The 280,159-nt window shown below is 60.0% G+C and overlaps 4 protein-coding genes and 1 non-coding gene across 6 annotated transcripts in view; 3 read left to right on the forward strand and 2 right to left on the reverse strand.

Moving 5' to 3' along the window:
• Positions 1-85,251: 85,251 nt before the first annotated feature.
• NOMO2 (NODAL modulator 2) lies at positions 85,252-118,844 on the reverse strand. Its single transcript, XM_056134736.1, has 31 exons — positions 118,689-118,844; positions 115,661-115,750; positions 114,508-114,553; positions 113,160-113,260; positions 112,385-112,491; positions 110,036-110,108; positions 109,210-109,362; positions 107,782-107,919; positions 107,471-107,560; positions 104,330-104,435; positions 104,061-104,211; positions 102,507-102,681; positions 101,266-101,407; positions 99,349-99,480; positions 98,298-98,434; positions 96,708-96,795; positions 96,024-96,087; positions 94,730-94,825; positions 93,878-94,093; positions 93,714-93,796; positions 92,666-92,825; positions 92,397-92,523; positions 91,362-91,475; positions 90,658-90,785; positions 89,227-89,368; positions 88,352-88,435; positions 87,666-87,776; positions 87,282-87,383; positions 86,017-86,136; positions 85,750-85,842; positions 85,252-85,559 (listed from the first exon to the last, which is right to left on the reverse strand). The coding sequence occupies exons 1-31, from the start codon at positions 118,842-118,844 to the stop codon at positions 85,428-85,430; spliced, it is 3,657 nt and encodes a 1,218-aa protein (XP_055990711.1). The 3' UTR covers positions 85,252-85,427.
• LOC130042557 (small nucleolar RNA SNORA72) lies at positions 108,317-108,450 on the forward strand. Its single transcript, XR_008795252.1, has one exon. It is a non-coding gene; the product is annotated as a small nucleolar RNA SNORA72 (small nucleolar RNA).
• Positions 118,845-121,410: 2,566 nt separating the features above from the next.
• On the forward strand, positions 121,411-162,323 carry ABCC6 (ATP binding cassette subfamily C member 6). The gene is made up of 31 exons (XM_056134738.1): positions 121,411-121,517; positions 123,033-123,215; positions 123,781-123,906; positions 124,006-124,122; positions 127,173-127,298; positions 128,097-128,158; positions 130,192-130,323; positions 131,657-131,860; positions 134,002-134,179; positions 136,200-136,361; positions 138,091-138,183; positions 138,806-139,009; positions 140,415-140,561; positions 141,507-141,594; positions 143,004-143,079; positions 143,546-143,672; positions 143,931-144,107; positions 144,589-144,756; positions 145,251-145,425; positions 146,128-146,203; positions 147,806-147,923; positions 148,491-148,698; positions 149,440-149,750; positions 151,233-151,432; positions 155,695-155,821; positions 156,938-157,039; positions 157,544-157,690; positions 158,475-158,633; positions 158,712-158,878; positions 160,390-160,584; positions 160,786-162,323. The coding sequence occupies exons 1-31, from the start codon at positions 121,485-121,487 to the stop codon at positions 160,892-160,894; spliced, it is 4,497 nt and encodes a 1,498-aa protein (XP_055990713.1). The 5' UTR covers positions 121,411-121,484; the 3' UTR covers positions 160,895-162,323.
• A 1,075-nt stretch (positions 162,324-163,398) lies between these two features.
• On the reverse strand, positions 163,399-241,345 carry ABCC1 (ATP binding cassette subfamily C member 1). The gene is made up of 31 exons (XM_056134737.1): positions 241,282-241,345; positions 218,166-218,342; positions 217,136-217,261; positions 215,791-215,928; positions 214,638-214,763; positions 208,722-208,783; positions 207,110-207,241; positions 203,961-204,191; positions 202,130-202,307; positions 201,762-201,923; positions 195,900-195,992; positions 194,967-195,170; positions 187,427-187,573; positions 186,537-186,624; positions 185,078-185,153; positions 183,634-183,760; positions 183,215-183,391; positions 181,916-182,083; positions 180,460-180,643; positions 177,478-177,568; positions 176,562-176,697; positions 175,215-175,422; positions 174,064-174,374; positions 171,656-171,855; positions 169,869-169,995; positions 169,481-169,582; positions 168,180-168,326; positions 167,204-167,362; positions 165,994-166,160; positions 165,035-165,229; positions 163,399-163,543 (listed from the first exon to the last, which is right to left on the reverse strand). The coding sequence occupies exons 1-31, from the start codon at positions 241,327-241,329 to the stop codon at positions 163,435-163,437; spliced, it is 4,596 nt and encodes a 1,531-aa protein (XP_055990712.1). The 5' UTR covers positions 241,330-241,345; the 3' UTR covers positions 163,399-163,434.
• Positions 241,346-275,193: 33,848 nt separating this feature from the next.
• Positions 275,194-280,159, forward strand: part of CEP20 (centrosomal protein 20) — a 9,361-nt gene continuing 4,395 nt past the window's right edge. The window contains exons 1-3 of one of the 2 annotated variants that reach the window (XM_056134739.1): positions 275,194-275,258; positions 279,175-279,372; positions 280,071-280,155. In XM_056134739.1, coding sequence (XP_055990714.1) covers positions 275,231-275,258; positions 279,175-279,372; positions 280,071-280,155 — 311 coding nt within the window. In that variant the 5' untranslated portion in view covers positions 275,194-275,230. Of the gene's footprint in view, positions 275,259-279,174; positions 279,373-280,070 lie in introns of both variants that reach the window. The other variant, XM_056134740.1, reaches the window with a different exon arrangement.

Genomic DNA, 280,159 nt, shown 5'->3' on the forward strand with positions numbered 1-280,159 from the left:
AGGGAGAAAAAAGTTTTAAAAATACTTGAGCTGTATTGTTTTTTTTTTAAATATATATATATTGGGGCTGGAGCAATAGCACAGCGGGTAGGGCGTTTGCCTTGCACACAGCCAACATGGCCGACACAGGTTCGATTCCCAGCATCCCATATGGTCCCCCGAGCACTGCCAGGAGTGATTCCTGAGTGCATGAGCCAAGAGTAACCCCTGAGCATTGCCGGGTGTGACCCCAAAAGCAAAAAAATAAATTAATTAATTAAATTAAATACAAATTTAAAAAATGTGTATATATATATATATATAATTGGGGTGTGTGCGCGCGTGTGAGAGAGAGAAGGCTAATGTCATGGGAACTTTTTGTCTATTTGTATGAGAGACCTTTCTAGACTGCATTTAGGTGCTGTGTTTAATTAGACCTCAGGAAAATAAGACAGAGAGTGTTTGCGTGGCGTAAACACCCTGGGACTGCAGGCTCTGCATAGCTAATGTAGGGGATGAGGCGTGAGGTCTCTATCTTAGAAGCAAACCTGAAGCAGAGGTGCCAACAGGAGTTCCAAGCACTTGACCTTGTGCACCTGAAATCCACCTGGAGTGAGAGAAGATGAAAGGTAGAAAATTGGGCAGAAACGTGCAGGAAATGGCTTTCCAATGAGATGCATGTTTCTGTCCTTTCAAAGGGTGCCTTTTGGTTTCTGTTTGTTTTTAATTTGGTCCGTGGTGAGAGGCCCTAGGACTGATCAAAGGAAATTTGGAAATGAACGCCCCGGCAGGAGGTAACCTGTGTGATGAAAGGGTGAGGTCTCTGGGGCCCCTGGGAGAGGAGGAAGCTGCAGACTGGAGGAGAAAAAAAAAGAAGAGGAAGGTTCTAGCAGCTGTGTGCCAGAAAAGCCTCCCGTCCCAGAGCTCCTGCTCACCCTCGGAGGCCCATAAACTGACTGACAGTCTGTGAGCAGGATTCTGCTGGGCGCTGGGGGACGGCCATGTTCCGTGTCTGGGCTCACATCAACCGCAAGGGGCCAGAGCCAGAGAGCACAGGGGCCTGAGAAGACTAGCAGAGGCGGCGGCAGTCAGCGCACGTGCGTCAGGGCGCGCTCAGTTAACGCCCTTTCAATCTAGGGATGCGCTGGTCACTGCGCTTACAGAACTGCAGCCACATGCCAGGTTCCGCATCACACAAGTGGTGCGGAGCTAGCCAGAGGGACGTGGGTGTCTGGCCAAAACGTCAATGCTTTAGTTTAACTGTGTTCCACAACTCAGAGTCGCCGGTGTGCACCGAAGGAGACAGGAGGTACATCCCCCCACCCCCCCACCCCGTTAATACTTTCCCCGAGTGAATGACCTCACCAGCATCCAGGTCTCGGGACACGAGTTCGCGCACCCATCTTGCCGTTTGATCTACAGTGCAAACCCAGGAAGGAGCACTGTGAGATGCTATAAAGTACGGCAGGACACTGGGAGAAACTTCAGAAGGGAGAAGGTGGAAATAAGGCCGAAAGCTGCAGAGTTCACTAACTGGTAAACTTAAATGCTGCAGAGGCAGAAATTCTTCCATATTACCTATGATGCCAACACACCCAGCCCACTGGATTCCACTGGACATCAAAGGATCACGTGGCCACCCACCTTACGAGATGCTCAGACTTCTTCGTCAAGACCCTAAACGATCAGTTTGAGGCTCTTTGTGTCCCTAGAACGAGCAGACGCCACTGGGCTACACTAACACACAACAGGGATGAATGGAGACGTTACTGGCACCCGCTCGAGCAAATCGATGAGTAACGGGATATCAAATGATCAAGTGACAGAAACAAGGCCTCAAGCCAGTTTTGCAAGATGCCTCAGAAGAGCTCCTGTGAAGGGCAGGAGAAAGGGAGCACAGGGCTCTCCACTGGGTGAAGAGAGGCTGAGAGCCTAGAGCAATTCACCACCACAAGTTGACTTTTAAGGTGAATGAGACCAGTTGTAGTTACTGGTCTCATTCATGACGACTGGAATGGGAAGGAATGGGAGTGAAGATAGATGGTCGGCAACTACACCACCTCCGCTTTGCTGATGACATTATTTTAATAGCACCAAACATCAGCCAAGTGGCACAAATGCTGGCCGACTTTGACTGTGAGTGTGGAAAGGTCGGACTACAGCTGAATCTTACGAAGACAATGTTTATGAGAAACAGCCTTGTTCCTGACGCCCCATTCGCTCTCAATGGAACGACCATCTCCGAATGCAACAGTTATATATACCTAGGTCGAGAAATCAACATGATGAATGACCTGGCACCTGAGTTGCACAGGAGGAAGAGAGCGGCTTGGAATGCCTTCAAGAGCATTGAAGAAATAACTAAAGGGACAAAGAACCTCCAGCTACGAGCACATCTCTTTGATTCCACTATTCTTCCTGCATTAACATATGCCTCAGAGACCTGGGCCCTACGCAAAGAGGATGAGAACGCTATTCAGGTCTCCCAAAGAAGAATAGAAAGAGCTATGCTTGGAATATCACGTTTCACTCAAATGAGAGAACGAATCCGGAGTTCTGACATCCGTCGACGATCAAGGATCAGGGACGCTGTCTCGTTTGCCAAGGTGTCGAAAATCAGATGGGCTGGTCACGTAATGAGATTTAAAGACGACTGTTGGACTAGAGCTGTTACTGATTGGATTCCACGGGATGTCAAGAGACCGCGTGGCCGCCCACCTACCAGATGGTCAGACTTCTTCGTCAAGATCATGAACGATCGGTTTGAGGCCCTTCATGTTCCCGGAGCGAACAGATGCCACTGGGCTACACTAGCACGCGACAGGGACAAATGGAGACGTTACTGGCGCCCGCTCGAGCAAATTGATGACTAACGGGAAGTTAAGTGATTTTAAGTTGACTTTTGTTGATTTATTTTCTGGTAATCCTATTTGCCATCCCTTTTAGTTTTACTGGCCCAAGTCATATGAAGTAAATCTGCTACGGGCCTGCCAAGGGGGCCGGCTGGGAGGGAACCTGGAGACACTGGTGATGGGAAGAGTACCCTGCTGTGCGGGGGTGGGGGGGAATATTTTATGCCGGAAACACCTCTATTACGGACAACTTTGTAAATCAGTGTTTCAGCAAACATTCCTGAAAAAATTAATTAACTAAAATGGAACTTTGTTGGTGGGCATAGTGAATCCTAGACACATATGGAGATGTTAAACTAGAGACCTGGAGTCCTAGTATTGGAAACCAAAGATTAAATCCATTTAAAAAAAAAGACGTTGCAAAAAAAAAAGACGTTGATAAAGCAACTAAAGTTTATATGAAAATGCTAAGAATCAAAAATAGATATGGCGGGGCTGGAGCGATAGCACAGCAGGGAGGGCGTTTGCCTTGCATGCGGCCGTCCCGGGTTCGATTCCCAGCATCCCATATGGTCCCCCCGAGCACCACCAGGAGTAACTTCTGAGTGCAGAGCCAGGAGTAACCCCTGTGCATCACCGGGTGTGACCCAAAAAGCAAAAAAAAAAAAATAGATATGGCCATTTTGAAGGAAAACAAGAATATGGATTTATACACTAGCATATAGCAATTATTTTTTTGTTTTGTTTTGTTTGTTTTTGAATCACCATGAGATACACAGTTAAACAGCTGTTCATAATTGAGTTTTGGTCATATAATGTTCCAACACCCGTCCCTTCATCACCAGCAAGGTCCCAATTCCCCACTCCCACTCCCAGTCTGCCTCTATGGCAGGCACTTTCTCTCTCTCTCTCTCTCTCTCTCTCTCTCTCTCTCTCTCTCTCTCTCCTGTTTTCTTTTTCCTCTTTAGGCGCTGTGGTTTGCAGTACCATCACGTAGCACTGACAGGTTGTCATGCACATCCCTGTACCTCCTTCCAGCACCGGGTTCTTGTGCAGAGTGGTCATTCCCAACTATTATCGGCATGGTGGCCCCTTCTTGTCCCAACTACCCTCCTGCCCTGCCGCTCCCCAAGCCCACACTTGTGGCAAGCTTCCAACCATGGACCGGCTCTCCTGGTCCTCGTTTCTATTGTCTTTGGGTATTATTCGCATGTTATGGGGCTTTCTTTATATCCCACAAATGAGTGTGACTGTTCTGCGTCTGTCTCCTCCTGCGGACTCACTCCGCTTCTATCCAATATGGTACTGGAAGCGATTGGTACTTGCCATAGCAATTAGGCAAGAAACACACAGTAAGATGTTTAAAGCTAACATAACGAAGGCAGTATCAAACGGAAGAGAAGACACGGGAATTGAAGAATTGTTCTGGAAAATGTGAGGCAGAAGAAAGTTGGCCTTTACAACCGCGAGGCCGGTGCACTGGCTACGGGCATCCAACGAGAACAATAAGGAAGGGCGACTCAATCACACTTTGCCAATGGACGTGTGGCTCCGTATAACCACTGGGAAATAATCAGCTGTCTCTAGTAAAGGGGGGCATACGGATACCCCATTGCCCAGAAGCTTCTCCCAGGTGGAGGTGGGACCTGGGGTTCCGGGTCACACAACAGCAAGCCCTGGTCCCAACACAGCCCCAAATCTCTCCACCGCCCAGTTACTTCCCCGACAACGAGCTGTCTGTGGTTCTCCTCCCTGGAGGGACCCAGGGCAGAAGCCAGAACCGGAAGGAACAGACGGGACCAAACTGGAGGGACCTGGACCCAGCCACAGGGCGAAGAGGACAACGTGCCCATGCTGCTCTTCTTGGTTTGTTTTTTCGGGAATTTTTCTATGAGTTGGTTTTTTGGCCATACCCAGCAGTGCTCAGGGCTTACTCCTGGCTCTGTGCTCGGGGACCTCTCCTGACGGGGCCTGGGAGATGGTGACCATCACCTTGTGTACCTTCACGTCATACAACCCAAGCGTAAGGCCTGTTTTTAAATACATAAGTGAAAAGGGGTCCGAACGAAATCTCCAGCCCTCCTCCCTCTCCATGAGCACACAGAGGGCGGGGGGGCAACATCTTCAATAACCACATCAGACCCCGCAGGCCACCAGGTCTGGGGCCCCCGCCCAACTCCACAGTAGGCTGTCCCACCTGGGAGACTCAGCGACAGCACCCCAGACCTGAAAGCTGGCACAATTCCCAGCTGGGAGATACGGCAGGGGCACTTGCCTAGCACAGGGCAACCTGGGCTCAATCCCTGGCGCCCTGGGGCCCCCCATGAGTGATCCCTGAGTGCTGAGCCAGGAGCCAGACCACCTGAGCACCACCAGGAATGGCTCCTCTCCAAAAAAAAAAAAAGACCCTCAAAGGTCAGTCGAGAAAGGCCCGGGGGTGCCCTCGCCAAGGAGGAGCCTGGCCTGAGAGCGAGAGCCCCTGAGTCCTGGCCTGCCCCGCGCCGCCATCCACCAGCCTGTCCTGACCGGCGGCACGTCCCTGCCTTTACAGGGTTACTGGGAAGAGCTGAAGTGTTTTTGCTTAAAAAATTAAAAAATAAAAACCAACAGAGCTAGGGTTCCCCACACCCCTCCACCACCGAGGGGAAGCAGATCAGCTCAAAGTGCAATAAACTCACGTCGCCAAGAGCAAAAAGGAACAAGCCAGAAATATTCATGTCCTCACCACTGCCCCGAGCAACTGTCTCTGAGAAGGCGCCAGGGGAAGAGAGCCCAGAGGGCCCCGTTTTTCCGAAAGGCAACTCTACACCCGCTTTCCCTGGGCCCATGACCCCCGCCCCTCCCTCATTCAGCAACCAAAACGCACTCTTTGAAAGGAACAGTGATCTAACTCAGAATAACACAGCCCTTCCGTTCATTCACCCTCTTCATCCTCGCCTCCTCCCTGGGAGCACCCCCCAAAAAAAAATCCCTTCTCCTGTTTATTTTCTCATCTCCGCCACACACCACACGATTGGGTAAATAAGTTCTGTGTTCAATCTTTTAACGGGGGTTATTCAATTTACTCAAGCCAATGTGAAAATTTCCCCCTGGTTTCCATGACAACCTCTCGGCACATTCAGTCTTCATATAAATGAGTTATTGCTTTTATGTTCTCATACCCTAAGACAATGGGGAAATTAACATAATGTGGCCATGCACAAAAATAAAGAGAAAAAAAAACAATCAAAATCCTCATATCCTCCCCAGAAATACAAAGATAGCGTTCTGTGAAAAAGAAGCGGAGAGAAGCGAGGCCCTCGATCTGACAACACAGTTAACATTAGAGATTTCATTTCAGATGCATTTCAATGAAGCCAGGTCCTAATGGGGCCCCATCAGGGATGCTGACAGAGAATCAAAACAAAGAGGCGAGAGATGGAAAAGCAGGGACCCCTGCCCGGCCCAGGACACGTGGCCTCCCTCCAGGCCGGTCAGGAAGAGCCTGCCCCAGGCCCTTCATACCTGCTGGAACTTCCCTCCCGGTTCTTCTCCCCAGAGCAGATTCCAACTCCTCCCTCCAGCCTCCGCCACTGCACTCGTGCAGGAAGTCATGATGCCTCCCGTGTCGGCCCTGGGTTGAGTCCCCCCCTCCATGCTCCACTTCGTATCTGAGGCTGGTTTCCCTGGAAGCAGAGGAGGACCCGGCCATGGGTGCAGGGGTGTGGAAGGGAGACGGGGCTGGGGAAGCCCCCAGAGCAAGGCCGGCTGGGTGGCGAGCGAGACTTGGGGGTGTGGGGGCTTCTGGCGTGAGCACTGGGAAGTGAGCAGGGCAGGGTGGCCAAGCTCAGCAGTGTGCTTCTCCCGAGTCCTCCCCACATGGACACTCAGCCTGCCCTGCACTGCCCAGAGGCACGGGGGAGGCGGGCGGGGGGGGGCACCATGGGCTGGTGACCAACGGCGCCTGCCGTGTCCCCCAGTGCCTGCACACGACTCTGGCCGAGACCCAAAGTGGACGCAAAGGGAGACAAGGGAGTTCCACTGAAGGAACGAGAGCACCATGGGATGCTGGGCCCCAGCCGCGGCCAGCGGGCGGGATCTCTGTGGAAGGGGCCTCTGGGTGGCTACACCCATCATTTTGTTGTTGCTGTTGTTGATCTTTTTCTGGCGGCATCCCCGGTGGGATGGTCCCGTCCAGGGCACTTCTGGATAACAGGTTCAGAGGAGAATCCCTCTGTGCTCCCAGCTGCAGCGGCGACTCAGCCCAGCAGACTTTAGCACTGACTCTCCAACCCGGGTTGCTGAACTCACAGCCCTAACCCTCGGTGTCTCAGGGCCCCGACCAGGGAAGCGGCCGATCACCCATCAAGGAAGCAACGCGTCGTTGAAGAGCGTCGTGACCATTCAACCAACTTACTGTGCGGATGCTGAGACCGAGGGCGCTCAGAGACAGGGTCCAGAAGGAAGGGGCAGGCTGGCAGCAGAACACGGACAGGGCAGGGCGTACTGGCACCCACCCGCTTTTCATCCTGGTTCGGAAGTTCGACCGAGGCAGGGATGCATTTTGCTCCATGCTGGATCTCTGGCATCCAAGACCAATGCCAGGCACAAAAACGTCCGACCAGGAGGACAAAATTCCCAGTGTCTGTCAAAAGTGACTTCACCTCCTGGCCCGCGTGGCTGAAAGCTTGTCACAAAGGGGGAAGGCGGAGAGGGCAGCTGGGACAGAAGAGGGACCACTATGACAGTCACAGCTGGAAATGACCACCCTGACAAGTGTCTGCCGTAGAGACAGGCTGAGGAATGGGAGGGAACCTGGGGACATTGGTCGTGGGAAACGTACAGTGGTGAAGAGATGGCTGCTGGCACACTGTATGACTGAACTCAATCCTGGGCAACTTTGTAACTGTGTATCTCACAGTGATTTAATTTAAAAAAAATCATTAATGGCTTCACCTGCCTCCGGAGGGTCACCAGCTGATCCTGACCCCATTCACCAACCCCCAGAGACTCGCTAGGGAGGAGGAGCAGGGCCCAAACGCAGACACAAGCAGAGACCACAGAGATGCGGGACGCGGGGGGGAGGGGGCTGGCAGCAGACCTGCCCGGGGACAGGCTGAGACTCAGTGGCAGGGTCCCGCCCCCAAATGTCTCAGGGGACCATCTGGGACCACTGTGGCGGCACTCACCCCTCCCTGTGTCCGCTTCTCTCCTCCTCTGCCTCCCTCCCCCCCCCCCTTTCTTGCCACCACGTGGTCCGACAAACCCTCAGCTACAGGGATCCCACCAAATCGAAGCGACTGTGCCTCAGTTTCTCTGGCCAACCTGAAAGCTGGAAACCACCCTTACCGCGACTTCCACTCACCCCACGGAGGGCGGGAAATTCAGACCAGCAACTAGCGGGGACCTGGTCACTGTGCTGTCCACAGTCCCGCAGGCCGTTCCGAAGGGCCCAAAGTGCATTAGTGACGTGCCAGCTCCCTTGAGGGTCACCGGGAAGCCGGGCTCCATGGTCCTCCCCCGATTTATGTCCCCATCAAGGGTCCCCCCCCGCCTCCCTCTCCGGCACAGTCAGGAGCCTTGATTTGGGGAGGCCCGGGATACTCCTGGGGTGCTCACGGACTACTCCTGGCTCTGCGCTTGGGAGTGGCCCCTGGCAGAGCTGGGGGTGCCGTACTCAAGGCCAGAGACTGGCCAACACAAGGCAATCTGTCTGTCTGTCTGTCTGTCTGTCTCTCTCCCTCTCTCTCTCTCTCCCCCGCCTCTCCCTTCCTGCACAGCCCTGTCGGACCAAGGCCTGGAAACAGAGCAGGTCCAGGCGCTCTCGGACTGGCCCGGGACCCGCGTGGTTTGCCTCCATGGCACGACTCCCTGCGTCCCAGTGTCCAGGCGGTCGAGGCTGGCCCAGTCTCAGGCGGGGGAAGGGAAGAATCCAACTCGCTTCTCAATGGCGAAGCTTCCAGAAGTTTCCAACTGCCTCTAAGCTCCAACAGAACAGGGCCAGACTGGAAGCCAGGGACGGGGCGACAAGGGCGGGGGGCTGCGCATCCTGGGGGTCCCTCCTCTGAATAAAAGCTGCAGAGGGAGAGACGGGGGCGGGGGGAGGGCCAGGCCGATAAGCCGAATCCTCGGCGGTGTCCAAGGCGAAGTCGATAGAAAACGTCTTAAACGGATCAATCGAGAAGCAGCCGCATCAGCAACTTGTTTGCAGTTAGAGACAAATGCCTAAAAACGGAAACGCCATTTCAAGCGTTCAAGCGCCGCCGTTCGAGCTTCTGGGAGACAGAAGCGGGAGGGCGGTGGGGAGGGGCCGGGCCTGGCCAGGAAGCGCGGCCTTCTGTGGAGGCCCCCCTGCTCTCTCACGCTGCACCACGCACCCAACCGACTCTGATACACATTCAAAAAAGGCGGGAAAGAGGAGAAAGTGGTTATTAAAAAAAAAAACTGGGGGCTGGAGCAATAGCACAGCAGGGAGGGCGTTTGCCTTGCACACGGCCAACCCTGGTCTGATTCCCAGCATCCCACAGGGTCCCCTGAGCACCGCCAGGAGTCATTCCTGAGTGTATAAGCCAGGAGTAACCCCTGAGTATCGCCAGGTGTGACCCAAAAAGAAAAAAAAATAACCTAATTAATCCCAGAAAATCTTTTTGCTGTGGAAAAAAAAAGTATATGGTCGCAAGTATCTTATTTTTAAAAAGAAAAGAAGAAAATATACATATGGGGCCTGGGAAGACTAAGGGAAATTGACCCTCCAAGAAAAGTGGGGGCATTTCTTTCATTTCCCTAATTTCCAGTGATGTGATTCTCATATATTCACCAGAAGAAGAAACAAATCCGCTGTTGTAAGTCAACTAACCCGGCAGTGATTAAAGAAAAGTGCCAGAAGCTTCAGAAGAATCCGCAGGAGGATGCGAGGACTTTGTTCAAACTCCTGGGACCCCCAGGCAGGTCCCAGGGATGGCGCTGGGGGTCTCTCGACAGGCTCTGGCAAATGTGCACTTGATTCCGAAGCCTTCCCAGAAAGGAGTTCGCTCACATCCATTTGTTGTTCTTGGGTTTGCTTGTTTGCTTGGAGGCCACACCCTGCGATGCCCAGGGGTCACTCCTGGCTCTGCACTTAGGGTGCTCGGGGAACCATACGGGATTGCGGGGCTCGAACCCAGGTCAGGGAGCTTCTGGCTCTCTGATTCCATGCAGGAGGGTGCCAGCCTCACCTAATCCCCTCCGAGACCCCGCCCTCCTTATGCCACCCCAAAAGGTGGGACCCAATGAGGGGTCTGGGGTGGGGTGTGCAGAGCAAGGGCCCCACCACTGTATTCTCTTCCGGCCCATAAATTTAACTCAACTGAGCAAAAGCTCTTACGCGTCTCCATCGTATATTCAGTTCTGAATCCAGGATGCACATGAAGTCATTAATATGTCACATGAAGTCATTAATGCGTTCAAGAACCTACTTTATACTAGATGAGATGGTAGGAACAGGCGTTATAATGGCGAGAGAGGCAGGTAAAGTGTCCAAAGCTTTGTACCCAACGATGTGGTGTGCCGGCAGACAAGAGCCAGGGCCACTCGACACGCCCCAACACCCTAATAGGTGCTTTGATTGGGGTGGGGGGAGCACAAGTCGGAGGGGAACACCCAGAGGGCTTCCCGGAAGAGGCCCCCTCTAAATTCAGACTCAAAGGACCAAACGGAGCAGGTGGAGCAGAAGTGAGAGATGGGTGCTACATCTGAAGTCTCAGAGATGGGCGAAGAGGGCGAGTCTGAGGAACCGAGAACAACAAGAGCGCCTCCTTCTCAGGACACGTGCCAGCCCCAGGGACCCTCCGACCCAGCCCTGCCCTCCAAGCTGCACGAGTGATGGTCACCGAGCCTCGGGTCCCAGACCTAGGGACCCAGGCCTTTCCAGGGGCGGGACCGGAAGTGAGTTTCTCACAGCTCTGGAGGCTGGAGAGTGAGTCACGATCAAGCAGATTTGGGGTCTGGGGAGCCCCTACTTCCTGGTTGGGGGACCACCCTCTTCTTCCTACGTGAGGAAGGGATGAGGGAGCTGCTGGGGCCTCTGATCCCTGCGGGAGGGTCCTGCCTCACCTGATCTCCTCCCAGACCCCTCCCCAAAGGCTCCCCCAAACGGGGGGACCCAACATGGGGGCTGTGGTGGGGAAATGCTCTCCCCTCTGCCTCTAGCACTGGCCTCTGTCTTCCTCCCCGTCTTCCTCCCCTCTCTTCCCTTCCCCTGTTCCCATTTCCAGATCTGAAGGAGCTGGCCACTTCCTGGGCATCCCCACCGCAGGGGACACCAGGCTCACTTCTGGGTCTGCCCTGCAGGATCGGGGGACAGTTGCTAGGGCCCGCTGCCCTGGCCAGAGACAGAATAGCAAACCAGATGCTGTCTCAGCAACAGAGCACCTTGTCCATGGGCTGGCAAGAGCCGTGAGGCATTCCCCTGGGGGGAATCAGAGAGGCTGGCCCCCAGGTTCTGAAGCTTGTTTCTTCACCTGCCTCCTGGGGGGGGGGGGACAGAAGGTCCACCCCATCCCAAACACGGCATCCAGGGGACAGCCAGTGGGAGCTGCCCCTCCTTTGCCAATGGACACCACAGTCCCCCGTGGCACTGCTTGGAGCCCCATCTTCCGCCAGGAATCAAACACCATCTCGAAAGGAGAAACAGCCCAGGGCCAGGCCAGCCGTGGCTGCCTTCAGAGTTTATCTCTAAGTTATTCAAGGCGAGAGACTTGGCCCAGCTCAAATTATTCACCATCGACCTTGAGATCAGGAACAAATTGGCTACAGCAGCCAGCGACTGGCAAATGTGATCTAAATGCCCCGAGCGGCGCGAGGGCCCGCGAGCTGACAGGAAGAAGTCAATGTGCATCTTGGAAAATTTTGAAGAAGGGGGAGAAAAAAAAATTAAAGGTCACCACATCTGTAGGCAGAATGGATTTTCCGGGGGCCATTATAAACCGACTGCAAAGAGGCAGATGCCTGACAGCTCCTGGAGGGAGGTGAAAAGAACACCCCAAGCTCCCAAACGCCCTCGAGGGCAGCTGTCTGCAGCCTCAGGCTGCACCTCGGTGTTCCTGACCCTGCGGAAAGGTCGCCGTTAGCCTGGGGGTGCCCTTGGGGGTTGTGTGCCAGCAGTCCGGAGACGGGGAAGTCAGGGGCCCAACCTCCCTAGAGGGCAGAGGTCTGGAGGCCAAACACACTGAACCCCCAAGCCAAGGGTAGCAGGAAACAGAGACAGAGATTTAGCGGGAAAGCTGCCGGGAGCCAGGCCAGAACCGGCGGGACAAGGCGAGGAGAACCACCGTGCGAGGCACAAGAGCGCTTGTGTTTTCTATGTTGTTGTAGAAACAGAATTCGTTTTGGTATTGAGGGCCAACGGGCTGGAGTGATAGCACAGCGGGTAGGGCATTTGCCTTGCACGCAGTTAATTAATCCGGGTTGGATTCCTCCGCCCCTCTTGGAGAGCCCGGCAAGGTACCCAGAGTATCTCGCCCGCACAGCAAAGCCTGGCAAGCTCCCCGTGACGTACTCGATATGCCAAACACAGTAACAACAAGTCTCATGATTTGTTGTGAGACGTTACTGGTGCCTGCTCGAGCGAATCGATAAACAACGGAGGACAGTGCTACCGTGCAGTGTTCCTGAGAGCCGACATCCGCTCCGTGCGTGCCGATACTGCACTTAAATGCTCCCTCCCTCATCATGGGGCTCATCCGCCATGCAGTAAAGAAAGCCAAGGCGGGGCCGGAGTGACAGTGCAGCAGGGAGGGCGTTTGCCTCGCACATGGCCACCCCGTGGTCAATCCCTGGGAATCCCATATGGTTCCCTGAGCACAGAGCCAGGAGTGACCCCTGAGCATCATCAGGCGTGACCAGAAAGAAAGAGAGAAGAGAAAGAGAGAGAAGAAAGAAAGAAAGAAAGAAAGAAAGAAAGAAAGAAAGGGAAAGAAATGGAAGAGAGAGGAGAGGGGCTGGAGTGATAGCACAGCAGGTAGGGCGTTTGCCTTGCACGCAGTCAACATGGCCAACCCAGGTTCGATTCCCAGCATTCCATATGGTCCCCCGAGCACTGCCAGGAGTGATTCCTGAGTGCATGAGCCAGGAGGAACCCCTGTGCATCGCCGGGCATGACTGAAAAAGCAAAAAAATAAATAAATAAATAAATATAAGAGAGAGAGAGAGGAGAAAGAAAGAAAGTGAAATGGAGAGAGAGAGGAGAGAGAGAAGAGAAAGAAAGAAAGAAAGAAAGAAAGAAAGAAAGAAAGAAAGAAAGAGAAAACCAAGGCCCAGAGAGGCTTCTGGAAGGCCCCAAGATAACCAGGAAATCTGGGTGCAGGACTCGAGACCTTGCCCAGGTCATTTTACTATCGTTGGGGCTCCAGGTGGGTTAGCCTAGCTCAAACCGAGCAAGTTTATTCTGATGGGAAACGAGTTGCCTGCAACCCATTCCCCAAGCAACGGAAATCCCGCTGGGTGAGGGCCAAGTGCGTGAGCGAGTGCTTCATGGAGGCCAGCCCATGTGGGCACGTGGGGACACGCCCACTGACTCGTCCAGCTTCCCTCTGCCAGCGAGGGGCACCTCTGCCCCTCCAATGCTGACCCTGCCTGGGGCACAGGCCGTGCGTGCATCTGGCAGAGGCTGTCGCCTCCCAGCACGGACCCAGGCAGCAGCCAACGTTTCTGCTCACGCCCCTCAGGGCTATTCCCCTTCACCCCAAAACCCACATTGCTCCATCCCGGGGCCTCCCAAGGGCTGAGCTCCACAGCGCCCAGCATCTCCTCTGGCCGAATGGAAAGGCTGCAAGAACTAACATGAAGGACTCCATATTAGCGGTAGTTCCACGTTGTGATGATTTAATGCTAAGCAGACATAGGACAGGATATCCGGGTTTATCTTTAACCCAGCTAACACCATCACTGGCACAGGTTCCGGGAAAGCAGAAGAGTCAGTCAAGGTGCAGGACCAGAGAAGATAAAGTGGCAGGTGATCGCCTACAACGGGGGAAGGAAGTCTAATTGGGCGAGCCGAGTTAGCAGGTGGGGGCAGCAAGGAAGGGATAAGCCAACCGAGAAAAAAAAAACACAACCCCGGGGTCCTGGGAGTGAGCCAACCCAAGGCAGGAAGGTTTGAACCCAAGTAAAGGGATAAAAGGGGGCGCTTGCAGGAAGACGGGGTCGCTCTCTGTGCAGGGGACCCTGGTCGACCAGTACGTGTGCTTGGCGTGAATAAAGAACTTCTCTGCTCTCGTTTTTAACTCTGTCTCATTCCTGGGATCACGGACCCTAACAAAACCAGCTTGGTGTAAATTTTGGCGCAAAAACTTAAAAAAAAAAAAATCAGTGCTTGTCTTTCCAACCCACTGCCTTGCTGAGGTGCTGCAGCTAGAGAGAGCAGATGCGCTGGTTCAAGTCATGGACCCAGACGTGGACTTCTCATGCCTCTTAACTGTCTGCGTGTAAAGGGGGAGAGGGAAGCACGGATGCTGAAACTTGCCTTTCCGTGTTTCAGGGGGGCCGTGCAGAACGGGACCACCTGGCGGATTTGGAGAGAAACTCCAGCCTGACACATTCTTGCTTTTGCGCTGACCGGCCGGCTGCAGGGGATGAAGCCCCTCGACCTGCCTGAGTAGGAAGGGATGTGGGAATAATGCACCGACCCTCGCGCACTTGCTCCTTGGGTGACAAAGAGAAAAGCAGGGCAGAATGTCTTGACCCTGCCCGGCTGTCTTCACTGGGGCGCCTCGGAGCGGGGCAGGGTGAGTCTCCCTCCCCACCCCGAGCAGAAGCCCGGCAGCCAAAAACCTCCAGAACCCAGTGGCTGCCGTGCTCAAGGCCACTCGCCACACACTCGGACGAGCCTCACCCAAGAGGGCACTGGCAGAAAAAAAAAAAACAGGTAGGTGGGAACCCGTGACCCGTGGCTGAGATCGCCAAGCCCGCTCGGATCAGGACTGGGCCTCCTCCCCCCAGCTCCCCAGTTTTCCGGCAGCTTGGCAGTCACACCCACTAACTGCCGCCAGCACCATGTGATCTCATCAATGGCCAAGACCCAGCGACTAGAAACTAAAGCTTCCAGAAGAGAGCGACACAGATTTCCTGGAGCGCTAGGCCGCGAATGACCTCTCATACCCCAGCCCACTTACGCACCATAAGTGGCACACATGCGTTTGGTTTTAACACAGTTGCTTGCAATCTCTTAAATGCATTCGGGCGTAAATGGCTCCGGAATGAAACACAACCACCTTCACACACTTCCCTCCTACTGTGGTTGGAGGATGCTCGGGGGCGGGGTGGGTGTCTAAATATTATCTGTAATGAACTGCTATGAACGACGTTATGAAAATAAGGTATATAGAAACTGCAAAAATAAACAAAGAGGAGAGCCAGGAAGAGAAGAGGAGGAAAACATTCCCGTGATGTGTCCCCGCAGGACAGCTGGCTCCGGGCACCCGAGTGACACTCCGGACCAGTGTCACTTTGCATCTCAGCGGTGATCAGGGCTGTGGCCGGAGAAGGGTCCCTTCTCCCCTGCCCTGTCTCGGAAGCCCCAGCAAAACCGCAGCCCCAGATCAAGCCTTTTCCTGGGCAGAGGCAGCCAAAGGTGCCTTTGGAGCAGCTGCGAATTGAATCCTGCCACTGTGCCAGACGCAGCCGGCCTGGCTGGAAGGGGGAACCCAGGCCAGCTGCTGCCGGGAGACTGGAGCGCCGGCACCTGGGGGCTGAGCTGGGCTTCAGACTCGCTAATCATGTCCCACATGCTGCTGGGGGCCACCGGGAGGCGGCTGGGGGCCAGCGGGGCAGGTTGGCAGGGATCCAGGGAAGGTAGATCCGGAGGTCTTGGAGGGGATTTTGCAAACCCACTTGATGCCTGGCCCCAGAGGTCATCTCCTGTTTCTCGGCCCTAAGCACAGCAAGTGGCCTCTGTGGAAGGACAATGGGGGACAGGGAGGGTCACATATGGACTCTCACTCACTGGTCAGCTCCCCTGATGGCGAGGTGGAATGAGATCACCCGGACCCAAGGCCCCAGGTTGCAGCAGCTCCTGCTGTCCAGGAGGGCCTGGGGCAGCTGTGGCCATCGACTCCTCACTGTCCAAGCAAACCTCAAAAAGTCTCAAAAAAAAAAAAAAACAGCCGCTGCCTGGAGCTTTGCTGACGCGCCTCCTGGGCCTGGCAGATGAATATTCTCTGGGGTATGAAAGCCAGCTCCACCATGGGGCAGATGGTCACGGCGGAGGAGGCCAGGCCGATGGCTGCACTCTCTGTGGGTTGCAGATGGCGCTGGGGTCCGGGCTCAGTCGGCTTAAGAGAGCGGCCGGGTCACAAACCTGAGCTGCTCGTGGGCTGGGTGGCTTGAGGGGGACCTTCCTGCCCAGCCTGGACACGGAAGCAACTGCCCAGTGTGAAAGCTTGAAGGCCCCGCCATCTCCCTGCAGGCTCTCAGGGTCTAGCCTGGGGTCTGATCTGAAACCTGGGGGACAGTCACCCCTGCAGCAGCTTCATTGCCGTGAAATGGGGGTTAGGGCGCACCAATGAGGCAGAGGCTGTGAGCACCCTTTCCTGAGCGGAGGTCACCCCCTGGGTCTCCCCACGATAGAAGCCACAAACCCCCACTCCAGCGCACACACAGACACAGGTCGTGGGGAGGGGTCCACGCCGTCCACTGCCCTGGGAGGAGGGGCGCATGGACATCCCTGGCTGAAAACCACAGATGTGGCCAGGTCGTGAGGGACAACAGGCTGATGCACACATTAGATGCAGGGAGCTGCACCACCGCCACTGGAAGAAACGGACGGAACTGGGTCTTCCCTGAGGTTGCGCTGTGGAAGAAGCCATGAGGAGAACAGGCAAAACACTGGTACAGGCAGAGGAAACATTGTAGCAACGGAGAAAATATTGTAGGTGGAAAAAGCATTGTGGCAGTGGAGGAAACATTGTAGCAGTGGAGGAACATTGTATTGGTGGAGGAAGCAATTTAGCAAAGGAGGAGAAGCAATGTAGCAATGGTGGAAACATTGTATCGAAGGAGGAAACACTGTCGAGATGGAGAACATATTGTTGGTTGAGGAAACCTTGTACCGAATGAGGAAACATGGTAATCATAGAGGGCAGACTCCGCCACCAAGACGCAACCCCACAGGCCTCCCCGGGGAACGCTGTGCCAAACTGAGGGAGTGTGTCTCGGCAGCTGAACGCGGGCGCCGAAGACTGCCAGCTACTCTCCTGTGGAGTCTGTTGTCTGGAACGTGTGTGCTCAAGAGATCAGGGAGCAGACAGGCAGATGGCGCTGGTGCGTGTGTGTGTGTGTGTGTTTGTGTGTGTGTGTGTGTGTGTGTGTCTGTGCACGCGTGTGACGCCCAGGTAGGTGGCAGGGGCTGTGTTGCTCTGCACAGCTGTATCTGTCCCTGACGACTCCCCTCGGGGCTGTGCCGGGGAAGGTCCAGCCGTCCTGCTGCCCACTCGCCAGCCTCATCCCGCCCACGGCGCAAGCACTGTGCCACTGGTGGGCTTCGCTTATCTGCCCTCCCAGCACAGCCCACTTGCACCACCCCGGCGGACGCTTCCTCCAGGCCACAGGGCCTCAGCCCCTCGGATGAAAATATGCACGTGCACCTGAGCACAGCACAGCGGGGAGGGTGCGAGCCTCGAGAGGCTGACCCAGGTCTGATCCCGGCATCCCATAGGGTCCCCCGAGCACCGCCAGGAGGGATCCCTGGGTGCAGAGCCAGGAGTAACTCCTGAGCACCACCAGGTGTGGCCTAAGAAAAAGAAAAAAAGATAATGGTCTGCACTTGGCCCACCGAGGGGTGCTGGGGAAGGCGGGTTCTGGGCGTCCGGAGTGAGCCGGGAGAGCTGGCGTCTCTCCCTCCCCCGCTGCCGGCGATGAGCCAGGGCTGTGGCTGGGCCGGCCTCATGGCCACTCGGGCTTCGTTGGTTCCAGCTCCTGTCCTAGTAGCAGGGGCCGCCACAGAGCTGAACCCGCGGGGCTCTGGCAAGAAGGATGGTTAACCGATTACATCACACCCCGTCGGCAGAACAGATGCAGGACCACGTGGGCCAACACGACCCTGAATTTTCAAGGACGTCGCATACTCGGAGCCCCTGAGAGTGGGAGTGGGGAGACCCAGAAGGACACCCCATCCAGACCCTTGGCTTCGCAGAGAGAGAAACTGAGGCACCGAGATGTGCAGGAAATCTTGAGCATCTGGGGGGGAGGGGAGCGGCTGCGTGTGAAGCACCCCACCCCTGCCGCCCCTGCCTTGCCCTCGGAGAGATCAGAAATTGGTGCGTGATTTATAGGACGCGGTTTACTGGACTCATCTTTCTCCCACTCTCCCACCCGGCCCCGCCTTCCCCATCGCATTCCCCCCCCCCCACACACACACACAACCTGCTTTTTAATCCTCGCGGGAAGCATCCATTTTGCAAACCCAGTGCTGTCCCCGAATGACAGATGAGACGAGTGACACCTCAAAGATTCCAGGCAGGGGCGGGAACCTGCGATCACAGACTCGGCCCGGCCTGAGTCTTGCCCCCATCCCCTTCCTTATTCCTCCCCGCCAATAGCCGCCCCCCTCACCCATAACACACACCACCGACCACCACCACCCGCCCGCCCCACCCCGCCACCCCAACATTAATTTCCCCTGATCCATTTTTCATGCTCCTGAGTTCTGCCTCTTCAAAGCGGAATGTGTCGCTCTTGCTGTTGCCCAAACCTCCCGTGCCCTCATGAATATTTCAGACGCGGCAGTGATATGATCACTCAACCTTAGAGGCACACCGACTTATCTTATTTATCTTACTGGGTCGCTCGGATCCTGGGATTAAGTCCAAACCAGCCGGGGAGCATTTGTTGGGGCTGTTCCCCGCCCCCACCGCCCCCCCCACCCTCCGCCCAGGCTGCCGCTCCTGTGGGTGTTGAGTCGAAGGAGGAGACCCAGGCAGGAGTGGGCACTGGCCCTGAAGCCCACGGAGCCGGTGCCAACCCTCCCCCCTCGGGGGCAAGTCACCAGTGAGGGCCCAGAAGCTTCTTCCACAAGAGCATCCGTGCCAGCTGGTGGGGCCCCGATGGGCAGCCGAGAGTGGGTCCCTGGGAGCATGGCACCTGCTCCCGTATGCCCATGGGCAGGTCACTTCACCACCTGGGACCAAATCCCTCTGCCCCCACCCCACTGGATTCTCCCAGCGGCTCTGGAATCCTCCCAGCTCCAGGGAGACTGTGTGCCAGACTCGAGTCAGGCAGGGCCTGGTTTGAATCTGAGCTCTGCCACTGAACCAGCGGGGGGACTCTTTTTTTTTTCCTTTTTGAGTCACACCCAGCAATGCACAGAGGTTACTCCTGGTTCGTGCACTCAGGAATTACCCCTGGCGGTGCTTCGGGGACCCTATGGGATGCTGGGAATCGAACCCATGTTGGCCGTGTGCAAGGCAAACACCCAACCCGCTGTGCTATCGCTCCAGCCCCAACCAGGGGACTCTTAACTAAGGATGTCGAGTACTAACCAGCAAGGGACCCTGCACAAACTAGCAGCCGTGAGAGAAACTACGGAGAACTAGCCCTGTATAACAGTGACTACCACCAACTAGCAGCATATAAGCATTTGCTGAGTACTAGAGCCTATAAGAGTAACTACTGGGGCTGGAGCAATAGCACAGCGGGAAGGGCGTTTGCCTTGCACGCGGCCAACCCGGGTTCGATTCCCAGCAACCCATATGGTCCCCCAAGCACCGCCAGGAGTAATTCCTGAGTGCATGAACCAGGAGTAACTCCTGTGCATCGCTGGGTGTGACCCCCCCCCCCCAAAAAAAGAGTAACTACTGCCAACTAGCCGTGTAACCCTGAACAAACCGTTTCTATGGCTGGTGAGCGGTGGCATCCTGATCCGTGTCTACCACAAACTGTCCCTCCCGGGTATGACCCCTGCCAGCCCCATCTTCCAAGGACCAACCCTGGAGCACTGCACAAGCTCCATTCTCTAGGAGAGCAGGTCCGGGTATAACTGCAGCCTCGTGGGGTGGCTGTGGGGAGGCTGAGCATGCCACGGGGTCAGCAGGGCTGAGCGGATTCCACGGAAATACAATTTCCGGTGCCAAAACTAGGAAAGTCCTGGACAGGCCAAGATTCACTTGAAGACAAGCCAAGTTGAGGGGCTGGAGCACCAGCACAATAGGGAGGGCGCTTGCTTTGCACATGGCCGACACGGGTTCCAACCCCAGCACCCTGAGGACTGCCAGGAGCGATCCCTGAGTGCAAAGCCTGGAGGAGCCCTGCGCACGGCTGGGTGTGGCCCCCACAAAAACAAAACACAACCTTAAAAAAGCTAAGGAAACATCCACAAGGTTCACTGGTCCCCGTTCCCGGCCCCTGCCCTGTGACAGTGCAAATCAAAAGCAGATCGAGTGGCATGCCAAACTCCTAGTGCCTTGATTGACTTTAGCATACATGGCTTAAATCACTGCTAGCTGTGACGGGGTGAGGGCTTTTTTTTTCTATTTCTGATTTTCCAAGAGTTCACAGCCCTTTTCATCAGCACCACACACACATTTGGCGATGCGAAGTCAAAGTTCTCTCGCCCGCGCCCCTCCTGTCCCAAAGGCTGTGCTTCCAGCCAGCCCTGCTCTGCCCACCTGCCCCTGTGCCCACGTACGCCTGGCCTGCAGGACGGGGGTCCCGGCAGAGCAACACCCACAGATGTCACCATTCCCCAGCAGCAAAATCAGGGTCGGAAAAGGAAGGAGGGGTGGCCCCGGAGGCACCCCCTCCCCAACAGTGCTGGGCCTGCCGTTAACTCTTCAGATGCTAGATCACGGCCAGTGTGTGGGGGGTGCGGGGCGAGTCCTGGAGAGGGGCAGGAAGAGCAGCAGCTGCTTCTCCATGGCACACGGCACGGGGGATGGCAGCCGTGCGTTTGCTCTGCATGTGGAGAGCCTGCCCACTCGAGGCTGGGGCGTCTCAGAGTGGGGGATGGAGCCAGGCACCCCGGGCACTTGCTCTGTGTGTGTCTCCCGGAGACCACGGGCAGCTGCGCAGGGCCCATTTAGGTCCACCTGGAGCGGGAGAGTGGCCGCGAGATGGGGCAGATGCCATCAGCTCACAGAACCATATCCCCAGGCTCTGGGAGAACGCCTTGGGGCAGCGCAGACCATCCTCCAGTCAGCAGCGCTGTCAGACACTGGGAAATGGACGCACACAATAAGGAGACGGAGACGGGTGGAAGTGCCCCACCCACCCAGGGCGGGTCTGCAAAGGAGACACAGCCCAGCCCGGGGAGCCCCCTGGGGCAGCAGAGAGAGCCCAGGACAGCGAGGCCAGAGATACTGGCCGCCAGATTCTGCTTCGGTTCCCCGAGCCTGGCTGTTCCGGTTCTCTGGCGTCCATGGAGCTCCCTCCCGGCAACTCTCCGGGAGGCAGTTCTCAAGCCTACGTGCAGCTCAGATTCACGTGGACAGTTCAGGGATGGCCACGGATGCTGGCACCTCATGCTCGGATGCAGCTTGAATTGGCCGGAAGCGGAAGGTGGGGGTGGCATCTGTCTCACTTCAAAGATGCCCCCGGGGAGAGGAGGAGGAGGCGACCCCCGCAAGCCACAGGTGATAGTGGCAGGAGGGTCAGGACGCCAGACCCTCCGAATCAGCAGATGGACAGGGGCCCAGGGATGCCTGGGAGGGGCAGAGGCTGAGAAGCCCTGGGCCAAGGTGACCTAGCGTGACTGTCCCCGGGTGTGCTGGGCACAGATTCCCCAAGCCCCAGACACTCTGTGCAGGAAGCAGGTGCCTGAGCCTCCTTCCCCAGGGAATAGTCCCAGGGACTGCAGCAGGGGGGGCAGGGACAACGAGCTGTGGCACTCAGCACGGCCCCTGGCATGAGGCCAGCTCAGAGTCAAGGGCAGCTGTGTCCTGAAACTGCTCCTGTCCATGCCTGACTGGCCTTCGTGCCGCCCCCCCCCCCAACACACACACGTGCACACTCACATACACACACACGCACGCACAAAGCCTGTTTCCCTGGTGCCCTGGCCTCATCCTGCTGGCCGGAAGGCTGCGGGTACCCCCATAACCGACTGGGGTGCTCAGAGTGGGCTGACTGGCCTGACAGGGCCACCTGGAGGACGCGTCTCTGGCACATTCCACAGGGTGCGGGACAGGCTGCCCTGCGTGGAGCAAGGAATCCCACCCCAATTAAACCTGCATCCCCGACAGGAGGGAGGTGGCGGCAGGCGGGCAGAGGAGCGGGGGCTACGCTCAGTGAGCGACTCCGGCCTCCTCCCCCTTTTCATCTCAAAGAGCCAATTTCAAACTTGCCTCGGGTGGTGCAGGAAATTAATTTGATTCTCTCAACCTTGTGGGGAGTGGGTCTCGCTCGGAGTGTCTGCTGGGGTGGGGGCGGGGGGTCCAGAGTGATGGAACCGGGCCTCGGAACCAACCTGGCTTCAGGACCCCAAATCAGCCACCCAGAGCCTGCCCAGCAGAGGCCTGGGGACGCTCTGGGCTGTGATTCCTGCCGGCAAACTCAAGCCCCAAGTCACGGAGGTGTCGCCAGAGAGAGTGGGGGCCCCTGAGGAAAGGAGAAGAGAGACAGGGAGACAGAGATAGAGACAGAGACTGAGCCGGGCTCGGCCGCTCCGTGCTGAGTCCTCTAGGACGGACCCGGTCCCCAGGTGGGCTCGCTTCCTGGCTGTGACAGCCCTCTGGAAGGGGCCCCCAGTGCCCTCTGCTGCCCCCCACTCCCTCTTGAGTGGAGACAGCTGAGCTGCCAGCCAGCCTCTTCATGGGGAACTGCCGTTCCCCTGCCCACCTCCCCGCATCCCTCCCCCCCACACACACACACACCTCAAGCAGGCGCGAAAGAGCCCGAGTCTCGCACGCAGAGGGGGCCCTCACTGCCCGCAGGGAGAAAACCAGGATGGACAGAACAGCCGGAGACGACGGAGACCAACTGGGAGGCTATGGGCCTCACGGAGCCAGAGGTCGGGGGTCCAAGGGTGACCATGGCAGTGCGGGAGCGGCCGCTGCCTTGGGATCCAGGGTCTGAACGAATCCAATAAACCAACCAAAAGGGACCCAAAGCAAGTGTGTGGCTGAGTGTCCTGCTACAAGGCGGGTCTCAGCAAGGACTCGGGTTCAAGGCACCCTGGGTGGTCCCCCGAGCCCACCAGGAGTGGTCCCCGAGCGCAGAGCCAGGAGTCGGCCCTGAGCACTGCTGGGCGTGGCCCCAAAACAAAACAAACGAATAAAAAGCCTGCAATTGGCACGGCCAGCCGGGGGCTCCCTGGTCAGCACGGGCACTGGCCATGAACCGCCAGTGTGCCGCCTCTGGGGGTGCGGCTGCTGTCTGAATAACAACCCTCGGGACAGCCCAAGGCGCATTTTTGCTTTTCTCGCTGGAAGAGCAGCAGAGGAAGAAAAGAACAGCCTGGGGCAGGGGAGACAGGACAGTGAGTAGAGCACCTGCAGCCAAGCCAGGTCCCGAGCACCCCCAAGAGTAATTCCTGAGCACAGAGCCCTGAGCATCGTCGGGTGTGTCCCCCCAACACACAAACACACACACACACACACACAAAGGCACACACAGGAAGACAGAGCTCCTCTACCAGGGTGCACATATGCCTTTCCCAATCCCTACACACCCAGCCGACTCCCACCCTTCAAGACTCCCCCTGGGGAAAAAAAATCCCTCCTGTTAGTTTTTATTTCTCCGCCTCTGGCTTCTCTGGGTTCATTTCCTCCCCGGGGCCACCTCTGGGCCATCCTGCTGTCTCCATGACACACCTTTCACACGCTCCCCCAAGTCTGGGGTTTCATTTTATGAGCTTTGAGGGCCGAGACTGTCTCGCTTGTCACGACATCCTCTAGCATTCGGCTTTCCACGTGGAAAATGTTCAATAAATATATGATGAAAAAAGGGAGGGAGGGACAAGCACGTTCCCCGGGGCGAGCATGGCGGGAGGAAGAGGATCAGGAGGACGACGCTTCAGCACAAGGTGGCGAGTCAGACAAATCAAACGGAACTTCCCAACATCCGGCACGCGATTCACAGTCAGAAAGGTGCGGGGGGAGGGGCGCTTCCACTTCACAAACCCAGTGAATGTCGAAGCCGCCTTTTCCCAAGTGCCACGCAGGGGAAGAAAGAAGGTGGTCTCTGCCAGAGCACCAGGCGAAGGGCCGGCACGACAGGACAGGGGGAGGGGGGACTCGCCTTGCACTCGGCCCCCTGGAATCCCACGTGGTCCCTGGAGTACCACCAGGAAAATTCCTGCATGCAGAGCCACGGGTAACTCCTGAACATTGCCCGGTGTCGCTTCCCCCCAAAAATAAAACAGAAAATAAAATCCAGCAAAGGCGAACCAGCGAGCCGGCAGAGCAGGGAAGATGCTTGCCTCGTGTGCAGCTGACCTGGGCTGGGTCCCCAGCACGGCCTCTGATGCTCCAAGCCCGGAGGAAGTCCTCAGTACCCCCAGCTGTGGCCCAAATAACCAGCAGACAAACCAGCAAGGGCCCGAGTGCTGAGGGCCAAGCAATGGTTATCTGCCATCTTCCTGCCCCCTGCACCCATTTCGACAGCCCCTTATGTCACAAAGCCCAGTTTCCGATGAGAAGCTCTTGGACAATGTTAGTGCCGGTGGTGGGAGGGGGGAGGGAATCAGAGACCACCGATCGCCCTGAGGAAGGAAAAGGCTGTTTGCAGACAGCCCCGAGGTGCCCCCGCTCCGGAGAGAGACACCTGCTCACACAGGGAAGTGCCAGCGTGTGAGCGAGTGCCCAGCCTTGCCAGGTGCTTGGCCAGTGTGCAGAGAGGGCCGCTTCCTTCCTGTCCACCCGGACGCCTGAAAAGGGCTACATGAGTCCAGGTACCAGGGGGACAGGAAGTGCGTTGTCCACACTCACTACAAATGGCCAGCATGCTCAGGGCTCCCGCTGGGGAGTCCGTCCACGGGTTTTGGGGTTTCAGGGGAGGTCTCAGCTGCCGATCACCCCAGCTGAACCCCAAGAAGCCCCACGTTCCTCCCCGCCCCCTGACCGGCCCCCCCAAGGGCGACTCTCCAGGCGGACCCCGGAAGTGCAGCTCCCAAACACCAAAATCCACCCTGGGAGGAATCCCGCCACGATGCTCTCGCACATCCAGAGGGCAGTCAACTGGAAGGGGAAAATGTATTTTTTTTAATCTGATTTTGAAATGGACAGAGGAACTGAACACACATTTTTCAAGAAAGAGATACACGGAAGGCCGGCAGGTTTATAAAAGGATGTTCGATATCACTCATCATCAGGGAAATGCCGAGCCGAATAAAACACAATGAGGTGCCATGTCACACCTTTGTTCACATGCTGGGTTCCTTGTCTCCTGATCAAAGACAAGAAATAACCAGGGTTGGCCCGGAGGGGGGGACGGAAGTACAATAGCACGGGCACTATGGGAAATGGGGGGCTTACTCGTGAAGTTCAAGGGGCACTGCTTTCTGCCCTCTGCCCCGCCCCCCCATCCGGAAACAGGCTCTCGAGGGCCCCTGCACACCACCCGCCATGTTCACAACAGCCACGGTACAGGAGACAAGACAATCTCCATCGAACGATGAGCAGAGAGAGATAGAGGTGGGTCTTGAGGAAAGCAAACATTGGGGCCAGAGCCCTGGACAGTGGGGAGGGCCTTTGCCTTGCACGCAGCCGACCCGGGTTCGATCCCTGCATCCCTGATGGTCTCCTGAGCACTACCAGGAGTGATCCCTCAGTGCAGAGCCAGGAGTAAGCCCTGAGCACAGCTGGGTGTGACCCAAATACATACAAAAATCCACATGCTGAAATATAATCCCTACATAGGCATACATAGGATAAATACTGGAACATTGAATGTTCTAGGAGATAAATACGTGTGTATGTGTATACATACATACATATGTAAATAATTTAGCCATTAAATGGAAAGCCTAGCTGTTGGTGCCCAACCAGAGCATGAAGACGAGTCCTTGGACGCCGCCCTGCAAGCAGGAAGCAGAACCAGGACCCCACGTTACACCAAGTAGGTGAGCGTAAGTTTGAGAGTCTGACTGAGATGGCAAAACTGACCCTCCGTGGCCAGGAAATTCCGGCAGCACAAAGCAGCTGCTTCCTCTTCCCACGTATTTCAGACCGAGCTAAACTTCAGGTGTAAAACATCCTCTCCTGTTTATCACAGACCCCAGGTGCGATGGTGATCGACAATGTTTTCAGGTGTGAGGAGCACATGACCTATGTATGTAACTGACTGTGTTTTTCTTCTTGTAACTGATTATGTCTTTCTCCCTTTAACTGATCCTGCTCTCATACTGCGTTGTCGAATTTCATTGGTGCTTCTTACCACGCTGTTAAATTTCATTGGACGTGATAACGATAAGCCAACGAAAAAAAGGAGGCTGAAAAGACTGCTCTTTGTCACAAGACCTGAGTGAGTCTGTGATCCTCCGTGAATCTTTTCATTTCTTTTGCAAATCCTTATCTCAGCGCCTCAGGCCGCCTAACCAAACGTTCCAGCAATACCTAGCCCTTGCAAGAATGTCCAAGGTCGTGCAGGGCATTATGCTAAGTGAAATAAGTCAGTCAGTGCACCAATGCTGGAAAATCTTGTAGTGCCGTCTGAAAACGTTGAACTCACTGAAACAGTACAAGAGAGGTCTCCAGGGGCTGGAAGGGGGGCGGGGGGAAGGGCCATATTAGTCAAAGGCAGGAACGTCATTAGAAGATGGGGAAGTTCCAAGGCTCTGGTGTGTAAGAGTTAAGAATTCTGAATGAGGTGCTTCCAAGGTGCTCAGAGAGTAGAATCTTCAAGGTACTCCCCACAAAACAAGAGGAAATCCTGGGCGGTATCCAAGCATCCGCCTTGGTTGGGAGTCACAGTAACACAGCTGCCCTGTACACCAGCCTATTCACCCTGACCTAAGGCATGTTGATTCAGGACCAGCAGGGCGGGAACTGAGTGGACTGTGAGCCCCACAGGGGATGCCCCAGCCCTGGAGTAAAGGCAGCCAGCAGGGAGCTAAGAAAAACAAAGGGAACTCTGGGATTAAGATATTGAGCATCACAGAGAAACCCACTGGGGCACCAGAGAGTGAGCACAGCGGGGAGGGCACTTCCCTTGTGCATAGCTAACCCAAGTTCGATTCCTGGCCCCACATCTGGTCCCCCAAGGTCTCCCGGAAGTGATCTCTGAGCACAGAACCAGCAGGAAGCCCTGAGCATTTGCGGGGTGTGGCCGCAAAACCAAAAAAAAATTTTTTTTAATTTTTTTTCTTTTATTTTGGGTCATACCCGGCGATGCACAAGGGTTCCTCCTGGCTCTGCACTCGGGAATTACTCCTGGCGGTGCTTGGGGGACCCTATGGGATGCTGGGAATCGAACCCGGGTCGGCCGTGTGCAAGGCAAATGCTCTACCTGCTGTGCTACCAGCCCTAAAAATTTAATTTTAAAAACTTTTCAAGAAGCACATTGGGCCTGGCGGCTGACTGATCTCCAAACCCAAAGATGCCAGGATAGAGCCAGCACCTCAGGGGGTCTCTGAGGCAGAAGGAGCAGCCGTGAAAGGTCACAGATGGTCAGCTGGTTCTCCTGAAAGAAAGGGGTACTCCCCGGGGGGACACCACACCATTCTTTCATGGTTCTTTCTAAGACACAGAAGCTGAAGTCCATGAGCTCCACCTCCAGGCATTTACCGGGCACACAGCCCCGAGTGTGCACTCAGATTAACACAAGAGGGGCCAAGCTCCGGAGCACACCCCACCTGCTCAGGGCTTCCTGCTGGCTCTGTGCTCAGGGATCACTTCCGGGGGAACTTGGGGGGCCAGATGTGGGGCCAGGGATGGAACCCGGGTCAGCTACGTGCAAGGCAAGTGCCCTCCCTGCCGTGCTCTCTCTTTCTCTCTGGTGCCCCAGTGGGTTTCTCTGTGATGCTCAATCTCTTAGTCCCCGCTAAGCCAGGTGGTGACACATGGGGGCTCAGGAATGAGCTCGGAGGCCCCGCCTTGGCCCCCCTGGGTTTGTCAGGACCAACCCCCCCCCGCTTCACTCCACGGCTGCCCGTTTCTTCACCTCTTCAGCTCGACCTTCAAAGGGCCAGCCGTGGTAGCAAGTGACCCTGTAGGTGCTATAGTAAAAGCCAGCATCACTCTGGACCCCGTTTAGGGAGGAGGAAGAAAAGAAAAGAAATAAAGGTGGGGGTGGGGGGAGAAGAGAATGGGAAGGAATGGGTGAATAGGCACCCGGGCGACACGGGTGACGGCGAGAGGGGGGTCTCCGGAGCACAGACTCAGCCACGCTGAAAAAGCGCGGGCCCTCCGCTGCAGCCCCTGTGTCCAAGGTGACAGGCGGGGTCGGATGAGGGTGGGTGGGGGTGGGGAGGGGGTCTGGGAGAGCGGATGGAGGGAAGCTGACACCGGTGGTGGCACTCGTGCTGAAACACCACATGCTGAAAACTCAACCATCTGGGCTGGAGCGGTAGCACAGCGGGGAGGGCGTTTGCCTGGCACGTGGCCGACCCGGGTTCGATTCCCAGCATCCCACATGGTCCCCCGAGCACCGCCAGGAGTCATTCCTGAGTGCATGAGCCAGGAGGAACCCCTGAGCATCGCCGGGTGTGACCCAGAAAAGCAAATAAATAAATACATACATAGATTACTTAAAAAAAAAAAAACTCAATCATCAATAACTTTGTGAATCACAGTTCTTTAAAAAAAATAATTTTTTAAAGAAAATGACCAGTAGCATCCTAACTGTTCGCTGGGAGGGAATGAGGGGGCTCACAGCAGAGACGGGCAGAGGAAGGAGAACCGACACACGGCCCTGAGCACCGTGCACGGCTCCTGCGTTTTCCCAGGAAAGAGACTCTCACACACCCACGTCCTCCTCACAGAGAGGGGACTGTGCAGCCACGGCTGCCAACTGACGCTGAGGAGGGAGACTGAGGGGTCAGGGCGTGGAGACTGAATTTTCACTGTGCCATTTTTTGACGCTTTTTTCCCTGCCATATGTTCATGTTCCTCCTGTTGCCGTTGTCGTTGTTGTTGTTGTTGTTGTTTTAGACGGGGAACAAGGACAAGCTTCCAGACACGGGGGCTGGGCTGATCCGCCAGTCCTGCAGCATCAACGTGCGTTCAGTATGCAAGCGTCCCGGCCTCCACGACTGATGGGCGTCGAACCGAGAACCTCGGTGCCTTCCTCTCGTCGGGACAGATGTTGACAACGTTCCTGTGATTTTTCACAGATGTTTGGCTCCCGGCATCTCTATAATGTGGTTTCTCTGTCAATTTGGAAATCCCAAATTCCTCATGTCAAATCAAGATGACAGGAAAATTCAAAACATCCCACTCTGAAAGCGCTGAGAGGCAGCAACAGGAAGCGAAGAGGAGAGAGAGAGAGAGAGAGAGAGAGAGAGAGAGAGAGAGAGAGAGAGAGAGGGAGAGAGAGAGAGAGAAATCGGGGGAGGCAAATCATCTCCTCCTTAAGGTCCCCTTGGCACCGGTGCCTCAGTTTACCTGACGGGGTTGACCGGAAGGGAAATGAGGGCATAGAGAGAGATGAGTTCTGGTATGGGGTCTCGTGAAGGCTCCCCCGTCTCTAGCTACAGTCCCTGAACTCAGTGTTAACTGGGGTCCCCTCCAGTCTCATCTGGGGGTGAGGGGGGTGACCCCACCTCCCTTTCAGTGGCCCTGCAACCAAAGGATGCCACCAGCAAGAATGCCAGGCTCTGGGGCTGGAGTGTCAGGCTCTGGGGGGTTCTGCCTCTGCCCTTCTTCCCCTACTGCCACACAGAGACAACTGCTGTTGGCTTGTTTCTCTCCCAAACAGCACGGATCACCCACTGCCTCCCACTCTCCAGTCATCTCCATCCTCAATTCCCAGATACGACAACGGAAAAGTCCCAGGAACCAACTCGGACTGGGCCAGGCCCCTCGGAAGGCAGGGGACGCTACCAACTCCCCTAAGAGAAATTTTTCCCCAAATCGGACACTGGAGATAACAGCAGTTCTCGGATACCACAGCTGGACGTCCGCGTCATCACGCCTTAGGGCAGGCGCCCGCAAACCCCAGTGCTACTGTGGGCCGGACCCCCTGCCACCCATCTTCCTGTGGCTGCAACATTTTATAGATTTTCTAGATGGTTGGGAAGGAACATAATCTCTCACAACACCAAAGTCACGGGAGATTCAAACTTCAGAGGCTGTAAAGTTTGGCTAGAACGCAGCCATTCTTGTGTGTTTCTGCGTTATACCTGCCCGCCTCGGAGGCCCAGAGGCCGAGTACAGGAGCAGCTGCAGAGACCCGAGGCCCCCCAAAAAGATATCTACCATCTGGTCTTTAGAATAAAAGTCGGCTGACTCCGGACGTTAGACAATAAGCCTGCGCTATCCGGTCCCCGACCACATGCCGAGCTTACAGAGCGGGAAGGCAATCCTCGAGAAAAGTTACTTCTTGGAAATTTTTAACAGCATCTGACTCCAAAGCAGGCGGATCTGGGATCCATCTCGGTTCCAGTGACCTGGAACTCAGCTTCCTCATCTCCGGAGTGGGACTTAGGGGGGCTCACTGGCTGGCTGGGCCTGGCTGGGTTATCAGAAAACAGTGAGAAAACCAGGGCAAAACTCCCCGACAGAAAAGAACTCTGCAAATAGCACTCGACGCCACCCCGCCCCATTTTCCTCTCTTCTGTCTCACTCCCACATGTGAGTGTGAAAATCAGTGAGTGAGGTCACCTCCTCTTTGTCGAAATGTTTTCGTGTCAGGAAACATCTTTCTTCTTAACACCCCTTCCTTCATGAAAAATCCCCCTGGGTGGGCTCTGGAAAGACCTTACCCTACAGCTGCAGAGGCCAGACCGATGTCACGGCTGCGTCACACGCTGCAATCTGCTGCTACTGTGATCTAATATTGCTGCCCCCAGTTGGAAGAGAAAATAATAATAATATGAAAGTTGGGAAGCGGAGAACTTCATCCTCCGGAGTTTTCCAAAACTAATTCAGCTGTAATCACAGAAGATTGGAACGAGGCTTGGTGACACGTTTCTCTTCCTCCCGGGCAGATGAATCTCGGCCTCGCGTTTGATTCCGAATGTGCTTCCCCTGCATCTTCAGTGGGTTTGACGGATCACGCACAGGAGGCCACTCAGCGGAATGATACAGTGGAGATCAGAGCATGAAAGATAATTTCCACCGAAATGTCTGCCACCAATGATGAGTTATAAGCCTTTGTCTCCCACTTCATGGAACACAATTTCACTTAGAGTCAGAATCTGTCACTTCAGCATTGTTTATCGAGACGCATTCCATCTCATGGTCCCCCAAAGAACGGTGTCAAGCTGGAAGGGAGAAAATCAAACAGGTACAAACATCCCCGGACAAAAGAAAATAAGGGGAAATGGCTTCCAATCTGCATGAATATTATCCGCCAGTGATGCATTTGGACCCAGAAATGAAGGCATCCGTCTTCGAGGGGAGCGCACGGTCTCATCAGAGGCGCCTGCTGGGCCCTACAAACCCTCTGAGTCCCGCCCAGCCCCGCCCCGTCCCTGTCTGACCCCTCGGCTTATTCATGAGTCCACAAGGAAGGGCTCAACTGGGGTTTTATCTTGCGGAATTTCTTGACCCTTCTTTTATGTTTTGTATTTCTTGATGTTCACTCACGCCATCCGTGCACCCTGATATCCCTGAGGATCCTGCGGAGCTGATCATTTAAGGAGCTGGGGGTCGGGCTGGAGCAATAGCACAGTGGGTAGGGTATTTGCCTTGCACGCGGCCGACCCGGGTTCGATTCCCAGCATCCCATAGGGTCCCCCAAGCACCGCCAGGAGTAATTTCTCAGTGCAGAGCCAGGAGGAATCCCTGAGTATCACTGGGTGTGACCCAAAAAGCAAAAAAAAAAAATCTGAAAAATTAAAGAGCTGGGAAAACTAAGGGCCTTTCCTCTAAGATCAGGGACAAGACAAGGATGCCCACTATCACCCCTTCTGTTTAACATAGTACTGGAAGTACTTGTAGTAGTGATTAGGCAAGAAAAAGACATTAAAGGTATCCAGATAGGAAAGGAAGAAATCCAGCTCTCCCTATCCGCAGATGATCTGATCCTATATCTCGAGAATCCTCCTCTACCAAGAAACTCCTAGAAACAATAGCCTTATACAGTAAAGTCGCAAGCTATAAAATCAACACCCCAAAATCCATGGCCTTCCTTTATGCAAATAATGAGAGGAAAGTGACACGAAAAAAATAATCCCATTCACAATTGTGCCCCAGAAAATCAAATACCTTGGGATCAGCCTAACTAAAGAGGTAAAGGATCTCTACCATGAAAACTGCAAAACGCTACTCCGTGAAATAAAAGAGGACACAAGGAAATGGAAACACATCCTCGGCTCATGGATAGGAAGAATCAACATCGTCAAAATGGCAATATTCCCGAAAGCATTCTACAGATTTAATGCGATCCGTATAAGGACACCCATGAAATTCTTCAAAGAAATAGATCAAGCACTCCTGAAATTCATATGGAACAACAAACACCCACAAACAGCTAAAGCAATTCTTGGGAAAAAGACGTGGGGAGGCATTACCCTCCCCAACCTCAAACTCTACTACAAAGCGGTAATAATTAAAACAGCATGGTACTGGAACAAAGCCAGGGCCGCAGACCAATGGAATAGGTTGGAATATCTGTACACACAACCCCAAATGTATGAACATCTAATCTTTGATAAGGGAGCAAGAAATGTGAAGTGGAACAATAAAAGCCTCTTCAACAAATGGTGCTGGCATAACTGGACAACCACATGCAAAAAAATGGGCTTAGACCTCGACCTAACACCATGCACAAAAGTCAGATCAAAATGGATTAAAGATCTCAACACCAGGCCAAAATCCATAAGGTACATTCAAGGCAAGGTCGGCAAAGCCCTCCAGGATATTGAGGCTAACGGTATCTTCAAAGACGGCACTCCACTGACCAACCATGTGGAAACAGAGATAAACAAATGGGACTATCTTAAATTAAGAAGCTTCTGCACCTCAAAAGATACAATGACCAGAATACAAAGACAATCTACAGAATGGGAAAGGATATTTACCCAATACCCATCTGATAAAGAGTTGATATCAAGGACATACAAAGCACTGGTTGAACTCTACAAGAAGAAAACATCCAACCCCATCAAAACATGGGGTGATGAAATGAACAGAAACTTTCCCAAAGAAGAAACCCGAATGGCTAAAAGGCACAAGAGAAAATGCTCTACATCACTAATCATCAGGGAGATGCAGATCAAAACCACAATGAGATATCATCTCACACCACAGAGACTGGCCCACATCCACAAGAACAAAAGCAACCGGTGTTGGCAGGGATGTAGCAAGAAAGGGACTCTCCTTCACTGCTGGTGGAAATGCCGACTGGTTCAGCCCTTCTGGAGAACAGTATGGACGATTCTCAAAAAATTAGAAACTGAGCTCCCATTTGACCCAGCAATACCACTCCTGGGAATATATTCCAGCGAGGCAAAAAAGTATAGTTGAAGTGACATCTGCACTCATATGTTCATTGCTGCACTATTCACAATAGCCAAAATCTGGCAAAAACCCGAGTGCCTAAGAACCAATGACTGGTTAAAGAAACTTTGGTACATCTACACAATGGAGTACTATGCAGCTGTTTAGAAAAGATGAAGTCATAAAATTTACATACAAGTGGTACTACATGTTAAGTATCATGCTAAGCGAAATGAGTCAGAAGGAGAGGAACAGACATAGAAAGATTGCATTCATCTTGGAAATACGAAGTGACAAACTCAGAGACTAACACCCAAGAATAGCCGAGATAAGTACCAAGAGGTTGACTCCATGGCTTGGAAGCCAGCCGCACATGCTGAGGGAGAAGGCAGCTCAGATAGAGAGGGGAGCACCAAGTAAAGGGTGTTGGGAGGACCCTCCCAGGATGAGAGATGCATGCTGAAAATAGACTACAGACCGAACATGATGGCCACTCAATGCATCTTTTGCAAACCACAGCACCCAAAAGGAGAGAGAGAACAAAAGGGAATGCCCTTCCACAGGGGTGGGGTGGGATGGGGAGTGAGGCAGTGGGAGGGATGCTGGGAGCATTGGAGTTGGGGAACGGGCACCGGTGGAGGGATGGGTACTCAATCGTTGTTTGGCTGAAACCCAAGCACAAAGATTTGTGAGTCTACAGCTGTACCTCACGGTGTTTCACTAATAAAAAAAATTTAAAGAGCTGGGGGTCCAGATGTCCCCCCGATTCCAGCTGTGGGGTCCTGGGCATTGCCCCTTTGCCTTTCTGGACCCCTGGCCTCTGAGATCCCGGCCCTGAAGGTGGGGAAGTGCCACCCTCCGCCTTTCCACCGGTACCTGCCGAGCCCCGTGGCGGGCGAGCACCTGGCCCAGGACCACACCTCGGGACTGACCGCTGCTGGCCTGAGCAGGAAAGCCTGGGGGAAAAGTGACTCCCTCTGGGCTGGCTACCTCAAGGAGGCTCCCAAGATGCTCAGTTCTCTTCAGGCTCCGTCCTGGGATCTTCTGAGGCAGCGTGAGGGTCACTTCTGAGATGCCAGCTCCTGACACTGTCCCTAGGGCATCTGTGGACAGCCCCCAGCCTCGTCCGTCCATCACCGCATCCCACAAGCCTTCGTTATGCTTCGGATGAAGCTGCAATGGCTTATGCCAGAAAGACCCACTTCTCCTCCATCCACGCCCACCCCTTCCACACGGTGGTTTGCAAAGTTGTCCCTGACGCCTTTGTTTCAGGCATGCAATATTCCAACCCCACACCCGTCATCAGTGAGACCTCCCCTCCCCCACTGTCCCCGTTCACCCAGCCACCCCCCCCCCAGCCTGCCCCCTCAGCAGGCACCAAAGAATTTATTTTATATTGCTTGTGACAAATAAATGGCCAATGGAATTATCAAAAAAAAATACTTAAGGGGCAGAGAGGGCGGCCAACCCGGACTCGATTCCCAGCATCCCACAGGGTCCCCTGAGCACCACCAGGAGTCATTCCTGAGCGCAGAGCCAGGAGGAACCCCTGAGCATCGCCGGGTGTGACCCAAAAAGGCCCCCCAAAAAATACTTAAAACTGAAAGAAAAGTTGTGACAACTGCTTGAGCTCACGAAGCCAAGACCCCCTTTTGTCATTCCGAGAAGCCTGACCTTCGAGGGAAGGGACAATCCGACTCAGAAGAGGCTGGACCCTCTCCAGCCCCGAGAGCGTGGACCCAGGTTGTTCACTTAAACCCGTGGCAGTGACGCTGATGCCATCCTTCCGTGGCTGCCTCACCCGGGTGAGCACTTCTGACGCAGGAGGCTGTCAGGAGAGTTTCTCCTTGCCGGTAAATAAAAGCCTAAGAAAGATGAAGGTTCTAGTCTTTGGGCCTCGTCACCTGCGGCTGAGAGGCCTGGGGGTGGGTTTTCCTGGACCTCCGCAGACCCGCTCGTCCCTCAGGTAGGCTCGGGTGAAGCTGTGACTCTGCGGGGGTCTGGAGTTTGGGGTCCCTTCCCCTGCTGGCCTCTCTCTCAGCCTCCCCTCAGGAGAGTCCCCCTTTTTGCTTTTTTTCATGGCGATTGAGAGAAAATGGCCCTAACAGTATTAACGTTTGTTTGTGCTTTGGGTGTGCAGAATTACGCATTCCTCCACCGCCAGTGCCAAAGCCAGAACATTCTCCTGAGAGTCGGCCCCGGTGTGTGTGTGCAGTTGAGGACTCGGCAGTGATGCTGACACGGGAACTGCATCTCATCCTTCAAAGGCCCAGCTAAGCCGTGGTGCGGAGGACACGTGCGGGGGGAAGCATGAGGGATGAATCAGTGAATGACAGGGGCGGGGGGTGGCTTCCTCTCCGGGATATTGTATCATCTGGGCTCGTGGCCGGACACAGGGCACAGAATATTCAAATGTGGAAAAAGCCAGACGTGACTGACAAGAGTCTAATGAAGGGCTCTGTGCCATGGTGGGAGCCGGAGCGCAGGAAATCGAAAAGAATATCGCAACTCCCGGGAACTAGCAACGGTGAGGGGCCCAATCCATCCCCCCAGACCGAGGCAGGGGAGGAGCGGAGATGGCCACGGGACCCAGGAGCGTGGTCACTGTTGCTGGACTCCCACTGCAGGGGAGCAGCCCACAGCAACCCTCCTGGGAAGTCTGAGGAGGCACAGCCCCTCCTCTCCCTCCCTCCTTCCCTCCCTCTGCTGTCCCTCAGAGTCCACTGGCCAACCAGCCAGCCACAGAACCTGCACCTGCACCTGGCCACTGCACCTCCTTAATACAGTCCATGGAGTCAGGGTCCAGGAAAACAGCGTGAGAGCAGGTGGACGGTGGGTCTGATGGACCCACGTGCAGAAATATCCAGCGCGGAGAGAGAGAGGACAGACTCGGGGCTTGTCCTTCAGGTCCACCCTTCCGAGAGCTAAGCCCACCCCACTGCCACCGTGTCGTCTGCCGAAAGACTCTGACACATTGGCAGAGCTCTTGCCTCGACACACGTTCCCGCCAGTATTTTGCTCACATGGGAAACTATTCTCCAAAGGCCGGGGTAACTGCAGGGCCCGGGAGTCGGGGGGCTTTCTGATTTTGAAGCTGATTCAGGGTGCAGGAGAGCCAAGGAGTGGATCGGTGGCAGCAACGAGACCCCCAGGCAGACAACGGCTGCCCCGGAGAGGCCAGCTCTCAGCCCTTCAGCCAGAAATGCAGCAGATACATTTCTTATTAGCCAGCATGGACCCTTTGCTTCCAGCTGGAAGCCAGCAATAACTGTGACAAGTTTCATGTCGTCCAACACTACAATCCTTCCCTTGCGCACAGAAGACAGAAACTCGCTCATTCTTGGAGGTGGGGCCTTGCATTCCCTGCCTTCTCAGTTTGCATCCACGACCCCCAAGGAGTCTGCTAAGGCACATATTCAGGCTTTCTGGGTCATACCCGGCGATGCAAAGGGGGTTACTCCTGGCAGGGCTCAGGGGACCATGCGGGATGCTGAGAATCGAAGCCAGGTCAGCTGCACGCAAGACAAACACCCTACCCGCTGTGCTATCGCTCCAGCCCCAGACATGTATTTTGAAGTGGTTCTTGAGGGAAGATTTACTCGTGGCAAGCTGGGCCATGGGGTTCTCTCCCTGGAATTTTGGACCCTGGGATCAAAAAAGAGCTAGATCCACCCTATTCCTCCAGTGAGATGAACCAATGCGATGAAAACCTTAAGACAGTTCTCTCTCTCTCTCTCTTTGTTCGTTTGGGGCCCACACTCGGCAGTGCTGAGGGCTGACTTATGCCTCTGCACTCAGGGATCACTACTGGCGGGCTCTGGATCCCATCCGGGTGTCAGGGTCCAAACCCTGGATCAGACACGTTCCGGCAAGTGCCTTCCCAGCTATACTGTATTTCTGGCCTCAGGATACACCTCCACATAAGACATGTCTCAACAGTCCTGGAGATGACACCATCCTGCCATTGCTCTATGTAAGAGACACATCAACAGTCCTGGCAATGAGTCATCCTGAAACCGTCTTCCAAGGCCTCGAATCATTCTGCCTTCCCGTGACTACTTGTCCTTGAAACCCTTTAGGACACTTCCTCCTTTGGACTGAAGATGCCTTGACTTGGGGGTGGGGGTGCAAGAATGTGGTTCACAGCTCGTCCTTCACGCCCTACCGAGGTCACAAGTTGCCCCCCACGAGCGGCTCTCTGGCACGGCCATGGGTCCAGAGGCAAAAGGACTTAATCCAGAGCCCGGCAGTTTGCGGCAGAAAAGTGAATGGACTATGCTTTAAACTATGGCACCACGCCTCCCCGGGAGGGAAAGGGTGTTGCTCCCTTCCACCTTTCCCCACCCTCCCCCCCCCACCGCTGACAGCAAGGTGGCCACCACCTCAGAGCTTATAGGAAAGCCAGGTATGAGCCGGCAGTGACAGGGCAACTGCAGTCTCATGGGAAGGGGGGAGGTACCGGCTCGTCCTTCACGCCCTACCGAGGTCACGAGTTGCCCCCCATGAGCGGCTCTCAGCACCTCTCTGGCACAGCCATAACACCAGACGCACAGAACCCCATCTCGTAATTATCTGACTCTTGGCAGAAATCCCTCCAGACTTACCTAGTAAAATTTCAGAAATACAAAATTGTGCAGCCGCTATTGCGGCCGCATGAGATCATATGGTTCTCATAACCAGCTATAGAAAACAAATTATTTCTCAATGCCTTTTCATCAATTCTGATTGCTGGGGGGAAATTCTAAACAATAATGGTGCATCTTTTGTCGAAATAATGAACGTAATCAAAGTAGAGAATGAGTTAAGTAGAAATCATCGGCCTCACAGGCAGTGGGAGGTTGCGGGGGGGGGGGGCATATTGGGGTTCTCGGTGGTGAAAAATGAGCACTGGGGAAGGGAGAGGTGTTGGATCACTGTATAACTGAGACTTAATCTTGAAAGCTTTGTAGCTTTTCCCACAGTGTTTCAATAAATAAGTATAACAAAAAATAATAATGTTAGTACTATTAGAGGGTAAATAAGCACAAGTCCTGCCTGTCTTGGGTTCTGAACTTGACCCCCAGCCCTGCCTGGTCCCCCCAGGACCTCCAGGGACAGCCCCAGTGTTCCCCCAGCACCACCAGGAGTGGCCCCCTCAGTGAAAATAGATAAATAAATACAGCTGGGCTGTGAACCTCCCAACCACCAGCTCCCCAACGAACATAACGATTTTTGAGACAGTCACTGCTACTCCTACGTGCAGGTGAGAACGTTACGGCTCAGAATCAGTGAAGTGATGTGCCCGGGATCTCCCAGGCCCGAGATGGCGAACGTCAACACTCGCACCCAACACCGGCTGCTTCCAGCAGACCTTCCCCTTCTCCCAATTCCGCTCAGGTCTGTACTGACCTAATTACCCTTTTCTAGTCTGCTACTTCCACTGAGTAGGGATGAGAAAGGGAGGGAAAGAAATCAAATTTGAAACACGGAGTGGAAGTAAGAGAGAGAGGGACAGAGAGACAGAGACAGAGACAGAGAGACAGAGAGGGAGAGAGAGAGACAGAGAGGGAGGAAGAGGTGTACGGAGATGTGTCTGCACGCAACTGGGCTGAACGGAACCAGGTTGAGTTGAGTGACCGTCTCCATGAATCTGAGCTCTGGGTTTGTTCACTTCTGAATCAGATTCATCTCACAATCAATGCGAGCATTTAATGCTTGTTTCTTTTTCCCTCCGAGAGCTGTTATCAAATCAATGATCTCCCTTCGGATCAATGACTCCTCACAAATAAATAATGCAGGTGAAGCGCCACGGCCTCGGCAGGCACCTCCTTCCCCTGCTGCGGACACATCTGGGGGCTTCCAGAACAACGCTTCGCAAAGCCGAGAGCCACTCAAGGCTCACTCGGCAGATGAAGAGACTCCCGGGGCCACGTGCCCTCCGTGCCCACCACTTTGTGCTCGCAGAAGTTCCCCATGGAAGCCGCCATGAAAGAAACCAGCTCCAGAAACTGGAAGAAACCTGAATGCCCAAGAACAGATGACTGGTTAAAGAAACTTTGGTACATCTACACAATGGAGTACTATGTAGCTCTTAGAAAAGATGAAGTCATGAAATTTACATACAAGTGGTACAACATGGAAAGTATCATGCTAAGCGAATGAGTCAGAAAGAGAGGGATAGACATAGAAAGATTGCATTCATCTGGGGGATATAAAGTAACAAAGTATGAGATTAATACCCAAGAATAGCTGAGATCAGCACCAGGAGGATTACTCCATAACTTAGAGGCCAGCCGGGTATCCTAGAGGAAAGGGCAGTTCAGATAGAGAAGGGAGCACCAAATAAAGGATGTTTGGAGGATCCTCCCAGGAGGGGAGATGCATGTCGAAAGTAGACTATGGAATGAACATGTTTGCCACTCAATGCCTCTTTTGCAGACCACAACACCCAAAAGGAGAGAGAGAACACAGGGGATTGCCCTGCCACAGAGACGGGGGGATGGGGGGATGGGGGTGGGAGGGATATTATCCATGGTGGTGGAAAATGGGCACTGGTGGAGGGATGGGTATCTGATCATTGTATAATCGAAACCCAAGCACAAAAAATTGTAAATTTACAACTGTAAAAAAAATAAAATAAAATAAAATAAAGGGGAAAAAAAAAAGAAACCAGCACAAGCCATAAAGCCCAAAAGCAGAGAGAGCGTATGGGGGAACTGTCGGCCACAGAGGCGGGGGAGGGAGACTGGGGGGCTGGGGACATCGGTGGTGGAGAATGGCTCTGGCTGAGGGGTGGGTGTTCGACAGCTGTATGAAACTCAAACACGAAAGCTTTGTAGCTGTATCTCATGGTGATTCAATAAATTAATTAAATTTAGACATTTTAGAAATAAAAAGAAAGTGACTTTCACATATTCAGGGCATACAAGAACTCTGGGTAAAAATACTGAATGTTCAAAGCACTTCTCTTGGAATCATCACTGTCACTGTCACTGTCCTCCCGTTGTTCATCGATTTGCTGGAGTGGGCCCAGTAACATTGTGAGACTTGTTACTGTGTCTGGCATATCGAATACGTCACGGGGAGCTTGCCAGGCTTTGCCGTGTGGGTGAGATACTCTTGGTAGTTTGCTGGGCTCTCCGAGAGGGGTGGAGAATTCGAACTCGGGTCGGCCATGTTAGCTGTGTGCAAGGCAAACGCCCTGCCCGCTGTGCTGTCGCTCCAGCCCCACCTGGAATCATCAGCAAAATAAAGTCTGTGGGGGCCATAGAAACAGTGCAGGGGTCAAGGCACTTGTCCTGTATGCAGATGACCCCAGTTGATCTCCGGCGTCATGTAGGGGTCCCCTGAGCACTGCCAGGAGTGACCCCTGAGCACCAGAGACTGCAGCAGACTTTGAGCTCTGCCAGGTGTAGCCCAGACCCCTCCCTGAAATGAAAGTCTTCGCAGGTACACTTCACTGGCTCACTGGGCCTGAAGAATTCCATCTTTGAACAGGTTGAGCCCGGCCGGCTGTCCTTTTATTCTGGGGTACGGGACCCTCGTCTGCTGCTGGGGCAGGAAATAAGGAAACATGACTTGGTCAAACCCCTATGGGGGGAGCTTCAAGTATCAGAACAAGAAATACAAATACCCTTTGGTCCAGAAACGTCACACACACACACACACACACACACACACACACACACACACACACAAAGTTGTTCGTTAAAACACTGCAGTACTGTAGAGTTCATGCCTGCTTCAATCAGCTTAATCGATGGCTGAATAAATTGTACTACTACATTAAAAAAACAAAACAAAACAAAAACACTACCGTAATACCACGGGCAAGAGCCATGGTACAGCAGGTCGGGCGCTTGCCTTGCATGCAGCCAACCTGGGTTCAATCCCTGGCACCCAATATGGTCCCCTGAACCTGCCAGGAGTGATCCCTGGGTGCAGAGCCAGGAGTAAGCCCTGAACGCTGCTCTGACCCCCTCAAAACAAACAAACAAACAACAACAACAACAACCCACTGCGTTATCAAATCACTGAGAACGCCATCAAGGGCCTGGCCGAACAAACGCAGCGCAGCTGCTCAGCGCAGGGCTAGCCAGCCCTGAAAAAAGAGGAAAGGATGTTTCTCTATAGTGTTCCCATCAACACTATTTCACTGTTTTGAAAATATTTTTAATATACCTTATTTTTGATCGTTCCAATTTTAGTATATGTGCTGCCGAAGCAAGCACGGCAGCACGGTAGGGCTGGAGCGATAGCACAGCGGTAGGGTGTTTGCCTTGCACGCAGCCACCATGGCCGACCCGAGTTCGATTCCTCTGCCCTCTCGAAGAGCCCGGCAAGCTACCGAGAGCATCTCGCCCGCACGGCAGAGCCTGGCAAGCCACCCGTGACATATTCGATATGCCAAACACAGTAACAACAAAGTCTCCAATGGAGACGTTACTGGGCCCGCTCGAGCAAATCGATGATCAACGGGAGGGCCTTTACCTTTACCTTATTTTTGATATTTCACTATTTTCTTAAAATACCATCTTAAGACACGCGAGGCGTAGGACTCGGCGTGCGGTCACCAGGGTCTGTTTTCATGACAGGACTCGCGTTTCTGGTTCCTAGTTCCTGAGTGTGGACCTACTTCGTGAGACGCACTCGGCAGAGGTTGTCAGCGGCCCACTGCCGTGGAAAGCGTGGCCCAGCCACGCCAGGTGACAGTCAGAGCTGTGAACCGCACCTCACAGGCTCTGGGGGCCCGAAGCCCCTCGCAGCTTCCTCAGGCCTCGCCCCAGGTCCACGGAGGTCTCCGAGGCTGAGTGGGGGGCTCCCAGCCCCCCCACATGCTTTTGATTCCCACTGCCAGTTAGCTGCATCCTCCGTTCCTTCCATGAGCTCACAGGCCCCCCAGAGTGCCCACTGGGGGCTCTCCCAAAATGGCCATCCACGTCCTTCAGACTGTTAAACTGACCCCATGGGGCGGGGTGGGGGGGAGGACTGGCGCCCAAAACAGACGCTACGACTTTGAGAACGAGCATCCCAAGTGCCGGGCCGGGTTACCCCTCCTGCCGCATTCTCTGAGCCACAGAGACCAACCATGTTATCATGTTATGGGTGGGGGGGAGGAACCAGGTGGGAATGCCAGCAACGTACTAGAAGCTTCTACCTCAGCTGAGAATCGGGCAGACGGAACGCAGGAGGTCTCACGGTTCTGGAAATTAAAGGAGATGGCGAGGGAGAGAGAGGAGCCCGGTACGACCGGCAGCATTAAGATACTGAAGACTCCCTCTCACGGAGCCCTGGTCCTCCAACTGGGGCACCCTGGGGAACCCCTGTGCCTCCCGGGGACCTGCGGAGCCGCCGTGTGGAGGGCACCGTCCTCCCGCTGCACCCACAGACCTGGGTCCACAGTCATCTTCAAGAGCCGCGCCATGAGGGAGAACGCAGGATGCACGGACGTCGCAGATGAACCATGAGGCTTCCGTGATTCCGGGCTCCACTCCACCGCGCCTGAATTCATTTCTCCTTCCCTCTTAGGAGCCGTTTGTTAAAAGTCTGAAAACCCCCACTCGAGGCACACTGCCCTGCAGAACGGCACAAGGAAATCAATCTCGTTACCGTAAGATAAATTTCGTTTCTCTAAAATGAAAGTAGCAAGTGTGTTCATCTACCATTTTCACCTGACTTGGCCACAAACGGTTTCCAACTGCTCAGGCTCCCCGAGGCCCAACACGCTGCTGGTTCTGAGGGTTCCAGGCATCAGAGCTCCTCCATGGCCGGGCGCAGCGGCAGGAGAGTCAGGTGCGACCACACAAGCCTGGAGGGGGCCACACTACAGTGAAACCCTCTGATCTGGGTTTTGGGGTTTTTGTTGTTATTGTTGTTGGGTTTTTTTTTTTTTTTTTTTTTTTTGCTTTTTGGGTCACACCCGGAGATGCACAGTTACTCCTGGATCTGCACTCAGGAATTACCTCTAGTGGTGCTCAGGGGACCATATGGGATGCTGGGAATCGAACCCAGGTTGGCCGCGTAAAAGGCTAACGCCCTACCCGCTGTGCTATCTCTCCAGCCCCTGGGTTTGTTTTTCTCTTCTTCTATTTTTTTTTTTTTTTTTTTTTTTTTTTTTAGTTTTGCTTGTGCTCAGGGCTTACTCCTGGCTCTGCGCTCAGGGATCACTTCTGCCATCCCCGTGGGACGCCGGGGATAGAACCCAGGTCAGCTGCATGCCAGGCGCTCCCTCCTGTACTGTGAGTTTGCAAAACCACCCACAAATGGGTTTTCCTGGTGCTCTACTCCCCCCAGGGGGTACTTGTCCGTATCTCCCAGATATACTAAGGGAATCACGGTTTCTCTGGGGCAAAGCAGGAAAGCTCCAGTGATCCAGACGAGGCTGGAGTCTGCCGTGTGACATCAAACTCAAGCCCCCAGCTCCGTGACTGCATGCACACCAGCCCATCCTTCATGCCCTCTCTGAGTCCGTCTGTCACCTGGAAAGCATCAAGAGCAGACACAGGCGTGAGAGAAGGGGCTGCCAAGCTCCTAGGTCCCGGCCAGCGGAAGAGAGTCACCGTTCAATACACATTGGCAGGAGCACCACCATCAAGAAAAGACTCAACGAATTCTCATGAGGCAGTGGACGCCTGGTACACTGGCCACTTCCCGATCAGACAATCCAGTCGCTGCCAGGAAACTGGCAAGACATCAGAGCCTTCTTCTTCGAATCCTCCTAGACCCCCAGTCCTCTCGAATGCACAAGGATTAATTCTGTAATCAACTGAAACCTGGAGAGAGAATTCTGCTCGTTCAACCGAAACCCCCACATTTCCAGTCTGGCTTTAGTGTGCGTGCACACACACACACACACACACACACACACACACACACACACACCTTCGGAGCTCAGATAGTGTTCCTGTGAAAGACAAGATCTCTGCTGCTGTTTGGTCTTCTTCATTTGGGAAAAATAAAATAAAAAGGGGTGTGTGCCCTCCGGGCAGCCTGGCACTTCATCAACTAGTAAAGGTAAGGTAAAGGCCCTCCTGTTGATCATCGATTTGCTCGAGCGGGCCCAGTGACGTCTCCATTGGAGACTTGGTTGTTACTGTGTCTGGCATATCGAATACTCTCGGTAGCTTGCTGGGCTCTCCGAGAGGGGCGGAGGAATCGAACTCGGGTCGGCCATGTTGGCTGCGTACAAGGCAAACGCCCTACCGCTGTGCTATCGCTCCAGCTCCTTACTCATCAACTAGTAAGGAGAGGAAATTTGAAGAAAAAAAAAAAGAAGAAGTCTTTCTGCAGCTCAAAATCCTCCCAGCCGCCCAACATGGGCCCCAGCCTTCCCGGGATGGTGAGGTCTATCATGCTCTGGACAATCCGGAGGCAGGAGGGGGGGGGGGGGAGGGAGTCCCACTGATGCGGAATGATGGCGGGAATCAGGCCGAGGCAGGGAAGTGTGAATTCTGGAGCATGCTTTACGACCCCATTAGTTCTTAAGCACATAAGGACCCCAAATCAAGGAGCACGCACTCACATCCCCTTGGATTATTTAAGAGATCAGGCGTGTTCAAAAATTAGCATATAGATCAGCGGCCGGCGGTTGAGTGCCGTTAAAGTGGGCTATAAACGCTGGAAACACAGTTGTGCTTCTGAAGGGCGCTTTCCATCACGCCAGTGAACTGTAAGTCAGAGGGCGCCACGCAGGGCCTGATCCGGGCACCTACCTAGCAGTGCCACCTGGGGCCAGTCCCTGGTCTCAGCAAACACCCGTGTCTTTAACAGACAGGGGTATTTCTTTTCTTTGTCTCTATTGCTGCCAAGTTGTGGGTTTACTTGATGCTTTTTTTTTTTTGCTTTTTGGGTCACACCCAGCGATGCTCAGGGGTTACTCCTGGCTCTGCACTCAGGAATTACTCCTGGCAGTGCTCGGGGGAACCATATGGGATGCTGGGAATCGAACCCGGGTTGGCCGTGTGCAAGGCAAACGCCCTACCCACTGTGCTATCGCTCCAGTCTCAGTGCAATATATTTTTTCATTGTTTCTTTGTTATCTTTTAAAATGTCTGTTAGAGACAATATGAAATATAGTGTTTCGGTTGTGTTTTGGGACAGGGATTGGGGTTTGGGAGGAAACATCCCGAATTTGATGGTGGGAAGGTATAATGGTGGTGGGATTGGTGTCTGAATCACAATCACGATCACGACCATCCTGTTGTTCGTCGATTGCCTCGAGCAGGCCCCAGTAACGTCTCCTTCATCCTAGCCCTGAGGTTATATTCAAGGCTCTTTAGGAGAATGAGACCCATCATTGTTACTGGTATTTGGCATATTTGGTACGCCACGGGGAGTTTGCCAGACTCTGCCGTGTGGGCAGGTTACATTTGGTAGCCTGCCAGGTTGTCCAAAGTAGGAATGAGATAGTAAGATACTGCGCGGCCGCATTTGCGCTTCCGGGAGCTGGGTTTTATAGTTTCTGGGTCTTGGCCATTGATGGCATTACACGGCGCTGGGGGTCAGATGGTGGGTGTGACCCCTGCCTACTGGAAAATGGAAGATCTGGGTGGAGGATGCTCAGCCCCGATCAGAGCAGGCTTGGAGATCTCAGCCCCGGGACCCGCATGCCTTTGTTCCTCTGCCGGTACCTTCGTGCTTGTGGAGAGGGTCTCAGCATGGTGGTGGCTGGGTCTGGAGGTCTTTGGCTGCCGGAGCTCTGTTCAAGGTGGGGAGGGAAACTCAACCCGCCCCCCTCCAAGGGGCCTCGGCGAGGACAACCAGACGTAGGGGCAGGAGACTCTGCACTGTTCTCTTCCAGGAGCTGAGCATCCTCCACCCAGATCTTCCACCTTTAGCCATTTTAATGGGTAAAAAATGGTGTCTCAGGTGGTTTTGATTTGCAAAACCCTAATGACTATAGAGGGTGAGTATTTAATGTAATCAAACATTGTGAACTAACTTATACAATTTAAAAATTTTAAAAAAAGTAATGTGGAATTCATGCCCAATTCAATCAGCTTAATCAATGGCTGAATAAATAGCAGTGCTCCTACATTATAAAAAAGAAAGAAAGAAAGAAAAAAAAAGAAAGAAAAAAAGAAGGAAAGAAAGAAAGAGAAAAAATAACATGTCTGTTGGATCTCTGGTGATGTTTTGTGTGTGTGTTTGGTTTGGGGGCCACATCCGTTGATGCTCAGGGCTCTGCGCTCAGGGATCACTCCTGGCAGGGCTCAGGGGACCATATGTGGGGTGCCGAGGATCAAACTTTAGTCACCTGCATGCAAGGCAAATGCCCTCCCCACTTCGCTATCTCACTGGCCTGGATTTTTGATTAGTATGCATCCCACTGGTTTTAGAGAGATCCCAGTGATAAATTTCTGCCTGTGTCTCTCTTTCGACAAAATTTACAGTCTTCACCCATGTCATAATGCAGCACTTCGTATCACACTATTAAGAACAAATTTATATTGAAGAAGCAGAAATGTAGGAAGCGCATCACTGTTTGGGCTTAATTCCTCCTGTCGTCCAATAAAAGCCCACTCTAGGAGCTAGAAGCATAAAACTAAAAGGCAGGGAAAGAATCGTGAATTAAGCACCAAGACTAAAAGTTTTTTTCTTCACCGCCATGTCCTTAAATCCTAACAATCGGTTAGGCACCGGGTCCCCAGGGTCACTCGTTAAGTTCATGGTCGGTTGCCAAGTTCCACCACAAACTCACCTTCCTCCCAGAGCCTTGACTCTCAGGCCCAGGAGGCTAATGAGCGTGGAAAGCTCATATGCCCAGGCCGACGGCTCTCTCCAGCCCACCTCCCCACCGCCCCCCGTCACCCGACCCTGACTGTTGGTTGTCAGAGGACAGAAGCCAGACGCCTGAGGAATGGCTCGTTCAAGACCATCTTCGATGTCCACTTCGCTCCTTGTCTCATCCCTCCCTTCACAGGATTTTTCTTCTTTTGGGGTCACACCCGGCGATGCACAGGGGTTCCTCCTGGCTCTGCACTCAGAAATTACTCCTCGCGGTGCTCGGGGAAAACATATGGGATGCTGGGAATCGAACCCGGGTCAGCTGCGTGCAAGGCCAACGCCCTACCCGCTGTGCTATCGCTTCGGCCCCTCTTCACAGGATTTTATGCTGCGACCTCCCCAACAGCTCCTAAGAGGCCATCCGGTGTCTATGGAGGGTCTTTCCGGGTCAGGAGGTGGAGGGAGGTGGAGTGGACGCCCTCACCTGGGTGGGTCTCAGCCAGTTTCTGGACAGACGATGACAAAAGGGCTAACCCGTCCCCCGAGTCAGAGTTCTTCCCAGCTGGCTGACTTTGACCTGGGACATCCGTCAGTGATTTTGTCTTTGGGTTTCTGTTTTTCCCACATTCAGACGGTGTGAGACACCCGCTCCTCCAGGTCTCGAGTCTGCCGGCCTTTCGACTGAGGCTACAGTGTTGGTACTTCTGGGTCGCCAAATTGTTGATTCAGGCTCCAGATCTCTGAACTTGGGGTGTGAGTCAAGTCTTAGGAAAAAAGGGAGGAAGTGGTGGATGGATGATGGGTGGGTGAATATATGGATGAATGAATGAACTGATGGATACAGAATGCTGGATGGATGGATGGATGGATGGATGGATGGATGGATGGATGACTAGACGAACTCATGGCTGGATGAATGGAAGGATGGGTGGGTGAGTGGATGACCAATCATTATGTTCTAATTCCATAGCCACAGTGATTGGTTCAGAACCAGGCACGTGAACCTAACAGCCCAATGAGAATCAGTCCCAGCTTCTGTCAAGATTCTTGGCCAGGATGCATTTGTTTCCCCCCTGAAATGATGATTAAGTTGGGAGGAGGGAAATTAAAAAGCTACAAAAATGCCTGAGAATGAAGCCAATGTGGATAAAGACAAAACCAAGCGCTTTGGATCAGAGAGATTCCAAAGCACATGACATGGAGTGTAGGATAACAAAAGGGTGCAGGATTTCAAAGCACAATATTAACTGTCTTCCTGTGTCCATACAAAAAGGACACTGCTTTAACGTAAACTAAGTTCTCTGCGGCAAGGCTGAAAGGACAAACCCAATGTTATCCTACAGCATCTAGATCCAGCCACTCCTGAAGCATCTAGATCCGGCCACTCCTGAAATCTAGATTTGGGGACTTGGAAGTCGCACAGAACAATACAGCAATGAAAGCATCCAACGTTTTTCTCTCTCAAACAGAGGAAATCCAACACTGCTTGCCTTGCTTGCCTGGGAGCAGGAAGAAGAATTCAGATCACCTTATTGAGGAAAGTAAAGCAAAGCATCTAGGATATTATTTGCAAGGAAATCCAGCGTGTGTGTCCAGAAGCATGTAACATCACTCTAAGCTTAGAGCAGCTAAATGCAGATATCAGCAAGACAAGACTGTTTGCTGGCTGCATGGCCTTGAACAAGTCACCCAACCGCTCTGTGGAGAGAATGTGATCCTATCTACTGTCGAGTATGACTTTTGGAAATGAATAGGTCCAGGGACCTGGCTCCACGCTACCGAACCTGTCTTGCATGTGTGAAGCCCTGGCCTTGGTACCTGACACTAGACAAATCAACAGGCAGGGGGTAGCTCAAAGGGTGGGAGCCTGCGCCTGGCATGATGGAGCGCTAGTTCCATCTCTGGCACCACCTGGTCCCCCAAGTCTTCATAGGAGGAGCCCCTGAGCACCGCCAGGTGTGGCCCAACACAACACAGAGCAAACTCAAACTGAGCAGGTACTACAGTGTTGTGTGCAATGATTGGCCCACATAGATACTCAACATAGGTGCCGTGCACATAAGAATATGAATTCGCAGGAGGCTAAAATAAACGCTTTGAATGTGGCCACTGGGTCCCTGTGCTCTGCTCACAACACCACCTCCTAAAATCGATGAGAAATCCTGTCACGAAGACCCGTGTTTCTTCAACCTCTTTTCCAACTTTTCCCCAATGCCTCTTCCAATCTTGATTCCTTCCTCTGCCACCCTCCCGTCCTATCGGCTATTCCCTTGGCCTCATGCCATGCCCCCCACCACCATTTACACAGACTTTACCTGCTCCCCGACCTTGGAATATCCTGGGGGCCAGGGGGTCCCCAACTGAGAAATGCTGCCATAAATGGTAGCCCCCCACCCCACCCCCAGCTGCCCAGCTCGACGGCTCATCAAGGAAATGACTCAACTGCTTCAATCAAGCCAAATTCCAGAGAAGAAAATAAAATGCCACCATCCCAGCGTCAGCCGCCACTCAGGGAAGTTTCCCAATTACCACACAACTTCTACACATCAAATATGAATTACTTTAATTGCCCCATAAGAACGCACTGCTGAAACATTTGACTTGCCCAGAACTAATTGTCTGTCAAAAAGATATTTTGCAGCCAAGCGAATCGCTTAATTGGACATCTAATTTAACTGAAACTTTTTTTTCCCTGCTTATTTCATGCTTTCTTTCCTTTTTTTTTTTTTTTTTGGTCCAATTGTGAATGCCAGGCACTGCTTTCAAAAAATAATTTTTCTTGTTTTTTTTTTCATTTTCCTATTACAAAAGTAATATGTGTTCATTACAAAACACTGAAAAAAATTAGATTCAGAAGATGAAAGAAAAGGCCCTTTGACTTACTTCCCTGAGAAAGACTAGCCAGATTTTGTAACAAGTTTCTTGCTAATCTGCTCATTTGTTGAACTTCCTGATTGTTCTTCTACCGATTTAACAAAAGCATCTATTCCCGTTTTCAGCCTGCAGCATGCACTTTATATTTTTTGTTGAAATTTTTCCAAGCTTACACTGAGATCTTCAAACACGTTTTCTGGAAACACGAGAATTCCACGAGGACACTTGGCTTCATCCCCACGTGATGCTGCGCGTGAAGCTGAGCTGCCTGTGACCTTCTGCTGCGTTTCAAGTCTCCGTTCCGGGGGAGACTCCTGGCTGGGAGCCAGGTCTAGAGGCGTCTCCCATCGCTCCCGCCTCGTTACAGTGTTCGTTCCCACTCTCTGGGCCAGCATGTCTGAGAGCTAATGGCACCGGGAAACGGGGATGGCCGGGCAGAAGGAGAGAGGCTGGCCTGCTGACCAGGGTCCCAACCACGATGTGTCCCTCCGAGAAGGCCCCCCGAACCACACTCTAATGGGCGGAGACGCTAGCCCCTCACCTCCAGGCCCCCCAGCTGAGCTGACTCCCTAATGGGACTCTCACTTCGCGAAAAAGAGCACGAGGATGAGGAGGAGGAGGCCGGTTCGCTGCTACCCCTGGCAGGGTAGGGCAGGGCAGGGCAGGGCAGGGCACACCTGGCCCCTACGGATCAATCATTAATTTTTTTTGAATAATGTAGGAGTACTGTGTTATTTGTTAGCCATTGATTAAGCTGATAGAATTGGGCATGAAATGAACTCCACGTTATTTTATTTTATTTTATTTTATTTTATTGCATCACCGTGAGGTAGAGTTACAAGGCTTTCGCGTTTGAGATCCAGCCATACAACGTTGGCACACCCACCCCTCCCTCCACCATGCACGTTTTCCACCACCCACACCCCAGTCCTCACCCCGCCTCTATGGCAGACAATTTCCCCGGTACTCGTTCTCTAATTTTGGGCATCATGTGTTGCTCGAAATTTCCCACCACCCTTCAAGCCTACCTGCCAGGGGCAGACGCTTAGATCACTCACTTTCCCGTCGCTCATTTTGAATATCACGAGAGCTCGCGCGACTGCAATTGTAAATGTGAATTTCTAGATTGTAAATGATTGGGCTCCAGAGACATCTCTGTCTGGCACTAATCCATTCTGGGATCATTAATTACTCTTATACTTTTATCTGTCATTCAGCCAGGCTCTGCCAAGTTGCTTTTTATTTTTTGCTGTTTGGGTCACACCCAGCAGTGCACAAGGGTTAGTCCTGGCTGGGAATCGAACCCGGGTTGGACACGCACAAGGCAAACACCTGCTGTACTAACACTCCAGCCCCCCAAGTTGCTCTTTCTCCCCCCTTTTTATTGATCCACCGTGAGACAGAGTTACAAAGCTTTCCTGTTTGAGCTTTTATCATACAAACATCAAACACCCAGAAAAATCCTCAGTATCCCCCCCATTCTACGCCTTTCCCCCACCTGTGTGGCAGACAAATTGCACAATACTCTCTCTCTCCCTCTCTCTCTCTCTCTCTCTCTCTCTCTCTCTCTTCTGATTACATTTGCTATTTCGACACCAGTCTCACCACCACTCAAACCTGCTGATAAGACAACGCTAGACAATGTGTTTTGTACTGCTTGTTAGGGATAAAATATAACGTCACGCAGACACCCACAAATGGCCACCGGCTACTTAAGCTCCCATGATCCAGACACACACACACACACACACACACACACACACACACACACACACACACACACACATCCCTGGAGCCCTAGCCGGCCACTTGGGCGGACCCAGGACGGAGCTGAGCCCATCAGAGCTCTGCCCTTGGAATTTGCACAGTGTGCACTGAGGGTCGCTTCCAGCAGGAATAATCCCTGAGTGCAGAGCCAGGAAGAAGCACCGAGCACCAAAACCAAACAAAATGAAGATGGGAGACTTCAGAACCCGAAGCGAGCAGAAGGAAGGCAGAAGCCGCCGGGGGCGGGGCAGTGCTCTGGGCGACCAGCTCCTGGCCCGTCAGCACAGACCCGCTCGCCCCTCGGCCGATTCCTGAGCTAACAGGACATCAGGGTCCGGACACAGCCCTGGAGCCAGACGCCTCCCAGCTACTCTGCTTCGAGGCTTCTCAGCCTGCCTACTCCCCCCCATCTCGAATATTATAATAGTCACCTTTTCCATTAAATGAATTCAAAGGTGTGGCTTCTGGGTGCCTCTCCTTCCAAAGTGTCTGGCAAGGGCTGAAGATAAGGCAGGCGTTAAGGCTGCCCTGCATGTGGCCAAGCCTGGATCCATCCCCAGCAACACCTCTGGTCCCCGGAGCACAGAGCTAGGAGTCAGCCCCTAGCATCACTGGAGAGAGCCTAAATCCCACTTGAAAAATGAGGGGCTACATAGTTGGCAGCCGGCCTCATGAGCTGGGGGAGAAGGCAGCTGGGATGGAGAAGGGATCACTAAGTCGATGATGGTTGGAGGGATCCTTCGGGATGGGAGATGTGTGCTGAAAGTGGATAAAGGACCAAACGTGATGGCCTCTCAGTATCTGTATTGCAAACCATAATGCCCCCAAAGTAGAGAGAGAGTATGGGGGAAATTGTCTGCCACAGAGGCAGGGGGAGGATGGGAAAGGGGGGGTATACTGGGGACATTGGTGGTGGGGAATGTGCACTGGTGGAGGAATTAGTGTCTGATCACTGTCTGGCTGAAACTCAAACATGGAAGCTTTGTGCCTGTATCTCACGGTGGTTCAACTAAATAAATAAAATGGGGGCTGGAGAAACAGGTCAGCAGTTGGGGTTCTTATCTTACGGGCTGCCAACCGGGCTCAATGCCCCACACCCCAAGTGGTTGCAGGGACCAGGAGGAGCCCTAGGTCCCGAACCCTGCCCAGTGAGGCTCAAAAGCCAAAGTGCTAGGCGGACCCCATGAGACCCCCTACTCTGCGCCAGGAACTGCCCCGTGGGACAGAGGCCACAGCCATGAGCAGAAAGGAGCCGCGTGGCCCCCGGGACTGACCACACAGGGAAAGCGAGAGACCTTGGCGAGCAGCCGCTGATCCCGCCGTGACTGGGTCCAGCCTCGGAGCTGAAGTCTGTCCAACTTTTCCCATTTCCTGAAGCACCGGCCTAGAGTTGGGTTTCTCTTGACTGTGAAGGAAAACGTCCAGACGAACACCTCATCCCCAAGGGGAGGCTCTTTGGGGATCGTCCTCTTTTAGGGAGGAAACAGAATGGAATACAGGAAGGATGCCGGGGCTGGAGCGATAGCACAACGGGTAGGGCATTTGCCTTGCATGCAGCCAACATGACCGACACAGGTTTGATTCCCAGCACCCCATATGGTCCCCCGAGCACCGCCAGGAGCGATTCCTGAGTGCATGAGCCAGGAGTAACCCCTGAGCATCGCCGGGTGTGACCCAAAAAGCAAAAAAAAAAAAAAAAAAAAGGAAGGATGCCCAGGGATGGAGCGACAGCATAGTGGGTAGGGCTTTTGCCTTGCACATGGCCGACCCAGGTTCGATTCCCAGCATCCCACATGGTCCCCCAAGCACCGCCAGGAATAATTCCTGAGTGCAGAGCCAGGAGGCCAGGAGGAATCCCTGGGTCATCATTGGGTATAACCAAAAAAAAAAAAAAAAAAGGTTTCCTAGATCACCCTTGACCCCAGAGCTTAGGGAGGGGAAGGACAGAGACGAAAAGAAGTCCAGGGCTGGAGGAGGAAGAAGACGAGAAGGGGCAGTCGCGGGGAGGCAGGGGCCGGGCTGCAGGTCTACTGCTGATGTGGAGAGCGGGACGGTCGTATACCCAAGCACAGACCCGGCAACACCACGCCGGAGCCACTGGACTCTGCTGTGTACCTCTCAAGGGGGCAGGCAGGTGGGGAGACGGAATGTGAGAGCGGTGGAGGGAGTTGGCAGTGGTGGTGGGACTGGGTTGGAACACGGAATGCCGAGCCTCACCCACGAGTGAACCTATTCCTGGACTGCATGACACTTCACACACACACCACCCATACTCCAAGAGCACCACACACATCCGATGGGGTTCAAGGTGGGGGGCAACCAGTCTTAGAGGGAAATATCATTTTTTACAGATATATATATATATATATATACACACACACATAAGCACACAGGGCTCAACTTTTAACAACATGTTAGTGATCTTTTATATAAGGGCTTAATGGCCCCTGGGCGAAATACATCAATCTTCACACTCTTTTCTCTAAGGAAACTTTTTTGGAGCATTTTCAATGGTTTTTCATAACAAACAACACAAAATATATTATTTCGGTTCTGCTTTGGGGCAGGGGTTAGGGCTCGGGATGGAAACGTCTGAAATATGGTGGTGGGAAGGTGTCATGGTGGTAAGATTGGTGTTTGAATATTAACTGTCGTCAAATATTGTGAACTACTTTCACTGTCACTGTCCTCCCGTTGTTCATCGATTTGCTCAAGCGGGCCCAGGAACTACTTTACAAAATAAAAAAAAAATTAAAAAGAAATACTAAATGGCTAAAACTCAACTATCAATAACTTTGCAGACCATGGTTCTGTAATTAAATTTTTTTAAATATTTTTTAGAAGGGGGTGGGGGACACTCTTTCTACTCTGCACTCCGGCCTGTTTCCCATGGAGGGTCCGTGAGTCACTCCCGGGAACTCCGGCTCACCCCTCACTCCTGGACCCCTCCCCAGGGGTCTGCTGTGCCCCCTGCTGTGCCCCCTGAATATTCAAGCCAGTCCTTCGGCAGAGTCAGGCAAGCTGCACAGTAAATTATACCAAGCGCGGCGTGGAAGCAGGATGTGGATCATTACGCCGGAGAGCGGGAGAATCCGTCTTGGTGCCAGCAAGTCATCTGGAAACCATAGCTCTGCTTTTCAAAAAAATTTTTTTAATACAGAATCGTTTACTAAGTAAATTAGATTTCCGCACATTTTATCTAATTAGCCCGGCCCGTCACAGAAGAGGGATAACTTCTTAATTGCCAGCTAATTTCACCAAGATCATGCGTTTGCTTCACCCCTCCAAGACACCTGCACCCGGACAGCCCACCGGGGAAGGTGTGGGGACGCGTGAAAGTCGCATGGATCTGCTGCCCGATGGTCGCTGTCCACTCCCGGCACCGTCTCTTACTGACCGTTGGCCTTCTCTCTTGTCCTCCAGGAGCCGACTCGGAGGCAAGATGCCAGGGCAGGCAGGTCACTGGCGGGGCCGCTTCCTGGGGAGGGAGGGAGGCCAGGGGCGGAGCGGAAGGTGTGTTCATAGGCCCATTAGTCACACACCAGCCTCCTCTGGGAAGGGCGGGGCCGGGAGATGGTGCGGAAGATGGCCAGCATGCATCGGGCAGTGAGTGACCGTTGGTTTTGCAGAAACGAATCAACAGCCAGCAAGACAGCACAGGAGCTAAGGTGAGTGTGTGTGTGTGTGTGTGTGTGTGTGTGTGTGTGTGTGTGCGTGCTGACTGCAGGTCCCCAGAGCACCGCCAGGCTCAGCCCCGCAGCGCCCCCGAGCACTGGAGGGGAAGCCCAGAGCATCTCTAGCACCTCAGGGGACCAACAGCCTGGATTCTGGAGACCCCACACGGAACCCCCAGCCTCGCCGGCTGGGAATAACCAAGAGGGGCCATGCCTGGGCTCTGAGCACAATCTGCGAGGCCCCTTCCCCTAAGTCAATAGATAATAAAGCCCTGATTGGCGGCGTCTGCCCATTTCTGCGTGTAAATAACCCCTTCACGGTTGACTCCAAAATGCCAAGATACTGTTGCCCAACGGGAGTCGATGGAGAGATTGGGGCCCCTGAGCCTGCCCCAGAGTGACCCCACCCCTAAAGGACAGAGCTGGGGTGACCCACCACCCACCCTCATCAGTCCCTGACAGAGACACTCCCCCTGGGGGTCCCCCTGGCCCCTCCATGCTGCTGTGGAGCTGGGCAGGGAGTTGCCCAGACATTTGTTTGGGTTTGGGTTCAGGGGAGGGTTTGGCATCACGGGTGTTCTGGAGGCTCCTTGGGAGAGGATGAAAAGCTATTTCTGGGCCCGGAGCCATAGCGCAGCGGGGAGGGCGTTTGCCTGGCACTGCGACCAACCTGGGTTTGATCCCCAGCATCCCATAGGGTCCCCCGAGCACCGCCAGGAGTGATTCCTGAGTGCAGAGCCAGGAGTGATCACCGGGTGTGATCCAAAAAAAGGGAAAAAAAAGTTATTTCCTCTGTGTGCCCCGATCGTCCATCTGGAAGAGGGCAAAGCAAGATTTCTGTTTAGCAAATACCAACACGGTACTTATCGTGCCCCGGACATGGGACTATGACTGTGGGTGACACTCACAGTCACTGTTCCGCTCCTGGGATGAGACCGGCCTCTAATCACACAAGCCACAGACCCACAGCGATCTCACTAGATGCTGCAGGAAGGGCGTGAGGGAGCTGAGCTGGGGAGAGGGGGCGTGCGTAGGGATGCTCCCGTGTCGTGTGAGGATCTGAGGAACCGCGTTCCAGGCGGGGGAGAAGGCAAAGGCGGAAGCCTGGGGTGGAGAACAGCCTGGCGTGTTCACAAAGGAGAACAGAACCTGGTGTGGCCGGATTAAGTGAACGAGACCCCAGGGCAGGCCTGAGATCGGAGCCATGCAGGGGTCACGGGAGGGGGGAAGGAGGGACCCCCTGCCCAGTGCACATCTGGGAAGCCAAGGATAACGACACAGCCTGGGAACTTGTGAGGGCAGGAAGTGAGCTCAGACCCACCTCACTAGCCCATCTCTCATTCTTCCCTTCACTTCTGGCCTTCTCACTACGCTCATCTGGACCACAAAGTCCAGTCACCCCCCACCCCGGTCTGGGCCTGAGCTTCTTAAACTGTGGGTCACGGCACCGGTGGACTCTGTGGACAGTTTGTCCACACTGAGGCAGAGGGGCCAGAGCGATGGCACGGCGGGGAGGGCGCTCGCCTTACATATGGCTGACATGGGTTCAATCCCCGGCATCCCACAGGGTCCCCCGAGTACTGCCAGGAGTGATTCCTGAGTGCAGAGCCGGGAGGAACACCTGAGCATCACTGGGTGGGACCCCAAAACAAAAAACAAAAGTGAAAAACCAACCTCCATGCAGAGAAACACATGGGACATCCATTCACTCTGACAGCCACTGTCTCTCTCTCTCTCTCTCTCTCTCTCTCTCTCTCTCTCTCTCTCTCTCTCACACACACACACACACACACACACACACACACACCCTTCCCTGGGGCTGCGCAGCACCGACTGTTCAAGGCCTGGCCACGCGGGTCTCCCTACTGCAGTTCCCAGGCCTCCTCTGCATGGCATCTCCCCAACCCTCTGTGCCCTCTGGAACCTTGGGCACAGCTTTTCCCCAGGCCACAGGGGCACCTGCTGGGCCCAGCCCGTTTGTGTCTGTGCCTGTTGTTTCCAAGAGAACGGGCCCTTTCCCTGGGGGTTCCTTAACTCCGGAAACTTGGTTTCCCTCCTCTGCCACTGGGCATTCACTGGGAACGTTACTGTCCAACCAAACAGACCTCACCAAGCAGGATCTGGCGGAGGAATGAGTGACAGTGGTTTTTATGGACTGTGTTTATCAAACTTTCGCTCCAAGGCTAGCCCTAAAAAGACACAAAAATACACACCCCTACGTATGTGTGGACAAATACATTCCCTTCTGCGGTCCCATCGCATCATCCCATTTTACAGACGAGAGCACGGAGGCGTGGGATGAAATGCATCTTGGAACTAAGACTCGAAACTCATCCATCTGACCAGAGAGCCTGCTTTTAAGGACAGTGTCTCACCGCCTCTCGGACTTGCGTCTTACTAGAACTCATCTGAGTTCTCCGTGCCAACAGACACATTTTCTCCCTGGAAATCGCCGCGCAGAAGAGACCCTGGAGTGACAGGCGGGCAGGTCCGAAAAGCGTTTGTCACACACCTGAACAACTCGCAAGACAAAGAGGGAGAACAAAAACCACTGGCTGGGGACAGAGGCGGTCCGAGGCCCGTTCTCACCAAAGACGCAAATCCAATTAATGAAAATCGATTTCTTGCATTTTCCCAGCTTTTACGGTCTTGGTGGAGATCATGCCTTGATTCGGAACCCTATGCCATCCAGAAAGGACTGGAAACACCCTCTGGATGTCCCTGGCACCTGTCACAGTGACCCTCGCATTCCAATCAGTTCACTGGAAACGCTTCGCCAGACCCTTGCCACGCTAAAGTCATAAAACCACGTGGGGGTCAAGGACCACCAGGGGCGGCCCGAGCGGCCCCCAAACACCTCAGGGCCTGGCCAGGCACTGGGCCCCCCGCACCCCTAGTTCATTCCATTGGGCGAGGCCCCTGTCATAAACTCTAGGCTCTTTCTGTTCTGTGACCTACACTTCGATGCATCAGACATGGGACAGCCGACAGCCAGCAGCCTGTCCATCTGCTCACCTCACTGAGTTGATCACGATCACGACCATCCTGTTGTTCGTCGATTGCCTGGAGCAGGCCCCAGAAACGTCTCCTTCATCCTAGCCCTGAGATTTTAAAAAGTGCCATATTCAAGGCTCTTTCGGGGTTAGGAGAGTGAGACCCATCATTGTTACTGGTATTTGGCACATTGGGTATGCCACGGGGAGTTTGCCAGACTCTGCCGTGTGGGCAGGTGACATTCGGTAGCCTGGCATTTTGTCCAGAGTAAGAATGAGATAATAAACTCACTGAGTTTAGTGAAACCAAAATTCTAGACACATTAAAAAATAAAAAAAAAATTTAAATAACACACACACACACACACACACACACACACACACACATACACAGGCTGGAGGGATAGCACAGCAGGCAGGGTGTTTGCCTTGCACGTGGCCAACCCGGGTTCGATTCCTCCATCCCTCTCGGAGAGCCTGAGAGTATCCCGCCCTCACGGCAGAGCCTGGCAAGCTCCCCGAGGTCTATCTGAGATGCCAAAAACAGTAACGAGTATCGAAGTCCCATCTGTGACAGATTTCTCTGTCTGCCTGTTGTCGATCTTAACACCCAGATGCCCCTTCCTCTCCTGAAGCGAAGGCATGGTTTCCCTATTTTGGAAGAAAATCTAAAACTTAGAGAAGAAAATGTCCACGCTGGTCCACATAACTCCCCGCCCCCTCTTATTCACTGGCGAATCACGCCTTTCTGACATTAGTCCGCGTGCGTGTTTGTTTTGGTTTGGGGGTCACACCCAGTGGTGCTCTGGGCTCACTCCTGGCCAAGCTCCGGGGACTTCACGGGATGCTGGGAATTGAACCCGGATCTGCTGTGTCCCAGGCAAGCGCCCTCCCTGCGGCAAGCACACACGCATGCACTAGTCTCGCTCACCCTCCTGTGTGTGTGTGAGTGTCTATGTGGCACTCTAGCACTGTCCTCCCGTTACTGATTTGCTCGAGCGGGCACCAGTAATGTCTCCATTGTGAGACTTGTTGTTACTGTGTCTGGCATATCGAATACGCCACGGGGAGCTTGCCAGGCTCTGCCGTGCGGGTGGGATCCTCTCCGTAGCTTGCCGGGCTCTCCGAGAGGGGCGGAGGAATCGATCCTAGGTTGGCCTCAGTGCAAGGCAAATGCCCTACCTGCTGTGTTTTCGCTCCAGCCCGAGGGAAAGGAAGAGGGAGGAAGTGTGTCCTGAGTAACCGTCGGATCAACCTTAAAGTGCAAACTCTTCTCAGAAGAGCCGCCTCCGTTAAGAAGGAGGGGTGAGGAGGCAGCAGGGCGAGAGCGTGGGGACAGAGACGCTTGCCTGAGTCGGTCCCCAGCACGGTCAGGAGTGACCCTGGGACACAGAGCCAGGAGTCACCCCTGACCACTGTCAGGTATAGCCCCCCAACCCCAAAAGGTAAGTGAAATAAAACAAACTGGAAAGGTGAGGATGGAGGTAAGATGGCAAAACCACTGTAAGAATTCTGCGGGCCCAGGCAGTCCAGCGGGGAGGGCGCTTGCCTTGCACGTGGCCGACCTGGGTTCGATCCCCGGCATCCCATATGCTCCCCTGAGCTCACCGGGAGTGATTCCTGAGCGCAGGGCCAGGAGGAGGGTCTCAGCACAGCCAAATGCGACCCAAAAGCCAAAATAACATTAACAACAATAATAATAGTGATTCTGCACATGGCCCAGGAGAAGTGTTGGAGCCAAGGCCAAGCGTGCGTCAGGTCCTGAGTTTCAGCCCTGATACCACACACTTCCCCCACCACACCCCTGGGTCCGAGCACTGGACTATGAGCCCCCCACCAGGCTGAGCATCACTGTGAGTAGACCCCCCCCACCCACCAAATACTGTTGGAGGTTCACCCTACACAGACTTCTTAGAGACCTCACCAGACAGTATTTCGAGCATTTTCTAAACATCCTGCATTCAATGAAAATTGGGTTTTTACTATAAAAATATTTTTGAAAAATATTTGTAGATTTTGCTTCTGAAATCCTCTGGCAAAAGTATCTTTTTTTTTTTGATTGGATGTGATTTCTTGGCAATCTGCATACTCGCAAGCTCTTGAAAGTGGGAAATTCTAATCTACCAGCGTTTGCAGACATAATGAAGTCTGCCTAACACTAAATTTACCAATTAACCATGTTGACAAAGTAGCTCAGTTGGTAGGAAAATAGTTTAAATATTGATTGATTTCAACTTTGCTCCTTTGGGGGCTGGAGCGATAGTACAGCAGGTTGGGCGTTCGCCTTGCAGGTGGCCGACATGGGTTCGATTCCCAGCATCCCATAGGGTCCCCCAAGCACCGCCAGGAGTCATTCCTGAGTGCAGAGCCAGGAGGAACCCAGTGGTGCCAGGGGGCTACTCGTGACTCAGTGCTCAGGAGTTACCCCGTGCAGTGCCAGAGGGACCATGGAAGCCAGGACCTCACCCGTGCAAGGCCCACCCCTGAGGCCAGCCCTTCGACTTGGCTGTTTTCTTCGGGCATTTGGGGATGAATTGCAATTTGAGCCATAAGGGCCACAAATATATTTCTTGTGGGTCCATAAAGTCTGCCTAGTGGATGACAAACGCACATCTTCCCTAGAACCAGAGGAAAGTGGAATTGGGCCTGAAATGGCATTGGGCTGCCATGCGGGGAGGCCACTGCACCGGTGAGCCATCGGGGCACCTCTGAGGACCCCCGTCCCTTTCCCAAGACAACGCACGCCGGGCCACTCTGTGAGCCAGGCAGACGGAAAAGTCGCCCTCCATCCCGGCTAACTTCGTTGGCTCTGGAGCGCCCCTTCCCAGGGTCCTGCTATCAGTTCCCTGCTGTGATCCCCACACCTGAACCCACACACACACACACACACCTGAACCGGCAGGACCAACCAAGAGGCCGTGTGAGGGGCAGGAGCACACCCTTGCCCCCGCATCTCCCCCAAACACTCCGGAGCAGGGCTTGAGGGTCTGTGGGGAGGCAGGGGCGGAGGCGCTGACATCTCCGCCAACGCCCGCTAGATGGGCACCAGGTGGGTCTAGAGGGTCTCGCGACGAGAGAGGGTCGTCTACACACACCGGTGAAGGGACGGTGGTGCGAACACAGTCTGGCCGAAACCCACTCATGAACAACTCTGTCTCTTGCAGCGATCCAATAAAAAAACAAAATGAAATTTTAAGAAAAAAAAAGGAAAAGAAAAGAAAGGTCAGCTTCCCGGGCCCCACGCCTGGCAACAGGCGTTAAACGAAGAGAGTTTAATCCACGGTCCCGCTTCCCTGCTCCGCGCCCACCACCCAGCCTAGAAGGGGGTGGGCAGGGAGGGGCATGTCCACTCCATCTCCGGAATCTGGCCCACTCTGGCCTCTGGGTAGCCGGCGGGAAGCTGGCAGGAGCACTGAGGGAACATCGCGAGATGCGGAGATGGGCAAAGTGCCAGGCCGGCCTCAGCCCCCTCCCGGGGCCCTGCCAGAATGCTCCTGCGCGTCTGTCTCCACGCCCGGCAGCATCCAGGTGCGCCCCTGCCCTGGGGAGCTGGGCTGCTGGCCGGGCCCGCTGACGGGTGGGCGGAGGCAGCCGGACGGGCAGCAGCTCCGGGCCCATCACAGCTCCCGGCTGAAAGCAAACATGACAGGCTTACCACTGGGCAGACTGTTCCATTTATTATTTAACGCGCGCAATAAATATTTGCATGACCCGGCGCTGGAGGGAACGGTCTGTGATAACTCACGGCGTCTCCCTGCCAAGCACCGCGGGCGTCCGACCCGGGGCTGTGGCGGAGAATGCTTTATGCGCTTCCAAGGAGCCAGGTATGGCCCTCTGGTTGGAAATATTTTCTCGGCTGCTTCCAAAGAGTCGTGAGGGACTCTGCACGCAGTACCAAGATGTGAGGAGCTGGGGGGGGGGGGGCGCAGAGAGCTGGCCCTTCCCTGAGGCCCCCACACCAGCGGACTCTGGGACACGGTGGCTGCCGGACTGAGCAAATCGGAATCGGGACACACCCAGTTCCACCTGAAATTCGGAGCAACAGTTGAGCAGTGCCCCAGCGCTCATCTCAGATTCAAACCCAACGGGGCACCCCGCTTCCCCTGGTCTCCTTAATGACGGTGACAGGGGCTGGAGCGATAGCACAGTGGGGAGGGCGTTTGCCTTGCACGCGGCCGACGGGGGTTCGATTCCCAGCATCCCACGGGGTCCCTTGGGCACCGCCGGGAGTAATTCCTGAGTGCCGAGCCAAGAGGAACCCCTGAGCATCGCCGGGTGACACAAAAAGAAAGAAAGAAACAAAAATGACGGTAGCATCCAGCTGTGGCCAAACCACAGAGCCAAGGGGATCTGCTTCAACTGGAGGGGGACAGGGGAGGTGAACCCTAAGGAGGTGGCACCTGGGCAGAGGTCTCGAAGAAGCCTCCCCACGGGAAGAAAGTTCCAGGGGGGAAGAAGAGACCCGCCAAGGCCCAACCAGGGGCTGAGAGAGGCAGAGGGGCTTCGACAAGGGAGAAACACCCCCCCTCCCCCGCCGCCCGGGTCGCGGGTCACCCCCTGACCTTGGCAGCGAGAGCAGGAGGCAGGAGGGGAGGGGGCTGCTTTGGCAGGGGCTGCTGGGACCCGCTCACCCCCTGCAGATGGCCCCACGCGCCCCCCGGAGCTGAGGAGGGGAGTCGGGAGCTGGGCGCAGGGGAGTGGGGGAGGGGGTCGCGGCTGGACAACGCTGTCTATCAATTTCTAGTTTTCCCTTTGCCAGACACAGAAAAGGACGTTTCAAAGACTTTTTTAAGAAGAACTTCCACACTGGTGGAGGGACGGGCATTCGATCATTGCATAACTGAAACCCAAGCACAAAAATTTGTGAGTCTACAACTGTACCTCATGGTGTCTCACTAATAAAAATTAAAAAAAAAAAAAAAGAACTTCCAAACAACTCAAGGAGGGGCAGCAAAGGAACAAGAGAAACCGCTGTCAGCCTACCTGAGGCGAGCGGGAAACTTCAGGGGCTCACGGGGGCAGGAGACGGGAACTAAGCTTGGCCACGGGGAGCCCCGAGCCCCAGGGATGGTCCTGCTGCCCCCCACCGCCCATGGCGGTGGCCCCGACAGCTCCCAGCACCGTAGGCCCAAAGCACCTCCACTTGCCCGGGCCCGACCACTGGACCATCCAGCCTCACTGGCTGCATGTCCCCAGGAGTGACTCCCACAGCCCTGAGCACTGTTGGAGGGGTCCCCAAGCAACCAAGATGACAGTTTCAAGCCAGTTTGTGTGCTCCTACTTCCGAGAAAGGAACTAGACTCAGAAAGTGAGTCCAAGGGTAGGAGGTGGATGTGCAGCTGGGTCTCCCACCTCTGAAAGCACTCCTGGGCTGGGGAGGGCGGGGGGCCTTTCCCAGGACTGAATTGTGTCCCCCCTCCCCCAAATTCATTCACCAGAGGCCTAAGGCCACTGGCAGCAACATCTGTCGCTGCCTCTGCTGGGATGAGTGTCCTGGGGCAGTGTCCTTGGCCACCGACGCCACTAAGTCCGTCCGTGGGTCCTTAGCCACTCAATCCTCAACCCCACCCAGGAGAACTCAGCGCGAAGGTGGTCGTGCATGAGGCAGGAAGGGCGCCCTCGCCCACACACAGCCCCCAGAACTGGAAGCCCTGAGACCTTGCGGGGGTGGTTGGGGTGGGCTCGTGTGTGACAGCCCAAGACCACCTAAAGGGCTATGGGGAGGCCAGAGGGGGCCCAGCCTCTGTACAGCGAAGGCCCCTGCCCCACTGACAGCCCCCCAGCCAGCAAGGGTCCCCACCCCAACCTGCCTCCCCGCTGACACCCACCCGGCCAGCGAGGGTCCTCGCCCCAGCCTGCCTCCCCGCTGACACCCACCCGGCCAGCGAGGGTCCTCGCCCCAGCCTGCCTCCCCGCTGACACCTGCCCAGCCAGCCCCACCCTTCCGCCTTGCTCTCCAGCGAACTCCCAACCCGGCCCCATCAGAAATCAATCCAGGCTGCCAGGGACCCCTTCCCAGGAGCAGGAGGCCGCCTCGGCCCACCTCGGCCTGAATCCTTCCCTGCTCCACCGCTGACCAGTCGGGTGGCCCTGAGCAAACCCACCACCTCAGTCTCGCCATCTGACGAACGGGGACCAGACGACCCACTGGGCTCTGGTCCCGCACTGACACACAGTCTGCACCTGGCGAGTGGGAACGACTGCCCCGGGGTCCAGCTCACGCCGCTGTGGGCCTGGCTGCCTGATTCTCACTGGACGCCCACTCGGGGTCACAGCTGGACACAAGGCACTGATCGCACTTTCGTGGAGCACGTCTGGGAGAAGGGACAGACCGGGGGAGCCTGGGGGAGACACGTCCCTTCCTGCAGCACGCAAGGCCGCCAAGGGCTCAGGGTCCTGGGTGCGTGGCAAGGGGGGATTGTTTTGGCATCTCGGGGGCCTCCAAGGACACGACCCCCGGGTTTGAGGGTGCGAAGAAGAGAAGGCAGCAGGGGTGGCCAGGAGAAAGGCGGGCGCGTGCTAGTTCTGGCCTCAAACAAGAACACCCGAAGGTCAAATCTTCCTGGGCAGGGAGAAAGGCTGCAGAGAACAGGCCTGTCCTGAGGGAATGGACGCTGGCCAGTCGGGGTGGATGGAAGAAGGGGAGGGGGTGCGGGCCAGCCAGGACACGGCAGGCAGACTTTGCTTTTCTAGCTCTTTCTGGCATCTCGCACGCAGGTACTCAAGCGCAGCGGCTGGCCCGGAATCAGACTGGAAGGCAACGGCCTTCCTGACCCTCAAACAACCAAACAGGGGAGGGAAAAAGGGGGCCGACCTGTCTGTTTTGAATTTCCAGACTGCATTTTTTGCCTTGCAACTGCAGAGCAGGGGTAAGCCCTGGGCATTGTGAAAAGCAAACTGCGTCCTGGTGGGGGGCACAGGGGAAGAGGCTTGAGCAAAGGTGTCCAGTACCAAACAGGGCAGAAACTGCTGGCCCCTCGTGGCAGAAGGAGGAGACAGGGCAAAGCTGAGCCAAGCACCGTGTCCTCTCGCCCACTGAGAGCCTGATGTCATGGGGGCCAGAGCTATAGGACAGCAGGGAGGGCGTTGGCCTGGCACGCGGCCAACCCAGGTTCAATCCCCGGCACCCTACGTGGTCCCCCGAGCACCACCAGAGGTGATTCCCGAGTGCAGAGCCGGGAGTCAGCCCTGAGCACCGCTGGGTGTGACTCCTTCCCACTAAAGGTCAAAAACCAGATGCCAAGCTGGAGGGAGCCAGCCCAGCCTGCTGCCCCCACTCCGGCCTCAGGCCAGCAGAGTGACCCCTCGGAGCCGCACCAGGCAAGAACCACCAGGACAAAGAAGCAGGGAGCTAGGACACCGTATGTCCCTGGGGGCGGCATTCCTCGGGCGGGGCAGAGAGGGCCACAGGCCGAGTCCACTGCAGAGCAGCCCGCAGGAAGCTGGCGGGACCCAGGCGGCCCCACACAAGCTTTGGAACTTCCTCCCGTTCGTCCTCTTCACTCCCACAGACTCCGAGAACCCTAAAGTAAGTGCTCACTTGGCGCTGTCCGAAAGGGGAATGCTCAGGGAAGTGGCGGACACACGAATTCTGTAAACGGTGTCAGGGAGCCAGGAGGTGCCACCAATGGCTGGAGCCCACGTCCGCATGCAGGAGCCCCGGGTCCTTTCATGTCACCTCGCGGTCCTCTGAGAACCACCAGAAGTGAGCACTGAACTGGAAGCAATCCCAGAGCACCACCAGGTAGAGTTCCCACCCCACCAAAAAAAAAAATGAGTTATGTTCCTGTGGCAAAATGCTGGTAACAATAATATCATGTTTTAAAATTAAAACCCCAACAGTTGGGGCTGGAGCGATAGCACAGCGGGGAAGGCGTTTGCCTTGCACGCGGCCAACCCGAGTTCAATTCCCAGCATCCCATATGGTCCCCTGAGCACCGCCAGGGGTAATTCCTGAGCGCAGAGCCAGGAGTAACCCCTGTGCATTGCCGGGTGTGACCCAAAAAGAAAAAAAAAAAAAAAAAAAAAAAACAACCGTTCTATTTTTTTTTTTTTATGTAGGAGTACTGCTATTTATTCAGCCACTGATTAGCTGATTGAATTGGGCATGAACTCCACCTTACTTTTTTTTTCATAATTTTATTTATTTCTTTTCTTCTCATATTTATTTATTGAATCACCGTGGGAAAAGTTACAAAGCTTTCAGGTTTAAGTCTCGGTCATACAATAATCAAACACCTTTCCCTTCACCAGTTGTTACTGTTACTGTGTTTGGCGTATCGAGTACATCACGGGGAGCTTGCCAGGCTCTGCCGTGTGGGCGAGATACTCTCGGTAGCTTGCCGGGCTCTCCGAGAGGGGCGGAGGACTCGAACTCGGGTCGGCCATGTTGGCTGCGTGCAAGGCAAACGCCCTACCGCTGTGCTATCGCTCCAGCCCATCACCAGTACTCTTTTTTTTTTTTCTTTTTTTTTTTTGCTTTTTGGGTCACACCTGGCAATACTCAGGGGTTCCTCCTGGCTCTGCGCTCAGGAATTATCCCTGGCGGTGCTCAGGGGACCCTATGGGATGCTGGGAATCGAACCCGGGTCGGCCGCGTGCAAGGCAAACGCCCTCCCCGCTGTGCTGTTGCTCCAGCCCCCAGACTCATTTTTTAAACACTTCTTTGAATTCACTCACTCTCCAACCACCTCAAGGTCGCAAGTGGCTGGGGCCCTCCCGCCCTGTACTTCTGAGTGCCAGAAGGAAACCAACCTTGGATTTCTTTTGTCTTAGTTTTGTTGGGGTGGCCACTCCCAGTGATGCTCAGGGCTGACTCCTGGCTCTGTGCTCAGGAATTACTCCTGGCGGGCACGGGTGACCATCTGGGCTGCCGGAGATGGAACCCGGGTCAGCCGCATGCAAGGAAGGACCCTCCCCGCTCTCCTACCTCTCCCCGCCTCCCCTCCCCCCCTCCTCCCCCAGCCCCAGGTTTATCCCAAAGGGAGAGCACACCCTCACGCACCCAGACTGGGGCCACTGAGACACACCCGGTCATCAGATGTGCATATATCTGGGAGGTGAGAGGGAACCGGAGAACCCAGAAAAATACCCGTGCAGACGGGCAGAGAATGTGCAAACCCCACGCTCACACAAACCCCAAGCACAGAGCAGGGAGTAGGTACTGAGTATCACCAACAACAACAAAAAAATAGGGCCTAGAACAATAGGACATCGGGGAGGGTGTTCGCCTTGCATGTGTCCGATCCAAGTTTGATCTCCAGCATCCCATAGGGTCCCCCAAGCACCGCCAGGAATGATTCCTGAGTGCAGAGCCAGGAGCAACCCCTGAGCACTGCCGGGTGTGGCCCCCCCAAAAAAACAAAAAGAAAAAAAAATCAGACAAGAATGCAGCAGGATGGAAGTTGAAATAAAGACACGCGGGTCCTCAAGTCCATTAGTGAACTGGATCTGAGAACGTGGCTGAGTTCCCCGGTGGCCAGGTCTAAAGGACAGCAGAAGCTCTTCCCGTGCTCCCCAAGGAGAAAGACAGCCGGGTCCCAAGGGCCCTGCCGAGTGCTGCAGCTGACCCACTCGCCTCTCCCTGCACAGTTTCCCCTGCTCCAAAAAGGGAAACTGTTGAACCTTCAACCCCCCTTTAGGCAATAAAAAAACAAGCTCAAGGGGCTGGAGCGATAGCACAGCGGGGAGGGCGTTTGCCTTGCACGTGGCCAACCTGGGTTTGATTCCCGGCATCCCATAGGGTCCCCCAAGCGCCGCCAGGAGTAATTCCTGAGTGCACAAGCCAGGTGTGACCCCTGAGCATCGCCAGGTTTGACCCGAAAAGCAAAAAAATAAAAATAATAAGTTCAAGGGACCGGAGAGATCCTACGGCCGGGAGGGAGTTTGTTGTGCATGCGACTGACCTGGACTTGATCCCCGGCCTCCCACATTATCCCCTGAGCCCCCAGGAGTGATCCCTGAGCACAGAGGCAGGAGGACGCTCTGAGCAGCTGATCTGCCGCCTGCCAGAAGGTGGGCCCACGTCCTGATTTTAAGAAGTGCTCAAGACGCCGGCATTTTTATGCGGAGCTCTCTCGGCTGCTTAATGTTTGCTTTTAATTCAAACCTACCGCAAATAATGCACCCGTTTGTCAGCGTCTCTCCCACAGACTTTTCTCTTCAGGCTGAACTGCAATGCCCACGTCTCACATTCCCCCTCCCACCCACCCCCACCCCCCAACCCCGGGCAAGCGCTTCTCCAACAAGCAGCTCCCAACAAAGGTCTGATTCTGTCTGAGTCCCTTCCCGACACCTCACTGGACCCCTCCCGGGCTTCAGGATCACCGCCACCAGCGAGCCTGCAGGCCTCCACAGCCAAGCACGGCCCTCCATCAGGACGTGGGACAGCTCCCAGAAAGTGCTCGCGGTGTGGGGATGTCTGCGAGAAACAGCCTTTCCATCATCCAGCTTCCAGACACGGGGCCGGATTCATTTCTCAAAGAGCCAGCAGACATGCACTGTCCGTCCTGCCCACGCAGAGGGTGCTGGCCTTCACGCGGCCTCCGGCTCACAGCCAATGTGCTCCAACAAGCACTTGCCAGACGGCCAGGGTTGCGCGCCAGGTACTGGGCTTTGAGCTGAGGGAATCTGAGGCAAAGAGGGGCCTCAAGTGAACCCAAGATATGAGAAGGGACTGACTTAACCCTAAAGGGGCCTTTGTCAGTTTCGTTTGGGGCATGGGAGCTGGGCCCAGGGAACTCTTACAGGGATCAAACCTGGGCCAGTTGGGTGCACCAAGCACCTCCCCCCTGCTCAACAACAAAGCAAAACCAGAAAGATGCAGAACAGTCCAAAGAGGGCCAGGGGACTGCAAAAACAAAACAAGCCGAGACACCAGCCGGAAAATCACAAGGTCTGACCTCCTCTTACCCCAACAGCCCAGGACAGGGCGGTCTGGAACAGCCGGGATCCTGGGGTCCAGCTGGGCCCACTGACCCTTCCAGCAGACGGCCAGCCCCATCTCCTCCGGGAAAACAATGAGCCTTGACTTATGTGTTGCTGTTCTTCCCCCACCTGGCCAGGCCGCCTCGGGGTCCATGTTTCTGACCGCAGCTGGACAGCCCCCTCTCTTCCTCCATCCAGGACCTGTCCTCCAGAGGCCAGTTCCGGGATTCTTGCTGCCTTTTTCTTTTTTTTTCTTTTTGCATGGCATGGATTCATCTAGCATCCGGCTCATGCCAGCTGATTTTAGAGGTGGAAAAAGCCAGGCTTCTTTCTACCGAACCCCAGGCCAGGCACCTGGACACAGTCAAGCCAACAGTGACGTCATCGGCTGGCATCCTGGGAAGAGTCCAGGCTGGGTGGTGGGTTTCAAGTGCAGTAGAACCCAGTCCTCTCTCCCTGCTACTGCTGCTGCCGCTCTCGTCCTGGCCTTTAGCAGGTCCCGGGAGGCTGACCCCAGAGAGAACAGCCCAGAGAAGCCTCCGGTCTGGTCGACCGAAAAGCAAACAGGAGCTCCCGCGCTGGGGCTCTGCCAAGTGGTCAGGAGGTCCCCCCTGGCCTTCGTGTCCTCTGTCCAGCTCCGCCCAGGGGACCGCAGGCTCTTGCCCCGCTGCAGAGGCGGGGTCAGCCGCGTGCTGCAGGGCGGCCAGCACCCCTGCCCCGAGCTCAGCCGTGCCCAGGCGGCACCTGCCACTCACGGCCACGGGCACCTCCAGCCCGCGCACCCTCGGGTGCCCCCGGCCTCTCCCCAGTTGTCCTTTCCATCCCCGTGCGGGCACTCAGGGCGGGGGCCGGGGGGCCGGGGCGTGAACCTGGGTCCTGGCACCCGCCGGCCACGGCGCTCCCGTCCCTCCCTCCCCTGGAACCTTCCAGAAGCTGGAGGTGGGTGCAAACAACCCACAGGGCGCGGACGGCGCCTGGGCCCCTGCTCCGAGGCTAACAGCCTCCTCTGTCCACTCCCCTCCAGTGTCCAGGGTCAGCGTCGGACTCCCACCCTGGAACAGGGGCTGGGGCGGGGGAGCAAGAGCCCACGGAGACCCGCCGAGCCGCTCGCGCACCCACCGCCAGTGAGCAGAAGCCCCGCCCCCACCCAGAGGAAGCCCCGCCCCCACCCGGAGGAAGCCCCGCCCCACCCGGAGGAAGCCCCGCCCCACACAGAGGAAGCCCCGCCCCACCCGGAGGAAGCCACGCCCCACCCGGAGGAAGCCCCGCCCCATCCAGAGGAAACCCCGCCTGAGCCAGCGACAAGTCCCGCCCACCGAGAGGAAGCCCTGTCTCACCCGAGCCAGCGTCAAGCCCCACCCAATCCAGCGTAAGCCCCGCCCCACCCAGAAGAAGCCCCGCCCCACCCAGGGGAAAGCCCCAGCAACAAGTCCCGCCCACCCAGGGGAAGCCCCGCCCCACCCAGAAGAAGCCCCGCCCAGAGGACGCCCCGCCCCACCCAGAGGAAACCCCGCCCGAGCCAGTGACAAGTCCCGCCCACCCAGAGGAAGCCCTGCCCCACCCGAGCCAGCGTCAAGCCCCACCCAATCCAGCGTAGGTCCCGCCCCACTCAGCAGGAGCCCCGCCCCGCCCAGAGGAAGCCCCGCCCCACACAGAGGAAGCCCCGCCCCACTCAGAGGAAGCCCCGCCCCACTCAGAGGAAGCCCCGCCCCACTCAGAGGAAGCCCCGCCCCCACACAGAGGAAACCCCGCCCCACACAGAGGAAACCCCGCCCCACCCAGAAGCCCCGCCCCACCCGGAGGAAGCCCCGCCCCACCTAGGGGAAAGCCCCGCTCGAGCCAGCAACAAGTCCCGTCCACCCAGAGGTAGCCCCGCCCCACCCAGAGGAAACCCCGCCCAAGCCAGTGACAAGTCCCGCCCACCCAGAGGAAGCCCTGCCCCACCCGAGCCAGCGTCAAACCCCACCCAATCCAGCGTAAGTCCCGCCCCACTCAGCAGGAGCCCCGCCCCGCCCAGAGGAAGCCCCGCCCCATCCCGCTCCAAGCCCCACCCCACACTTGGCTTCTGCCCCAGAGGCAGGATAAGCGCGTAGGCCATTGGTGGAACCTCTTTGACTGTCAGGTGACCTACCCAATGAACGCTCAAATGTCTAGGCCCACCCTCCACCTTCCTGATTCACGGCTCAGGACCTTCTTGATGCAGACAGGGCAAAAAATTGTGCACGTTGCAAAAATCCATCACTTCACGGGGCTGAAGCGATAGCACAGCGGGGAGGGCGTTTGCCTTGCAAGGTCGACCCAGGTTCGAGTCCCAGCATCCCATAGGGTCCCCCGAGCACTGCCAGGAGTCATTCCTGAGTGCAGAGCCAGGAGTCATCCCTGTGCATCCCCGGGTGTGACCCGAAAAGCAAAAAAAAAAAATCTATCACTTTCAAGCAAGTGATAGAGCGCAAGTTATTGGAAGGATTGTGAAGAAACCTTATTATAACTACTACTATTGGCATTAAGATACTATTAAGGGCCAGAGGCTCATTGTCCTCTCAGAAGAGAGCATGAAACAACTCATACCTCACACTACTTGTATTCCAAGAGTAGTGCACCACATTTGATGAGATTTAACGTCGAAGGCAATAAATTTTGGAGGGAAATATATTTTTACAGATATATATATGCACACAAGGCTTAATCTTTAACAACATATTAGCAATCTCATATAAAAGGGTTAATGGCCCCTGGGTAAAACGCACCAACCTACACACACTCTCCCGTAAGGAAAGTTTTTGGAGCATTTTCAGCGGTTTATTCATGGCAAAAAATGCAAAATTAATTATTTCAGCTCTGCTTTGGGGCAGGGACTGGGGTTTGGGATGGAAACATCCAAAATATGGTGGTGGGAAGGTGTAGTGGTGATGGGATTGGCGTTCAAATATTAAATTGGTGTTCAAATATTAAATGTAATTAATAGTGTGAACTACCATATAAAAATTTAAATTTTTTTAAAAAGATACTATAAGATATTGCCTTCTTTGTGCACTGTCGGTGATTATTAGATGTCACAGATTATAGTTTTTTTATTAGCTGTGATAAAATATTAGTGGTGTCCTCAGAGGCTGGGAGTGGGGGAAATGGGAAGTTGATCAAAGGGTGCAAGCTCCCAGTGACCAAGTACATATGAGCTGTGATCTCATATGTCGTGATTATAGGTGCTCTCTGTCACAGTGCTGAGAGATCACTCAATGGGTTCGGACACATGCTTTGCATGCACAGCGCCCGGGCTCAATCTCCTGCACCGCAGAGTCCCCAGGCACTGCAGGAGCAACCAAGGCACCACACCTAAGTCTTGCAGGGCATGGCCAAAGGACAAGAATTAAATTTACCTTCAGTTAAGTGAGATAATGCTGGCCAAAGAGATAGTACGGTGGGCCTGGCACACATCCGAGCCAGATTGGATCCCCGGCATCCCATAGGGTCCCCTCAGCACCGCCAGGAGAGATTCCTGAGTGTGGAGCCAGGAGTAAGCCCTGTGCACTGCCAGGTATGGCCCCAAAACCAAAGGGGGGGAAGGAAGGAAGGAAGGAAGGGAGGGAGGGAGGGAGGGAGGGAGGGAGGGAGGGAGGGAGGGAGGAAGGAAGGAAGGAAGGAAGGAAGGAAGGGGGGAAGGGGGGAAGGAGGGAAGGACATAAATTTAAATTGTGCCAAAGAATAGGTATTTTTTAAAAGAATAGGTATTTTTTAACACCCCAAAAGAATCTTAAATAATAACCAAAAAGAATGGTAATTATGTGACTTGATGAAGGTGTTACTAAAGATACAATGACAATCACATGCAATATTATAAAAGGTGTGTCAAATCAACACATTGTATACCTACAATTTATAGGATGATATGTGTTTTATTATTACTAGATATGATAAAATATTGAGGCTGGGAGAAACGAGAGGCTAGGCAAGGGGTGCAAACTTCCAATTATAAGATAGATTTGATCTGGTGATTTCACGTGTCACGTGGTGATTTTAGTTACTATCAGAGTGTTATGGCACTGGAGCAATCACTCAAAGTGGAAAACAATACTACTGTGTTAAATTTTTAGGAGTTTTGGGTATAGCATTAACACTTTTGTTGCTACTGTCATTTTAGAAGGAGAGTGAAGAGACATTTATGAACATTGGTGCTGGCCAGGTGCTATTCCTAGCATGGGCTTGTGTCTTTTTAGAGCTCCCATCTGTGAGGCAGATATTCTCCTGCACCCTCTTCAGAGAAAACGAAAACCACAGGTACACATCGAGGCCCTGAGCCAGCATCGGGACTTGGCTGGTCCGAGTCCACAAGACACAGGGGCCAGCGAGCGTGCCACGGACCAAGCACGTGGATTTCCACAGGATTGGCTCTTGACCCACCTCCTCCAATGGCTGCCTCCTCACAGCGGGTGGGCTTCCTCCCTGTGAGAGCAAGGATGCCCCCTTAGCCCCAGACCCCGACCCCACTCCCTCCCGTGGCAAGTTCAACGTTCCAGGCGGTGCCCAAGAGATAGTACAGCAGCAGGGCACTTCCCTGGCATGTGGCTGGCCCAGGTTAGATCCCTGGTACAGCAGAGAGCCCCCACCCCACCCCACCCCACCCCCACCCGGCACCACCAGGAATGGTCCCTGGACATAGAGCCAGGAGTAAGGGCTCAGCACCAAAGCGCAGAAACAAGATCCCAGGGGAAGGCTCTGATGGGTCCAGCTTGGGTCCTGTGCCAAACTCTGTGTCAATCACTTACCCACGGCCTGGGGTCCAGACAACGCTGGTTTCAGAGCTTTGGCATCACATCAGTCACTGGCAAGTGGAAACAGGATCTCGCTTGGGGGTCCAAGTGGCAGAGATTGGAAAGGGGATAAAAGCTGTTCTGATGGAAAGGGAGGGGACTGGGGACGCAATCACTGATTTCACCGTGGGCGCAGAGCTGCTCGCCGGGACACTTCGCCGGGCTGAAGCCAACGGGCTGGGATGGAGGGCGTCCCAGCGGTGGCCCTTCTGACATCTGGGCCAGATGCTGGAGAGCATTTCCTCAGAAGTGCGTGGGCAGCTTTGATGAAGGATTAAAGAGAATCAGACTCCCCAGGCTCAGAGCGACGCCATTCGCACGCACTGGCATCCTGCTCTCTGCCCGCATGAAATATGAAGGGGGTCTTTGAAGTCCCACCCAGAGCGTTTAGCACACACTCGCCTGCATCCAGCCCAAGTGGAGGGCTCTCGCGTCCTCTGTTCCACCGGATGGTTGCGGTCTGGGCAGAAGATGGGTCGACTTGACAGTCGCCTTTGCCCCTTGACCACCTTCCGTCCTGCCTCTCCCGGATTCCCATTTAAATCACAGACCCTCGAGGTTTGGGGGCGGGGGGGGTGGACATTAAGAAGCAGGTGCTACGACCAGTCAAACTGAGTTTGGATCTGGGTTTTGCCACTACACGGCTAGGAAGCTTATTAAACCCCTCTCTTCCCACTTGAGAAGTGGAGATGCGCAGAGCTTCCTTTCAGGCAGGACAGAGGGCGTGAAATGACGTCTGTGACTTCATCTTCATCCCGCAGCAGTGAATCAACAGCCCCATGCCAGTCATCCTGCACCACAAATGTCTTCATTCTTTTTTTTTTTTTGGCTTTTTGCATTTTGGGTCACACCAGCGATGCACAGGGGTTATTCCTGGCTCATGCACTCAGAAATTACTCCTGGCAGTGCTTGGGGGGGGGGGGGGGGGGGGCCATATCGGATGCTGGGAATCAAACCCGGGTTGGCCGCGTGCGAAGCAAACGCCCTCCCCGCTGTGCTATCGCTCCAGCCCCAGATGTCTTCGTTCTTGCTGTGAGGTTTGCTCAGACAAAATGGCAACCAGGAGCAAGTGGCAACCGACTGATGAGACAGCAACATCCCCTGTCCCCAGCGCAGAAGACAGGACTCATGGCCCACCTGGCAGCCGGAAGCCCCCAGGCTGCATTCCATGTGCCCTCACATCCAGCCCCTACAGACACAGGCCAGGCCCAGCATCCCCTTCCCACTGGTCTCTGTTCCCTTCGCCCCTCTTCCCACCCAAGAAGAACTTAGAACAACTTAGAAGCCCCCTTAGCCTCACCTGAGGTGTGTAGAGTCCTCCCGGGAGAGCCCCCCGGTAAACTCATCCTCCGTTCACTCTGCCTTGTCCGTCTCTCTGTCAGTGTCTATCCCTTGCTCATTCTGCCACATGAAAGGACTTTCTGTGGGGACGCAGAGTCACCAGGAGATGCGAACATGGGCACAGGTGGTGGACGGACAGACTTACTCCCGTGCCACGGAGTGACTAGCCCCTAACCCCGCAACTGCCCCCAGTGGGTAGACCACTCAGTCCCCGTTTCAGTGATGCGTGCTTGCTTAAGTGGGTTTTCGTCCCTTGTATCTGCGAGAGAGGTGACCAAGCTGACCAGCTCTGGGGGAGGCCGAGGGGCAGTGCTGAGGGTTCACTGCGTCCAAGGCCTGATCGATCGGCCCAGGGACAGCGCTGAGATTACTGTGTCCAAGGCACGAGCAATCAACCCGTCCCATCCCAGGCGCCACGCTAGGTGTTTCAGAGCGAACCCACTTCCGCCCAGAGCCCAGCCCTCACTTCCTCCAGCTGTACTCCTTCCTGCACACGCTTCCCGGTTAGGAAACTGGTCGGAGCGTGAGAAGGGATGGGGAAGGCACCTCTAGGAACTGGGGGCGGGGAACAGCCCCTGACCGCGGCCCCTGGAGCAGAATCCTATAAAGACAGACAAGCTATAAAGACAGGAAAGCTCAAGTCATCCAGCCCAGGGGCCCGGGGCCTGGGATGTTTACACATGTCTTTAGTTGCTCATTTTGGGGGATTCACAGCCGGTTGCTGGGGGGTCACTCCTACCAGTGACTGAAGGACTGCGTGATGCCGAGCTGAGACCCCAGCCCTCGTGCACGAAAAGCAGGTGCTCCAGCTCCCTAACCCAAGTGCCTGGCCCCAGCCTTTGTGGAGGGGACCGCTCAGGAGCCGTGATTCCCAGCAGCACGTGTCTCGGGGGTCGGTAGCAGTCCACCGGGCTGCTCTGGAGAAAGTCCTGGGACGTGAAGCACCCAGTGTCGCAGCAGCTGGAGCCTGGCCAGCACTGACTGCCGAGCCCACCAGGGTGTGGTGTGGAGGTGAAGGTTGGATTCCTGCCTCTCCGGGTGAAAAGTGGGGGTCAGGGTGCCCAGGGCTTGGACCATCTGCTGTTTCGCAGTGCTAGTACTTCCACTGCCCACTTGATGCCAACTGGTGAGCAACAAACACTCCTTTTTTTTTTTTTTTGCAAAGTGCCTGCGAATGTAACAATTGGCCTTACGGAGCTAACAGATCCTGGCACAGGGCACTGTAGACCGGGCATTGGAGTCCCCGCCCGCGTGAGCTCTTCCTGGACCCTGAGAGCAAAGGCACCACACGCCAGCCCCGTAGGTGACAAATGAGTCTCCGTGTGGGGCGTGGGTTGGCAGGGGAGAGGAGAGGTGGGCTCACATGGTAGCTGGGACCGGCGGGCTCAGGGTGCGAGCGACTGAGACCAAATCCCACCCCCACGGGCTATGTGTAAGACTCAGGCAAGTTCTCTGGTTCTGCAGAGGTGAGGGGGCCCCTGAATAGCCGCAGACGCTGAAAAAAGGGGTCTCTTTGATGGGGTTCCCAGGCAGATCGGCTTCCGCCCACTCTGATGTCGTTAAAGCCTGTCTCATCTCTTCTTGGTACTTCCTGCACCCCAATTTCAGCCCCATCGGTCTTGCTTGGAAGAATCCACTGACCGTCCTTGCTGGTCGCCCTGTCTGGGCTCTGAATGTCTCCAGCAGAAACCACCCAACGGCAGCCCTCCAGGTTAAAGGCTGACAGCCTTTATTTTTGCCAATAAAGTTTTATTGGAACAAAGCCACGGCCATTCACATTTGCACCCTCCCCTTCTGGGTCGCCTGAGACCTCTAGTGTTTGCCGGCCTGGTTTCTGCCCCCTGGAGCTGGGACTGTGCCTCCAGGGAAGTGAACGTGCTTTGCCCCTGGGCTCTGAGTCCCAGCGTGTCCTGCTGACTTGTGTCCCCCCCACCCCTATCCCTCAAGAAAAGAGTTTTCCTACCTGGCACAGTACCCGCGGTCATCTAGGACACGGCGACCACATCATCTTCCCCCCCGGGCTCACTGCTCCAATCAGAGTCACGGGGCTCATGGGAGAGTGCTGGTCTTGCCCGAGCTCAGTACCCAGCACCGCAAAGGAAGAAAGGGAAAAAAATAAAATAAAACCGGTCTCATCTGATCTGTCCTGAACCTCTCCGCCATCCTCCCTGCTGCTATTCCTCCCTTGGGATCTCTGAGGGTGCCAGAATGTTCTTCCATCTGCCATCAGTGGTCTGGCTGTTTCTTAAGCGTGGGCTGCAATGATTTCTTTCAGAAAGACCTTCCCTGAACTGCTCTCCCAAAGCCAGAATAGCTCCGCCAAGCCCAGGAACCACTCGCTGACCCTCTCTCATTCCCTCTTAGCACTTACTACAGACTAAAACGACCCCAGAGGGTCTTTGTGTTCTGGTTCATTATAGGCCCGCAGCTTCGCGTGGCCACGGTGCTCTCTGAATTTCACTGAGTAAATGAATCATCTTGTCACCTCCAAAGATAAAGGAAGAAGCTAAGATTACACCGAGAGCCAGAAAATAGAAGAGGGGTAAAAGATGTTTATGTTTCACGGGGCTGACCTCGGTTTGATCCCCAGGACCTTGTATGGTTCCCTGAGCATGAAAGCTTGAAGCTGGGAGCCCCCCCTCCCCGCCCCCCAGCTGCCCCCAAGCCTTGCTGGGTGTGGTTCCCCAAACCAAAACTCACCACAATAGATGCTTTAATTAAAAACATGAAGTCAGACCAGGGATGACTTAGGTGAGACAGACCCACAAGTACACCCCACTTCCTAAAAAGCCCTTCAGGGGCTGGAGCGATAGCACAGTGGGTAGGGCGTTTGCCTTGCACACGGCCGACCCGGGTTCGATTCCCAGCACCCCATAGGGTCCCCCGAGCACCGCCAGGAGTAACTCCTGAGTGCAGAGCCAGGAGTAACCCCTGTGCATCGTCAGGTATGACCCAACAAGCAAAAACAATAAAAAAAATTTTAAAAATAAAAAGGCCTCTCAAACTAAGGAATCGTTTTCACAACTAAATTAGCATGAACCGAAAGCAGCCAATGGCACCCAAGGGTGGTGACGTAGTGGTCCGGCGCAGATGGCTGCAGGCTGCAGCGTCAGGTCCTCCCTTTGGAAAATAATCAAGGAAAAAGTGCCACCGGCCGTGAAAATGTCCTCTCGTTACTCCGGCACCTTCACTCCCGAGAAAGAAATCATTCAACAGTAGCTGCGGTTAGGTTCTTGAGTGGTTTTTCCTTTTTCCTTCTTGGTTTTTTTTTATCAAAGTGTTTGCTGTTTTATTATCAAAAAACAAAAAACTAGAACTAGTTAACTGTCCAGGGACGATCGTCATGTGCAGCCAATTGTATGGTTACCATCATTCATAATCACGGTAACCACCATCATTATGAAAATGCAGTGGAGCCACGTGGAAAACAAATCATGATAAATGAGGGGGATCAGATCAAGAGTGAAATATGAATTACAGCTCCACGAAGGAAAAACTGCCTGTGCCTCGGGACTAAGAGGAGGAATGAAACCGTTAAAATGCTGGGTGCTGGGGGAGAGAGCTCAGAGGGCAGGCGGCATGCCCTGGATCTAGGCTGTCCCGAGTTCGATGGTCAGCAGTGCCTGGTCCGCTGAGCACCTCTGAACATGATCACGGCAGTCCCCGAGCACCCCGGGTGTAACTCTGGTGGCCCCCAATGCCTCTGGGTAGGAGCAGCACTGGATGGAGGGTCCCAGCACTGAACCCCGGGGCCCATCAGCCAGAAATGGCCCCTGGAGCCCGAGCCTCACCAGGAAGGGCCCTGCGGAAATATTTACTCTGTGTGGCAGAGATCGCAGCTGCCCCTGCAATTCAGCCCTTCCCTTCCTCCCGGACGTGCAATTAGCCCCGAATTTCCCAGCAGCCCTTGCATCCAGATGGGTTCGAGGCAGTGGGCAGAAAGGATGCTGTCCCGGTCATCGAATCCCAGTACACCTAGGTCAGTGCTGAGTCCCAGGTGCCCATGGGAGCCACGTACCGAGGGGCCGGAGAGAGAGCACAGTGGGTAGGGCATTTGCCTTACACATGCCTGACCCGACCTGGTTCGATCCTGGGACCCCATAGGGTTCCCCAAGGCTGCCTGGGTGCATCCCTGGGTGTGGCCCAAAATACGAATCCCCTCTCCTGCAGTGCTGAAGCCTTCCTGTGTCAGCCCCACCCCCCACTCGATCTGCGCCGGACAGAGGGAAGAACTCAAGCCCTCAGCTGCCCTTTCCTCGCTGGAGGGTTCAGGGAACCAACAGAAACAAAGAGCTGAGGGGAGGCACCCAGCCAGCGGATCCGGAAGCCTCTCCCTGCTGCCCTCTCCAGGATTCTAGAAGCATCTGCCGAGGCCGGTGTGAGCGAGTGGGCGCAGCCCTGCCAACAAGAACCAAGGAGGGCCACAGCGACGCCTTTCTCCCCACTTCACACGGGCAGAGGTGGTTCCGCGCCCACGGGTTTGGAGCTGACCTCCACACTGCAGGGGCAGACGCTCACCCGGAAGCCTGTGGCCACCCGCCCCAGCCCAGCTCAGTGCCCACGGAGGTGGGGCGAGCTGCTCTCCTGGCCGGAGAAGTCACGGGCCAGCGGGCAGGGGTCAGGGGGCCATGCCCGGGCTGAGAACATTTTCCGGATGGTTTATCCGCCAGGGCCTTGAAGTCGCAGTGGACACGTCATGGGCCAGAGACTGAGAGGCCCAATTTGGTGGGGTGGGTCGCTTGTTCCCATGAGCAAGGCAGCCCGGTGCCCACCGCCACAGCCACCTGGCCACTCTGGAGACCCACAGAGGCTGGCAGGGTCAGTCCTGGGGCCGGGCGGTGCCGTGGGGCTCCCAACCTCAGTGCTCTCTTGGTCTCTGTCTCTCTCTCCCCCTTTTCTCTCTGTCTTTCAGTCAGTCTGCCTCTCTCTCTCTCTCTCTCTCTCTCTCTCTCTCTCTCTCTCTCTCTCTCTCTCACACACACACACACACACACACACACAAATCACAAATCATCCTGTTAATCGTCGATTGCCTCGAGCAGGCCCCAGTAACGTCTCCTTCATCCTAGCCCTGAGATTATATTCAAGGCTCTTTAGGAGAATGAGACCCATCATTGTTACTGGTATTTGGCATATTGGGTACGCCACGGGGAGTTTGCCAGACTCTGCCGTGTGGGCAGGCTACATTTGGTAGCCTGCCAGTTTGTCCAAAGTAGGAATGAGATAATAAGATGTCACAATAAGATGTCGCGCGGCCGCGAGTGTAGGATGCTCGGCCCCAATCCAAGTAGGCTTGGAGATCTACTTGGAGATCACACACACACACACACACACACACCCCTTCCAAACCCAGTGCCAGTACAGGTTCCAGGCTTACTCGGCATGCGTGGACAGTAAGTATACTGGGTAAACTGAGGAAACTGAACTGGTACCATTACATCACAGCACATGCGGAGGAAACTCTGCTGTCTAACGATCCAATTTCACTTTTCTTTGGCTTGACCAGCCCATAGGACACCATGAACACCCCCAAGGTCAGACCCAGGCACAGCAGGGACCACCTGGTGGCAGCCAGCCCCTGCCCGAGGAGGGGTTCGATGTGCGGCAGGGGCCACGGGGGTCTTTCTCACAGGTACCACAGCCTACAGCTCGGCGACCCGGGGGTCAGCCAGCGCCTCGTCACACAGCCCAGCCCCAAGCAGGGCCCAGGCCCCGGGCCAGGAAAAATTCCGCACGCTCTCTCCGCTGCCGAAGAGATATGGACAGGAAGAAGCCAGACCCCCAAAGAAGTCGGGCTCCCGAGAGACCCCGGAGTTCCTGAGCGATGCCGGGATCAAGATTTCATCTTGTTCGGAGGGGAAGGGACGCGACAGAAAGCAGCACGGGGCCGTCTGCCTGTCAGATCAGGCCACAGATCTCGGAGAACGGTTCATCCCGCACGATATGCTGGTCCAAGGCGGCCGGAAGCGAGTTATGGGGCAACGTTCGGCATTGACGATCCGATTCAGTCTTAAGAAGCAAGTCTTGGGGCTGGAGCAATAGCACAGCGGGGCGGGCGTTTACCTTGCACGCAGCCAACCCGGGTTCGAGTCCCAGCATCCCATAGGGTCCCTGAGCACCGCCAGGGGTAATTCCTGAGCGCATGAGCCAGGAGTGACCCCTGTGCATTGCTGGGTGTGACCCAAAAAGCAAAAAAAAAAAAAAAAAAAGCAAGTCTTGGGCTTTGCCCAGCTGTGTGCTGTTGTTAAAATAAACACAACAACCAAAAAATAACACTTGTCCCTGCAAGGATCCCGAGACGGGACGGGACGGTGACAGCTGGGTAGAGTCAGATAGGAAATCTGTTGCGGGCCAGGTCATCTCTGCCACCACTCCTCAATCCTGCTGTCATTGGGAAACCGCCAAGGTGGAGAGAATTACTGTGTGGGGGCTATGTTCCAATAAAACTCCATCGACAAGAAACAAATTACTGTACAGAAACGGCTGTGGCTGTATCTCAATAAAACTTTATCGACAAGAAACACATAAATGACTGGGTGTGGCTTTGTTTCCTTTTTTTTTTTTGAATGACAAAAACAAGCAACTAGCTAAATTTGGCCCATCGACTATAATTTGCTGATGCTGTTATTCTGCCCTTTCCAGGCACACGGATCGGTGCAGTGTGAAAGCTGGGTCACATCCTATTCGAAGTCACTGGTTATGGTGGGCATCTTTCTAGAGGTGAGGCCCAGAGCAAAGTCACACTGGACTCCATCAAAGACACATTAAGGGGGGCTGGAGCGAGAGCGCAGCCGGTAGGGCGTTTGCCTTGCAGGCGGCCGACCCAGGTTCGATTCCCAGCATCCCATATGGTTCCCCCGAGCACCGCCAGGAGTAATTCCTGAGTGCAGAGCCAGGAGGAACCCCTGTGCATCGCTGGGTGTGACCCAAAAAGAAAAAAAAGACACATTAAGTTGCACATATGACACTATTCACATTCATTTTTGGGGGAGGGATCACACCCGGCAATGCTCAGGGGTTCCTCCCGGCTCTGCACTCAGGAATTACTCCTGGCGGTGCTCGGGGGACCCGATGGGATGCTGGGAATCGAACCAAAGTCGGTCGCGTGCAAGGCAAACGCCCTCCCCGCTGAGCTATCGCTCCAGTCCCCGTATTCACTTTTTCAAGTGTAAAAGATTTTAGGATTGTTTTCGCATGACAGGCAGTACACAGCATTCTGGTGTACCCCTCCTATGCATGCCTTACTATTAACTGGGATTTCCTTATTTTTACGTAATGCCTCCCCTTCTTTTCTCTGCGCCAAGATCCCATTGATGGCCCTGAGAGCTGGGAGAATGCCAGTTAGGACGTCCGCAGAATGGTCCTTGAAGAGGGCTCGTGCTTCTCTTCTGACTAGACTGGTCCTGTGTGTTTTGAGTCCCACAAGGGGGAGAAGCTTCCTCGTCCCCATCACTTCACCTCAAGATAAGGCTCCTGGGGCTGGAGCCATAGCACAGCGGGGAGGGCGTTTGCCTTGCACACGGCCGACCGGGGTTCGATTCCCAGCATCCCATATGGTTCCCCCGAGCACTGCCAGGAGTGATTCCTGTGTGCAGAGCCAGGAGGAACCCCTGAGCATTGGCGGGTGTGACCCGAAAGGAAAAAAAAAAATTCCTGACCAGTGACTGAAAACTTCAGGCCTCAAGGAAACCGGCAACCTCCCTCCATCTCCCCGCCCTTACTGGGATCCCCACAGTCACGCCCACCAGCTGCCTCCGGGCTCCATTTAAGCGCATTAAGGGCCGCGATCCAGAGACTCACAAATGAATCTCAGAAGAGAGCAGCTCGCTGCAGAGATGTCTCCGGACCCCAATTATTTAAATTTTTAGGATTCCAGGAGCTCGCGCTGCGCACCTCGTACCATTCGTAACAAGCAATACAAAATAAATTATTTAGCATGTGCCTATGGGGCAGGCTTGGGTGGTGGTGGGAAAACTCAAAATAACGGTGCTGGGACTGGTGCTGAAATAGTGAATGTGAAAATTAAATTTAAACGTTAAAGAAACTAAAAAAAGAAGTCTCTGAGATCACTCTTTAGGGGTGATGGACGGCATGTGGCCAGGAGCACGGGGCGCGGGTGCGTGTCCACTGTGGGTCTCTGCTTCCCTATTCACTGTCCGCTGTCGGACACTAGAGCGGCCAGGGAAGGCCCCCAGACCCGAGTGAGGAGACTCAGCCCTCGAGAAAGGCTCGGGCCTCCTGCTGAGCTCAGGTTCAAGGGTCCCCTTTGGCCTCCTCCGGAACCTTCTTCCCTCCTGAGCAGCGGTTGTTGCTCCCTGGGGCCCCTCCCCCCGCTGCCCTTCTCACCCCTCCCCCTCCCGGTCCCCAACAAGGATGGATTGTTCCTATTGCCTCCGGAATCCGTTAGAAGCAGTTTAAAATGTTCCTTGGGGATGGACCCGGGCCCCCTAGAACCGCTGCCGGTTCCCAAGCCCTCAGCTCCCAGGGAGCCTCACTGCTGCAGGCTGGGCCGTGGGCCGAGACTGCCCCTTGACGGCGGCCCAGGGAACTGCAGGGCACGCATCATCCCGCAGCTATGGAAAGCCCCAATATTTCAAAGTGTGTGTGTGTGTGTGCCCGGGCCCTCACCTGGCTTGGGTCCTGAGGGTCATCTTGAAATGAGTTAGAAAATATTCCCCTATCTTAGAATTACAAAAAAAAAAAAAGAACCAAAGTTATGTTTCCCTTCTGCTGCTGACCCTTGCTTCTGCCATCAGGAAACCCCTCGCAAAGGCCAGTTGTGCTGGCCACGGGCAGCTACCGAGAGACCCTCCGCTACCCTTCAGCACCTAAGCTTTCCTAGTTCCTTTCCCTCTTTCTCCAGACTCAAACTCCAGAAGTTTCTAGAAGCTCCTGAAGCCCACCAGTAGGTTCAGTTCCCTCCACCAGGAAGTCCTCCATTCTGCCCCCTGGCTGGTCCTCCACCCGCCAGGGAGTCGCCTCTCCACTGACCCACCCACCGGGGACATGCGGGCTGTTGTCCCTGAACTCCCTTATCTGGCGCCCCCGTCCTGGTCACAAAGGGTGGGGAGGCTGTGGCCCTCCCTCGGCGGCTCTGCGGGGACAGGAGCCTTGCATCCGTGGGCCTCGGGGGCCCGGGCCCTCACCTGGCTTGGAGGCACTGGCTTGGGCCCGAAGCACGGGTGCAGGTTTATATGTTCCCGGCCATCCCCTGTGGTGGTGCCGTGGGGGTGCTGGGTAGGGTGTGTGTGTGCGTGTGGTTGCGGAACGGATCTGGGCCTGCTACACGCAAAACACATGCTCCGGCCCTTGGGGTCACCTCCCAGACCCCCAAATGCCTCGTTCCTTGAAACCACTGACCCTCGTCCCCAGCAGGAGACGCTGCGTGTATCGAGCGAAACTGTTTCTGGCGCCACGGGGGCCACGGGAGCCGGAGGGGAGCTTCCCTCTGCCCCGGTTCCACCGTCCCCGCACCGAATGGCCAGGCCAGGGGACAGCAACCCGTCCACCTCCTGGCCTCTGCTGGGGGGTGCCTCCTGCCTCGGGCCACCCGCCCGCCCCGTGGGCACGGGCACTGGCCAACGCCCAGGAAACACGTGAGCACCTGCACACGGACAACAGGCTTTATTGCCTCCTGCCTCCCCCCACACACCCTCCCAGGGGAGATGGCGGCATGGTCCTGCCTGCCGGGGACTTGGATGCAAAGGTCAGCGATGGACGGACGGACGGACGGATGGATGGGGCAGGCAAGTCCGCCGGGGCCGCCTCAGGGAGGCGACACCCCACGCGCAGACGAATGCCAGAGGCTCGCGATGCCATTCTTAACCCTGGACCAAAAAAAACCACCAAATAACAATAATAATAATAAATTATCTTCAACTCCCAGAATAGACTGTGCTCAGCAGAGTGACAGGAGGGGCTGGTCATCGCGCCGAGGCGGCGGCAGAGGCCAACAGTGGGGCCCGGGCCAGCGGCACGGAGCCGGGTGAGTCCCACATGGGGAGAGGCCCGCAGTCTCCGCCCCTCACGTCCGCCTGGTCTTCTGTTTCTTGGCTTGCCGCTTGGCGTCCTCGGGGCCACTGCTGTCGGAGGCCGCCTGGCCGAGGACTCGGACGCCCTGCAGCCGGCTGGTCAGCTGCAGCAGGAAGGGAATGAGCTGGAAGCGGGGGACACGGAGGGGCCGTGAGCGAGCGGGCGGCCACTGGCGGGGCTGGCCCTGCACGACTGATGTCTGGGCCGTCCGCGGCACCTTCCCCAGACCGATGCCCACCAAGCCCTGCCCCCGTCCCCCACCCCGGCGTCTCCGCCAGGACCCCAACCCCAGCCTGGATTCCGGCCCTACCGACCTTCTCGTGGTTGTAGCCGGCCAGCAGGATGAGCAGCGTGAGGGGCAGGGCGATGTAGGAGCCCTGCGCGATGTCCTGCTCCGGGAGCCGCCGCTGGAAGGCCAGGGGGACGCCCGTCAGCCCCCGGCCCGCCTCGGGGACAGCCAGGGGTCCCTGAGAGGCAGCGACCTGGGGCGCTCCGAGCATGACAACAGGAAAGGAACGCTCCTCCCCCCGCCCCTGCGACCACAGGAACAGCGACATCCCCGGGCTCCAGGCGCCCCTCACCGTGGGGCTGAACACCAGCGTGATGTGCTTCTGGTAGCCCACGGCCGCGAAGGAGACCTGGGGCAGGGCGTAGTCGTACTGCGAGCGGGGCAGCGTGGAGTCCAGCAGCACCACGTAATTCTGCGCGCAGCAAGGAGCTCCGTCAGCGGGGACCGAGCCAGGGCGGGCGGCCTCTCCTGTGACCCAGGGCTCGCAGGGGGCACCCAGGGTCGCCCGGACGCAGCCACCAGGCCCCCCGCCTGCTCCCCCAGTTGCCTCTGCGCCGAGACACCGTTCTCCTCACGCCTGTCAGGCCTTCATCGGCCACTCGGGTGGGCAACGTCTCCCTGGCATGGCCCGCCAGTGCCCGCCAGGGAAGGCGTGGGCTGGCCACAGGCTGCCTCCCCCTGGGCTGGCCCTGCTGGGCTCTCCTGGGTCACGCTGCTCCTGGCGACCGAGTGCTCCTGGGGCCTCCACATACGTGCCCCGACACCAGGCGGCGGGCCCAGGGCATGCTTCCACTTGGCTTTTAATTTTATTCTTTGTGTTTTATTTTGGGGGGGACACGCCGGCTGTGCTCGGGAGTTCAGAGATCACTCCTGGTGAGGATCTGGGGCCCCTACTCCTGCTTTTTAAAGAAAACCCCACCTATCGGCCGGAGCGACAGCACAGTGGGGAGGGCATTTGCTGTCCATGAGGCCGACCTGGGTTCGACCCTGGCATCCCATATGGTCCCCCGAGCACCGCCAGGAGTGCAGAGCCAGAAGGAACCCCTGAGCATCGCTGGGTGTGCCCCAAAAAGAAAAAAAATAAAAATGCCACCCGCCTTCCAAGAGGTGGCCCCTCCGGCCGGCCAGTCAAGGGCCGCCCCCACACACAGGTCCTTTCTTCAGGCCCCCAGTCCCTGTCTCCCAGGGGACCTTGGCCCCGATGCCAAGAGAGCTGAGTGCTTTTCTGACGTGTCCTGAGGACGTGTCTGGGTCCCAGGCCCACCCGGTGGACCTGTCTCTGCTGTGTGTGAGCTTCCGCTCCAGACAGATCTCTGGTTCCGTCCCGACCCCGGGCAGAGACCTCCCCATCATGCTCCTGAAGCCCATGGCCCGCCTGGGGGTGGGGGGCGCTGATGGGGGCCGGGGCACGCCCCGGGACGTGGCTCCCGTAGGGAGCTCGCCTGGCAGGGACAAAGTCACAGCATCCCCCCCACACACACACTGGCTGGTTCCAGTTCCAGGGGTCCCCGCCCGTGCTGAGCTCTGAGCCAAGGGTGGGCGCCGGGAGGGGCTCACCTGGCCATCGCGCAGCAGAGGCGGGAAGTGGAAGAAGAGCGACTGGCCCAGGGACAGGGTCTGCACGGGGCTGTCCAGGTTCTCGCTCTTGTACAGCTTCACCTGCACCACGGGAACGGGCCACGCTGATGAGACTGGCCCGCGGCCGACGCTCCCACCCCGCTCAGACATGCCCGGGGGGTCTCTGGGGGGGGGGGGCGGGGACTCTTTGGAGACACTCGGGGCGAGACGACCCGCCGGCCAGGGAGCGCGCGCCCCTCAGCCCACCGGGCGAGACGCAGCGTGCACCAAATCTGAAGAGGGACGTTTCTGGAAGTTTCTGGAGCCCTCGCTGGGCCCGGGCTGGGAAGCCCCGCGGGGAAGCCTTCGGGACGAGGGTCTCACCCAGAGCGTGGGCAGGTACTCGGAGGGCGTGATCACGTTCCCGCTCAGGTCGAACTGGCTGATCTGGCGGAACACGATGATGTTGATGTCGTCGATGTCGTTGTTCCCGACCTGGGGGGAAGGGGGGTCGGGGCTGAGAAGGTGAGGGGTGCAGGGACCTGCCCTCGCTTCCGCCAGGAGGGGACCCAGGCCCGCCCCGGAGCAGCTCGGGGTCTCGGCCGTGACACATGCAGCCCCGGGAGTCAGCTCCTCTGCCTCAGTGACGGGACGATGTGTTAAACGGTGCCGAGACCTTCGCTCCAGCGTGGCCGGGGGCGCAGGGCCCTGCCAGGAGCAGCCTGGAGCCACGGGGCCGGGAACCAGGAACATTAAGACGCGGCTGCCCCGGCTGCCGGGGTACCAGGTGCACGGAGACACCCAGAAAACCCCCTTTCTCCACCCAGCGCCCTGATGGCCCCTCCCGGCCCCCAACCTCACACCCACGGCTGAGCATCCCGCCCCCTCCCTGGGCCCCCGCCAGCCAAGGAATGAGCCACATCGTTCCCTGGGCCTGGAATCAGGCCTCTTGAGGGCAAGTCAGAGGGTGGAGGCAACTAGGTCAGGGTGAGAGTCAGAAGATGGAGGCAGCTGGGTCAGGGTGAGAGTCAGAGGGTAGAGGCGGCTGGGTCGGGGGTCCCTGGACTCACCGAGATGACCCGGTGGTGGGGCAGGGCCCGCTCAATGTGGTCGTTGCCCTCGGCCTTGAGCTGCACGTGGTAGACACATCCCGGCTGCAAAGAATCCCAGAGTCACTTCTCCGGCGGGAGCCGCAGGTATCCAGCGCCTGCCGCCAGGTACTGCCCCTCCCGCCTCGGTGCCCCGGGCCTCCTCAGGGGAAGAAGCACTCCTGAACTGAAGATGCAACTTGGCAGTCAAAAGCCACACGCGTGGTTCTGCTGTACCCCAAGGGGTCTTCATGGGGAACAGGGGCTGGAGCGATCGCACAGCGGGGAGGGTGTTTGCCTTGCATGCCGCCAACCCGGGTTCGATTCCCAGCATCCCACAGGGTCCCCCGAGCACCGCCAGGAGTAATTCCTGAGTGCATGAGCCAGGAGGAACCCCTGAGCATCGCTGGGTGTGATCCAAAAGAAAAAGCAAAAGCAAAACCAAAAATCAAACACGGGGAACAGCTGGTGATGCTTTGGCAGGCTGAGAGAAGGGTGCGGTGGGGGAGGGCAACCCCGTGTGGTTCCACCACCGGCATCACAACGTGGCCCAAGGAATGCGAGTTTGTTTCGTCGTTGTTTTAAGTTCACAGCTCGCATCTGATCACCAGAGGAATTCACCTGGAAACTTGGGTTTCTGACTTGTCCCAACGCCTGGACGCTGAGCCACTGAGACTGCGAGGCAGCCCCCTGCCCTCCTCCGCACACCCAGCCGTGGCCCACCACTCCCATTCCCCCTGCTTAAGTGCCACCCACCAGCGCCGGGCCCTGTCACCCAGGCCAGCCCGAGGGGGGCTGTGTGGGTGACAAGAAGCACGTGACCCAGGACCCCCTCGAGCCCGGCGCCGGGGACTCACCAGCAAGCCGCGCAGCCGGAAGCGGCCCTCCTCGTCGGTCACCGTGTCCTCCCCGTAGATGCTGCAGTCGCCCTGGCCTGCGGCCTCCACGGCCACGCCCTGCTCAGGCTCCCCGTTCAGGGACGACACGGTGCCGTAGCAGCTGGGGTCAGAGGGGAGATGGGGCGTGAGGGGAGCGGGCAGTGGCCAGCGCTCAGGGGCCAGGGGATCCCGGGGCCCGGGGCTTCCGCACCAGCTGGGTCAGTCCCCGCTGGAAGGCTGGGGCCGGCCCATGGGTCTATTTCTTTTTCGGGCCTTGGAAAGAAAATGACGGGAGTGTTAAAAAAAAGTCAAAACTTAAAAGGGTGAAACTTGAGTTTATCGTATTTGAGTTCTGCTCAGTTTTATCTTAAAATAACGAAGCATCCAATAAATGGAAAATAAATCACTTCCTCTTCCATTCCACACTTGCAGCTGGAAACGGCTCATTATTCTAAAATCCACTCCCGATTCACCCATCTTTCATCTAGAGGACATCGGAATACACGTAATATTACCCACTCGGAGTCGTGGGCATGAATCGATGTAATTCATGCACTCAACTACCGGTCTTGGAACAAACTTTCTGGTCTAGGGGCTGGAGTGATAGTACGGCAGGTAGGGCATTTGCCTTGCACACAGCCGACCCGGGTTCGATCCCCAGCATCCCATAGGGTCCCCCAAGCACCGCCAGGAGTAATGCCTGAGTGCAGAGCCAGGAGGAACCCCTGCGCATCGCCGGGTGTGACCCAAAAAGCAAAAAGAAAGAAAGAAAAAACAACTCTCCGGTCTAGTCCAGACACACCGAGAACAGGTGGCCGGAGACACGGAGAGGCAAGAAGCTTCTTCACTTTCTACACTCCACACTCCGGGGGTGCAGGGACGCTTTAACCCGGGAAACACGTTTCCTCCTTTTAAAGAAGGAAATCTGGGAGCACAGCGGGAAGAGCATTTGCCTTGCACGGGGCCGACCCGGGTTCGATTCCCAGCATCCCATCTGGTCCCCCGAGCACCGCCAGGAGTCATTCCCGAGTGCATGAGCCAGGGTAACCCCTGTGCAACGCCGGATGTGACCCCAAAAGCAAAAAAAATAAATAAATAAAAGTAAAAGAGAAGGAAATCCGGGGCCAGGGCTATAATGGGCAGGGCAGACACCTTGCGCCCGGCACCCTGTAGGGTCCCCCAAGCTCCACCCCCAGAGATCCCTGAGCACAGAGCCAGGAGTCAACCAGGATTCAGCACAGGCAGGTGTGGCCCAACCCCCCAAAAAGTAAGAAAAAAGGAGACCCCGAAGCGCGCAGCCAGGCTCTGGGCCTGTGTCACCAGGGGGCGCTGGCGAGCGGCCAGCATGAGGCGCGAGTGGACAGGGCCTCGGGGGACAGCCGCGCACGGGCCCTCGCTGCCGCCCCTCACCTGTAGGCCGTCCGGTAGCCGGTGACCGTGATGCGCAGGTTCTGGCCCTCATGCACCTCGATCATCTGCGAGGAGGGCTCGAAGCGGAATTCCTTCATCATGGGCTTGAAGTAGTACTGGCCCGGGCTCTGGGGGATGAGCAGGGGTGAGCCCTGCCCAAGCCCCCGACAGACACAGACACACACAGACACACACACACACACACACACACACACACACACACACACACACACGCTGGGCCGCCCAGGACCCCGGCCCGGTTCTACGGCGGCACCTGCCTGGGTCTGGGTTCTATCTGGAGGCCAAGCCACCGGCCTGAAGCGGCCCAGAAGGAAGCAGGTGGCTATGGGCAGGTCCCCTGGGGATACCCACACAGACAAACGCCACGACAAGGGGCTCGGGGCTCCGGGAGAAGGAGCCCAGACTCCCCCCCGGGGCTGGGCCGAGCCCTGAACCAGACACCAAACCAAAAGCCGTAGCCCACAGCCGTGAAGAAAGGGGGCGTGGCGACGAGCGAGTCTCCGTGACAAGACACACCCCATGGGTGGCCTGGGAACATGGATCCCAGCATCAGACCCTGGCCAACACACGGTACCCCCCACCCCCGGAACCTTCTGGCACTCGGTGGGGTGCTCCGCGCCTCTCCCATGCAGGGCCCCCCCCCCCCCGGAAACACAGGCAGCCGGGAGCTGGGGACACCTCACCAGGTTGGAGAAGGTCAGGATGCCATTGTCCTGCGTCAGGAGGTTGGACCGGAACACTCCGCCGCTCAGGGACAGGAGGACCCCGGGGAGGGGCTGGTCATCCTCGGCTTTGATCTGGGGGCCCGGGGGACACGGGGACAGGTGAGCAGGTCAGCAGCAGGCGTGTGGGGGTCTGCAGGGCTGTCTCGGCCCTCAGGGGGAAGTGGGGAGCCATGTGGTGGGGACCCTCCAACAGGTACTTCAGTCCCAGAGAGCGTGTGTGTCTGTTGTCTTATCTGAGTGTCTAGTTGTCTGTCTGTCTTGGGGACCCTGCAGCAGAGCCTTCCTCGGCCTGAGCACTTAAAGGTCTGCTCTGACGGACACTGTCACCGTTTTCCTTAATCTATGTCAAAATGACTGGGGGAGCTCTGGGCACCCGCAAGGACAAAGGCCGAGAACGGGGCCTCTTGCCTGATGGCAGGAGACAGCGCAACAGGCCGGAGCAGGTGTCTGCAAGCACAAGGCCCGAGCCCACCCCCAGCCCCGTCAGGAGTGACCCAGGAGTGACCCAGACCCACCAGGGTGACCCTAGCAACAAGCCTGAAGCAGCCACTGACTCCCAGGTCTGGCCCAAACCAAAAGCCAAAAGCCATTCACAGGGTCTGGACCACTCCGGCCTGGGGCTTTGCCAGCAAGAGGCCTGGGTTCAAGGCCCAGAACCACTTGGTGAACCAGTACTTGGGGGAGTGGCCCCTGAGCACTGCTGGGCGGGCCCTAAACCCCCCCCCACACACACACACACCCCTCCCCAAACGCCAACTCTTTGAGAGTCAACTGGCAGCAAATTTGCCTGGAAAGGGGATCAGGGAGCGAGAAGCCAAGGAAACTCCAGGACAGACGTGCCCGGGCTCTCCCAACGGTGCTCCGGGAGGAACAACCAAATGGCACGCTTTTCTGGGCACCCCCCCACCCCCACCCCGCTCTAACTGCAACTGACCGCTGTGGGCCGGCCAGAGGGCTCGAAGGGGGACACCCCGCACTGCCGCCGAGTCTCACCTCGAAGCTCACGCCCGCCAAGGCGTAGGCCTTGAAGTCGCCCACGGTGCCCTCCACGGCCGTCAGCACGTAGCCCTCCTTCTGCGAGGACACCGTGTACTCCAGGTCACTGTGCAGGGGCCCCACGCTGCTCGGGAGAGGCAGGCACTCAGCAGCACCGCCTGCCTCGGGGGCCCCGGGAGGGGCACAGCAACCCCCCCCACACACACACGCACCCCCAAACCACCCCTTCCCGCCACCCCCCTCCCGGCACCTTCCGGGCACCTCACCTGTAGGCCCCTTTGTCATCCGTGAAGACCGTGATGAGCGGGGAGCTGGCGCCCTTCTCGCTGATGACGATCTCCACGCCCTCCAGCTCCGGCCGGATCTGGCCCTCGAGGAACAGCCCGGCCTTGCCGTGGATCTCAATCAGCTTCCCGGGGCAGCTCTCTGCGGGAGGGAGGGCAGGGAGAGGGGCTGAGCCCGGGGGACCGTGGGGGCCACCTGAGGAAAGCTGGGGAGAGGGCTGAGGGGGTCGGGGTTCAAACGTGTGCTGCCCCGTGAGGCCCTGAGTGTGACCCTTCTGGCCACGCATGGCCCCCGAGCACTCCCAGGCACAGCCCCAGGGACCCCCAACACTGCAGGCCCGGATGCCACCGTCAGGCCCAGCGCCACTTGTCAAGGGCCAACGGGAGAGGCCTCGGGCTCCCGGGGAGTGGCGGGGAGACCCACCCCCAGAGAGGACTGACCGCGGACCCCCTCGGCGCAAGGACACCGAGCCTCTCCCTGGCCCTGAAACTCTCGCTCAGCGGCTGGGCCCTCCCGGGGACACGCCTTGGCCGGAGCTCACGGCCGCCCGCAGACCCCGGGCCATGTGCAGGGGAGCCCCCGCCACTTCAGCTCCAGATCCTCCTCGCCGGGGCCTGGCGGTGCGCGGTGCTGGGACAGACAAGACAACCCGCAGCCAACGGGCGCGCCCGCCACTGGCAGCCAGGCCCCAAGCCCGGGCCCGCGGGACGCCACGCAGACACAGGGCCTGAAGCTGGCACTGAGCGATGGCCGAGCTCCTTTCCAGAGAGCCAACACGGGGCCACGGAGGCAGCACAGCGGGCGGAGTGCTGGCCTTGCACACAGCCGACCCAGGTCCGATCCCCGGCACCCCGGAGGGTCCCCCAAGCCCACCAGGAGTGATCCCCGAGCACCCAGGAGTCCGCCCAAAGAACCCCGCCCGCCCAGAAATCCAAAAGGGCCGGCGGGAGGGACGAAGCCATGAGAGCAGTGGCCGCGGCCCGGCCCCTCCCGCCATGCCGGCAGGACAGCTGTGCGGGGGACACTGACCCCCACTGACGGTGGCCTCCATGGACGGCGGGTAGAAGAGCAGCTCCTTGGACGAGGGCGTGACGGTGATCTTCTCCCCCGACCTGCAGGACGGACGGCAGCGCTCAGCCGGGGGGGACGCCGCCGGGCGGGCGGGCGGGCAATGGGGGCGGGGGGGCGCTCACCGGGCCCAGTAGGAGAAGTCGTAGGAGAAGGGGCCTTGCAGCTCGTCCACCACCTCCTGCGCGGGGGGCTTGGTCCTGCCCTCGCCGGGCTGCTCGCTGCTCTTCTCCCGCGCCTGCCGGCGGCTCTCTATCTCTGCCACCTGCTGCTCACGCCGCAGCTCCTGCACCGACTTCAGCGGGCCCAGGACCAGGGCCGGCTCGCTGTCGATGGACGACCTGCGGGCGGAGGGCAGCCCAGCGTCTCGGGGGCTGGCGCTTCCAGCCCCCGTCGGGAAGGGCCCGGGGAGGGAGCAGGGCAGAAGGGACCAGCCCCACCACCGCGGGTTCGGCCCTGGGGAGCCCCAAGTCCCCGGCACTGCAGACCCCAAGCACGACTGACCCTCCAGCCCAGGGCGGGCGAGGGCTCCGGCAGAGCGGCTCCAGGCCCCCCGGGCATGGCCCGAGAGCCCCTTCCTCCCACGCCAGCTAGCAGGTAAGACAATAAGGACCGGGCAGAGCTGGGCCAGGGGAGTGACACCCACGGACTCTGCAGCCATTTGGAAACTGGCTCCCTCTCCCAGGGGGCCCAGCAGTGACCCCTCGGCACAGAGCCAGGAGTGAGCCCCGAGCACTGCTGGGTGAGCACTGCTGGGTGTGGTCCCCAAAACAAAATGACGGCTCGGGAGCGCCCGCACTCTAGCCCTCAGGGAAGGGAGAGGGGCAGCGGTTGAGATGGCCAGTGTGGCCGTGGGCAGCAGCGGAACAGGCCAGGGGCACGTGCCCGAGGACAGGAGAGACCAGCGATGCCTCTCGGCGGGCCCGTCAGCAGGGGCCTCCCACACCTGCCCACCGCGGGAGGCGGCCGGGACGCACTTGATCGTCACGGTGACATCCATCATCTTGTCAGTGGTGATGGTGCCCAGGACATGGTGGCGGACCGCCGTCAGCGTCAAGATACTGGGCGAGGACCTAGAAGTCAGAGACGGGGCACGTCACGCTGGCGCCCAGGATGTCCCGGCTCCCCGGGGACCCCGGAGGCTCCTCCTCCCAGAAGGGCCCCCCGCGGGCCTTGCCCAGCCGTTCTCCTCCTGCTTCCGCCCCTGGACACTGCTGTGCGGCCTGGGCGTGACCCTGCAGGTCAGTTTGGGGATCAGGAACATGCCAAGATTCTGCCCCCCAAACGAACGGCGCTGTCGGGACGGGCGTGCAAGGAAGGCCTCCTTCTCGGGGCAGGGCGGGGCCTGGGAGGGCCGGGGAGGTGGGACCCCGGGCAGTGAGTGCGCCTGGCCTGCACACAGCCGCCGACCCAGCTTTGATCCCCAGCTCCCCGTCGGACTCCCCAAGTTCCTCCAGGAGTGGCCCTGGAGGCAAGAGCCAGGAGTCAGCCTGGAGCACCGTCGGGTGTGGCCCAGCGGAACCCAGAGCCCCAGGAAAGTGTCCAAATGGCAGGCTTGAAGCCTGGACAATCTCCCACAGGTGAGGACTGAAAGACCCCTTGAAGATTCCACTGAAGCCACCACGTGGAGCACGGCAACACAGGGCCCTGGAGCAGGCAAGCCCCGACCTCGCAAAGCGGCCCGGAAGGGAGGGTCCGGGCAAAGTTGGCGGGAATGCGAGGTTAGCACCGGGTGTCCGGCCTTGAGCCTCACTGGACCTCCTAGTCACGTGAGCCCGACACAGAAACTGTCACGGACGAAGCGCTTAGCAGGGCATCCTGACCGCAGCCTCTAGCCGCGACTGGGATTGGACCGGGGCAAAGCAGAGTTGGAGAGGAGACAGGCCAGTAACGGGAACTTCATGGGACTGGACCTTCCCGTAAAGCCCCTATGCGAGGTTTGTATTTGGCAGGAAGGTGAACAGACACTGGCTGCTCCCGGAGGGTCTTTCTCGGCACGGCCCCCACACTCCCGGACCCGCTGCGCAACGAGTCCTGGCGCCGTTGGGGAAAACGGTTCCCTGACGCCACTTCAGAGCCCCCGTCCCCTGAGCTCGCAGGTCTCTCGGGAAGAGCTTCGCTCCCCCATCCTAGTGGGCCGGCCAAGCCCGAGATCCTTGCCTGGAAATCCTCCGTCTGGGACAAATGCCCAACACAACCAACCCCCCACTGTTCTCGGCAGCAGGGAGCCCACACCTCGCCCCCCAGCGCCCCCCCCCAGCGCCAGCTTACGTGTCGTAGGTGTAGAACGCTTGCTCAAACCGGTGGCAGGAGCGTGGGGTGACCTTGTACACACCTGCATCGGGACACGGGGAAAGCGCGTTCGGAGAGGGCCCCCCTCCAGCTCCCCCCTCCCTTCCTCCCTCCACACCTCACCCAGCTGCCCGGTGGGAGGAGGGAGAGGGAACCGCCTGGCTGGAAGAGGGAGCACGAACTGCATTGCTCCGGTGAGAGACACCAGAACTTCCTAGGGAACTAAGTCTGCTCGAGACTTCAGTTTATGGAGAACCACGGTCTGACTCCTCCCCGCTCAGGAGTCCAAACGGGGCAGAGGTCTTGGGCCAGCCAGAATCAGCAGAGAATCCCGATTCGGCAGAGGATCACGCCACGCACAGGGGAGGAACGCGCGCTGCCGGGTACCCGAGAGGGTGCAACCCTCCCCACTCCAGCCAGACACAGTTCTGACCATCTCGGCCGCCCCCAACCCCGCCCGGTTCTCCTCAGAGTCGCCCTTGGGAGGCCCATGCCCCCGACTCCCCCTGAGAGCTCCCCCATTCCATCCCTGAGGAAAGAAGCGGCAAAACCCGCCAACCGGCGCTGGCCGAGCGGGAACTGACGGCCTGGCACAGGCAGGTCTGAAGCTTCCCCCACCCTCCCCGGGGGCCGACCCCCTCTCCCCGGCCCGGCACTACTCACCTGGCTTGGACAGACAGAAGCGGTTGACCCCTTTGGAGAGGTTATAGATCCCCACATTCTCGGGCCCGTTGCCGTCCTGGTAGAACTCCTGGGGGACCAGAGGAGACACCCGACTCACCCAGGGCGGGGCAGGCAGCCCCCCGATGATTGATGCCACTTCTGCTCTGGAGCCACTCGTCTGTTCTGCCCATTCATCATCCGGGCAGCCGGATGCCACCAGAAAATTAAAAAACCTCCAAACACTTGCAACCCAAACACGCCGTTTCATTCCACCAAGCCACACTTGCCGGGCGGCCGCCGTGGGACAGGCGGGGGGCAGGGGGCGGGGGGCGGGTGCCCGTCCTCAGGGGCCCACCGGGAAACTCGCAGGCGTCAGCGAGTGAGGGACGGCACCGGAAGATGGGCCATGGGTACGAGGAAGCAGGGGAAGGTGCGAGGGCCGAGGAACGGAGATGAGCAGGGGTGGGAGGGAGGAAGACAGGGCCGGAGCCTCAGTCTTCTCCCCCGGCCCCGAGGGCGCCCTGCCTCACTGCAAGCAAGGCGGGTGCCTAGTGTGGGGGCCACACCCGGCAGTGCTCAGGGCTTGCTCAGGGACCGCCTGGGGGAGGCTCAGCGGACCACAGGGGGTGTCAGGAACCGAACCCGGGTCGGCCACAGGCGAGGCAAGTGCCCTCCCCGCTGTCCTACGGCTCCGGCCGCCACGCTGCTCCCTGGTGAGCGTTAACTGCTGGCAGGGGGAAACCAGAGGTGCCAGCGTTGAAGAGAAACAGTCACTCCACTGCCCTCTGCCTCAGTTTCCCCGGTTGGGCCTGACCGGGGCATTCCACCAGTTGTTTCAAGTCAGGAACGATCACGATCACGATCCTCCCGTTGTTCATCGATTTGCTCAAGCGGGCCCAGTAACGTATCTGTTGGAGACTTCGTTGTTACTGTGTCTGGCATATCGAGTACGCCATGGGGAGCTTGCCAGGCTCTGCCGTGCGGGCGAGATACTCTCGGTAGCTTGCCGGGCTCTCCGAGAGGGGCGGAGGAATCGAACTCGGGTCGGCCATGTTGGCTGCGTGCAAGGCAAACGCCCTACCGCTGTGCTATCGCTCCAGCCCTAAGTCAGGAACACTGAATCCAAATTGAGATGCAGATACAGAAGTCCAACCCAGGTGCACAGTGGCTTTCTGGGAGGCTGGGGGGGGGGGGGGGGGGGGCAGGTGGACGACAGACAAGACGGGGGGGGGGCAGCCCCACCCAAGTCTCCCCTGGTGGGGAAACAGATGCAGCTACACGGCACCTAGGGGCTTTGAGCATGTCCACACAGGCTGACGCTGGTCCCTCAGAGCCCCACGGCCAAGCAGTGGTCAACAAGTGTGCTCTCGCGTGGCCACTGAGCCGCTGTGCCCGGCCCCTGGTCCCGGCCTCCCTGGGGCGCTGGGGAGGCGGGGAGGGGCAGGGCTGTCTCCCCAACAAAGGCGCCTCAGACCAGGCCTTTCCGCAACAGGGAAGCAGGCGCGGGGCCAGAGCAGGGGCTGGACTCCGGCCAGCGCCGAGGTGCCGGGTCCGCCCCCCTGACCAGCGGGCACCATCCGGGGCACCCACCAGCGTGATGGCGTGGGACAGCGAGCACCGGAGCATGTAGCCCGTCTGCCGGAACTCGACGGCCGGCACGTCGTCCTCCAGCACGTCCACCTCCAGGCTCTTGTTCCTCCAGCACCAGTCCTCGTGCGTGATGCCAACTGCAGGGGGACGGGACAGCGGCGCGTGTGGGCCGGGGTGCCCGGCTGCCCAACACCGCCCAGAGAAACGGCGACAGCGGGTCTCCTGAGTACGTCCCGGGTGTGCACCGCGGACTTCCCAGACTCTCGGTGAAGACAATCAGGAGAGAGGGACCCCCGGGCACTGCTAAACGCCCCCTAGGAAGTGGGACTCGGCGCCCCGTCCTGTAACGGCCGCAGAGCTCACGGGCCCAGCAGCCTCCCGGTCCTCCCCCTGTCCAGGCAGCGAGTGTGAGCTCCACACGGCACACATGAAAACCCACCCTCGTTCTCCGGCATGACAGGAAAGAGAACTGCCCAGGGGAAACCCGGGAAGCGTCCACTTCACTGGCAGTTCCCTGTCGGCTGCTCCCAGCTACCACAGAGGCAGGGGCGGGGGGCGGAGCCACGGCACAGCCCGGCAGGCGCCTGCCCGGTTCGATCCCCGCCACCCTCCAGGGTCGCCTGAGCCTGCCAGGGGTGATCCCTGAGCAGCTGGGAGTGGCCTCAAAACAAAACCAAATGAAGATTGAAAAAACTCCAGAGCTGGGGGGCACGGCTGGGAGGCTGAGGGCAGGGTCGCCCGTGTCCGCCGGTACCCACGGCTGCGTGGGCCCCCAGGGCTGCCAAGGCCCTCGCCCGTGTCGGCCGACCTTCTCCACAGGTGGAAAGAGGCCGAGTTTCCCAGCTAAGTCACCTGCCACAGGCCCACAGCCGTGAGGGGCAGCACCCACACCCGGGACGCCACAGCAGGGACCCGGCGCGCGCTCCCGGGCAGGACGCAGGGCGTGGCCGGAGCAGCCGCCCCTGCAGCAGCAGCAGCACCAGACACGCGACTCAGGGGCACCGGAAGAGCCGAGAGAGACGGGCAGGCCGGGGCAGCCTGGGGGACTCACCCTTGTACTTCCCGGGGAGCACGCTGTCAAAGGTGAAGGTCAGCGCGTTGGCCTTGCCCGACAGCCGGAGGTTGCGCTTCTCGCCCTGGCGGCTCAGGGCCTGCAGGGTCACCAGCAGGTCACCGCAGGAGTCTGCATGGAGAGGACGGAGGGTGACCTGCTGAGCCCCCCGTGACCCACTGGGCCCGTCTGAGCCCGCCAAGACCCACAAGGCCTGTCTGAGCCCCCCAAGACCCACAAGGCCTGCCTGAGCCCCCCAAGACCCACAGGGTCCATCTGAGCCCCCCAAGACCCACAAGACCCGTCTGAGCCCCCCAAGACCCACAGGGTCCATCTGAGCCACCCAAGACCCACAAGGCTCGTCTGAGCCCCCTAAGACCCACAAGGCCTGTCTGAGCCCTCCGTGACCCACAGGGCCTGCCTGAGCCCCCCAAGACCCACAGGGTCCATCTGAGCCCCAAGGCCCACAAGGCCCGTCTGAGTCCCCAAGACCCCACAGGGCCCGTCTGAGCCTCCCAAGACCCACAAGGCCTGCCTGAGCCCCCCAAGACCCACAGGGTCCATCTGAGCCACAAGGCCCACAAGGCCCGTCTGAGTCCCCAAGACCCCACAGGGCCCGTCTGAGTCCCCCAAGACCCACAATGCCCGTCTGAGCCCCCAAGACCCCACAGGGTCCATCTGAGCCCCCCAAGACCCATAAGGCCCGTCTGAGCCCCGAGACCCCACAGGGCCTGCCTGAGCCCCCCAAGACCCACAGGGTTCATCTGAGCCCCCCAACACCCACAAGGCCTATCTGAGCCCCCGTGACCCACAGGGCCTGCCTGAGCCCCCCAAGACCCACAGGGTCCATCTGAGCCCCCCAACACCCACAAGGTCTGTCTGAGCCCCCGTGACCCACAGAGCCTGCCTGAGCCCCCCAAGACCCACAGGGTCCATCTGAGCCCCCCAAGACCCACAAGACCCGTCTGAGTCCCGAGACCCCACAGGGCCCGTTTGAGCCCCCCAAGACCCACAGGGTCCATCTGAGCCCCAAGACCCACAAGGTCCATCTGAGCCCCGAGACCCCACAGGGCCTGCCTGAGCCCCCGAGACCCCACGGGGCTGGCGTCCACGAGCTGCTCAGAGGCAGAGCTATGACATGACTCAGCGTCTGTCCCCTCTGCTACGTCCATCCTCCCCCCGCCCCTCACCCCAGGGTGCAGGTGAACAGGGATGGGACTACTCAGGACCAGCAGTCTCCCTGCCTGCCCGCGTCCAGTCCTGCACGGAGAGCAAAGCCTGCCCTGTGTCCACTGCCTCCCAGGCACATGAAAGGCCACATGGAGACCAGGGTGCTGGGGTTCTCCCGAAGTCAGAGGAGGGAGGGGCCAGGGCAGAGAGGTCAGGGCACGGCCCTGTCCAGCCGCCACTCCTCACGTGCCCAGCACCTCCTGATGAGGCCCTATGTCAGCCTCAAACACCCAGCGGGCGGACAGTCCCCTGCATGGGAGACAAGTCGAGGCCACACAAGCCATTCTCACAGCCTCCTCCCTGCCACTGGGCAGCTGGTGGGCAGGAGCCCAGGCCTCAGCCCACCAGAGCCCGAGAGAGACAAAAAGAGGTGCTACACTCGAGACAGCCCCATGCATGCAGGGAAGCCCCCCGAGGCCTTTCCATAAAACACACACACACACACCCCCCACAATACCACCTAGAAACCATCTCCTTACACACACACACAAGCACACACCAGAATACCACTCAGAAACCGTCTCCTAACACACACATACACACACAGAGAAACCACAAGCACACACACCACCCCCCACAAGTCGTCTCCTTCCACCTCCCCAACACACACACACACACACACACACACACACACACACACACACACACACAGAAACCATCTGTTCTGGCTCCCAAGTGACATCTTACCCAAACAGGAGACTTTCCCAGAAATGGACGCCAAGAACTGCACAAAAGCCACGTCCATCACGGGCCTGTCGGTCACTGTGAGAGGGACTGTCTGGGGCTTCAAGGTCAGCCCTGCTCTGGACTCAGCCTCAGGAACCACCACCTGCGGGGCACGGGCCACGTCAGCGAGCTTCAGGGAGGAGGCTGGCCACGCCGGGGGGCGTCAGTGGGCAGCTACCACGTCAGCGGGCATCGGGGAGGTGGCTGACCAGGCCAGAGCCATCACGGTGGCACCTGGCTGGCTGGACCACAGAGTCACACAGGTTGCGAAGGACAAAGGCTCATTCCAGTTTTTACGTCACAACAAACTGGCCAGCGGTCTGGCAGGGGAGAGGCCATTCTGATGCCCCAGGAAGGCAGCGTGGGGCAGGGCGGAACAGAGACCACCCCCACCTTGCCACCCGTAACCCTGGGCATGCCCTTGGCCGCTGCCTCCCTCCAGGACGTGCTGCAGTGCCCACCGACGCCATCCCAGGTCCAGACGGCGCCTGGGAACCATGCTACCTGGGAAAATGCCTCAACGTGCTTCCAGAAGCTTCCAGAGGCTGGTCGCGGGGATGGTCGGCCACATGCCAGAGTCTGGCCCCCTCTCCCCGCCCGGGACCCACAGACAGGGCCTCTCCCTGCCCATGGGGCAGCAGGCCGACATCCAGATCCGGCCCAGTCGCTGCCCACCGGCCTACGAGTCCTCCCGGGCGCCCACCCGGGCTGCCACACTGTCCTCACGCAGAGGCAGGACACGGGAAGGGGGCCCGGCAGCAGCCAGAGTCACGGTCGAAGAGACCCCTCTCCCGCCCCAGGAGCCCAAGAGGCTGCAGAGGTGGAGCGTGGCTGCCAGCTGGGGCGAAGCCCTGGCCAGTGAGGGGCAGGACTGGAGAAGGGAGAGGCACTCTAGCTGGGCGCCCACACATGCTGGCCAGGGGTTCCCGTCGGGAGGGGGGGCTCGTCAGGCATGACCCCCTTCTGAGTGTGAGGGGAGCCCCCCACCCCCGCCGTCCAGGTACATGGGGACACCGAGTGCTCACGGGCAGGGATTCCGCACCCCAGGGCCCGCCACGGCCCAGACACAGGAACCGTTGAGACCAGGGACACCCTGCACTGCCCATGCCGCCCCCAGAGCTCACGGCAGCCCCCCGAAAGACACGCGCGAGCTCGCGCTTCTTAAGACCCTCGACGCGCGGCAGGACGGAAACGGGCCCTACCTGCACCCTGTAGGCCCCTGGCTTGGCTCGGAAGCAGAAGGCGCCCTGGGCGTCCGTGTCCACGGTGGCCAACGGCTTGTCCTTGTCTTGAGACAACAGGGCGACTTTGTACCTGCTCATCTGAGCCACGGCGTCAGGGAGGCGCGTGATGACGATGCGGCCACAGACGCTGAACCTGCGGGGCGTGGCGTGGGAGGGGGAGGGAGATGGTCACCGTGGGGAGCGGGGAGACGAGTTCCAGCTTCAGGAGGGAGCAGAAAGCTGCCCCCAACCCTGCCTCCCCCTCCCCCGCGCAGGGCCAAGGGCCCCGTGCGCATCTGGGCAAACTCTGGCAACCCCCACCCGGGGGAAGCCACTTTCAGAAAAATCTGCAGATGATAAAAACGGCCACAAACGATGGGATGGCGGGAGGGGGGCTGCGGCCAGCCCCGGTGGCGAGGGCGGCCAGATCTCGAAGCTGGGCGGGCTCAGTCTCAGAACTAGGCAGGGCTGGGGCTGGAGCAACGGAGAGCACAGCGGGGAGGGCGTTTGCCTTGCAGGCAGCCGGCCCGGGTTCGATTCCCGGCACCCCAGAGGGTCCCCCGAGCACCGCCAGGGTAATTCCTGAGCGCAGAGCCAGGAAGAACCCAAAGAGAAAGAAAGAAAGAACACAGCAGGGCCGCCGATCTGACGGAACAGGGCAGACTCGCACAGACGGCGGAATCTGGACCCTCGGGAGCGAGCGACCCCTGGGAGGCTTCCTCACAGCCAGGCCTGCGCCCAGGACGACTCGGCCCAGCAGGAGCAGCTTGGAGAGCTCGCGGGAACGAGGCCCGGCCACTCCCCCACACACCGCCCAGGAGCACCCCCAATGTGCCACCCTTCAAACCCGGACACTCCTCCCAGCTAGTGGAGGACCCCACCTTGGGGTCCACAGACCCTCCCGCCTCGCCCCCCCACCCCCCCGGCACCAACAGGCCTCCAATTCATTAAGAATTAGGCCACGCAGGCCCCACAACAAGCATCGGGTGCGAAAGATCCTTTCCAACCCCAAGAGACCCATCCTCTTGGCTTCTCGGCCCCTCCAACAGGACTCAGGGGCCTGGAGTCCACTCCTAGGGACAGAGCACTCAGGGCCAGCCGCATGGGCTTGACGGCTCAGAGCTCAAGGAGACGGGGCGGGGGAGGGGGGCAGGGTCACACCCGGGGTGCCCAGGAGGTCCACACGCTACCTGGGACCTCATCCAGGGCCTGGCGTGCCCGGCCCAGCAGACCAGGGGGACCTCAGAAGCAAGCTTGTATCGTCAGCGCCCGACAGACAGAACCTTCCATGCCCGAGACTCGGCACTAAGCCAGGGGCACGGTGGGGAGGGCGCTGGCCTTCCACGCAGCTGACCTGGGTGCAACCCAGGCGCCCCATAGGGTCCCCTGAGCACCAAGCCAGGAGTCAGCCCCGAGCACTGCCGAGGGTGGCCCAAACACAAGGAAGCAGCCACGGGATTTCTCGGCAGGCGCCTGTGTGGGCGGGGACTCCTGGGCCGCGCCACGGGCCCCCTGTTCTCGCCGGGGACTCACCCTGTGGCAATGATGTCGGCCAGCTGGGGCGTGTTGGGCGCGATCTTGATGGTGACGGTGTCGAAGAAGAGCCGCTCTTTCTGCGCGCGGATGGTGTAGGTGCCCGTGGTGATGTTCTCCAGCCGGAAGGAGCCGTCGGCCTTCGTCCTGACTGAGAAAGCCAAGGCCCGCCCGTGGGGGAGAGGGCGGAAGTGGCACCGCTGGGCCAGGCGGGTGCTGCCCACCCCCGCCCCCCCCGCTGGCCAGAAGCCCCGGCCGCGCTCGCCCACCTTTGATCTGGTCATTGAGGGTGACCTCCGCCTCGGGCACACCTTCTCCCGCGGGGCCGTTCAGGACCCTCCCGGTGACCGAGAAGCCCATGACGTGGAACACGGGCTGGAAGACAGGGGGCGGGAAGGGGCACCGGTGGGCTCAGCACGGCTCACGGGGACGCCCCGGCCCCCAGCGGCGGCACTGACCGCTCCCAGCCCCCTCCGCAGTCCATCCTTCCCGTGTCTGAACAGCCGTGGAAGCGCCTTGGACGTACTCCCCGGGCCCAGATCCCCCAGTGGGGCCTGGCAAAGCGCTGCCCACCCCTGCCCCTCCCCACAGACCCCCCACTTCCACCTGGGGGGAACAGCCCCCGTGCGGTGGTGTTGAAAGGCTGCGCCTGGCCCCACGGTCACATGATGCTGCGGGTCCAACCCAGGCCAGTGGCAGGCGAGGCTGTGCCCAGACCCCCGTTCCGGAGAAGGGCCACGCACCCTCTGTCGCCCCGGCAGCCTCCCCCACAGCACAGCGCGGGCCTCCTCCGCTAGGTCTCCCTGCCTCCCCTCCGCCCACTGCCCGAGGCTGCCCTCTCCTCCCCGGGCCTCATGCTCCGTGCCCTGGCCCTGGGCTGCCCAGCAGCCCTACTGGGCAGGGTCTGGGGCCCCAGCCCCCGTGTGGGCCACGTCCAGGTCCCCGTGGGGCGTCCACACCACCCCCATGCTGACACATCCGGGGAACATCCGGAAGGCCATTCCTGCCCCTGCATTCTGCTGCCACCTTCCAGAAGCTTCCCTGCCCGTGCTATGTCGGGAGCTCTGGCCCCTGTCCCTGGCCGGTCACCGTCCCTCACGCTAGCTGTCCCACCTGCTCCATGCAGAGACCCCAGTAGCTCAGGGGTCCCTGCTGGCAGCCCCCCGCCTGCTGCCTTCCCCCTGGAGTGGAAGGGACACCAGGGTACGGAGCTTTTCGGAGCCGCCTGGCCCCGGGACGGCACCGCCGTGACTCGGCTCTGAAACTGTGGCAGCAACAGCCTCAAAGAACGGAGAGAACAAGCAGCTTCGTCCCCTCCTGAGAGGCGCCTGAGGCCAGCGCCATGGCAGAGTGCAGGCGGGGCTGGCCCTGCTCAAGGCCGACCGGGGTTCGACTCCCGAGCCCTGCCAGGAGTGACCCCTGAGTGCAGAGGCAGGAGTAAGCCCTGAGGACCACCGGGTGAGGCCCCCAAACAAACACCCCAAAGATATGACTTATTTAAATGAGTCAAACCTAAAAACAACGCGTCCACATTTTTCTGCACTCTGGGGGTGGTGAGGGTGGGGGCCTCCTCAGCGGTGCCTGGGGCACAGGGACCCCTCCCAGCAATGCAGCGTCCAGCTGGGCAGGCCTGACGGCTCGGCACTGGGGAAGGGGCTGAGGGTCACCAGTGCCACGCCCGGCAGTGCGCGCAGGGCCCGGGAGGGGGGACTGGACTGAGGGCCTGGCACAGGGACAGCCAAGCAGCTCGGGCACAGGGACGCAGGGAGCTCCCGGCCCCGGGCTATCCACTTCCTGATCCCGACAGGAGGATTTTACTTGGCACGGACAGGCCACGAAATCCTGACAGCGTGGCACTTGCAGGAGGCCGTGCTGGGAATTCCACTCACCCATCTGCTAAGATACCTGCGGGGAGACTGTGGCACGGGAATGACTGCAAACAGCTAGAACCAAGCACACACACACACACACACACACACACACACACACACACACGCCCCAGCATCCAGCACACCAGTCAAACGCTTCGCTGGATCTGCAAACAGTCCCGGCACCCCGCCGAGCACGGGCCCGGAATCCCGCTTCTATTCGTACACACGGCGCTTCCCAGCGTAACATTAAAGGGAACAATTAAAATCTAATTTTTTTAATAGCTGTAACCCTGGGAGGCCCGTTTATGAAAGAATCATTTTCTTTGGGGATTTGCTCTATCTAGCAAGTTTTCTGTGGCAACCACTGCCGACATCTGTAATTAAAGGTGTAAATGTGATCACACACACACACACACACACACACACACACACACACACACACATTCTTCCTGTCTACCTTCGAGTCTGGGGTCTTTGGGGCCACCTGTGACCCCATTTGCACCCACTGCCACAGCGAATGCGCTGCACAGCCAGACCCCAGCTGCACCAATGCCGCGGCCCGCACCCCCGCCCCTCACGCCCCACAAACTCTTCTCAAGCAGACAGACAGAGGGGCCCGGCCTTTGCCCAGAGACTCGCCTGGCCGCCCCCTGTCCATCACCCAACTCTACTTCCTCCATTTCTGTCACCAGGGTTGGCCTGACACGGTGGCGCCCGTTGGCCCCGGGCCCTTGGCACCTGCCACCTCCGGAGGCGAGACGCTCTCCTCTCCACTACGGGCAGTTCACAGCCGCTGCCCTGGTGAGTCTTCTGGCATCCCCACCCCACAGTCACCTGCGTCCCATCTCCAGATGTCGCTTTCACAAGCTCCCGGAGTCCCTCGCAAGGACCCTTGCTTAGCATGGCAGCGCGAGCCCCCCGAGGGCAGGAAACGCCCAGACCCGAGACTGAGCGGGGACGCAGGCATGGGGTCGGGGCAGCGACTCTCGAGGACGCAGACATGGGAAGGGCACCGAGGCGGCTCCGAGGGATGAGGCACAAGCCCGGCACCGCACCGGGCCCTGGGCACGTCGGGCGTGGCCACAGCGACCCCAGCACACAGGGCGCAGACACGCACTGACCCTTCAGCCTGCGTGAGTCACTACCGGAGGCACACCCTGGCTCCCCTGAGCACTGCTGGGGGGGCGCAAAATAAAACACAGAATCGACTTTGAATCAGAAAGTGAGGCAAGGGGCTGGAGCGACAGCACAGCAGGTAGGGTGTCTGCCTTGCACGCGGCCAACCCGGGTTCGATTCCCAGCATCCCATAGGGTCCCCCGAGCACCGCCAGGAGTAACTCCTGAGTGCAGAGCCAGGAAGAACCTCAGTGCATCGCTGGGTATGACCCCCCCAAAAAAAAGGTGGGGCGAGAGCTGAAGCATCCAGGGGGCCCCCAGGCTAAGCCAGACGGGGACGCAGGGCAGGGGTCCCAGGTGGGCCGCCCAGAGAAGGGAGCAACACGTGACCCGCTGGAGGGCGAGCCAAGGGGGCGGGCTCACCTCAATCCTCAGGCTGTCGTGTTCCACCGTGAAGTCCAGGCGGGCGGGGGCCACGTCGAAGGTGATCCTCTCGCCCCTGTAGAAGGGGACCTGGGAGGGAGGGCCCGTCAGCACCCGTGGAGCAGCCCGCAGGTGGCCAGGCGCCCCGGGCAGCCGGGAGAGGCTGGCCCCGGGCCGTGCGTGGGGTGACCACGGGGCCAGCTCCCGGACCACGGGCCCCGTTTCTCCCTCCGTGGACACGGGGCAGCCGCGGCCCTGCCCGAGCCCGAGTCCCAGGTTTGAAGGGGATCGGGGACCTCGGCCCCACTCACCACAGTGTAGCCACCACTGGGCAGGGAGTAGAAGGAGAAGGAGCCGTCCTCCTTGGAAACTGCGTAGCACAGGAACACCAGGCTCGTGTCATGGGGCTGGAAGCCGGGCACGGGGGAGGTGCTGCAGCCCTGGACGTCCTAGGCCGGGACGGGAGCGAAAGAGGAGTTCTTCCCTTTCCTGTGCCCTGCCCCGACGGCCCGCTCAGGGCCATGCCAGAGGGCAGCTGTCCCCGGGCTGAGGTCGCGCATGTCTCCTCAGGAAATCCAGAATGTGTAAGAGACCAGAGCGACAGAGGGGCTGCAGGACCAGAGCGACAGAGGGACTGCAGGACAGGGAGGGGGGGCAGGCGCCCGGGTTCCAGCCCCAGCTCCACACAGGGTCCCTCCAGCCCCGCTGGGGCGGTCGCTGAGCACAGAGCCAGGAGTCAGTCCTGAGCACTGCGGGGGGTGGCCCGAAAACCAAACAGACATATGGGAAAACAGAAAAAAAGTAAGAATAAAAGTGCTTCACCTTCGAGTTAAAATCTGGCAACTGCTACAGATATTCTGGCTGCTCTGATTCTGCCAAGACTCAGGACAGACTAAAGGCTCACTAGAACGAGGCCAGGCGTGTGTCCCCAGACCGAGTTCTTAACCTCCCCACGGCTGGTCTCGGAAATGGGGATAAGGGGCTGGAGCGGCAGCACAGCGGGGAGGGCGTTGGCCTTGCACGTGGCCGACCCGGGTTCGATCCCCGGCATCCCACAGGGTCCCCTCCCCAGCACCGCCAGGAGTAACCCCCGCGCATCGCCAGGTGTGACCCAAAAAGAAAAGAAGGAAAAAGAAATGGGGATGAGAGATTAAAAAGGAAAAAAAAATTGGCAATCATCCTCTGGGGAACGACCCCCCGCCACCCCCCAGCAGGCGTCTTTGCGCACAAAGGTCGTCAGAAATGCTGTGAGTGGACAGATATTTGTTGATCAAACAAGTGAGGACCTTTTGTCTGAAAATTTAATGCGAGTCGCCTCTTTCAAAGGCTTTTTGACACTTTGTCTTTTGGACGTGAGGCAGTCGCATGGCGGGGTGCACGCCTGGCACGCACAGGGCGGGGGGTGGCTGCCCACAGCCCCCGCCCCCACCACTTCACCTCGAGCAGAGGTCCTGGTGGGCCCGGCACCCCTGGGGAGCGCCCCGCCCTCCAAGCCCAGAACCCAGAGGACCCTGCTTGGCAGGCAGGCAACAGGCGTCAGATCACGCCGTGGCTGCGTCTCGCCCTGGGTCAGAAGGACACCTTGGCCTGCAGACGCCCCAGAGTCCCACCACCTTCCAGCAGCAAACCAGGTGACTTAATGAGCCCACCGAGACCTGCATTGGAGGGACCTGCCACACCCCGCCCTGCCAGCCCCTGGCCCACCCAACACCCTCCGCCGCCCCGTTCCCAGCACTCACCTCCTGGGCCACCAGAGAGGAGAAGAGAAGGAACTTCACCCCTTTCATGGGCTCCCCATCACTGCGCACAGAGCCGGACACATTGTAGCCGGCCACGATGAGGGGGCCGGCTGCATTGGCGTTGGAGTTGGTCACGCGCACGGTGGTGCTGGCCTGCAACAGAGCACAACGGAATGGGGAAGTGGCACGGGTCAGTATCTCTGAAGGGCAGCGTCGGCGTCAGCTCCACGCTGCCTCCAGAGCAGACGGGGACTCTCCATTTCCGCTCTGGGCCCTTCTGCGGCTCTAATCTCCCAAGTGAACCTGGTTTGCATCTCTCTCGGTTTTGCAGGTATTTTTAAACCTCCTGGTTCCAAGCTGATTTACATAGCGCACAGGACACATTCTCTCGGGGAGTCCCAGCCACGGAACACACAGCACGCAGCCAGCACCCCGCCAGAGAAGGAAACAGAGGCCCCTGATTCTCACCCACAGTCACTCACCACCCATCCACTCCACCGAGGGTTAATCATCGCTCTGAGACACCAATTTATATGAACAAACTCGATTTCCTTTATGCGTTCGGGTCACGGGCATCCGAAATGCACCGCACGTGAGGCGTACATGAAATCTGAAAAGCCCTGAAAACCCACAGCCTCAAGCAGCACAGAGAAAGCAGTGCAGAACACACACGCATGGACACAGACACACACAGTCACATACGCATACACACACACTCACATACACACACACACACACACACACACACACACTCACTCACTCTCTCTTTCTCCGTATCCTTAACTGAAACTCCTCCCGTTTGTGAGGCCCCCTCTCCAGTGCTCACCTCTTTCAACGGCCAGGTGGGATGAGTCGCCAGGATTTCATAGTCTCCGGGAAGAACTTTGAAAAAGGAAAACCTACGAAACACCAAACCCGTCAACTCTCCCACCAACGCCAGCACGTGCGCTGGGCGGGCGGACACCAGGCTTTCAGGAGAAGGGCATCTGGGTGGTCGCAGTCTGGCCGTCAGCCAGTCCCACGTGCAGGAACCAACACACCAGCCCGGCTCGACGGCAGGTGCTCGGGGAGCATTGCCTGCACACAGGGACAGGTGCTCCCTGGTGCAGCCCCTTCCCTCGCCACGGACGGCTACAGCCCAGCAGGAACGAGGCAGAGGACGTGCCCGGGAGTCCCCACAGAGATGCGGAAGGCGTGAGCAGGCAGGGGCAAGAAAGGCGGGAGTGGGCGGGGGCGAGGGTGCGAGCAGAAGAGCCTGGGGCCGATCGCAGAGCCCCACTGACGCAGGCGGGGAGGGACCTCGGAGTGCTGGGGGTGGGAGCGTCCAGGGCGTGTGCAGAGCGGAGCTGAGCAGGCGCTGAGGGGCGGGCGGAGAGGGCCGGGCGCAGAGCTCGGACGCGCCTGGCCTTGTGGCACTCGGCTAGAGCGCCGGACGGGGAGAGGGCGCGGCTGGGGGGGATGACCCGCGGGAGCCGACCCCGCCACCATCTGGAGCCACTTCGTGACACGGTGTGGAGCACGGCGACGGGCCCCCGAGCGGGTAAGGTCCGTCCCCGCACAGCAGATGAGACCTGTCCCTGCACAGGGACCCAGGAGGGAGCGTCTGCGCCCATTTCACAAGCACCAGGTATCCGGCCACGAGTCTCATCCAGCCGCCAAGAACTGTCACCCAACTGCAGCATCGAGCCCTGAATGGGATTGGGCCGAGGCAAAGCAGAGCTGGAAAGGTGGCAGGTCAGTCATGCTGGACTTTCCGTGACTGGACCGAGCTCTTAAGCGAGACCCTCTACAAGACATGGGTGTGTTTGGCGATTAAGTGAGAGGCCGTCAGCTGCTCCCAGAGTGGCTTCTCCGCGCGCCCGTCAGCCTTCGCCCCACGTCTGCCCCGACCCGGTGCGCAATGCGTCTGGGCATGTTGGGGAAAAACTGTTGCCCGACCACATGGAGCCTTGCTTGTGGCGGGACAGGGCGTGGGAACGCCTCCAGTCCCGCAAAGAGAAAATGACTCTTGGACCTGGCATCCGCCCGGCGTCCAAAGGCGGCCAACTCTGCCCGTGACTCTCACTGTTCTTGTCTGAGCAGGCAAGCGAGACTCGGGCACCTGCTACCTGCGCAAGCTACTGGCCCGGCCGAGAGAACGTCCTTCCTGCTCCAGTCCGAGGGGGGAGGGAGCGAGCAGGCGGCAGGGAACGGCAGCCCCAAGGTGACGACCGAGGGGCTGGAGCAACAGCACCGCAGGGAGGGTGCCTGCCTGCACAGACCTGGGCTCGACTCCCCACCACCAGGAGTGATCCCTGAGCAGAGCCAGAAGAAAGCCCTGAGCCTCACCGGCTGTGGCGAAAACAAACAAAACACAAAAAAAGTGACCATGAAGAGCGAGTCACCCGATGGGGCCCAGACGCTGGTCCCAGTTTTGCGGCTCAGCCCCCGATTTGTGGTGACTCGAAAGCTTTCAAAACGATGACCAGAAACAATTCGGGTCCCAATCTCCGTCCACCTGAGGCCGGGGACAAAATCCGTTCAACAAAAGCCTTCATTTCAACTCACCCGAGTTAATTCAATTACCCAGGCTGAGCCCACGCCACGAATTTGATAAGTAAATGAATGGATAAATAAATAAATAAATAAACAAACCCTAACTGCACCCGGCTGGCTGAGCTGGCCGACACGGGGGAGGCGTCCCCTTCACCCTCCTGGTCATCGAGGAGGACGGGCCTGTGACCAGCTTCCTCACCAATGAGGAAACCCCGTGGCCCAGAGCAGTCCAACTCTCCTGCCCCCCTCCCCTCGCCCAGGCTGGCAGGCCCCAGAGGCACCCCGGGCAGGCCCACAAGGCTGACAGGACCAGGGTGGCGTGCGGGGGGGAGTTGACGATGCCCATTTCACAGATGAGGAGCTCGAGGCCCCGGGGGGTGGGATGGGCAGACACACACGAACAAACGCAAAGTTAAGGGGCTCCCTTGAGGTCTTCTGTGGGTTTTGTTTTAACAGGCAAATGCTCCCAGTGGTGCCAGAGTACATGCAACGTCGGGCATCCAACACAGGACGGCCCCCGCCAGGCGGAGAACTGGAGTGACCCCACCCCCACCCCATCTCCAGGCCTGCAGCAGGACTGAGCCTCAGAGTGACTCCCACCCTGCTGCCCCGCCCACCCCGGGCCCACCGCGAGACTCACTTCCCGCCAGGCTGCGTGACGGTGGACTGGACCTTCGCCTCCGTGCCCGTGCTCCTCAGAGACACCTGCACGCCGGCAGGCCCCAGGGGCTGCCCTCTGCTCAGGACCTGCGTTGAGAGGGAGGTCGGTTCCCGCAACCGCCCCCCCAGGCCCCCTACATCCCGCCCCGGAACCCAGAGCCCACTGGGGGCTCAGACTCCACTCAAAAATAGGAGCAAAGGCCCGGAGGCCCCCTAAGGAGGGGGCGCAGGAAACGGCCTGGCCTGGCCTCAAGGATGCCGATGAGTGACCTGGCCAGTGTCTGCTCCCCCCCACGAATGAAGGACCCAGGTCCAATGCCTGCAGCCAGGGCCCCGCTCCCGATGTCAGGCTGGAGAAGTAAACCCACCCCGAGACAAGGACGCAGGAAATGAAATGTGTCTCCGCGAGGGGCCAGGGAAAAGGTCCCAGCCGACACTGTCCCTGCAGCAGGCCAGGCGGGGCACACGCCAGCCACCCTGCCCGGCCCACCATGCTGCATCCGCACCCCGAGGCCTCCAGAAGGTCGCGGGTGGACCCCGCTTCTGCCCAGAGAAGCCGGGGAGGCAGCTCCGAGGGCCGGGGCGCCTTCCCTGCAGGCTGAAGCCCCAGAGAGCCGCACGATCCCTCGAGCACCGAGAGCCGGGTCACCCCCGACCCCCGAGTACCACCCCCAAACGGCAGGTGGACCCCAGAACCACTGAACACGCCCGGCCCCCTCAGAAGCAGGAGGTGGGCAGAGTGCGCGAGCCCCCACCTTTCCGTTCACGGAGAAGCCGGTGAACACGAAGTTGATGTCACCACCCTTGGTGCAGATGTCGCTGACGCCGTCCACGTACAGCTCCACGCTGGTGGGCTCTGGCGCGGGGGATGGGCATGGGGAGAGACCGTGCTGAGCCCAGTGTCCCGACACGGGACTCTGTCCAGGGGAGTCTCAAGAACCGGGGGGGGGGGGGGTCCCCCAGGTGGTGCTGGGGCCGAGGACCAGCCCTGGTGTCCCTGCGTGGGAGGCACCTGCTCCGGCCCTTTCAGCCACTTCCTGGCCCCTCTGGATATCGGGTTTGTTTCCTGGGCCACCCCGGGCGGCGATCAGGGCGGACCCCTGGCTCTGTGGTCGGGGGGCCCTAGGGCGACGAGCAAGCTGCATGCCTGCCCTGCTGGACCATCGCTCCGGCCCTGGACCTTGGTGGAATTTTAAATAAAGCACGTCAAGAACTCGATTCAAAACCGAACGGCCCAAAGAGGTGGGGGGTGGGGGTGGGGGGCCGGGCCCCCGCCGAGGAACCAGGGTCCAGGGAGCGGCGGGGACGGCTCCTGCACCACGAGCCACGCTCGGGCCCCTCCCGACCACTGCGGCCACGTGGTCGGGCGGCCAGCGCTCCCGGGTTCTCGAGGCCAGTGACGCTTGGCCCAGTGAGGCCAGGGCCAGCCCAGGGCCGGGGAAGTGAGGGGATTCGGGGGTCTCTGCAGAGAAGCAGCTCTGGGACCAGGATGTGGAATCCGACAGCGTGTGGAGGGTGTGATTAACCCACAGGAAACAAAGCGGGGGCTGGAGCGACGGCACAGGGGGAGGGCGTTTGCTTTGCACACAGCCGACCTGGGTTCGATCCCCGGCATCCAAAGGGTCCCCCGAGCACTGCCAGGAGTCATTCCCGAGTGCAGAGCCAGGAGGAAGCCCTGAGCATCACCGGGTGTGACCCAAAAAAAACCAAAAACAAAACAAAGCAGGGATGTGGGGGGAGGGGGGCGGGCTGGGAAGGGAGGGGAAGGACAGGCCCCTCTCCTGCCCGCTGACCTCTCCCCGCCCTTCTTCTAAGTCCCAGCCCCTCGGAGTGAGGACAGACGGCCGACAGGAGTCCAGTCGGCCCCGGGAGCTCCAGCGTGCCCATGTTCCAGCAGGGGGTCGCAGGAATCCCGCCCACCAGAAGAAACGGGCCCGGAACCTCCCACTGGCCACAGGTGGGCAGTGCACGGAGGGCTGAGCCCAGGCTCTGCACGCAGGAGGCCCCAAGCCCGCCCCCGGCACACGTGGCCCCCAGCACCACAGGGTCCGACCCAAACACTGCGGTCTCGGTACTGTCGCATCCGGGGATCCGCGGACTCACCAAAACTCCAGCCCAGGGGCGGCTCAATCTTCAGAATGAAATCTCCCTACAGGGAGAAAAAGGTCGCAGGGTGAGGAGGAGGAGGAGGAGGAGGAGGAGGAAGGCTCTGGAGGACTGTCTCGCTTCCCAGAGGAGACAGAGCTCCGAGGGGCGCCTTGCTCAGAGAGGCCCCCAGCCACCCGGGGGGACCCCAGTCCTGGCTCTTCCCAGCGTCGCTTCAGAAACAAAGCGATCCCTTGGACCTACTCAGAGATCCAGGGCCTCCGGGGGCGGATTGAAGCGACAGAGCCCAGGAGCAGCTCGCACACCCGCGCCGAGAGGCAGCCGGGGACCACGTGCTGCCACCAGCGACCCCGGCGGGAAGAGCAGGGAGAGTCCGACCCGCGGGGATGCTGACGAGGCACCTTCGCGTCCGGGCCGGACGGGGTCCTGCTGGGTGGCGCCAGGGAGGCTGCTGACCGCCCCACGCGGGCACTGAGGGTCTGCCCCGACCCAACTCTCCGGGAAAACCGAGAAAACCCACGCGGCCGGTCCCATCTCGCCATCCAAAGAAAACAAGTCCAGGCGGGGGAGGCGACTGGGGACACAGAACACACCCCGGACGCCCCGGCCCTGGCCCTGGGGTCCCCGCAGCACGGCCGGGGAGGGCCCCGTGTGAGTGCGGCCACCCCAGATAGGGGAAAAATGAAGACTGAAGCGAGCACGTACGACCAAAGGAAAAGCTGGTGGTGGACGCAGGCAGCCTTGGCCACGTATCCAGGCCCGGAGGGGCTGTCTCCGAGGGGCCAGGCCGGGAGGCTGACTCTCTGGCTTCCTCCCCTCACAGGGCTCGGGAGCCCACCACTCGCAGCGTGGGTTCTTCAGTGATATTTTTTAGGGAGGTGCGGGGGGCTGGGGCGGCTTGCAAGGGCGAGCCAGGGCTCTGCGGCCAACCACGCTTACCTCCAGCACCCCGACCTTACCATCACGCCCAACAACCCATCCCCCGGAAAATAAATAATAACGGCTCGAGGCACTGCCAAATGGAGACTTCTCAGAGCCGCTGGATCCAATCCAAACGGTCGCTTCCGGGTCACCAGTCCCAGACCCCCGCGAGCACTGGCCCCCGTGAGGGAGGCCTCGGCCCCGGCAAGGCAAAGCAGCCCGGCCTCACCTTATCGTACAGGGGGATCATAAAGTAGCCGTTGTTGGGGGCACAGTCCGTCTGGTATTTCAAAGTCCCATGCTTGGTGTACAGCTTTATCTGGAGAGGAAGGAAACGAGAGGCATCGTGGGTGGCCTCCTGCTGCCCCTGCTCCGGGCACGGCCCCCCCCCCCGCCCCCCCAGCCCCGGAACACATGTCGGTAGGTTCCTTTCAGTGAGAAAGCGCCGAAAACAAGCACCGGCCTTGGGGATGTGGGGAGGGGAAGCAGAGCGGCTGCAGCGTCACGTGACATGGTCTGTGCCGGGCTCGGAGGGCCCATTTGGGGGGACACAGCTTAGGGGCTTCCGACCCCGACCCCGGCTCTAAGCGGGCCCTCTGGGTAAGTCAAGGAACGTGCTTGTTACAATGCAGGTTCTGGGCCCAGTCTGTCTCCAGACGACAAGGTCTGGGAAGGGGGCCGGCCCGACCCAGGTAAGTCCCACCACTTGGCGGAAAAAACTCAGGAAACTTTCCGCTCTTGGGTCGAAGACAACATCCAAAGGAATATCTCCACCTCACAGACACCTTAAAACTCTTGCATCCCAAGGCCAACTGGCTTTACTGATGGGCTCAAGTCGGGGCCCACGTGTACACTCCGCGACTGACCCTGGCGCGCCCTTCAACTTCCAGAGAACCACCGGCTCCTTGGGACCTGAGTGACTGTACAGCAGGTAGGGCATTTGCCCTGCATGCAGCTGGCCGGGGTTCGATCCCCGGCATCCCACATGGCCCTGCCAGGAGTGATTCCTGAGTGCAGAGCCAGGAGGAAGCCCTCAGCACTTCCAGGTTTGGCCCAAACACACACACGCACACACACACACACACACACACACACACAGTAAGGGCACTGCCAGGTGTCTCTGTCTGTCTCTCTCTCTCTCTCTCTCACACACACACACACACACACACACACACACACACAACCGCACCATGGGGTCTGTGCGGGTTCTCAGATCCGATGAGGTCTTGCATGCCTGCTACACGCCCCAGGGCAAATGCAGGCGGATCTCGCCAGCACAGCAGACGGGAAGGACATGAGGACCGGCCGTCAGCCCCCCTGCACGGCTCAGCCCCCTGAGCCTCGGCTCCTCCGTCCATCGCAGGGGGGAGCGGGGCTGCCTGTGCGCGTCCCACCTCCCCCGCCCTGCCGGGGAAGGGGGTGCGGAGGGTCACGGGAGCTCCAAGCCAAAGCAGCAGCCAACTCGGGGCTGCAGGCTCCAGAGCGGAGACAAGGGACGTCACACACGGGACGCTCCTCCGGGGGCCGGAGAGAGGGGACAGCGGGGAGGGCGCTTGCCCCGCATGAGGTCCCCAGGGGCTGCCGGGAGTGACCCCGGAGCTCACAGCTCAAGGCCTGAGCCCTCCCCACCCTACGGTCTCGGCCTTTATGAGACGTCAGCCTCTGCCTGGAGGGCCGGGCTCCCACCCCAGCCGGGTTCCGTCTGTTCAGTCCCTCTGCCGGCTGCAGAACCACCAGGGTCCCGGCAGGGAACCCCTCAGCTGGGAGCAGCTGAAGTGACCCTCTACGGAGCACGCCCAGCGGAAGACGGCCCAGGGAGGACAGGTTTTTTTGTTTTGTTTTGTTTTGTTTTGCTTTTTGGGTCACACCCGGCGATGCACAGGGGTTACTCCTGGCTCCGCGCTCAGGAACCACTCCCGGCAGTGCTCAGGGGACCATATGGGATGCTGGGACTCGAACCCGGGTCGGCTATGTGCGAGACAAACGCCCTACCCGCTGTGCTATCACTCCAGCCCCAAGGAAGGGCAGTTTTAATGGGAACAGAGACCCCGATTGAGGCAGGACCGTGAGAGCGAGCCCCCGGCCGTCTGCACTCAGGACCCGGGTGGGCGAGATGCCGGCTGGGAGGTGCGGTTTCATCATCCGGCGTTAGGAAACACAGCGCCACCTGGGCCAGCAGCCCCGGGGCCCAGGGACGAGCAGAGGTCACCCGTCCCACGGCTGAGTCAGGACCCCTGAACTGCCCTCACTGTCCTTCCGGGATCTCCCTGGAAGAAGGACCCTTCTATGGGGGTTCTGAAGCCTCCACCCAGCCGGGCTCCGTGCGCAGAGCAGGGTCCTGACAGCTCCTGGGGCCAGGGCACGGCAGGGCGGGCGCGCGCCAAGTCTGTGGCCGACGTGGGTTCGATCCCTGGCACGCCATGTCACAATCGAAGGAAAAGACTTAGGACACACCTAGCGCCATGTCCAGGGAGCCACGGAGTCAGGCAACCAGGGAACCCGACAAGTCACCCGTTCGGGGTTCGAGAAGCGGGGAGGGCGGGCAGTGAGGCTGATACCCCCGGCCCCAGGAGATCCCCCGAGAGCAAGTGCCTTTGGGTCTGTAGAAGGGGAACCGACGGTTACAAGCACGGTGGGTGGGGAGGGCGGCATTTGAAGGTCTGGGGTGCTCTGGGCCTTGGGGTGCAGAATGTTCCGTCTCCGGTCCTGGGATGTGGACGCCAGGCAGGCACCGACGACCCACGGCGGGTCCCAGACCCCAGAGACCCAGGGGCGCAAAAGGCTTGAAGACCCAGGCCCGGGGGTCCTGGCAGATCTGGAGTCCGGTTCTGAAGGTCTCAAGAAGCGGCGGGGAGGGGGGTGGGGGCTGGAGCAAGAGCAGAGCGGGGCCGGCTCTTGCTCTGCACACGGTGGGCCTGGGCAGGACCCCAGGCACCCCCGGGGGCTCCCCCAGCACCGCCAGGTGGGGACCCCCGAGTGCACAGCCGGCAGCCACGAGCCCCGCGCAAGGCCAGGCGTGCCCTCCCCGCAACAAAGTAACAAAACGAATGAATGAATGAATGGACGGATGGAAGAGAGGGGGCAGCTGGGTCCTGCTCCGAGGGGGGTTTCCGAGATGGGGGGGGCTGGACTCCGGTGGGGGGGGGCGCGGCAGGCGGGCGGGCCCCGAGGAAGACCCGCGCGGGGGGACCCCACGCGCAGCCCCGCCGCGAGCAGGGGGCGCCAGAGAGGGTCGGGGGCCCGGGCCGCGCGCTCACCTCGATGAGCGAGTAGTTGATCTCCACGTCGGACTTGACGAAGCCCCCGCAGCCCACCACGATGTCCTCGGAGCCGCGCGCCGGCCCCGCGCCGCCCGCCAGCAGCAGCAGCAGCAGCAGCGGCAGCCGCGACCCCGCGCCCCGGCGCGCCCGCATGGCCCGACCCCGACCCGCCGCCGCCGCCGCCCCGCGCCGCGCCGCCCCGCGCAGGCCCCGCCCCGCGCCCACCGCGCCTGCGCGCCCCGCGGCCACGCCCACCCCGCAGGAGGGCGCCCCGCGCGGCCGGCGGCCGGGGCGCGCGCGCGCGGGGGGCCCCCTGCAGGCGCGGAGGGCCGAGCGCGCGGGCGGGCTGCAGACGCCCAAGTCGGTGGGCCTCGGGGTGGGTTCCTCTCCCTTGGGAGCGGGACGCATCCTCTGGTTCTCCTGAGTCCTTTTGGCCCGGGCCACTCACATCTGATATGTCGATTGCCTCGAGCAGGCCCCAGAACCGGCTCCTTCGTCCTGGCCCTGAGATTTTAAAAAGTGCCACATTCGAGGCCCTTTCAGGGTCAGGAGAGCGAGACCCTTCCTTGTTACTGGTGCTTGGCAGATTGGGCACCACGGGGAGTTTGCCAGACTCTGCCGTGTGGGCAGGCTGCATTCGGTAGCCTGCCAGGTTGTGCAAAGTAGGAATCTGATATGTAATGTCAGAAAGAAAAAAAAAAGCCCAATGGGGAGTTTGGGTGAGATGCTGCTTTTTGCTTCCGTGGAAACTTTTCTTCTTCTTCTTTTTTTTTCTTGGTTTGGTTTTGTTTGGGGGCCGCACCTGGCAATGCTCAGAGGTAACAACTGGCTCTTGGTGGTGCTCAGGGCATCGAACCAGGGTTGGTTGCCTGCAAGGCAACACAGAAGTCACTGTCACTGTCCTCCCGTTGTTCATCGATTTGCTCCAGCGGGCCCAGAAACATTGTGAGACTTGTTGTTACTGTGTCTGGCAAATCGAATACGTCACGGGGAGCTTGCCAGGCTCTGCCGTGCAGGCAAGATACTCTCGGTAGCTTGCCGGGCTCTCCGAGAGGGGCAGAGGAATCGAACTTGGATCGGCCCGGTCGGCCGCATGCAAGGCAAATGCCCTACCGCTGTGCTATCGCTCCAGCCCAACACATAAGTCATTGAAGCTCAATAGGATAGTTTTGATTTTTACATTTATTCCGGGCTGGAGTGATAGCACAGTGGGCAGGGCATTTGCCTTGCACACGGCTGACCCGAGTTCGATTCCCAGCATCCCATAGGGTCCCCCGAGCACCACCAGGAGTGATTCCTGAGTGCATGAGCCAGGAGTAACCCCTGAGCATCACCAGGTGTGACTCAAAAAGGAAAAGAAGAAGGAGAAGAAGAAGAAGAAGAAGAAGAAGAAGAAGAAGAAGAAGAAGAAGAAGAAGAGGAAGAAGAGGAAGAAGGAAAAGTCAAGCCTTTACTTTAACAGTTTCCTACGTTGTTTGTGGTTGACAAGGGGAGGAGGCATTTCCCACTGGAACCCGCTGCTCTGGCCCAGCCCTGAGCCATGAGTTACTGTGGGCCACAGTGCTTTCAACCTCCAGCATGGACCCGACCTCCCTACAGGGGACTCAAAGGCTCAGGGTCTGCGGCCTGGGGTCGCACTCGCGAGTTGGCTGTCTCCCTCACAATCCCACTCGGACAGCGAGGGCCTCCACTGCGGAGACATCACGAGAGACAATTCTTTGATCCAGTGATTGTTCGAGGGGCCAGGGAGGTGGCTCGAAGCACTCGAGTGTCTGCCAGAGCTTCGCTTCTGTCCCCAGCACTGCCCGTTCCCCCGAGCTCTGCATGGTACCCCAGCCCCTTGGAGAGGAGCCTGGAGCACTGTCCCTAGAGTCACCCAAAGAAACGAACCAAAGAAACGACGCAACGAATCTCCGAGAGCAACCCTCCCCGACCTGAGCTGAGACAGAGCCCTGAGCTGCTCCTAGCGTGTCCCAGCTCACATTGCCCGGGCAGTGCCCGTCTTCGTCGCCAATTCTGCTTGCCTCAGGGCACTTCCTTTCAGGGAAAGTCCTACCTGAGTCGGCTTTCTAGAACCCAAGGAAATCCGCTTGTCGGACAAAAGACGGCCAGGGGCCAAAGGCAAGACTTCAAAAGAAAAAAGGGGTGGGGGGAGAAGAAGCAGAGCTACCCGCTAGTGTTTGCTAGTTGCGGAGCTAGAGTTTGGGGGCTGGGGGAGGACTGGGGGTGCGGGCTGCAGGACCCCTCGGGGAAAGCGTTCCATCCAGGCTGTTTCTCTTGTCCTGGCTCCGTGGGGTGATGTTGACATGTGCTGTGTCCTGTGTGGGGCCTTTTCTGCAGCTGGGACCAGCTCCCCGTGTTTTCCTTGTCAACTGACTGTGTTTGCTTTTTCACTGGAGATCCTGCAGATGCAGGGCTGGGGGAGGTGGGGAGGTTGGAGAGGACCCAGGACTGGCCAGTCTCTCCCACCCCCTGGCCTGAGCCCACGTCTCTCCTCCTACGGGGACACTCCGCAGAGACACATCTGCTGGACTCTTGTCGCCCCGGGAAGTTCATAGGTGACTGCCCCGGGAGGGCGGGGGCATGCCCCACTGCGCATTCCGAGCTGGGATGCCCCCGGCACCCCTCCGACTGCCTCCCCTGGGCTGACCCCTCTCGCCCCACCCTCCCTCCAGCCCCGCATGGACCTTGCCCCCGGGATCAGTGATCCTGAATCCCCGCCGCACCTCCCCTTCACCACACTGAGTTGCCTGACCCAGACGGACAGACGGACACGGAGGACCCGGGTGCGCGATGGCCGCGCCTGAGCCCTGTGAGGGCTTGACGGTGAGTGTCCCCCCACTCTGCTCTCTGGGGGTGCTGGAGATCTCCTAGGCTGCGACACCAGGGAAGGGGAAAGCCCCTCCCATGCCCGCCTTGCCTCCCCCCCTCCCAGCGAGGGGCACTTGGAAGGCACAAAGGCAAAATCAACCCCACGGGTGGGCCACCCACAGGGGTCAGCCAGGATGGGGGCAGGATGTCAAGTTTAAGGGATCTCACACCTCCATCTGTCTGTCCATAGCAGGAGACTTTGGGCCCTATTTGCATAGCGGCAGGCGCCTTCTTCTGCCCTCTGCTCCGCAGGCTCTGGGGAGGAAACTGCGGAGGCCACACTGGGGTGAGGAGGGCACAAACCCAGGCTGGTAGGGGACATGCAGGCCAGACCGTGACACTCGCTGATGGTGACTGATTCTCCCCACCCCGGGCGAGTCCCCACTGAGCCGCTTTCAACACTTGGAGGGAGAGTCTCAGATTCGCGCCCCCTGCCCCCCCCTCCTGATTTCACAAAGTCCAAAGCTGAGATGCCAGGAGGCTGAAAGTCACATTTGGGGCCACTGTTGAAGCTGGGGGCCAAGAGAGCCAGTGCGGACACTGTCCCCTAAACTTCAAGGTCGGGGTTCTTCCAGAGGGCGGGAATAAGAATCGCAGCTTGGTGGTTGAAATTTCCCAAAAAAAAAAATCATAATAAAAGAATTGTCGGTGGGTCCAGAGAGATAACCCTCAACAGACCGGAGCTTGGGTTTGTTTGACCGCAGCACCATGCGAGGCCTTGGGCATGACCTCTGGGAGTGACCCAACAGTTTCTGCCACATGTGGCCCACACCCTTTTTTTGTCACTCACAGAGGCAGCATCTTCCGTGTGAGTCCCTGGGCTTAATCCCCAGAACTGAAAGGGAAGAAACCAAAACCATAGATTAGACCAAGGTTGCCAGTAGAAGAGGCTTTGGGGTCAATCGCAGATCGAGATTCTCACTAGAGGGGCTGGAGCGATGGTGGAGGAGGGAGGGCGTTTGCCTTGCATGTGGCGGATCCGAGTTCAATCCCCGGTATCCCATAGGGTTCCCCGATACCGCCAGGAATAATTCCTGAGTGCAGAACCAGGAGTTAACTAACACCTGAGCACTTCCGGGTGTCCCCCCAAAAGCCAAAATAAAATAAGATTCCCAGTAGACAGGCCTTTGTGGGAGTCAGCTTGGAAGGAGCCAGTACCCTCCCTGGTTTCGGAAGTGGGGGGGGGGGCTGTAAGGCCCATCCCTCCCTTGGGTCAAATACCAATGGGAACACTTCCCAGCTGGGTGACATCAACCAAGTTACTCAACCTCTCTGGGCCTCTGGATCCTCCTCTACTAAATAAATGCTGACAGTGCTCAAGGGTCTGGGAAGGGATCAGACGCTCTGGAGAGAGCGGGTCACCTCTTCACGTCAGTGTGAGTGGCCCTCCGATGTCTCCGGGTCCCTAAGCTCTTGAGTCTGGTCCCCTGCCCTGCTTCCATCCTGAAGCTCGCCCTGGCCTCGCCTCAGGTCTGGAACGAGACGGAGCCCCAGCCGGCCCCCCGCGACTTCCTGAGCCTGTGCTCCCTGCGGACGGCGGGCGTCTGGCTGCCCCCCCTGTACCTCTGGGTGCTGGGGCCCCTGCAGCTCCTCTACATCCACCGCCAGGACAAGGGTTATCTCCGCATGTCCACGCTCTTCAAGGCCAAAATGGTCAGCTGCTGCGCTGGGGAGCCCGGACCCCAACAACGGGAGGGGACGGCTGGAGGGGGGAGCCGGGCGGGACCCCAAAGCCCCCCAAGCAGACACCCCTCCCGTCAGGGAGCACCCCGGGGTGGGGAGCAGGCGGGAACCCGTAACGATGGAAATGCACCCTTGCCCGCCCCCTCCTGCGGCCTGTGCCCCCTCCCCACCGCGGGCCTGTGAGGGGCGACCGGAAAGCATCATCGCAGGGAAGACCCCAGCCCCGAACCTCACCATCAGCACCTGTGCTGGCGAGGGAGGGACCCGGGTTTAAATACTCCCCGCAATCCCCGCCCCCTCCTTTGGCTCCCGCTGTCTGATTGGGTATGCAAATGAGGCGTGGTTAAGCCAGCCAATAAGACGGCGGGGGAGTGACCAATCAGGGGCCCTGCATCTTCTGGATGCTCCGCTGCCTTCTTCCCTCCCGAGCACAGTCTGACTCTGGTCCTCGCAGCCCCGGTCCACGGTCCCCGCCGACGGACACGGGGTCGTGTCCAGCCCAGGCCGCCGGCCTCAGCGCCGTCCGTCTCCGCAGGTGCTGGGCTTCAGCCTCATCCTCCTGTGCATCTGCAGCGTGTCCGTGACCCTTTGGAGGGTCCAGCAGGGCTCGCCCCAGGCCCCCGAGCTCCTGGTCCAGCCCACGGTGTGGCTCACGGCCATGGTAAGGCGGGTCCTGGCCCTGCCTGCCCGGGTCGGGGGAGGCCCCACGCCCCACCCCACCTGCGCCCGAAGGGTTCCCCACCCCGGTCCTCTTGCTCAGAACTTAGCCGTGTACCTGATCCACGCCGAGAGGAAGAAGGGGGTCCAGGCGTCCGGGGTGCTGTTCGGTTTCTGGCTGCTGTGCACCCTCTTTCCAGCGATCAGCATCGTCCAGGGGGTAAGCGGGCGCCTGGGTCGCCAATGGGGCAATGCGGGGATTGGGGTCCATGCTTTCTTTCTGCCCCCCGCCGGCCGATTTTTTTCTCTCCAAAGACATACACTGGAGTTGGTCGGACCAGGGGCAGCTGCCTGCCCTCCTCCCCTGCTCCCAGATGCTTCTGCTCCACACAGACCGGCTCCTGGGATTTTGCTCATCAGATGTGGGGCATCGGGGATTTGAACGCATGACCAAACACGCATGAGGTTGCAAGGCAGCCCTCTCGGCCTCTCGGCCCCTGGGCTGCTGTTCCTCCTGCTCCCTGGCAGACCTCTTGTAACGATGAGGAAACTCAAGCTCAGAGAAGTAGAAGACTTCCCTCAGGGTCCCGTAGTAATCAAGTGGGTCTCCCCCAACTCAGAACAAACTTTTCTAGCCAAGCATTGACAGAATGCGGGGCTGGAGAGATAGCCCAGCGGATAGGGCATTTGCCTTGCACGCGGCCGACCAGGGTTCGATTCCCAGCATCCCATAGGGTCCCCTGAGCACCGCCAGGAGTCACTCCTGAGTGCAGAGCCAGGAGGAACCCCTGTGCACCGCTGGGTGTGACCAAAAAAAAAAACATTGACAAAATGCCTACGTGGAAAAGGAGAGCCCTAACTTAGCAGGAATTCCCAAGTCTTACCTGCAAATTGGGCTGCAGCAATAGCACGGCGGTGGGGCGTTTGCCTTGCACACAGCCAGCCCGGCCGAGCCGGGTTTGATTCCCCCGATCCTTTCGGAGAGCCCAGCAAGCTACTGAGAATATCTCACCTGCACGGCAAAGCCTGGCAAGCTCCCCGTGATGTATTCGATATGCCAAACACAGTAACAAGTCTCAAAAATGGAGACGTTACTGGGCCCGCGCGAGCAAATCGATGAACAACGGGAGGACAGTGTTTGTTTGTTTGTTTGTACCTGCAACTCAAAGTGAGACCCGACAGGAAAGGAGGTATGCTTTGGAGCTGGGGTTCCTGTGTGGTCACGAAGCCTCAAAGTGCACTAAGGGAGCAAGGAAGGTGACCATGACATGCCAGCTTGGACACGCCTTTCCTCACATGGCACGGCCTCGTTCCGGGCACTCGGGGGCCATCGGGCCTCCATTCCTCTCTGTCTCTTGGTCCTGCCACGTTAGTTTAGTTTAGCAGGGAGAACCACCCGTGGGCTCCAGACTGTCATTCCACCCACCGAGATGTCCTGTGGTTCCAGGAAACGGGCTCCCATTGGCCAGCACAGGCCCCTTCCTGACCCCAACTCACCAATCAATCGCCTGCCCACCTCCCTCCCGAGTGGGGTCTGTCCCAGCTCCAGGTGCCTGGGGAAGCAAGTTGAGCCGGGCTCCGCTCTGAGGAGGGTTTGCATTCATGATCAGAGAAGCTCCGGGTGTTTAGCTCTGGGCTTGAAGGCAGCGTCTAACGCTTCTCCCAGCAGCCCTGAATTCCCTCCCCACCCCCCATCCCGGGAGCAAAAGAGAGAGGAAAAGGCGGGGCTGGTCCCCTTGTGGAAAGACTCCAGCTTGGGTCCCAGGCTGGGCAAATGCTCAATCAATCCAGTTCCCTTCTTCAACCAGAGGACGCGAGGCAAGGTCAGTGAGAGGGCCTACGGGGTAGGGGTGGAGAGAGGATGTCTTTCTTTCTTTCTTTCTTTCTTTCTTTCTTTCTTTCTTTCTTTCTTGATTCACTGTGAGGTAGCACTGTAGCACTGTTGTCCCGTGGTTCATCGGTTTGCTCGAGTGGGCGCCAGTAACATCTCCATTCGTCCCTGTCACGTGCTAGTGTAGCCCAATGGCGTCTGCTCGCTCCAGGAACACGAAGTGAGACTTGTTGTTACTGTTTATTGGGCATATCAAATATGCCATGGGTAGCTTGCCATGTGGGCAGAATACTCTCGGCAGCTTGCCGGGCTCCCCGAGAAGGACGGAAGAATCAAACCCGGGTCAGCCACGTGCAAGGCAAATGCCCTACCCACTGTGCTAACGCTTCACCATGAGGTACAGTAACAGAACTTTCATGTTTGACCTTCGATCATACAGTCATCAACACCCATCCCTTCACCACTGCATGTTTTCCACCACCAAAATCCCCAGTATCCCCCCCGCCACACCCATTCCACACCTTCCTGGGTGAGACAATTTGGGTGAGACAATTTGCACCAGACTCTCTTTCTCTACTTTGGTTACCTTCGATGTTTTGGGGTTTTTTTTGCTTTTTGGGGTCACACCCAGCAATGCTCAGGGGTGACTCCTGGCTCTGCACTCAGGAATGACTCCTGGCGGTGCTCGGGGGACCCTCTGGGATGCTGGGAACCGAACCCGGGTCGGCCGCGTGCAAGGCAGACGCCCTCCCCCCTGTGCGATCGCTCCTGCTCCCACCTTGGATAGTTTGAGCCCAGTCCCACCACCCCTCAAACCTGCCGAAAAGGCAATGCTAGATAATGTGTTTGTACTGCTTGTTACGGACACACTGTCATGTCTAGGAATTCTAAAATTTTAATAATGGGGGTCTGAAGAGATCACTGCGGCAAGTTGCTCAGGTCCAAGATTCGTGTGTGTGTCTCTGGGTCATGGCCGTGTGGGAGCTTAAGTAGACGGTGGCTGGATGTGGCGTCATCTCGGAGTCCCGTCGGGGCAGGAAGAAGGGTCCACTGCTCCCCTGTCCCGTGAGGCCTGGCAAGAGGGTATCTTTCATGTCACAAAGGGAAAGGCAAGGTAGCTCCAAGCTCACCCCCGGGGCTGCGGCCAGCTGCCACAGGGCTACGATCACCATCACCACCTGCCCTTTGCACAGAGAAAAGAGTTTATGAGTGGGGTGTTTGTGAGTCGGTGACCAGAGAGGCCGGAGCACTGGCTGGGACATCCTGGGCTTCTGGCGCCCCGCCTGGGCGCTGTCCCATAGCAGTGGGCCCCTGGTCCAGCGTTGGCCTCTCCTCTCCTCCCTGGCTGCTTGACAGCCTCCACTCCTCGGGGCCTCAGGCAGTGCCGTCTGGGGTGGGGGTGCAGGCTCCGGGGGGCTCATGCCTTCTCTCTGCCGCAGGGCTTCCAGGGGGACGTCTCCCGCCATCTGGCCACCTACCTGTGCTTGTTCCTGGTGGTGGCTCAGTTCGTGCTGTCCTGCCTCGCCGACCACGCCCCCTTCTTCCCTAAGGAGCCCCCACGGCCCGTAAGTCCCCCCCCCCCCCCGAGACCTCCCTCACGCCCCGACCCCCTTCCGGCCTGTGGCTCCCTGTGTGACGACGGAAGGACGTTGAGTGTGAAGAGTGTTTCTCAGCCAGGGCGTTGGATGGGTTCCAGAATGTTCCAAGGGGGGGCACGGGTGAGAAATCATATTGAGAGAGGTGAGCATGAGACTAGGGGGCTAACGCGTAGGATTGGGACGGGGCAGAGGGAGGAAGCCAGGGCAGAAGGGAGCCATCGTTGGAAAAAGGTGGAGAGAAGTTTATGGCTCCTGTATCACTCCTGCCATGTGGCAGCCCGGAGCGGGTGTTCAACCAACAAGCATGGCAGGGTCTCAAAAAAAGCCTTTATATATATATTTTTTCTTTTGGGGTCACACCCAGCGATGCTCAGGGGTTCCTCCTGGCTCTGCACTCAGGAATCACTCCCGGCGGTGCTCGGGGGACCCTATGGGGTGCTGGGAGTCGAACCCAGGTCTGCCACCTGTAAGGCAAACGGCCTCCCCGCTGTGCTGTCGCTCCAGCCCCAAAAGCCTTTTGTGTAGACACGGCCACTGGGCCAGATTTAGCCCGAGCGTGCCTGCCTTCCTCTGCTCTCTGCACACCTCACCGTGCTGTGCGCGACAAGTTTCCCGTCAGAAGGAGTTTACCGCAAGCAGTCCAGGCACGCGAAAGAATTGTATGAGAAAGTGACAGTTGGTCGCAGGTCATCGGAAAAGAAGCCTGGTGACTTTGGCGGTCAAGTTAGACTGCCGAGACCCCCCTCCTCTGTTTGGCCTTTCCAGAACTCCTGTCCGGAAGAGAGCGCCTCCTTCCCCTCCAAGGTCACCTTCTGGTGGGTTTCTGGGTAAGTCGCCCCCCACCCCCCACCTCTGTGACTACTGTTCTCCAGAAACTTCTCTGACCTCCAGGCTCAGAGCTGGCCCCAGGCGCCCGTTCACTCCTTGGTGCTGGGGGGGCTTCAGATCCTGGCTCTGCCACAGGCGGTGATAACCCACCCTCAGCCCGGCTGTCCTGGTTCAAAGGGGAACAAGGATGCAGCCTCGGTCAGTACCTGGGGTGCAGCCTTCACGGCTGTGAGACTAAGCCTCATGGCTTCTTTAGCCTTTTCACGCCCTTTTTTTTTAATTAATGTATTTATTTATTGAATCGCTGTGGGAAAAATTACAGAGCTTTCAAGTTTAGGTCTCGGTCATGCAAATATCAAACACATTTCCCTTTGCCAATACTTATTTTTCACCACGAAGAACCCCAATAAACCCCCACCCCCACCCCCCCAATGCCTGTGGGGCAGATGAATTCTAGTTAACACTCTGTCTACTTTGACTAGCTTCATTGTTTCGATAAAAGTTGCACCATTATTATTTAGAGTTTACCCCCCCCCAAATCAGCCATGCTGAAAAAGCTTTGTGGAATGATTTGCTTTCTACAGCTGGGTTCAAGAATTAAATGATGTTGGTTTTGGATTTCTGCTATTTTATTTATTAACCCTGCAAGTATTTCTACTGAGAGTCAGATAGTTAAGAGATTGGTCTCTGTGCTTCTGGGGCCATGGCTGTGCTGGAGAGCCGCTCGTGGGGGGCAACTGGTGACCTCGGTCGGGCGTGAAGGACGGGCCGGAGCGCCCCCCGTCCCATGAGATTTCAGTCGCACCCCCACCCCCGGCTCAGACCTGCTCTCCACCAGGCTCCCAAGCGGCCGCCATCTTTCTTTCCAGAGAGGAGAGGGCGAATGGGGCAACACCTTTCCCCTCCGTCACGCCCTTTATTTTAATATATATTTTTTTGGGTCACACCTGGCAATGCACAGGGGTTACTTCTGATTCTGTACTCAGGAATTACTCCTGGTGGTGCTTGGGAGACCCCTGTGGGATGCTGGGGATCGAACCCAGGTTGGCCACGTGCAAGGCAAATGCCCTGCCTGCTGTGCTATATAGTACAATAGGCTCAAAAAATAGGCTCAAGCCCCTATTTTTTAAAAAATTTTTATTAGTGAGACATCATGAGGTACAGTTGCAGACTTACACGTTTTTGTGCTTGGGTTTCAATTACACAACGGTCAAATACCCATCCCTCCACCAGTGCCCATTTCCCACCACCACGGGTCCCAGTATCCCTCCCACCCCCCATTCCCCCCATCCCATCCTGCCTTCAAGCCCCTATTTTTGAGGCCTTTTTGGTTTTCTTTTTGTTTGTTTGTTTGATTTGGGACCACGCCCAGCGATGCTCAGGGGTGACTCCTGGTGGGGCTTGAGGGACCCTATGAGATGCCAGGAATTGAACCGGGGTCAACCACATACAAGGCAAGCACCGTCTCTGCTGTGGTATGGCTCCAGCTCCAGAAGTTTCTTTATATCTCACATGTCAGAGAGATCACTCTGAGTCTGTCCCTCTCCTTCTGACTGATTTCACCCAACCCAGTGCTCTCCAGGTTCATCTATGCAGCAGCAAATTTTATCTCTTCATCTTTTTAACGGCCGAGTAATATTCTATTGCATACATGCACCCTAGTTTCTTTATCCTGTTCTTGGACTTTTGGACTGTTTCCAGATTTGGGCTGTTGTGAATCGTGCTGCCATGAACACAGGGTTGCAGATGTCTCTTCTGCATGGTGCCCTGAGAGACTCCGCGCATCCCTCAAGCCTCTGCTCTCTCCCTCATCCATTAACTGTCCTCAGTCATTGAGGCTGACATGTGCAGTAACCAGCAGCTCTGGAGGCCGAGAGGCGCCCTGTACGGCCGGGGAGGTCTGAGTCAGAGCTTCCGAAGTGCAGAGGCCGGCGGAGGTGCAGAGAGGGTTGGTCGTTTCTTCGGGGTCACAGAGCCCAGAGCCGGCACACTGCAGGTGGAAGGAACTGGTTCTGGCGCTCCTCTTTCCCAGGCTGATCTGGAAGGGCTACCGGAGGCTGCTCGGGCCGGACGACTTCTGGCTCCTCACCCGGGAGAACGACTCCGAGGAGCTGACCTCGCAGCTAGAGAGGGAGTGGAAACGGAACTGCCGCGCGGCCCAGCGGTGAGTGCCTCCTCCTGCCCCCTCCAGCCCTGCTCTGCCCCCCACCCCCGCCTGCCCCATCCGTGAATGAAGCCGTCACTTCACTGACTCAACGTGCACGCGGTCCCCTCCCAGAAGGAGGCAGGGAGAGAAGGGGGCTTCTAGAACATCCCAGAAAGCACTGGCAGGCAGAGATCCGGCTTTCGACTTGGGGGCGTGTTGTGTTGGCTTGTTTCTGAGCCACACCCAGTGATGCTAAGGGCTTACTCCCGGCTCTCCGCTCAGGAATGAGTCCTGGTGGGGCTCAGAGGGGCCCTCTGGGGTGCTGGGACTCGAACCCAGGTTGGCCTCATGCAAGGCAGGCGCCCTCCCTGCTGTGCTGTCGCTCCGGCCCCACAATCGTTTTCCACAGGGATGATTCTCGGTGTGGCGGGCACAGGCTCAAAGGTTCTTGGGGGCGACTGGAACCGTCCTACGGGTGCTCGGGACTCCCCAGAGCTGCACCTGGTGGTCCCCACGGGGGCCACCAACCTCGGGCTTAAACTCAGGGCCTCGAGTCCCTCGCAGGCGCCCCACCGCCTGAATTGCCTTGTGGCCCATGTTGATGGTTTTGGATGGACGGGTGGACTCAGAGCGCTGGTGTTTCTCCCTGGGCCTCGCCCATGCCCTCCCCGGCTTCATTGACAGGCATGAAACGATAGAAATGCTGCCCGGGGCAGTCTGGGAGTCCCAGCACAGTGGACAGAGGAAGAGGGAGCGGGTTTGTACAGAGACCCAACTCCTTTTCAGAGCTGCTGATCTCTCACACATACTGACACACAGAGACACAGAGACACAGACACACACAGACACTCACACAGATCCTCACAGCCACACTAGCATGTACACACACACACACACACACACACACACACACACACACACCCCTTTGCAATATTTTGCAACAGGTGGACAAATGAAGGGACTGCTATCCCCGGAGGTCAGAGGTTAACCAGCGCCTGGCACATCGGATTCACAGACTATATCAAACCCACATACTGGTTTGTTGTTCTTGCCACTGGAGGATCGTAGAATGCCTGAAAAAGGAATTTTAAAACAGGTTGCCAACTTTCTAGTGGGAATGTCACGAAGAAATCTGGGGCTCTGGGCTCTGAGTGGAGCGGCAGCCCGGGGTCAGGCTCACACACAGCAAGGGAGGAGGGCCTGGGTCCTGCAACACACACACACACACACACACACACACACACACACCGCACCCTGTCTCCTGGGGATTGGGTTCCCGCATGGCCACTGACAGCCGGGGCACACGGACCTTCCGCCCACTGCAGCGGGCTCAGTGCCGGCTCTCCCAAAGGCGCGCCGAGGCCCGAGCATTGAAGCGGCAGGGCCCTGATGGCGTCGAGGCGGCAGAGACAGAGGCCTTCCTGCAGGAGGAGGCGAGCAAGCGGGGTCTGCTGCTGAAGGCCACCTGGCGGAGGTTCTGGCCCACCTTCATCCTGTCCACGGTCATCATGCTCATCGGCCACGCCTTCAAGTTTTCTGTCCCCAAGCTCCTCAGGTGGGTCCGAGCCCCGGGCGCGGGCAGTCTTGGACATCAGGCGTGCGTTTAGCTCAGGGTGCTGGGGTGGGCGGTGGGGGGCTTGGCCCAGGGCCAGAGTGGGAAACGGGGAGATGCGTGCAGCGCGCTGGGCTGTCCCTCCCCCCGGGGTGCCGGGGGTCCCTGCAGGCTGGGTCCCTGCCGGGGATGCCCGCTCTGGGAAAAGCAGCCCCGCAGGGTGGGCGTGAGGGCGGTGGGCTCAGCTCCTGGTGTGGGGGGTGGGGGACTCAGGCAGGGCTCTCGGCCGGGCAGGGCGGGGAAGCGTGTCGGCCCGGGGAGAGGCTGCTGAGAGGCCGCTTCCGAAATGGCGTCTCTGTCCTGCGTGGGTCTGGCCTGCGGGAAACCCTGTGAGGTGCCAAGGTCCGGGGCGAAAGCGGTGTTTTCTCCGTGGCCCTGGCGGGCAGGAGCGGAGCGGGCACTGCCTCCCTCTGCCCTGCTGTGTTGGTGAAGGCCGGTGTGCCAGGCCCCATCGAAGGGGCGGTTGCAGCCTCATTTGCTGGGCAAAGGGCTGTTGACTGGGTGGTTCACTGTGTATTTACTGAGTTTGTTTTGGGGTCATGCCCAGAGGTTCTCGGGGCTGACTCCTGGCCCCGTGCTCAGGAATCAATCACTCCCAGCGGGCTCAGGGGACCAGATGCGGTGCCAGGGATCGAAACCTGGACCAGCCTGTGCAAGGCAAGAACCCACCCCACTCAGGCCCCGATTGGGTGGTTTAAAGCAGCAGACTTGGGGCCGGAGCAATAGGACAGCAGGGAGGGCGTTTGCCTTGCATGCGGCCAACCCGGGTTCGATCCCCAACATCCCATAGGGTCCTCCGAGCACCGCCAGGAGTGATTTCTGAGCGCAGAGCCAGGAGGAACCCCCGAGCATCTTTGGTTGTGATCCAAAACGGCAAAACACAACAACAAAAATAAAAACACTTTGGTCGGTCGGTGTTTTGGTTTGGGGGCCACACCCAGTGGGGCCCTGGGGCCCAGCTGGGGGCTCGGAAGTGGCTCCTGGCTGTGCTCAGGGAACCCTGAGGTACAGGGGATCGAACCCGGGCCTCCCACATACAAAGCGTGATCTCAGCCCCGTGGACCAACGACCGGCATTGTTTCTCTTCTCACGGTCCTGGGGCCGGGGAGTCCAAGATCAAGATCGTTTCTCCCCAGGCTTCTGTCCCTGCCCACCTCCCACCCACACCCCCTGCCCTGCCCTCCCCCCGAGGGGCCACGCTTGCCCATCAGACTGGCCCAGGGGGGCTCACTCATCGGCCGCCTTTGGACTCAACCTGGTCAGAGCCTGATGTCCAAACGCGGTCACGTTCAGGGCGGGGGCGGGGGGCAGGGACGCGGAAGGTCGAGGGCTGGACCTCGGGGGACACAGCTCAGCCCAGCAGGTGGCAACAAAAGCATTTCTCGACTTTGTGCTGCGGCAAAGTTATGTCGGAAACGAGAGCGTGCGGGTGGGGGTGCTGGGGAGACAGTCCTGGGGGGCCTGGTTTGATCCCGGCCACCACAAATTCCCCTGAGCGCCCACAGGCAGAAGAGAAGGAAAAGGCGTTGGGAAGAAATACATGCGGTCACTGTTGGTTTTTTTTTTTTTTTTGCTTTTTGGGTCACACCTGGCAATGCACAGGGGTTACTCCTGGCTCTGCACTTAGGAGTTACTCCTGGCGGTGCTCAGGGGACCCTATGGGATGCTGGGAGTCGAACCCGGGTCGGCCACGTGCAAGGCAAACGCCCTCCCCGCTGGGCTATTGCTCCAGCCCCAGTGGTCATGTTTTGTTTATTTTTTTAATTGGTTTTGTTTGTTTTGGGCCCTGCACCCCCCCACCCCCCAGTGCCCAGGGCTGACTCCCGGCTCTGTGCTCAGGACTCACTCCCGGCTCTGTGCTCAGGGCTCACTCCCGGCAGCCTCAAGCCGCCCTATGGGGAGTCGGGAATTGAGCCAGGTTGAGCACCTGCAGACGAGCCCTACCCGCCGTGCCCCCTCCCCAACCCCACACGTGGTCCTGTTTGAGGGAAGGAAGGTCACGTGTGGTCTGACCCAGCGCACCCAGCTGGCTTCTCAGGGGACTCTCCCCGTCCTCTCCCGGGACGCTCCTCTGTCCCCCGCAGCCTCTTCCTGGCGTTCATCAGCGACCCCGAGGCCCCGGCCTGGCAGGGCTACGTGCTGGTGGCGCTGCTGTTCTCTGCCACCTGCCTGCACACGCTGCTGGAGCAGCACTGCGTCTACTGGTACAAGGTGCTGCAAGTGAGGCTGCGCGCGGCCCTCTCGGGCATGGTGTACCGGAAGGTGAGTCGGTGGGAGCCCGGGCCTCCCCCCTTCTCTCCAGCCTCTCTCTGCTCGCACCCAGACATTCTTGGGAAGGAGGGTGACCCCGGGGATTCATGCTCCCGTGACCCAGCACACACTCATCCCCACACGAAGACACTGTCACCTCCTTGGCTCTTCCATTAAGACCCTGTGTGATCCGTCCCTCAGACCCTTCCGGCCCCATCCTACCACACACCTCTTCTTCCCGTTCCTCCTGCACACCGGACATGCCCACACTCGCCTCCAGCCTTTGTACTTGCCGTGCCCACTGCTTGGTTTACGACCTCCAGAAACCCGGGTGAGATGGAAAACTGCACCACGCCCTGCCGAGAGCACAGAGAGACTGAGCAAAGGGGCAAGCACTCCAGCCTCGCCGGTTTATTGTTTTATTTGACCCGGAAGCCAGATTGATTGGGGTGCGGTGGGGGACCCAGGAGGGGCAGCCCTCGGGTTCTGGGGACGTGGGGGGCCACACCTGATGGTGCCCCGGGACTCCTGGCTGTGCTCAGCAGCGCCCCCTGTCGGTGGTGCTGGAGATCGCGCTGAGGCCGGCGCCCTCCTTCACCGCCTGTGCTCTGACTCCCGCCCCAGGAGCAGGAGGGGCCCCCGGGCCCCAGGGTCACCTCCTCCCCCTTCGGCCCTTCGGCCCTTCAAGGAACTTGCGTCCCCCCCCCGCACCTGCCCCCTGAAGAAGCCGGGGACAGGGGCAGTGGCAGCTTTTTGACTGTGCCCGGCTGCATCTCGGCCCAAGGTCCTGTCCGGGGGGAGGGGGAGACGGGGTTCCCGAGGGGTCGGGGCGTGGCACGGGTCTCACTCCCTCACCCCCTCACCGCTGCTGTCCTGGGAGCGGGGGACAAGGTACCGGAATGGGGCCTGTCCAGCTCTGATGGGCTGCGGCTCCTGGGACCCGGTCCCTGAGTGAGGCTGCTCTACCCAGGGGGCTGCTGGCACCTTTGGGGGGAGTTGGGGAGGAGGAGGAGGAGGAAGAAAAGGAGGAGGAGGAGGAGGAGGAGGAGGAGGAAGAGAAGGATGAGGAGGAGGAGGAGGAGGAAGAAAAGGAGGAGGAGGAGGAGGAGGAGGAGGAGGAGGAAGAGAAGGAAGAGGAGGAAGTGAAAGAGGAGGAGGAAGAGGAGGAGGAGTTCCGAAGCACGTGTGGTCTCTTGGTGATGCAGGATCAAGTCTCAGACTGTGTGGTGCTGCTCTGGTACTCCCTCAGCAGTGCTCAGGGCCTTCGGGCTACCCTGGCAGTATTCGGGGGTGGGAGTCTCCCGCGGTGCCTCTACTCTGGCCCCATGCCTGGTTTTGTAGACGTGCCACTGCTGGCTGGGCCACTCCTGGCCCTGGCCGTCCCGTCTCTCCCCCCCAGCGCTGCCGATTCCTGGGACAGTCAATGATTCGCTGAGCTCGATGCCCTCCCGCCCAGGCCTGCTGCCCGCCCGCCCCTCTCTGAGCTGTCGCCCTTTCCTGCCGCACCGGCCACTCTCCCCTTGCCCTCCTCTCCCCAGGCCAGGCAGCAGCCTGCCAGGGACATCCCAGGGCCCAGAGTCCACCAGAAGGGCTCAGACTTGCCAGGAGCGGGGCTGTGGCTGGGACGAGACACACACAGACACACACACACACAGAGAGACACACTCAGAGACACACACAAGACACACACAAGACACACACAGATACACAGTCACACAGACACACCCAGCTACACACAGACACACACAGTCACAGACACACAGACACACACAAGACACACACAGACGCACACAGACACACCCAGCTACACACAGACACACACAGTCACAGACACACAGACACACATAGACACACAAGACACACACAGACACACAGACACACAGAGTCACAGACACACACAGAGTCACACAGAGTCAGAGATATACAGTCACACACACAGTCACAGACACAGACACACAGACACACACACGCACACACACACACGGAAGACAGGCTGCCCCTCCGCTCTCATCCCTCCTCCTGCCGCCCGCAGCTCCTCACCCTGTCCAGCGGCTCCCAGAAGGCCAGCCCAGTGGGGGCCGTGGTGAACCTGGTGTCCGTGGACGTGCAGCGCGTGGCCGACAGTGTCCTGTACCTCAACGGGTCCTGGTTAATCATCATCTGGATCATCATCTGCTTCACCTACCTCTGGCAGGTGGGCACCGGGGAGGGTCCTGGCACCCCCCCCCCCACACACACACACAGCCTGGCAGGAGGGGCCCGGGCACGCCTTCTGGGCGGGGCAGCTGGAGGGGTTGCTGGCTCCCTCCTCTGTCCACACGCGGGAGGGAGGGCCGGGGCCCCTGGTGACCTGGTGACCGCAAGGTCTGCGCAGGGTGGAGGGCCATGGCCAAGTCGCCCGTCACTGGCCCGTCCTGCGAGCGGGAAACCCACGGCCGCAGGTGAAGCCCCTCAGAAGAGGGTCCCCGATGCTGGAGGGTCCCCAAGAGATGCCGTGGACGGGGGTCCCCGCGGGGGCTGCCGCCGGCAGCGTTGGTGCCTTGGCCAGGTGCCCCTGGGGGCTGCAGAGACCTGAAGGGCTGCAGCTTCCAGGGGGTTTTCCCGCCCCGCTGGGAACGGAGGGTCAACGCGCTTCCCCCATGCAACCACTGGGCGGCGCTCTTGCCACGGAAATGAAGCATTTGGTTTCCTCCCAGGAAGGCTCGAAAGAAGTGGGGAGGCGGGTGGGCCAGGTGGCTGCCCTGGGGGTGATTGCGTTTTCCCCCCCCTAATGGGAGCGGTTTCTCCCCAAACAGTGCTCAGGAGGCGGGGGTGGCGGGTTCCTTCTGGTGCTCACTGGGCCTGAGGATAAGACAGTGCAGGGCCTGAGGGCCTTCTCCAAGAGGCAGAAGTAGAAGTAGAGGGAATCAGAGGGAAACTGAGGCCCAGACTCGAGAGAACATGTCTGGACGTGGGAGATGGGAAGAGAGAAGGGGAGGAAGGGAGTGAGCCAAGGGCTGGAGACCGTGACCCTCAGGCGCTCACACGCACACAGGCCCACACTCACACACTCATACACACCCACACTCACATGCTGACACACAAGTATGCTCTCATTCACATGTACACGCATTCACACTCACGCACTCACACACTGTCAAACTAACACGCACGTTCACACACTCACAGATTCACACTCACACTCATAACACTCACATTCCTACACATACTCTCACACTCACACACACACACTCGTACTCACAGACTGACACTCGGACACACACGCTCACAGCACTCTCACACACATTTCTGTAATACTCTCACACTCACACACATTCACATACACAGAGACACACTTTCACACACTTATACTCAGACACTCACACACACACACTTTCACGCTCACACACTCACACAGATTCACACTCAGACCCGCACTCACCCTCATAATCCTCTCATGCACGCACACATTCACGTATATACTCTCACACATGTACACATCTCCACTCACACACACAGATTCACATTCATACACACACACACACACACACTCACACATACACGCCCCTTTCCCAGACAGAGCAGGAGATGGCGCCTGGTCACTCCCTCCTGTGTCCCTCCCCAGTGTGTGTATGTGTGTGTGTGTGTGTGTGTGTGTGTGTGTGTGTGTGTGTGCGGGCCACAGGCTCCCGGGACTCAGATTCCACTCAGGGAGTCCTGAGCCTCCGTCCGGTGGGCGGACTGGCGGCCTGGGGAGGATGCAGGTGGGTGGGCGTGCGGGGCCGGGACCCCCGTCTGCACCCACATCCCAGTCCCCGGGTGTCGGAGGACCCCCCCCGCCGAGAAGGAGCCCAGGGGCACCCCGACCTCTCTCCCCCCAGCCCGGCACTGCCTCCCTCGTACCCGCTCCCGTTCTGCCCCTGACCCTGCCCCTCTGCCCACAGCTCCTGGGCCCGTCTGCGCTCTCGGCCATGGCCGTCTTCCTGGGCCTCCTGCCCCTGAACTTCCTCATCACCAAGAAGAAGAACCAGTACCAGGTTTGGGCGTGGGCAGAGTCGGGGTGCACGGGGGCGGGGGGTAGGGTCGCCCGGAAACTGTTCCTGCAGCCCCCAGCACCCCCATCGCTCATGCCCCTGCTATGCCCTGTGCTCGTCCACCCTCCTTGTCCACCCTGTCTGCTCCCTGCCCGGACACTCGGGTGTTACCCCTTCCTCCAGGAAGCCTTCCAGAGAGCGGTGTGCTCGGGCTGGCTCCCCGGTTTGGGGGGCGGGAGGCTTCCCTCGGTCGTGGCTCAGCCCCCGAGATGGCGACAGGCCGGAGGGACGGGCTTTGGCCACGGTCAGTGCCAGGACTCGGCACGGGGACCATCGGGCACACGCAGGGCTGCTGTGGAGGCCAGTCCCAGGTGGCGTCTGGCCGTGTCTCTCTGGTTCCTGGGGGTCACAGCCGGCCTTGCCACGGTCGCTCCTGGCAGTGTCAGGGTGTCTGGGACGGGCCAGGGTCTGTGTCCTGTGGGGTCAGTGCCTTCGTTCCGCACTCCCTCGGCCTCTCTCCGCCCTCTCTTGCTTCCTCACTCTGACCGGCTCTGCAACGCCCCCTTCTCCCCCTCACACAGTCTCTCTCCCTCCCCCTCCCTCCCTCCCCCCTCCGCCTTTCCAGAAGGAGCAGATGCGGGAGAAGGACTCCCGGGCGAGGCTGACCAGCTCCATGCTGCGCAACATGCGAATGGTCAAGTGCCACGGCTGGGAGGCGGCCTTCCTGGAGCGCGTGCTGCCCGCGCGGGCCCGGGAGCTGGCCGCCCTCAGGGCCTCCGGGCTCCTCTTCTCCGTGTCCCTCGTGTCCTTCCAGGTGTCCACGTTCCTGGTGACGTCCCCCTGGCGGGGAGGGGGTGCGGTCGGGCTGGGAGCAGGCGGGAAGCGTCTCTCTCTCTCTCTCTGCAGACCCCCCCCCCCCCCGCGTCCCTCCAGACAGGCTTTCTTCTCTCTTGGGGGGTGGGGGCTCCTCCTGCCTGTGTGTCGTGTCCCCCCCGCCCCCGCAGCAGACGCTGTGGCTAGCCTGGCCTGTGGGGAGGGAAGGAGAGAGGGGATCCCCCAGGGGTGCCCGGTGGGTGCTGGACAGACCCTCCCTCTAGCACATGGGACCACGCCCACAGGATCCCCCCAAACCCAAAGCCCCAGATCGTGGCATGGCTGAGAGCCACAGGGCGGAAACCCCAGGGCTCCCCATCACGCAGAATGGGTGTCCCCCCAACTCAGCTTCCTGCCGTGTGACCACGGCCCCCGCGACACCCAGAAGGGAGCCCTCGCTCCCGACACTCAGAGCCACAGACGCCCCCAGTACCGAGAACGTGCCCGTGAGGAATTTCTGTGTGCAGGGGAGTGACCTGAGTGCGTGTGAGTTCAGCTTCTTTGTCCTGGGGATTCTATTTCCAGTTACATCTATTTGGAGTATTTTTGGCTTAGGGCCCACACCTGGCAGCGCTCAGGGGTGACTCCTAGTCCCGTGCTCGCAGGTCACTCCTGGCGGTGCTCGGGGGACCGTGTGATTCCAGGGACGGAACCTGAGGCTCCCCCAGCCCGCTGAGCGTCTCTCTGGGCCTCCCCGGGGATTCTGGAGTCACGATCCCACCCTTGTCGAGAACCCCAAGGTTGCTTCCAAGAAAAAAAATCGTTCGTGCTGGGGTCGGAGCGAGGGCACGATGGGGAGGGTGTTCGCCTCGCATGCGGCTGGTCCAGGTTCGAGCCCCGACCCGGCACTGACCTCAGGGTTCCCCGAACACAGCCAGGAGTGAGCACTGAAGATCGCCGAGTTGGGCTCCAAAACAAAATAAAACAAAAATCAGAGCTGGAGGGGCCAGAGTGGTGTACAGCAGGGAGGGTGCTTGCCCCGTATGTGCCAACCCGGGTTCGATCCCCGACATCCCATGCAGTCCCCGGAGCACTGCCTGGAGTAGTTCCTGCATGCAGCGGGTAGGGCATTTGCCTTGCACGCAGCCGACCCGGGTTCGATTCCCAGCATCCCATATGGTCCCCCGAGCACCGCCAGGAGTAATTCCTGAGTGCAGAGCCAGGAGAACCCCTGAGCATCACTGGGTGTGACCCAAAAAGCCAAAAACAAAAACCAAAAAAAAGCCAAGAAGTGAGGGCCGCATTTCCCCAGGGCCTGAGCCCCGGATGTCCCGACAACGGCAGATCGGAGCCAGGGCCTGGGACACGTGGGGGCTCCCCCGCATCTCCCGGCACCTCACGGGCGGCCTCTGTGCCCCCAGGTGGCGCTGGTGATGTTCACGGTGTACACCCTGGTGACCGGGGGCAGTGCCATGGACGCCGAGAAGGCCTTTGTGAGCCTCAACATCCTCTCGCTCCTCACCACCTCACTGGCCATGCTGCCCCTGTGCATCAACTCGGCCGTCCAGGTGAGGCAGGGCACCCGCTGGAGGGAGGGACAAAGGGCCGGACGCCCACAGGCGCGCGGGGAAGGGGCTCACGGACTTCTGTCCTGGAGTCGCTTGCCAGGCCACGGTTCTCTACGTGGGCGTCGGGCCCAGCTCGGTGTCACCCGAAGCCACGTATGGGCCGGCCCCGAGCGTCTGTCCACGCTGCCCTGTCCCGGGTGCGATGAGAGACAGCCCAGGACCGGGCACTGGCCTGGCACGCCGGGAGTCACCCCTGAGCACAGAGCCAGGAGTAAGCCCCAAACACTGCTGGATGTGCCTCCCATGGGGGCCCCCGCCACATACACACACACACACACAGTCTCTCACACACACTCGCACACACACCAACACGCTCACACACACACTCATTCACTCTCACAAACTCACACACACTCACATACACAGTCACATACACACACTCACACACCTCACGTACACACAATCACATACTCACACACACGCTCACACACACATGCTCACATACACGCTCACACACTCAAATGCTCACACAGACACACACTCACACACACACACACACACACACTCCATAAAACAAAAACAAAACAAAACAGCACCAGTGAACAGGGCGGAGGGAGGCCCCCTATTTCCATGGCTGTTAATTTGGGGGCGGGGCCAGGAGGGCGCCCCCTGGAGGGCAGGTGAGGAGTCACGCAGGTCAGGAGGGCCACGCAGCTGCCCCCATCACCTGGTTTGCAGGGTCAGGGAAAGTTTGGTCCACCTGGTCTTGGAAGGCTCTAGAGGGTCTTCCCAATCCCCCTTTCGTTGTTACTTTGTTTTTCCTTCCTGGCGCCAGGGTTGGCCCCGCCTAGCTGTGCCCCCGAGCCGCACTGGGCTCCCCAAACCTCGAAGTTGCCGGTCACTCGCTCGTCCTTCCCTCTGGGTGACCTGCCTTTGCTCCCCCAGGCCTGGGTGTCCCTGGGCCGGCTGGTCGACTTCCTCTGCCTGGAAGAAGTCAGCCCCGAGGCAGTGGACTCCACTCCCACCAGATGCCGTGAGTGAGGTTCCGGGAGGGAGGGCTGGGCGGGATCCAGTGGAGAGTCCAGAAATGGGGGGGGGAGGGAGGGACAGGGGATCCCAGAAATGAGGGAGGGCGGTGGGGGCTCTGTTCCCTGCCGTTGTTCTGCCCGCTGCTGGGCTGGGCCTGGGAGACCCGTGGGCGAGTGCTCCAAGGCTCCTGGGCCTTCCGCAGTGCTGGAAGTTGAGGGATTTGAGCCCAGGGCTCCCGCTGGTAAGACGTAAGACGGGATGTGCCCCCTGAAGCGTGGGCTCTCGGGCCGGCCCGTCTGCCCATTCATCCCTCACCCTTCCCCTGGGGGCTGCCGGGACCATTCTCGGAACGGCCACAGCTGGAGGCACCTGTCCCCATGTCTGTCTGTCCCCTAGGAGCTGAGCTGTTGTCGGCCAGCACCTGTGAGAGTCGTCTGGGTCGGGGGGTCTGCGGGGGGCCGAGTTCTGGCGCTCTTGCCACGTAGCTCCTGTCTCCGAGCCTCAGGGTCTCTGTCTGGGCGAGTCGCCTGACGCTGCCTCCGCTGTGGGGAGGGTCCGGAGTGGAAGAACCCCCCCGGGGACAGGCCGAGCGTCTCCCGTCTTAGCGGTCGTGTGCAGAAAAGACGTCGGAGTTGGTCCGAGGGTCTCATGGAGCCCAGCCAGGGGTGCCGGGGGGACCGCCCAGGGCCCGCCTTGCCTGGCATTCTGGGGCGCTGGTGCTGGACTGCTGCTCCGTGGGCTGAGAACTGCCTACGGGGTCCCAGGGCATCTCCCCCAACCACTCCCCGAGCCCCCGGCATGAGATGCTGAGAGGAGGGGCCCGAGCTTCCCCCGCTCCATGGCTCCCGCTGAGATCTGCCTGCTCCTGCTTCCCTCTTCACGTGCCGGCTCCATCCTTTTTTTTTCCCTTTTTGGGTGACACCCGGTGATGCACAGGGGTTACTCCTTGTTCTGCACCCAGGAATCACCTCTGGCGGTGCTCAGGGGACCATATGGGATGCCGGGAATCGAACCCGGGTTGGCCGTGTGCAAGGCAAACGCCCCACCCGCTGTGCTATCGCTCCAGCCCCGTATCCGGTGACTCCAGGAGTCTGCTGAGGCTGTAGGCGCTGGAGCCTTTGCATAGCGCTGGGCATCTGCAGGCTGTTCCCTGCCCTCCTGGGGAGACGGTGGTGACAGGGTGTGGCTGTGCTCTGGGATTCCAGAGTGGGCAGAGTCTGGCCCCTGGGCGGAGGGCTGGGCCCCTGAGTCGTACCGCAGGGAAGGGACGGGCCTCCCTGGCGCGCGCACTAGCCGGGCAGGATCAGGAAGCAGGTGCAGCAGGCCAGGTACCTGCATGCTCTGGGGCTGGGGCCTCGGGGACGGGACCAGGCGGCGGCCGCCAGCATCTGGTGCGTCTGTTCTGTCCCGCAGCTGCCGGGGAGAACTGCATCAGAATCGAGGAGGGCACCTTCTCCTGGGCCCGGGAGAGCCCTCCCTGCCTGCACAGGTACAGAACAGTGCCTGGGGGCCCCGTGTGGCCTTCAGGGAAAGGGGGTGCACGGGGGCGAGAGGGAGGGCCTCAGGGTGTGCGTGGGGTGCGCCTGGGGCCCCGGATGGGTCCAGGTCGGGGTCTCAGGGAAGCAGGCGCTCCCAGCGGAGACTGGGCGTTCCCACCAGCCGTGTCGTGAGTGCAGGGGGTGTCGGGGTGACCCGTGGAACACAGGGCAGGGTGCATGGGGAGCATGTCTGCGAGCATGCGTGTGCGCGTGTGAAAGCCCACGGTGTTCCGTGCACGTCTTGTGTGCGTGGTCGTGTGTCCAGATGGTCAGCACACACATGTGCGCGCACAGGATGCCCATGTGTGTGGTGTGACGCCGGTGTTCATGACAGGCGTGTGCATCTGTGTGAGCGTGTGCGTTCCCGTGTGCTGCATCTGGGGTGAGGGGGACCCTCTCTGCCCGCCCATGTTGCAGGATCAGCCTCGCAGTGCCCCAGGGCTGCCTGCTGGCCGTCGTGGGCCCCGTGGGCGCCGGAAAGTCATCCTTGCTGTCTGCCCTGCTGGGGGAGCTCTTCAAGGTGGACGGGTCCATAAGCGTCAGGGTGAGGCCCTGCTCCATGCACAGTGCTCCTCTCCACCACATCCTGCTCCCCACGCAGTGCTCCTCTCCACCACTCCCTGCTCCCCACACAGTGCTCCTCTCCACCACACTCTGCTCCACGCACAGTGCTCCTCCCCACCACACCCTGCTCCCACGCAGTGCTCCTCTCTGCCCCCACCCAGACCTCAGCCCCCTACTCCCCTCCCGGACTTTTCCCACCTCCTTCCCGGGGCCCCCTAATGTCCAGGGGTCCTTGTAGGGTTCCGTGGCTTTCGTGCCGCAGGAGGCCTGGGTCCAGAACGCGTCTGTGCTGGACAACGTGCTCTTCTGCCGGGAGCTGGACCAGCCGTGGCTGGAGCGAGTCCTGGACGCCTGTGCCCTGGGCCCAGATGTGCGTGGCTTCCCCCAAGGGGTCCACACGCAGCTCGGGGAGCAGGTGAGCTGGGGGTGGGGCCCAGTACGGGGAGGAGAAGCCCCCCGGGGCCCAGCCAGTCATGCTTGGCGAAGGAGCATTCCTCACAGGCCCGCGCTGTGTGACATCAGCCAAGTTGCTCCCCCTCTCTGAGCCTCAACAAAGGGCTTAGGCAGAGCCTGGGTGGAGAGCAAGTATTTTTTTTTCTCCTTTTTTGGTGTTTTGGGACTGACCTGGTGATGCTTGGGGCCGGCTCCTGGCTCTGTGCTTGGGAATCAGTCCTGGCGGGCTCAGGGAACACCTACGGGAGCCGAACCTGGGTCAGCTGCGTGCCAAGCAAACGCTTTCCCCTCTGTCCTCTCGCTCTGGCCCCCAGAAGAGCAAGAGGCTCACCCTGGGCGGCCCCTAGGGGCCAGGGCCTGCACCTTCCCTCGCTCCAAGGGGCAGAGGCGCCCGGCCCTGGTGGCCCAGCATGGCCCCAGCCCCTCCTCCCCCGTGTCCGCAGGGCATGAGCCTCTCCGGCGGGCAGAAGCAGCGGCTGAGCCTGGCGCGGGCCGTGTACAGGAAGGCGGCCGTGTACCTGCTGGATGACCCTCTGTCCGCGCTGGACGCCCGCGTTGGCCAGCAGGTCTTCAGCCAGGTCATCGGGCCCGGCGGGCTGCTCCAAGGCTCGGTGAGTTCCTGGGGGCAGAGGAAGCTCGTCCGGCTGGCGTCACGCAGCTCCGGGCATCCCCCGCCCCCCGCCGGGCTCCGGGGGGCCTCTGGGCCAGCACCCACCTGGCCGTCGTCCTCACCGCCTCAGCGGTCCGGGAAACTTGGGGTTTCCTCGTTTCAGGACGGGCTGGGGGGCTGGAGAGCTGGAACCACGGCAGGTGGCGTTTCCTCTCGTGTGTTTGAATCCCCAGCACCCCATCGGGTCCCCTGAGCACTACCGGGAGGGACCCCGGAGCACCGTGGGGCGTGGCCAGAAATTAAAAAGGAGAAAAGACCCGAGTCCAGGGGGAGCGTCTGTGCCTCGACGAGGTCCCTGGTGCCCCAGGACGCGGGCAGGCGCGGGGCGAGGGCCGCACTGCCCACTGCGAGCTCCAGGACGCTGCCTGCCCCCCCCCCCCCCCGGCAGCCCTGCAAGGCGGGTCCTGTGCGAGTGAGTCTCCTTCTGTCCCACAGACGCGGATCCTGGTGACCCACGCGCTCCATGTCCTCCCGCACGCCGACTGGGTCGTGGTGTTGGAGGACGGAGCCATCGCCGAGATGGGCCCCTACCAGGAGCTTCTGCAGAGGCAGGGGCCCCTGGTGGGCCTCCTGGACCGAGCCCGTCAGCCTGGAGAGAAGGGGGAGGCAGGTACTGACCGGCTGTGCTGGCCCCCGGGTTCCCGGGAGGGACGGAGCAATCGTGTGCTCCCTGCCTGAGAAACTCAATTCCCGCCCCCTTCACCTCTCCGGGATGCCGGGCGGCTGCGCTCTGCAGAGATGTTCACCAGGGCCGAGCGCGCAGACTCTTTAGTCCAGGGTCATGAGATTGGAACTCTGGCCCGCCCAGCTCTGGACCCAGTGATGGGTCGCTCAGTGCTCAGAGGCTGGGCTCAAAATGGTCCGGAGCAGAAGTGACGGCTGGAAGTCGGGTCCCAGATCCCCAAAGGCACGGGCCCTCCCTCCTATGTGGAGTCCTGGAATCAGCCGTGCCCGGCCAGTATTGATGACCTACTGTGGCATCAAAGCCGTGACAGAGCCCCCATTGTCTGTGAAATCAGATCAACAGTGACCCCCGTTCCCGGAGGCTGACTTCCTGGGCGGTCAGTAGTGGTAGGACGGCGGGGAAGACGCCTGCCTGGCACGCTGGCCCTGAGGAGTTCCATCCCTGGCCTCCTGGCCCTGAGTTCCATCCCTGGCATCCTCCGGGGTTCCCTGAGCACAGAGCTGGAAGTCAGCCCTGAGCACTGTCAGGTGTGGCCCCCAGACAAACTCCCCCCGCCCCTGGGCCGAAGTGCTAGTACAGTGAGGCCGAGCTGACGACACCCACTGACCAGCTCCCTTGGCCTTACAGAGACGGACCCCGTCACTGACGTGGCGGGCCCCGGAGGCCCCTCTGGCAGCAGGAGCCCCGAGGGGGGAGCAGAGGGGTGAGTCGGCTGGGGGGCGGATGTAGGGAGCAGCCCTGCCGCGTGGGAGCAGCTGCGTCTGCAGCAGGGTGGGGGTGGGGCGGAAGGGCCGGACCAAGCACCTCCCGAATCCCAGCATGGTGCTCCCCTGCGGGGTACTGCCCGACCTGTCCACCAGGCGTGGCCCAAGGAGGCAGCCCTCCGGTGGGCACTTGGTCCTCGATCCCTGTGGAGAGGTGGCACCTGGACACAGGCTTTCCCCCCCTCCAACATCCAGAACATTCTTGGGCCACGGGCATAGCCAGCTGCCTTGTCTTCTCCGCGCCCTCGGCCCGAGAAAAGGAAAGGCAGGTCAGAGAGACGGGGGGAGGGGGGGGGGAGGGAGGGGAGAGAGAGAAATGATCTCTAGGGGTTGATGAATGATTGAGAGGTAATTGGTGCTGAGCAAAGTAAAGTAAAGTCAAGGCCCTCCCGTTGATCGTCGATTTGCTCGAGCGGGCCCAGTAACGTCTCCATTGGAGACTGTGTTGTTACTGTGTCTGGCATATCGAATACGTCACGGGGAGCTTGCCAGGCTCTGCCGTGCGGGCGAGATACTCTCGGTAGCTTGCCGGGCTCTCCGAGAGGGGCGGAGGAATCGAACTCGGGCTGGCCACTTTGGCTGCGTGCAAGGCAGACGCCCTACCGCTGTGCTGTCGCTCCAGCCCTGCAAAGTATATGGATGGAAAAGGAAATAGAGCTGAGTGATAAACAGGATCTGTGGGTCCACAGAGGATGGGGAGGGGATGGGCAGACTGATGGAGGTGATAGATGCATTGTTACATGCTTAATAGAGAACTAACGGTGATCGATGGATTGAGAGACAAACACGTAGAGATGAACTTGCAGATGAAAGAGGGACCAGAGAGGTAGCTCGGCGGGCTACATGCATGCAAACAAGCCTTAGAGGTGAGGGACCCGGGTTCAAACCCTGGAACCACTTGGTCCCCCGAGCACAGTCAGGGGTCACCCCCAGCTCCACCCGGTGCGGCCTCAAATACCAACGAGGCGGAACTGTGCATTCACTCTGGGTGGGTGTGAAGATGGCGGATACATTCCTGCTTGAGTTATGGGTGACAGATAGTTTGGTTTTGATTCTGGAGCGGGGGACGGACCTACACAAGCTCCTCTGGGTGCCGGGGACCCCTGCATAGGGCAGTGGGTGGAGGTCAGATCCGCACGCCCCGTGTCAGGCCGCCCCATGCTGAGAAAGGAGGTCTCCGTAGCCAGCAGACGGCACGTCACGTTTCGGGGTCAGTCGGGCTGTCCCCCCATGAGGGAAGCCTGTTCAGGAAGCTCTGGGCAGGTGGGCTGTGCAGAACGGACGTTGGACCCGGCCAGCCCAGCCAGGCTCAGGCCCTCGGAGACCCGAGAACGGGGGTTCCCAACTTCGCCGCACACCCATCTCAGCCCAGTGGCCGCTGGATGCTGAGAGCGTGGACGGTGTTGGGTGGGCACTCCCGACGGACATCTTGGAGCCCAGGGGGTCCCAGAGTCGCTGGATGGAGGGAGTGTGACCCCCCCACTGAGCGGCTACTGGGGACCAGGGGGACACTAACGAGTCCTCGTTTCTGTGAATGGCAGGTCCACCCAGTGTGTCCCCACGAAGGACAGCCCCCCTCCAGAGAGCCAGGCCAGTGTCCCCCTGGGTGGCCCCGAGGCGGCAGGCGGACCAGGAAGGGTCGGCGTCTGGTATGGCAGGGTAACCTCCAGCCCCGCCCCGGCCCCCTCCCCCAGGGCCCCGGAGCCCTCCCCAGGCAGGACGGGGCGGGGAAGGGAGCACGTTCGCTCCAGCCCTCACCCCCAGCCTACCACCCCGGGACCCTGGAGCCCTCCCCAGGCAGCGTGGGGGCACCTTTGCTCCACACTGAGTGCCTGTAGGGTTCTGGTCGCGAGGGGCCCTGATGACCATCCTCAGGTGGACGGCGGCGGCCCTGTCGTCCGGGTGACGAATCGGGGATCTAGGGGAGGCGGGTTGGCGGGAGTCAGTCCCGAGCCAGCGGCCGAGCCCTCCTGGTCCCCCGTGTCCTTACCTGGGACTCGGGAGCGGCCGTTGAGGACCGATGCCAGAGCTCTTGGATGAATCGCCCCGAGTGCCCCCCACCCACGCAGGCGTGCAGAGGAGGGCGCCGTCGGGGGAGGGGTGCCCAGGTCGGAGAGGAGCAGGCTCCAGGGCTGGGGTCCTGGGAGGATCCAGAGCCCACGGCGCCTCACGGGGCCCTGCCCATCTCCCCCGCCCACGCGCCCCCACCCCCACTCTGCGCTCCAGGTGCAGACGACCACGTACCTGAGCTACCTGCGTGCCGTGGGCGCCCCGTTCTGCCTCTACGTGCTCTTCCTCTACTTCTGCCAGCAAGTGGCCTCCTTCTGCCACGGCTACTGGCTGAGCCTCTGGGCGGACGACCCCGTTGTGGCCGGGCGTCAGCCACAGGCAGCGCTGCGGGCCTGTGTCTTCGGGCTCCTGGGCTGTCTCCAAGGTACCCCGGACCCACCGTGCTCGCTCCGAACGCCCCAGCCCCATCCCGCCCCGAACCGGTACCAGCCAGCTTCCCTCAGATGGGGTCAGGGTGCGGGGCATGGTGCGCCCCCCTTCCTGGGAACCCTCAGCCGCTCCCAGCCTCTTCCGGCAGATGCAGAATCTGGACCCCCTGTTGGGGTAGCTGAGACCCCCCCAACAAGCTGTGGGGCTTAAATATGGACTTCCAGCACCCCAGCCACTGTCGCTCCTCCGAACCCCAAACCTCCCAGTTAGCCCACCCACTCTCCCGGCCTATAAGCTCCATCGTTGAGTCCGTTTCTTCTTTCTTTCTTTCTTCCTTCCTTCCTTCCTTCCTTCCTTCCTTCCTTCCTTCCTTCCTTCCTTCCTTCCTTCCTTAGTAGTGATAGGGGCCAGAGCGATAGCACAGTGGGTCGGGCGTTTGCCTTGCACACAGGCAACCTGGATTCGATTCCCAGCATCCCATAGAGAACCCCCGAGCACTGTCAGGAGTCATTCCTGGGTGCAGAGCCAGGAGGAACCCCGGAGCATCGCCGGGTGGGACCCAAAAAGCAAAAGCAAAAAAAAAGTCACGTTCTGAGGTTCCTGGTGGACATGGAAAGGGGGGGGTGGCGTCCCTCTGCCCACTCCAGAAGGGACCATCAGGAGAGCCCCACAGGCAGGCAGAGACCCCGAGGGAGCCTTGGGGACCCACCCTCACGCCCTGCCCCTTCCTCCCCAGCCGTCGGGCTGTTCGCCTCCACGGCCATGGTGCTCGTGGGCGGCGTGCGGGCGTCCAGCCTGCTCTTCCGGCGGCTCCTCTGGGACGTGGCCCGCTCTCCCATCGGCTTCTTTGAGCGGACGCCCGTCGGGCACCTGCTGAACCGCTTCTCCAAGGAGACGGACACGGTGGACGTGGACATCCCCGACAAGCTCCGCCTCCTGCTGAACTACGCCTTTGAGCTGCTGGAGGTCATCCTGGTGGTGACCATGGCCACACCACTGGCCATCCTGGCCGTGCTGCCCCTGCTGGTCATCTACGCCGGGTTCCAGGTAAGGAGGCGCTGGGGAGCTTCTGGAGGCCAGCTCAGGTCAGCCCAGCAGGTCCCCTGCCTCTGGGCAAGGACTTTGGGGACGGCTTCCGGAAGGATCCTGGAGGCAGACACGCAGGGGGCATCTTGTACCGGACATCCGGTTCTGCCTCTCACATCTGTATTGAAGTTCTTCATCCTCTGCTGTTTGTTTGGGTCACACTCGGTGATGCTCAGGGGTTCCTCCTGGCTCTGCACTCAGGAATTACCCCTGGCGGTGCTCGGGGGACCCCACGGGATGCCAGGGATCGAACCCGGGTTGGCCGCATGCAAGGCAAACGCCCTCCCCGCTGTGCTATCGCTCCGGCCCCCCGTTCTCCATTTTGTCTTGCTCCGAAACCTGCTTTCCCTTCCCCGATGTTCCCGGAATCCCTGCAAGGTCTCACAGGCCGTTGAACTTTCTTAAACGCTACCACTCGGTCAAGCCCAAGGCCAACTTGAGCAAATGAAACGAACTCAGTGCTTGCTGGTCTCTGCAACTGGGACTCTGTCCTCTCATCTCTGACCCCGGGTTCTCAGCCGAGGCATTAGTGCCTGCCTGGGGACAGTGGACAAGCACGTTCTCAAGCCTCAGACCTTCTGTCTTGGACCCTGTAGCGGGAGAGCCCCTTGGTCTGATTTTTGTTTCGTTTTGGGGCCACACCTGGCGGTGTTCAGAGCTGACTCCTGGCTCTGTGCTTAGGGATCACTCCTGGCTACCTTGGGGACCATATGGGATGCAGGAGGTTGAACCTGGCTTAGTCGCGTGCAAAGTCAACTCCTTACCTGCTGTGCTATTGCTCTGGGCTGTCGTTGGTCTGATTTTTTTTCTTTTTGGGTCACACCTGGCGATGCTCAGGGGTTACTTCCTGGCTCGGCACTCAGGAATTACTCCTGCGGGGGGGGGGGGGGTGTGTGGAGGGGGGGGTTGAAGGCTTCCCAAGGGATTTAAAGAAAAGAAAAAGTCCCATGTGCGGACCGGGGAGACCCACAGGGGTTCCGGCTTGCTCTGCTCACCGCTGATCCTAATCTGATCCCCAGCACCCCGAGCACGGCCAGGTGCGGCCCCGCAGTCATCAATATAGAAATGACAGCGCAGTGAGGGGCGCACGCCAGTTCTGGGGTCACCACACCCCAACTCAGTGTAATAACAACCAGCCTTTGGCTTCGTGAGTTCCCGCTTTTCTCTCCGTGGGTCGGGGTCAGGAGGGACCCCTGGCCATCCCGTCCCCAACCACACACAAGCTTCCCACATGGTCCAGCTGAGATGGGGCCCCGCTCTGCAATTTTTTTTTTCCCTGCAATGAAGGAATCTTGCTTCTCTCCCCAAATCATCGGAACGAGAACCGTGGGATGCTGAGCCTGCGGGGACACGGAGGGGAAGGCGGGCAGGTGGGCCACAGACGTGGGGAGCAGAGCCCGGCCCCGGCCCGCCCCACCGCTGCCCTCCTGCCTGTCCCTCCAGAGCCTGTATGTGGCCAGCTCGTGCCAGCTCCGCCGCCTGGAGTCGGAACGACACTCAGCCGTGTGCTCCCACCTGGCCGAGTCCTCCCAGGGCAGCACCGTGCTCCGGGCGTTCCGGGAGCAAAGGGCCTTCGTGGCTCAGAATGACACCCGCCTGAACGAGAGCCAGCGGGTCAGTTTCCTGAAGCTGGTGGCTGACAGGTAGGAAGCGGCTCGGGGCGGAGGGGCCCCTAGAGCACCACGCGAGATCACACAGTGGGACCAGACAGGCCCAGGAGCTCTCCAGGCTCACGCGGCACACTGCTCGGGCCCTGGGAGGATGGACCCTCGCCCGCGGGGCCCCTCGCCGCTGGTGGGCAGGAAGGACAGATGGCAGCAGGAGGGACAAACAAAGCCCAGGCCCGAGCGATGGGTCAGCGGGGAGGTCGCTTGCCTTGCGCGGCCGATGCAGGTTTCATCTCAGCATCCCGTAGGATTCCCTGAGCACAGAGCCAGGAGCGATTCCTGAGCACAGAGCCAGGAGTCAGCCCTGAGCATCGCCAGGTGTGGCCCCCAGGACCAAGCACCGAAGACACAAAAGAGAGGGAAGAAAGTCTCGGTCACCGTGGCCCCAGTCAGCGCCACAACCACCGTCCGTGTGGGGGGAGGGGCTGTCCCTGCTGGTGGCTTCCCTGGGTCAGGGTCAGAAGAGACCCCCGGCTGCCCCGTCCCCCACCGCACATGAGCGTCCCACGTCGTCCAGCCGAGATGGGACCCTGCTCTGCAGTCGAGTCTGCCTGGGGCTTTGCATTCATTTGTTCCAGGTGTGGGTTTGGGCGACACGGACCCCCTCGACCTTCAGATTGCTCGTCAGTCGTGGGGGACAGGGATGCCCCCCAGCCCCTGGGGGCTGTCGGGAGAATGAGGTGGTGGGTGGGGGGAAAGCCCTGGGTTCTTGGCTTTGGATTGTGCAGTTATTTGACTCACGCCCAGAGGGTGTAGGTGGGTGAGGGTCCGGGCGGAGGGAGCGGAGGGGAGGCGGCGGGCGCGTCCCCCACCTTTCCCTGTGAGTCGGGGCGCACTTCCTGTGTGTCACATCCCCGGGACAGGACTGTGTGTGGCTCAGCTCCCACGGGTGCCAGCGGTGACGGTCATGGGGAAGGACCTCGGCTGGGATGCATCGAGGCCGTGTTTCCCAGTTGGGGCCGCAGGTGGACATCGTGTCGGAGGTGGGGGGCATTCCACAAGACCACAGGAAGGAAGCCGGGTTCAAAGGGGCCCAGCGAGGAGAGGGTGGAAGGACACTAGGCTGAGAACAAGGCAGGGAGCAGGCCCGGAGGGCTCTCTGGGGAGGTGAGGGAGCAGGCCTGGAGGCTCTCTGGGGAGGTGAGGGAGCAGGCCCGGAAGCTCTCTGGGGAGGTGAGGGAGCAGGCCCGGAGGCTCTCTGGGGAGGTGAGGGAGCAGGCCCGGAGGCTCTCTGGGGAGGTGAGGGAGCAGGCCCGGAGGCTCTCTGGGGAGGTGAGGGAGCAGGCCCGGAGGGCTCTCTGGGGAGGTGAGGGAGCAGGCCCGGAGGGCTCTCTGGGGAGGTGAGGGAGCAGGCCCGGAGGCTCTCTGGGGAGGTGAGGGAGCAGGCCCGGAGGCTCTCTGGGGAGGTGAGGGAGCAGGCCCGGAGGCTCTCTGGGGAGGTGAGGGAGCAGGCCCGGAGGGCTCTCTGGGGAGGTGAGGGAGCAGGCCCGGAGGCTCTCTGGGGAGGTGAGGGAGCAGGCCCGGAGGGCTCTCTGGGGAGGTGAGGGAGCAGGCCCGGAGGCTCTCTGAGGGAGGTGAGGGAGCAGGCCCGGAGGCTCTCTGGGGAGGTGAGGGAGCAGGCCCGGAGGGCTCTCTGGGGAGGTGAGGGAGCAGGCCCGGAGGGCTCTCTGGGGAGGTGAGGGAGCAGGCCCGGAGGGCTCTCTGGGGAGGTGAGGGAGCAGGCCCGGAGGGCTCTCTGGGGAGGTGAGGGAGCAGGCCCGGAGGGCTCTCTGGGGAGGTGAGGGAGCAGGCCCGGAGGGCTCTCTGGGGAGGTGAGGGAGCAGGCCCGGAGGGCTCTCTGGGGAGGTGAGGGAGCAGGCCCGGAGGGCTCTCTGGGGAGGTGAGGGAGCAGGCCCGGAGGCTCTCTGGGGAGGTGAGGGAGCAGGCCCGGAGGGCTCTCTGGGGAGGTGAGGGAGCAGGCCCGGAGGCTCTCTGGGGAGGTGAGGGAGCAGGCCCGGAGGCTCTCTGGGGAGGTGAGGGAGCAGGCCCGGAGGGCTCTCTGGGGAGGTGAGGGAGCAGGCCCGGAGGGCTCTCTGGGGAGGTGAGGGAGCAGGCCCGGAGGCTCTCTGGGGAGGTGAGGGAGCAGGCCCGGAGGCTCTCTGGGGAGGTGAGGGAGCAGGCCCGGAGGGCTCTCTGGGGAGGTGAGGGAGCAGGCCCGGAGGGCTCTCTGGGGAGGTGAGGGAGCAGGCCCGGAGGCTCTCTGGGGAGGTGAGGGAGCAGGCCCGGAGGCTCTCTGGGGAGGTGAGGGAGCAGGCCCGGAGGGCTCTCTGGGGAGGTGAGGGAGCAGGCCCGGAGGCTCTCTGGGAAGGTGAGGGAGCAGGCCCGGAGGCTCTCTGGGAGGTGAGGGAGCAGGCCCGGAGGCTCTCTGGGGAGGTGAGGGAGCAGGCCCGGAGGGCTCTCTGGGGAGGTGAGGGAGCAGGCCCGGAGGCTCTCTGGGGAGGTGAGGGAGCAGGCCCGGAGGCTCTCTGGGGAGGTGAGGGAGCAGGCCCGGAGGCTCTCTGGGGAGGTGAGGGAGCAGGCCCGGAGGGCTCTCTGGGGAGGTGAGGGAGCAGGCCCGGAGGGCTCTCTGGGGAGGTGAGGGAGCAGGCCCGGAGGCTCTCTGGGGAGGTGAGGGAGCAGGCCCGGAGGCTCTCTGGGGAGGTGAGGGAGCAGGCCCGGAGGGCTCTCTGGGGAGGTGAGGGAGCAGGCCCGGAGGCTCTCTGGGGAGGTGAGGGAGCAGGCCCGGAGGGCTCTCTGGGGAGGTGAGGGAGCAGGCCCGGAGGCTCTCTGGGGAGGTGAGGGAGCAGGCCCGGAGGGCTCTCTGGGGAGGTGAGGGAGCAGGCCCGGAGGGCTCTCTGGGGAGGTGAGGGAGCAGGCCCGGAGGCTCTCTGGGGAGGTGAGGGAGCAGGCCCGGAGGCTCTCTGGGGAGGTGAGGGAGCAGGCCCGGAGGGCTCTCTGGGGAGGTGAGGGAGCAGGCCCGGAGGCTCTCTGGGGAGGTGAGGGAGCAGGCCCGGAGGGCTCTCTGGGGAGGTGAGGGAGCAGGCCCGGAGGCTCTCTGGGGAGGTGAGGGAGCAGGCCCGGAGGGCTCTCTGGGGAGGTGAGGGAGCAGGCCCGGAGGCTCTCTGGGGAGGTGAGGGAGCAGGCCCGGAGGGCTCTCTGGGGAGGTGAGGGAGCAGGCCCGGAGGGCTCTCTGGGGAGGTGAGGGAGCAGGCCCGGAGGGCTCTCTGGGGAGGTGAGGGAGCAGGCCCGGAGGGCTCTCTGGGGAGGTGAGGGAGCAGGCCCGGAGGGCTCTCTGGGGAGGTGAGGGAGCAGGCCCGGAGGGCTCTCTGGGGAGGTGAGGGAGCAGGCCCGGAGGGCTCTCTGGGGAGGTGAGGGAGCAGGCCCGGAGGGCTCTCTGGGGAGGTGAGGGAGCAGGCCCGGAGGGCTCTCTGGGGAGGTGAGGGAGCAGGCCCGGAGGGCTCTCTGGGGAGGTGAGGGAGCAGGCCCGGAGGGCTCTCTGGGGAGGTGAGGGAGCAGGCCCGGAGGGCTCTCTGGGGAGGTGAGGGAGCAGGCCCGGAGGGCTCTCTGGGGAGGTGAGGGAGCAGGCCCGGAGGGCTCTCTGGGGAGGTGAGGGAGCAGGCCCGGAGGGCTCTCTGGGGAGGTGAGGGAGCAGGCCCGGAGGGCTCTCTGGGGAGGTGAGGGAGCAGGCCCGGAGGGCTCTCTGGGGAGGTGAGGGAGCAGGCCCGGAGGGCTCTCTGGGGAGGTGAGGGAGCAGGCCCGGAGGGCTCTCTGGGGAGGTGAGGGAGCAGGCCCGGAGGGCTCTCTGGGGAGGTGAGGGAGCAGGCCCGGAGGGCTCTCTGGGGAGGTGAGGGAGCAGGCCCGGAGGGCTCTCTGGGGAGGTGAGGGAGCAGGCCTGGAGGCTCTCTGGGGAGGTGTCATTCCAGCTGACTTGGGTCTAGAGTGCGGATGAGCATCCTGTGTGGAGGGACGTCAGGTCCCGGCAGTGGGGACGCAAGAGCCATGGCAGGGCAGTGCTCTGAGCCGGCTGTGGGGGGCCCAGGCTGGTCTCTCAACTTCCCCCACCCACAGAACTTGGGCGGGTGGGCTGGGGTTTGGAGGCTCGAGGTTGGCCGCCCCCCCACCCCAGACTGCGAGCGTCCCTGTGCCCAAGGAAGCGGATGCCGTGGGCCCCACTGAGCCCGCCGACCTGCCCGTAGACCCTCCTGTGCCTCCCCCCGCAGGTGGCTCGCCACCAACCTTGAGCTGCTGGGGAACGGGCTGGTGCTCGTGGCCGCTGCCTGCTCCGTGATGTCCAAGGCCCGTCTCAGCGCCGGCCTGGTCGGCTTCTCTGTGTCCACCTCCCTCAAGGTACGTGGGTGCCCTTCCTGGGCTCAGGGACATCTCTGGCCTGGGCTCGGGGACGTGTCTGGCCTGGACCCAGAGACATTCCTGGCCTGGACTTGGGGACATCTCTGACCCGGGCTGGTTGACGTCTCTGGCCTCAGCTTGGGGAGTCTCTAGCCTGAACCCAGGGACATCTCTGGCCCGGCTCGGGGACACCTGCCCTGGGCTCCCCGGGAGTGGCCCAGCCCCCAAGTCCAACCCCTCGCCGGGATGTGCCTGCCGGGCCTCCTGTCTCTTGGAAAGGGGGGCAGCCCTGCCCCACCCGCCGGGACAGGCTCTGCTTGGCGCCTCCAGGGCGCTGGGGGAAATGGTGGTGGGCTTTTCGTCCCCGCGAGCCGTGGTGGCCGTGCTGAAGGCCAGGCCAGACCCGCCCTGCCCAGGCTCGGGTCGTGCGGGCTCAGGGCTCGAGGCGGGGCACTGCTGGGTATATAGACCAATAGATCACAGCTCATTCTAGAAGAACAGAGAGAGCATGAAAGAATACGGTGTATGATCATTTATGATATAAAATAAGCGATAATAGTTTGTAGAATCATATAGAACACACAAAAACAATATTTGTTTGTAATTTATAATCAAGTACATGTGAACGAATAATAATTCGTTGATTCTGTGTTGACGCTGACCCTGCCTGTGTCCCCCTGGGGCACGTTCGTGGCCTCCTTGGGCAGCTGAGGCAGGTTTGCCTGAGGGTGAAAGCAGGGGATGCCTCCGGGGCACCGCCTGATGGTGTGTCTGGAGAGGGAGTCGGAGGGTGGTGGGGGCAGACTGGGGGCTCTGGGTGTGGGTCCAGCTGTGACGGTGACTCAGCCCCTTCCAAAGGCCTCAGAACCAGAACGTCTGGGCCTGGGTGCTGCTGTGGTGTCCTGGGAGCCCCACGGGCCCTCTCTGTTCCGGCCATCAAACCGGTATCTGCGGGCTCCTTTCTGCGCTGCACCGCAGATCTGCCGAGGGGGACAGAGGGGTCCTCGTGGCCACAGCCCATTCCCGTCCCCTGGGCGCGGGGTCCCGCTTCCCAGCCGCACCTGGCAGGAGCCGGCTGCACACCCACCCGGCTGACGCCCTGCCCTGCGGTCCCAGGTGATGCAGACGCTGCAGTGGACCGTCCGCAGCTGGACCGACCTGGAGAGCAGCATCGTCTCCGTGGAGCGGATGAAGGACTATGCCCACGCGCCCAAGGAGGTGACGGAGGCGCGCGCGCGCACACACGCACACACACACACACACACACACACACACACACACCCTGCCCGAGAGGGGATGAGGAGAGAGCCACGTCCCGCACAGCAGGGCACTGCCCTCCCTGCCCACAGGCCCCTTGCCTCCAGCCCTGGCGACCGACCCGGCTTTGCCCCTCCCCTCCCTCCCTCCCTCCGTTTCCTTCCTTCCTTCCTACCCTCTCTCACTCCTTCCTTCCTTCCTTCCTTCCTTCCATCATCCATCCTTCCTTCCTTCCTTCCTTCCTTCCTTCCTCCCTCCCTCCCTCCCTCCCCCCCTGGGGTGCAGCTCAGGGCTTCACACAGGGACTGCCATTTCCCTCCCAGGGAGCCCCACTGCCGGCCGGCTATTAGCTTCCGGCCATGAGACATCCTGTGTGAAATGTGCTCATTGGAGAGAAGAGGACACTTGAGGCCCAGCGAGGTGCCCCATGGAGTGAGGCTGACTCAGTGTCCCCTCCTGCTGCAGGCACCCTGGAAGCTGTCGACCAGGGCCACCCAGCACCCCTGGCCTCTCGGGGGGCAGATCGAGTTCCGGAACTTTGGGCTGAGATATGGTCCCGGGCTCCCGCTGGCTGTGCAGGGCGTGTCCATCCAGATCCAGGCGGGAGAGAAGGTGGGTGCTCCCCTCCCCCGCGGACCCCAGCAGCCGTCTCAGTGTGCCCCACACGAGATGGCCGGGTGGGGGATGGGGGAGGTAGGGCTGAGGGCCGGCCGCTGAGACGGTCATGGGTGACAAGGAAGGAAGGTTGGAGAAGGTCGGCATTGGGGAATGCCCAGGGGAGGAAGGAAGGAGTGTGAGGGCGCGTGGAGAGAAGGATGGGGTTGGGGTGTTGGGAGGTGCGCAAGGAGGCCTGGGCGGAAGGAGATGGCGGAGCCGTGTCCCCAAGGGAGCTTTGGGGGAGAAGCCAGAGGGGAAAGGCGGGGGCTGGCTGGACAGATGGAAGAGTGGATGGATGGATGGATGGATGGATGGGTAGAGAGATGGATGGCTGTACGGATGGGTGGGTGGGTGGGTGGGTGGGTGGATGGATGGATGGATGGATGGGTAGAGAGGTAGATGGATGGATGGATGGGTGGGTGGATGGATGGTTAGGTGGATGGATGGGTGGGTGGATGGATGGATGGAGTGTTGGATGGATGGGTGAGTGGATAGATGAATAGATGGATGGGTGGATGGGTAGAGAGGTAGATGGACAGATGGATGAGAGGGTGGACGGATGGGCAGATGATGGATGGATGGAGGCATGCAAGAGTCGAGGGGCAGATGGATGGACAGATGGACGACAGACAGACAGATGGGTCCAGGGAAAGGTGGACAGGTGGAAGAACAGGAGGAATGAGGGCGGGTGTTCCCAGCACGGTGCCTGGGCATCAGCCCGCCTCCTCCGGCCCGGCAGGTGGGCATCGTCGGCCGGACGGGAGCCGGGAAGTCCTCGCTGGCGGGGGGCCTGTTGCGGTTCCTGGAGGCGGCAGAGGGTGGGGTGTGGATCGACGGGGTCCCCATCGCCCACGTGGGGCTGCACACTCTGCGGTCACGGATCACCATCATCCCCCAGGTGAGGCGGGGGAGGGGGAGGGGCGATGGCGGGGGCGGGGGCGCGGCGGCCCCAGCTGAGTGCCGCCCTCCCGGCCAGGACCCCATCCTGCTCCCCGGGTCCCTGCGAATGAACCTGGACATGCTGCGGGAGCACACGGATGAGGCCATCTGGGCAGCGCTGGACACGGTGCAGCTCCGGGCCCTGGTGGCCAGCCTGCCCGGCCAGCTCCTCTACGAGTGCGCGGACCAGGGCAGCGACCTGAGGTAGGAGCCTGGCGCCCCCCGGCCACCCCCGGCCTCTGCCGGACGCGCCACTCCATGCCATCCCCTGCTCCTGAGATGTGCCACTCGCTGTAGCGACGCCGGCCCCATGTCCACGGGGGCGCCTGGCCACACGGGGTGCGCCCTCACAAAATCGGCATTTTCTTTCTTTTTTCTTTTGCTTTTCGGGTCACACCCGGCGATGCTCAGGGGTTCCTCCTGACTCTGCACTCAGAAATCGCTCCTGGCGGTGCTTGGGGGACCCTATGGGATGCTGGGAATCGAACCCAGGTCTGCTGCGTGCAAGGCAAACGCCCTACCCACTGTGCTATTGCTCCAGCCCTGGCATTTTCCTCTTAGGAGAACAAGGGCTTGGGCCCGGAGCCCCAGTACCGCGGGCAGGGCACTTGCCTGGCAGCCGGCTGACCCGAGTTCAATCCCTGGCGCCTCCTGCTACGGTCCCCTGAGCCTGCCAGGAGTAAGCCCTGAGCACAGAGCCAGGAGTGAGCCCTGAGCACAGCGGGGGATTTGTCCCCAAAGAAACCGAAAACCCAAACCGGTCAGAACCAGTCTCTCAGGTGGGGACTGTGCGTCCTCACGGTGGTGCCCACCCACCGGCTTGCCAGGCTCCTGCTACCTTCATGCCTACACATCCCTCTGTGAGGGTGGCACCCCTTTTGGTTACGGTGCTCAGGGAAACGGCGTACAGGACCGGGGACCCCAGGCAGCTGGGCTGGCTGGACATTGCTCAGTGGCGGGAGACCCCAGGTGAGCACTTCGGCCATAAGTTCATGCCTCATGAACTCTGCGGTGCAGTAAGGTTGGAGCCTGCTGGTCACCTGTTCTGGTCATCACTTCTGGTCCGAGGACGACTCGTCTGCAGGACAGGGCTGGCCCGCAGGTGGCCAGATCACAGTTCTGACCCAAGACCGGTTTCCCCAGGTTCTTCTGTTTTGTTTTTGTTTTTTTTTTTGGGACACAGCTGGGATTGCTCAGGGCTGACTCCCGGCAACTCGGAGAACCCTGCCTGGGGATTGAACCCGGGTCAGCGCTGTGCTAGGCCAGTGCCATCCCTGCTGTCCTGCGGCTTGGGCCTCTCTCAGGCTGCTGAGATGACCCTTCTGAAGCTGGGCTGCCTCCGGCATGGGTTGGGACCAGAGACTCGGAATAGTCTCAAAATACATCTTTTTGATTTCCTTTGGGGCCACACCTGGAGGTGCTTAGGGATCCCTCCAGACAGTGCTCGGGGATCCATCTGGGGTTCTGGGGATCTAACCTGGGTCGGCCATGTGCTCGGCGAGTGTCCTACCCACAGTACCATCTCTCGGGTCTCCAAAGAGACTAGAAATAATCTTTCAGAATTTGGGTAAACTGAGGCCTGGGGGGCTCGGATGTCTTGGAATTCCTATGGGGGGTCTGCCTGTTGGGGGCTGTCCTGGCGCACACCTCCACCTGCCGTAGGGACCCGCTGGTGGGCCGGCCTCGCCCGCCCTGACGGTGCCCCTTGTCCCCAGCATGGGCCAGAAGCAGCTCGTGTGCCTGGCCCGCGCCCTCCTGCGGAACACCCAGATCCTCATCCTGGACGAGGCCATGGCCCACGTGGACCTGGGCACCGAGAGCCAGATTCAGGCAGCCCTCGGGGGCTGGTTTGCCCAGTGCACGGTGCTGGTCATCGCCCACCGCCTCCGCTCCGTCATGGACTGCAGCAGGTAAGCGCCCCCCCCCGCCCACGGCAGGGATCAAAGGTGGGAGGGCAAGCCTGGAGGGTGTGAGCAGGGCGGCCAGGCAGTTGGGCAAGATGAGCCAGGCTGCCGCCGGGAGGGGGCTGGCGCCGAGCAGGACGCTCCGGAAACTGGACTCTGGACGGGCTGGGCCGCGTCCCCACACTTGTGTCCCCGTGTCCCCTGCAGGGTGCTGGTCATGGACAACGGCCGGGTGGCCGAGAGTGGCAGCCCAGCCCAGCTGCTGGCGCAGCGTGGCCTGTTTTACGAGCTGGCCCAGGAGTCTGGCCTGGTCTGACGCTCCCCGCGTGGTGCAGAGAGAAAGTGTGTCCTGGACGTCCGGAGGGCAGGGGGTCCCCACTGCCCTCTCTGACCATGGGGGGGGGGGGGAGAGCATCCCTGGCCTGGGGCTGAGCCCTGGACCCCGGGGGGCCCTCCGGAGAGGCCACCCTGCAGACCAGAAGAGCCGGCGGGGCGGTGGCGAGTGGACTTGACACAAGGCGGCCTGTCCCTGGGAGTCGTCGGCCCACTGACAGGCGGTCTGAGAGAACCAGAGACCACTGTGGCCCCCGCCCGCCCCTGGCCCATGTGTGTGAGGAAATAAAACTTCCTGCCCTCACGGAGAGGAGAGGGGGAGCGTTACTTCACGGGGACGGTCAGGCCCACTGGGCTGCACCCCAGCTCCCTCCGTGGCCTGGCTCTCAGCAGCAGGGAACTTGCTAAGCCGGGACCAGCCTTGTCTGGGCAAGGGGCTTTGTCCCAGCACGCAGTCCTGACACGGGCGGAAACGCGCCCATCTTCAGCTCGGGGCTGGGGGACCCCGGGCCCAGGGCCCCTCGGGGGTGCGGCTGCACTGCAGCGGCTCTGGCTGGGGGGCGGGCCCTTCGCCTCCGGGGCTGAGGGAGCCGCGGCCAGGCCCCCTTCTCCGTGCCGAAAGCTGAGAGTTCTCCCACCAGGAGCCACATCCGGGAAGCTGACGGACGAGCACCTCACAAGGAGGGCCTGCCGATCGGCTGGGATTTCTCTTCCAGGGGGCGTGTGCGTGAGTGTGTGTGCACGTGGGTGCCTATGTGTGCCGTGCGTGCGTGTGTGTGTCTGCACGTGCGTCTGTACATGTGCGCACACGTGCATGTCGGCGCATGTGTCCACACACGTGTGCATACTTGCACGTCTGCATGTTTGTACACACGCACACACGTCTACACGTGCATGTCTGTACACGTACGTGTGCACGTCTGAGCATGTGCGTGTGAGAGCACGTACGTGTGTGCACGTGTGTGCTCACGTGTGCTTCTGAGGCTGGGTCACGCGTCCCTGCATCTGTTGAGTTCCTGCACAGCTCAGGGGCAGCAGGGGACCGAGGTGGGCGGGGATCTCGGCTAGGTCTGCCTGGCGCCAATCCTCCCCGGCCTCAACAGACCCTTCACTCCCAGGCACCCCGTTCCCGACCACCCCTCCCGGGACCGGGGCAAAGAGGAGGGGAGCCCTTCAGACTCGACTCGAGGGGATGGCGAGAACCCTGGCTAAGGCCCCAGAACCGAGACAAGGGTCCTTTAGAAAGAAATCAAACTTTTTTTTCCTTTTTACTGCAAAGTATCTGCAAATATTTGCGTTTCCAGTGTAAGTCATTACAAAAAGATCCCCAAGAAAAACTTGGTTTATCTCATGTGAAAGAATGGTATAACTTACAAAAAAATAAATATATATTTTTTCCACCCAAAAGAAAGACACTTCTCGGAGGCTGAAGCCAGCAACGTAATTCAAGCAGGTGGGAGCCTGGGGGTGGGGGTGGGGGTTTCTCACACTGCTTTTTCCCGGGACCCACAGAGCTGGCCTGTGGGGGCTCCCCCTTTTCTTCCTGCAGGACAGCAAGAGTGGGTCCCTCGCAGCCAGTCTGCTCACAGCGCACACCCCTTCCTCCTGGGGAGAGTCCTGAGACTTTTCCTCTCTTGGGGAGGGACTCAAAAAACAAAACGAAAACAAAAAACCCGCAAAAGCAAAACAAAACCAAAAAAAAGAAAGAAAGAAAGAAAGAAAGAAAGAAAGAAAGAAAGAAAAGCCATCACTGATGGTCACGCGAGCTCCTTGGCAAAGACTTGGAAACCAGACATCCAGGCTTCTGGCTGCCGCCTGGACAGCAGTGACCCAGATGCTAAGCGGGCCGGAGGAGGGGGCGAAATTTAAAAACAAGACCCAACGTGGGTTCTTTTTGGTACCGACCGGTCACAGGAAGCGCAAGTGGGCACTGAGGGAGGAAGGGCAGGAGGAACCCAGGCGGACTGGGTGAGAGAGCCCCCGGTGACCATCACCCCCGAGTGGGTCTGGGAAGCGAGTTCCCCTCCCCCCCCGGCTCCCCGGGCACCCCAGGGATGGACGAGGTGCCCAGACCGACAGGGGTCAGAGGAGTGACCCTGCCCGGCTGTGGCGCTGGGGGTCCCTGTCCTGCCAAGGTCCCTCACCCAGACACGGCAGCAGCCCCCAGGAAAGAGCTTTGGTGGGGGAGTCCTTCTCGGACCCTCCTGGGGGTGGGGGGAGGGGGGGGTGGAGGGGTGGGCCGAGAAGCTTCTCGAAGGCTTGTGATCCACGGACGTGGTGGCTGGATTTGGTCACGAGCAGATTCCCCGTGGCCGGTCTGTCCCCTGAGCACCGAGAGTGACGCGCGCAGACGGGGAGGAGGCGGGCTGGTGTGTGTGTATGGGGCGGGGGGTGTGCGAGGGCCCCCAGCCCCGGAGTCTCGTCTCGCTCCGCTGGCTCCGTCGTGCAGGGCCGTCGGGGGGCGCCCGTGTGCATCTGGGTTCTGGGCCTTTTGGTTTCAGTGCTGGAGGCCGGACAGGCTGCTCACACCAGGCCCGCGTCCCTGGCCATGCTGAAGAACTGCCCGCGCTGCCTCAGGAGCTCTGCGGGGGTGTCGCACTCCACGATCTCCCCCCGGTCCAGGACGATCACCCTGCGGGCAGGCGCAGACGCAGGGTCAGGGCTCCCACCCGCCCGCCCCGGCCGCCAGCCCCGCTCCAGCTCCCTTTCCGGTCCCACTCCCCAGCCTCCCGGCTGGCATGGCCACGCCCGGGACCTGCGGTCACTGCCACTTTGGCCCTCGACTCCGGAAATCTAATGGAAACGCCTTGAGCATTTGAGGGAGGAGAACCAGCTCCAGGGGCCCACTGGACCCAACCCGGCTAGCGCCGAAGTGGGCCGAACACAGAGCACAGCTCACAGAAGCGTCCGCAGACGAGAGGCAGGAGACGCGACCTGCCGGGCCTGGACCCCGCTCGCCAGGATCAGTGACAAGTGCATGCCAAGTCCCTCGCAGACACGAAAGGTTCCCGGGACCCCTGAACCGCTGCCGCTCAAGCAAGTGGGAGGGTCTGGCCCTTTGGCTCTGGTCGGGTTCTGACGTGATTTATGACTGACTATTCGTCTTCTCGTGTCTTGGCGGCCACACCCGACGACGCTCAGGGGTTCCTGCTGGCGCGACACTCAGGGACCACTCCTGACGGGGCTTGGGGGACCATATGGGATGCGGGGGTTGAACCCAGGTCGGCCGTGTGCCAGGCAAACTCCCTCCCCTTTGTACTGTCGCTCCAGCTCCTGATCGTCCCTGCCTAGCTCGGAGAAGGGGCCACCGGCGAGCCTGCCTCGCGCTTCCCGCCTCTGCTCTGGGCTTCCCCGCTGCCTCCTGGCATTCGCCTGTCAAGTCCGGTGAGCGGTTCCCCACGTCCCAGAATCTCCTGCTGGGATCCCAGGGTCTGGAGCAAGGCTGGAGAGGCAAGAGGCCCTGTCCACACACACACAGACACACACACACACACATGCCTGTGTACACACGCACTCATACACACATGCTCACACACGTTTATACAGACACACACAATGTGCACACATGCCCCTGCAAATATACACACGTGCACACACCCATACACACATGCATGTGCACACAGGCCCCTCCACACATGCACACACATACAGACATACAAGCACACATAATCACACACAGTCCAGACACACATGCACACGCACACCCATGCATACCCATGCACACACACACATGCCTGTGTACACACACACTCATACACACATGCTCACACACATTTATACAGACACACACAATGTGCGTACATGCCCCTGCACATATACACACGTGCACACACCCATACACACATGCATGTGCACACAGGCCCCTCCACACATGCACACACATACAGACATACATGCACACACAATCACACACACATGTCCAGACACACATGCACATGCACACCCATGCATACCCATGCCCATGCACACACACACATGCCTGTGCCTCCCCACATGTGCACACACGCGTGGTCCCAGGGAGGGCACAGTACGTGTCGGAGACCGGTGGAACGGCCCAGGACCAAGACGCCCCCGGCGGGGCCGCGGCCAGGCAGCGGGGAGAGCAGGGAGCTGGGGGCGTCACCTCGTGTAGTCCAGAATGGTGTTGAGCCGGTGGGCGATGGTGAGGACGGTGCAGTCGTCGAACTGCGTCCGGATGGTGGACTGGATGAGGTCGTCGGTCTCCAGGTCCACGGCGGCCGTGGCCTCGTCCAGCACCAGGATCTTCGTCTTCCGCAGCAAGGCCCGGGCCAGGCACACGAGCTGGCGCTGCCCAACGCTGCGGGGAGAGGGCGGGTCAGCCCCGGCGGGGGGGTGGGCACGCGGGACCTCACGTCCCCCTCCTGCGGACGCCCCGGCACGTGTGTCCCCCCCGCCCGGCTCGAGGCCCAGCACAGAGCTCAGCGGGGGCGTTCAGAAGCCCCCGCTGCCGGGCCGAGCCACAGGATGGCGACAGGGGACTGGCCTTGCAGGCGGCATCCCGGCACCCCACAGGGTCCCCCCCGTGCCCGCCAGGAGTGTCCCCTGAGTGCGGAGCCGGAGTCGGCCCTGAGCATTGCCGGGTTTGAAAACAAAGCCTCCTTATACCAGTCCCGAGGGCTGGCGCTAAGCGCTGCAGGTTTGATCCCTGGCACCGCCAGGAGTGGCCCTAGAGCCGAAACAACTCCCCGCCCCTCCCCCCACCACACATCCCCCCATCCAACCTGGCGGAGGGGTGCTGCGGCTGCAAACAGCCTTCAGCACGCCTCTGCCATGCGAGCACGCGTGTGGCAGAGACCCAGGGCTGGCTGGGGGTGAGGGTCAGGGCAGAGGGAGGGGACCCTGGCTGACGCAGCTCGATCAGCCCCGATCCCCGGAGGGCAGGAGTCGGGGGGGGGGGGGGGCACACGCCCAAAGCCCCACCCCCGGCCCCAACACGGTCCGCGGAGACGCCGCCAATCGCGCAGCTGCCGGACTTCGGGGGAAACGCTCTGAACGGCTGGCGCGCACGGGCCGGGCATGCTGGGGCGGGGACCAGCCTGATCTCGGGGGGTCCCAGCCCACCTGAGGTTCTCCCCGCCTTCCGCGCACTCGTGGTTCAGCTTGTCAGGAAGGGCCGACACGAAGCCCTTCAGGTGAGCCAGCTCCAGCGAGCTCCACACCTCCTCGTCCGAGTACTGGCCGAACGGGTCGAGGTTCATGCGCAGGGAGCCGGAGAACAAGACGGGGTCCTGCGGAGGCATTGGGGCGCGTGACGGGCAAGCTCGGGGCGACCAGGCGCGAGGGCCCCGGGGTGCCGACCAGCCTTGGGATCTACGTTTCTGGTTTTGAGGGTCTATTTTAATTTTTGCTTTTCCGGGTCACTCCCGGCTCAGCACTCAGGAATCACTTTGGCAGGGCTCGAGGGCCACGTGGGACGCCAGGGGTCGAACCCGGGTCAGCCAGGTGCAAGGTCAATGCCCTCCCCGCTGTGCTGCGTCTCTGGCCCCTGGTTGTGAGTTTTGGGGCCACACCCGGAGGGGCTCAGGGCTGACTCCTGGGGGATGCTCAGGCCACATGGGATGCCCGGGGGAGAACCCAGGGTGGCCGTGTACAGGCCCACGCCTGCAGCTCTGGTCCCCAGAAAACATTTCGGGAGAGGCTGATGACAGACAGATGGACGGACGGACGGACAGACAGAACAGACGGACAGCCAGCCAGCCAGATGGACAGACAGACAGAGCTGGGAGAGCCTGGGGAAGGTGGGATGGGACCCTGGGTTTTGTTCCCGGCTCTTCCCTCCCAGTCTTCAACAGGCAGAGAGGTGGGGGAACATTCCAGAAAGGAGACTCGGGGCTGCAGTGGGGTGGGCACTTGTCTTGACCTGGCTAGCCCGAGTTCCATCCCTGGCACCCCACAGGGTCCCTGCCAGGAGTGATCCCTGAGCACTGCTGGTTGTGGCCCCCAAACAAAAACAAAAACGAAAAAGAAAAGAAGGGGGTGCAGCCTAGGGTGGTCCGACAGCAGAGGCCCCTGCATCCGCCCCGTTGCCGGCCTCTGGAAGGGACCTGGGATGGATTTTAGGGATGGCAGCACCCGGGGCCGGGAGGCAGCTCGCAGGGCCCAGCACGTGCCTGGCATGCGTGAGGCCTCGAGCCTGACTCTGCTGGGAGGCCCCTGAGCACGGCTGGACGGGCGGCAGGGTCAGGGCTGACCAGCGGCAGCAGGAAACAGAGGGCTCGGGGCTCCCGGGGAGTGGGGGCGGGGCTGGCAGTGGTGCCGCCCTGGCCCTCACCTGCGGGATGATGGTGACCTTGAAGCGCAGGTCGTGGAGGCCGATCTTGGCGATGTTGACACCATCGATGACGATCTCCCCTTGGGCCGACTCGTTGATGCGGAACAAGCCCAGGGTCAAGGAGGACTTCCCGGCGCCCGTGCGTCCCACGATGCCCACCTGCAGGTGGCACGGGCCAGGGGTGAGGCTGGGGTCCTCCCTTGGCGGGGTGAGGGTGGGTTGCTCCCTCCCTGAGCCGCGGAGTGGGGGTGGGGTGCTCCTCCCCAGCTCCCGTGGGACCCCCCAGGAGGCGAGTCGGCAATGCGGAGGCCTCCCAAGACGCGGGCACCATCAGGGACTTCTGGGGGGCCGTGCTGATCGCTGGTGCTCCCCCCCGCCCCGCCGGGCCAGGCCGTTCTCTTTGGCTTGGCGGTGCTGGGGTCTGTCCCTGGGGGTTCGCGCACACACGCGGGCAGGGAGCCACACACCAGGGGCTACGGCTGTGAGACCCTGGGAAGCCGACCTCACGGCTCCTCTCCAGAGACTGTCCCAGCCCCGGACTCTCGGAGACGCTGCCCCACACTCCACCGCGGGGCTGGCGGCCGGGACTCAGCCAGGCTCTGTCTGAGGTCATCCCCGCCAGGGCGAGTTCCCAGGAAGAGCTCGGACCCGGGCCACATGCCCCGTCCCAGCCCTTTCCCACGTCCCTCCTCCCAGGTCGGTGGCACGGGACTGCCGTTGGGAACGTCTGCAGGGACGGGGCTGGGGGGCTGGGGTGGGGGGGGTGGCAGCCCAGGGCTGCTGATCTCGCCAGAAAGAGCGGAGAACGGGGCTTATGGGAAACGGGCCCCGCGTCTCAGCTCTGGCGGCTGAAATTCAGGGCTCGGTTCAAGACCCACGAGGCTCCCCGTCTGCCAGGCTGCCCGTGCTCTCGGGGCTGCTTCCGGTCCGTGAGCCTCCCCGTCAAGGCCGGGCGGGCGGGCCGGGGCGCACCCACCTTCTCCCCACCCTCGATGGTGACGTTGATGTTCTTGAGAACCAGGTCCAGGTCGTCCCGGTACCTCAGGCCGAAGTTCCGGAACTCCACGCGGCCGGTCTGGGGCCAGGTGCTGGGCGGGGCCGTCTCCTCGATGCGCCACGGAGCCTGGGGTCACAGGGGTCCGGCGGGCAGCCGTGAGGACCCCCTCACAGCAGCCTCACACGCACCCCACCTCCCACACTCACTGGGGACACCCACTGGAATGCCACCCCCGCCCCGTCCAGCCTCTGCACCCGAAGCTCCCCCACCTCCTGCCGTTCCCGGGCAGTGCGGACCCCACCCTAGCCCGTGCCCCCTTCCCTGACCTAACGACCTCCTGCATTTCCACCTGCATCTTATGCTCCAGCGCCAGGACCGAACTCAGGGCCTCACCCGCAGCAGGTGCCTGACCACTGGGCCACACAGCCTCATCTCTACTTTGTGCAAATGCTTTCCCGGCAACGGTGCCTCTGACCCCGTGTCCAGAGGATGGAGCTGGGGCGGTGGGTTTGCTCCCGGGCTGGATCTCCGCACGAGCCCTGTCTCCCAATACTGCAGCATGGGCGTGGCCTGACTGCCTTGGGGGGTGTTGGGATGGGCCCCAGGCCAGCCGCAAGTACGCATCACCTCGCTGATGCCTCATCCCGATCCCCTGCGCAGACCCCCACCCACACCCAGCCACCGTGTGCCAAAGTTTCCCCCCCTCAAGAGACAGCGAGCTTCATTTTCCACGACGGAAATTCCCCCTATTCAAAATGAAACAAAACAAGGGCTGGAGCGATAGGACAGTCAAGAGGGCATTTGCCTGGCACACAGCTGACCCGGGTTCGACCCCCAGCACCCCATATGGGTCCGAGCACTGCCAGCAGCGATTCCTGAGTGCAGAGCCAGGAGTCAGCCCTGAGCACTGCCAGGCGTGACACCACAAAAACAAACCAAACCAAGATAAAACAGGAACAACAAAAACACGGAAACTGCAAGAAGATTCTCGGAGGACCATCCGCCGCCCCCCGCTGAGATTCGCCAAGTCAGAGGGACGTTAACCAGGCCTGAAGTCCAGCTGAAGGGGGTGACACAGACGCTGGTCTGACCAAACCGCCCCCCACCCCAGCTCCCGGGGGAAAGTCCGTTAATTGGAATTTCTCTCTTTGAAAACTGTCTCCAAGGTGCTGGGCGGTGGGAGCAGAGTCTCCCTGGTAGGGCGTCCGGCTGCCCTCCCACTGGGGGCCACTGCGTGGCCACAGGACCAAGGCCCGGAGGCCGGCGCGGGGCCCCCTGACCTCCTTCTCGGTCTCCGAATACTCCTTGAGTCTCTCCACGGCCACTATGTTGGTCTCCATCTCCGAAGACATCCGGACGAGCCAGTTCAGGTATGAGGTGATCTGGGGGCGGGAACGGGGAGGGCAGGCGCCCGGGTCACACCCTGCCCAGTGACCGCCAAGCCACAGGTTGGGCCACAAGAACGACGGAGAGGAAAGAAGCAACGGAAAACATCAGGGACGGGCCGGGAGTCTGGTCCCTGCGGGGCCCTGCGCCTGGGGGAGGTGAGGACCCCTGAGGCAGCAAACCGGGGGGGAGCCCTGAGAGCTGGGGGTGCGGCCTGAAAATGAGATCTAAGAAGAAAGGGCAAGGATTGGGAGTGTCAGGGCAGCAGCTCGAGGGCCTCACCTGCAGGGAGTAGGACACGGACAGGCCCACCAGGCCCGGGCTCAGGCTGTGCCGCGACACCACCGCAAACAGGGACGCGAAGAGCACGATGCAGTTGCCCACGCACTCCAGCCGCACCGCCAGCCACCTGCAGGGGCACACGGGACGACGCGGGGATGCGTGGACGCACGGGCGCACGGACACTTGGACGCAGGGACACAGACACGCAGACACGCGGACTCACGGACACACAGACGCATGGATGCACAGATACAAGAACACACAGGCACATGGACACACGGACACATGGACGTTCGAATGCATGGACACATGGACGTTCGAATGCACAGACACACGGACACACGGACGCATAGACACACGGACGCATAGACACACGGACGCATGGATGCACAGATACAAGAACGCACAGGCACATGGACACACGGACACATGGACGTTCGAATGCACAGACACACGGACACACAGACACATGGACACACGGACGCATAGACACACGGACGCACGGACACCCAGACGAACAGACACAAGGGCCCAGGGCCGTGCTGAGGGTGGGGAGGCAGCCGGTCTGGCTCGGTCAGGGCCCGGGGGAGGGGCAGGGGGGTGGCCGGTCACTGAGCTGATCTCCAGGACCTCCTGAGCCCTCCCCGGTTCTGGGCACACGGGCGAGGGGCAGGGGGCGGGGACGGATTTCAGCAATTCCGTGACAGGCCCCCCAGGGAACGAGACGAGTTCTCCAGAAATGCTTTTTCCCAGGAAATGAGAACTGGCATGTGGGGAAGAGCCAACGGCCCCCTGGTGCCAGCCGCAGCAACAGGCCCACGCCGGCATCTTCCGGGAAGAAGACGCCCTGGGAGAGAGGCGTGAGGCTTCCGAAACGGCGCTCTCCGGGGACGAGGGGGCAAGGGAGGGGCGCGGCCCCCAGCTGCCCTGGCCTCGGGTGGCTCCTCTGGCAGGCCCAGCCCCCACGGCACCCTCAGGCTCTCTTTTGGTCTTGGGGCCACACCCCGCGGTGCGCAGGGGTTCCTCCTGGCTCTGTGCTCAGGAATCACTCCTGGTGGGGGTCAGGGGGCCATATGGGATGCCGGGGATCGAACCCGGGTTGCTCGTGTGCAAGGCAGCGTCCTCCCCGCTCTGGCCCCAGCAGAGGGGATTTTTTTAAAAAAATCTTTTCTGGTTGTTTTTAATTACTTGCACGCGTGCTCAGGGCATTCTCCTCGCCCTGTGTTCAAGAATCACTCCCACAGGGCTTGGGGGACTGTACGGGGGCTGGGGGCTGAGCCCGGGTCAGCGGGTGCAAGGCAAGTGGCCCCCTGCTGTCCTATCCCCCGCCCCCGTTCTTGACTTTGTGCATGTGTGTGCGTGCGTGTGCGGGTGCGTGTCCCTGGGCGAGCATCCCTGGGCTCCCAGGGCGCCCTGTCCCAGAGCCCGTCGATCACCTCGGCGCTGTAACCGCAGGGCGCCCAGGACACAGCGTGACCCACCGCTTCCCCGCCACGACCCCGACCCCTTCCCTCTACACAGCCGAAGCCGCCTGTGAACCCCTGCCTGGCCCCGCCCCGACCGGGTCTCCTCGCTCTGCCACCGGGGCCCCTGGCAGCAGGGGGGCGGGTCCGAATCCCCGTCTGGGGAGTGGGCCCTCGCCTCCGGGGATGCTGCCCGCCCACCCTCCCCACCCCCGAACCTCTCGGGGGACCCCAGTCACACGGGGCGAGGCACGGGCGGACCCTGCCCTGCCCGGGGAGCCCCGAGGTGCCCCCGCCTCCTGGACGTGCGGGGCAGCGGCCCACCTGTTGGCCACGATGCCGGGGAAGTAGGCCTTCTGGTTCTCGTCCACCTTGAGGTCACTCTGGCGGATGAAGCGCTCCTGCTCGGCGAAGGCGCGGATGACGCTGACGCCCAGCAGGGTCTCGTTGAAGTGCGAGTACACGGGCGAGCGGCTGACGGACTCCAGGCGCTTCAGCTGCCGAGAGGACGCCACGTAGAACCTCTGGGGCGAGAAGGGACGCCGAGGGTCGGGGCCGGGCGAGCGGGGCCGGAAGGGGGGCTACTGGCAGGCGGGAACCACAGGTGCCAACAGTCACAGCAGCGCCCTCCTAGCGGCGGGTGGGGGGCATTTCGCAGGCCCCAGCACCTTCGAGCCTCGCCCAGCCCCAGGGGCTATTCCTGCTTCCCGAAATCAAAAAGTACCAAAGGTCAGAAAACTGTCACCAACCTAGGCCCCAGCCATGCCTGGGGGAGGGGGGGGCGCACGGGGGGACTCCTGGCTCAGTGCTCAGGGACAAGTCAGTTTTAATTATTTATTTTCTATTTTTTTGGTGTGGGGGCCACACCCAGCAGTGCTCGGGGGTTCCTCCTGGCTCTGCTCTCGGGAATTACTCCTGGTGGTGCTCGGGGGACCCTATGGGATGTGCCGGTTATTGAATCTGAGTTGGACGTGTGCAAGGCAAACGCCCTCTCCGCTGTGGTATCTATCTGGCCCCCGTTTTAATTTTTTTTTCTTTTTGGGTCACACATGGCGATGCACAGGGGTTCCCCCTGACTCATGCACTCCGGAATTACTTCTGGCGGTGCTCGGGGGACCAAATGGGATGCTGCGAATCGAACCCGGGTTGGCCGCGTGCAAGGCAAACGCCCTCCCCGCTGTGCTACGGCTCCAGCCCCCGTTTTAGTTTTTGAACTTTGAATTTTTAAAAATCTGTTGTTTTGAGCCACCCTTGGAGATGCTCAGGGCTTACGGCTGCTCTACGTCCAGGGGTCCCTCCTGGTGGTGCTTGAGGGACCTCGTGCAGTCCCGGGGGTGGAGCCCAGGTCAGCTATGTGCGAGGCAAGAGCCCTCCCTGCTGCCCTATCGCTCTGGCCCCAAAGCCAGTATTGTGACTTTTGCCTCCGCCACCTTCCTGCTGTTCTTAAACTCCGCCTACAGGGAAACTCACAGCATGCCCAGCCTCTTGGTGTCCGTTGGAGCATCTGTGAGACTCACCCAGGGGATTCACCCGCTCTGCTGGCGCACCCTCCCCGACCTCCCGCCCTGCCTCGGCGTTGTTTTCTGAGATAGAGATGTGATATCCGGAGCTCCAGCAGCTACCTGGGACCAGGAGTCCCCCTGAGACAGAAATCTGAGGCCAAGATCACAGAACGAAAGCGCGAGGGCAGGAGTCCGGGGTCCGACAGATGCCAGGACTTGCCCCGTCAGCCCCTGTGGCTTGAGCTCCAGATTTCTATGTCGAGGGAGAAGAAACACCCAGTGGGGGCTGCCCATGTCATTCCCATCTGCATTATCTGCCGGGGTCTTCACGAGGCTTCTCTCTGGTGACCCGCAATGCACAGGGGTCCCTCCTGCCTTTCACGTTTTTCCTCTTGTGACTTAATAGCGACTGGAGACATCGGTTATGGCAGCCGGAAAACTGTCAGTCCAGGGAACGATGACTTAACCCAACGACAGGAACAAACCCAACCTCCCTCCAGCAAAATCCTGCAAAGCAGGAACGAGAGGAACGAGGGCCAGGAGGAGCAGCCCACAGGGGAGCACACCACGAGGGTGTGTGTGTGTGTGTGTGTGTGTGTGTGTGTGGTGGAGGGTGGGGGAGGGCAGTGAGGACAGAGGAGGGGCCGCTATGACAAAGACAGTTGGAAATGATCTCTCTGGAGAAGAACTGAAGGAGGAAAAGGGACAGACAGGAGGACCTTTCAGTATCTGTGTTGCAAACCATAATGCTCAAAGGAGGGGGGGGAGTGGAGCAAGGGGGAGGGGCGGGGAGAGAGAGAGGGGAGAGAGAGGAGAAAAGTGTCTGCTATAGGGCAGACTGGAGGAAGAAGTGGAATGAGGAAAACTGGGGACACTGGTGATGGGAAATGTGCACTGTTGAAGGGACGGTGGTGGAACAACTTGTAACTGTGTACCTCACTGATTCGATTAAATTTAAAAAAATGAATGGGGGGGGGAAGTGCCTGCCACAGAGGCGGGCAGGGGGGTGGGGGCGATGGGGGGGAAACTGGGGTCACTGGTGGTCAGAAATGTGCACTGGTGCAGGGACGGGTGTTGGAACATCGTATGACTGAAACACAGTCATGGACAACTGAGTAACTGCATCTTGCAATGATGCGATTAAAAGGAAGGAAACAGAAGGGAATTCCTTTCGAGCCCACGGTGGGGCCCGGTGCCTCCTGACCCCTCGGCCCCCGCCCCGCCTCTCACCTGCACGAAGAAGTAGGCGAGGCCAAGGGGCGGGATGGCCACGGCGGCGATGGGCGTGGCCAGCAGGATGATGATGCAGGCGCCGATGACGTTGAACAGGGAGCCCATGAACATCTTGATGACCTGCGGGATCATCGAGTCCACCGTGTCCATCTCCTTGGAGAAGCGGTTGACCAGGTTCCCGCTGGGCGTCCGCTCGAAGAAGCTCATGGGCGACCGGAGGACGTTGCTGAGAAGGTCCAGGTGCAGGCGCCGGGACGCGAAGATGCCGCCGATGGACACGGCCATGGAGTAGCCGAACACAGCGACGCCTGCCGACACCCAGGTGTCAGGTGGCCGCTGGGGGTGGCGCTGGGGGGGCGGGGCCACACCGGGGAGGAGGACAGAAGCCCAGGGCCGTGTCTGGGGGTGGGCAGGAGCCCGGGGCCACACTCGGGGGCTGGGGGACGGCAGGACGGGGCGCCCCCCCATCTCCACCAGCAGGAGGGGAGGCCGCTGCTCCCACGAGCCTAACTCGGGCGGGCTCTGGCCCCTGACCCTGTGCGGACAGCCCCGCTCTGCAGGCGAGGACCCTGGAGGCCCCCAGGTGGATTCCTCTGCCCACTTGCGGGGGGGGGCAGTGGGGTGTCTCGGGGGCTCTGGGCCCGCCCTCTCGGCCGCCAGCGGCACCGGCCTTGGCTCCCCCTTGGGCTTCGCTCGACTCCACGCTCGAGTCCCACCGACCAGCAGGGCTCAGAGGCCTCTGGGCTTGGTGCTCGGGAGCCTGCGCGGGGCCGGGAACCTGCTCGGGTTCAGGCAGGCGGAGCCTGGGCGGCAGCTGCTGCGCGCCCGTCTGCCTCTCTGTCTCTGTCTCTGTCTCTGTCTCTCCCCCGCCCCACTCCACCTCGCTCCATCTTTCGGTCTCTCTCTGTCTCTCTCTTCCTGGCGATGCTCAGGGCTCGCTCCCGGCAGTGCTCGGGGCACCCCACGAGATGCTGCGAGTGGGGCCGGAGCCCCCGTGTCCTGTCTCTGCAGCCCGCCCCCCCCCCCCGGGTGCCCCTCGCCCGGGTTCAACGTCGGTGAGCATCAGCCCGTTCCGCTCCCCGGGGCCCTCCTCTGTGAGAGGGGCACTCAGACACAGCTGCCCCCCCCCCGCCCGGGCCGGGCGCCACCTTGCGAGATGCCCAGGGCGCCGTACACGCTGAGGCGCAGGTGCGTGTGCTGCTGGGTGCCGTTGACGATGGGGTCGTCCGTCCAGAGGCTGAGCCAGTAGTTGGAGGCCAGCGCGGCCACGTGGTTGCAGAGGAAGAGGAAGATGCTGAGGAAGGAGATGAAGAGCCCGATGGCCTTCATGTAGTCCCAGTACACGGACAGCTTGACCTGGGGGGGCAGGGGTGTCACGGCCACGCCCGGGCGCCCCCTCCCCCGCCCCCAGCTCACAGTCCGGCTGGAACCGGCCCCAGCAAGGCCTGTCCGCAGGCACCAGAAGGTGACCCTGGGGCTGTTTTCCCCTCAGGTGCTATCCCCCAGGCGCCCAGCCGAAATTTAAACAAACATCTCTCGGGGTGGCAGAACGAGTCGAGACTGGCACTCAGCTGACCCTGCACCCTCCCAGAGACCCCCAAGCCCCGCCAGGAGTGATCCCTGAGCACACAACCAGGAGTGATCCTTGAGCATACAGGAGCACAGGGCCAGCAGTCAGCCCCGAGCACTCCTGGGACAGGCCCCAAATCCAAATAATACCCGCCACCCCCCCCAGTGTCCTGAGCCCCAGACAGAGCCCTGCTCCCCAAATCCGCTTCCCTGCCCCGGGCCTTTTCCTCTCACGGGCGCACATGCTCTCACCTCAAACTCTCCTGGCGCTGGAGAGCACCCAGGGACCCCCCAGGCCCTCCTGCTCCCACTGGGACCCGAAAAAGTCACGCCCAATGCCCTGCAGCGCCCGGCTTCCCCTTCTGGGGCGAGGGGCCGTCTCTGTCCCCCGCGCTGAGGCCGGGAGCGGGTGTCACGGGAGGGTCTCACCATGCAAAGTCACTTTATTCTTCCGGGACGCCAGGGACGGGGCCCAGGGCCTGGGGCCTCGTGTGTGCCGGGCCTGCGCCCAGAGGTGCCCGGGAGACACGGGGGAGCGGCCCGCAGTGAGCGGTCAGTGTGGCCTGTCCCTCGGCCGGGGGCTCGGGGATGGGCGCCCAGGCAGGCTGAGACGCGGGGCTGAAGGAGCCACGAGCCCCCCTGAGGTTTCCAGCCCACAGACCCCCGGAAGCCTCCTGGAGACCCAACTGTGCAGGGACTGACCATCAGCACGGTGTCCATGGCTGGGCCGTGAGGGGGTCAGTGGGAGTCGCCGGCCCTGGCTTGAGGCTCCCCAGTTTGCTTGCTCAGAGGCCGCGGCCGTGAGGACGGCAGGGACGGCCAGTGCATGTTCCTGGCTGCCCCGGGTGGGGTTTGGGCCCCAGCCCTGCTGTTTGCCCGTGGGGGCTGTGGGCAGGGGCCCTGACATCTCCCGCCCGGGGCCTCACCTGCCCGGTCTGGGCCTTGTCCGCCTCCATCAGCTTCCACGACTCCTCCTTGGCGGCCCCGGCCTTCTGCAGCTCGGCCGAGCTGGCGTGGTGCCGGCTGGCGTCCCCGCTGTAGGAGGAGGAGCTGCTGAGCTGCCTGGGGGTCCGAGACACGAGGGCGTCAGCAGGCGGCACCCAGCACCCCTCTGCCGACAGCAGGCGTGACCCCGAGAGGCCCCAGGGCTCGGTGGGCTGGCAGAAGGGGCCAGGAAGGTGCCCTGTGCATGGCCGGGTGCGGCCCCGGCTCAGAACCAAACAGCAGACGAAGCGAATCCTTGCCCGTCTGGGGGGGTTCCACGCTGGTGGGTATTTTTTTTCTTTTTGGGTCACACCAGGCGATGCACAGGGGTTACTCCTGGCTCTGCACTCAGGAATGACTCCTGGCGGTGCTCGGGGGACCCTATGGGATGCTGGGACTCAAACCCGGGGTCGGCCACGTGCAAGGCAAATGCCCTCCCCGCTGTGCTATCGCTCCAGCCCCACGCTGGTGTATTTTAAGTCCTGGTTGCTGTTGAGCCTGGAGACTGCCCCTGGCCGTGCTGGGGGGCGTGGGGGGTGTGACTGGGGTGGGGGCCACGCTGGATGGCGCTGGGAGCCACGGAGCCACGGGGGTGCCAGGGACTGGCCCCAACTCAGCCCCAAATGCTGCTGTGGAAATGCTCCAAGGGGCCGTGGCAGACTCAGGACGGCGGGCCCGTGGCGTCCGTGGAGGGCCCCGAGGTGCCGGGGACCCAGAGCTGGGGTCCCCCGGCCTGAGGGTGCGGGTGAGAAGTCTGCTCCCCCAGGCCTAACCTGGTCTGCAGGGAGCCCCCAGATCCCAGGCAGCCCGGAGACAACCTCCTCCCCCACCTCCCGGGCCGAGTCCCGCCTGCCTCACCTCTGCAGCTGCTTCCCTGCCGCCTCGGGCACCAGCACGCCGTTCTCCATCTGTCGGGTCTCCTTGCCCGGGACACCGGTGGCCGCTGGCCCTGCGGGAGCAGGAGACCGAGGGAGACTCAGGTTTCCCCAGCCAGGCGGGCACCAGGGGGCAGATACCACAGCTGCCACGAGGCTGCGGGCTGGGGGCACCGGCTTCGCCGCAGACGGACAGACTGCCCAGGGGAGGGGGCACCGAAGGAGTCAGCGAGCCCGCTGGCGCACCCTGGTGTGTCGCTGTCCTGGGGGGCAGGCGAGGAGCCTGCAGCCGTCTCCTGGCCCCACCACCTCCCTGCAGGGTGCCCCCGAGGCCACCAGGGACAGTGGGGAATGCGGGGACTGGAGTGTGTGTGTGTGTGTGTGTGTGTGTGTGTGTGGTGGGGGGATGTGGGAAGGTTGGGGAACGCTGGGCTGGTGGCCCTGGGACCTGCTGACATGACAGGGGTGACGCAGAGTCCCGGGGCGGGCCCTGAGGACCCTGAGAAGGACGGAAGGTGGAGCACCTTGGGGTATTGGGGGAACCCCCCCGGCTTGTGGGGGGAGTTCAGGTGACTGGGATGGGGGCCGCCCCAAGGGCGAGAAAGTGACTGAGCCTCGAGGCCACACGTGCACGTGCAGTGACGGGGGTCTGGCAGGTGCGGGGGGGGCACGTGGCCATCACTCGCCAGCCCGCCTGGCCACGTCACGGCAGAGCGGCCCGCTAGCGCGCTACCTGGGGCCGCTGGGTGCAGGAAAGGTGCAGCCAAGCGGCTCCGCTGCGAGGGAGCCCGAGATCCGGCCGCGTCCCTGGGGCTCCCCACCCAGGTGGCCCCTAGCAGAGGAGGGACGCGTGCCGGCCAGCCAGGCAGCAGCAGAGGCGCAAGCACTCGGGACCCCTCGAAGGAACGTGGCTGCAGCACAAGCCCGTCCACTGCTCCCTCTACAAGCACCGGCCGCAGAAAGCCAGGCGCCACGGAAGCCCGGCGCCACTGACCTTGGCCTTCTTCTGCGGCTGTGCCACCTGCGAAGTCACAAGGTCAGGAAGGGGTTGAGAGCCGGGAGGCGGCAGAGGGCGCGGACGGCCGCATCCTCTTCGGCAGCGCGACGGCCAAGCCTGGCCGGGCACCTGTGCCTTAGTTTCCCCATCCCGCACGACACAGCCCGGGGCTGGCTCCTTTCCCTCAAACTCAGAACTCGGCCCTGAGGCCCATTTCCGTGGCAGCCACGGGGGGGAGGAGGAAGGGCTGGGCCCAGCCATGGGCAGAGTGTTCTGGGCACAGATGCTGATCGGCGGGAGCTGACTCGAACCCGAGCCGGGGGGGTGCTCCCCTCCCTCCTCGAGTTCCTTCAGCCCCCCACAGTGCTGAGACCCTGGCGGTTCGGCTTGGGTCTCCTCGCCGACCGAAACCCTCCGTGTTGGGGTGCGGGGCCGCACCCCGTGGTGCCTCGGGGCCACTCCGAGCCTGAGACCAGGTGGCTGGGGAGGGGTCCCGCATCCCCAACTCACTCCCACACAGCACCTGCTGGGGTGGGGGGCCTAAAAACGCCCCGAGGGGCTGAAGTTCCCAGGGGCGGGGGACGGAGAAAAGGAGCCCGTGGACAGGGTTTCCTCTCGGGCAGGGACACGTGCCACAAGCCAGAACAGAAACAAATACCGTGGCATGAGGAGAAACCAGGGCCAGACTGGGCCACGGCACTGAGTGTGAAGCAGAGCTGTAAGGAGGAGGGAGGAGGAGGGAGGAAAGGGGGGAGGGAGGAAGAAGGGAAGGAGGAGGAAGGGAGGGAGGGAGGGAGGGAGGGGAGGAGGGAGGAAGGGGCGGCCGTGGACTCGGACACCAGCCTTCGAGCACTCCTGGGGGGGGTGTGAGCAGCAGGTTGGGGTCGAGTGAAAGCCCAGCGGGGCCTTGCACACGGCCGACCCGGGTTCCATCCCCGGCACCCCACAGGGTCCTCTGAGCCCGCCAGGAGGGATCCTGGCCATGCAGCCAGGAGTCAGCCCTGAGCACCGCCAGGGTGGCCCCAAACAATAAAACGAAACACACGAAGCAGCAGACCCGGGGCACGTCCCCAACCTTGAGGTGCCCCGCCCCCACACCGGTGGTCACCCCACTCCCACCCTGCCCCCGTTCCTCCTCAAACAGGTTCTGGAACTCTGCATGGGCAGGGCCAGTGGGCAGCGGCCGGAGGGAAGGCGCCAAGGCCCGGGGGTCAGCACTGCTGACCAAACATGGACTGTGCCACCTCCCGCCCGCGTCTCCCGCGACAGACCGAGGCAGGAAGAAACCCACTGCTGGGGACGGCCCAGAGGAAGGTGCAAGCCGGGGACAGGCCTCTGGGGCTCTGTGGTGAGAGGCCTCCTGCTAGGGGGCCGAGGAGATGGCTCAGTGGTCAGGTCTGATACAGAGCCCGGCCGCCGCCTCTGCACCACCAGGGGTTGGGGGTTTCTGTGTGGTCCCCCCTTCCTGAGGCCTGAGCACTGAGCTGCCGGGTCCACCCAGTCCAGCTGGGCGTGGCCCTGTCCGGTGGGGGGACGGTGGGAAAGACCCAGCCCAGCGCCAGTTCTGGGAGGGGATGCAGATAAGGCCAGAGGACAAGGCAAACTCGGAGGCAGCCCTGGGGCAGCCGCACGGGGAGGTGGGCTGGGCGGGAGTGAGGGGGCGGGAGCTCTGTCGTTCCCCAGCGTGCAGGGGCGCCTGGCCTGCTGCGGGCACCGGGCCCTGTCGTGCTGCCCCTCGGCGGCCGAGTCTCGGGGCTCCCCAGGCCAGGCAGGAGGCCACACGCCTCGCCCGAACCCAGGTCCCACCCGTGCCCAGCAGGACTGCCACGGGTTTGCCACGAGACGGCCACGACTGGGGCAGTGACAGGAGCGTGGGAAGCACAGCCCCCCCACCCCAGGGCTCCTTCCAGGGCGCACCCCTGGGCCTTCCACGGGAGGGTGGGTGTCAGGCGCCCGGCCCGGCCCTACCGTCCTCCGGCTGGCTCTGCTCCTGCTCGGCGCTGGCGTAGGTACGCAGGAACTCGGCGAAGGCGCCCTCCCGGGCCAGCAGCTCCTGGTAGGAGCCCAGCTCCGAGATCTTGCCGCCGCTCATGACAACAATGACGTCGGCCTGCGGCAGGTAGCTGATGCCATGCGTGACCAGGAGGCGCGTCTGCGGGCCACGGGGAGAGGCGGCGGCGTCAGTGCACCAGGGTCAGACTGTGCACCCGTGGGGGGGGGGGGGTCCCGCCACACGCCGGCAGGGGGCGGCAGCAGCTGGGGTGGACGCCCAGGGAGTTGGGGTTTGGGGGCAGCTCCACCAGGAACTCCGGGAGCCGAACTGAGGGTAGGGGGGAAAGGCAGCGAGGAAGACAGCCTCAGGGCCACGCTGAACCGTCGTCTCTGTCCTTCTCTGACAGTGCCCAGAGCAAGGGAAAACAGACAGAAGTGGCCGGGGAAGGAAGTGAGGGGACGGGCTGGAGAGAGCACAGCGGGGAGGGCGTTGGCCTCGCACGTGGCCAACCCGGGTTCGAATCCCAGCATCCCATAGGGTCCCCCGAGCACCACCAGGAGTCATTCCTGAGTGCAGAGCCAGGAGGAACCCCTGAGCATCACCAGGTGTGACCCCCTCCAAGAAAAAGCAAAAATAAATAGTTTTTAAAAAAAAAAAACAAACCGAAAGTGAGGGGACAAAGGGAGCCACAGTCTGACTCACGGTCTGCAGGCCAAGCAGAGGGGAAAAGGCTGGAAAGACATTTACCACAGAAGGGGCAGAGAGGGCTGAAGAAAGCTTTTGCAGAGTTAAAAGGGGGCTGGAGCAATAGCACAGCGGGTAGGTCGTTTGCCTTGCACGCAGCCGACCCGGGTTCGATCCCCAGCACCGAACCACCAGGAGTAATTTCTATGTGCAGAGCCAGGAGTGACCTCTGAGCATCGCCGGGTGTGACCACCCCCCCCCCCAAAGAAAGGACAGAAGTCCCAACAGTCTGCGCTGGACAATGAGCACCTGGCAGGGGAGGGCTGGGAGGGGCGGGGCTGTGACTCCGCTCACGGGCAAGGGGCCGAGCCGGCTGCGGGCTACACCCAGCAGTGCTCAGGGCTGGCTCCCGGCTCTGTGGCCGGGGCTCAGGGGACCCTTAGCGGGGGTTGGGGATCGAATCCACACCAGCTGTGTGCAGGGCAAGCGCCCTGTCCTGTGTCCTGCCTCCCCGGGCCCCCGGCGTCTCTTCTTCTCTGCAGCCGAAACCTGGGTGCTTGGCCCTGTCCTGGGCGGGGGTGGGACCCGAGCCTCACGGGGACAGCAGGGGGACCCAGGAGCGTGGCCGGTGGCTGCAGGGACTGTTTCCCTGGGCCACAGCGGGCTTTTTTTAGCATTCAGTATTTTTAAGGGGTCTTCTTTGACTTCCGGCCACCCCCACCCCCGCCACGGCCCCCGGGCAGGCACCTTGTGCTTCAGCATCCCCTTGGGGCCAATGACGTTCTCGAAGATGTGCTTGCCCACGTGCGAGTCCACCGCCGACAGGGGGTCGTCGAAGAGGTAGATGTCCGAGTCACAGTAGACGGCCCGGGCCAGGCTCACGCGCTGCTTCTGCCCCCCGGAAAGGTTCACACCCTGCAGGGAGGCGGGGGGCGGTGAGGCGCAGGGTGGGGGTCCCGGGGAGGCTGTAGCCAGCCCAGCCCAAGCACAGTGACGGGCGGGTCGCGGGCACCCAGGGGACATGGGTGCGGCCCCGGCACAGGCCTGGTGTTGGCTGTGCCTCACGGTCCCTCGTGGCCCACCTGCGGCCTCACGCACGCCAGGCCCCAGCGGTCCCCACCCGCCACCTGCCGCCGCCCAGCCGGGCGCTGGGCCGCACGGCGAGGGGCTGTCATTGGTGTCAGTAGTCGGTGTGTCTGTGTGGGCGTGCGCCTCAGTGTATGTGAACGTGGGACTGTGTGTCGGCGTGAGTAGACCTGTGAGTGCGTGTCCGTGAATGTGTGAGAACGCGTGGGTGTGCGTGGGTGTGCGTGAGTGTGCGTGTGCGGACCCCCCCAAGCAGCACACACCCCTCGGCACTCCCGCGACAGAGACCCCTGCCTGGAGGGGGCCCCCTTCCCAGGGACCAGGTGGGGCAGGCGGCCAGGCTCCCCCCGATGGTCCCGGGGCCACACCTGGATGGCCGGCACCGCCCCCAGCCCCGGCTAGCTGGGCCGCGAGTGTTCTCTCGTCCCGGAGGGGCCTCCCGGGGCAGGAAACGGGAAACTGGGGCCAGAGCCAAGGGCAGCAAGGGGGGCAAAGGCAGGAGGCAGTGGACGGACGGCGCCGCCCACCCCGGCTCTGCAGCTCCCAGCTGGGCTCTGTGGTCTCCCTCCGGTGCTGGCTCCTGCTGTGTGAGTGTGCGTGCGTGCACGTGTGTGTGCGTGTGTGCGACATACTGCCACAGACCCGGCTGCTATCCGCTGTGCATGTGCATCAGTGTGCGTGTGCGTGTATGTGCGTGTGTGTGTGTGCGCGTGACATGCTGCTGCCACAGATCCCGGCTGCTATCTGCCACGCGTGAGTGTGTGAGTGTGTGTGAGTGGAGGTGGCGTTCACTTCTCCGGCGCCCCAGGGTTCCGGCGATGAAGAGCAAAGCCCTCAGGCGGGCAGGGAGCCTGTCACCCAGGCCGGGCACGGGACCCTCTGCCAGGGCCTGATGAGCTCTGTGGCACGGCAGCCACTGACACGGCGCGTCCCCCACCGCGGGCTGGGGGCCGGGCGCACCTTCTCCCCGATTTCCGTCCGGTCCGCACTGGGCAGCATTTCCAGGTCGGGCAGGAGGGCGCAGGCGGCCACAACGGCCTGGTAGTGGCGCTCCAGGAACGGGCGCCCGAAGAGGATGTTCTCCCGCAGGGAGCCGTTCTGGATCCAGGCCTGCTGCGGGACGTAGGCCACGGAGCCCTGCCAGGGACACACGGGTCAGCTGGGGGAAACTGAGTCACCAGGGATGCTGGGCTGGGCCCGGGACCCACGTGCGGCCAGGAGTTCAAGGGCAAGACCTTTGGGGGGGGGGCAGCAGAAAGGCCCGAGGGAGGAGGGAGCGACGGGGAGCTCGCGGGTCTCCTTGATGGCCACCAAGAGTCCACCACGTGCCGGGCACCGCCCAAAGGCCCGATGGCTGCCCCCGCCTCCCCCCAGCTCACCTTCACGGCCACGTGTCCCTCCACCTTGTCCATCTCGGCCAGGAGCGCGGACAGCAGAGACGACTTCCCGCAGCCCACCTGGCCCACCACGGCCACCAGGGTGCCCTCGGGCACGGAGAAGCTGATGCTGGAGGGGTGGGTCAGGAGGGGGAGGGAGAGAGGGAGAGGGAGGGAGGGAGAGAGGGAGAGAGCGCCACCATGAGGCTCCCTCTCCTTGCATCTGGCCGTGGGCCCTTCCTGTCTGGAACTTTCTGGCCCTTCCCACAGCCGAGCCTGGCTGCCCGGGATGTGCCCCACGGGGGAGGTGGCAGGCGCGTCTCGGGAAATCGGGGAGGGGTGGAGGGTGTCCCCGCCCCCCATCAGACCCGCATCTGAGCTGGACGCCTTCATGCGTGACAGTGGGCGCAGCTGGGGAGGCACCGCGGCCACCTGCTGGGCAGCTCGGGGTGGGGTGGGGGTCCGAGGAGTCGGGCATTTCTGCTGGTCAGTGCTGGGGGAAACCGGGGGTCCCTCCCGATGGTGCTTGGGGGACTGGGGGGCCCTGTCTCAGGCCACCGAGTCTCCCCACTGGCCTTGGAGCCGGGAAGGCAGTTTGGGCTGACGGAACAGGAAGCGTCCTGGCTGGTGGGCGCGAGGGCAAGGTGACCGCACACGAAGACGGTTCGGCTGACCTGCCAGCAGGGGGTGGGGGGGGCGCGTGCACCCCCTCCCCAGGCGACCCAGGAAGAGATTCTTGTTCAGGGGAGCAGAGGGGATAATCTGACCCTGCGGTTGGGGAGTTTCTGGGGAGGCCCGAGAGCACTGTGGGGGGCAAAGCCTCCAGCCAGGACAGGGCCCGGGTGGGCAGAGCCAGGCGGGCAGGGTCCGGCCACCCCCAGGGCTTCCAGTGCTGTGGATGGATGGGGGCTGGGGGCGGGGGAGCGGGCCAGGACCACACTTGCACCCTGCGCTCTGGTGCTGCTGACACCACCACCGGGAAGGACACGAGACCTCATCCAAGCCAATGAGCCGCAGGCGGGGCTCCCGGGAGGCGGGGAGGCACCCCCACCCCACACCGCCCCCCCTCCGGCATCACACAGGAAGCAGAACGAGGAGGGGCACGGCTTCTGCGTAGAGGCTGCGCTGCACGTACAAGGCCCGGGCTGGACCCAGAGGAGAAGAGCCCCGCCATCGCCCCTGGGCCCCTCCCCTCCCCAGCCCCTGCCCCCACTTCCGGTTCCTCAGCCCTGCTCCAGCCTGAGGCTGAGCCGACCCCCTCCGGCCCTCCCTGCTCTGAGGGCGCCTGGATCACACCGTCCCTGAAGGAGGCTCTTCTCCATGCCCCTCCCCGTGCCCGTTCCCATCGCAGGCCATCTGTGGGGACCCCCCCCCCCCGGCACCAGGCCCCCCCTCACATCACCCCTGCAGGCGGCAGTGCTCAGGGGCTTCCTCCCAGCCGGCTCACCTGTGCAGCGTGGGCGGGTCACTCCGGGCCCAGGTGAACGTGGCGTTCTTCACGGTGATGCTGTTCGTGACGCCACCTGTGAGGGGCAGATGTGGCGTGTCAGGAGGCCGCGGGGGGTGCGCCCCCGAGAGGAGGCGTGAGGAGTGGGTACCCCTGCCCCCCGCATTGGTATGGGTGGAGGTGATGCTCCCGGGACTCCCCACCGACTGCGTGGAGGCATCAGGGGGCAACTCTGGCTGGAAGGACCGAGCAGAAGTTGGGGGGTGGGCAAGGCCCCCCAAAGGAAGTGGGGGCAGGGGCTGGGCGAGGGGAGGGGTCCAGGGGCGACGGTGGGGGCTCAGCCCCTGGCCCCCTCCCTCCCTCTCCGTACACCCCCTCCCACCTTGCTTCCAACGATTTTTGACTCTCATCTATGAGGTCCCCTGAAAACACACAGGCCACCCAGGGACAGGGCTTGGGGGTGTTTCAAAGTCACCCCTGCAAGAAGTCCACCCCCCACCCCTCCACACCCCGAAGAAACAGCAGCCCCGGGCAGCGGGAGGGCACCAGCCCTGCATGCAGCCAACCCGGGTTCAATCCCCAGCACCCCCATGGTGCCTGGGGCCCACCAGGACAGGAGGGATTCCTGAGTGCAGAGCCAGGAGTGTGGCCCCCAGACAAAGCAAAACAAAGGAACGGAAGTCCATGACGGACACACACACACACACACACACACACACACACATACACACACACACACACACGCGCGCGCGCGCGCGCACGCGGAGTTAGTGGCCACCAGCCTCATAACCCCATGCCCAGCCCGGCCCTCCAGGACCAGAGCGGGGGCTGGTGGGTGCCATTTAAGGAATTTTAAAAAGAAGCTTGAGGGGCTGGAGCGATAGCACAGCGGGGAGGGCGTTTGCCTTGCACGATTGCCGGGTTCGATTCCCAGCATCCCATAGGGTCCCCCGAGCACCGCCAGGAGTAACTCCTGAGTGCAGAGCCAGGAGTAACCCCTGTGCATCGCCGGGTGTGACCCAAAAAGCCAAAAAAAAAAAATTTAAAAAAATAAAAAGCAGCTTGAACCAGACGGTCCAGAGAGCCACAGGGCCGCTGTGGCCTGGGACGTGGGCGCGGAACAGCATCTCCAGAAGCGGGGGGTGGGGGTGCTGGAGCCACCTGGAGCTGCCCCCCCCACCCCTGCAGGGGGCAGCCGGGGCCCGCCGAGCCCGTCCCGGGGCGGCCTGGGCAAGTCCCTTGAAGCCGAGTCTGGGTCACTCTCCCTTCCGCGACAGGGAGCCGACGGGCGTGGGGAGGCCCAGGGCCGTGGCGAGGGCGGTCGGGAGGGGGCCGAGCGGGTGCCAGGCCAGGCGAGGCTGGGGAGGGGGCGCCTGCAGCCCCCCTGTGCCGAGCAGGAAGCATGCGTGTGCTGGTGACACACACGCACACGCAGGCAGTCGCACACGCGCGCACACACCGTCCTTGATGGAGCGCCGCTCGATGCTGTCGGGCTCCAGCTCCTCGTGGGACAGGAAGACGCGGAGGCGCTTCAGGGAGACGCTCGCCTGCGGACAGAGCAAGAGGCCGCCTGACTCTCAGGGGCTCCTCTGCGGGACGGACGGACGGACGAGGGGGCGAGCCAGGGATCCCCCCGTGGAGGCCACACACACACTCGCACACACGCACGCACGCACGCATGAACACATGCACACACACACGCGCACACACACACATGCACACACACACGCACACACGCACACACACACGCGCACATGCACCTGAAACCTCTGAAGCAAGAACGAAACGGGTTTGGGGTCTGGTCTGGTTCCCTCTGGAGGCCCAAGTCGGTGTTGGGAAGGAGCCAGAGACTGTTTTAGAGTCTCAGGCCACACACCCTCAGGGCACACGCTTCCAGCTGGGTCCTGGGGGTCCCTCGGGCCAAGGTGCCCCTTCTAGGCTGCTCAGGGATAAGTGCAGCCCCCCCCCCGCCAAGAAATCTGTGTGGCCACACCAGGGGGCCCTTGGAGGGGGGGCTGGAGGATGGACCCAGGCGGCCACAGGTCAGGCGCGCGAGCAGCCCTCTCAACCCTCCCGGGCTCGGACACGCGGCCTCTCACGGTACCAGCTCGAACCTTGGGCTCCAGGTGCTGACCACACGTACTGGGAAGGGGATTCCTGGTCAAGAGCTTTGCAGGCAGGGTGGGAGAGGAGGAAGAGGAGGAAGAGGGGCCCCAGGGTGGGCCCAGAGGGACAGAGGAGACTTGGGGCAGCTGCATGGGGTCTCGGGGTCCTGCGGCCCCCACGTCTGAGAGAGGGAGGGAGGGAGAGGGCGGGGGAGGAGGGGCGCGAGGCGGCCGCCCAGCCCACCTGCACCATGCTGCTGATGACCATGGGCAGGATGTTGAGGGGGAAGCGGAGGATGTTGAACAGGGCGAGGGACACGAAGGCTTTCTGCGCGTCCAGGACGTTGTTCTCGTTGACGGTCACGTAGACGGCGAACGTGGACAGCGCCACCTGTGGGCAGAGGGCCCGCCCCAGTGAGCCCGGGGGCGGCTCCCGCACCGCCAGCCCACCCCAGGGGGCCGGGCAGGGTCGCGCCCCAACAAGGAGCCCGGGGCGCTGGGACTGGACAGAGGGGAGACCGGGCGCCCTGAGTCCCAGCTGCGCACTCCTGGGTCCCCCACACGCGGGAGCCCACACCAGACCTCGGCCCCCGCGGCTCCGCGGGACGAGGCTGATCTCAGCTCCCGAGTCCCTCACCTCACGGCCAGGAAGTGTCTTCGGGTGTATCCGGGGCCTGCACACAGGCCCCTCGAGACCCCAGGCGGCACCGCAGGATGGGGCCTGGCCTCTGGGGTGCTGCCTTCCGGGGTTCAGCAGGTCAAGACGCGCCCGGTACGGTGCCACGGGCTCAGCACCCCACCCCGCCCCGCTCCCGCCCTGTGGTGGGACCTCGCGCTCCCCAGGGCAGAGTCGCGCCCCCGTGACCCGCAGTCCTGCCCGCCGAGAACGGAGTCTGTCTGTCCTGCCTGCCGAGGCAGAGGCCTGAACACGACAGAAAGCTGAGAGCCACGCGTGCCCGAGGTGGGGGTTCCTGGGGGCATCACTGCTGTCTCCCCGGGTGGAACAGTCTGCATCACCACGTGTCCGGGTCGGGGGTGGGAAACAGCCGGACGGAAAGGTGGGTGGTGAAGGCGGATGGGGGGCCGACGGGCGGGTGAGCGGGGGTGGATTTACTGGACGCAGGAGGGACCATGCACAGAGGGACGCATCTCCCCAGCACGGGAGAAAGCCAGGCCCCAGGCAGCTCACCCCCAGGGCCTCTGGGCTGGCCCCTGGCCGTGCAGAGATGTCGGAGAGGAGAGGGGCCCGGTCACACCGTGCCCCTGGCTGGTCCACATCCCCTACCTACGGAGGGAGACGGAGACGGACTCTCTCTCCCAGCTTCAGAGCACGGAGACGCAGCCAGGCCCGACGCCCCCATTATGGACCCTACATCGAAGCACCAAGTTTCCTAGATGGTCCCGTTTTCGAGGCTTTTCCTGCTTCTTTGAGAAAACCTGGGTCACCCTGGTTAGGTTCCGGCCACCTGTGAGCCACTCCCCGGCGCCTACGGTTTACTCGGACATCTTGCTCCTCTGCATCCTCCCCTATGCCACAGAATCACTCCCCACCAACCCGCAGGCACCGTCCCCCAAGTTTCCCAAAGGGACGCAAGCCAGAACCAAAACCAGCACCGGAGACGAGTCACGCGTACGATGCGGGAAGCCGAGAGCCTCTGCGGGGCTGGGAACTGGTCTGGGGGACATCGGCCGACAGGGGCCAAGCAGCCCAGGGAGGCAACCTCAGTGGCCCCCACTGTGGCCCCAGGCACTGCCACAGTGACGCCCGGTCCCTGCAGGTCCCCCAGCCTCTGCCTTCCATCACACTCAGCCGTGGGCAAACGCCACCCCGTCCTCAAGACCAGGAACTTGCCGTGGGACGCGCGGGCAGCCGTAAGCAGGGCCCGGACACGGAGTTCACCCGAACGGAGTCAGACGCCACGCGGCCCACCTCTCCCACCCGCCCTGATGCTGAGAGAGAGAGTCCAGGGCGGCTCCGAAGCGTCACCCAGTCCCTGTACCCGCCGGGGGTCCCTTGCTTTTTGGGTCACACCCGGCGATGCTCCAGGGGAATTCCTCCTGGCTCATGCACTCAGGAGTTACTCCTGGTGGTGCTCGGGGGACCCTATGGGAAGCTGGGAATCGAACCGGGTTGGCCGCGTGCAAGGCAGATGCCCTACCCACTGTGCTATTGCTCCAGCCCCAAGCCCGCTGTGCAGTCTTCACGGAGAAGGCGCTTGGCAGAACAGAACTCGCAGAGTAACCCTGGACACACACACACACACACACACACACACACACACACACACGGTCCCTGTGTCAGACTCCCCGGTCCCCTCCCTCACACACAGGCAAATCTTTCCCTAATAAATAATGCAAATCGAGACGCCTCAGATTAGCTCAGGGAGAGTGGCTCCAAGGCCCCCCACCCCCCAGGAGCCCCATCCAATGACCCGCCCACCTCACCAGAGGAAGCCCCCAAGCACTGCTGGGTGCGGCTCCCAACTCCTCCCACTGACCCAGAAAATAGCAAAACCAGGCAAGCAACGACCTCCCCCGCCCCCACGCCTTGGGTTTCTGTGGGAGCTGCTCTCCCGGCTGTGAGGGGCAGAGGAGTGCAAGCTGGCCCACCGCACTGAGGTCCGGGGAGGTACTCGGGCCTGGTGCCCTTGGGGCCAAACGCCCGGCCTCAGGACTGCCAGGCCCGTGTTCCACCACGTCACCCCCGTCCCCGCCCCGGCCTGAGCTATTTTGTTTTCTTTTGGTTTGGTTTTGGGCCACGCCCAGCGGTGCTCAGCCAGGCTGATTCCTGGCTCTGCACTCAGGACCTGTTCCTGGAGGAGCTTGGGGGTCCCTATGGAATGCCAGGGATCGAACCTGGGCTGGCCGTGTGCCAGGCGAATGCCCTCCTCGCTGTACGGTCGCTCTGACCCCCCGTTTCACTATTTTTACCGTGACTTTCTGTGCCCCGTACAGAAAAGACCTTTGATAGTTTTAGCAAACACACGGAGAGGACTGAGCGGTCGAAAGAAAAAGAACAAAACGGAGCCTCAAGGTCGCTGCCAGCCCCTCCTCGGACCTGTCTGAAAGAACAGAGAGGGCCGCCACGGACCTGGAAACCATCCGGGAGGCCGAATGGACCAAGAGGGGGTCGGAGCAACGGGACGGCGCAAGGGCGCTGGCCTTGCACACCGCCGGCCTGGGTTCTTCCCCGGGCTCTGCATCCATCCCCCAGGCCTGCCGGGAGTGCGTCCTGAGCACGCAGCCAGGAGTCAGCCCCGAGCATCGCCGGGTGTGGCCCAGCAAACGAAAAACGCAGAAAGGGTGGGAAGGAACCTTCTGGCCTGGAATGCCAGCGCAGGAGCAGACGGGACTTTCCGGAAGGTGGTGTTCCAGAAGGGCCAAGAGGTGCCACTGCCCGTCACGGCTAGAGGTCAGCGGGAACTGGTGTGAAGGGGGCGGAGCCCATCACACACACACACACACACACACACACACACACACACACACACCCCTGGCTGACTCTGAAAGGCCCATGGTGCTCCCACAGTCCAAGGCTGGTGTCTGAACAGGCCCGAGACCAAGGATGGATTTGACATTTTTCTTTCCTTTTTTCAAGGGCCAATGGTTGGGAAATGGTGCTCGGGACTGCAGTGCTCTGGGGGGGGGGCGGGAGGCGCCAGGCCATGCTGGGGCTCAGGCCCAGGCCTTCCAGCCGCCTCCCCGCTCCCTGATTCTGACACGTTTCAATGCCTAGGGTAAAAAAAAAAAATTGTGGGCGGGATGACAGACAGCACAGCAGGGAGGGCACTTGCCTTGCTCGTGAGGCCAACCTGGGTCTGATCTCCGGCCTCCCCTAGGGTCCCCCGAGCCCGCCAGGAGTGATTCCTGAGTGCAGAGCCAGGGCTCAGCCCTGAGCATCGCCGGGTGTGCCCCCCCCCCCCCCCGAACAAAAACAATTAAAATAAAAATTCAAACCGATTGCAAGGACCTGAAAATCCACGGCTCTCACACAGGGGGTGGGGGGAGGGGGCGGGGGGGAGGTGCTTGAACACACGCCACAGGCCTGGCCCTTGGGAATGAATTTCTGCGGGCCCCAGAGCTGCAGCGCCAGCAAGCTCGGAGGTACCCAGGGCCTCCCCCTGCTGGTATCCCCCTCCCTGCCTGAGTCCCCCCCCTCCTCCCCCCTCCCCCCGCGCCACTCCCATCCCGGGAAGGTGCTCGTGTGCCCACTGGGGCCTCAGGCTTCTCACGCCTCAGCGAGCCTGTGAATCACCAGGGCGAGACTTGGCCGCAGCCGAGGTTCTGGTCTGGCTGGTCTGGGCGCAGCCTGGAGAGGGAGGTGGGGGTGGGGTCCGCCCCTGTGGCTGGCTCAGGGCCCCTTCCGGGGCTGGGGACCCACAAGTTTGGGCCCCCCCCACCCCGACCTGCAAGGCTGGTGGAAATGCAAAGGCCCAGACCTCAGGGAGGTGACACCACCCCCCACCTCCCCCAGTCCGGGCTGCACTGTGTGAACGAGGCTGCCGAGAGGCCCCCCAACCCACCACCACGTGGGCCTCGTGTCTCCCTGGCCGCCGCTTCCGACTCGGGGCCACAGGAAGTGGAGTCGGATTAGAAACTCAAGCACCAGGGCCTGGAGCAATAGCACAGCGGGGAGGGCATTTGCCTTGCACGCGGCCCACCAGGGTTCGATTCCCAGCATCCCACAGGGTCCCCTGAGCACCGCCAGGGACCAGGGGTGATTCCTGAGTGCACAGCCTGGAGGAACCAGAGAAATGACCCAACAAGCAAAAAAAAAAGGATTAAAAAAAAGAAACTCAAGCACCTTCGGCCGCCCGCCAGCATCTCAGCTGTCCAGCGGCAGACGGGAAGCAGCAGGACGGTCCCTGACGGGTCAGAGCAGGGGCTGCATCTGTTCCCAGCAGAAACGTGGATCTCTGACCAGGACTGGGTCGGAGGAATGGGCTTGGCACCACCCAAAATCAATCAGCACAAGTCCAGAACACCAGCACCCAAGGAAAAACAATAAATCGGCGTCTGCCAGCATGACTAGAAGCGACGGCTACCCTCAGGGACAGGGTGGGCGACCCGCGACAGGAGGAAAAGCCGGAGGGGGCGGGCACGACCCTGGTCCGCAGGCACCTGCCCGGGCCTTGACCTGGTCCCCTGCTCCACCGCCTCCCTACAACAGTGACGCCCCCGGAGGTCTCGAGACTGGGCCAACCGCGCTATGTCCATCTGCGGGGGCGGGGAGAGGGCCGAGCCCCACGGGGGCCGTGCAGGGCACCCGACAGCAGAGGACAGGACCGAGGTCACGGCACTTGTCAAAGCCCGCGTCCTTCTAAGCCGTGACCTGCGACCGAGAGAGAGTTCACGCCAGGAAGTAGAAGCAACAGGCAGACAAAAGCCCAGTGGGCACCGCATGTGAGGGGACTCACTTCCAACAGCGAGACAAGTCAACTCTGTTTTCTGAAAAGATCCTCAAGACTGTCCTTCTGCAGGCGCGGGGACAAGATGAAAGGGAGGGCAATGTGCCTCCCATTCTGGAACTTTCCATTTTTTTTTCTTCCTTCTTTTTGGGACACACCCGGTGATGCTCAGGGCTTCCTCCTGGCTCTGCACTCAGGAGTTACTCCTGGCAGTGCTCGGGGGACACTACGGGATGCTGGGGATCGAACCTGGGTCGGCTGCGTGCAAGGCCGACGCCCTCCCCGCTGTGCTATGGCTCCAGCCCCTCTGGAACTTCCTGCACGGCACACGGGGGGCGTTTCGTTTGCTCTTGGTTCTCTGCTCCCCCAGGGAATCACTGCATCTGTGCTTGAGGCGCTGCTGGGTTTTGGCTGGTTTGTTCTCGGTGGGGCTGAGCCGGGGGCCTCAGACTCGGTGCTGTGCTGCTCTCCTGGCCGTGAACAAGAAGTCCCTGCCCCCTGGAGCGGACATTCTAGGAGAGACCTGCCTGCGATGGATGACTGTGTGCAGCCCCGTCCCTGGGGGTGGGGTGGGGCGGGGCGGGGCGGGGGGTGCCACGTCTTCCAGCCCTGCAGTGTGACTAGGTCCACGCCTGTTGGAAGGACATTCGAGGAATGTTTCTTCCTGGAACAAGACAACGACCTCGCGCCCCCCCTCGATTCTTGGATTCCAGGCACTGACATCTGTGCGCTGTGGTGAATCTGGACGTTCAGTCCCGGGAGTTCCAGAAAATGGTGATTGGAGACTCGGCCCTTGCGAATGTGTGACAGGACACGAGCGAGACGGGTCTGTGAGGAACCCTACGAAGGGCTCACAGAAATGGGGGTCAACATTCACACAAACACCTGGCAATACGCCAGGCAGCCAGAAAGTGGGAGACAGAACAGGAACTAAAAAGCCCCCGACGGCCCCGAACTAGGGAAAGAGCAGTGCCCACCGCGATGACTAGACACATGACGCGTTGACTCTTGGGCAAAGAATAAGGCGCCATGGTGGAGTTTGTTACATATAAAACGAAAGATTGATCTCACACGCAAATCAGAACCTAGAGTCACTGGTGGGGAAAGAGCTGGTTACAGTTTAACGAGAAAGAATGAAGGAACCCAGATGTCCGGAAAGCCGTGAAAAGCGAAAGAATGTTGAAAATACAGTTAGATATCAATCAGCGTCTGATGAACCCTTTGTGCTAATTTGACACCATTTGTGAGTTGCATTTGTGGACGCTGCATGCCGTGCGTGAGCGACTTATTTCCAGTTCCGTGCAACCACAACAAGCAAGACAGAAAGGCTGCCTCATCCCCGCTCCAACGAAGTCGTAAGTTAGACGAGAACGTAGAAAATGAACATGAATACAGACTCAGAATGGAACAACGCCGATTATCTCCTTCAAGACCTGGAAAAGTTTGTTCGTGTTCTTTCGCCAACGCCAGCAGCCCACCCTCAGGGGTCCTGGACCCGTGCCGCCGCCGGACCATGGCAGGGGTGGGGGGTGGGGGGCGGGAGCCAATTCGGTTCAGGACCAGGTAACAGGTCAGGGGCGCAAGGCCAGGAAGCGAGCCAGTTTCAACGGCAACGCGCTATCGCCTTGATGGCGTCTGCTCGCGCACTTTCGTATCTCCTGAACTGGCAAGAGGGTGACCTTGGGTTGGAGCGATAGCACGGCGGGTAGGGCGTTTGCCTTGCATGCGGTCGACCCGGGTTCGATTCCTCCGCCCCTCTTGGAGAGCCCGGCAAGCTACCGAGAGTATCCTGCCCGCACAACAGAGCCTGGCAAGCTCCCTGTGGTGTATTTGATATGCAAAGTCTCACCATGGAGGCATTACTGGCGCCCGCTTGAGCAAATCAATGAACAACGGAGGACAGTGCTCCAGTGCTTCAGACCCTGAGCATTAATGTGGGTGGGGGAGAGTGCCAGAAAGAGTCTGCATGTGTGTGTGTGTGTGTCTGGGTGTCTGTATGTGTCTCTGAGTATGTGGTGTCTGTGTGTCCCTCTGTGTCCCTCTGTGTGTCTGTGTCTGCGTGAGTCTGTGAATGCGTCTGTGTCTCTGTATGTGTATCTCTGTGTATCTGATTGTGTGTGTCTGTGAGTCTGCGAGTGTGTGTCTGTAATCTGTGTGTGTGTTCTGGGCCACACTCAGCAATGCTCAGGGCTGACGGAATCACTCCCAGCAGTGCTCAGGGACCCCGTGGGGTGCCGGGAACGGGGCCCAGGGGGTCCCGTGCAAGGCGAGCGCCCGCCCCGCTGGGCTACGGCTCCCGCGTCCGAGAAGGCCTCGTGCCGAACCGGCGACTTCCCGCCCCCGGCCGCGGGCACGCGGCTCGCCTCGCGCACTCACCAGGAAGGGCGTGCAGACCCAGGTGAAGGTGCCCACGGCCGCCAGGTAGGCCGACTTCCTGAGCACCTTCAGCTCCTCCTGGCGGATGGCCAGCACCTTGTCCTTGAAGGCCAGCTCCCAGGCGTACAGCTTCAGCACCTTGACCCCGCCGAGGATCTCGTTCATAAGCTTGATGCGGCTGTCTTTGCTCTTCATGTGGGCCACCTGCAGAGAGACGGGCCGCGGCGGGCGGGCGGGCGGGCTGCAGGGCCGATCACGCCGACCAGACCCGGCGCCTGCTGGGCAGGGGAAGCCGAGAAGGGCCTGCGCTCCCGCGGACCGAGGCCAGCTCCGGACCCTGGGACACCCGCGGCCTCTGGCACGGGGGAGGGCAGCCGAGAAGGGCGAGACTGAGCCGCTAGGGACGTGTCGGAGACACACGCTCAGGGCTTAGAGGCAGCGGGATGTTTCCCTTGCCCAGAGGGGCGCGTCCTGCTCACAGGAGCCACACAGGAGAGACCCGGGCTGGCAGACAGACACAGGAGGCCGCCGCAGACTGAACTCGGGGCCATGGGCATGCACAGCGTGCACCCCTGATCCCTGGGCTGTCTCCCCCCACCCAAACGCTATTCACTCTTTCTCTTCTTTGGGGTGCTGGGGACCGAACCCTGACCTCCTGCCTACCGGACCTGCGCTAACCACTGAGCCCCTTCTCCAGCCCCTTCCCAATTCTTGGGAGCAGACATGGGCCCCCGAAGCTAAGGAGGCCCAGAGAGTCTCGGATGGGACTGGGGGAGACTCGCTGGGTCTCACCATCTGCGAGCTGCCTTCGTCGTGACTTGAGAAGTGGAAAATGCCCCCCGGGCCTATTGGGGGAACCGGAACCCCCCACTGACCTTTTGTCAGTGTCCCCTGGGGCCCAGCAGGGGGAGCCGCACAGGCCCCAGGGCCTACCTGGTAGGTCTTGGTCTTCATGGCCATCACGGCGTTGAGGGGAACCATGAGGACCATCACCACGACGCCGGCCAGCACAGAGGGGCCCAGGTTCTACGGAGCGAACAGACCAACTCACAGACCAACTCTTGCTCAGGGCCCAGGGTCCGGGCCGGCGGCCAAGGCAGGACATCCTGGAGGCCACCGGGCTGCCCCGTCCGGCGAGCGAGAGGTCCCTGCACACTGAAAGGTGTTAAGACTTTTCAAATTCAGGGGCCGGAGCGACAGAACAGCAGGGAGGGCACCTGCCTGGCACGCGGCTGACCTGGTTCAATCCCCAACACGCCACAGGGTCCCCCGAGCACCGCCAGGAGTGACTCCTGAGTGCAGAGCCCGGGGAAGCCCTGAGCATCGCCGGGTGTCCCCCCCCTTCCCCCCAACTCAAATACTTTTTTCAGATCCAGTCCCGAGTCTCTGTGTCTCTGTCTCTGCCCCACAACCTCTGGAATTGCAGACACACAAGGACCCTTCAGCAGACACCAGCAGTTGGGGGTAGTCTTATCAGTGCTTATCAGTGACAACCCGAGGGCCGGGGGTGGATCAGGAGTCTCAGCGGGGCGGGGAGGGGGGAGGTCTGCATTCAACCCCAAGTACCACAGATCTATATAATAAAAATCACAACATTGTGGGGCTGTGTGGAGAGAGATTCTGCTGTCCACACAGAGGACCTGGCTTCAGTCCCGGGCACTGCATGGTACCCCTGAGTGTGGGTGGGGTAGCCCCCCAAAACCCAAGAGAGAACAGGCAACAGGAGAATTTTAGAAAGGTTACAGGGGTAACCTTGGCATACACAATGGAATACTATGTAGCTGTTAGAAAAGATGAAACGGGCTGGAGTTGATAGCACAGCAGGTAGGGCATTTGCCTTGCACACGACTGACCTGGGTTTGATTCCCAGCATCCCATAGGGTCCCCTGAGCACTGCCAGGAGTAACTCCTGAGTGCAGAGCCAGGAGTAACCCCTGTGCATCTCCAAGTGTGACCCAAAAAGCAAAGAAAAAGAAAAGAAAAGATGAAATAAATGGATCGACACGGAGAGTATCATGCTAAGGGAAGTGAGTCAGAGAGGGACAGACACAGGACTGCACTCATTTGTGGAATACAAAGTAACAGAATGGGAGGCTAACACCCAGGGATAATAGAGAGAAGGGCCAGGAGGACCTCTCCATGGTTTGGGGCTGGCCTCACGTGCTGGGGCAAAGGGCAGCTGGGCTGGAGACGGGACCACGAAGTGAATGGTGCTTGGAGGCTCGCTCGGGATGGGAGATGCGTGCTGAGAGTAGACTACGGGCCAAATGGGATGGCCGCTTACTGCCTGTGGTGGAAACCGTGACACCCAAAAGGAGAGCCTAAGGGGGAATGTGCCTGCCGCAGAGGCAGGGGGGATGGGGTGGGGGGATGGGAGAGACACGGGGATCATTGGGGGTGGAGAATGGGCACTGGACGGGCACTCGTGGTGGAGGGATGGGTCTCGATCACGCAAGTCTGTAAGTCTGGAACTGCATCTCACGGTGATTCATTAAAAACAGTGTACCTGGGGCTGGAGAGATAGCACAGCAGGGAGGGCGTTTGCCTCACACGCGGCCGCGGCCGACCCGGGTTCGACTCCCAGCGTCCCATATGGTCCCCCGAGCACCGCCAGGAGTAACTCCTGAGTGCAGAGCCAGGAGAAACCCCTGTGCATCGCCGGGTGTGGCCCAAAAAGCAAAAAAAAAAAAAAAAAAGACCAACTGTGTACCTAACTAGGTCACTTATTGTGTGTAAGTTACATCTCAATAAAGCTTATTTTAATCATTTAAAAAAAAAGAGTTACTGGGGTTGAGCTTCCGGGAAGCAGCCCTGAGGCCTCTCCAGGGGCTCCCTCTGAGGAATGCAGCCTCTCCTGGTGCACTTTCAGACAAACCCAGGCCTTGGGAGAAGCCCCCGGGACCCCTCTGGGTCCCATCCCTGCAGAACGCTACCGGGCTCCAGGCAGGTCTGGTGACAGGCCCCACCCAGGGCAGAGCCGTGGCCTCTGGGGGCCGAGTAGCCTTCAGCCTACAATCCAACACCTTCAGGAAGCATCTCCCCAACTCGGATCTGCTCACAGCACTGGCCCACGCCAGCTTATTCCAAGCACCCAACTCCCCTTGGAGGTCCCAGAGCCCCCCCGGAGAGGCTGATGGACACATGGTCACTCATCCCAGGAGCCGGGCGTGGGAAAAGGCAGGAAGGACCGGCACGGGGCTTCCCACATGGTCCCATCCTAGATCCTTTGGAGCCGCTGACCCCAACCAGGACACAGGGGGCCCTGCTTAGGGATGTTTCGGGAACCTCCACTGGGCCAGGAAGGAGGGGGTCTGTGTGACCCCAGGAGCTCACGGGCGGAGGAACGAAGGCAAGTCTGAAGGATGTCAGAAACAAGCCGAGCCCTGGCAGCACCTCCTGGCCGGTGGGCGCCCCACAGGACAGCAAGGTTCCGTGCTCACTCCCCTCTTCCGTTTCACAATTAAAATTCACGCAGAAACGACAATCACGTCAACACAGGATCTGTCCTGTTCCTAGGATGCACGAGGCCCTGCCGGGGGCCAGTCCCCACGGGCAACCCAGTCCCGGCTGCCCGGAAGCACCAAGAGCTGATTCCCGGAGAAGCGGATGTGATGCAGCTGGCAGGTAGACAGGGAAGGCCCCTCCCCGGAGACGGCAATAAATCTCCTGGGAAGTGACAGCTCTGAAGTCTGTGAAAGCAGAACTGAGGCCTGATAAGACCCTCACCTGGTGCCTCACCTTGTTTTAAAAACAAAACAAACAGAAAACCCTGTGCACCGAAATAGGTCATTCATTGAGTGTAAGTCGTATCTCAATCGAGCAGGAAGCAGCCCTGCGACCTCTCCAGGGATGTGAAAGATTGGTTACCTATCCATGAAGGAAAATTCCTTGAATACGCTCGAACCTCTCCCTTAATCCAATTCGCTTGAATGATTCAGCCCAGAGACGGCTTCGGAACATTCCAGACCAAGACGTCCCGAGAAGATAAAGGCCACCTTGAACAAAGGAAGGGCGGGCACTCGCTGCCTGCCCGAGCCCTTGTGCTGCTTGCACCCGTGTGGCCGATCACATGTGGCACCCACATCTCCCCTCTTGAGATGAGGACTTTCATGCACTCATGTCTAATGCTGGGGTGTGTGTAGGGGGTCTCCGCCCTTGGAGAAGTCCGCGTTCTCTCTCTCTCTCTCTCTCTCCCCCTCTCCCACACACACACACACACACACCTTCAAAAACCCTCCAAATATAAAATCTATTGACTTCACGGCCTGTCTACTCCTGAAATTCCTTTCTGTCGGGTATCAGCCCCGAGTGTTTTAGGCTTCACCGGTGAACTGGCCCTTGCCCCGGCCCAGGGAAGCTTACCACACCCTTGCAAACATCCCTACTTTGGTTATTTGGTTCAAGTCTATTTTCACCCTTTCCTTTGTGTTGGATATTAACCCTGAGTGCTTGATCGGTGAATCACCCCCTTTTCTTCCTTCCAGAGAAGCTTAACAGGCCGGCAGCCCTCACGTGGCTCAAGCTTACCCTGAACCTTTCCCTTGTATCTTCCCTCTCACTGTCACAGTCCTCCAAGTCGATCTTGGTGATTTATAAGCCAAAACCTTCTGGTAATTCTGAACTTTGTATCTGAAGCGCTGTATACTGACACCTGCTTTTCTACTTCCCAATAGTCTTTTTACATTTTACCATAGAGCAACGTTCTTTGGCTAAACACAGGAAGACTGTAATGCTGTGCTCCTAACATCTGGGATTTGGTGGACCCAGAAATGGACCTACTCCTGGGCATAATTACTTGGCCATGATTACTCAACTCAGGCTTCAGATGCTACAGTTCCTAACACCCCAAAAGAGAGGTCCCACCGTGGGGCTGGGCTGGACCCGGGGCGAGTGGCAAAGCTACCCGGCATCGAAATGGGACATTCCAGAAAGCATGAATGCGTGGTCTTGATGCAAACTGTTAGAACCTAAGAGACAGGACCCCCGCGGGGAAGGACAAGCTGAACTGGCCTGAGGACTTAGTCTGGGGTTTATGGTAAAAAAGCCTCGCTTGCTCTCAGCCCAGAGCACTAAGTGTTGGGATCCTTGTCTCTTCCTATGTTTATCCAAACCACTGCAAGTATCGATGACTTACACAACTCCGAGGAAAAGAGAAAAGCAACGTAGATGTCCCTGGGAGACAGAGTGTCCTCTTGAGCTGATCCCCGCCAGAGAATTTTCTCTGCCAAATGTTTATCTATGTGAGTGGCCAATCACGCCTATGTCCTCACCTCAACTTCAGACGTTCTACTAAGTAGGCCAGCAGCTCTGCATTAGAAGGGGCCGTTTTCGCCATCAGGCTGCGGTCCCCGTCTCCCTGTCCCTCCATCTCTCCGTCGGGGAGCCCTGGGAAGGCAGGGAGGCGGCTCGGCCACCAAGTGCACACACATGTCACAACAGCAGCCCCTACGATTTACTGGTCGAACTCACACTTTCTGCGAGGCGAGACAAGAGCCCAGTAACCCTGGGTCCCGGGTGGCAGAGGCGGGTGGGGAGAAAGTGACCGTCTTTCTCCTCCCGGCTTCACAGAAGCCACCCGTGGGGCCCACCCACATCAGATGGAACCAAGGCAGGCGCTTCTGAGACTCAGGGAAGCAGCTCAGCCATCAGAACAAGAGGGGGAAACACTGCAGAAGTGGCCCCGGGTGGCCGAGAAGCGGAGCAGAAAGGCTCTGAGTGGGAAACGAGGCACGTGCTTGGCGCCCGCCTGCATCTTGGCCTGGCATCGATTCTCCAGAGGACTTGCCAGGTCCAGGTGGAGGGCTGTCCATCACACCTCTATCCCGCCCACAATGGAGCGGGCATGTGCTCAGGCTCTCAGAGCACTCTACCTCTGGCTTCCTCACGACTGGTTCAGAAGTCCAGGGATCCTGGCAGTGCCGAGCCAATCGGTGTGTTCCCTGGGACTCCGCACGGAACAGGGAAGGAAGTGGTTCTCTTTTCTCGGGTACCACTCTCCCTGCAAAGGAGATAAACCCAAACCAACGGAAGCCGCGCAGAGAAATACCACTGAGGATGACGGTCAGTTGTGAGGAAAGCCATGTAGAGGAAAGCCAAGAAGTAGTGAAAGAAAAGGGGGTGAGAAGGTAAAAAAAAGAATGCGAGCGTAAGGCTCAGCACCTAGGTCCAATCACGTCTGAAGCCCATCCCTGGACCTTTCCGTCACACCTACCCACAGATCGTTCTCTACCCGCGAAGGCTATTTCTGTTTGACTGTTTTCTTTTGGGGCCACGCCCAGCAGTGCTCAGGGCTTATTCCTGGCTCTCCTTGTGGTGCTCGGGGGACCATATGGGAAGCCGGAGATTGAACCCGGGTCAGCCATGGGCAAAGCAAGCCCCCTCCCCGCGGTCCTCTCGCCCCTGCCCCTGAGTGGGCCACTTCAAGCTGCGTTTCTAGCACTTGCAAACAGGAAACTCTTGACCAGCCTAACTAAAGACTAGAAAATAAATGTGTCTGGAGAGTGTTTGGGAGGATACCAAACTCAGAAATATGGGGGTACACACACCGTCCAAAAAAAAAATAAGTAAAGGAACTAGGTCACAAATGCCGCGCTAGCAGAGATAGGAAACTCAACTCAAGAATGAAATACGCGGCCACTGGCCCCTGAGCTGAACCACCACGGTGGCCAGAAACAGGAGGACGCTGGGGAGGGTCCCGCACCCAGACCTGCTCTCCCATCCCCCCACCCTCCTCCACTGTCCACACCGGGGCAGTCCCTCCCCACGGCACCCCGGGGAACGGCAGCCAACACACACCAGCCACAGCAGGTAGAGAGCAAGGATGACTTGCAGAGGGGCCGACCAGATCATGTTAATGTACGTGGCCAGGTCCATGAACCTCTGGGCGTCCACCGACATGAGGTTGACGATCTCCCCGACCGTCGAGGACTTCCTGGCCGCGTTGGTGATCACCAGGGCCTGCGGGGCAGAGGAGGGTGGGAGGGGGTGGGGTTGGGTGGGAGCAGGTGGGGTCCAGATGCACTGCCCAGGCCCACCCCCGGGAAGCTCCTCGCTGCCCACTGCGCCACCCAGCGGGCGACCCGATCTCCCTGAGCAGGAAGGGGCCCCTGCCCTGCCCTCCCCTGGGAAGAGGTGCCCCCACCCACCCCCTCCCCGGCTCCCACCTTGCGGTAGACGGCGCCGATGACGGCCGTCTTGATCCTCATGCCGCTGACGAAGCAGATGTGGAAGTACTGGTGCAGCACGAGGGTCTGCAGGCAGGCGCTGAGGAACAGCAGCGCCGTGTAGAAGTAGCCCTGCCAGTCGGGGGCCTCCTGCTCCTTCACGAAGCTGATGAGCCTCCTGGGGGGGGGGTGAGGACAGAGGCTAATGGAGGGGTGGCGGGGGGGGTGGACTCAGGTCCAGATGCGTCTCAGTACTTGCATTTGAAAAACAGGGAGAGAGGAGGGGCATGGTTCTCTGGGAGGAGCCCCGAGCCCGGGCGATGCCCAATGGGCCCCGTGTGCTCTGTCCGCCCCGAGTCACATCCCTGCGCCCACCCCCGCCCTCCACCACATCACCCACCACCCAGTTCTATTTTCAGATGGAAAAAAAATTCGGTGTCTGGGAGCAGGGCGGTGGGCAACGCTCAGGGCTTCCTCCTGGCTCAGTGCTCAGGAATGACTCCTGGCGGTGCTGGGGGGACCCTAGGAGATGCTGCGGATCGAACCCAGGCTGGCCACATGCAAGGGGAATGCTCAGCTGGCCCAACCTGCTGTGCCGTGGCTCTGGGCCCAGATGGAAAAATTTAAAAAGCCAAACCCGGGGCTGGAGCGATAGCACAGCGGGCAGGGCATTTGCCTGGCACGTGGCCGACCCGGGTTCGATCCCCAGCATCCCATAGGGTCCCCTGAGCACCGCCAGGAGTGACTCCTGAGTGCAGAGCCAGGAGTAACCCCTGTGCATCGCCGGGTGTGACCCCCCAAAAAGCAAATAAATAAATAAAATAAAAAGCCGAACCTGCCTTGGGTCGCTCACACCAGGGCTCCGACTCGGAGGGAGGAAGGCGGGAGGGAGACAGGGAGGGAGGGGGCAGGGGACAGGGAGGCCGAGGGCGGTGAGCCCAGGGGTCCCCTTGCTCCTCCTCCCCAGGTCAGACTTCCCATGTGGGAACCCCAAGTTCCACCTCCAGCACCACAAAGTCCCCCGGCACCATCAGGAGCGGCCGCCCAGGGGGGAAAATGCAAGAGGGTGAAGAGGGCCAGAGAGATGGTGCAGTGGGTAGGGCTCCTGCCTTGCGTGCGCCGACCTGGGTGTGACCCCTGGCAGGGAACCCGAGTACCACCGGGTGTGGCCCAAAAATCAAGGGAAAAAGAAACACAAGGGAACAGGGTGAGGATGTGACTCAGGGAAGCGCTCGGCCTTGCCCTGTGCTGACAAGGGCCCAGTTCCTGGTCGGTGCAGTCAGCAGTGACCTCCAGCTGGCCCTATCACCCGGCCGTGGCTCGGGCCAAACCGCCCCGCTAGAGGTTCTGGACCTGCTGGAGCATGCGATGGGGACGTAACGCAGGCGCCAGGGAAGCCCGACTAAGGAAAACCCAGGGCTTCCCACCCAAGGCTGCTTCCCAAGCCACCACGGCTCGGACACCTGCCGACGGGGACTCAGTGTCCCTGCGCTGAGAAACGACCGTCCCCACACACCGTCTTTCATCTTCCCATCATTCCCTTCACCGCTGAGAAGCAGCAGAGAAGGGATAAAAAATATTCCCCATGGGGGCAGGGGGGGTGGGGAAAAGGGTGGAGGGGAGGGGGGAGTGGTGGTGGGACTGGGGTCGGGAGGGTGACCGCCTGCAACAAATCAGCACGACTAATCTTGTAAACCACGACGTCGTACATCAAGCGGTGGGGGTGGGGGGGCATGCACCGTGACTATCTGGGCTGCTCCTGGTGGGCCGTGGGAGATACAGCGGGGGCAGCACGGGGCGGGGGGGTGTTCCGGCGCGGGTGCGGCCTTACTTCAGGATCTCGGGGCCCGCAAACATCATGAGGTCGTGCACGGCCTTGAAGAGGAAGCTCATGAGGAAGTAGGGCCCGAAGGTCTTGTACAACACCTTGAACAGCGAGGGGCCCCGCTCCCGGTGCGGGGACTTGACGATCAGGGCCTCGGCCTCCTCGTTCACAGCCAGCCTGGAGCCGCCCTTGGCCTTGGGGGGCTCCTTGGAGGAGTAGACGACCTTCACAGGCTGCCTGGAAGACGGGAGAGGGGGGCGGTGGGCCCGGGCCGGAGCTGAGCTCTCCAGGGGCGTCGTCCCCGCAGACCGACAGGCAGCTGCTGTGGCGGGGCGGGGAGGGGGGAGGGGGCTTGGTGGCCAGCTCTGGGACCTCAGACACACCACGGACCCTCGCCAGGCCTTTGTCTCCTTAGGGAACACGCGGGTCCCATCTCACACTGCACAGGAATCGAATTCTCCGGGGCAAGGCGCTTTGCAAGGTGCTGCCCAGAACCGCAGGCCCCAGGGGCAAGCCTCGGCCCCGAAGGCTCAGGGCGGGCCGAGGTCTCTGGGGACCACCAAGAGCTGACGTGACAGCATGGGGGTGGGGGCTGGAGGGTCTTCCCCCGCCCTCACCCGGGAGGGGGATACGAAACCCTCGGGGCAGAGAGGCCCCAAGCCCGCCCCTGCTCCTACTTCCACGCCAGGCCAGTGTGCCTGATTTATGGGGTTTTTTGGTTTTGTTTTTTTTCTTTTTGGGTCGCACCCGGCGATGCACAGGGGTTTCTCCTGGCTCTGCACTCAGGAATGACTCCTGGTGGTCTCGGGGGACCAAATGGGATGCTGGGAATCGAACCCGGGTCGGCTGCATGCAAGGCAAACGCCCTCCCCGCTGTGCTATCGCTCCAGCCCTGATTTATAGCTTTGGGCTTTGCATCCTAGCCGGCAGTGCTTGGGGATGGCACCCAGCAGTGTCTGGGGAACCAGGCAGTGCCAGGGACCTAACCCGGGGCACCCACGTGCAAAGCCCCACGCTCCAATCCCTGAGTCCCCAATCCCTTGGCCCCGGCAGGCTCGGCTGGATGCTGTGCGCTGATCAGAGCCGGCACTCCGGTCCTCACGGGGTGGGGAGGGGAACAGGAGGTCAGGACAGTGCAGGGACAAGTGAGACACCAACGGAAGGAAGTGAGCACTCCAGGGCGGGGGGCGCTGGGCTGTCGTATGCCCGAAACCCTGTCATCAACTGTGACCGCGGTATCTAAAAAAATCCAAAGAACCAGGCGTTCAGGACACCAAGGTGGGGGGAGCAAACACGCTCCCAGGAAAATCAGGCCCGGGAGAGTCTAAGTTCTCTGCTTCACACGCAGGATTCGGGGTGATTTCTTCCCCTTTTTGGGGGGAGGGGGCAGTTCTTCTTTTGTTGGCTTTTTAAAGTCATGCTTCAAGTTCCTCCAGAAGTGGACGGACGCAGTACAGAGCGAGTCAGAGGCAAACCGTCCGCCGCAGAGGCGGGGGAGGGCTGGGAGTCGGGGGCCGGTGGGGAAACCAGGAACTCTGGCGGTGGACGAAAACGTGCGCTGGTGGAGGGACGGGGGTTCCAGCACTGTCTGACTGAAACTCAAACACGAAAGCTTCGTAAGTGTAGCGCATGGTGATTCCATTAAGGAAAAGGGAAAAAAGAAGAAAACAGTGGGACGGGGCAAGTTGCTGTTTTGCCAATTCTGGCCTCCCCTGCCCCCCCAAGGTCACAAAGGTGGGAAGTCTGGTACCAGGGACCCTGGGAAGGAGGCTGAGCCCCATAGTCAGGGTGGGGCCGGGACGATGAAGCCCACAAAAGAATGAGTCGGGCCCATCCAATCCGGGCCCTGGCTCGGCCACGCTCAGGACCAGCCAGATCAGGAGCCCGCGGCATCCTGGCCCCTGCGCCTGGCGGATGTGGTGAGCGGCCCCGAGGGACCCGCAAATGGACCGGGCCCAGGGGTTCCTGCAGCCCGAGGGCTTTCCAGCCAGCAGTTCTGTGCCCGAAGGTCCTCCGGTCTCCGGACTCACCCAGCTGTGGGTAGCAGGAAGCATCCCCCTGTCGGCTACCCCCATTCAATGTTGCTCGAACCCAAAGCATCTCTTAAAAACAAAATTTTACTAAGAGAAAAAAGCTGACTCCACAGTTTCTGCCCCGTCCTGGTCACTTGGGCTTCCTCCAGCTTGACACACTGGGGCTGTGCCGTTGCCAGTGACGCCCGCTTCCTCTCCGCACTCTGGCGTGGCCCAATCCCTTCTGAGCAGCTCATGGACCCGCGGCCTGGAAGGGCCTGGCCTCAGCCCCCCCCCCCACCCCCCCTGTGAGGCGACTGTACAGGTCCCTGCTGATTTACTGATTTTAACCAGCACAGACTGGTCTGACGGGGCCATTTATGGGAAACTCCTAATCCTTCCTCCCAATTTGCTGAGAACAAAACCGGCCTTAAAAAAACAGCCTGCAGGGCTGGAGCCATGGGGGGGCGGGGGCATTTGCCTCGCACACAGCCAACCCACATTCAATTCCCAGCATCCCAGGAGTAATTCTTGAGTGCAGAGCCAGGAGGAACCCCTGTGCACCGCGGGATGTGACCCAAGGAGAAAACAAGGAAAAAAATGCCTGTTGCACATATTCACGTACTTGCAAGCACACGTGTACATATGCACACACACATGCAGTCATGCACACACATGCACACTCAGACACATGCACACACACACGTGCACACACGCATGCACTCAGACAAGCACACACACACATGCACACACACATTCATACTCATGCAGACACATTCACACACACACTCACGCGCGCACATATGCACATTCATGCAGACACATGCATCCGGACACACACACACACACACACACACACACACACACACACACAGGTGCCATTACTGCCAAAATCCCCTCGACTGGAGCCTGCCTGGCTCCTGAAGGGGTGGCCTGGCGTGTCGAAGGACACATGGACAGGGAGGCAGGGCCAGGCGCCGGGGCAGGGAGCAGCAGGAGGCAGTGGGAGCCGCTTCCTCCCTGTCCCACCCGATCCACCCGGCGACAGGGACGGCACCGCCTCGTCTTGCGGCTGGGGGGAGCAGGTGACGGGGTGGGGGTCCCAGAGGGTCCGGCCCACAGGACAGGGGGCATCACACTCACTTCCGGGCCTTGGCGCATTCCTTCTTCCAGTTCTGCACCAGCTCGGGCACCACCTGCTCTGACGTGTCATCCTTGTTCAGGGACCAGAGGTCAGTGCTCTCCAGCGGGTGCCGATAGCCCCGAATCATCAACCTGGGCCGGGACACAAGGGGTCACGGGGCGGGTCTCCTGGGCACAGCAGGCCAGGGCAGCCCCCCGAGCCCCAGGGCAGCCCCCCAGTCCACAGGGAAACAAGCTGAACACGGAACGGCGGGGCGTCAGTGATGATTCTGGTGATGGTGAGGTCGCCTGGGAAAAACGGTCTCGTGCTGACAGAAGGCTCCAGTGGACTGGGACCCAGCTAGTTCGGGTGACTCAAAAACAAAGATTTAGGGCCAGAGTAATGGTACAGGGGCAGGGCACTAGCCTTGCCAGCGGCCGACCCAAGGTCAATCCCTGCATCGCATAAGGAGTGATCCCTGAGCACAGAGCCAGGAGTCAGCCCCGAGCACCGCTGAAGGTGGCCCCAAGACACAAGCAAAAACAACCCCCCAAAATTAGGTGGGCTGGGGCCGGAACGACAGTACAGCAGGGAGGGCATTGGCCTTGCACGCGGCGGACCCTGGTTTGATCCCCAGCTTCCCAGAGGGTCCCCCGAGTACCACCGGAGTGATTCCTGAGTGCAGAGCCAGGAGGAACCCCCGAGCATTGCCGGGTGTGGGCCCCTCCCCACCAAAAAAAGGAGGTGCGAGTGAGTCCAGAAAAGGCCGCTCTCCCGCTGGAACGGCTTCCTGGGAGTCCTGTCCCCAGACTGTCCACTCTTCACGCCCCCCGCCACCAGCACGGACCATTCCCTGTCACTGCTCCCTGGATCCCGTCTGCCGTGCGCAGGCGAACACGCTGTCTGGGCCATCTCTGAGCGGGGAGCAGGCGCTCAGCGCTCTCTCCCTTAAACAAAGGTGTGTGCCCACCCCCCGGAAGCAAACCATGGACGCCCCTAATACGGAAATCGGGACAGCGAGCACTGAAGAGTCCCTCACAGTCCCGATTCCCTTTCCCCTGCAGTTCCGGCCCCGCGGGAAGACAGTCACCTAAGAGAGATCCTTCCTCGGGGAAGGACGGACGTTTCCTGGGGAGGAAATGGGCCCGGCAGTTCCCGGGGGAGGGGGGCACCCGAAGCCTGGGGGCGGGGAGGTGACTCAGGCAGTGACGGAGGTCGTCGGACTCCTCCAGTCCACCCTGGGGACTCGTGTCCACTCCCCTAGTGGGGAATGAACAAGCGTCACCGCAAGGGACTCTGCCTAAGGTGAAAAAATCTCCCCCCGAGACCCAGGGAGACAGCTGAGCGGGCAGAAGGCCTGCGTGGCCTGGGGGAGGCCTGGGTTCGAGTCCCCACAACGATGCTCCCCCCACCCCCCGAGCATGGAGCTAGAAGGAGCCCCTAGGCCCCAGTAGGTATGACGTGAGCAGAAACCAAGTGGCGACAAACCCACCGGGACCCAACGTCATCTGCAGCCAAGCCACGGGCAGTATGGCTGGGAACCACGGCGGGCGGTGCCTGTGGTGGGTTTGGGCCGACCACAGCTGGGTTCCTGGACAAGAGGAACGGGCTTGGGGGGCCAGGACGCCTTACCCTGTGATCCACCAGAAGGTGATCCTGGAGAGGAAGGAGGCTCCGGACTCCGGGCATGGGTTCTAGAACACACCGGGGGTGGGGGGGAGGGGAAAGGCGCTGTGAGACTCTGGGCACGGTGGGGAGCCTGGGGAAGTCGCTGACCCAACACGCTTCCCGCCCTGCCACGGAAGCCCCACACCTCGACAATGGATTTCTCTCGGACCCTGGGTGGACATAGAGAAACTTGTGGGGGCGCCTTCAGTTTCACCCTGCGAACGTCTAAGTGGAAAGCCGCAGCATGCCACAGGCCATGCCGCCACAACCCCCGCGGCAATCAAGGACGGAGCTGCGGCTGCCCCCAAGCTGCACCGTCCACCCACCCCCCATCCACTCCTCCCTCCAGCACCCACCCACCCACCCACCCATCCATCCACCCACCCATTCACTCATCCATCCACTCCTCTCCAGCATCCATCCACCCATCCATAATCCATCCACCCACTCATCCATCCATCATCTAGCTATTTGTTCACCATCCAACAACCCACCCATCCACCCACCCATCCATCCACCCATCCACCCATCCATCCACCCATCCATCCATCCATCCACCCATCCATCCATCCATCCACCCATCCATCCACCCATCCACCCACCCATCCACCCATCCATCCATCCATCCACCCATCCATCCACCCATCCACCCACCCACCCATCCACCCACCCATCCATCCACCCATCCATCCATCCATCCACCCATCCATCCACCCATCCACCCACCCATCCACCCATCCATCCATCCATCCACCCATCCATCCACCCATCCACCCACCCATCCATCCACCCACCCATCCACCCACCCATCCATCCACCCATCCATCCATCCATCCACCCATCCATCCATCCACCCACCCATCCACCCATCCATCCACCCATCCATCCATCCATCCACCCATCCATCCACCCATCCACCCACCCATCCACCCATCCATCCAATCATCACTATATCCATCCAACCATCCATCCATCCATCCATCCAATCATCACTATATCCATCCAACCATCCATCCATCCATCCATCCATCCATCCAATCATCACTATATCCATCCATCCACCCATCCATCCATCCAATCATCACTATATCCATCCAACCATCCATCCACCCATCCATCCATCCATCCATCCATCCACCCATCCATCCACCCATCCACCCATCCATCCATCCACCCATCCATCCACCCATCCATCCATCCATCCACCCATCCATCCATCTACCCACCCACCCATCCATCCATCCATCCACCCATCCATCCACCCATCCATCCATCCATCCATCCATCCATCCAATCATCACTATATCCATCCAACCATCCATCCACCCATCCATCCATCCAATCATCACTATATCCATCCAACCATCCATCCACCCATCCAATCATCACTATATCCATCCAACCATCCACCCATCCATCCATCCATCCATCCATCCAATCATCACTATATCCATCCAACCATCCATCCATCCACCCATCCATCCACCCATCCATCCAATCATCACTATATCCATCCAACCATCCACCCATCCATCCATCCATCCAATCATCACTATATCCATCCAACCATCCATCCATCCACCCATCCATCCATCCAATCATCACTATATCCATCCAACCATCCACCCATCCATCCATCCATCCATCCATCCAATCATCACTATATCCATCCAACCATCCATCCATCCAATCATCACTATATCCATCCATCCACCCATCCATCCATCCAATCATCACTATATCCATCCAACCATCCATCCATCCATCCATCCACCCATCCATCCATCCAATCATCACTATATCCATCCAACCATCCATCCACCCATCCATCCATCCAATCATCACTATATCCATCCAACCACCCATCCATCCATCCATCCATCCATCCATCCACCCACCCATCCATCCATCCACCCACCCACCCATCCATCCACCCACCCACCCATCCATCCATCCATCCATCCATCCATCTATCCATCCATCCTTCGCACACTTTTGGAGCACCTACGCTGGTCCATTCTGCAGGGTGCAAGTACCACCTCTATCCCCTGGAACCGTGTCAGTGTGTTTCCCTGATTCCTCTCTCTCTCACTCACTCATCAAATACCTCTGGAGCCACCGGAAGGCCCCTGGCACCAGGTACGCAAACCTGTGCAGCTTCCCCCCCCCCCACCACCCCTCTGGGAAGCAGCTGGGATGCCAGAATAACGGGCGGTGACAACAGCAGGAGGACCCAGGAGGACCCAGGAGGACCGAGGAGCACTACCTTGGGACGCCTCTTGGTGCCTGACCCACAGATCTCACGCAAGTGGGCCCAGAAGGTAGGTGCCAGCACCACCCTCACTGTGCAGTGAGAGAAACTGCCGTGAGCTCACCAGAGCCTTCCTGGGCGCAAAAGCAGCCCATCCGAGGTCGGGGAAGAAGGCCCGGAGAAGGGTCTGAAGAACGAGGACAGGGTGATGACCCTGGGGGGGGGGGACGAGAACAGGAAGGCGCTGCCGTGCAAAGGCCTGGGGGCAGCAGGAAGCAGAGCTGAACCCGGGAACCAAGACGGGATCTAGCGGAGCCGTGCACAGTCCACACTGCAGGCAGGTGAGGACATTCATCTACGGGTGATGGATGGACGGTTCCAGGTGGATTCTGAGCAAGTGCTCAGAGAAACTTCCCCCTGGAAACCTGCAGCGCCCCCAGTTCAGCAGCCTCCACAGAAAGGGGCGAAGACACGGGCCCAGCCCAGGCCATCAGAGGGGTCTGCGAACTAGCCGGCAAGGCCCTTGGCCGGGGGGTCTGGGTTTGGGGGCCACACCTGGCAGAGCTCAGAGGCTACTCCCGGATCCGTGCTGGGGTGGGGAACGGGGTCACCCTGGCGGTGCTCCCAGAGGGGGTCCCCAGGGCCGTCCCGGCGCTGAGTCAGCCCCCAGAGAGCTGAGCAGTTCCCACCACTAGCCGCCCGGACCCTTTACAACAGCGTCCCCCCAAGTGGGTGCCACGAGCCCAGGGAGGGCGCCGGAAGGATCCGGGGGTGCTGGCAGCCTGGCATGCAAGGAGGCGGCTTCCTGTTCGCTCCCTCAGAGAAGACGGCTTCGGGGGTGGGCGGGGGGGGCGAGTCTGTTTCCGAAAAGGGGCCCCAGTGGCCCCGATCTCTGGGAGCCTCTTTTGAAGCGGGTCCCCAGTGTCCTTCGAACGTCACCCGGGGAAGCGAGCAGGGTGGGCCCGGGACCCCATCCGAGGAGGAGGCTCTGTGCCCCTCCCACCTCTGACCCCGGGCCCCTGACTCTGAATGGGAGACCCCTCCCCAGCGCCCAGAGTCCCCGCCTGTGGGTAGGGACGGGGGGGGGGGGGGGGGGGGGAACGGCTGACCGGGATCCCAGAATAGACTCTGAGTCACGGGGCTGGCACGGGCCCAGCGGGGGAGGCCTGGGGTGACTCAGCAGGACGGAGTTCCCTACCCCACACCCGCCTGACCCCAGACAGCCCTGCGCCTGGCCGACCTCTGCCTTGAGGACGAGCCGCCGGAGACAGCACAGGGGCCTCCACCTTCCGGCCGGACCCCCAGCCCCTGCTGGGCTGCAGGTTCTGAGAGGGGCCAGGGCAGGAACAGCCAAGGCCCTTCCGAGCGCTGCCTTCCGGCCCCGTTACAGGGCACGGCCGGCAGGGTGGGCACCGGGAAGACCCCATCAAGGCGGGGACCCAGGGCGGGGGCTTGGCTTGGGGCAGGCATGAGCGAGGCCTAGCTCCGTCCCTGCCTGGGCTGGCGCGCAGCCCCCCACCAGCAGCGCCTGGTGAAGACCCCCGCAGGGCTCAGCCCCCAGCACGCACAGCTTCTGCACTTCCCAGCACTGGGCCCTCGAATTGTCCGAGGACGCCCACCCAGATCTAGCCCCCATCCCTCGGGCACCCCCAAGGAGCCCCGTCTGGCCCTGCAGGAAAAGGAAGGGGTCGCCGAGGTCGCAGAGGAAGAGGGACGGGTCTAACTGACGCCTCTCAGCCGCTGACCCTGGGCCCGGCCTGTCCACAGTGACCCTCGTGGTGACTTAGATGCCCGGCCAGGCCATCGACTCCCGAGGTCCAGCAGACAGGTCTGCTCCCCACACCGGGGTCCAAGTTACAGCGCCCACAGGCCGGCTCTACCTCCTCCCGCCTTGTCCAGGGAACTCTGCCGGACAGGACGGCAGGGGTACGTCTCCCAGACAGCTGGCGGGAGCACCCGGGCCGCTTGGGGAGACCCCGGCTCCAGCCGGCACTGACCCCCCGGCCCAGTGAGTGGGGGAGCGCTCAGGCCACGGGAGCAAGAGGCCTGTCTTGAGAACTGGGCCCGGCCCAGCCCGGTCAGCGCCCCAGGCCCTGGCACGAGATGCTGAGCCGCGTGGCCGTCAGATGCGTCCACCCTCGGGGCAGCCGCGGGAGGGCACAAACCCTCTCCCGTCCACACACCGTGGCACCCCACAACTGAGCACCGTCGGCAGCAGCGCCCCAGTGTCTGTGGAGGGGAAGGGGGGCCCAGGTCTCTGGGCGCCAAGGTGAGGTCCCCCGGGCACGGGGCTGACCGCCCACAGCAGGGTCAGGCTCCAGCACCACCAAGAGAGAAAAGGAATGTCCAGGTGAACCAGAGTCTGGCCCGCGAGGGGGCTCGGGGCTTCCCTGCCCCCGGGGAAGGGGCCAGTACACTCGGCGCAGCCGGCCAGTCCTGTCGGCCCAGGGCCCACGTGGGCGCTCCCGCACGCAGGAGGGAAAAGGAAGGCCTCTGGAAACTGGGGGTCCCTCCTGAGCAGAGCGTCCTGGTGAGCCAACATTTGACCAACAGCTGCTCATGGGGACACAGCCACAACCAAGACGCAGGCACAGGCACCCGGGGGAGGCAGTCAAGAGGGGGGCCCGCCTGCAGGTCGGGGGCCCACGGGGGTCCCAGGCCTGGCACTGCTGCTGTGAACTTTGTACATGTGCTCCCACACATGTCCCCGAAGGGCACACCAGAGAACAGACGGATACACACACAGGGACACGCAGACACACAGATGCACTTACAGCCAGACACGCATACACCGATACACACTCAGGCAGGCACACGCAGGCACATACCTGTACAGACACATGTACACAGACACACAGAGACATATGTTCTTGTACAGACACACATACACATACACATACATACATGCAGACACACATAGACACATACTTATGGCCACACACACAGCCACACTGCGCCCATCTCCCGCTCAGGTCTGGCTTCTCAGGAACCGAGGAACAGGCCTCTCGGGACACGCTCCAGGTCACCTGTCCACAGAGCTGTCCAGCGAGCAGTGGCCTCCGTGCAGTGTCCACCCTGGGGCCCTGTGGTGTCTGCCTTCCACGGAGGCTCAGGCCCACGGACCCACGAGAGCTGTTCCCCGCCGAGTCACCCAAATACAGCCTCAAACTCGCACCCCACAGGTTTCCGATCCCACCCCGGACAGAGCCGGCAGCTGCCCGCACCCCCCGGGCCCCGTCCTGCAGCCTCTCCCGCCTCCAGGCCTGGCCGGGCACATGCCCCTCACCTTCCTCCCACAGCCCTCGACCCAGGGCCTTTGCTCCTCCTGGAACTCCCTCTGTGGCCCCCTCGATCTCTGCCCTGCGGTGGGATTCGGGGAGCAGCTGCCCTGATGCTCCAGCAAAGCCTGCGTCGCCCGCCGCCACCCTCCCTACTCCCTTCCCCTCCCCCCCCACCCGCCACCACTGCCTGGCAGCTCCCCGAGTCCGGCCTTGCTGCGTCTGTCCACCCCGCGGCCCGGGTGCCCGTCACAGCAGAAGCCTCAGCCAGGCGACGCGGCGGCTTCGTTCGTTCACAGCCAGGACGCCGCCACTGGCCCCCGACTCCCCTGGCCCCGCAGACCCACTCACCGGGTCGTTGATGGTTTCAGAGAACAGGGGCGCGCGGTCCGAGAAGCAGGACAGCGCCAGCTGGACCAGCACGAGGGAGAAGTAGAGGTAGAAGGTGACATCCCGGAACACGTCCACGCGGGCGTCCTGGGGCGAGGCGGGACGGGGTGATCAGGGTCCAGGCGTGGCAGCGGGGGTGGGGGTGGGGGAGGGGAAGCGGAGGGGGGAGGAGAGGGGCCGGGGGAGGGGACCGGGAGGAATAGGGGAGGGGAGAGGCAGCGGAAGGCCGCCCCTGGCGAGCCCCGTCTCATCCCCCACAAGGCCACTGGGTGGGGGCCACGGGGGTCCACACAGGGACAGGCAAGCCGTGGGTAAGGACAGGGGGGTTCACTGCTGAGGCTGGAGGGGGTGAGCGGTTGAGCTCTGGAATCTGCCGATCTCCCTGACCCGCCCCTCTGCCTCAGTTTCCCCATCTCTAACACACAGGGCCGTTCCCACCTCCTGGGGAGCACGCGGGAGCTCCTAGCTGGGGGGGGGAGGCCACCGGCACCCAGCGGGTGCAGACCTGGGGTGTCCCCCGAACACCCTCCCGAGGGTGCCCCCAGGCCGGCCGCCGGCTCCCTCAGCACTGAGGCTGACGTACCCTGGCAGCCGTGTTGCGCGGGCACCTGGGAGGGAGCGGCGGGACCCACACGTGGGGCCAGGCCCTTGGGAAACTCGCGCCCGGTCAAGTCGAGGCCAGCTACCCGGGGACCGTGTCCAGGCCGGTGGCCCTCGGCAGGACAGACAGCCGGCGGTGTAGACGGGAGGTGCTGATGGGCGTTGCCGGAGAAGCACTCGCTCACTCTCCGCCCTGGAGGCCGGCATGGCGCACGCTCCTCTGAACCCTGAGGGACACTTCAGGGACCCCGGGGGACGGTAGGGGGGGGGGGCAGCGTGGCACCTGCCTGGCTCGTTGCCAGGGACTTGGCAGCTGGGGGGTGGGGTGGGATGAGGAGCAGGGGGACCTGGGGAGCTACGAAGAAGAGGCCGCCACCCCCCTCCCCCAAGAAGGTTCTAGAACACATGCCAGAAGAGGCAGGAAGTCCCCGCGGGAGGGGTTGGCCCCAGGGACACCAGGCCCTGGCGCCAAGGCGACGGCCCTGCAGGCGGGCACACGCGAGGCGGCGCTCACCTCCTTGAAGGCGGCCATGATCCTGGACCGCAGGGTGGCCGCGGCACACAGCAGGGCGGTCAGCCAGAAGATGAGCATGACGCCGGAGGACTGGACGCCCTTCCCGCGCTCCAGCTGGATCAGGAAGGTGGCGAGCAGCTGCAGGGGAGAGGCGCGAGTGGGTCGGGGCAGGCGGTGGCCTCGGCACCCGCGGCCCCCACGTCCTGGCTGGGGCGCGGGCGGACGGCTGCCCGCGGGGGGAGGGTGGCCCAGGCCAAAGGTGTCTCTGTCCAGGGGCTGGAGCGACAGCACAGCGGGGAGGGTGTCTGCCTTGCACGCGGCCGACCCGGGTTCGAGTCCCAGCATCCCACATGGTCCCCCGAGCACCGCCAGGAGCAACTCCTGAGTGCATGAGCCAGGAGGAACCCCCGAGCCTGGCCAGCTGTGATGCGAGGGAAAAAAAGAGCAAACCAAAACAAAACCACGTCTCTGTCCTGCCATGTGGCTCTTGTCCTCCGCAGCCTCACACGGGGGGAGCGGGGTCCCTCCCTGAGACGCGGGGGGTCCCAGCTCCGTGAACTGTGGCCGGCAGCATGCCCAGACGGAGAGGCCAGAGCCAAGGGACAGCGGGGAGGGTGCTGGCCTTGCACGCGGCCCACGAGGGCTGGATCCTGGCACCCCCCAGACCCCCACTAGTTGTTACCTGTGAGCCGGGAGTAAGCCCTGCGCCCTTCCAAGTGTGGCCCCCAAACTAAACCAAATACGTTACACTTGTTAAGAACTTTCTAGGCTTCCCTGGGGACCCAGAGACGCCACAGGGAAGAGCCTCCTGTCAGGGCACGTGGCTGTGGGCACGGGACCGCGGCCTCGGCTGGGGGCTGCTGTGTGACCCTGAACAGCGCCCGTCACCTCTCTGTGCCTTTGTCTCTTCACCAGTGAAACCGGGGGCGCAGCAGGGCCTGACTCAGAGGATGCAGGATCACATGAATCCAGTTTCTAGATGCGCTCGATTCCCGGAGCTCAGCCCCAAGGAAGCAAAGCCACTGCCCCGGCCACTCCCCTGACCCACCCCCCAAGCCGGGCATTTCTTCCTGCTGGCCCTTGCCTCCTGCCCCCTACACCACGGACCCTCCAGGGCCTCTGGCTCCCAGGCAGTGAACACAAGGAAGTGGAGGAAATGGCACCACGGAGGGGAGGGCTGGCCGGAGGGCTGCGTGGCCACTGTGGCCCGCAGGCCAGCACACACCCCGGGTCCAGCCTGCGGCCCAGGCTCGTGGGAAGCAGCGTCCAGGGGAGCTTCTGGATTTTCTCCGTCCCAGCACCACGCGTGTGGCGGGGGCAGGGTCTGGGCCCGGCGTCCACTTACCATGGTGATGCCCAGGAGGGTCGGGCTGACCAGGAGCACAGGGGCCGGGGCCCTGCCCACGCTTCTTTCCCAGAAGGCGTAGAAGAGGTCGGCCCAGCACACCAGCCACAGAAGGAGCCCCAGGGCCTGCGGAGACACGGGCGGCTCAGGGGCACGGGGGTCGCGGCACAGGCGGGCACACGCACACACACACACACACACACACGCACACGCATGGGGACACACACAGGCACACATACACACACGCGTGGGCACACACACATACACGCAACACACACAGGGACACATACACACGCCCACATACACACATGCACACGCGGGAACATGCACTACACATACGCACACACAACACACGAATACATTCAGATGCGCGCACACAACACACAACACGAACACACACAGCACACATACACACACAGCGCAGCTCAGAGGCACCGGCTCCCGACACACCTGGACACACGCACACATGGGGACACATACACTCATGCACATACACACACGTGCATTCACAGGAGGACACGCACACACACACAACACACGCATACATACACAAGCACACACAAAGGCACACACACATACACACATGCACACACCGCACCACGCCCCCGGGGCCCACCAGAAGGGGTTTCCTGAGTGCTGAGTCAGGAGTTCCCTCTGAGTATGGCTGGGTGTGGGCCCACACACACACACACACACACACACACACACACACACACACAGAGCATGTGTAGGAGGGAAGACCCGATTCTGCCCTGCACACACTCACAAAGCAGGTCTGTCACTGGCCCCGTGAGCAGTGGCTGGGGACACTGGGGCTCCGGGCGGCCGCGACGCTGGCTGCTGGCCGAGAGCCAGTCAGGCCGCGTCCCGGTCTGTCTATGTTCGAGCCCAGCCGCCACGGCTTCATTTCCCGCGGCCTCCCCCCCCCAGAACCCCCCAAACCGAGCTCCTGGGGCCCATCCGGCAGAAGCGACGTTGCTGGTGGTGTGGCTCGACCCCCTGCCCGCGCCGGGCCTCCCGCGGGACTCACGGTTTTGGCCTTGTTGAGGTGCGTCATCTGGATGTAGCCGCGGTCGTGGCGGGACAGGTAGAGGAAGTAGCAGGGGAAGCAGGCCCAGAGGTAGAGGCAGGGCGCCCAGGCCAGAGCCGTGTTCTGGAAGCACTTGGTGAAGTCGGGGTTGCTGGTGTTCCACGTGACGTTCCAGTCCTGCCACAAGGCACAGGCGGGGGCTCAGCGGGAGGCGGTGGGGGGGGTCCAGGTCCCCGGGCACCTCCCTCCTGGCCCAGGCACGTCTTTTGTGTGTCCGTCTGTGTAAGCCCGCGGGGAGATGGGGGTGCAGTGCCAGAGATCGAACCCGAGGCCTCCGGCTAGTAAGGGAATCCCCGAGGGTGGTCTGTGAGCCAGACCGGCCTCTGCTCCCACCCAGCCCCCGAGGAAGGGTTCTCTGGGGACCGGCCTCCTTCCTGGTGCTCCCCTGGCTCTCCACTTCCTCCCCAGCCCCAGCCCTGGGGCAGGGACGAGCACTTTCGCCACCATCACCCTCCGCCGGCCCCACCCATGCCCACCGCCCTCCTCACTTCGGCCCTCCCCCCCACCTTCCTCTCCCACCGTTGCCCCCTGCGGCTAATCTGCCTCACCTCACTGCAATGTCCTCTCAGCAGGGAGGGGACCCGCCCTGTGACCCCCCTGAATTCTGCGGTGCTAACTGATTCCTCTCTCTCCGAAGGGCAGTGCCCAGCACAGAGCTTGGCAGGCCGGCCAGCGTCCTGCAGCGTCAGGTAAACCCCAGAATCCAAGACAAAGTCGGGGCAACTGGGCCCTGGAGTCTGTGTGCCTCGGCCCAGCAATATCCCCCCCACACACACATAGGAAGGGGTGATGCTTCTCTCCTTCTGCGTCTCACCAGGTGCGGGCAGAGCACGGGGCCTTCCAGCAGCTGCCTTGGAAGCACGTGGTGGGGAGTTCAAACCCCGGGGGTCCCACACGCACTGAGTGGGATCCCGGCAGCCTGGATGTCTCTGGTTACCAGAAGCTCGAGGGATTTTCAAGCCGCACACCACAACCAGGCGCGTGAGAGCAGCACAAGGACCCCTGAGTCCCTCCACCCTCTGTGAAAGGGGTGTGAGCGTCTGAGCCTCCCTCGCTCCGACCCCCAACAAGCACAGCAACTAAGACAAAAGCGAGGAGATGCCTGCCTTGCACACGGCTGACGCAGGTCGACCCCCAACATCCCACAGGGTCCCTCGAGCACTGCTGGGGGTTACTCCTGAGTGCAGAGCCATGAGTGAGCCCTGAGCACCAAGTGTGTGTATATGTCTGTCCTGAGTACTTCAAACCAGAAAGCGAGAGGGAACTCAACAATGCGAAGCTGTGGGACTAGTAGGCACCGCTGAAAAAGGGTGAACTGGGGCTGGAGAAAGAGTACAAGGGCTAGGGCACTTGCACTGCACAAGGCAACCCCAGGTCAATCCCTGCACCACATATGGTTTCCCAAGCACCACCAGGAGTGACCTACGAGCATCGAGCCAGGAGTGGCCCCCAAGTGCTGCAGGAGATGGACCAGCCCCCCCATCCCAGATGGCTCAGATAGGGGGAGGTGAGGAGGTCACTCAAGCAGCAGAGCACGTGCCTGGCCCCAGGCTTGATCCCCAGCAACGAAGGGTGCGGCTCCATAACAATATGATTGAAGAAAAAGAAAAATAAATCTAAAGAAAAATGACTGACTGTGGTGGCCAAGACGTAAAGGCTCTGGGCTTAAAGAAGAAGCGAGAAAGGGATATCAAGGAAGTTCCCCAGAGCTGTGATTATTCTGGACATACCCAGAGATAAAAGCCCTTCTTGGAACCAAGATCTCTGAAAAGTAAACTTCAATGGGCCAACACAATGAAAGAGACTTAGCGAGGAAACTTCCAGAAACAAAGAAAGCCCCCCCCTCGGAGGACAAAGGTCCTGCCTCTCCGGGCTGGGAACTCAAGACACAGCCCCCCTCCCTCCGGAGAGAGAAAGTGACCCTGGAGCAGAGGAGAGAGAATGCAGGTAGCTTGAAGGGGTTTCACACCACTCCTAACCCCTCAGGTGCGGAGCAAAGGGGATTCAGCTGGGGGGGAGGGGTGGGGGGCCGGGGAATGATACACGGCTTCTGGTCCGGAGGGAATCTGCCCAGAACGCACGCAGGGGTCACTCCGCAGGAACGCGAACCAGACGTCCCTCTCCCAGACCTTTCAGGGGCCCGGCCCTGGTCGGACCCCTCAGGGCGGCTTCTTAGCCCCTCTCCGTGTTAAGAGCCTCCTGGGTCCCCGCCTGCCTCCCCACCAGCCTGGACTCCTGCCCGCGTCCACGGTGAATATCCGGCCCCGACGATGAGCTCCCACAGCTGTTCGTTGCCTCGTCCACCCGCGGACCCCTCCATCCGGCTCCCCGCAGCCCTCGCACCCATCCCCCGCCCTCCTGCCCCTTCCCCTTGCAACCACCCAGCACCCATCCACATCACCCCCCTCTGCCCACCCAGGTCACTGTCTCTCTTTGAGACCAAGGAGTCACGGATTTGGGGGGGGAGGGGAAACTGTTTCCAAAGATCCCAGATGAGAGACGGTGACGTCTTCCTTCTCGGACCCAGAGGTCTCGTCCCCCACCCGATGGGCAGAAGCGCCAAGTCCAACATCCGGTGCGCTCTTCCCCGGGGCCGGCACATACAGCGCCTCTCCTGCTTCTCCAAGAGGCCTCTCTGACGCCTCCCCTCCACTGGCTTGCCTGCTTGCACAGGGATCACTCCTGGCTCTGCACTCAGGAGTGACTCCTGGCAGTGCTCAGGGGACCCTATGGGATGCTGGGAATCAAACCCGGGTCAGCCGCGTGCGAGGCAAACGCCCTTCCCGCTGTGCTATTGCTCTTGCCTGGCCCCCACTTTCTTACTTGGCTTTTTCGCTTCTCACTTAAAGTGCTCCTGACCAGTGGCTTTTCCAAGAGGTCTCTCTGACGCCCCCCGCTTTCTTTCTTATGTGGCTTTTTCGCTTCTCACTTAAAGTGCTCCTGACCAGTGAACCCTGATCTGTTCTGTTCCTGCAGCTTCACTTCCTTTCTCCTGAATGAAAGGTTGACGTGACCAGCCATGACCCTGGCCCCAGCCCTGGACCCAAATTCTCTCCTCTTTAAGGATAAACGGTCTCCTGGGCATCCTTCAAGCACATAACTTTACGCACAGGTAGCCAAAATAAATGTGGTTTTCTGCCATCCAGTGGGAGGAGGCATGTCCCACGCACTCGCCTCTCTCTCTCTCTCTCTCTCTCTCTCTCTCTCATAATAATAGTCTTCAAGAAACTCAAGAACGTTCCTTCCTCGCACTGCCTTCAACAGTCTCCTCCTCCTTTGTTCTGCCTGGATTCCACTGGAGATCTGACTTCATTTCATCCACCCCCTGCTGATCAGAGGCTGGGCTGACCTCACAGGCCAACCATGTGGCAGGCAGACAGACAGGGAGCACGGGAAGCACACGCAAGCGCGCGTGTTTGGGCCACGACTCCGTGCACCTGAACCAGCTCAGCAGCAGGGGTCACGGCCTTGAGATGCAGTCGGTGCCCTGCGCAGGGGCCGCGTCAACCCATACGCCACCTGATGAGCTACAAGGAGAGTCCCGGCCCCAGCCACGGTCCCTGCCAATCTGATCGCGGGGAAAGAGCTCCTTGTACTTTGGCTCCCTGTACTTCTCTTTTCTGCTGTGTGACGCTGAACACTGGCTGCAGAGAAAATCTACCCGCAGGCCGGGTCTCCTGCTCGGAGGACGCCGGTCCTAGAAAACGCATCACCTGACTGTTCCTCTCACCTGGGTACAGGCCTTCACTAGCTCCCTCTAGGAGCCCACCTGCGCTGGGGCGCATGGGCACCCAACGGACACCCCGTTCCGTTCCGTGTCTTCCACAACCACTCCTGCCCATGTCAACTCAGGTGTTCAGGCCAAAGCATGTCCGACAAGCATGCCCCAGGCAAGGTCTCCGGCAAGAAAATTCAGGAAGACCGAGGTCCAGCCCTTCAAACTAAGGTCCTCTGGGGACACCCTCTTGCGAGATGCCCTCCAGGCAAGGCGCTGGGCCTTAACAGACTGCTCTGCCCCCCGCAAAACTCAGCCTAGACACGCTGCCGTGGGGAAGCCTTCTTCCTCGACCGGAAAACAGCACCCAGGGCTGCCGGTGGGGACCTGGGTTCCACCCCCATGACCGCAGGGGACGCTAACGGCCATCACCAGAGCTGGGCAAAGCCCCTGACTCAAACCCCACACCCCAAACCCTCCCTCTCACTCCCAGGTCAAGCCAGCCCTGGTCCCTACAGGTCCTCAGAGGGCGTCCCCAAGGTCCTCGGCTTTGCCTGTCCCCCCCCCCCCCCAGCTCAGCAGGTAACCAGACCATTGGGTAAACAAAGTCCGGGCCACACCTTCCTGCCAGCATTGATTTCCTACTTGACTTGTTTTTTAAACAGACAGAATGTCACCTCGACCAGTGATTTTGTGGCCAGGGCGAAATGCACGAGGCCTTCCTGTCCCCCCCTCCGTCCTGGCTTCCTTTAGAAGGGTGCAGGCCCCCAGGTGGGCTTCCTGCTAGGGCCCGTGGCCTAGAGCCAGGCTGGCCAGGTAAAGCCCCGTTTTGATTTCCGACCATCTGCAACCGACCCAATTAACTGGAGCAGGACAGGGACCTCACGGGATTCACCCTCCTGCTCCCCCGTGCTGTGAACAGCCCTATCTTAGCCCGGCGCATAGTAGGTGCTCAAGAAACACTCTTAAATTGTAGGTGGGACAGACGGCGGCGCCCCACCCTGCATGGGTGTACATCGCCCGGTCCTCTGGCCCATTCTCCGGCGCCCTTCTCATCCTGTGCTCCAAACCTCCTGCTGATTCTGGGAGGGCGGCTCACTTCACAGGCAAAGCCATCCAGGCCTTCAGGTTGGCTGATGAGAAACCTGCACGTGGACCAACGACTCTGTGACTGGCTGAGGGGAACCCTGCACATGGGTCCTTCACTTTGCCGCCATCGTGGGGGGACTTTGGCCCTTGCTGATCAACACGCCTTCATCTACCCTCACACACCACACACACACACACACACACACACACAGAATTAACTTCCCAGGGTGAGCAGGGCTGATCGGCATGGCCAGTCCGAGTGAAGGACCCACGTGCAGGGTTCCCCTCAGTCAATCACAACAGAGTACGTGACCCTGTGCTGGCCGTCTTTCAGCCAATCACAGTCGTTGGTCCCAATCCTGCTCCAGTTAATTGGGCACAACGGGGACAAGACTCAGAGACTATAAAATCCAGCTCCCGGACGAGACCAGTGCAGTCTCCTGCCCCCGCACCTGGGTGTTCCTTCCCGGGGCCCCTTGGCCCCCGCACCTGGGTGTTCCTTCCCGGGGCCCCTTGGAGGGGAGCGGGTTGAGCCTTCCTCCCCGCCCCGACCGGGGCTCCGGCAGCCGAAGACCTCCAGGACCAGCCACCACCATGCTGAGACCACTCTCCGCACACATGAAGGTACTGGCAGAGGGACAAAGCCACGCGGGTTCCGGGGCCGAGATCTCCAAGCCTACTCGAATTGGAGTCGAGCATCTTCCACCCAGATCCTCCAAATTCCAGTAGGCAGGGGTCACACCACCACCTGGCCCCCTGGCGCCGTGTAATCCCATCAGTGGCCAAGACTCAGAGACTATAAAATCCAGATCCCGGAAGCGCGCAGCCACATTTGCGGCCGCGCGACATCTTATCAGAACTTTTTTTTATGACATCTTATTCTCTCATTCCTACTTCGGACAAACTGGCAGGCTACCGAATGTAGCCTGCCCCCACGGCAGAGTCTGGCAAACTCCCCGTGGCGTACCCAATATGCCAAATACCAGTAACAATGATGGGTCTCATTCTCCTAAGGAGCCTTGAATATAATCTCAGGGCTAGGATGAAGGAGACGTTACTGGGGCCTGCTTGAGGCAATTGACGAATAACAGGATGATGAATGAATGAATGAACGGGGACAAGGGCAGCGCTGAGGGTGAGACAGTGGGCACGGCTGTGTGTGCAAGGACACGTTGGCGGTCATCCTTCCGTCCAGAGGGAGGGCGCAGGGGTGAGGCTGGGGGGTGGGTGCTCCCTGCCCTTCAGAGGCAGCTGTCCTGTCCTTTCTTCAAAACGCACTTACTGGGGCTGGAGCCGTAGCACAGCAGGGAGGGCGTTTGCCCTGCACACGGCCGACCCGGGTTCGATTCCCAGCATCCCATCGGTCCCCCCCCAGAGCACCGCCAGGAGTCATTCCTGAGTGCAGAGCCAGGAGGAAGCCCCGAGCATCGCCGGGTGTGACCCAAAAAGCGAAGTGAATAAAATTAACACACATTTACTGCTGCCCTGAAACCTTGAGGACCGTGCTACTTGCCTCTGGGGTTGTGTGGGGGGCGGGGAGGAGGAGCCACGGATGTGCCAGGCCCCAGACAGGCACGCCCAGGCACACAGGTGCCCTGCTCCCAGTGACAGCTGCGCCCGAGGGCAGCAGGGAAAGTTCATGTTTACCATCAGATTCCCGTGCCCTCCTCCCTGCCTTCCTTCCTCCCTCTCTCCCCGCCCCGCCCCGCCCCGCCCCCACCCCCTTGGTCAGCTGACCATCTGGCGCCGCAGAAGCGGGGAGCCCCTTCCTTTGCTCAGCATTTCTGCGAGGAGGAGGAGGACCCACCCGATGACCCGCTGGGCTTCCCCCAAGTGTCCTCAGATGCTCCTCGCTTCCTCGCTTCCTCCTGCCGCTTCCGGAACCGACTGAGGCGCTGGCCCGAGTCGGCGGGGCGTGGCCACTTGACTCCTATCTCCTACCAACGGTCCCGTCCCCACGCCGGCTCCGAACCGCCCGGGCTGCCCCCAGAAGGTCGCGAATCACACCCGGTCCCACCTGTGCTTGCCAACACCCTTCCGCCCGGGGCGTGTCATGCCGACCCGGGTCCCAGCTGCTGGGACCGAGCTGGAGGGCTGGCAGGACCCCCGGGCTGCCTCCTCCAGCCCCAGCACCGCCAGGAGGCCACACCACAGGCCTGAGCCACAAGCCGAGGCCTCTGCATGCGCGACACTTGCTTCCCCGGCCACCCTGGGCAGGCGTCCAGCCACCCCCGGGAGGAAGGAAGGTGCTTTCCAGGGAGGCTCAGGGCAGAGACAAGTCCGGGGCACAGGTCGGCCCACACAGGGGCTCGAACCCTATCTGGCGGCCACAGCGTTCCTCGCGCCCCTCCTCCCCTCCCCCCGCCCCTCCGGCACCGGCCCTGGAGGAATGCCCCACCCCAGCAAGCTGAGAACTGGCGGTTTCTGGGAGCCCGCAGGGAGGTCAGCCCTGAGCTGGGCTGCAGACAGGAATCCTGTTTACGGACACAGCACGGGGCGTCCAGCTCCCACTGGTGTCTGGAAGGATCCGGAAAGGCAGCCCGGTGACCCAGCCAGAGGCGGCATGGGTGGACAGTGGCCGCGGGCGGACAGCCGGGCTGGGAGTGAGGCCCCTGGCCCCCCCACCCCCCGCTCACCACCACCACCATGAGGTGTTGTTGCGGCCTGGCCTGGGCCAGAAAAGGGTGGGGAGTGACCGTGAGAACAGCAGCGCCTGGACTCGCTCCCGGCACCTGGCAGACGGGGACCCTCACGCCCAGCACGGCCTGAAGGTGCCCAACCCATGCCCAGAGCACGTCCGCAGCAGAGAGAAAACGGCTCCCGGGGCCCAGTCAGCCGGCCCAGCCTGGGGCCCCTCCACAGTGGGGAGCAGGGGGCCCTCCCCCCCCCAGCACACGCCTGCCCTCCCCTTCCCTAGCGAGGTCCGGCTCTTGCCCTGGTCACGTCCTCTTCCTCCTCCCTGCCAACAAATGGGGGGTGGGGGGGCACATGGGCGATCAGGCCGGTGCCAGGCCCAGAGGCAAGTCTGGGGAACCAGCAGTTCCCGGGCCAGGGGCCGGCTGGCTTCCTTCCACGCACAGAGCACCCCATGCTGAGCCATGGGGACAGCAGGCTACCGCAGCCCACGGGCACGAAGAGGAGAGGGTGGACGTGTCCAGGCCAAGGGCGTGCAGGGTGGCAGAGCGTGGCGGGAGGTGGCACCGTGTGCGCCGTCAGACAGAAGGACCGACGAGGAGGAGGAAGGGTCCTGAGGAGAAGGAACAGAGCCAACGTCGGGGAGAACAGGTGCAAAGGCCCTGAGGCACAGAGCGGCCAGTGTGACTCAGCAGGGATAATGGAAGGGACAGGTAAGGACAGGCTGTGGCTGTGACTCTGACTTAGGGTGACACCGGGGCCCGTGGGTGGCCTCGCCTCCTTCAATCTCCATTCCCACCCAGTGGCTCTCCATCAGAGGCGACGTGTGACCCAGGGGGCGCCTGGAGACCTGTCTGGTGACCCCGCTGTGACAGGACGGAGAGGCTGGAGTCAGCTCTCGCAGGACGACCCACAGCAGAGACATGCATCTCTACAGGGCACGATGTGGGAAATACTTCTGGGGTTTTTGGCTTGTTTTTGTTTTTTTTTGAGGAAGAGCCACAGCCTGGCTGAACTCAGCCCTCACTCTCAGCTCTGCACGCAGGGGTCTCTCCTGGCGGCACTCCAGGGGCCACTGGGGACGCCGCGGACCAAACCCAGGTCAGCCAGGCGCCAGGCAAGCGCCCTCCCCGCTGTACTATCGCGGGGCCCCCAGATAAAGAACGCTCTCCAAACCTCACTTTGTGTGTGTGTCTTTTTGGGCCAGGCCTGCTCAGGGGTTCCGCCTGGCTCTGCATTCGGGAACCGCTCCTGGTGGTGCTCAGGGGACGCTGCGGGATGCTGGGGATCGAACCCGGGCAAACACCCTCCCTGCTGAACCATCACTCCGGGCCCCATCACATCGCACTTTTCACTGTTCGACTTTCCACTCCAGCCGTCTGTCCTAAGTGTCACTTTTACCGGGCGGGTATGACGGGGCGTCAGCGTGCACACGTACATGCGTGCGTGTGCTTCCTCGGTCACAGGACAAGTTCGTGGGAGTATACACAAGCCTCCTGAACAACACTCGGGCTCCAGCTGCTCAGGGCCACGAACACGCGGGCTCTGCTCTGTGCCCAGCAACCCAGTCGCCACGGGGTGGGTGTCCCTGAACTCAGCCCCGGTGGATACCAAGGTAACGGCCGTGGTGAAATTCAAGGGTCTGGGTTCCTAGCCCCTGCACTGCGCAGTGTTCAAGGGGTGTGTGTGTGTGTGTGTGTGTGTGTGTGTGTGTGTGTGCCCGCGTGTGCGTGTGTAAAGCCAAGAGCGAAAGGCCCGTGCACGTATTCCTCCTCAAGCAAGCTCAGGGGTCACCCCCAGCGTTGCTCAGGGGACCACATGGGTGCCAGGGATTGAACCCAGTTTGGCCACCTGCAGCACAAGTCCCCTGGGTGCTGGACTCTCTCTGGCCACCGCCTACACTTCCATCCTCCCCTCTCTGCGCAAGAAGAGGTGCAGCAAATAGGCCGACGTGGGCTTGTGGGGAGGGGCTGGTCATCCACGGAACCAGGGAGCGTGGGCTGCCACATGGGAGGCCCAAGCTCATCTCCAGCACCCACACTTGCCGGGGCACCATTGGGGGTGACCCCCATGCACGAAGCGGGCAGGAGCCCACTGGGTGTGCAAAATGAACATGTTTCTGGTGTACAGGTGCGCATGTGTGTCGTGTGTGCGTGTGTCAGAGTGCGTTGACGCATCTGTCTGTGAGAGCGAGGTGGACCCGTGAGTTGGCCGCTGGCAACCGTGCGGTGTGGACACGGAGCGCCAGGGGCTCTGAGGGGGTTTTCCTGTCCTTGGGAGGGTCTGGATTCATGGCAGAGACAGGGTTGCCCACTTTGGGGCCGGAGCCAGAGCACAGCAGGGAGAGGGCTCTGGCCTTGCACGCCGCTGATCTGGCTGGGTTCAACCTCGGCATCCCATAGGGTCCCCGGAGCAATGCTGGGCGTGACTCTGGTGTTTTTTATGGCAGGAGAATGCATGCAGGGGCCTTCCCTTGCTTCACACACACACACACACACACCCCTGAGCACAGAGCCAGAAGTAACCCCTGGGCACCGCCAGGCATGACCCCCCCACAAACCAAAAATAAACAAATATAACGATAGCGCTGACGTCCCCACCCCCGGCCTCCGCCTCGGCCGGCTGCCCTCCCGGGACCCAGGCCCGCGTGTCTCAGCACCCCTCTTCTCTAGCACATTCCCAGGCCGCACACAGAACCGACCGCAGACACGCTCCCGCCCCCCGCCCCCCAGCTCCAGGGGGCCCGACTAGAGGAGAGCCACGGCCGGCCCCGCTGGGAGGGGCAGAGGGAGGCCTGGCCAGGAGGCCCTGGGCACACAGCGGGCTCTCGCTCTGCTCCGCAGCTCCTGCCCCTGCGGCTTCGCTTGGGTTGGTTTCCTGGGCCACCGCCGGCAGTCCGCAGGGGCTCCCCAGGGCGCGGGGCACCGGGGACCACGGCCAGGCTGCGCAGCGTCGGCAGGGGACCTCACGGTGGCTCCGCCCCCTGTTGAGGTCTGAACACCCCGACCCAGTCCGCCTGTTTGTTCCGGCACCTCTTGCGCGAAGAAAGGGGAGGAGGAAAAAGCGGAGGTGGGGGCCGGAGGGATGAGCACGGCCAGGAGAGATCCCCGAGTTCGCTCACGGAAGGGAATGCAGGCATGGGCCGCTTTACACGCACTCACAAGCACACACGCACACGTGCGCGCGCACACACACACACACCCCCCTCATACACTGCACATTGTAGGGGTCGGGGACCAGATCCCAGCCGCACACACCAGACCGGTGCGCAGCCCAAACGAGACGAAAACCCTGCCCTTGGCTGCACACCGTCGGCTGCCTGGCGCTACCAGAGTGGCACAGCAGCCCCGAGACGCACGGACGCCCTTGTGGGCGGGAGCCGGGGGAAAGAGTCCAGTTCCAGGCCTGCGAGAGCACGGCGGCCCAGGAGCCGGCTCTGTGTGCTGGTTCGACTCCTGAGCACCGCCGGGGCCGGCCGGAGGAAGCCCCTGAAGGGCCCCAGCACCGCCGGGTACCCTGGGTCCTCTCCAGCCCCCTGAGGCTCCACCAGGAGTCACTGTCCGGGCTGGCCAAGGTCTGCCTGCAGGGGCCCCTGCTCGGAAGGTGCCCCTCTCCCCAACCAAAACACCGAGGAAACCACCGGGGCCCTAGGGACCACTCAAAGTGCCGGAGGCCCTGAGCTCTGTGGACGCCCGAGGCCCTGAGTTTGAGCCCCGGCACTGCACGTCCCCTGAGCACAGCCCAGTGGCCCCTGAATATGGTTTAGGAGGGCCCCCCTCCCCAACACAAAATACACGCACGCAATACACACTACGTCTCGGAGATCTGCAGAGAGCAACTCTGAACGCTCCCCCGCACACGGGATGACGCCGGAAGGCGGGGAGCCGTGATCGTGATCGTGACCATGCATCAGTGAGGGGCTGAGTCTTGGCCCTGAGATCGGGCAAGATCTCGGCAGAGGGGCTGAGCTCAGAGTGGCCTGCGTGGGGGTCCCTGTGTCTGACCCACACACCACAATCCCGCTGCAGGGGAAGGAAGCTGAGAGTTCCACAAATCTGACTACTCACAAAGTGAAGAACAAACGTTGGCCGGCCAGGGAGCCAGGACCGCGGGGAGGGCGTCTGCCTCGCATGAAGCCCACCCGGGTTCAATCCCCCGGCATCCCCTGGGGCCCTCCGAGCACCGCCAGGAGTGGTCCTGAGCTCGGCACCCCCCACCCCACCCCGTGTGGCCCGGCCCTAGAGTAACAGCAGAAACCCTCAGCCCCCTCCCCACGCTGCCCCTCACTCTCTAACTCTTTCCCCTCCACACCCGTGAGCGCGAACATCCCTCCATATGACCCCAGGGCCGTTGGAGGCGGTGGCCTTCTGGTCTCAGCTGAAGCCCCCTCTTTCTGGGGGAAGCCGCCCCCTCCCCCAGGCCCTTCACAAACGCGCCAGCCCCCGACGGCATCCTCCTGCCACGGGAGCCATTTCTCCAGAAAAGCCGTTTTCCGTGGCAAATGTGGAAAAGACAAGGGGCCCTATTTTTGGTGGCTTTCCCTTTTTTTTTTTTAAAAAAACAAGAGCGGGCTGGAGCGATACACAGCGGGTAGGGCGTTGCGTTGCAGGCGGCTGACCCACGTTCGATTCCTCCGCCCCTCTCGGAGAGCCCGGCAAGCCACCGAGAGTATCCCGTCCACACGGCAGAGCCTGGCAAGCTCCCCGTGGCGTATTCGAGATGCCAGACACAGTAACAGCAAGTCTCACCATGGAGACGTCACTGGCGCCCGCTCGGGCAAATCGATGAGCAGCGGGAGGACAGAGCTCCAGTGCTACGAGAGCGGGCGCTCGGTTCTGCCGCCCAAGGCCCAGAGACTGCACGCAGTCCCCGCCCAGCCCACCCGGAGGACATGTGTCTGCGGCAGGTCACACACCAGCCATGTCCTCGGGCCGCAGCCGCAGTTGTTTGTTCTAGATTGTTTGTCCTTGGGCCTCGCTCTCTTCCCTGAGTGTCCCTTCCTCGGGTGCAGCAAGTCCCCTGGTCCTGTCCCCCGAGGCGGTGTGACTGGCCACCAGCTCCTGGCCCGTCCCCCTCTCGAGGCGGGGTGCCGGGGTCGGGGGCATGGGGGGGGGGCAGAAGCATGAGCGGTGAGGGTGGGGACCAGCCTGGGGCTACCCGTGGGGGTGCAGGGGGGGGTAGCTGCTCGCAGAGCTCACTCTCCCTCTCAGGCTTCCAGGGGCCTCGCTGTCTCTTCCTTCGGGTGGGGCTGGGCAGGCCAGTGCTGCGACCCCTGGCTCAGTGCTTGGGGTGGCATCACGCGGTCGTCAGAGCGGTCAGGGGCTCTGCAGAGCCAGTGCTCGGGCCGTCCCCCCCAGCCTCCCGCACTGACGCTCAGGTCTGGGGAGACGGGTGCTGGCGCGGGCCGAGCCGGCTGGGGCTCTTCTCCCGGGGCACCGCGGCCCTGTGCAGTGAGGAGGGGACCAGCGACCAACACCCAGGGGCAGCGCTGAGGCCCCCAGACCTGCCCTTCTCCCAACTAACTCCCAAACGGCCGGGCCCCAGCTCTGCACAGCCCCTGGAGCTGTGCGGCCTCAAGGAAGATGCACAGTCTCTCTGGGCTTCAACCTGGCCAGCTCTTCCAACAGGAGGGGGGTGGCGACTCACGCTGGGGCCACATGGCTGTAACCCAACTGCTCTGGGACAATGCACCCCTCCGCCCCTCAGACGGCAAGCCCCACCCCATTTCCCCAACCCTTAAGCGTTCCAGGTCTGGGAGGTGCCACGGGAGTTCTCACCCTTGCAGCACTGCCGCCAGAGTTACTGCGCCCTGCCCCCCCCCCCCCGTCTAAAGGGGTGCCCGCCCCTCTGTCCCCCAGGGTCAAATCTGTGCTCCCCCAGCCCTGCGCCCTGTCCAGCGGCACCTGCTCTGCCCGCTTCCCCGACTCCCGAGTGCCTCCCCCGCCCGGGCCAGGGTGGCGGCCACGGCGGGCCCCCGGGACTCCCCTGCAAACAGCAGGTGCCCATTCAACGCACGGGCCAGAGCAGGGACAGAGAGACAGCGTCCAGGAGCACCCGGGAGACACTGGGAAACACCAGACACCCTGGCCCTGCCTTTGACCCAGTAACACACCCCACCGGCAGGCACGGGTCCAAAGGAAATAGCTGGAATGTCCAACAAAGTGGCCGTTTCACACGCTGGGTCATTGACTGCAGGGCGCTGAGTAAACAGAGGCGGCGGGGGGGCCCGAGGAGAGGCCCGGCTGGTCAGCTGGTCAGCGGCAGGCCCCTCTCCCTCCCGGGCCAGGCTGCCCAGACTCCAGGAGCTCCCGGGAAAAGGAGGGGGCCGGGGGGGGGGCTGTGACAGCCCCGAGGTCACGCCCCGGAACCCACATGCAGGTGGGCTGGGGACAGGCAGGGGTGGGGGCTGGTCCCCCCCCCCACCAAAGTGTGCCGTGTGCCACCCTCTCGGGCACATCGCCACGCGTGCATGCCAGCATCAGGACGCAAAGGGGCGGGCCCCTGGCTAACTGCCTAAGCCCCCCCCCCCAGACCCCAGGCTGCAAGGTCCCGTCACTCCAGAAAGAACAGCAAAAAACAGGGGCGGGGGAGCGGCCCCTCAAACTCTCACAAGACTCCCCGGCAGGTGGTGGGCGCGGGGAGCTAGGGCTAAGGGAGGTCTGGTCAGGAAGACAGACACACACTTCCCTCCGGCAGAAACCGGGGGTGGGGGGGGAGGGCCCCCTCCCCCAGGCTCTGGCGTCACTCGGCACTTTCCCTGTCCGGACTAGCCTGATCCCTTAAGCAAACCGGCCCGCACGGAGCCTGGCCTCAGTCAGGGTCTCCAGGTCAGCCAACAGGCGAAGATGCGGCAGCCCGCCAGGGCTAGCCGGGGTGGACTCCAGGGCCATTCCCAGCGAGCCCACACCCCCCGCGTCACTGGGGCGGAAGGGAGGCTGCAGGGAGGCGGGGACCGGGAGGCTGACCACCAGCCCCCCTCGCGGGAACGACGGCCACCCTTCCCACGCCTTGGACCGCGGCCGGGACTCACGCTCCCCAAAGGGCAGAGAGATGGCGGCGGGGCGCAGGGGAAAGCCTGGGCCCGGTTGAATGTGGTCCGAAACCCCGTCCCCCCATCTCTGAGTGTCCATCGCAGGTACGGCCCCAAACCAAACCCCCAACGGTGACCACACCGAGGCAGAAAGGAGGGATGGAGGAGCAGGGATGACGCACGGGCCGCTGGCCTCCAGCTCTGCTCAGCGGCGCTTCCCCCTGGCCAGCTCGGCCGGCCAGCCCTCCTGGTCAGCGCCCATGGCCAGCCCTCCTGTGCCTCTCTCCCGTCCATCTCGCCTGCCCCTTGCATCCCAGGAAGGCTGGGGGCGTGGGGTGCATCGAAGGGAACAGGGTCCCCCTCTGTCCACTGCCTGGAGGTGTCCACACAGGGATGCCCAGAGGCTTGAACCCGAAAAGCGGGGAAGACGCCTCCAACTTCTGGGCCCAACTGCCACCACCCCCATCCAGCCCCTGGGTGCCATAACACCTCAATTAACTTTAATGGGGGCGGGGGGGGGGGGGTAATTGTCAGCTTACCTGGCCAGGCCAGCTGCCTTGCTGTCTCCACAGATCCTTCCATCTGTGCCAAAACTCGGGCGGACCGAGGCCACGGACTCTGCCACGGCCGTGAAGACACCCCCACCCCTTCGGGCGCGCAGGACCCCAGGGAGCTCTCTCTGCAAACACAGGGCTCTGAGGACACGCGTGGGGGCCTGGCAGAGGGTCAGCACCGCGGCCGAACTCCCCCACCGCCTGCTCCCCCTTCCGAGGCTGCCCCCCCAGGAGGAACCGGGTGGGGGCAATCCACGCGCCACGGATGGGGCATTCCTGGGGGAAACAAGGACCACAGGCAGGGCTGGAGGTGCCAAGTGTACCAGAGTGGCCACCAGGAGGGCGGACAGGAGAAGGATGGTCCACATGGCGGGATGCGGACCTCCACTTTACAGAGGAGGAAAGCCCATGGGAGGACGGAGGGGATGACCTTTGACCCCAGCCTACAGACCCAGCTGGAAACCTTTGGGGGCCGCACCACGCCCACCCCCAGGCAGGCGTCCCTCAAGGGCACCCTGCATCTGCTTCTCAGGGTGGGGGGTCTCCCGGGCGGCGGACGTGTCCCCCAAGGTGGGTCCCACAAAGCCGCACAGGCCCTGCTGGGGGGTCACCACCAGCCTGAACGCCAAACCAGAAGGACCCGATGGCCGGGCTAAGTACCACCAGGAGTGGCCTCAGGTGGAGCCCATATACTTTAAAAGAAGTTTCTAAATAGGGGCTGGAGCCACAGTCCTGCGGGTCATGCATTTGCCTTGCACACGGCCCACCCAGGTTCGATCCTGACACCCCAAGCAGCCCCCTGATCCCCTCCAGGACTGAGCCCTGAGTGCAGACAGAGTCTCAAACACCACTGCCCGGCATGGCCCCAAATCCAAAACAATAAACTTAAAAAACCATATTTTTTAAATGTTCAAATAAAAACCGGGCAAAACTGAGCAGCTACAAAGAAAGGCTCAAAAAAAGCCACATAAACACTATTGGAGAAACCTGCTCGCCCACGGCGGGGCCTGGCCACATCCCAGGTCGCTGTCAAAGGCCAGGCACCCACAGGTGCGCGACACTTGCTGGCCGGTCTACTTGTGGACTAAGCTCTAAGCTAGCCCCCCCCCCATTTCTCCAAGTGCCCCCACCCGGGGAGGGGGCGGGGCTGGTGGGGGTCGTTTGCATCTATTTGCATACGCGGGCCTGGAAGTTCTACGGATCAAGGACCCTCACCCCCCCCCAAAGTAGTCCTGAATCCCAGCATCCCCCCCAGGAGACAGCAGGGAGATGTGGTACTACCCTGGGGTTTCTTTTGTTGTTGTGTTGTTGTGTTCAGCCTTTTTGGGCCACACCTGGCAGGGCTTACCCCTGGCTCGGCGCTCAGGAATGACTCCTGGTGGTGCTCGGGGGTCCCTGTGGGATTGAAGCTGGGTCGGGGTGTGCAAGCCGAGCGGCCTGCCTGCCGTGCTCTCTCCCCAGCGCCGGCACTGCCCTGGTCCAGCAGCGTGACCTGCCCCTCAAGAGAAGTGAAGCTCCCTTTGCACCAGCACGGCCCTCACAGGCCAAGAACACCACGCCGGACACAGGGCAAACTGCCGCCAGACGACCCTTCTGAGAAGGCGAACCCACACGGGCTGGGGGAACCGGGACCCGCCCGCCACACTCGCCCCACACGCCCACTGGCGTACGCGCAACGGGCTTCGAGGAAGGAAGACACCACCGGCCCCAGCCCCTGCTGGGGGCAGCGAGGGGGAGGACCTGAAAGTTTCGCTTCCGCTCACTGTCTGCAGCTCTCAGAAAGCAAAAGGCACAAGCAGAGCAGGTGCCCGACACCAGGGCGGATGCCTGCCAACCGCCGGCCCGGCCGAGCCCGCCCAGGCCTCAAAGTCGTCTGGCAATCTGCAGAGAGCCTTCTCCATCCCACAGGAAAGCCCCCGGGGGTCTGGGGGTGGCCCACAGCCTCCCCCAAGAAGGGGAATCCCAACTTGGTTCTGAAATGGATACGCCTGCCTCCCTCCCTCCCTCCCTCTCTCTCTCTCTCTCTCTCTCACACACACACACACACACACATTCTTTGTTTCGTTTCAAAAACCCTTGGGGCTGGCGCCACGGTGCAACGGTTACTGTACTTGCCCTGCCCGTGGCCGACCCGGGTTTGATCCCCAACATCCCAGAGAGTCTCCCGAGGAATCAGTGCCCGGAGTGATCCCTGAGTGCAGAGCCAGGAGTGACCGCCCCCCTACACCGACACCGAATAAAGAACTAAACCTGAGACTCGCTCTAGCAAGGCGGCTGGACGGGACGGGAGGGCCCAAACCTGGCAGGGGGCAAATCCAGCGCCACTCCCTGGCCACCCACAGGTCATCAGCCCCCTCCCGGAAGGCCCAGACCCTTAGTAGGACCGCGTTCTCCCAGCACTGGACGCGTTTCTCCACGACGCGCCAGGTAGCTCTCCTGAGGCTCTGCAGCTCCTGAGTTCAGCCCTGAGATGACTGTGGCCACCCCCGGTCCCCCGGCGGACTCTGCTCGTCTCCCTAGGACCCCCCACCCACCCACACCCCCAAACCCTGGCCTGACCAAACACATATTCGGGGGAAGCTCGGAAGTCCACTCCTCTGAAAAGCCTGGCCCGGGCCTCCCTCTGTCCAGCTCGCACTGACCTGGCCGCCGTGGTACTCGGGGCTCTTTCTGGCCATCCCGGGGAGAGGACGTGGCCTCACCTGCCAGACCGCTGGCCACGCTCCCAGGGAGGGAGAGAAGGACGCCAGCACACAGCCGGCACTCGGCCGGGAGAACAAGCTCGACTCCGTGAACGAGGCGGAAAGGGGGAGAATGAGAAGGAATCCACGAAGAACAAACACATGCTCAGGGGCCGGAGTGAAAGTGCAGCGGGGAGGGCGTTTGCCTCGCACGCGGCCAACCCGGGTTCGATTCCCGGCATCCCATAGAGTCCCCGAGCACCGCCAGGAGGGATTCCTGAGTGCAGAGCCAGGAGGAACCCCGAGCATCACCGGGTGTGACCGGAAAAGGGAGAAAAAAGAAACGCTCCGAATGGGCAGGGGCTTAGGGTCTCGAGTTCGAATTCCTGGTGCCCCACAGGTGCTGAGCCCCTTCCGGCAGCTCTGTGAGCCCCACAGAGGAGCGTAGTGGGAGCACAGTCAGCCCTTGGTGGGCACCCTCACACAGGCCACCCCACCCCTGCGGCAAACACCCCAGGCCAGTGCAAGTGGCCGCCCTCCTGGTGGTCCTCACAATGGAGGCATCATTCAATCCGTTAACTGAAGTCTTAAAGTCCCAAATGGTGTGGCTCCGTTTGGTGTGTGTGTGTTTTTTTTTAACACACTTTGTTGCAGTGGGCGCATTAGTAGCAGGCAGGGTGTTCACACACGCTGACCCGGGTTCAATCCCCTGAGCACCCCCGGGGAGTATAAACTCCTGAGCACAGAGCCAGGAGGAAGCCCTGAGCATCGCTGGCTGGGGCCCACCCCCAACGCCGCCTCTCCCCCAAAGGACGGGGCTGCAAAGCAGACACCCACCTCAACGCCAGGGGAGAGGACCCAGGGACAAGAAGGAAGACACGCAGCCCTGGCGCGAGCGGGCGAGGAGAAAGAGCTGAGGCTGGCAAGCCAGGAGCCAAGACCTGGGCCCCCCGGAGGCAGCCCCCCGCCGGCCGGCGCCACATGCGGACCTGGGCCCAGGCTCTCCGAACCCACACCTCGGAAATGCAGATCCCTGTGGGACACCTCCCCACGGGTAACTGACAGCGGATTCGGAATCCAAATAAAGGGAAACCGGGGCTGGAGCGGCAGCACGGCGGGTAGACCGTCTGCCTGGCACGTGGCCGGCCCGGGTTCGATCCCGAGCATCCCAGAGGGTCCCCCTGAGCACCGCCAGGAGTGATTCCTGAGTGCGGAGCCGGGAGGAGGCCCTGAGCATCGCATCACACCGGGTGGGACCCAGAAAGCAAATGAAGGGAAACCGGCAACCAAGAAGGTCGGATCCTCGGGGACCACCGCACGCCCGGTCGGAGACGAGCGCTCAGACACACACTCGGGGGCCGGGCGAGGGGGCAGAGCCGTGGACGGGACGCAGCTCTGACTCCCCGACACGAGAGACGGGGACGGGAAGGGGCCGGTGGCGCGTCTCCCTGCGGACCCGTCGAGAGAGGGACCGTCTCCTGCTCAGAGACACCTGCAGCGGCTCCAGCCTGCCCCGACCGAGCGCCACCCACCGCTCCAGGCCTCACGGGCAGGTCAGCCCCAGGCCACTGCCTGGTCCTGTGGAGCTGACTTCCCCGTGGGGGGCTGCAGAGAGCAAGTGAAGAGGCTGGGGAGAGAGCACCCCGGGGAGGGCCTGGGCCTCGCGTGTGGCTGACCAGGGTTCCAGCCCCAGCACCCCAGGTGGTCCTCGGTGCCCCGGGAGTGGGCCCTGATACCGAGTCGGAGTCAGCTCTGAGCCCCAAAGAGACAAGCGCTCGGGGCCCGGGCAAAGTTCGGGCAGAGGATCGGCCTGGCACTTGTGCCACCCGAGGACCCCTGACGCCAACGCCGACCGCTGGCCCCACGAGCAAGCATGGTGCCTCCAACAACAAAAAAGAAGGAAGGGGTGGGGGGATAAAAAACAATTTAATAACAAAGGCAACAAATCCGACCAGTGTTTCTCAGCCAGTGGACGGACATCCGGGACACTCCAGGGGGTGAAGGGTCACAGGTAAAAGCTGCCTAAATAGAGGGTTGTGGCCCTTGACCAGGCTAGCAGGGTGGGGGCTGGATGGGGGCACAGGACGGACGTGAAACTGGATGGGGAGAGAGGCTGGGAAGCGCCGTATCTGGGCCCTCAGCACTCCAGGGGGCGCACCCGGCACGTGCAAAGGCCCAGGGGCCGCTGAGTGGGGCAAGATGGGAAGTTGCAGGCAACGTTATGCTGTCTCTCTCAGGACTGGGGGGTCACGGACCTCAGCGGGGACAACGGAGGGCAGAGAGGGTGTGGGTGAGGGGGTGGCCCCGAGGCCCTGCAGCGGCTCGGCCCAGAGGGAGTGCCAGGAAGGCTTGAGAACGGGCCAATCTGGACCCGCGTTGGAGGCTGACAGAGCCTGGGAATGTGCTGGCAGGTCGGATGCAGGGAACTGTAGGGAGCCACGGAGACCACGAGGCTTGGGCAGCCACCAAGAAGGGCCAGGTGAGGCGTGTCCCAAGTTCTAGGGACAGGCCTGGGGTCCCTCCCCCAGAAGAGGGAGCACTTCCTCCAAGTGGGGTCCACGGAGGGCAAGAGGCGTCTCGCCCACCGCCCAGGCCTACGGCAGGTGCCGGGGGTCACGCGGCCCTTAGAGTCTCCCCGCAGACGGGCCCACGGCGCCTCCTCCTGCCTTGGTCAAGGCGGCCAGCCCAGCGCGTGGCCACTGTTCCCCACGTCCAAGTGTCCATTCTCTACCCCCCAGAGCACCGGCCTGTGACTGGGCGGTCCACCCCTGCCCTGGACCTTCCCCGAGGCGGCCCCTGGGCGGGCAGTGGCCAAGGAACAGGCAAGGATGTGGCTGGGCGCCAGATGGCCTGGCGGGAGTGAGGGGCAGTGCGGGGGAGGGACGCGACCCGCCCCTGTGTGAGAGCGTGACAAGGCGCATCCCAGGGAGGAGAAACGCGCAGCTCTGGGCCTAGAAACGGAGGGAGGCTTCGGCGCTGAGCCGGGCGCCGGGGGGCCCAACGGGTGGCCTCGGTGACTCTGAGCGACCCCTGAGAAGTTGGGAGACAGGAGCGTCCTGCCTGCGTGCCACAGAGGAGGCCACTGGGCACAGAGCGAAGGTGGCTGGCGTGGCCACACTGCGGCCCCTGTTCTCAGGGCCATCCCCCCGCATGAGCCAACCGAGCTGCCCCGCGAAGCCCCCCGAGGTGGCCTGCCTCCACCCCACACCCCCTCACTCTCCCGCCCCCCAGCTCCGGCAGGCTGGCGGGCCTCTTCTGGCCATCTGGAGTGTCCAGGCCCCCGCCGCCCGCCTTTTAAATTCGGGCACTCCCAGGAACTGAGAGCCAAGGGGTCAAGGCCGAAGATTAGGGAAGTGGGAGGGACACCGGGCAAGCCGACCAGGCCGCTATCTCGGCCCTTCCCTCCCACCTGCCCGGCGAGCTCCGGACATCGGCGGTTTCCACAGTGAAACATTCTTGGGAGGAGAAAGAACACGGTTTGCCTGGCGATGTAGTTTCATTTCTACCTTTTTTTTTTGGCTTTTTGGGTCACACGCAGCGATGCACAGGGGTTCCTCCTGGCTCATGCACTCGGGAACTGCTCCTGGCAGTGCTTGGGGTCCCAAATGGGATGCTGGGAATCGAACCCGGGTCAGCCCCGTGCAAGGCAAACGCCCTCCCCGCTGCACTATCAACTCCAGCCCTTTTTTTTTGGCATTTTGGGGGGGACCATATCTAGTAATACTCAGAAACTCCTGGTTCTTTTTGGAGGGGGCATATCTAGCAATGCTCCGGGGTTACTCCTGGTTCTGTGCTCGGGAATCACTCCTAGCAGGCCTCAGAGGACCACCTGGAACACTGGGGACTGAGCCCGGGTCGGCGGCAGGCAAAGCAAGCACCCCACCTGTGCATCATCAGTCCGGGACTTTTCTTTCTTTAGACCAAGGACCTGGGTGGGGGGAGGGGGTGTCCTCCCAAGCAGTGCTCAGGGGTCACACCGGGCCGGCCCTCAGTCGGGCAGTGGGGCTGGTGCTGTGTGGGCCCCGGGGGTGCTCAGGGGTGACGCCGAGGGGTGCCCAGAGAAGCAAACCAGTCCGGGGCGAGAACTCGGGAGGTCCCCATCTGGCCGGCACATGGCGGCTCTCCTGAGTCATTTTCCGACCTGCCCCCGTGCCTTTGAAGCGCCGTGAACACCCTGAAGCAATCAGGACCCGGGAGCTGCCAGCGCCCTGAGTCAGACGCCTCCTGAGCCGGGATCCCCACACGCCCGCCCGCTGGCACGCGGCGGGCGAGGACTCCAGAAGCCACGGCCACCCGGGACCAAACTCCCGGTGGGAAACCAGGCACGAGGCAGGGGGGGCGGCCGGCGGTCCCTCCCCTCTGCCAACGGGGTCCCGCTCTGCACACGCTCTGCTGTCTGGTGAGCCCGGGTCCCCATGCAAAGCGTGGACACCGCTTCCTGCCCCGACACCGCTTCCTGCCCGGGGAGGTCAAGGCTGACTCTCCCCCGGGAGACCGTGACCTGCCCTGGCCTCCCCCTGCCCTGCCCTGCCCAGAGTGACCGCCTCCCCGGGGCCCTCCAGGGTGTCTGTGCCAGGCTCCCAAGGCAGCCTGCGAAGACCAGGACCAGGACCAGGACCAGGACCAGGACCCCGGAGGAAGCATGGGCGCCGCTGGTGGCCTGACCCTGAGGGCTGGGGTGGACAACCTGCAGGCTCCCGGGTGCCCACCCCGCCGGCCTGGGCTGGTCAGCGCGACCCGACCTGCTCCTGGGGACAAGGGGGACAGATCGCACTAGGGGGCAAAATCCAGGGCCCGGAGAGGACTGAGGGTGCAGAGGAGGACGGGGTGCAGCTGGGGCACAGGCGTGGCGTGTCCCCACGGGCGCCGGAGCCCAGGGACCCCCGGGGTCGGGCCCCCGGGGCAGGGCTGGGCCCCCGGGCTCGGGGCAAACTTTCCAAGCCCCCGGCTGGGCTGCGGGACCCCCGCCCCGCCCGACGCAGGAGTAACGGGCAGAAGAGCCGAGGGGCAAAAGCCCCACAAGCACCGGAAAGCGCGGCTGGAAGTTGCTGGCCGCGCCTCGCCGGGCTCGCACCCCGGGGTGGGCAGGGGGGACGCGGGCAGGGAGGGGCCGGGGGGGCCGGGGGGACCGGGGGGACCGGGCGCCCCCCGGGGCTGCCCACGCCGCCCCGCCCGCCCGCCCGCCCGCGTGCACGTCCCGGAAGGCTGCGGGGTGGGCGGCGCCCCCGGGACCCCGAGTCGGACCCCGGCCGGCCCCCGCGCCCCCTCCCCGCTCGGGCTGGCCCGCGGACAGGGGCCGGGCGGGCGGGGGGCTGCGGGGTCCGGGGCGCCCCGCCCGCCCCCGGGCACCTACCCAGAAGGGCTCGGAGCCGTCGACGCTGCAGAAGCCCCCGAGCGCCATGCGGGCGGCGGGCGGCGGGCGGCGGGCGCGGGGCGGGCGCGGGCGGCGGACGGACGGACGGACCCGGCGGCGGCGCGGCGCGGCGGAGGCTCCCGGCCCGCAGCGCGCCCTGATTGGCCGCCGCGTCACGGGGATGCGGACGCCCCGCCCCGGCCACGCCCCGGCCACGCCCCTCGCTCCTGGCCCCGCCCCGGCCTGGCCCCGCCCCTCGCCCCGCCCCGCCGCCGCCGCCGCCGCCCCGGCGCCCGCACCCACGCGCTGGCCCCGCGCCCCCGGCCCCGCGCCCCTGCCCCAGCCCCCCGCCCTCGGCCCCGCGCCCCGGCCCCAGCCCCCCGCCCCCGGCCCCTGCCCCAGCACACCCCCCCCCCGCGCTCTGCCTCGCGCCCCCCTGCACGCCCCCCCCAGCCCCGAGCGCCCCAGGGCCCCGCGCCCAGCCCCCAGACCCTGCACCCTGCGCGCGAAGGCACCTGTCGGGCCCGGCGGGGGGCTGCATGGGCCACCGCGAGCCAGAGCGGACGCAGCAGGAGCCCCCCGCCCCCCCCCCCCGGCCCTGCCCTCCCGCAGCAGCGGCCGATCAGGGGACACACGTGCTGGCGCTTTCCAGGGCACCAAGGGCCGGAGAGACCCGGTGCCCTGCCAGGCGGGACCCCGCCCACGGCTGGGCAAAGCGGCAGCAAGGCCGGCGCCCTCCGCTCCTCTTCCCGGGCACCGCCCCCGAGCCTGCTCCCCCTCCTCGCTGGGGTTCTTCTTGCTCAGTAACGGAGACCACCGCCCCCCTGCCCCCAGACCCGGCGGCCTAGAGGTCCTGGGCCAAGCAGTCCCACCAACAGCCAGAAGAGGCTGAGCAAACAGGGAGGGCCCTTGCCCTGCGCAGGACCGACCTGGCATGCCATGAGGTCCCCGAGCACTGCCAGGTGGGAACCCCAGATTACCAATTACACAGAAAAGACACAAGAGGTCGGAGAGGTTGAGCAAACAGGTAGGGCTCTTGCCTTGCACAGGACCGACCTGGCATGCCATGAGGTCCCCCGAGCACTGCCAGGTGGGAACCCCAGATTATAAATTACACAGAAAAGACACAAGAGGTCGGAGAGGTTGAGCAAACAGGTAGGGCTCTTGCCTTGCACAGGACCGACCTGGCATGCCATGAGGTCCCCCGAGCACCGCCAGGTGGGAACCCCAGATTATAAATTACACAGAAAAGACACAAGAGGTCGGAGAGGTTGAGCAAACAGGTAGGGCTCTTGCCTTGCGCAGGACCGACCTGGCATGCCCTGAGGTCCCCCGAGCACCGCCAGGAATGGTTCCTGAGTGCAGAGCCAGGAGTGAGCCCTGAGCATTGCTGGGTGCGACCCAAAATCCAAAAAAAGAAGAAAACATAATGCAATGTGGGGGAGGGGGCGTTCTAGAGGAAGAGACTGGGGGGGGGGTGCTCCTGAGACCAGAGAAGGCAGGCAGAGAGAGAGAGCAGCTCAGGTTGACGGTCACCCCCGCCCAGCAACCGCTCTCCGGCTGGGCTAGCAGGGAGACCATTCCTCCCCTGCCTCCTGGGTTTCTGGGACAGAGTTCTGTGCTGGGACTCGCCCAGAAAGACTCATCTCTACCATTATGGGTGATCAGAGACTTGGCCGTTGGCAATTATTTTTTCATCATCTTTTTATTGATCGAGGTTCTATGGTTTACAAGCCTGTTAATGACGATTTCCTGGGCTCATAATACCAACACCACACCGGCACCCATGTACCTCCCTCCCTCCCTCCACCAAGGAGGGTGCGAGCATGCAAGGCAGATGCCCTCCCGCTCCAGCGCCCGGGCCCTGTCTGTCGCATTCATGGCCTGTCGACTTTTGAACTCGAGGCCCGGCTGGATGTGGGCTAGTGAGCTGGTTCCGGGAACGGGGCTGTCTGGCAGGGACAGTTTTAACAGCAGCCGTTTCCTCGCAGACTTCACAGATCCACCTGCTCCTAGGTAGGGAAGCGCGGAAATGAAGCCGGCCTGTGCTCGGAGCCGCCTGTCGGCGTTACGCAGGAGACCTCTGCAAGGGATGGGCAGGCACAGAATGACCGCACTCATCTGCGGGAGGTAAAACTAATGAGATGTCCATCATTTACCAAACAGTAGACACAAGGGCCAGGAGGGCTGGTCCAGGGAGGGAAGCCTGCCACAGAGCGGGAGGGAGAGGGCAGTTGGGACAGAGAAGGGGCCACTGTGACGATGACAGTTGGGAATGATCACTCTGGACAAGAACTGAGAGCGGAAAGGAGGAAAAGGGACAGACATGATAACCTTTCAGTACCTGTACTGTGAACCACGGGGGGCGGGGGGGAGAGAGAGAGGGAGAGGGAGAAAGAGAGAGAGAGAGGGAAAGAAAGAGAGGGAAAAAGAGAGGGGGAAGAGAGAGAGAGAGAGAGAGAAGTGCCTGCCATGGAGACGGGCTGGGATGGGTGGGTGGGTGGCGGGAAGGGAACTGGGGACATCGGTGACAGGAAATGTGCACTGGTGAAGGGACAGGTGTGGGAACATTGCATGACCCAATCGGGAATGATTTTGTAGCTGTGGATCTCGTGGCGATTCTATTAAAGTTTTTAAAAAGGAAGACGGAGGAGGAGGAAGAGGAAGAGTGAAGGAACAGAAAGGAACGGGAAGCCACGCCTGGAGCCACACAGTTCCTACTACTGACTGTCAAGAGGAACATGCTACACCTCAGGTCCATCTCCAGAACATTCTAGGGGAAGGAGCCAGGAGCGCATGTTCACCAGCTGGAAAGGGCGTGAGGGAGCTTTGAGGAATGGTGACCATCTGTGTCTTGGATCCGGCAGAGACTGGACAGGACCAGAATGCCCCCTCCCGCCCAGCTGATCTGTGTTATCCTCTTCATTTGTGTCTCCAGGGGTCCCAGGGGCAGCTCAAGAGCCGAGCACCTGCCTTGCCGTGAGTTCGAGCCGCAGCCCTGAATGCAGACTCCACAGCACCTGTGCTCTTGGGGGGGTCCCCAGTGTTTACACTGTGGGGGTTTCTGAGTCGACACCCCACGGAGGTGTGTGAGCCCTGACGATCGCCAACCCATGGTCATGAAGAACCAGCAACCACCACCCAATGAAGGGACGAGGAGAAAAGGAAAAAAAAAAATAAAAGAAAATGAAGGTGGAACTGGAGCAATAGCACGGTGGGGAGGGCATTTGCCTTGCACGCAGCTGACCCAGGTTCGAGTCCCAGCATCCCATATGGTCCCCCGAGCACCATCAGGAGTGATTCCTGAGTGCTGAGTCAGGAGGAACCCCTGAGCATCGCCAGGTGTGACCCCCAAAAATTTTTTTAAAAAAAGAAAGAAAGAAAATAAGGTGATTCCCTCATTCCGATGGGAAGGCAGATTCCGGGATGGAGAGGAGGCCCTCTACTAACCCTGGCGCCACCCGAGGAGCTGCCGGGCCTCCCGCTCCCCCCAGCCATGCCCCTTCCTGCACGAGGGTAAGCCTCCACCCTGCACACACCTGCTTTCTGAGGGACAGTGTCACTGAGTGTCAGCCAGCCCCGGGTGGCCTCAAGCACCTCGGACCCACAGGGTCGGCTCAGCACTACATCCTCGGACTCGCGCACGAATCTGCTGGCCTGGCTCGCCGAGAATCACCAGGAGCCCCCGGGACCCCCTGAACATCACTTCGGAGCACCCCCAAGTATGTATTCATAGGGGGCCTGCATTGTGCTCATGTCAAACATATGGTTTGCTTAAGTGAAGTTTGGGTTTGATACTGGGCACAGGTCAAGGATTTCTACTATACCTACATATCTGCAATATATACGTATACATATACATGTATACATATATATATATCTCCAGGACCCAGCCAAAGCCATGCTGAGGCCACTCTCCACACCCTTGGATGAGGAACCGGCAGAGGAACCCAGGTATGCGGGACCCGGGGCTGAGATCTCCAAGCCTGCTTGGTTCAGGACTGGGTCTCCTCCACCCAGATCCTCTATCTTCCAGAAGCTAGACAGTTACACCCACCAACTGCCGTGTAACCCCATCAACGGTCAGGATCCAGAGACTGTAAAACCAAGCTCCCGGACCTCTTATTGTCTAGTTCTCACTCTCAGAGAACCCGGCAGGCTACTGAGAGTATCATACATACGACTGACTAGGAACACCTGCAAAGGTGATTAGAGGCTGCCCCAAAAGCCTCCTCCATCCGTCTCGGAGAGCCCGGCAAGCTACCGAGAGTATCCCGCCCGCATGGCAGAGCCTGGCAAGCTACCCGTGGCATACTCGATATGTCAAAAACACTAACAGTGAATGGTCCTCATTCCTCTGGCCCTGTAGGAGCCCCCAGTATGTCATCAGGCTACACTTGCACGTGACAGGGACAAATGGAGACGTTACTGGGCCCACTCAAGCGAATTGAAGAACAACGGGGTGATAGTGGTAGTGATATATATATATATTCATAAAGGTGGGATATGTGCATTTATTTGTACATGCAGGTGTTTCAACATGTATGTTTATGATACATGCTTTGTGATGATATCTTTGATATATAAAATATATTTTATATAACTATATGTACATCCACATAGTTGTGTGTGTACGTGTGTGTATGTGCATGTGTGTATATATGCGTATACACAATACGCAATCACTTCAGGGGGCCGAAGAGAGAGCACAGCAGTCGCTTGCCTTGCATGCTACTGTCCCAGGGTTATCCCCAGCACCCCATGTTATACCCCACCCGAGCACTGTAATTCTTGAGCACGGGAATAACCCCTGAGCACAGCCAGGTGTGGCCCAGAAACCATAATAAATGAACAAACAAACAAAAACAAATATGTAACTTCATACTAGCATTTTTTTGCCGGAGAAGTAAATGTAGGTGATGAATTCGAATTGTTTTCAAGGCACCTGGAGAGATAGTACCGTGGGTAAGGCACATGCTTTGCATGGGGCCGGCCCAGGTTCAATCCATGGTACATCACGGGGTTTGAGGTACCTCACCCAGGCCCCATTGGGGCTGATCACTGAGCACAAAGGCAGTGCTCCAAGGAAAGCCTTGAGCACAGCTGGGTGGGGTCTGAAAGCAAAAACCAGTAATTTTTTCCTAGTACATTATGTTAGACTAGGAAACTCTGGGGTAAATAGACTAGAAATATAGGTTTAAGGAGAAAGAATAGAGGAAAATAACATTGCCAGCTCTGCAAAACCTATTTATCCTTATGGATTTTTTCCTTCAAAACTTTCCATGCATGTCCATGATATGCAACTGTGGTATGACAATGTCAATATTTATAGTAACTGGGACATTGTACTCTGTCTCTATCTAAACATAAGATAAAACTCAGATGTCAACTTGGAAATATGCTAGGGTTGTGAAGCCCTTAGAAATTCTTCCAGGGGGCCGGAGTGATGGTGCAGCGGGGAGGACATTTGCCTTGCAGTGGCCCACCAGGGTTCGATCCCCGGCATCCCCTATGGTCCCTGGAGCACCGCCAGGAGTAATTCCCGAGTGCAGAGCCAGGAGTAACCCCTGTGCATCGTCGGGTGTGACCCAAAAAGCCGAGAGAGAGAGAGAGAGAGAGAGAGAGAGAGAGAGAAGAAAGGAAGGAAGGAAGGAAGGAAGGAAGGAAGGAAGGAAGGAAGGAAGGAAGAAAGAAAGGAAGGAAGGAAGGAAGGAAGGAAAGCAGACAATTCTTTTAGGAGAAGAGGCCAGAGAGGAGGGAACTTGCTTTGTTTGCGTCGAAGGGGTTCGATTCCCAGCGCCCCGTAGGGTCCCCCTGAACCTGCCTGCCCGGAGTGATCCCTAAGTGCAGCCCAGAGCACGATTGGGTGTAGCCAAAAGAAAAAAAGAAAAGAAAGAGAAAAGAAATACTTTAAGGAGAAACACAAGTGAAATAAATACTTGACGATCCCCAAACAAGACTGTTTTGGTGGGTTGGTTTGATCTGGGGAGGCAGGGAGACCACAGCGGGCCGTGTTCAGGGCCTGACCTCAGGAGTTCTCAGGGGTCCTGAGGTGCCAGGATGAAACTCAGGCCCCCCAAATGCAGAACACATGCTCCTGCTCATCGAGCCATCCCCCAGCCTGTGCGACCTTTAAAATCGGCTGTTGCACGGAGCCGGAGTGATTGTACAGAGGGGAGGGTGCTTGCCCTGCACACTGCAGGCCTGGGTTCGACCCTGGCCCCGCCAGGAGTGATTCCTGAGTGCAGAGCCGGGAGTAACCCCTGAGCATTGCCGGCTGTGGGCCCCGAACAAACAAAAACGTTGGCAGCTGCTGTTGTTCCAGGGGCCACTCCTGGCAGTGCTCAGGCCTGGACTCGCTCAAGGCTGTCAGAACCACACTCTGAGGGGACAGTGGGGGTAGGGAGTGGGTGTGCCCCACCGGGGATCTCGTCCACAGCCCTCCACACGCAAGGAAAACCCTCTCCCATCTGAGTCACCTGCATTAAGTTACAGAGTCAGGCCCTGTGTTTGCTGAAGCCCTTTATCTACTTGGCTAATTTTCTCGTTCTCACCCTTCCCTGTCCCCGGAGCTCACGTGTCCATCGGCCACAAAAGCCACTGTGCGTGTGTAAGGCCCATGGATATCTCAGGGCTTCCGAAAGACATTTTGCATGCTTTTGCAGTCGGAAGGAAAAACCAATACGGCCCTGCCCACAGCATTATTCATCTTGACGCCCACACAGTCGTACCATGTAATTTCCATTCCCTGTTCCTGGAGGGATGTGGCAACCCTCTGCGGTGGCCGTCCAGCTCATCCAACGTGGAAAGGGGCTGGGTCGAGGCCAGCCTGTTGGAAAGTGTGGGGCAGAGACCCCATCCCAGGCCCCCAGGACGTGGCTGCTCCCGGCTTGGCTACGGGAGCTCCGAGCTTCTGCCTCCTGCCTGGGGCTGTGTCAGAGGTCGGCCCTGGAGAGTGACATCTCGGAGGAGATCTGACACACACGGCGGGGGCTGTCACGTGACTCGGGACCTTTCCTCCCGAGAACAGGGTCAGAGCAGAGGAGCAGGGTGGCCCGGAAGGAGATTTCACCCCTTCTTCCACGTGAAGGCCTCGGTGACCTTCCCCAGGAGTCTATGCGGGGTGACTTTATCCCGGAATGCGAAGGGGGAGGCTTAGCCCCAGTCCTTGACCAGAGAAGAATCCCGAACAAGGCCGTGCTCGGGCTGCAGCCTGGGAGGGTAGGGGAGTGAGAACAAGACGGACTTTGATGGCCCGGTGGTCTTCGTGGCTCTCCCATCACAGACATTAGCAGCTTGGTGGCAGTGGCGAGAAATGGGGGCGTGGGGGCGGGGGGAGGCATCTTCCCACCCAAACCCAAGTTCTCCCTTCGTCCTGGCCGAGCACTGCTAGAGAGATGAGAGAGGGAGTCTTTTAGGAGAGGCAAAGGGTACTTTAGGAGCGTTTAACCATGTTGGCTGCTACTACTGAGACTGGCCAGCCCTTGACTTAACAATTCTGTATGGAAAATCTAAAGTAAAGGCCCTCCCGTTGATCGTCGATTTGCTCGAGCGGGCCCAGTAACGTCTCCATTGGAGACTTTGTTGTTACTGTGTCTGGTACATCGAATACGTCACGGGGAGCTTGCCAGGCCCTGCCGTGCGGGCAAGATACTCTCGGTAGCTTGCCAGGCTCTCCGAGAGGGGCGGAGGAATCGAACTCGGGTCGGCCATGTGGGCTGCGTGCAAGGCAAACGCCCTACCGCTGTGCTATCGCTCCCCCATGGAAAATCTTAAAAAAAAAAAAAAAAAGAACATACCAAGGATCTTGTCTGAGTGACTCTCTGTTGTATTTGTTGTGGCACCAACACAAACAAACAAGAAATGAACGAACAAACTGCAGGAACTCACGTGTCCAGCCAGAGGATTCTGGTTCGATGAGTGACCAGGTGCTGTGTAGTGACTGGGAGTCACCCAGACTCCGTTGTGGGCCAGCCCCCCACCCCCCAACGGCCCTACATACAGAGAACCCCACCCTGGGGTGCATTCTGTGTGTGTGAGTGTGAGTGTGAGTGTGAGTGTGAGTGTGTGTGTGTGTGTGTTGGGGGTATCAGAAGATAAACACACTTAGTAAGCCAAGGGGTCGCAACGGTAGGAGGGTGTTTACCTTGCACGTGGCCGCCCAGGGTTTGATCCCCGGTGTCCCACGTGGTCCCCCGAGCACCATCAGAAATGATCCCTGACCGCAGAGCCAGAAGTAAGCCCTGAGCACTGCCGGGTGCCGTCTCCTTAAACAAAAACAAACCCCAAACCATATATATATATATATATTGCTTTTTTGGGATCACACCCGGCGATGCTCAGGGGTTCCTCCTGGTTCTACACTCAGGAATTACTCCTGGCAGTGCTCAGGGGACCCTCTGGGATGCTGGAATTGAACCCAGGTCGACTGCGTGCAAAGCAAACGCCCTACCTGCTGTGCTATCGCTCCAGCCAAACCATACTTAGCAGGCCAATCACACAGCCAATTGGAAGGTCCTAGGAGTTGGGTTAGGACTGGGGGATTAGGGCGGAGATTGGGGGGTGGGTTGCGGCTTTCCGCGGGAGGCCCCAAGGACACCTCCTCGGACAAGGACTTGGCATTTCGTGGGGCTCTGCCACCGCTGTGGCTGAAGTTGGAAGTTCCCCGGGAACGAGCTTCGATGCCACCACCCACTGTGGGCGGCCAGGGGTGGCTCTCATTCCTGCTCATTGCTGATGGCTAGTGGAAAGGAGAAGCCGGAGATTCCAGGGTGTAGGGGGAGAGCGGGAGGGGTTGAGGACGGCCTCGCTGCTTTATCTGCCTCCCAAGAGAGCAAAGAAAACATGCGGTGTGAGGGGAAGAAAGTCCAGCGCGCCTGTGTAGCAACCCGGGCGCTGTTCCCAGCCGCTGAACGGCGCGGGGGAGGCTCCTGGGAGCTCCTGTCCTTGATAAGGAGCCATCAGACCTCCCCCAGAAGCGGATGACAAAGCCGGTGTGGTAAGGTCCCTCCCGCGCAGGAGGTTATCGATGGCCGCTCTTTAATGCCGGGGTTGGTCCCTATCGATGCTCTTCTCTGGGGCCCTGGCAACTCCCTCTGGGCGGTACCATTGGGCCGGGTTGCTTGTCTAGACGGGCCCATTCTCGTTCCTCCTGAGAGCGAGCTCCAAGGACCAGGAGGCCGGGAACCACGTGGTTACCCAGACACCATCAGGGGCACCCTGGTGACCCCAAAGCATCGCTGGCAATGACCCCCAGCCCCCTAAGCCCTGGTTGGAAGCCTTCCTAAAATAAAGAAAACAAAAAATTTGTCATTGTTTCTTCTTTTTTTAATGACTCTGATCTCTTTAGGGGAACAGGTCGTGAAATGGGGTCATCTGGAAATAAGCAGCCCAGGAGGCCAGCTGGGTCCCAGTGGGGGGAGGGGAGGCTGCGAAAAAGCTTCGATGGCACCGAGGACTCTGGGGAGGGCCAAGAAGGGGACACAGCGAGATTCTGACCCGGGGAAATGAGGCCGGCGTTGGAGTGGAGGGTCTGGGAGAGAAAAACGCCCGGATGCTGCGACACGGACCAGTTCAAGGTGCTCCTTTGTTTGGAGCGCAGGGAAAAAGGAGAGGAAACCGTGAGCCTCGCGGGAACTGCACGCGGACTGTGTGCTGGCAGCATTTGAGACACCGTCTCCTCCATCTGACTGACGCTCAGAACACAAAGTCGGGGCCAGCGGGGGCGACCCAAAGGACCGGGATGTGAGCTTTGCATGCAGGGGCCCCAGAACATCCCAGATGAGGCCCCCAAGCAAGCAAAACCGAGCAGCCAATCTGCTTGAGGGCCCCTTGAGAACTCACTGGCCTTACAAGCCTGCAGCTGGCGAGACTGTGGCCCCCCACCCCCACCCCCGGCATCACCCCACATGCCTCTGTGTGTCCTCAGAGCCAGAAGGTCTGCCGTCTGCGGGACACGCGTGGGAACACTGCCACTAAAGCGTGTGACCTGGGGCCAGGGAGAGAGAATAGCGGTGCCTTGCTTGCAGCCGACCTGGGTTCGATGCCCAGCACCTCGTGGCCCCTGATCCCACCCCCAACCCGCCCTGTCGAGTCCCGAGCAGCACCTCATGCACCCCAGACCAGATTGTCCGAGGGTTGCTGGGAGAGGATGCTGCTTTTCTGAGCACAGCTTGGGAGCACAACCCTCCCCCCAAGCAAAAAATCAACCTAAGAATAAGCTCGGCCCTTGAAAGTTCATTTCTACGTCTCGGGAGGCTGGGAAGAGCAAGCCAGTGCCCGCGTGCGAAGCATCCACCGGGTGCCTTCATCTCCCTGGAGAAATGGGCTCTTTCCCCTCCCAGCAGAGGCAGAGTCCAGGGGAAGTCCTCCAGAGGCTATTTAGGGCCTGTCGTCCTCAGAGGAAGGGCGTGCAGGTCCACGCTGCCTTCTCCTCTGCTGACTCGCGCGCAGGTCAAGCTGCGGCTTGGCACGAAGCAGGGCTTTTGTCCGAAGTGCACAACGGAGACGCGCAGAGTGGTGCGCCTGGTTGTCACTGCTCTGTTGGCGCGTTTCCCTCCCTCGATGAAGACGGGTTTTGTGTATCGACATCTGGCCACTGGGAGTCCGGAGGCCCAGGGAGCTCGGAGAGATGAGTCGCCCTCTTTGCTGCATATGAGAACACAGAGGGGCTGTGACCAAGCCCATTCCTGGAGAGTGTGGCCAGAGAGTTGAGTTTGGGGCGTCTATTTCAACACCAATCCCAGCACCAATCCCTCTCATCAGTTCCCACGCTCCACCCCCACTTCCTCAGCCTCCCCACCCATCACTCACCTTCACAAACACGGTACAAAGTTCCGTGGTTGCCGTTAGATGTCGTGTGTTCGGCGTTGTCGCCTCTGTGCGCTGGATCTATGGTGAGAGCTCTCCCCCATCACCAGTATAACCAGAGCCCAAGCCCGACTCCCCAGGACTCCCTCTCTCATCTTCTTCCTTCCAGCCCCTGGATTTCTTTCCTTCTCTGTCCTTCTCCTTCCTAGGATCCGGGATCAAGGGTGACGTAGGCACCGTCCCTTTACGACATGATATTTCCTCATCCAGTTATCTAGAGACCCCAGAGAAGTGACATCACCATGCGCTTGATTTACGTCCGGCTCATGTCACCCAACGGGGGAGCTTCCAGTTCCAACCAGGTCACAGCAACTTGCATGATTTCATCGAGGAATCCTACTTTTTAAAAAAAGACACCCCCCCCCACCGTGACCCTCATGTACACTCAATGGGCAGCAGAACAAGATGTTGACCGCCCTGGAATCAAACAAAATGGGTTGAAATTCAGCTCTGTTTGGGGAGCAGTGGCCAGGGCTGCACTGGGCGTCTCATGCACGTGAGACACATGACTTCCCACTGACCTACCCAACTGACTCTCATCTCTCTTCATCCAGTTATATGTCCTGGGCAAGCCCCCAACCTCTCTGGAGCTCAGTGATCTCATGAACAAAGGAGTGATGATACTAGTACTTACCAACTAATGCTTCTATAAAGATGGAGTGAGTCCACCCCACATCAAATTGTCCCTATGTAGCACTGTCCTCCCTCTGTTCATCAATTTGCTGGAGCGGGCACCAGTAACGTCTCCATCGTGAGACTTCTTGTTACTGTCTGTGACATATCGAATATGCCACGCGGAGCTTGCCAGGTTCTGCCGTGCAGGAGGGATACTCTCGGTAGCTTGCCGGGCTCTCCAAGAGGGACGGAGGAATCGAACCCGGGTTGGCTGCGTGCAAGGCAAATGCCCTACCCGCTGTACTATTGCTCCAGCCCCTATGTAGACTCACAGATAAATCTCAGGAGAGATCAACAAGCTTCAGGGATGCCTCTAGACCCCACGCCAGACTAAACCTCACATACGGGGCACCCCGGAGGAGGGCAGGTGAGTCCTCCCTCCTCACCTGCCCAAACAGAGCCCCGGCAGCTAAAAACCTCCAGAGCCCAGTCCCCATCATGCTCACTGCAGATCTCCACAGGCACGGACAAGCCTCATCCATGATCCATGAATGAATCTGTTAAAAAAAAAAAAAACTTCAGGTAAGCGGGTTTTGTGAGCGAAGTCTCCAGAATCAGGGACGGGTGAGCTCCCCCATCCCCCTGTTCTTCTGGAAGCCTGGCAGTCATACCACGAACTGTCTCTAGTGCCATAAAGGCACGTTAACCATTCATGTTTCAGAGACTCACAAATAAATTTCAGAGGAGATTAACAAGCTGCAGAGATGCCTCCAGACTCCAAAGTCACCAGTCAATTAAAAATTGGACAACTCCAGGGACCAGAGTGGCAGTACAGCGGGCAGTACATGCGACCCACCTGGGTTCGATTCCCGGCATCCCATAGGGTCCCCCAAGCACCGCCAGGAGTAATTCCTGAGTGCAGAGCCAGGAGCAACCCCTGAGCGTCTCTGGGTGTGAACCCTTCCCTAAAAAGGGAAAATTTGGATAACTCTGATAGTAATAACTCCAGCTGTGTCATCTTATTTAAAATTTTACAATTCCTGAGGCACGAGGAAAGAAATGGAGAAAGAAAGAAAGAAGGAAGGAAGGAAGGAAGGAAGGAAGGAAGGGAGGGAGGGAGGGAGGGAGGAAGGAAGGAAGGGAGGGAGGGAGGGAGGGAGGGAGGGAGGAAGGAAGGAAGGAAGGAAGGAAGGAAGGGAGGAAGGAAGGAAGGAAGAGCCTTGATTCATTCAAGACTCTAAGAAGTTCTGTAAGAAATTATTGGCTTCCCTCAACGTTCCCTACATTTGTTGAACTTGAAAATCCACTTCTTCCTTATTTCCTGTAGCTCAGGGTAACTCTGGGAGCATTGTCTGGGTCGGGGCATGCAGGGAAGAGGGAACATTAGACAAAAGGTGAAGCGGGGCTGGGAGCCCGGGACAGGCACCGTGACTCAGGGATTTGGCCTCCTCCGCCTTCGGGGTTCCAGGGAAGGATTCAGCTGAAGACCGATTTCATCTCCTCTGCGTGATGCGGGTGGAGAAAGTATCACCCGCTCCTTTGGGTGCCTCTAGGACATTCCGGGGCGCTTCTGAGCAGATAGAAACCTGCTCTGGAAGGAGAATCAGATAACAGCCTGGGACGTAAAACAGTACAAGCCGGGTGAATGACTCAGGTTCCTCAATAATAGAGCAAAGTGGAAATTTATGGTTCTTCTTTCCTGCTGGACATCCAGTTGCCCCTGATAACGCGCAGTTCTCTTTCCAAGACAAGAGCCTTTGCTGCCTTTCAAGGAACGCGGCTGAGGGAGGGAGGCTAAAAGGCCCGAGGGTGCAGTGGGTAGGCGCTCGCCTTTCACATGGCCACGCCAGGTTCAGTCCCTGGCACCCCAGACTGCCAGGAGAAATTCCTGAGCACAGAGCCAGGAGTAACAGGCGCGTGTGGTCCCCAAACCAAAATCCCCTCCCCCATAAAATTCAGCTTAAAGTTGGCTAGTTTGAATCGTTTCTGTGGGATTGTTCTAATGGCTTCATCTCAGGACTTGAAGTTGACAAAACCTTGTTGAGTGAGACGAAGGACAGGCTAAATTAAGAGAAAGACAACCCGTGGTCGTGGACTGGAAGAATTTAGATTGTTAAGATGACCCCGCTACATCAGAGCACTGTTGCCACGCCTGTCAAGATGCCAGCGGCCCTCGTTTTGCAAGCCTGGAAAAGTCAAAGCTGAAACGCAGATAGTATTTCAAAGAACTCTGAGAAATCAACGTGATCTTGACATGAACAAAGTTGGAAGACGCAGACTTTAGGACTTAGCATTTCATACAGAGGCCAGAGTACAGTGGGGTGGGCGTTTTCGTTGCACGCGGTCGACCCGGGTTTAATCCCCAGCATCCCATTTGGTCCCTCGAGCATTGCCAGGAGTAATTCCTGAGTGCAGAGCCAGGAGGGATCCCTGCACATTGCCGGGTGTGACACACACACACACACACACACAAAATCAAATTTTATACAAACTATAACAAGCAAATATTAAATGGCACAAACATAAGACAGAGTCAATGGGACAGAGTCGAAATTATGGAAATAAACTCAGAGGACTAGGGCCAGCTGAATGTTGACTGAATACCAAGATGATTCAATCGGGGAAGTATAAACTCTTCAACAAAAGATCCTGGAACAACTGGATACCACATGCAAGTGAAGGTGTAGGAGTGTACCCTGAAACCTGTACAAAAGTTACCCCAGATCCTGAGAGACAGCCACTGAGTTAAGGAACTTGCCTTGCATGTGGAGACCCCAGTTTCTTTGGTTGTTTGTTTTAATTTTTTTTTCTTTTTGGGTCACACCCGGTAATGCGCAGAGGTTACTCCTGGCTCTGCACTTGGGAATTACTCCTGGCGGTGCTCGGAGGACCCTATGGGATGCTGGGAATCGAACCCAGGTTGGCTGCGACCAAGGCAAATGCCCTACCCGCTGTGCTATCGTTTCAGCCCGTTTTAATTTTTTAATCGAATCACTGTGAGATGCAGTTACCAAGCTTTCATGTTTGAGTTTCAGTCACACAATGATCCAACACCCATCCCTCCACCAGTGCACATTCCCCACCACCAATGTCCCCATTATTTCCCCGCCGCCCCCATCTCAACCCTCCTCCTGCCTCCATGGCAGACAATTTCCCCCATATCCTCTCTCTCTCTACTTTTGGGCATTATGGTTCTCAGTACAGATACTGAGAGGCCATCACGTTTGGTCCTTTATCCACTTTCAGCCCACATCTCCCATCCCAAACGTTCCCTCCAACCATCATTGACTTAATGCTCCCTTCTCCATCCCAGCTGCCTTCTCCCCAGCACATGAGGCCGGCTGCCAATCATGGAGCAATCTTCCTGGCCCTTGTCTCTACTGGCCTTGGGTGTAAGTCTCATCTTATGTTATTTTATGTTCCACAAAAGAGTGCAGTCATTCAACGAGACCCCAGTTTTTAGAATCAACACTGCATATGATCCCCTGAGCACTTCTAAGAGTGATCCCTGAGCACAGAGCCAGGAGTAAACCCTGAGCACTACTGGATGTAGCTTAAAACAAACCAACAGACAAACAAGAAAGGTTAACCCCAAATAGCTCATCGCCCTAAAGATGAGTTAGTTAGAAGAAAACCAAGAGATAAATCTCCTCAATCTTGGATCTGGCAGTGATCTCTTACATATAATGCTAAAATAAAAGCAACCACAGTGGACACACAGGATTTTATCACCACTAAAAATATTTGTCCATCTTGGACCAGAGCAATACAGCAGGAAGGCATTTGTACCCAGGTTCCATCCCCAGCATCCCGTCTGGTCTCCTGAGCACTGCCAGGAGTAATTCCTGAGTGCAGAGGCAGGAGTAACCCTGAGCATGGCCAGGTGGGGTCCGAAAAACAAAACCCCCCCAAAAAAAGTCGTCCATCCAAGATACTATGCAGAAAATAAAAAGACAATCTACAGCATGGAAGAAAAAAAATTGCACACTTGTAAACTGGGAGAAGTATCAGAATCTGAATATGTGAAGAATTTTTATAACTTTGTGACCTGGAAGCTGACTTGCTACTTGCCAGGCAAGTACAAGGCAGAGAGTTCAGAAGTAGTTCGGGCCACGCGCCCAGAGGTGATCCAGGAAGGCCTCCCTTGAGGGAGCAAAGGCCCAGAAGAAGGCTCAGTAGTTTAGGAAGTGCCCAGGGCAAGGGTGAGGCCCTGAGTTAAACACCTAGGGCCAATTAGGTGGCCAAGGCACAATAACAGACAGACGGAAGTTTTCTACTCATCAAAACCCAAAAAAAGTCTGTTTAAAAGCAGGTCACAGGGGCTGGAGTGATAGCACAGAGGGGAGGGTGTTTGCCTTGCACGCGGCCAACCCGGGTTCGATTCCCAGCATCCCATGTGGTCCCCCGAGCACCGCCAGGAGTAATTCCTGAGTGCAGAGCCAGGAGGAACCCCTGTGCATTGCCGGATGTGACCTAAAAAAAGAAAACAAAAGCGGGTCACAGATTTTCATAGTGGGGTTGGGGCTCTTGCAGAACCCCATAGGCTCCTTTAAATCCCGCCAGGAATGACCCATGAGTACAGAGCTCGGACTGAACCCTAACAGTGCTGACCCAATCCCTTAACCATCCCCCCCCAAAAAAAATGTGAATGGACATTTCTTTAAAGAAAATATTCAAAGACCAACCACACCAGTCTCCAGGAGAATGCAAACGAGTTTCCATGCCACAGATACCAGGGCCCAGCGGGGCGGGAACGTACAGACCAAGAGCTGGTAGATCGGAGGAAAACCCGGGTCCCTGAAAGTCACCATCTTGCGCTGCTGCTCATGAGAAGGGCTTTCTGGGCCAAGGGAAGAGGGCGGGGCTGGCATTGTCGGGAGAGGGCGTTATCCACAGACTGGTGGGCGTCACAGTGCTTGGTGGGCTGGCTCCCTCCCGCTGTCCCTTCTGATGCCCAAGCCCCACGTCCCTGCAAATGAAGATTTCTGATTAAGGTTCCCACCTTCTTTTCCCCTGGGACAGGTAAGAAGGACATTCTCCACATTTTCAACCGTGCCTGCCTGGACAGGTTTCCTGGTTTCCAATACTGAATGTCTTTGGGCTAATTTCATTAGGATCACGATGATGAAAAAAGGAAGGAGGCCAAGAAGCAGAGCCTGTGCCTGAGCCTGGGTTCATGCCCTGGCATGACACACACACACACACACACACACACACACACACACACACTGGGAGAGAGAGAGAGAGAGAGAGAGAGAGAGAGAGAGAGAGAGAGAGAGAGAGAGAGAGATTAGCAGAACTTGAGAAGGAAGTGGAAAAAGAAAAAATAGGAAAGTTTACACATAGTTGATAGGAATGATCAATAGTCCAGTCCACGAAAAACAGTTTGCTGTTCCCTAAAAATAGCTGCAGACAATTGTCATACGGCCTAGTCGTGCCTAAGTTGGTCCCTAAGAATTGAAAAGAGGGGTTCACGCATCAGCTCCTACACACGTGTTCACAGCATTCGTATCCTCACAGTTGCAAAGGAGAAGCCACTTACAGTGCCCTTCGTGGGTGTGAGGGCGATCTGGCTGGGACACCCATCACCCCATTGATCATCAGGATTGATCTGGCTGATCTGGCTGTCTAGGAGGGTGTTTCCTTCCCTGCTCACTGCTCCGTATGTGTCCCTCCCGAGGCAGCAAGCTTGGTCAAAGAGGACGGCCTTCCTCAAATGGAGATGGACCGGTCTTGGGCGGAGGGCATACAGGTGACTGTGCTCCCTGCTAGGACCTCCAAAAAAGCGCTCAAGGTCCTGGCTTGAGTATGCAGGAGAACTAGATACTCCTAGTTCTGCGTGTAGGAGAACCTTGTAGGGTAGAACCAACTGTCCAACTGCCAAGACTCCAGGGTGCGTCCAAATGGGGTGCTGCATGCAGCAGTCTGCCTTTTTTTTTCCTTTTTGGGGTCACACCCAGTGATGCTTAGAGGTTACTCGTGGTTTTGCGGTCAGGAATTACTCCTGGCGGTGCTCGGGGAGGCCCATATGGGATGCTAGGAATCGAACCCGGGTTGGCCGCGTGCAAGGCAAACAGCCTACCCACTGTACTCTGCCTTTCTTTAAGAAAAAAAAAGTTCTTTGATGCTGGATAGACGATAGCCTGCCCCAACAGCAGAAGCAAACAAAGGGGGGACTCACAGATCCAGACTGCCCTTTGGAAGAGTCTTGAAGACGTGGTTCTCAGTGAGAGAACCCGCATATTGCATGGGTCCGTTTCTATGCAGTATCCAGGATAAGCAAGTGGTCAGAGACAGGAAGCAGATTTAGCGGGGAAAGAGCAAGTTTAGAGTGGCAATGCCGGGCGGCTTCCTCTTCTTTCTTTTGCAGAGCAGGGGATCAAACCCAGGGTCTCACATTTTGTGAGGCAGAGCTGCGCCATGGACCCACATCCCTCACCCCAAGAGTCCGGCTTCTCGGGTCGGAAAGACAATACCGCTGGGGAGGAGGGCGTTTGCCTTGCACAAGGCCAGCCAGGGTTTGCTCCCAGGCATCCCGTATGGTCCCCTCAAGCATGGCTATGAGTAATTCCTGAGTGCGGAGCTGGGAGTAACCCCCGAGCATTGCTGGGTGTGGCCCCAAACAGCAAGAGCAGAAACGGCCCCTGTTTCTGGAGGAGGGCTCACGTGGGGCCCTCGTGTGCCCTGAACCAGAGCTGTGCACTGCTGGGGGTGCAACCTGCGTTCCTCTGGGTGTGTGGCCGCATCTTCCCCATAGGAGAGGCTGGTCAGAGAGCTGGTCTGGTCTGCCCAGAGGGGCACTCTGTCCAGCGTGTGGGCAGGAGCCAGTGCAGGGCCTCTGTGAAACCATGCGGAGAGAGAACATGAACCAGACCCTTGGATTAGAAACTCCGACCCCTCTAGCTATGGGTTGGTTGCTTGGGGTGGGGTTTTTTTTTTCCCTTTATTTTATTTTATTTTTTTTTACAGTTGTAGATTTACAATTTTTTGTGCTTTGGTTTCAATTATACAATGATCAGATAGGCGTGGGTTTTGTTTTATTTTTTATGATTATATTTCTGTTATAAAAATCATATGTTTAAGTTAAAGATAAGAGTGCATGTTTTTGCAGACCACAACACCCAAAAGGAGAGAGAGAACACAGGGGATTGCCCTGCCACAGAGGCAGGGGGGGATGGGGGGATGGGGGTGGGGGGATATTATCCATGGTGGTGGAAAATGGGCACTGGTGGAGGGATGGGTATCTGATCATTGTATAATCAAACCCAAGCACAAAAAATTGTAAATCTACAACTGTACCTCATGGTGTTTCACTAATAAAAAAAAAAAAGTGCATGTTTTTTTTTTTCCAAACGTAGGAGTACTGCTATTTTTTCAGCCGTTGCTTAAGCTGAGGTGGGGGTGGGTTTGAAGACACTCCCCGAGGTATCTAGGGACCAGACCCGGTCCTGTGCTCTGGGATCGTTCCTAGTGGTGCAGGGGGACCATGTGGTGCCAGGACTCGAACCTGGGTCTCCCGATGCAGTGCAGCCCCTCAGCCGCTCGAGACCCCTCTCTGTCCCGGTTGTGTTTAACACAGAACCTTTCTGCCCGTAGGACAGCTTGACTTGTGCCCAACAGAAAAAGGGACCTGCCAGGTCCAAACTGCCTGGAGTGACTCCTGAGCACTGTGGGGAGTCACGGGCCAGCCTTGCTTGGTGTGATCACCGCCACCCAAACGAAAACCCAAAATATGTCTTGGGTTGTTTATTTATTTATTTATTTATTGCTTTTGGGGTCACATCAGCGATATTCAGGGCTTTACTCCTGACTCTGTGCTCGGGAATCACTCCTGGTGGCGCTCGGGTGATCTTATGAAACGCTGGGGATTGAACTTAGGTTGGCCACATGCAAGGCCAACGCTCTCCCCACTGTCCTTTCGCTCCGGACCCCAAAATATGTTTCATGGTGGCTTCGTCTTCAGCTGTGGTTCTGGACAGCCGCTGTCCGTTCCACGGTTCTGTGTTTTGCCTTGGTGGCCACCTCAGCAGCCTCTGACTTAGAGGCAGTGACACCGGTCATTTCCGTGGCCTCCCTCCCAGCCACCACCAAAGCACACGCTGAATCTCAGCGGCCCCGTACCCAGCCCCCCCATATGTGGAATTTAAGTAACACCCCGCTGAGCCCGGGGGTGCTGTGTGGGACGTCCCAGGTGGCTCGCCCTGGACTTGGCCCACCCCTACAGACCTGTGGCTGGGATGAGCAGGGAGTGACATGGCCCCCCGGGGGAACTTTGGGGTCCCTCTCCCCTGAAAGAGGATCACAGGGAAACAATGATTCCATGCATGGAATCACGTGGTCCGACACCAGGGGCCTGATCCTCTCCTTCCCTCTGGCCCTCACTGGGGCCTTTTGCCACTCCCTCCAGTGCCCTCTCTCTTCTTTTCCACGTGCCTCTGGAATGTTCCAAATGCTCTTTCATTCAGTGCTGAGTTCTCATGTGCCAGTCCATGAGAGCCCCATTACAATGTCACTTCCAATGAGTCAGGAAGAGAAGGACAGACATCAAATGACTGCACTCATGTGGAATTTATTTTTTTAATTTTTGGGTCATACCTGGCGATACCCAGGGGTTACTCCTGGCTCTGCACTCAGGAATTGCTCCTGGTGGTGCTCAGGGGACCATATGGGATGCTGGGAATCAAACCCGGGTTGGCCGTGTGCAAGGCAAACGCCTTACCCGCTGTGCTATTGCTCCAGCCCCGCCCCCCCATATGTGGAATTCAAGTAACATAATAGGAGACTAACACCTAAGGACAGTAGAGATGAGGGCCAGGAGGGTGGTCTACGGCTTGGAAACCAATCTCATGTGCTGGGGGAAAAGGCAGTTGGGACAGAGAAGGGTCCACTAAGTGAACGATGCTTGGAGGCTCGCTCAGGATGGGAGATGCGTGCTGAAAGTAGACTATGGGCCAAACAGGATGGCCGCTTACTACCTGTATTGCAAACCATAACACTGAGAAGGAGAGAGCGAGTAAGAGGGAAGGTGCCTGCCACAGAGGCGGGGGTGGGGTAGGGGTGGGGGTGTGGGGAGGGATGCTGGGAACGTTGGTGGTGGAGAATGGGCTCGGGTGGAGGGAGGGGTGATCAAACACTGCATGACCAAAACATAAGCATGGGAGTTTTTAAGTCTGTAACTGTATCTCACAGTGAAAATTCAAAATAAATATATGTACACATATATATTATTCAGATGCAGAATAAAATAAACAAATAAAAATAAAAAATACGGGGGCTGGAGCGATACCACAGCGGGTCGGGCATTTGCCTCGCACGCGGCCGACCCGGGTTCGATTCCCAGCATCCCATATGGTCCCCTGAGCACCACCAGGAGTGATTCCTGAGTGCAGAGCCAGGAGGAAGCCCTGAGCATTGCTGGGTGTGACCAAAAAGAAAAATAAATAAATAAATAAATAAAAATTACACAGAATGTCACTTCTTTCCAGAAGCCGATTATGAGAGGGGAAACGCTCCTGGATCTTGGAGACACTCCCACCGGGAACCCTCCGTGCCAATCAGGAAGCCGAGGGAACCTGGCTGAGTTCCCAGTGTCACGAGCAGGTCCTCGTAAGAGCAACCTCCCACGCAGGGAGCCAGCTCAAGGGCGGAGCCCAGGCTTGGCATGTAGGATCCCGGGGCCTGTCACCCTACAGTTGCCCAAAAGCAACACTGGGTATGGCCCCCAAATAAAACTAAAGAAAATGTATTTTGGGGGCTGGAGCCGGGGATGTAGCTCCGCAGAAGAGCTCTTGCCTCGCCTCTCTGACACCTTGGGTCTGATCCCTGACGCCACTGTAGCACTGCACTGTCCTCCCGCAGTTCATCGATTTGCTCGAGGGGGCTCAGTAACGTCTCCATCGTGAGACTTTGTTGTTACTGTGTCTGGCATATCGAATACGTCACGGGGAGCTTGCCAGGCTCTGCCGTGCGGGCGAGATACTCTCGGTAGCTTGCCGGGCTCTCCAAGAGGGGCAGAGGAATCGAACTCGGGTCGGCCACATTGGCTGCGTGCAAGGCAAATGCCCTACCGCTGTGCTATCGCTCCAGCCCGATCCCTGACATCATAGGGGAAAAAATGACTGAAAAAAAAAAAAGACTGAAATGGAGAGAAAGCAGGTGAAGTTGGCTTTCCTGGGCCACACCTGGGCAGGAAGCTTCTGATCACTAGAGAGCCCGACCTGGACACAGGTGGCCTATCGGGGTGTGTCTCCATGGACATCCCTAAGAGAGAATGTTCTGGAAACATGGAACACGGACTCGAGAATTCAAGCCCGCCCTCCTGATCGGGGACAAGAAGGGACTGCGGCACCGGAGCATGTGGGTAGGAGCTGGCCTAGATGCTGCAGGAACCGGTCCAACGAGAAGACGGAGCGAGGGCAGAGACGGGGCTGGGGCTGGGGCTGGGGCGCATGGCGTGACCCGCAGAGAACAAAGATGAGGAGAGGGCGGTTTCTGAGGGCGCAAGGGCTGTTCTGCAAGCGGAACGTGGGAAGGGAAGATCTGGGAGCTCCTCTTGCGAAATCCCGAGCGCCTCCCTCCTGGGCTTCGCCTCGGAGTGCTGGTGATTAATCCTGGGGTTTGATGACCGGCCTTTTGCACTGATCTATAAGTGGCCTATGATTACAAGCCAGAAGTCACGATAATGTTGCCAGCCATAATCGTTAACGAGATCCGATGTTTCCCGGCCTGCCAGGGCCCCTCGACACCCATATAACAGCCCTCGTGGGCCTGGGGCTGGACTCCACGGTCCAAAATAGGCACTGCCCTACCAGCATGTGGCCAAGAGTTTGGCTCTTGGTGCTGCCCCCATGTGCCGAGTTTGATCCCAGCAGCTCTTCTGCGTGGGACGACCACCCCCGCCTCCAGGTGGGGCACAAGGTGTGATCTACACACAGACAGGTGTGTGTGTGAGTACAGGACATCAAACTGGGTCTGAAAATGAAGTCAGTTGACACAGGTTCAATCCTTAGCACCACAAATGGTTCCCCCGCCCCCCGCCCCGACCCTACCCTGCCAGGAGTAACTTCTGAGCAAAATCAGAGCCAGGAGTAAGCCCTGAGCATGGCCAGGGGTGGTTGAAAAGCTAAAAACCATATATATACTATACATATATGTAGCATATATGCATACTACATATACTATATAGTATAGAACGTGTAGTATACATATTTTTTTTTCTTTTTGGGTCACACCTGGCGACGCACAGGGGTGACTCCTGGCTCTACACTCAGGAGTTACTCCTGGCGGTGTTCAGGGGACCCTATGGGATGCTGGGAATCAAACCCGGGTCGGCCGCGTGCAAGGCAAACGCCCTCCCCGCTGTGCCATCTCTCCAGCCCCTGTAGTATACATATGATACAGTCATATATGTAATGCATATGACTGTATCGCTAACCCACAGGGCCACACACACCTGTCCCTGTCCTCCTGTCCAGCGCCGGGCTACGTGAGCAGAAATTTGGTTCATGTCTGGGACATCAGACTATTCATTTATTTATTTTTATGGAATCACAGTGAATCACAAAGTGACAAAGATATTTACGATTGCGGTCCAGACATCCAGTGCGCCGCGGCTCACCCACTTCAGAAAGAGACACCATCTGGGTTTTTCTCCTTACTGACTAAGTGCTATTTTTTTTTCCTGGACAAGTTTCTTTTTTCCGGCTACAAAAGGCAGCTTTCCAATAAATCGTCTGAGTACTTGTGTCTTTGGCTAATTTGTAGCCATAAAGTCATCCCCAGATACATGTTCCAGACTGCTTTTCAAGGGTGAGAAATCAAAGCCCAGCGAAGTTCGACAATAATTAGCCAGCTGACTGGCCAGCGTCTGTGCCCTGTTTCAAGCCACACAGACTGACCAGACAGAGCCGCATCCTCCGCACAAGGAGTTGAGAGTGTTGGGCTGTGAGGAGTCCAGGGATGTGCATGTCCGCCCAAGAGGGCCGGAGAGATGGTCCAGGGTTTCAGGTGCGTGCTTTGCATAAGGGCCACCTGGGTTCAATTCCCAACACTGCAGAGGGGCCCCCAGCACTGCCAGGAGTGACCCCGAGCACAGAACTAGGAGTCAGCCCTGAGCACCGCCGGGTGTGACTCAACAACCACCATCCACCTCTCTTTTTTTAAAAAAAGAATTTTGAGCTGGCGTGATGGTACAGCGGGGGGGGGGGGGGGGTGCGGGGGGGAGCGGTGTTTGCCTTGCACGCAGTTGTCCTGGGTTCGATCTCCAGCATCCCTTATGGTTCCCCAAGCATCACCAGGAGTGATCCCTGGGCGCAGAGCCAGGAATAAACCCCGAGCATGGCCAGGTGTACACCCCTCCCTCCCCCAAAAAGAAGGAATGTTTTCCAGCAGGACAGAGCTCAGAGGACTGGAGCAAGGGAATTCTCACACGCTAAACCCTGAGTTCTCTTCCTGGCACCACTAGGCCCCCTTTCTCTGCCGTGTGCAGCCCTGGTGGGCCCTCAGCCTTGCTGGTCCTGAGCACTGAACCTGGATGTATACTGGGTCCTGCTGGGAGTGGCTCCCAGAGCACTGCTTGGGAGTTCCCCCCAAGAGAAGGTCATTCAGGCGCCAGGCGGCGGGAAAGATGTCTCCTTGTCTGGCTGGGGTTAAGGCCGACTCTCTTTCGAATTGTCTGTGTGACTGGGGCCAAGAACTTGGCCGACTTTGCTTTGGGTTTTCGAGTGTCAGTGAGTTAAGGTCACCAACCCTTCATGCAGCAAAAAATCCTGGCATCCCTTTGGACTCCCCAAACTTTATAGGGCCCCGTTGTTGCCTGAAGCCTTGAGGAGACCTTTTCTCAGTCTGTCTGTCTGTCCCCGATGGACAGGGTCATGGGCCCTCTGCCAGGGTTGGACATTGTATATTCTTCTTTCAGGGGGTAGGATGGGGGTGTACCCCAGCAGTACTTATTGCTGACTCTGTGCTCAGGGTTCACTCCTGGAGGGCTCAGGGGACCTTAAGGGGTGCTGGGGATCAAAATCAGGTGGGCTGGGGCTGGAATGATAGCACAGCAGGTAGGGCGTTTGCCTTGTACACGGCTGACCCGGGTTTGATTCCCAGCATCCCATAGGATCCCCAGAGCACCGCCAGGAGCGATTCCTGAGTGCATGAGCCAGGAGGAACCTCTGTGCACTGCCAAGTGTGACCCAAAAAGAAAAAAAAAATCAGGTGGGCTGCATACAGGGCAAGGGCCTTCCCTGCTGGGCAGTCTCTTCAGTCCTGTGCCTGTGCATTCTGCCGCTTGGAGGGAGGTGGGGAGGGTCCTCCCAGGACTGAGGCTAGGAATGGCACGGACTCCCGAATGGGTGCTTTATGATTTTTCTGGGTTAGGGGGATACTGTGAGCAGAAATCGGGGATCGGGCATCAGCTTTCTCCTGCCAAGGAAAAAGTCCTTCCTGACTGGATCGGGGGGAGTTCGTTTTGGCCTACAGTGTCTATGTGTCTGGTCCGGCTAGAATGCTGGTCTGTCTGTCTAGGGGCCAGGAGACAGTTCAGAGGTCAGGAGGGCACAGCCGACCTGCGTGAGGCCCTGCTGGACCCCCAGTTCTGCAGGACCCCCTCAAAGCACCACTAGGAGTGGAGCTGGTGGGCCCCAGCACTGAGCCCTAGGAGGACCCCCAAGACGGGCCTGGGGTCACAGGACCGGCCAGATGAGCTCAGCCAGGCAGAGGGTCTCCCAGTGAGCCACCCACCCACCCACAGGAAACGCTGGGGAGTGTCCCCCCAAAATAAAAAATGAGACAAACGTCTCTGTTGGGCAAGGAAAACTGAAGCTCCTGGCCCTGGACGGAGCCTGGCCTGGGCTCCTGGCCCCGGTTCTCGGGCTTTGTCTCACGCTACTGGGATGAACCACAGATGCATTGGCGGCTGGGGGAGGTGGAGCACCGTGACGCCCTCACAGGGGACAGCTCTGGCCTCGAACAAAACTGTCCCTGTGCCTTCTCCAATCGTTTCAAAGGTCAGCACGAGGCCGTCACAGATGCAGCACCTACGCCCTGAATCAAACCGGACGTTAGCTGAATCCCCCCTGGGATTCCCAAGGCGGTCCTTTGAAGCAGTGGGTGGACTGGGTTGCCCTCGTCTGCGGGGGTCACGAATGGCTAAGGAGAAAGCATGACCTCTTCTCCGAAGATGACGACAAGGAGACCGTTTCTTGGTGCCTTATTTAATTTATTTATTTGTTGCTTTTGGGTCACACTCAGTGATGCTCAGGGGTTACTCCTGGCTCTGCACTCAGGAACCACTCCTGGCGATGCTCAGGGAACCATATGGGATGCCGGCGATCGAACCCAGGTTCGGCAAACACGCTACTTGCTGTACTATCACTCCGGCCCCTCTTGGTGCCCTATTTAAAAAAAAACAATTATTATTATTAATTTTTAGCTTTTGGGCCCAACCCGGGGGTGCTCAGGGCTTACTCCTGGCTCTGTTCTCAGGGATCACTCCTGGAGGTGCTCAGGGGACCAGATGCAGTGCTGGGGATTGAACCTGGCATAGGCAGACACTTTACCATTCTCTCTCTCTCTCTCTCTCTCTCTCTCCCCCTCCCTCCCTCCCTCTGGCCCCGAGACACTGTTTCACTTCAAGTAGCTGTTTCCAATCTGTAAAATTCCATCCAAGCCTTCCCACCCCCCTCGCCTGCCTCTTACCTGGCACCCCAGAACCTCTCCAGACGGGTCACACCTACCCAGGGTCGGAGCGCCCAGCCTTAGCCCAGCTGGGCACCTCTTCAGCTGCTCCCTTTTCATCAAGAGTGGCCTCAAGAATGCCTTAATCCCTAATCCCTCCGGTAAACAACGTCCTGGACGAATTGATTACTCATCCCTCGGAAAATGATCTACCAGGGGTCATGAGAACATCACTGAGCCCGGCGGATCCATTACACTTCCTCCAAAGCACCGGCCTTAAAGAGCCACGACTTCTGGCCCCCAGACTTCACCTCAAGAACCTCTCAAGGGACGACATTCCCGAGTGAGGCGTGGGGCCGGGGAGACAGGTCAAGGGGCTAGAGAGGACGTTCTCCTGCAGAGCCCCAACTCTACCTCCAGCTCCCTGGGAAGTGATCTACTCAATTACCATTCCCGCAGAGTTAACCCCTTGCACTACTGGGTGTGACCCCCCCAAAGACAGAACACGAAAATAAATAAGTAAAAACTGTGAGAACTATGAGGGGCCCAGGGGCTGCGGCCCAGCTGCAAAACGCTTGCTATGAAGTGCTAGGATTGATCTTCGGGTCCCACCCGGCAATGCACAGGGGTTCCTCCTGGCTCTGCTCTCAGGAATCACTCCTGGCGGTGCTCGGGGGACCCTATGGGATGCTGGGAATCGAACCCGGGTGGGCCGCATGCAAGGCAAACGCCCTCCCCGCTGTGCTATCGCTCCAGCCCCAGTCTAAATGCTTTGAGCCAGTTCCTCGCCTGCCTGCCAGTGTCTCCTGTCTGGGCCGAGCTGCCTTCATTTCATTCATCCTGCAAATACTTGTTCCAGTGGGTGATCAAGGGAGGCTCCTGGGCCGTGAAGCTGTCCCTCCCGGGCACGGGATGAGAGACAAAGCAGGGTTCAGGCCCGCGTGCGTGGGCAGCCCTGGGACAGTTGCTTGAAAGTTCCTGGGCTCCCCAGGTATAGGGAACGCCCTGGGCTCCGGCACCGCGGAACGACAAGTCACCCCGGAAAGTCCGAAGAAGAAGGGGCAAGTCGGGAACGGGGGAGCACGGGGAGCCGGGTCCCCATCTCTGGAGCAGGCACTCTGGCATGGAGAGCTGGGGCAGGAAGAAGGAGTGGGGGGGCATCTGGGGACAGGGAGGAGGTGGAGCCATTGTGCCGGGCCCCAGGCTTCCCCAAAGTGCCCCCTCCTTTCTTTTTTCCTTATTGAATCGCCATGAAACCCACAGTTACAAAGTTGTTCACGATTGGGTTTCAGTCACACAATGTTCCAACACCCGTCCCTGCACCAGTGCACATTTCCCACCACCCATGTCCCCAGTTTCCCTCCTCGGACCCCAGCCTGCCTCGTCGGCAGACACATCCCCCCTCCACCACCCCACCTCCCTCACTCTCTCTCCTCTCTCTGTCTCTCTCCTTTTTTTTTCTTTTTGGGTCACACCAGCAGTGCTCAGGGGTTACTCCTGGCTCTGCACTCAGGAATTACTCCTGGCAGTGCTTGGGGGACCCTGTGGGATGCTGGGAATCGAACCCGGGTCGGCCACATGCAAGGCAAACGCCCTCCCCGCTGTGGTATGGCTCCAGCCCCACACTTTTCCCTTTGAGGCACTGGGGTTGCAAACCTGTTCCCGAAGGGACATCACACACATCACTTTCAGCTGGGGTGCCAGACCAGGCCCTGGGAGTGGCCTGGTCCCCAAGAGTGGACACGACTCTGGGCTGCGTTGGAGGCAGAGGAGAGGCACATATATTGGAAGCCCCACCTTCCTGAGCACCATCCCCCCGAACACAGATCTGGGAAGAGGAACCTAATCTAGCCAGGAGAGACGGGGAAAGAAAGAAACGAGCTACACACTGAGACCTGCACATTGACCAGGGAAGGAGACGAGAGAAGGAGGAAGTTCCCAGGCTGGCGGAACAGGTGTGTTGGGGGGGGGGTGGGAGAGAGAAGGAGGGGCAGGGGAGCGGAGAAGTGAGAAGGGCACCCTATTTTAGGAGAAGCCCCAAAAGGCAAATACTGAAACTCTTCCAGCCTTAGTTTCTCCAGATAATAGAAATGTTTGACTATTAACTGCCTCCCAGCTGGTTTTCAGAGAGCTGAAACCTCTCTCTCTCTCTCTCTCTCTCTCTCTCTCTCTCTCTCTCTCTCATTATTGGCTCTTACACAGAAAATAATAATGGTTGCTCTGGGGCTGGAGCCATAGCACAGCAGGTAGGGCGTTTGCCTTACACGCGGCCGACCTGGGTTCGATTCCCAGCAACCCATATGGTCCCCAGAGCACCGCCAGGAGTAACCCCTGTGCGTCGCTGGGTGTGACCCAAAAAGAAAAAAAAATAATGGCTGATCTGTTACTAATACCCCCCTGACTCGAGCATTTACAGAGCATGAATTTGGGAATCGATGCTTTTTCTCCTTCAGGGACCAGACTTAAGCACTCACAGCTTGTGCCTGCGTGGTTGCTGTGGCAGTCACTCCCCTGGTGTGGCAGGGGCCCCCGGACCCCGCATTATTGTAGTAAGTCTTGGTAGGCACAAGCGTGACTCGCTTCCACTCGCCGAACCTCGAGACAAAATCATGACGTCAGAACCAGGTCCCGCGCGGGAATCCACACCTCAGCTCTGTGGTCTCCACGTTCTCCCTCCCGTTCTGGGAACACTGCTCTGTGCCCCCCAGTTACATCCTCCTGGGCTCCCCGTCTGGCCTAGGGCGTCAAAGCAAAAGTGAGATGCAGCCCTCCGCCTCCTGGCTTGTCGTCTGACAGGCTCCTTCAGTTCCTTGGCTCTTGAACTGGAAACTAATAAAGGCTGATCACCAACCCTCCCCCTTAACCCGGAAAAATTAAAGAGCATGAATTTGGGCACCGGGACTGTTTTCCCTTAATGGATCAGATGGACTGAATTCAGATCGGCCATTAATTCCACTTGAGGTGACCCCCTCTGGGGATCCTGGGTGTAGAAGCAAGAGCTCCTAATTGCAGCGATGGGGAACTGCATGGTCTAAGGACTCTGCTTATCTTCCAGCACTTCCTCAACTCCCAGTGCAGAACTTCTGGATCATCGTCATCCAAGTATACACGTGATCGACCTCACTCTCCTCTCTTCAGAGAATAGTGGCATACGAGGTCATACACATATACATATGGATCCGTATTCTAGACTCAGTAGACATATAAAAACATATCCTGGGGCAATTGCCTTAACCTCTCTCAGGAGGGGCCAGAAGCTTGCCTCGGTAGGCTGGGGGATGCTGACCGACTCACCGACTCTCATTTGTCCCAAGAGCAAATATGGGACTCGAGATGAAGTCTCATGTCACTTCCTCCTGGTGAGCTGGGTTAAGTCTCTGCGGTCATCCAAGCCTCTACTTTCCTCCTCTGTAAAATGGGAGTATTAAAAGGGGAACAGGGAAACTCGCCAAGGTTACGATGCGTTCCTGAGTCGGTACCCAGCCCCCATCACGGTCACAAGGCCCAGCTCCCCAGGAAGAGCCTTGTAGGAACTCTGAGAACATCTGAGCAAGAGCTGACAATTTAGAATCTGAAGTGGGTTGCTCTTCAGTTGTTATTTCAACATGGTGGAACTGGGAATCAAACCCAGGGCCTCGTGGAATGAGGGCTCGAGGTATGAGCTTTCACCACAGAGCCACATTCCCGGCCCGTGTCCTGACTGGCGGTGGAAGGCACTAATTCCCCCTCTCTCTCGCCGCCTGAGCATGACAAGAAAACTCAGTTGCTGTCTCCCAAAGAGATGCTTGCAGGTTGTACCTGTTCAAAGCTCACAGTTTCAATGCACAGAGTTGAAATCTTAAACTGCAGTCAGCTTGGGGATTCAAAAAAATAAGCCTTGGGGCCAGGGCAGTAGTGTAACAGGCCTTGTGCCCAGCCTTCCTGGGTTCCATATGCCCCCCTGACTTGGTCCTCATATGGTCCCCTGAACCCATGGGGAGTGATACCTGAGCACAGAACCAGGAGTAAGCCTCAAGCACTGCCAGGCATGGCCCATCAATGAATAAACAGTCCTTTCTCAGATCAGAGCTCCTAAGCTCCTGGTGACCCATCCTCCTCCTCAGGGTAAAAGTGGAGCTGTTCTTCTTCAGCTATCTCCTCAGGTGGATCCCATGGCAGGAGCAAACTATTTTTTCCTTTTTGATTTTTCCAATATTTTCTTTAAGGCACTGGTGATGTACCACACAGTCTGCTGGACGACGACTCTTCAGATGTCCATGTGTGCCCTTTGTGGATAGATCCCACGTGTCAATCTCCCTCTTCTTTGATACGATTGAGAGAATTTCATTTATGGGCAGAGCGCAATTCATTTAACCAATCCCCTTGTTGAGGATATTAGTGTTTCTGGGCATATTTGAAAAAAAAAAATAAGGGCCATACCCAGGAGTGCTGGGACGGAACTGAAGTCCTCACATTATTTTAAGAATTTTAAAAAGTCACGTGGACTGAAGTCCGCTGCAGCCACGCCATTCCACTACCGAGTCCCATTGTATGAAAGTTTCTGAGCACTGTGACGTGGTCCCCGGTCCCTTCATCACTCCCAGCCCCTTTAGTTTCTAGTCGAACATCGCCTTTTCTCCGGCGTCCTAGACATCTCTAGGATAGAGTCTTTTTCGTTTTTGTTTTGGGGCCACACCCAGAGGCACTCTGGGCTTTCTGCTGGCTCTGAGCTAAGGGGTCACTCCTGCCTGCGCTTGGGGGAACCAGAGGAGGTGCTGGGTTGGTGCTCGCAAGACCAGAGCCGTTAGCACTTCCTTGCTCTGCTCCCCGAGACCCAGACTCTTGAATCTTGTTTCTCTCACCAAGCTCAGCGCCTCGGAGACTTACCTAGGCGGTGGCAAGTGTGGGGGGCTGGTCCCTGACTGCTGAGGAAGCCCCTCAGGACAGCTCTATCCCAGCTCTTTCCTTTCCAGATTCACCACTTGAGAGGCTTTGGGAGATTTCCAGTCGGGGCAATTACGAGCGAATCTGCTGTTACTGTGGGTATGTTTTGATTCCCTTATGTAAACTCCCGAGAGCGGGATTACTTGTTGGCCGTTAAGTGTCTGTTCCACTTAATAAGCAGTTGCCAGATGGATTTCCAAAGCAACTCGAGTCGTGCCTCACTTTCCCATGAACAGGAGAGGCAGCCTGACGTGCAGCGCAGGGCTGTCATTGCGGTTGATTTCAGCTCTTCTGGGAGGTGTGTGCAGATTTTCTGTATTACATGCACAGTGCTCCAGTGAACATCCCTGTACTTCTACCCTTAGCGACTGAGTGTATCTGTGAGATACATTCTTAGAACTAGGACTTGACGGGAGCAAGTGTGTGAAAGGTTGGTTGGACGTTGCCAAAGAGCCCGAGAAGGCGGCTGATGACTGACCCGTCCACCAGGGAGCTGTGGTGGTGCCTGTTTCCTCCTGGGACCCTCAAGAGGCTTACACAATTTCAGCACAAGATTTGGTTTCTTTATTTAAAAAAAAACAGGTTGGGTGGGGGTGTGGAGCAACAGTACAGCAGGACGCTCATAATAATACAATAGGACGCTTGCCCACACACTGAGCCAGGTTCGATCCCCGGCACCGCACATGGTCGCTTGAGCACCGCCTGGAGTGATTTCTGAGCTCAGAGTCAGGAGCAAGCCCTGAGCACTGTGGAATGTAGCCCCAAGCCCCCACCCTCACAAAAGAATTACATCAGAACCAGAACATACATGTATACCCTGAAACAAAAGTTCCAAAAGACAATACTTCTCTCTTTCCTACTCATTCAATTCCATTTCACTAAAAATATGCTCCTTGGGCCAGAGTGATAGTCCAGTGGGTAAGGCGTTTGCCTGGCACGTGGCCAACCCATGTTCAATCCCTGGCATCTCATATGGTCCCCCGAGTACTACCAGGAGTAATTCCTGAGTGCAGAGCCAGGAGAAACTTCTGGGCATCTCCAGGTGGGACCAAAAAAACCCAAAAATAAATAGCACTATAGCACTGTCCTCCCATTGTTCATCAGTTTGCTCAAGCGGGCACCAGTAACATCTCCATTGTGATTCAATTTGCTATTCTTTTAAGATATTTTAGTATCTCTGATCATGAGATGTATTGATCTTAGTACTTCGGAATACCAGGGTTGTCTTTCGTGTCCCGAACGAATAGGTGGCTTAGTTCTCATTTCCACTTGTATCCTATGGGCTGGAGCGATAGCACAGTGGGCAGGGCATTTGCCTTGCACGCGGCTGACTCGGGTTCAATTCCTTTGTCCCTCTCGGAGAGCCTGAAAAGCTACCAAGAGTATCCCACCTGCCCAGCAGAGCTCCTCATGGCGTATTCGATATGCCAAAAACAGTAACAACAAGTCTCAGTAAAAATAAATAAATAAATAAATAAAATGCTCCTTGGGGTCTGCTAAGAAATAGATTTCCAAAACTGTGTTGAGAACTAGGCACTGTTCCCAAATCTTGGTTAGGGTGCTGACTCCCGTTGCAACCCCCTGGGAATCATAGAACCTCACTGCTAGCTTGGGGGACGTTAACTCCCGTAATCCTCTTTTCTTCATCTACTTTATTGTTCATTCATCAACGAGTTATTTTCACAAAGCACTCTCGGCCTCCTTCAAGGTGAACTCCATGTTCTGCAGCAGCCCTGGTTAGGTTCCTGTAGCCACGTCCAAGACTTGGTTTACCTCCTCTGGTTAAAGGGGAACAATGATCTAGCAACCCAACTGAAGTCCCGGATGTTCCCCAGCACAAGCTCAAGCCTACACTTAACGCAGTGTCCCCAAAGCGTTCTCGAAGCAGCTCCACGGCCTGCAAGTCTGCTGGACTCGCGAAAACTTGCAACTCAGCCCCGAGAGTGAATCAGAATTTCCAAGGGGGTCGCCCAGGAACCTGTTGTTCTGTTTGTTTGTTTGTTTGGGTGCCACCCCCAGCTCTGCTCAGGGCCTGCTCCTGGCTCTGCACCCAGCAATCCCTGCAGGCGATGCCAGGGCAGGGGGGCGCGGAGGGGCGCAGAGGGGGCACTGGGGGTCCGGAACCCCGGTTTGCCACGTGCAAGGCAAGTGCCCTCCCTGCTGCACTATTGCTCCGCGCCCCCCACCCCCCCAGCAAGCTGCTTGAACAATCTTCGGTACCTGCTCACGTTTTTTTTTGTTTGTTTGTTTGTTTTTTCTTTTTATTAGTGAAACACCCTGAGGTACAGTTGTAGACTTACAAATTTTTGTGCTTGGGTTTCGATTATACTACGATCAAACACCCATCCCTCCACCACTGCCCATTTTCCTTTTTATTCTTAAAACTCAACATTTTTTTTCCTTTTTTTAAAAATTTTTATTAGTGAAACACCATGAGGTACAGTGTAGACTTACAAATCTTTGTGCCTGGGTTTCAGTTATACAATGATCAAACACCCATCCCTCCACCAGTGCCCGTTTCCCACCGCCAGGGATAATATCCCTCCCACCCCCGTCCCCCCATCCCCCTGCTCGCGTTTGAGCATCGCAGGTTCGAGCCCCGGCGGCTGCGGCTCCTCCCCCTCCTCCTCCTCCTCCTCCGAGCTGCAGAGGGACCAGCCCCGCTTGCCCCGCCCGCCCGGGACCGCCGGAGCGCGCGCCCATTGGCCGGGTTTCCGCGGCGCTCCTCCGGGCAGCCAATCGCGAGGGCCGCGGCCTCGGGGGCGGGGCGGCGCGGCGAGAGCGGCGTGCCCATTGGCCGGGGCCAGGCCGCGGGGCGGGGCCGGGGCCGCGCAGGCGCACGGGCGAGGCGCGCCCCGGCGGCCGTTGGGACATGGCGACGGTGGCCGAGCTGAAGGCCGGTGAGTGGACGCGGGCGGCGGTGGACGCGGGCGGCGGGTGGACGCGGGCGGCGGTGGACGCGGGCGGCGGGTGGACGCGGGCGGCGGTGGACGCGGGCGCCGCCGGCCCCTCCCGGGCTGTGCGAGGAGCGGGCGAGGGCGCGGGGGGGTCTCCTGCCGCGGGGGCCGGAGGGGCAGCGGCGGGCTGGGCGGGGAGTGGACAGGCCACTCGCGGCGGCCTCGGAGCGCGCCCGCGACCGGCCCTGGGCCGAGGCCTCTCCCGCGGGCCGGGGGCGCCTCCCCCGGGCGCCCCCCCCCCGCCCGCTGCCCCTTCCCCCCCCCAGCTGGACAGAGTGGACGCGGCCGCCCTGCTGGCCGTGGGGTCAGGCCCTATGTGTCCCCCATACACGGAGACCCTCCAGGGGTCATCACGGGTGGAGCCACCCACTGGGGCCTGCACCCTCCCCCCCCCCCGCCCGCTGCCCCTTCCCTCCCCCCCAGCTGGACAGAGTGGACGTGGCCGCCCTGCTGGCCGTGGGGTCAGGCCCTATGTGTCCCCCATACACGGAGACCCTCCAGGGGTCATCACGGGTGGAGCCACCCACTGGGGCCTGGGCCCTCCCCCACCCCTCCCTTGCCCCTCCCCCCTCGGGTCACCTAAGGGATGGACCCCAGTGGCCAGTGGCCGGCGCCCTGCGGAGGTGGGACGGGCCCCGGGAGGACTTGGCCTGGCGCCAGCCGGGGGTTTGGGCCCCTTCTGGTGGGCGGTGCTGCTTTGTGGGGGGTGCCCAGGGCCCCCTCCTGGCTCTGCTCGCCCCGGGGACCCCCGGGATGCCAGGGGTCCGCCCGCCCTCCCGGCTCCGGCATGCAGGGGGTGTGCCCTGCTGTGGCCCTGTGGCTCCTGTAGACTTGGGTCGGTGTTTCTTGCTTTTGGGGTCACACCCGCGAGGCCCAGGGGTCCCTCCTGGCTCGTGCACTCAGGAATCGCTCCTGGCGGTGCTCGGGGGACCCTGTGGGATGCTGGGAGTCGAACCCGGGTCGGCCGCCTGCAAGGCAAACGCCCTGCCCGCCGCTGTGCTATGGCTCCAGCCCCCTAGACTGTTTTTTTTTAAACCTTTCATTTATTTTTCAGATGGAGGGGCATACCTGTGGTTCATAGATTGACCCCTGACCCCGCTCAGTGGTCACTCCTGGTGGTGCCCTCCGGGGAGGAGGAGGAGAAAATGATTGGTGACGTCCGGTGCCACTGGACGAGGCCGTGGGCATGGCAGGCCCCTAACCCCTGTTCTCCTTCTGTGATTTCTCAGGCCCCTTAAAAAAGCCTCGGAAAGCGCCGGCACGCGGGCCCCGGCCATGGCAGAAGGCACCGAGCTCAGGCTTTGCATGTGGGAGGCCCCGGCCCCGGCCCCAGGACCCACATGGGGTGGGGGCCCGGACGCCCCCGAGGTGCGGCCCCCACCCCACAACAGAACCTAAAGAATTCTCCCGCACATTGGCCCCCCTCCCCCGGCTCTGCCCCTGGCGGCGAGGGCCCCTTGTGGCCGTGAGCTCGGGGCTCACTCGAGCTCCCGTCCCCGCGGCCCGTGCAAGCGCAGAGTTGCCGGGACGGGATCCTTGCCAGGGGAAAGTCTCTCTGCGCTTCACTTCCAAAGATGGAATTGGAGAGCCGGCCTTGGGTGTGGTCCCAGGAGCATCGGGAGGGTGCCCTGCCTTGTAAGGGGCCTGCCCCAAAGCCTGCTGGCCCTGCGCTCCTTCCTGTGGCCCTACCTGAAGGAAGGGTCGAGCGCGGTTGGAGAACGCAGGGCAGGGCAGGGCAGGGCAGGCCTCCTCCCTCCGGATCCTGCCTCAGGGGTCCTGTGAACTGGGTCTTCAAGATTAAAACAAAATCTCGTTTCGTTCTGCTTGGGGGCCACCCCCAACCGTGTCCGAGTTCCTCCTGGCTCTGGAGACACAGGAATCACTCCCGGCGGGCTCGGGAGACCTTCTGGGGGTGCTGGGGGCGGGCTCTGGAGACCTTCTGGGGGTGCTGGGATTGAGCCCGGCGTGGCCTTGGGCAAGGTGCTCCCCACCTGCCGTGCTGTGCTCCAGCTCCATTTGACTATCGCTGATTATCAAAGCTCAGAATCTCCTGCCCATGCCGTGGCTCCCTGGCTCCCGGGCCACGAGGGGCGGCTGATTGTGCACTTCTTGGTGCCTCGGCAGGGCCCAGCGGCACAAGTCTATGAGTTCTGGTGTATTTGGTGAGGGGACACACCTGGGGATGCCCTTCGCACTGGGCTGTCTTTCTGGCCCTGACAGCACACTGGTGAGGATTATTCACCGGGCGGATGTGGTGCTGGCTTCCAGGTCTCCGAGGCAAAGTTTCTTTTTTGAGGACCCGTGAGTGAGCTGTGTCCGTGCTCTGGACTGGTCACTCAGCCATCAGGGATGATCTGGTTGAAAAGGTTCCAGGCCAGAAGATGGCACAGTGGGGAGGGCGCTTGCCCTGCCGGTGGCTAACCTGGGTTCATCCCGGCACCCTATATGGTCCCCTGAGCACCGCCGGGAGTGAGTCCTGAGAGCAGAGCCAGGAAAGGCCTGAGCATTGCTGGGGGTGGCCGAGAAACAAACAGAACACCGAGAAGCTTTCGACTCCAGCCAGGATGGAACCAGCGGGCCCCCATGGCCCTCACCCCGCCACTGTCGCCCCCTCTCACTGTCACGGGTCCCAATGTCTATGACTGTGACCTTCGTCCGTCCAGAAGCCAGGTCACCGGCGGCCTCCTGCGCCCGGTCCCTCCTGCTGGCAGCGATGTGCTTTAAAATGCCAAAATCTTGTTGTGCCAAGGCCTAAACTTGAGAGAAAGCAAACAGAACCCCACCCGTCCCCACCCGCCCCCCCTGCCCACCTTCTGCTCAGAATCGCTTGTTCCCTGGGAGTCGTAGAGAGCAGATGTAAGGATCTGGCCTCGGGGCCAGAGCACTCGCCCGAGGGGGGGTGCATGCCTCGTGTCCCCGTGTTGGGTCCAGGCGCCCCCACGTGCCCTCTGGGACCTCACCCGCACTGCCAGTCTGAGAGGTGCCGGAGGGGGCGCCGGGACCCCCGACACTGCTGGGGAGGCCCCGCACAAACAATGCATTGATGAGAAAGAAAGAAAACACCCGCCGCTCCCTGTGGAGGTGGATTTTGTTACCCTCGGTCATCTTCCGTCTCGGGCCGGGGTTTCCAGCGCTGGACGCAGCGGGCTTGCGGCCACTGAGCGCGCGCGGTCTCGGCCGCGTCAGGGCCTGGAACACGATGCCGCCCGGTCCCCTCCGCCTGCACTGCAGTGCGCGTGTCAGGTGTCACGAGGGGACTTGGGTCGGGTGAGATCTGCCGAGGCCGGGTCGGTCACTGCGGTTTGCAGCTTCACTTCTTGATTGTCGCCCTCCTGGTGTGTGGCAGCGCAGCCGATTGTGCCACTTTTCCGTTGTTGTTGTTGTTGCCCTCTAAAAGCTGTCTGTTTTTACCCCTCTCTGAATGCTTTCTTTTTCCTTTTTGGGTCACACCTGGCGATGCTCGGGGGTTCCTCCTGGCTCATGCACTCAGGAATTACTCCTGGCAGTGCTCAGGGGACCCTCTGGGATGCCGGGGATCGAACCCGGGTCTGCCATGTGCAAGGCAAACGCCCTCCCCGCTGTGCTATCGCTCCAGCCCACCTGAACTTTTTTTTCTCTTTTTGGGTCACACTCGGCGATGCTCAGGGGTTACTCCTGGCTCTGCACCCAGGGATTACTCTTGGCGGTGCTCGGGGGACCCTATGGGATGCCGGGGATCGAACCTGGGTCGGCCGCGTGCAAGGCAGACGCCCTCCCCGCTGTGCTCTCGCTCCAGCCCCCATGAACGGCCTTCTTAAGTGTCCCAGAGAACAGGCAGTTGTGCTCCCTGGGTGACAAATCACTGTCTCCCATGTCACAGTTTTAAGGGACACCTTGGAGAAGAGGGGAGCCCTGGGGCACTTGAAGGCCAGGATCCGGGCTGAGGTCTTCAGGGCCCTCGATGACGAGCAGGAGCCCCGGCCCGCGCTCTCGCACGAGAACCTTCTCATCAACGAGCTGATCCTCGAGTATCTGGAGTTCAACAAGTACAAGTACACGGCGTCTGTGCTCATGGCAGGTACGAGCCGCCCGGCGCCCCCGCGCGCCCTCCCCTCTGGGCCGGGAGCCCTGAGTCCCGCCGGCGTGCGCTGTTCTCTGAGTGAGTGGGGCCCAAGCCCGCCCCGGCCTCTGCCCTTCCTTGAAACCAGTTCTCCTGATGCGGGGGGCAGAGGAGCCAGGGATAAGCAGCTGGCCCAGGTGTGGACGGCGTAGATCGCCCCGGCGTTGGGGGAGGGCGGGGGGGGGCACTGAGGGCACAGCCAGGGCTCGGCGTCCGCGGAGGCAGGTAGGCCCACCATCCCTCCCCGAGAGCGAGGACTTCCTCACATTTCATCCTCTTGGCTGCCGGCAGGAGATTTTGGCATCTCTGGGGGTTTTTTGCGGGGGGAGGGAGGGTATCTGCTTTAAAAAAAAAAAAAGAACGCTCACAGAGGTGGCATGCAGTACCTTAAAAGTACAGGATAATAGAAGGCTCAAAATCGTCCTCTTCACCGTTGCAGTCTGTGCTGCATATTAAAGCATTCGGAAAATGGATTCATGGCAGACTGGCCAGTTTACCGTAAGCGCACCTGACGGAAGAGGGGTTAGTCTGACTCGGGTGGGGGCCATCATCCTTCTTCCAGAACAGCACAGCGTCGTGTGCCTAGTTGAGTGTGGGTCCTGCCAGAATTGGCTCTTTGACTGATCGCTGCTGTTTTCATGATCTCCTGACCCCAGAATCTGGTCAGCCGGTCATCCCACTGGACAGACAGTTTCTCATCCGTGAACTCAACGCATTTGAAGAGTCGAAAGATAATACAATGTAA

This window comes from Sorex fumeus, unplaced genomic scaffold, assembly GCF_029834395.1.
Source record: "Sorex fumeus unplaced genomic scaffold, SorFum_2.1 ptg000102l, whole genome shotgun sequence".
Classification (NCBI taxonomy): domain Eukaryota; kingdom Metazoa; phylum Chordata; class Mammalia; order Eulipotyphla; family Soricidae; genus Sorex; species Sorex fumeus.

What these genes read in the sequence shown, in the direction of transcription:
- ABCC6 (XM_056134738.1), top strand. Translation starts at nt 121,485, where the DNA reads ATGGCCGCGCCTGAGCCCTGTGAGGGCTTGACG. An exon ending in CGGTGTGGCTCACGGCCATG is followed by an intron (nt 123,907 to 124,005) that starts GTAAGGCGGGTC and finishes CCTCTTGCTCAG; the next exon opens with AACTTAGCCGTGTACCTGAT. An exon ending in TGGAGAGAAGGGGGAGGCAG is followed by an intron (nt 145,426 to 146,127) that starts GTACTGACCGGC and finishes TTGGCCTTACAG; the next exon opens with AGACGGACCCCGTCACTGAC.
- ABCC1 (XM_056134737.1), bottom strand. Translation starts at nt 241,329, where the DNA reads ATGGCGCTCGGGGGCTTCTGCAGCGTCGACGGCTCCGAGCCCTTCTGG. An exon ending in CTCTCTACCTGCTGTGGCTG is followed by an intron (nt 195,993 to 201,761) that starts GTGTGTGTTGGC and finishes TTCGCTCCGTAG; the next exon opens with AACCTGGGCCCCTCTGTGCT. An exon ending in TCATCAGCAGCATGGTGCAG is followed by an intron (nt 186,625 to 187,426) that starts GTGGGCTGGGCG and finishes CTCTGTCCGCAG; the next exon opens with GCGAGCGTCTCCCTGAAGCG.
- NOMO2 (XM_056134736.1), bottom strand. Translation starts at nt 118,844, where the DNA reads ATGCGGGCGCGCCGGGGCGCGGGGTCGCGGCTGCCGCTGCTGCTGCTG. An exon ending in GCTCCCCGGGAAGTACAAGG is followed by an intron (nt 98,435 to 99,348) that starts GTGAGTCCCCCA and finishes GTCCCCCTGCAG; the next exon opens with TTGGCATCACGCACGAGGAC. An exon ending in CCCACCACCGGGTCATCTCG is followed by an intron (nt 87,777 to 88,351) that starts GTGAGTCCAGGG and finishes CCTTCCCCCCAG; the next exon opens with GTCGGGAACAACGACATCGA.